The sequence below is a fragment of the Colius striatus genome, chromosome 21, assembly GCF_028858725.1.
Source record: "Colius striatus isolate bColStr4 chromosome 21, bColStr4.1.hap1, whole genome shotgun sequence".
Lineage (NCBI taxonomy): Eukaryota > Metazoa > Chordata > Aves > Coliiformes > Coliidae > Colius > Colius striatus.
The window spans coordinates 7,413,182-7,654,763 of record NC_084779.1 but is presented as its reverse complement, the minus strand read 5'-3'; the positions used below and the strand labels follow the sequence as shown (position 1 = coordinate 7,654,763).

Genomic DNA, 241,582 nt, shown 5'->3' with positions numbered 1-241,582 from the left:
AAGAACCAAGAGCTCGGCACGAAGGGGCCTTCGTCTCCCCTTTTAGATTCAACCTCCAACACTCTTCTGTCACAAACCAATTTCCATCTGCCCATGGCTGTGGCTGCCAAGCTGCTGCCATGGTATTTGAAAAGCCAACTCTTTGTTCAATCAGCCAGTTGAATGGGAGTTTATTTAACTGGAACTCTCCCAGGTTGTGTCACCTGCAACAGAGATATTTGAGGGCTGGTGGGGAACAAAAGATGTGACATAGAGACAGCCTGAGGCACACAGAGAGGCAGACACTTGCTGAAGGACTTTCATACAACTTCCCTGGTAGATTCAGCATCACTATCCAGTCTTAGGACTCAAAATGGTTTGAGAAACTAAGGAACCAAGTCCAAACAGAACTCAGGTGACCCAGGACTCGTGAGCACAGAGGCCTACAGCTGGGTTCCCATCACAAGGAGACGACAGTGACCACGGGACAGCTCAGCCCAGGTCTTTGTGGGGTCTCCTCCCAGATTAATCAGGTAGAAATTCCAGGTTTGATGGGAACATGTGAGAAGATAAACACACAAAAAAAGGTCCCTATTTTGTCTCCATCCTGAGCAAATCCCTCCACCAAATGCCTCTTGGATGTTGGCAAGGGGAATCTCTTCAGTGACATGACCTGGTCTGGAAAGTACTGAATGATGTGGGAAAGCAGTTGAGGCAGAATAGGTGGCCAGTACTGAGGATGCTCAGTGACAGAGCAGAGAAAAGAAAAGAAAGGGAAAGAGAAGAGAAGAGAAGAGAAGAGAAGAGAAGAGAAGAGAAGAGAAGAGAAGAGAAGAGAAGAGAAGAGAAGAGAAGAGAAGAGAAGAGAATTAAAAGCATGGTTTTCCAAAGACTGTTTTCATCTTCTTTCAAGAGGTTCTCAGAAAATCCTCCTCAGTGGCATGAGAAAAGAAAAACAAGTAACATGTTTTCTCCTTGTTGTGAGGGAAACACATTCATATTTCCCCTGAAAGATGTAGCTAATGAAAGAACAAATTATCATGTTAATTAGCCCAACTGGCAGAAAAACTCCCCTAAGACACAACTTATCCTTGTAACTAAACTCAAGAGAAGCCTTGGAAGTGTTTTGTTGCAAAGGACTGATTTCAGGGCAGGACACAGGTTGCAGTTTGATGTCACTGTGGTGCTCCTGAGCACGCTGCCTGGTTCCTTCTCATCTGTGACTTGCCACAGCTCTGGCTTCAACACACAAATATTTGCCTGGGACAAGAAGCTTATGCCTGAAAGATAACTGAATCTGCCTTTGAGCCTGAGTCTGGGATGCTGCAGTGACACTGGTCACCACAGAGGTGGGAAAACGCTGGGGCTGGTGTCCTACATCTCTTAAAACATTGCAGCTCTTTATGTTTCCAGCTGTGTCTCAACAGTGATTCAACTCCCAAATGAATAAAGCCAGGACGGGTGTGTGAGCAGGTGCTGTGACACCATTCTGTACTGAGACACAGACACAGCCTCTTGGGACACTTAGTTGAGATTTTAACCTGGTATCAGTGGGCAGCTGGTAGAAGCCACCCTCGTGTTGTCTCTCTGAGGCACCTGTCACTACAAATATTGAGACAGGTCCTGAGCAGTCAGCCAGTCTGACCCATCCACAACACTTACTCAACACAGAGCACACCCATTTCCCCTTGCAGAGCTGAGTGGCCAGGACAGGCTTAGCTACAGGAATTATATCCTCATTCAACCACTCTCCAAGGCCCTACATCTGTTGCTGACCTCCCTCTGCCTGTCTCAACAACATCTGTGTCTCTGATCTCCCTGAGGCTGGACAAAACAGATTCCCCTTTTTCCCCTTGCTGTCACCTCCTCTCATCACCCCCTGTGGGTCACATTCTCCATCCTGCCTGTTGTACCACCCTCATCCTCATGCTTTTCCTTGTGTCCTGTTCAAACCACTCCTAAGCCTCAGCAACAGGAATGGAACCCACACAGCAGCAGTCTAAGGAGCCCTAAGAACTCTTCCAACCTTTATGAAAAGTCTCAGCTTAGCATCTGGATCGTTCTCAGCCCACCAGCATCGTGCCCATGTGTCTTTGGGAAGTTATTCTTTATAGGTGTTGTCAAGCTAAGTCCATTGTTTTACCTTTGGGGATTTGGATGGGGGAGATTAAGAGAGCTGAAGTGACTTATTCAAGATCATATAGAAAAACCTGCAGCAGCTATTCTGTTTGAGCCCAGTGCTTTTGATCTCCCACACCTTGTTACTCCATTTGAGCCAGTACTTCTCTTGACAGCCAGTGGATGTCACACAGCATTGGGAAATGAAAACCAATTGCCATTTCTGTCCTTCCAGAACTGGTGAACTCCAAATGACCTATTTAGATTAGAAACAGTAATGGACTCACTGGACTCAAAAGCACCCAAGTAGTCAATAAATGATTTACAGAGCAAGCCCATTAAGTAGCAGCAGCATTTCATGGGGTACATATCATGGTGGAGAGGACTAAGCCACACCTATAGATCCCTTACAATGCTCTGGTCAGTTGAGTTCTAGACACAGCCAACAAATCCTCTTCTGTGTTTGCAGAGGTGACATTTCTCAAGGGCTTTATGAACATCAAGCTTGAGATTTCATTCCCAGATCACTGCAATGAGGTGTCTATGCTAGAACTGTTGCTTCTGCACTTCAGCTCCACAAAACACAGCAGAGAGGAACTTATTATGTATTTTTCATCTCTGAAAGGGTTAATGTGTGACACTGAATGTGGCTGGAGGAGAATGCCCATGGCTTTAGACTGGCTAAACACAGAAAGGGTGCAAATGCTCCTTGAAACACAGCACAAATAGCAATTCCTGTGTCAAAAATGAACATCCACTGACAAACCATTGCTCAGCCATTCTTCATGGCAGTGAATTCAGCTTTTTCAGTAAGATCCTATGGAGCAGTTCTTCCAAACAGGCTACAAACCACACACTGGGCTTCTGATCCCAAGGTTATCATACTTTGTTCCTAGTGCAGCTCTGCAGCAAGGAGTCATGTCAGTGCTGATCCATAAAGGTGCTCATTGCTTTCATCTGAGAGCTACAGCCATTAGTATCACTTCCTGCATCATCTCAATCTCTTTCATCTTCTTACCTGTACTCAGCAACTCATTGCACCATCTATAGAGGTAAAGGCATGGGATTAAATGTGTGGAAGCCTCATTTGTGTAGCAAGCCCCTGCACCCCAGATTGCTCCTCAGCCCAGCACCAGGAGGCTGGCAGCAGCTCACAGTGCCAGGATGACTAAGCCCCGTGCAGATGGGTGAGTCCACCCAACAGCAGCCTGATATGCAAAACCCAACTGTGTTTGTGAGAGCAAAGTTCAGGTGCAGGCACCACCTGTCAGGTCAGGAATAGGAGTCATAGCAGGAGTAACCTTCCATGTCTTAACAAGTTGAGCAAGCAAAGGAAGAGGGGAAGAAGTAGATTGCTCTTTGCAGTGCTTGGAGGGGTGCAATAACCTGGAGACACGGCTTGCCCTGCAATCAGACCCTCCTCAGCTCAGACAAGCTTTGCCCACGTTAGTGTGTGAGGCCACAGCTACATCTCACTTTCCTTTCTGAAGATGACCCAAGCAGTGGGCTGGTGAATCAGACTAACCTGTCCTTATCTGAACATGGAAAGAAAGTTCTGTCATCTTCCAAGCCTTGCCTTTGCTCTCCCTCTTTGCAGACTTGAGGCCAGCCGTGCAACCTGCCAGGCTGCTTGTTTCCACAGGTGAGCAAGTGGAAGGTAAGAAAAGACACACACAAAGCACCATGGCACTGAAGGGAGCCCCAGGAGAGGCCCTCAGCTGTGCCACTTATCAATGCACAACTCCCTGCAAAGGGCCTGGCTTGCAGAGGTGTGTGTTTGTGCACACACAGCAGAACTCTTCCTGTTCCACTGAAAGCAAACAGGGGGGGAAGAGCCTGATGGCTGTGTACTTAATGCCAAGTCCCATTTCTGAATGCAGCACAGCTCAGAGTCAGGCAACCAAACTGAGCCTCAAATGATGGCTTTCTAGCCTTTTCTCTCACCTTTTAAATGGTCTTGGACTCAGCACATAAGTTTTGATAAGCCAGCTTCAAAGCCCCTTGCAGAGATGCTGAGCCACTGCAGTCAATGAAGGAACCACATTGTCTCTTTCCCTATCACCACCACTTCAATCCCATGTCTGAACTGAAGCCTATAGCGTGGTCACTAGTGAGTCCCAGCCAACCCCATCTTCCCCTGAGGTAACTAAGGGGGGTCACTGAGCTCCTACACAATGATCAGAAGGTTCTACCTTGTCCTTCTGGCCACTCCCCACTGCTTGTTAGAAAGCACAGCAGCAGCTTGGGTCTGCCTCAGCTCCCCATTTGCACACAGCTGAGTGAAAAAGGTGAAAGAAAGGGGACTGGGAGGTATAGAGAACAAAGTCTTTTATCTTCATAGCAGCCAGAGTTTTGATCTAAAGAGCTGAGGCTCTCAGCTGCTTTAAATTGAAGGTTATGGCTGCCAACTGCCAATCTGAAGCTACCTATTAGTTTTCACCCAATCCTGTGCTGTTCAGGCCACTGCTTTTCTTGCCCTTTGTTTCCTCTCAGATCAGTTAAGTGGAAGCAGGTGTTTTCCTACCCTGCTAATCTCTAGTACATCCAGACAGGCCCAGCAACTGCTCCTGTGTCCCAGACAGGTAAAGGGAGCCAGGCACTGGGCTCTGGGAGAGGCAGCCACCTTACTGGCTCCACACAAGCAGCCCTGGGAAAGCTTCTTCCTTTTGCCTGCAGTTTCATTTCATGTTGTTTCCCCCTTCACAGTTCATCCTTACACAGGCTTTTGTTCTTCAAGCATGGATTTCTAAAGTGAAATGAGGTTTTTGAGCTGCTTTGGGAAGGTTTGATACAGTTAATCCATCTGTGGAACTGAATGCAAGGCCATGGCACTAATGTTAACTTCTTGCACTGTTTCTTAGCCCTGGAGATGATCAGTCAGCAGTGCTCATGGCACACACCCTTCCACAAGATGAGCACACATTGGCAGCTGCCAATGGCCTTGGGATTTGAAGTTTTACAGACAGACCCCACACAAAGGTCTGATCATCAGGTGAGCAGGGTCAGGACTCTCAGAACCTGCAAAGGGCTGTGTGTGGCCATACCCACAGTGCCAAAGGTCTGATCATCAGGTGAGCAGGGTCAGGACTCTCAGAACCTGCAAAGGGCTGTGTGTGGCCATACCCACAGTGCCAAAGGTCTGATCATCAGGTGAGCAGGGTCAGGACTCAGAACCTGCAAAGGGCTGTGTGTGGCCATACCCACAGTGCCATATAGTGTAGGTAAAGGCAGGAGCTGAGCATAGCACAGTGCTGGGATGTTTGGCTTTTCCAAACACTGTAGCACCTATTGCAGGGAAAGGAAGGGAGGCTGAGAGAAAAGCCAGCTCCCATGAGCATGAGAGAATGAAGAAGGGCTTACATGCTGTTTGCCTGTCATGCCCTACCAGTGCTGTTCCAGCTGTCACAGTGCAGCACACAACCTCTGAACATTCAGCTGCTTCTCTTCTTCCACCCACAGCCTGTATTTTCCTTCCCAGGACAAACAGTGTTCCCTTTCCATTCAGACCTGCTTCATATGCAATCAGCCATCTATTGGGCAACAAAACAGCATTGACAACATCTCTGCCCACACAGAAAGGGTTTCAGCTGTTACCACCACACTCAGTCCTTGAGGCAGCAGAGGAGCAGACCTCCCCTGATGGCATTGCGTGACAGTGCAAAGCCAGCCCTGACCTCACCACCAGCTCCTGCCAGGAGGGAAGGGGAAAAGGAGACTCAGCACTCTAGTTCTGCCAGTCTCTTGCCTCCAAAGTGCAGCTTGCTGTGCAGAGCTCGTGGCAGGGAGGCTCTGAATCACCAGCCCAGGGTACACCTCGGTGAGTAAGTCTCTTCCTCCTCCCACCCCTCCCATTACACTTCCATTACATGTTGGAACAACTTTCTATGGACCTGCTCCTCCAAACCCTGCACCTGGGAAGCTGATGGAGGGAAAATGACCTAAGAGCAAAACCACTGAATCCACAGCATGATTCAGTGCTCGACACTGACTCTGAAGTGAGATCCCCCATAAAGCTGCCAGTGACACCAGAAAGGAGATGGTTAAACACACAGCTCCCTGCAGCCCAATTTTAACGTTTCTATATTAAGTAAATAAAGCCTCACATAAAATTCAGGTCAGGAACTATTTGTTCAGGGTCAGGTGACTCCAACTCAGCTAATCAGACAGACACACCTTACCTTTTGAACAATCTCCCACGTTAGATCTGCAGTTAAAAACAGGTTTGCTGCAGTCAAGGCAGTGAATTACAGCATAAACACCCACAAAAACTAGAACAATGGGCATCCTTTTCACTCCTAAAAGCATGCAAACTTCAGACTGCTGCAAGAGTTGGGATATGCCAGTTAGAAGGAGCAGGATCTTGCCATGCAGAGTCACGTGCAAGACCCAGAATACAGGACACAAGACCCTCACAGCCAGAACATGCCATGGAAGACTCAGTGTTTAGATTCCTGGCCAAATAAATCCACCTCTGTGGAAGCTTCTTCCCTTCAGATGGTGTTGGCTACAAGACTGCAGTCAGAGCTGCTCAGGATGAGGACAGCAGCTTGTTTTGTCACTGACTTGAGGAAAGCAGGTTTAGGCTGAGTGAAGCCAGCTTTGGCACAGCTTAGGCTGGCCACTTCCTTCCCAGCACATTTCATTTTGGGATGCAGCCATAGCATTGCTCAATTGTTCACAGCACTTCTTTTATCCTTTTGTGAAGTGACAAGCCTTGCTGAGCCTTCCTCTCCCAGGATACCAGGGACCACAAGCTGAAGCGCTCCCTCCCCAGTTTGGAGCAAGGTACTTCTCAAAGGGCATGAACTATCCTGGCAGGGGATGACTTCAGGTACTTCATGGCATTCTTTTCTTGGCTGTTGCCTCATGAAGCCTTCAAAGCCTGTGCCCTCTTGTAGGGAAAGGTGCATTTGGAGAAGCAGAGGCTTGACTTCAGCCTCTCCTTTCATTCTCACTGAGAGCGTGTTCTAGCCCACTGTGTACCGACATTCCAACCTGGCTTTGTTCAGTCTGCCCAGTTAACCCCCTGTTTGTCTACAGTGACTCACCCTGTCTTCATATGTTGTGGTTTTGTGCTGCCAATTGCAGTTGCCCACCTCATTTCCATCCTCCTTGTGCAGGTGCATCTCTATCCTAACAGCAGAAACAGAGCACCCAGAGGTCTGGCTGATGCCCCTTCTGGTGTTGCTGTGTGAGTGGAGTTTTAGATAGCTCTAAGTGAGAATGTATCTTTATTTGGATGTAGATAGTAGTAACTTGAGCTTTTCTTCTGCTTCCATTTATCCTTTGAGGGTGTTGATATCCTAACAGCAGCTAGCTTTACTCTGAGTCCAGGCAGCGTTGTGTGTTCCAGAGGAGGCAGAAAGCAGCTGCATGAACTGACAGAATCCTCCTTTCTGCCCTTGCAAAAATCAAGGAACTAACCAGTGCCACTGATACATTTAAACTTCTGACTCCACAGTTTCTACCAATGATGAGGCAAAAGCAAGAAGACCCCAGTGTCACTGCAAAGCCCAGTCCCAGCTGTGGCTCAGTGCTTGCAGCCATCAGCCCTGACACACAAATCCACACAGTGACGAGCAAACAGAGCTCCTGAGCAGCTTTCCAAGCCTTGTTTCCTGGTCTGTTTTACCCAAGTCTGACACAACAGGCTGTTTGTTGTTTAAAGCAACAGACTCCTGTAGCAAGAGCAGATCTGACACCCTGATTAACCTGGTGCTTTGAGCAGCAAGGATCAGCTGCACTTAGTGCTGACTGCTGAGAAACTCCATAGAGCTGAAATGATGTGCTTTGCCTTCCTGGGCAGGTCATGCTGCTGGGTGATTTTGGAGTCATTATTTCTCTGGGCTGGGCTGAGTACACCCAGAGATTGTTTGAGTAGCCAGTCTTTAAACACTCCTCTGTGTGCAGCACTGTGAGGGTTGGTCATGGTGTTGCAGGGTAGCATTTTGCTCTGAGAAATACACCTGAGAGCAACTCACAGCCCTGAGACTGTTCCATGGCACTGACCAGCTCAGCTTTCCCTCCCAGTGCCTGGTCACCTCCCTGTGTGCTCAGAAGACTCAGCAGGGTTTCAGTCAGAACTGTTCCAAAGAACCCCCACAACTTCAGCCCCAGGTTGCTGAGCATCTTTACTGTCCAGTCACACAGGCCAAGGCTTTATGAATCTTCAGGACCAGCCCAGATGCTGCTTTGTGGCAGATGACAGAACCTCATCAAGTTTGTCAGGACTCTGAGGTGAGTTTTGATCTGAACCTGACTTGAATGTGAAAACAAAGGCTGGGGAAGCCCTGCTCTTCCCACAGCAGCCCACCTTTTCAACTGCATTCATCCCAACACAAACACACCTTCACACAGTGTCACTTGCCCACGGAGCTGCTGGAGTGATGCTCTTGTCCAGCTCCATGAAATGAGGTGATGCCCCTGTCCCTTGCTGTGTGCATGGATTTGGATGTAGGAGTCAGGGTGTGTCAGAGCCACCTGCTTCAAAACAAAGGGCAGGAATGATTCAAACAACAAGAGGCAAGGACATGGCTGAGGGTGAGCATGCAGCTGCAAAGGACGTGCCAGCCTTACACAAAGGAAGGCAAGTTACCACCTCATGCAGTGTGCATCTATGCAAAGGATGAGAAGCTATCAGCATTACCTCATGCCAGCCACTGGCACACCCCAGAAGCCAGCAAAGCTTGGAGCTCTGCTTTTTTTGGGGGGGGATAGTGACAGCAAAGCAATGTATCACATCCCTGTAGGTGAGCAACAAGGGGCAGGAGGCTGACTCTTGGAATGCTGTGTGCAGGCATCCAGGGATTGACAGCCTTGATCTTGTGAAATGTAAAGAGTGTGGGGCTCTCAGTAGCTTCAGGGAATGTTACAAGTGCCTCAGTTTTGCTGCTTTCCTAGGCAGGTATCTTCCACCAGCAGCACTCAGGGCTGCTGTCCCCAGCCACCAGTGCAGCACCCACATGCCACCTCCCCAGGAGATCACTTCTCTGACACAGGTTCTGAGCATGGCTCTGTTGTATCAAAGCCACTCTCAGCTACACAATATTTTCCCTTGCAGACTTGGCTTCCATGTAGGAGATTATTTCCACTGGGATTGTTTCAGCTCCAACCAGCTGTGCAGCTATTACAGTTAAACTTTAAGATGTCAATCCCTTGTGCTTCAGAGCCTGCACAGATTGAATGTCAAAGAACCCAACAACAAACACACCACAAAGTAACTAGAGGGAGAGTACCAGGTCACCCCCCAGCACCAGGACATGGATGCACAGTGAGGCTTCTACAGGTCTCACTGGAGTGTTTAATGGGGGAATAAGTTAGGGGGGAAAAGGGTTTTGTTTAATGAGCTTTTGTACTTCAGAAGAGATGGTTTTCCTTCCTGCTCCAAGGTGGGGAATGTCTACCTGGCTGTAGGCTAGGGTCTTCTCCCACTGAGATCTGGCCTGACCAAGGGAAAGCATCAGCAGAGATGAGGTTGCAGCCACATCTTTGCAGACTTTTGAGAAACACAGGCAGTTACACCAAAGAGCACATTTACTGTCCAGACAAGACACTAATTGGCAGAGGCAAACGAAAAGCACCCAGGAGAGCAGCTCAGCATTGCTCTGAGCACACCTGGCAGCTCCCCACGCTATCAGGCAGCACTCACTGCATGCTTCAGGACAAGCCTGGGCAGGCAGGGTGAGAGACAGCCCTCCTGACAGGAGGCAAACAGAGCAGAGAGCACACAGTTCCCAGCCACTCCCCACACAACTCTGCCCTTGTTAGCTTACACTACCTGTCCTGATGGAGTGCAACAACCTTTTTGGCCTTCCTGGAAAGCAATGGGCAACTCAGGCTGCTTCAGATCTTCCTGAATAACCCCCATCTACACTGGAAACAAAACCCAAACACTTGGTAGAAGGAATCAAAGAGGAACAGTGGCTGATTGACCTTCTGGTCTGTGCACTGCTAGAGCCAAAGTGTGTTACAGCAGAGGTAAATGGAAAGGATGCCTTCTGTTAGTTTAATCAGAGCAGGAAGACTGGAAAATGAGGGAGGTTGCTCCAATGGATCAGTAAAGAAAGAGCTTGCACCCAAATCCACTCTCATCTGTTTGCAATTAGCACAAATGTATCATTTAACAAATCAGTGGTGTGGTGACCAAGGACAAAGTGCCACTTTCCAGCTCAGCAGCACAAAACCAACACCATTCCCCCTCTTTCTCATGGAAGCAGTTCAGCATTCCCTGGGAATGCCACAGCAGCTTTTCAAATCCCAAACACCAGCTCATCCCAAAGACATTCCACAAGGGAAACCTCAGTGTTTCTTCTGGCCATGGCCTGGATTTGTTATTCCAGAAATCTGAAATGCAGCATTTTGGGAAAGGGAATTGCTGAGGAGCTACTTGGGCTGGGTTCTAGGCTCCACTGGAAGCTTGCTTGGAAAATAGGCTTGGAAATAGCTGCAAAAACTAGAGTTACCATTTGTCTGCCAAGCTGGAAGAGTCTCCTCTGGAAGGAATATCTTGCAGAGAGATTCTGTTGCCACAGTGGTTTAGAACTGGGACTCTCTGAGTGATCCAAACCCCACGTTACCAACACTCCTCCCCCCCAGCCAGGACTCTGTATCTAAACTTCCCAGAGATGTAGCTGAAGGAAACCAACCCCCATGAGAATGTGATCAGTGAGCCTGATTTAAACCTGGGAAACATGGGTTTGCCCATCCAGAAGTGAATGAAAAGAAAACCACAGCCAGCTCACACTGAATTCTTGTACAGAACATGAGACAAAACTGCTATAGCAGCAGGGAGCCCTGTCACTCGCTTCATAGGGAGCTTCATCTGACAACACCATCAGGGAATGGAGCAGGGGGGGGAAAAAGCAGGAAAAGGGGGTTTTAAAAGGAAAAACAAGCCCTCTGCCCTCCTGACAGCTGGCCTCAGCAGTGGGGTTGAGTACAGAGGACAGGCAGGTGTTATTCCAGAGGCAGCAGTGGTGGGAGATCAGGAAATGGGTTTTGTAAAGAGTCCTAATTATGGCCCTTCTCTTGCAGGCAGCCCTGTGCTGCACTGTAATTACAGGCACTGAGCTGGGAAAGGGGCCTCTTCTCAGGGAAGGGGGTTGGATGCAGACTCAGGGGAGCAACATTCACAGTGTGGTTACAGACAGTGGCAGCAGCACTGAGAAAGGAGAGACAAAACCAGACAGACAAGGCAGCAGCAGGAAAGCTCCAGTGGCATCCTGGATCTGGCTCCATGGGGCCACTTCTGCTTTCTTAGCCCTGCTTTAAGAGCATGCATAGCTCCTTTCTTCTGAGCCAGAGGAAACAGGAGGGGCAGAGGCATGAAGGGAGGAATACAAGTCACTCCATCACTGCATTGAGCCAGCAGAAGGCCAGTTGCACTGAGGTGGATGCATTTATTTAAGCCTGTGTCTTTCCCTGCCTGGATCCTGACAGGTTTCAGTCTTGGGACAAAGCAAGAACTTCTTGCTCTGTTGTGTGATCAGGACTCTCAACAGAGCTGCAGAGCACTAGCAGGGGATGGCATAGACCATCTTTGCTGGTGCAAGGAGTGGAAAGGGCAGACAGCTCCAGCCTCAGCCTTTTCCTTGCAGAACATCTGAACAAGTACCAGCAGCATTAATCCAACTTGGAAAGTGGGAGAGAGCTGAGAAGTGACAGATGTCTCCTCACACACTGCAAGTACTTACAGAAACTCCCTTGCATACAAAATGAAGAGCAGAACATTCAGGCTGTACATCTCATCAGGAGTTTCACTGAGTCCTCTTTTCACACCACAGTTATTTTACCATAGAACATTCTGCTCTGTTGCTTCTCCAAGATCCAAGTTGGGAGGTTTTTTGCAGGGGACTCTGCAGGAGTGTGTACCCCAGAATGCCAGGGCAAGTAACCACCCTGTGTTGGGCTACCAGCCAGGATACCTGGACCTCAGACAGGCACCTGCCATGGAAGCCATGAGGCTAAAAGCCTGTTGTGGATGTGAAAGAATGCTGCAGGGCTGAAAGATCCACAAGAATAAAGCACAGAGGATCTTCATGTTACCCAAACCTTCCACAGCATCCCTCTTCAAAGCTGTATCACAAGCTTTGCCATCTCAGGCTCCAGACATCAGCCCTCACCCTCCCTCTGTGTTTACATCTCAGGACATTCCATGCACAGCCCTGACTGGGGCCCTTGCTGAGCACCTGCCACACGTGTCCTTTGCAAACTGCCCCAAGGTTGCCATTTTACAAGGTTTACAAAGGGTCAATGCAGATTGGTTTGCATCCTGCCAGACCTGAAAAGTTACATGAAGTCCTATTCCCCAGTGCCCACCCCTGGCAACGTGCTGCTGGCTCTGGCTGCTCCTGCACTAATTGGTCTCTGAAGGAGGCCAGAAACGGCGGTGATGGGCGCTGGGCTGCAAGGGGTGGGGATGGAGGGAATCAACACCAGCTCTTCCATCCCTGTGAGTGCTGTGGAGGAAGAGGAGAAGGGCTGAGCCTTATGTGGGTTTGGGGTTTCTTTTTCCTCTTAAAGCAGCAGATGGGGAGAGCATTCAGTTCACAGCTCCCACCACGAACTGGGACCACGGCAGCTCTCGCCAGTGAAGGAGTTAAACATGTGTCACTTAAACCATCAGCACTGCTGTAAAAAACACAAGGAAATAAAGTCTCTGGGTAAAAGAAGGCAGCAGCATAGCCCTAAGTGATGGCAGCATGGTGAAGCAGGGTGTTCTGGACAGTAGCCACAGAGTTCCATGAAACGGCAGAGCTGAGCGAGGCAGCTGTAACGCATCTCTCCACTTCATTTCGGTTTGAGTCTCACCAGCTGAAGTGTAAACAACCTTCCCTTTGCTGCAGCTTACTCCAGATTAAGATATGCTATGTGAGAGCTGCTTGAGAAGACAGGGGCACCAGTGCAGCACCTTTTGTCTGGAGAGCTGTGCTGCAGCAGGCACCCAACCAGGGACCAGAAGCTGCAGCACTCCATCAAGCATTCCCCCCCCTTCAGAAGCAGCTAAACCTGTTGCCTTAAGTATCCTTACACCAGTACTTAGAGCAGTGGCACAGAGTATTTCCACCCTGAGGAGCTTTTATACTAAGAGCAACCAAAGTCAAGAGGCAAACACTGAGTGAGAGCTGCTTGGAGCCTCTCCATCAGCCAGGGACTGGGGAGAGGTTGCACAGGGCTGAGGCTGGAACACAGAGGTGCAAAACCCTCTAACCACAAATGTTGATGTTGCTGTTTCCTGAAGGGGGAAACGATTCATTTCATGAACATTCTCTTTCTTGTGAACCACTCACCAAAACTGCTCCCAAACCTTTGGTCAGTCCTGCCCTTGCTTGTAATGGGACTTGATTCAAGACCTCTTTTGTTTCCAGTCATTTCTTTCACACATTACACCCAAAGCACTGCCAGGGAGTGAACATGTGCAAACATCAGTCTGTGATTGAAGCTTGGTATTGCATAGCCTGTGGGCTTCTACTCTGTGCTTAGAGTTCAGCCCCTGCAAGTATCAAATCAACCACTCCAAGCCTCTTGCTACTCAAGGTAACTCTCTACTTCTACCCCTGAGACAAGAGCTGTTCAGTGTGGAGGATTTAAGGTGAACACTTTCAGTCATCTCTAATGAGCATTCTCAGATTTCCCAGAATACAAGTGTGTCTTCTGAGAGCATTTTCCCTTCTGCCTTAATTAGATTGGAGCAGGCACATAAACAAGGATAACACTTGGCTCTAAAACCATCACTGTTAATACTGCAACAGTTCTGAAGCTCTGGAAGTTCTGTAGGCAGGGGAAAAGCAGGATGCAGAGGAGCACCAATGAGTCTGTGTGCCAGGCTGAGATGCAGAGCCTGCTTTAATCTGATTCTGTCATTAGCCTGCCAAGTTAATAAAGCAGATGGTATGAGCAAATTCCACAGACCTCTGCTTATAGCAAACCTTGGAAGCAGCTGGTCTTGGCAGCCAGGGGAGGGTGTGAGGGAATCAAACCCAAAAAAGCTGGGAAAAGACCAAACAGAAAAACCTGTAAGGGAGAAAGATCCATAAAGGGCTTAACTCTGAGGGGAAGAAGGTTTGTTTCCAGTCTGTTGATTCAAACCACACAGTTCAAGGCAGTATTTAGTGTCTGTAACTTCTAAAAATGCTTCATTTCACACAGTCTCAAGGGCTGGAAAGGACCTGGGGAGCTCATCCAGTGCAACCCCCACTGCCAGAGCAGCAGCACCTAGAGCAGGGCACACAGGGACTCATCCAGCTGGGACTGGAACACACTCTGTTGCTCATTCATTTGTGTGAGCTCATGGAGCCCAACCCTTCAGTGCTCAAAACATCATCCAGCTTCAGTTGAGATGGAAAAGGGTTGTCTTAGAAGTGTTCTTTTTCCTGCAGGAAGGTGTGACTGATTGAATGTTTCCAGAGCTGCTTGTGTGTTGTGCTGAGCTGACTTCTCAGCCATTGAAACCTCTCTCTCTGCCACTGGTAGGTCTGAAAGCACTTCATGTGGGACATGACCATTCTTCCCATGTCACAGATGGGCAGGTGGAGGTGCAGAGGAACAGCAGCTTCCCTGAAGTGGGACAAAAGACCAGGTGCTCTTGGCCTTAAACTATACATCATATGACTGTCAGAGAGACAAGATTGGAGGTGTTGAGATGGGTTGTGCCCCTACATGAATCAAAGCAGATGCTGGTCATGTACAACCTGGATCCAAGGAAAGTGTGAGGGGGAAAAGACATCTCCCTTTCCCTGCCCTTGCCCAGCTGGCCATCTAAACCAGGCAGCTCCCACTGTGCTGGCAGTGTGAGGAGGGTGTATTTCCACTGAACCTGCTGGCAATGCCAACATCTTGGGGTGATCCAACAGATATTTGGGAGGCTCAGGGCAGGAGAAAGTACTGTCCTGAACTCTGAATTTCCTGGTTTGCTTCCCAGCTTTGAACAAAGCAAGCTCTAGTTAAAAAACCCCAACTAGTTAGAACATGTCCTTTTCTCTCTTGGCACCCTCCAAGTTAGCCCCTATAGAAAGGGCAGTGGAACAGTGCTCCCAGCAGAGCAGCAAACGTGCCACTGAGCACACTCTGAGTCATCCTTCCCACCAGAGCAGTGAGCAGGAAAGGGAGCCAGCCAGGAAGCTCCTGCATGAGTCATTATCAAATACAACCATACCTAGATAACCTTGGCATGGCCTTGCTTCCTTAGCCAAGCTCTGTGCTGCTACTCCTCCCATCTGACTGCTTTTTGAAAGTGGCAGGAGCTGCTGGGCTGAAGGAACCAGGGATCTTTAAATGGAGAATCAAGAGATGTTTGCTGCACTGAGAGAGCAGAGGAGCATTGTCATGACAATAGCTGCAATAAAAAGGATGAAGGGCAGCAGGAAAATGGCCTTGCAGGTGAGCTACAAGTATTGCTTTGTGCATTCCTCAGCAAGCTGGTTCTGAAAACCTGGCCAGCTTGCAAAACACTTGACAATGAAAGATGTCAGTGGCATCAACAAAGGTCTGCTAGGGCTGCTTTTTAGAGTTCAGCCTGTCTGGGCCAGAGGAACAGACTAGGTGACCTGCCAAGTTCCTCTTGTCCTCTTTGTCCCTCATTCCATGGCTTTCTGATCACTTTCCTGCACTGCTTGCTTGTAACAGCTTGCTGCACCACTGCACTTGGCCCTTCCAAGCAAAGAATCTCTCCCTTGCTGGGCACACTGTGCTTGCTGGGCTTTGCTGGCTGAGCTGATGGCAGCTTGTGCTTGAGAAATTGTGCTGCTGCTGGGTGGATTTGCCCAAAGCTCTCACCAAGGCACCTTGCTGCTTACCAACCCCACTTCTGCTGCTCACAGCACCTCGCTGGCAAGTACCCCAAAGCATTTGGCCTCGTCTATGTAGCGTGGCAAATTCCCCCTTGCAACAGAAGCTCTAAGTGGGGTCCCCAAGGGAACTGGATCATTTTCTGGCTCTTCTCTTTGCAGTGCACTGGGGTTGTTATGTTTTGTTTGTAAAGCAATCCTTTCCTTAAGGACAAGACATCATGACACACGTGGATTGCACTTGCACTGCTCCACTTGGTTTCCTGCCTCCTTCAAAGGCACAAAGGGCAGCAGCAGGACCAACCAGACATCATTCATTCTGCTCTTCCTTGTAACCATTTGCTTCTAGATCTCCACTAAATGAAGAAATGGACTCAATGACTCATTTTATCAATATTTTTCCCCCCAAAAGTGAAGTCTTCTCACTTTTGAACTGCACATCCAGTAAAAAACCAGCTTGTGTGTGTTGTGTTTAAAGAAATGCAGCTGGAAGCCTGCTGTCCCAATGAGATGGCACCTTACAGCACTCCAGCTCCTTCAAAAAGGGGGAAATTACCTGTTTTACCAATTCATGCTCCATTTTACCTCCATGCAGCTGAAAGGGCTGAGAACTGATTGATATGGAACAGCAGAGTTCTGATAGGAGCTGAACCTCCTCCTTCTAACCTGGAGCTTATTGATGACAACAAACTTAAGCTTGGAAGTGACAGATGAGCTAATCTACAGCTCAGAGCTGCAGGAGAGTGCTTGATTGTGTTAATCATTTAGAGCATGACTGATGATGCCTCAGCCATGGCTGAATTCACTGTCTTTTTGTAAATGGATTGAGTACTGACTGGATCAAGGGGAAGAGACTGAAGCCAGAGGGATGTGGACTTGCCCTGTGCACTAACACTGATGTGTTTTAACTGGATTTAATCCATAATGCTGAGAAAAGTGCATCTTGGAATTCTTAGGTTCCTTTTTCCCCAGCATCTGTGGCTTCAGTAGGTGATGGAAAGCCACATACCTTTGAGGATGCAAGCCCCAAGGCATGAAATCGTTGTGGCTTGTGTTTAGGAACTGAACTCTCCTTCCAATCAAGGGATGTAAATCCTGCAGTGCCTTCAAAGCTGACAGATGGGCTTTGATCACTTCTACAAATAGAACTCGAGTTTCTAAATCACTTGGATGCTTGAAATTGAGGCTGAACGTGAACTTGATTGATGGGGCTGTTTGCAACTTGCTGATTCAAACAGCTACTTCAGATGAAAAAGGAATTTCTGCTTGGCAGAAAATAGGAGGGGATGAGCTTGGAGAAAAGGGCCATAAACCAAATCAACACAGGGCCTCTGGGCATTGGCTCCAAACATCTCATTCCTTTGAGATGAGGTACCTTGGGGGGCAGCAGAAGCAGCAAAACAAGTGGAAGCCAAATGATGAAACAAGAATTGGGTAAAAAACAACCAAACCAAAAGCAGCATTTGAGGGCTGGAGTTTTGCTTTGTACATCACCCAACTCTCTATGCAGAACAAGCCTTCAGACAAGTCTTTAACCATTCCCACTGGAAATATCCTTCCTGAGGAGCAAGCTGACCCCACAGCCACCATGAAGTGCTCAGAAGTGGTGCTTGTATTTGCAGCTGTGAGGGTGAGAAGCTCAACTCAAGAGCTGAAGTCAGAAATCCAGAGACAACACACTCAAATGGCTCATCCTAAAGTGAACTGAGTCCTGTCAGCTGTTCAGCCATGGCACTGGGGAGCCTTGCTTTGCTAGGGATGGAGAATGCCACCTCCTACATCATTTCCACACAGGAGCAGGCTGATGAAAACTGCTTTTGCTCTGCCCTGGTTTGCAAGTGGTGAGGCACCAAAATCCTGTGCTGGGAGACCATCTGCCTCTGTTTAGAGAAGACTGACAGTCCAATTGGTTTGTGCATCCTCTGTTACAGCATGAAGTCCTTATACACAGGTGGAAAAAGCACAGGCCTAACCTTAAACTGGAAGGTAGGTGGGATGGGCAGCTCAGAGCTAACCCTCAGCCACAGGGGGAAGTGTCAGGTGGCAAGGCTGTGAGTCAGCTACAAAAAATGTGGGTAGCAGACACAAAAAATGGCCAGAGAAACATCCTTCAGGGGGCTGGTGAGGTCTGAGAGTATGGGGAGTTCTGGGGAGCATCTCTTTACTCAGATTGACTAGTAAATACACTTCTGAAGTAATGCATTTAGCCAGTGGAAGTCTCCCGTGCCTGGTTACATCATCTCTCAGTGCCTCTGTAACTCATTAACTTGCAGCTTATCTCTGCAAACCTTTCCATGCCCCTAATGCCAGGCAGTGTGTTCTCCCATAATATCCCCTGTGCTGAGCATCCTGTGCCAGGCACGGCTGGGCTGGAGAAACAGAGAGGTCCTGGGCTGTGTCAGGGCTCTGTAACACCCATCAGAGGAGTCCCACGGGACTGAAACCTTGTACCAGCACCTCAAGCAGCAGCTTCCCTAATTAATAACCTTGTATTGAAGCCTTACATATTGAAGCAAATGATGCTGGAATGGTTCAGGCTCTGCAGCACAAGTATACAAACAAAGAGTACAACCAAAGCTTAGAGTAAAACCAAACCTGCCTCCCAAACCCAAACCCTGCCTCCCAAACCCAAACCCTGCCTCCCAAACCCAAACCCTGCCTCCCAGCTCCAGCCACGGTAATGCACTGCTGTGCTTTCAGTCAAAGGCTGGAGTCTGCTACAAATCAGCACTGCTCTCTCCTGTCAGCAGAGCTGCACTGTGGCACAGCAGCTCACACACTTCCCCAGCACTTCTTGAGCTAGTGGTGCAGCACAAGATTTAGTAGCTGGCCCAAACACAATGCAGGATGCCCAAGAGCTTCCAAAGCAACCCCTACCAACCTGGGTGGGAGAGCTGACCCCAGGGCAAGCCCTGCTGAGCCTCCACCCTCCCCAGCAACATCAGCCACGCATCCCTAACTGGGGAGCACTGTGCAGGCTTCAAGTGGCAAGCTCTTTCCCTAGTTCTGGCAGTCCAGAGGGGGAAAATGATCTAGAAGCAGAGGCTGGTTCTTCAGCTTGTGTTAAGAGCTCAAAGCAACGCGCTTGGCGTCTCTCTGAAGCTGTTGCGACAGGTCACAACTCAGTGCTCTGGCAGCACTGAAACCAACCCCCACAGGGGCCTGGCTGGAGCTTCCCTGAGGATTTGTGCAAAGGGAACAAGTGCCTGTGTCTCAGACAGTGCAAGACAGCACACTGCCTTCTCTTTTGTATTTAAGGGGGACAAGGGGAGAAAGAGGGAAGGAGAGAGGCAGGTGAGAGGGAGCGTGACCCGCAGCTGCTCTCAGAGCTTTTTGCTGCTCAGCATTTCAGGGCTTTGCTTTTTACTTGCTTTCTTTGGAGGATTGTTTCCTTTTAAACACCTGGAGGATTTGTGCCATTGTATTCAGGTTGTTTTCCAGGTAATATTTGAATATTAAAACAAATATTGCTGTGCTGCTGCCTTCATTTGCAACGAAAATCTCCTGGAGAGCACAGGAGGAAGCTGTGATTCAAGGCTGAGCCATTCAAATCAACTTTTTGGTTATGAAATGCTGATCACTGAGCTTGGATTAGTTCTGATGGGAGCTGTTGATATTCTGTTGCCATTTCTTTCACTCAAACTCTTTGTTTCAGAGACACCTGACAGGATATTAGTGTTCAGCTATGCAAAGTGTACCCTTATTTCCAATGTTAATTGTTAGAGCCACTGATTCCTGAGATGACTTCTCAAAGGGAAGGTAGGGAAACATTCACAGGAAGACAGGGAAAATGGGAGAGATTTATGTCCTCTCATTGAAAGGAAAAGTTAATGTCCTTGGCCCTGTTGAGTTTCAAGACAGACAAAACGTGCTACTGGCTTTTAAAGCAAGAAGTTGAATATTGTAGAACTTGAAAGCTGAGGCTATACTGAACCCTGGAGACATTTCCCATTGCAGTCATGGCACTGCTACTTAGGGTTTACCATTCTCTTTCCCTCCAGCCACCTGAAGACATCCTCTGTTCATAGGTGAAGAAGCTAATTCCACCTCAGAGACCAATGCTTCAGCATCCACACCATCACAAAACCCAACCAAAGCAGGCCAAGTGTTCCACTTCACTCAGATGCCTGATTCAGATACACTCAACGTGTTTCTGAGCATTTTGGGTGCTGTTTATTCAGTTTTGGCAGCAATTCCATCCCAAATGATTACAAACATGAACCAGCCAAGTGTAAAGTATCCAGACTAGTCTTACACAAGAGGTGATGTGAGGTGGGGTGATGGAGACTTGAGGGCTTTGGCTTGTTGGGGGTTTGTTTTGCACACCAATCTTTTGGACACCCTTCAAGTGGAGCATGAGAAGTGAAACTCACACAGAATGGAAACTGTGTGTTTGAAAAGTTGATAAGCAATAGCAAGATCCCAGTCTTTAAACTGCTTCTTACCCCCTTCCCCAGACTTGGGGACCTCCTGATCCAAATCCCAATCCAGCTCAGGCTCCAAGTCCCAGCTACAGGATAGATGTAGGTTCAAGCTGCCCACACACCAAAATCAGTTCCAAGTATTCAGTTTCAGCCTTTGAAAGTCTCTCCTGGTTTGAAAGTGGCAGGAATTATCATTTCATGCTCACGTTTCATGGGTCCTGAGCCAACTGCCAGTGGCACACCCCTGGGGATTGATTCCTGAGGTGATGGTGTTACAGGAACAAAACCAACCAAACATCTGGCTCCATTCAAAAAGTGTGCACATGGGAAAGTTAAACCTCAGCAAGCCAGGTGCTGTTAACCCCACTGCTGTGATAAACTGCAGTGAAGGGGATGATTTAATAACCAAAGCAGCAGAAGATAAGAAAGCTTCAACTCCCATCTAGTTCTTTTCAGTGTCATAGGAGAGCGTCTTGACCACAGGACCCTGAAAAGGGCTGGGAGGAGAGAGAGAGGTGGAGCCCACAGCATGGCAAGCACTTTGATTGTGCTTCATGATCTCAAGTCACAGCAATTCAGGAGTTAACCAACTGTACTGTGCCTGCACCTTTTATTTGCCTTGGATTTGCACCAAGTTTGAGTCACCACGTTCAAACAGAAGAAAGAAGGAAAAAAAACCCCACTACAATTCCTCCCCCCAAAACCCTCCAAGTTTCATATTCCAAGGACATTCCCAGAGCAGGACACTTGTCAGTTTTAACAGGGGAAGGAGCCTTTCTCCATTAAAGCTTTCCTCTGAAGGGTAAACAAGATCTCAAACACCATTTAGAGGTGCTGCTGTCTCAGTAAGACAGGACCTCTACACATCTGCCTCTGCAGAAAGATTTAGCTTTCCTTTAGCTGCATTAAACTCATCCTGGAGGTGGGACTAAGGGCTTTTATAGTAGCAGACTATCACAGGCATGTAAGGAATGCAGGGTGTACACAGATTAGATCTTTCCCCCTCTTATAGAAAGACCTCGATTTCCCCCCCTCCTTTCCTCTGAAGCTTTAGCAATTTAGATGAGACACTGAAGCCTGCATGTTACTCAAGTGCAGCCTGTCCTTAGTCCAGGATTCAAAGCCAACTCTTCACAGGTTTTTCCTGTTTAATCAAGGGCTGTGCAGGAACTTCACCAAGCTTTGGAACCGGATTCTCTGGCACTTTGGGTTGAACTGGAAAAAAAACCCCAAGTGACCTAGAGCATGTTAACCTCTCACTTTGTTATTTCACCCTTGTTGAAGTGTTTACCCTCCAATTACCAATGATACCCGCTGGTCAGGTCACCACTGCCTGGATTCTCCAGGCTAACAGGATGGAGTTTGCTGTACTGGGTAAATAACAACAGGGGAGCAAGGGTCAGGGCTTGCATCTAGAGGCAGTTTGGGTGATTCTAGGAACCTTTCTCACCAGAGTCTAAACCAACTGACATCTTGCCTCAGTTCTATGAACTATTTCACACTGTTGCACTAGGAGATGAATCACGGAACAATTATTTACCCATCCTCTAGTTCCTGTCTGCCTGGACTCCTTTCATTGCTTGATTAGAGGTTCACATTCAGATGGCTCAGTCAGTATTGCCAAAGGTTTGGCCCTTCATGTGTGAGGTGGCATTTGTTTTCTCAGTTTTGTACTGCAATTCTAACCCCACATTGCCATGGAAAGGCAGTCAGCCTCTTGCTAAGCTGGCTGTGTCAGTCAAGGAGAGACCAAGGACTAGCAGACAATAGACATGTGGAAGGTATGTACCTCAGAGATGTACTTGCAGTTCAGCAGGAGAAGGCAGAGCTGCTTTAGACCAGGAACACAATCCCTTCACACAGCTCAACTGAGACATAGGAAGAAGGCAGCAGACATGCCTGGTGTAAGAGCAGAGGCAGACATCTGTATCTGCAGGAGAGAGTTAAGGCCAGCAGAAGAAATGCTGATCCCACTGGAGACACACTGGCAAACCTGTGGGTAGGTACAAAACTGGAAGCTACAGCAGAGCTAATTGATCCAAACATTCAACCTGAGCCTGACTGCAGCACCCTTTGTATGAACAATGCCACAAGAGCTCAGAGAGGTGGCACAGGAGTAAACAAATCCTGATTAACTCATCCTAAAGCTTAACCCTCTAAGAAAGACCATTAGTACCTGTATTCAGAGCAAAGCAATTGCCTGGAAAAACCAACTATGTACCTAATGAGATGGAATATTAACAGGGATCTGGAGAATTGTAACAGCAGCCAAATCAAAGGTTCCATCTGAAGAGCATCATTACCATAATTTCTGAGCTGCATTCAACAGCACTCCACATTAAGTAGTGAATAAGTATTAATTAACATTCCATCCTAATCAGGGCAAGAAGGTTAAACACTCTGCTGTCTTCATAAGAAAGAAAACTAAGAATTGCCTGCAAGTCTAAAAGGGGGAAGATTTCAAGCATGGATCCTGGTAGGAGAGACTGGGAAAAGATAAGGAACAGTGTGACACTTCACTTTCCTTCTCTCTGTGTGCAATTGAGGTTAAGCCTTAAGTCCACTGAAATGTCATGGATTGGGAGGGAGGGAGGGGACACTTCATGTCTGCTCTTCTCATTGCAGGAAGGATTTTAGCTAAGGATTCTAGAAAGCCTGGCACAAATTTCCCTTGTGTTCTTGTTTGTGTATCCTGGCCACATCTTCATAACAGACAAGTCACACAGTCATAGAATCACAGAATGGTAGGGTTGGAAGGGATCTTCAGAGATCATCTAGTCCAACCCTGATCTCTGTTCTTAACACAAGCACCCTGCTTTAGAGCTAATACAGACTGGTGTGCCTCAGCTGCCCAGGATAACTGTACACAACACGTAACTACCTTGGTGTGCATTGCTCAAGAGGCTGTTACCAATATTCAACCTGCTTCAGGTACAAAGGTGCAAGGCTCTCCACTAAAAGAAAACCACAAAGAAAGCCTACAGCTGGATTGTAATTGCAGATATCAAAAGGTGTAAAACTTTACAGGCTGCAACACTCCAGGAGGAAACATCTCAGTGCTCTTTGTAAGGAAGGAGCACTATTTCAGAGGCAGCTACCTCCCCAGCCTTGGGTTTCACACCAAGCCCGCTGACTCACAGCAGGCACCCATGTCCCTGCTATTGGCTGGCCACAGGGAACATGAACTACACCAGTGAGTTATCAACCAGGGTGGAGGAATGTCTGACACACAGAGACAGAAGGTTTTTAAGGCAGTTTCCTCCTGGAGTTTCTTTAACGTGTGTAATACGTGTTGCACACAGCCCAGGATCCAGCTGGGGGGACTGAAAACTTCAGGAGTCCAGAGTGAATTTTTACCCCCTGCAACTGGGTCTGGGCCTGTACATTGAAGCCAAGATCCTTGACATCAGAGTGCAGACAGAATGGCTGATGCTGCCTTATTACCACCCCAGTTCAAGGGAAGGGCACTGCAGTGAAAAGAAAGGTCAGGACACCTGAGGGCAGGTTGTGGCACAGCCTGCCTGGGATGGTGTGAGGAGACCCACAGAAGAAGAGCATGGAGGAAAGAAAGAAGAGAAATTAAGGAAGTCCTGCAAGCCCAGCACATCCCTTTCCAAATGAACCCACACAAAGCCTGGCAGTAAGCAAAGCCTTCCTTAAACCTTCTGTCTCCTCTGACAGTGGGGTTTGCCTCTGCAGGATCTGTGCCCTCCTCCTGATGTGGAACACAACAAGCCATTGTGCACAAGGTTCCCTGTTAACACTGCAAAGAAAAAGCACTGTAATAAGAAAGGTGCTTATCTCTCCAGCTAATAAAGCCCAGAAGGTTTGTATAAGGATGCAGATTCCTACAAGGAGGGGACAGACACTTGGTCTGAAAAGCTCCCACTGAAATAAATGGCAGCTCCTCCTGCCATGTTCTCAAAGGCAATCTCACTGACCTTAGGGCTTTATTTGTTTGTCCAAGCTGCCCTGAATGCTTGGCACCATCTCAGCAGGGGCTGCAGTTTATTGACACCATGTTCTTTTTGATGATGGGGTTTCAAGCCCAAGCACACCTTTGTCTCCTGCCTTCTGCTATCAGATCAATCCATTTCCCAGTTACAACCTCTCCTTTTGCTGGGATTTCAAAAGCTAATTTTGGTTTAAAAAATCATGTCCCTTCCCCATAGACACACAGAAAGTATCATAGAAAATAGCACTTGGTTACTAGTACCTCATTTATCTTCAGCCAGCAAGCTGGAAATACTCCTCCAGCTTAACCTTTTCATGGCTGCTTGGGAACTGTACCTCTCTCTCCAGCCACATTTGGCTTCTTTCAGCTATTCACTCATCAGAAGGAACACAGATTTTGCATTAGGTCTCCTTTGTTGACAGTTTCACTGCTTTGCCTGTTTCCACAGAGTCCACACAGCAATGCAAAGCTCCTGACTTCCCTGCTAGCACAAAGCTGGGACCCCTCTCAATGGGAAATGGCTTTCACAGGCTGACTGATGATTACAGGCACAAGACAATGCAAGTTCACATCCCCACGTAAACATCCAAGATATGATTACAAACAATCTCAGTCACTACAGATCCCTGAGTTCCAGAAAAGGAGTTAATTAGAAAGTAAATACTTGGTCTTTTTCGTTTCCCCCCAGTGGTGATTTCCCTCCTGCTCTCAAGCACTGGCTGAGCCCCTTCAGCAATGAGCACAAAGCTACAAGTAATTTGCAGGTCGTTCTTTTCACACAGAGGCCAGCAACAAGAATCAATTTGCTGCTAATCACTGGCTCAAGAAGTCACCTCGCCCCACAGAACTGGTGCTTTATTTCATTTCACTCGAGGCTCTGAAAATTCAGTCTTTTTTTTCCCAGCCTTTTGTTCCCAAACCACTTCCAAAGCTGCATCAAAGCTGCAGAGCAGGATTCTGCCTGTCTCTCAAGAAAATCCTTCATTAAGAGAAGATAAAGCCCGACCACTTACTTGTTCTCTCCAGTCATTCTTGTCATTGAAGAAAAAAAACCACCAAACTCCACCAAAACAACAGCAGGGAGCTTCATTTGGCATTGTTCACCTTAAAAGTCAAGTCAAACATCAACTCTTAAGTTCACTCAGTACCTTATTAAGCAAAGGAAAAACAAAGTGGGAGATGAACACCCCGATGGAATCTCGGAACTGTAGATTTATTCCACCAAGTGCTTTACAGTGTCTGTTATCTCAGCCTTGGCTAAGCAAGAGAATGCTGGTGAAAATCTTTGCCTGGTACAGTACAGAGCCTCTGTTTCACAGGCCAGGAATTTTACATTGAATAATTTTTAACTTCAGCCCTGGGAGGAAAAACAGGGTCTCACAGACTCTGTCTGATAATTAGGGGTTATTTATTTGTTTCGTGGGAAGAGGACTTCTAATTGGGGAAAGAAGGGGGGGAACACATGAACTATCCCTTCCAGCTGCTCCCCTGGGGTGGAGGGAACAAGAGGAAGAGGTTAGCACCAAACTGATGACCTTCTCAGGGAAAATGAAGAGATAACCCCATGGCTGAGAGGCTGTGTCCTTCCAGGACTGTAGATGATGCCATTTCCATGTTGATTTTCTTCTTGTTCTAAAAAAATATGACTTTGCTGGCCTGGGGGTAACACAGCCTAATCCCCTCAGAACTGCTCAAACCACAGCAGTTAGCAATTCTGATAACTGTGGTGGTGTTTGTTGGGTTAGCTCTGCAGAGGGCCAGCTGAAATCCAGGTCCCACCACCAGCACAAACTAACAGAGTCTACCTTAAGTCACAAAACAAGTATGCAAAAAGCTAGGACAAGAAAGAAAGGATCCAGTGACTTCAGCTGGAGAAGTTACACATCAAACAAAGGGGAGAACTGGGAATAGACCCCATCTTCTGAGCTGTACTGGAGCATTTCAAAGCTCAGGTTTTCAAATGGACTGATGTGAATAATTTAAGCAGCATTTCATCTGCAACATGGCTCAGTTAAGGAACAATTACAGCAAACTGCCTCATTCAGTAAGACAGCACCAAGAAGCTGCTGCAGTCCAGGCCCATGCTCATTCCACTAACAGCTGATACTTCCAAGTGATGTTTTTCTCCTCTCAGGTGATGAAGTCCTCACCAAACAATCACAGCCCAGTCCAATGCCCACATAGGACAGAACATGTCATTTAAGGTGTTAAGAATCTACTTCATCATCCCCATTTCTTTGCCCTCAAGTCCATTTTACCACCATTCTGATAAGAAATGTCCATTCTCTCAATGAAGCCCAATACAGAAAGTGCCTCCTTTCCTGCAGGCAGGAGCACACAAGGACACACTAAACCACAAACCTGGCAATGCCAACCCAGCCTCACTGCAGTCCTTTCATAAGTCACCCTGGTATTATTGTGTACATCATTGTTAGCCTCAGGTTTGAGCACTTTTCCTCAGTACAGCAGCTGCCCTTTTCCACACTGAAAGCTGTGGGGTTGGTAATGTACTTGCTGAGCACCTGCACAATTAAAGCTTCATTAGAACAGACACTTGAAATCCCTGTCTCTGTTGATTACATGTTGTTAGACCAGAAAAATCAGTTGAATTAAAGTGTCTGAGTTGCTCAGGAAGGAGCAAACAAAATTCCCTGGTTGGTTCCCATTTTGCTTTCTGTAGTGAACATGGAGAGCACGTGTCATTCAGTGAGATGAAGTGACTGTCCTCCTTAGGGAAGGGGAAATACAGCCAGCTACCCTTCAGGGAAGAGGGAAACACTCTCTTAGAATAAAGTGTCAACACTCTTAACTCAAAAGAATGTTTCTGTATACTTGTTGTCACTCACATCACTTGTTGCACAACACACCTAAGCAAACACCTGTCTAAGATGTATAAACAGGCATGTATGTAGGTACAATACAGGCTGATGGGTTTCATTGCTTCACTGCACCAAAAGCATCACAGCAAGAACCTGGATGAAAAATAAAAGGTGGAAGTTTCCAGGTGGATGAGACAGTGGTTCTGAGAGCTGTGAGGAACACGAGGATATTGGGCTTGTGGCTGGTAGCAATGCACAGCTCTGGTGTTTGCAGAGGGGACAAAGGGCTGGCTTCTGGACTGGGGTAGGGACTTTGCCTGATGAACACAGAAACACCTTCCTGTGATGGTGCCATAATGGAAGAGTCTCAAAATGGTTCCAAAGATTCCATCCAAGAGTTTGGAGCCTTCATTTTTCAAAGCACTCAGCACCAGAGCTGACAACAAATAACATGTAGGATCTGATCAAAGCACAACTAAAAGAGTTGAGAGAAATCATTTCCACCTCAAATGCCACATCAGCAGAAGCATCCAAGTTTGAGCCTGTAGACAGTTTCCAGAGTTGTTTTGTATCAGTACTGAAGGGTGACTTCAAAGACACTCTCACATCCAAGTACAGGCAAATGTTCTCAGTCAGGCTCAATGTAAACTGCAAAGACTGACCCTTTACATCTGAACCCAATAAACTTCCCCAAATTCAACCTCCTGATAGCCAAGAAAACTTGCATCAACTGAAAAGGGCTTGAAAGACTGGCTCTTTCTTTTCAGCTAGACAAACAGCAGCGTGAATAACAATGTACATCAGCTGAAAGCACTGAAACAAAACCCCTGCAAAACATCCCTGACTGACTGAAAACCCAATCACACCCATCCCTGCTCAGCCCAGGAACAGCACACAGGTGTTTCTTCAACAGATGCTGCCCATAGCAATTGGAAACTATCACTAAGCAACATCCATCACAGGGAGTTCAAAGTCACAGCTCACTTCCCCACCCACACAGTCGATGAAGGACAAACACTTGTGTTTCTTTTGTGGGTACAGAGGACATGGAGGTATTTAAAAGCACAAGATTAATTAGAGGAGCTAAAGTTCCTGATGCTCAGAGCAAGGCTGCTTTGTGCAGCACCAGCATCTGCTGGTGAATCATGCCTCTGGAAAAAGCAGCTGAGTAACATTTGCAGAAGTCCCTTTTCACCTTTCTACCTGTAGCAGAGCAGAAGGTGCAGCCTGGCTGGTTTGGTCTCCAGCGATACTCAGCCACCACATTCAAAAGCTGATGCATCAAGCATGAGTCCTAAAGCTGCTCAAGATCACAGTGAGATACAAACAGGTCCAGCATGGATTACCTTTGCAGATTCCCCATGTTGAGCATGGTTCACATCACCACTAGGTTTGCACAGCTTGCACCAGAGAGTTTATTACACCTGCCTTCTCAATTGCTCCCTTCATCTTGAAGGTATTCATCTGCCAATAAAGCAGACAGAAGTATCTAATTTAACCATCAGCTGAGGTCTTCAGCAGACTGAATCACAGGCAGCCTACCTGTCACAGCAAAGGTAACCCAGTAGTTTTCATGACATCCTGTAAGGGGGAATAAAGTCCTAATTTCAGGTAAAATTAGTGCTTAGAGTGACAATAACATTTCACAAGTGGATGGGTGCAGAAGGCAGTTGGCAGTACCCTCATTTTTCAAATGCCTGCCACAGCCTCCCATGTACCTCAGAAAAATCTTTCCCTGGCAATCCCCATGAGACAAGAAAACCTCAGACCTGTATTTGTACACCACTGTCCCCTCCAAAGCAAACAGACACCATCAAACTGCAGCAGGCATTTCATATTGAGATGCATCAATAAAATGTGATTTATAGCAATGTCACAGGAACATTTTGTACTTATCAAGCCCAAGATAAGATAGGAGGCACTGAGAAAGGCTCATTAAAGCACAGTCTGGCAGTCAGCACATTAACGAACTTGCTTTTCAAAGCTTATTAGCAAAGAGGCAAGGGGTATAAAGGAACAGCTTGCAGGAGCAGGTGTGTGTTGAGAGGGGAGGATTAACCTGCTGGTGGTGATTACATGAAAAGTTTGGTTACAACACAACTTGTATGTTCAAAAAGTCCACTTATTATATGATCCTGAAACATTCAAAAGCTCCTATGAGGATGAAGAACTCCCCAAGCTCCTCCCATCCGTGTCTATCTCTAGTACAAAGTTTAATCAGAGTGTTGCAGAGGCTGGGTTGGTTTTTCTCCTCCTACAGGAGTGCCCTCAAGTAGCACTTGTCTTTTTCACCAGTGCATGAGCACAACACAGATACAGCACCAAAGTTAACTGCCTGTGTTTAGTCTCTCTCCTAGACTTGAGGTAGCAGTGGTACCAGGTCGGCAGCTGAAAGCCAAGTGGTGGATGAAGCCAGAGCTGGGAGTTACTGCTGATGGGAGAGCCAGGGGCTGAGCAATGGCCAGAGGCTGATGTGACACCCCTAAGAGAAGGGACTCTTTTGGCTGCAGTCCAGGTGGGGTCCTTTTCTGATTATTCTACCAGTAGTTAATGCTGCAAGCCAAAAATGAACCTCTTTGGAGAAAACTCAACCTTGTAGAAAGAGAAAGGCTCCACTTCTCTTGCTAAAATTATCTTGCTTTTACTTTGGGTAAATGGCTACCAGTTTGTGTTTGGCACTTGCCATCAACCACCACTTTCCTGACACTTGGAAACTCCACCGAGCCAGCAACACTGACTAAAGCACCTCCTGGAACATGGGTTCCCTCACTCTTCTCACCACACTGCTCTGCCACAAAGTCAAACGCTCCCTGGGCAGGGAGAGGGCCCTACACCTTGCATTCTAACCCCCTCAAGTGGCCACAGCAACAAGGAGTTGTTTGCTCTGGGTCTGGATTTCCACTGCCCAAGTGGCTGATGTACTCCTGAGAAGATTCAAGAGAAGCCAAGGGAAGCTGAGGCTCAAGTTGTGTGACCCAGTTTAAATTCAGAAGTGCTGCAATGGTTTGCTTCTCTTGAATAAAGGAACTTCAGAAATGCTTACAAGGAATTCCTTCACCTGCCAGCTTTCCCCAGGAAAATGAACTAAATCACTAAAGGCACTAATCAATCCTGCAACTAGTCCTGCCACTGATCAGTTCCAGCACTTGCTTCATCTTCTCTAACTCCATTCCTTCTCTCTGTCAGCAGTTTGAGTCACAATTGTGGCTACATCCAGCATGAAGCTTGTCAAATTTGAAGCCCAGAAGACTGCAACCATGCAAACCCTGACATCTGCTGCAGTAAGCACAGACATTTATCCAAAGAAGAAAGCAATACACTTGTTCCTCCAATTATACCACACAGCCACACTCATGTTTGTCCAACATTTCAAACAAATGCCTGTTAGCACCCAAGTAGCAAGAATGTGCAACTGTCCCAGAGCCCACTGCTCCACGGCTAGCTCCTCCTATAATGAAGCAGTTCATGGACTCCAGTTGCATGCTCACACACTTGCTGCTGCCTGTGATGCTGTCACAGCAGAGGAAACCCACACCTATACTTTCAGGATTATTTGACCGTGTCAGTCAGCTGGCCAAATCTGAAATACCCTTCAAAGGGTTTGAGACAAAGAGGATGTAAGCTATAATGGAACATGCACTCTTAAACACAGGGGCAACCCTGACCTAAAGCATTCAGTCCCCCTACCCTGAACTATACAAACCTTCAGGCCCCTCTAACATCAGCAGAATACCCTGTTAAATCCTTGAGGGCTGGGATATTCACTTCTAAGCTGCTTCACTTTCATCCCTTTGTCCTCTGACTTCTACCCCTTCAGCCTTTTCCCTCCCTCATGAGCCACCCTTATCAATGCCTTCCTATTTTTGAGTATGCATTAAGATAAGACAAACAGATAAATAACCTCTCCCATGTAGATTTACTCACATCATCTGATAATTTACTCCAATTAGAGCACAAAATACTTGAGTCCTTCAGTCTCTCCATCCTGTTTAACCCAATTTGTAAAGTAAATATTTGCCTGGTGGTAGCTCCTATTGCCAAGGGCACTGGGATGGTACACAAAAGACATCAATCAACAGATCATCCTTCATCTTGCTTTAATTTGGAAGTGGTCTGCAAAGGTAAAGGCACTGCAGGAATCATCACAAGAGAAATTAAAGCATGGGAGCAGTTTACCTGAGAACACAAAGGGGGTTCCCCTATTTGAAATCTTCCCTTCCAGAATGAGAACCTCAGTGCTCAGTAAATGAGAGAAAGCAATAGCTGCCTCAAGGCCTCTTTCCCACTCCCTGCTCTTCCAAGAGCTTTGCAGGACATTTTGCTTTCAGGTTGTTCTGGTAGGAGATGGTACAGTTGCTAAAGCACCTGCCAAGGCAGTCCCTGCAGCTTTAGTGTTATTAATACTTCTGGTGCCTAGTGGTGAGGTTTCTGAACCTCACATCTGCAATCCAGCAAGACTGTACACCTCACCCAGGTCTCTGTATGGGTCTGTTCCTCAGTTAATCACCTGTGGGCAGCACAGTTTTACTGGTAAACAGAAGAGTCCTTAGAAGTCCTTACCAAAAATGTCTGCTGACAGATGGGGGGGGGACAGATCTGTTATCTGGAAATATCACAGCTTGAAGAAAACCTGATGGGAAGAAACTGTCCTAGCAGACACCTTCTGCATCATCTTTAGAAACCATCATCTGTGCCTTGAACTCCTTTGTCACTTTTTCTGTCCACAGCAAACAGACATTCTGATCTACCAGACTGCTTTATCACTTGCTTTTGGTGTAATATGTAAGCTTGGTTTGTCTCATCCACACAGCTGAATTCATAACATAAGCAATTCATTTTACAATCAGAGAATCACAGAATGGTGGGGTTGGAAGGGACCTTTAGAGATCATCTAGTCCAACCCCCCTGCAGAAGCAGGGTCACCTAGATCAGGTCACATAGGAACATGTCATAACAACTTTAACAATCTGGTCCATTCAGTATCTCAACACCTTGTTTTAGGTGTATGTTTGCATGGCCATACCTGGGAACAGGTTTTGAGCCAGCCATTTAGCCAAACTGACAGAGTGTGGAAGTTCTGGGCTTTCAAAAGCCAAATCTGACACCACAAAGGAGTCTGAGGACGTTGTGTCATTAACTTCTGAAACACCATCCAACACGAGCCTTAAACAGCATCTCCTTGAGCTGAGGGACAAAATAACCCCCTGCCTGCAACAGCAGACAAAGTTCCCTCTTCAGTTAAAATGCTCAGGGTAAAGCAAGCTACTCCAGACAAAATATCTTTAAGAGCCTTTAAAGACCTTTCTATGTGTGTTGGAATTGGAACAGCTATGAATGTGAAGTGATTAGCAAATATCCATTAAGTGTAAAGGCAAGAGGCAGACCAGAACAACTGTCAAAACTTTGCTGCCTTTGTTGCTTCAGACTCTGTTATCTGAGGGAAATGATCATTTGCCAAACTTCAATCTGAGATCTCGACATTAGTGTATGGTAGGGAAGCAAAATGTTTATGGATAGCTTTATGTGCAGAGAAGGCTTTGTCTGAGCCGAGCAGAGAGGCTGCAGAATGTAAACACAGTAATTAAGGCACTCATTCTAATTGCAGGCACTTAATTGTGCTGTGTGCTGCCTAATTGAACGACTCTCTGAACTACAAGCCCTACATTATTATTAAAACCTCCTGACAGATCACTGGAGTTTACTTGGGGAGAGCTGTTAATCCTTTCACCTCTTCATAAATCCAGCTTTTAGGATCCCCTACTTCCACATCAGCTCTTTGGTGGTCGTTCAACTGCTCTCCCTCCTCACTAGGGAAAGGACTTCAAGAGCAGTGTCCATGGGGTTAAGGCAACAGCTGTGAAGTGGGATTTGCAGAACCATGGTTTCTAGCATTGAAATGAAGGGTGCTGCAGTTCCCTTTCTCTGAGCAGTTCTCTACATTCCATTGCACTGAAATGAAAGACATCCCCTGAGAAAGTTCCCCCAGCTACTCAAGGTTGTCACTCCATTGCTTCCAAAAGCAGTTTGGGGACTTCCTGAAAGGAGAAACAGAATTCATAAGAGGCAACATTGTTTTGTAATGAGAAGTTAACAAAGGCTTCCCAGCCCAGCAAGTATGGGCCTTCTATCAAAACCAACAGCACAGCAGTCCCAGCACTGCAGCAGAAACAGAGTAGCACACCTATGGAAGGGGGTTTGGTACAGTAACTGAAAAACACTCTTCAAAAGTTCCCCATCCTCTCCCTTTAGTCTTAAGACAGATGGAGTCTTCCCAAAGACAGAGAGGAAGGGTGATGGAGAGAGGGATAAACCATAAACAAGCCCCACTGATTGTGAAAAGACACTTGTTCAGTATCCTGAGCCTGAAGACATGGAAGTGCCAACCCTGCTCCAGTGCAGCAACCAGCAGCCACCACCCTGCTGTGGTGACCTCTCAAGGTCACCCCTTGGAGACCTGCTCAGAGACTGAGCAGCCTCTGAGGTACCCACAGGCTTCCAAGGGGATTCCCCAGCTGTGTCAGGGGGGAATAAAACCCAGCTACAATAGATTGTGCTTGGGCACAGACTCAGCATGATGCTTTCCTGAAGGTTTTACCCAAAGGTGTAAAGTGTTTACCCTGAAGTGTTTTCTGTGGTACTGAATCCTCAAGCTATTAGATAACCCCACTCTCCTAAACCATTCCATAGACTCAAGCCTGACAACTGTGGTCCAAGTCTGTAGGTTGAAGACATTCCTATCTTATGTTCTGTGTTTTGTCTTTCAGGATGCAGTTCCATTCACTAACAGAGATGAATTAGCTGCCAAATTCAGGACGGGATCAGCTCCACAACAGATTTGTTGGGCTTGGTTTCAAGAACAGATCTACAAATACCTGCTTCCTGCTCTGCACAAATGCACCTGCAGCACAGGGGTGTCTTTGTCCTTCCATCTTCACTTAATCATTTAGATTATTGATTGTGAGAGCCCACATGCATTGACCATTGCATATTGTGCAAAATAAGGCAGTACATAAAGAGGAAAACACCCACATGGATTAATCATCGGGGAAAAGGTCCACAGATAAAGCTTCCAGGGGCTTTCCCAGCAATCCTGCCCCAGCCCCAACCTGCTCTGTTGCACTAAATACACGGAAATGCCAAAGCAAAATCCACTGGCCAAGCTGCAGCACAACCCACTTCGTGTTCATCGGTGCTAAAAGGAAACAAAGCAGCAGCAGGGACACTCAGGCTCTCAAAGCTGGTTTTAGCAGCCTAACATGCACTATTAAACAGTGATATTAAACATTTACTCCCTTATAAAAGTGTAATTACCACAACCCCTGTATACAGAGAAGTCATTTTAAAGACAGCAGCACAAAAGAAGAGCTACAATATGCAGAGGACTGGTTTGATGTGTTTTCCTTTGTGGCAGTCAGCTCCCAAAACAGCAAGTGTTGGCCTCACCTTTTGCCAAAGGCTCACATGATGGCTTCTAAGCTTAGAGCACAGATAGGTCAGCAGGCTCCCTGTCACGACAGATGGTGATTTTCACAAGGGATATGACATTCTTGAAAGAATAAGGTCAGAATAAAAGGTAAAGCAACATCACAGTGCTGTGGCTGAAACAAGCTCAACACCAGCATATCAACAGTGCTGTGGCCAAGTCTTTTAGGTCTGAATGTCACAAAGCCTTCCCCAGCCTGAAACAGCCACCACAGAAGAAAAGGTCACTCCTTCCATTTCTGTCATGGCTTTGGGTGTCCTCACTGGACTGGAGCCCTCATCGGATCACACATACACAGGATCCTAAACCTTTATGGGAAGGTTTCTGCTTCATTTTGGCTTTGAATAGTCAGCAGCCATCAACTCTGTGGTGTTGTAGGCACTTGGGACCCACAGCACAGACAGTTATCCTGCATTTAAGGGCACTGGGTCCCTTTGGATGAAACATTCATGCTCTAGATTGCCTGGGTTGTTACAATAAGCACAGTAGCTATCAATTAGCCACATCTCAACTAACAAGGTCTCCTTTCCACCCCATCTCACACGTCCCTTTGCAGCAATGCAGTGCCAGGACACTACAGAACTCACGTTGCTCAGACCCAGATTCACCCACTTTTTGTTTAGAGTCCTGTTTTTCACAGAAGAACACTCAGAAAAGATCTTTTTCCCACATTTCCCAAATGTGCTTGTTCTTTTCCAGGTGATGCTCTTCCCATCCCATGAGCTGCTGACATCCCCATTCTCTGCTCAATACAACCCACTTCTAGTAATCCTTCATTCAGTGCATTTAACTGACCTTTAGTCCTGGTGGGGCAGATATTCACATCCCAGGAGAACACTGACTCATCAACTAAATGCCACATTCACCTGGGGGATGCTTATAGTCATCCACCAGACTTCCAGGGCCCTGCCAAAAGTTTGAAACCTTGGAGCCAGGAGTGTTGCTGAGAATTAAAATGTGCTTTAATAATCAACACTAGAGATAATGAAGGTTCCACCAGAGAGCAGTTCAGACATTTGTGTCCCTTCTGGAATTAGATAAAGCACTCTTCCTGCTGAATCTGAAGTGGGAATGTGGATAATTCATGAAATTACACGCTCGGTTCAACTTAATCAGTGTTCAGCTCTGAACCTCCTGAAAGGGTATTTACCTGTAGAACCAGATTAGCTCTTGCTGTGTTATCTGAGGGCAGCATATGCTTTGAATTAAGAGTTTCAAATATTATCTCCCCACTTGTTCTCTTTGTTATCATTTCCAACTGAGAGTTTTTCATGAGGCAGAAGACCCTTGAGAGGTCTCAAACTAAAACTAAATGCAACGTTGGGGCTTTTTCTTCCCTTATTCAACACGAAGCCCTTCTATCATCATGGCAGATAATAAGATTCTATTTCCCACTCTCAATCAGAAAGTCATTTTCTTACTGAAATTGTATTGTAGAATGAGGAAATCATCTGTAATGAAAAGAAACAGCCACCATTATTTCCTATCTGTGGTGTACACACTCAGTGTTATTCACAACCAAGCCAATTAAAATGTCAAAGACTTGTGCTGAATGGATTCTTGATCTGCCATAAAATGCAATTTGGAGGCTGCTACCCAGAAAGAATGGATTCTTTTTGATGTTTAATACTTTGTGTCTTGCCATTTCACTGCTGTGAGGTGTCACAACGTGCAAAGGAATCAGCTCTGGAACTGCCCCAGACACCGTCCTCTCAACAACTGCACTGCCAAAACTCCACCGGCACCAGCTGCCTCTGCTTTGGCCTCAAGGGAGCGAACAGGGACTGAAATGCTGGCGACAAGTCCATCGGGGGAGTGTGTGCACACTTCAGCACGGAGCACAGAGGGCTGAGCGCTGGCTCTGATGTGCAGGTGTGGCGGTTCCGAGCCTGTGCCCGGTACCACAAGGTGTCACTCACGTTCCACTTACTGTGGCAGGAATCGCTGCAGAGCGAGCCCTCGCTGCAGACAAAGCGTGACAGAGCTTTGACAAGGAGCAGCTTTGAAAGGACGAGTGATCCCGAACGTGACGCAGAGGATCTCTGCTTTACTCAATGGTCATGACAGATACCCCCAATCCTCTGTCACAAAAAACTCTTCCTGCCATCAGAACTGGGCTGAACTTGGTCAAATCTCCACCAAAACCTTCTCAAAGCAATAGTGGAAGTTTTCAGTGTAGCTCATTTCAGCTACTGGTTGAAAAGAAGCAACACTGCAGGAACAAGGAAAGCTGAGCTTCCAACAAACACCTGCTACAAAGGTTTTGCACATCCAGCAACTGTCAGGATGCAAATGAACACAAGTAAGCACAGAAGTGCTACCCTGCATTGCTTCCTTCCAAGTAGCCTTTCTGCTAGGAAAAGACTGCTTTGCTCCTCCAAAGCACATCAGCAGGATATACAAAGGCTGTGCAGTTTGCACCACTGGATGGAAGCTGGTGAAGCTGCTCAACTTCTGTTGGAGAGGAAAAAACCCTCTGATAGCTGGTGTGTGCTGATTACAAGGCAGTCCCACATCCCCAGAAGTTTATCAAGGAGGTATTTTAAATCAAGATGGTCAGGGCAACCATCCAGGCAGGAAACTCAGGGAAATGGAGACAATCTCTTACAATTTCATGCACAAATAGGCATTAAGGTGCTCTGCCTGTTCCTGCCCAGAGTCTCTGTCAGCTGAGAGCAGGGGCAGCACATGTTTGTTGCTTTTCTGCAATTGCTTCCTATCACATCCTCCTCTCTGCTTTAGTGCTCTTACAGCACTCTTCAGAAACACTAGACACCAACTCCATCAGGCAGTGGAGTGCATGAAGCTCTGATTAGAGACTGCCTTCTCCTTCCCCTGGAGACAAAGAATCCTCCCGGTAAGCGGCACTCTCTCTGTTCAGCTGCCTGGGGCTTTTGAGCAAGCATTGCCCAGGGGATGTTCAGAGCAAGAAGCCTTTGACAAGCCTCTATGTGAGCATGTAGCACAATGCTAGCTTTGTCTGGCTGAACAGGCTTGCCTTTCTTCCTGCATATAAATATGACCACAGGACTCTGCACCTCCCAGGAAAGGCAGAGGCCTTCCAACACAAGGCTGGAGCACAGAACCAGAAAAAAGCCCTGTTATATGCTGGCAGAACAATGGGGAAGGGGTGGAGCAACAGCCATGTGAACATCAAATAAAGAGCAACTTCTCTAAAATATGCCCCACCTCCTGCTGCACAGGATGAGATTCTCCAGCTCTGGGAGGAAATGCTGCCTAGCTAGTGGAAGGAACACTCTTGAGCCTCCCTAACTCCCACTGAACTCTAACAGGCTGCAGGGCTGAGCCATGAGGTCAGTGTGCCCAGCAAAGTGCTTTCACACAAGATCCATCTTCTGCTCAACAGACACTGGAAATCAAAATTACTGGGGCTGGCAAGGACAAAAAGTCTCCTGCTCTGTGAAGATGGGAATTAGCTCCCTTCCAGGCCCTCGTGAGGGGCACCAGAAGCCTAAGGGAAAACCGTGCTGCATGAAGCCCTCAATACCTGACACTGCATGAGCCATCACCTGCCTTCCACAGAAATCCTTCCTACTCCAATACCTTAGAGACAGAGTTACCTCTCAGCATCAGCCTGCAGCTTTTACTTTAAAAAACACACCAAAGATCTATTCACGAACTGAAATACCGAGTGGTATAAACTACAATCACTAGACTTGGTCTCTTGCACACACCACAGCTTTTATGCACTCAGCACCACTACAGCCCACCTGTAATTTTCATGGAACATGAACATAATGAAAGGTCTTTTCCTTTTAGTTACAGAAAACACCACAAGCACTAGAAGCTTCTCAGAGCCCTTGCTCTTTAGGTGGGCATGAACTAAAGAAGCACACAGACTCCCTGTGTCTGTCCACCCACCCACCCACCCACCCGTTTAGGCAAATTGTTCTTAAAGCCCAAGAACTGCAGATCTGGCTGGAACATGATTTTGCTGCAACAGGATGAGTCTTCTTCTCATGCTGGTCCTAACCAGCTTCTTGTTTAGTTGTGTAAGTCAGGGGTTATAAAGCCAGCACTTATCTCTTCAGGCCATCATTGTTAAAGAAAACTCATTCAAGAACTGACGCAGTTCCTGCTGGGGTTAAACCACAACGAATGTAAACAAGAACAAGTATCTCTGACCATCTCTTCCCTGGGATTCAGCTGTAAAACTTGTTTTCAGACTGATTTAGCTCTTTTAACAAGAGAGGCATTCTTAGAAACAAGTCATGAGTGAGAGCACTTGTGAGCAGGACAAGCATTTGCTTTGAGCTGTGTCTCCTTAGGTATTATGACACCAGAGAAGAGTTTTACCTCCAAGAAGGGCAGAAGCTTCCCTTCCAGCAAGCATCCAATTACCTTTCTTCTCCATTTGCTCCTGCATGAGAACTCTTGAAACTAAGCTTTGCTTTGGAGAGGCAAAACTTTCCTTCACCTCGCTGTCTTTGGAAGGTGCATTTTTAGCAAAGCACAGCTATCACAGGGAAAGTATTTAAGGCATAACAGAGATCTTGCAGCTGGCATGACTCATGATTTTCATAAATCAAGCTTAAAACAGTTGGACAATTGCTCCAAGTTGGTTTTGAAGGGATCAGAAGCCTCCAGTAGCAAGATTTGAAATGAAACCTAACTTTTGGGACAGTCACCATCAGACACCTGCTACTTCACTGGATAGAATGCTGTTAAAAATATAGGCAGAGGATTTGTTCCCCAGTGTTCAGCTGCAATAATCAGCAATAAAAGTCAGTGATTTACTTGTGAAATTCCTCAGGGGAGAGTGAGAGCTTTCCAAAGGTCACGGTCCTGGACTTTGTGTCACCCTGCAATAAAGAGCTGTGTGGTGTGCTGTAAAATATCCCAGCAGTAATATATAACTTGTCTTCAAACAATATTTATGGGGATGCTGGTAAAAGCAAGAATAATCAGACAGGCCTTAAAGATAGTGCCTGAGGCAGCAGGAACTGCATTGTACAAGAAAGAAGGAGGGTGGCAATGCACAGCAGATTAAAGAGTTCCTTGTTAGCAGCAAAGCTGAAAGCCAGCATCCCTCTCTGTTCACCTAGTGCACAGACCAGAGGTTCTGATGTGCCCATGTGCAATTCAGAAAGCCAAAGACAAATGGCAGGGTGCTGGTGTAGAAGAACAGGGCTTAAGAGTCTCCCATAAAAAAGCTACTTCAGATGACACATTTTCAAAAGACTCTGCTGTCAGGATTATTGGGGCTGCAAGGCCACAGGTTCATGACTGAAATGGTCTTTTCTCACGTGTATTTTACCTCAGGAAGATGCATACAAGGTTGTAGCTGGACAACAAACAGAATCCAATGTCATCATTTTCCATGGTGATACCAGGATTCCCAGATTCACTCTGTGCACATGTGGTACCAGTCTCACAGAGCTTCTCAGGCTCTTCAGTTTTGCTTGCCAAATACTTGGAGGATTAGCAGAGATACCACGTTATCAACCAGATACCAATAGCTACAATCTGCCCAGAAAGGCCAAGTCCTCTTCTCTCCTTGAGCTTGCCTGGCCTCAATAAAATCAATACACTCACACAAGGGCATTTCTGCCCTTAAAGGCCAAATCTCTGTTCAGTTACATAAATCCAGTGGACAGCCAGAGAAATCCTCTCTATAGATGCTGTACTTTACATGCCTCAAACCACACCTATCCTAAGGCTGAGTCTGAACCTAAGTCCCTACCCCAGTGACTAGAGTCCCATCTGAAGAACCTGGAGATGCTCTTTAGCAGCCTGGCTGCATTATAGGAAGCCTCAACAACTAATTAGCACTTGTTTGCTGTAACATAAGAGAGAAGTTTCTAAGTGTTGCAGATATAGTTGTACTTCATTCACAGTGATGGACATTTTAGAGCTCTAATTTTGAACAAGAAGCCAGCAGAACACAGGCAATGCTTCAAGTGCAACAAAGCAATCTATAAAGAGCAATATTATAAAGAAGCTTCAACAATCCTTTTCATTTTGGAAGTTCATAGAGAGTTGATACACACAATAATAAAACTGGCACATCAAATCCCTTCTGCCTAGTCATCCAATCCCCTCTGAGAACATGGGCTGGAGCAACTCTTAAGCACGGGGTATGGCTTTTTGCCCTTTAGACAGGAGTCAGAAAGTCAAAGCAATCACACTGAGTACATGGGAGAGTAAAAATCTGCTTTGTATCTCAAAATAGTTACATGTTAAGTCCTGGTTTAAACCTGCAACCCATGGGTCTTCGAGCCTGATGCAGAGTGGGAGTGTTACCTATTATTCTCCAGATCTCCTGCCTGTCTTTCAGAACAGCAGAGCCCATTGTCCCAACAGGAATCTCTGTCACAGAGTACAGCAGTCCTCTGTAGGGCACTAAGCAACTACAGCTCTCCAAGAATAAGCCACTTCTCTCAAGTGTTCGCTTTGTGACCTGTCTCCCTGTGCACCAATATTGTAAGGATTGTTTTTCTCTCCCACAACCTGACCTCTGTTGTTGGCCTGCACTGGATTTAGCAAGCTTCAGGATAAGGTGCTCTTGTTAACAGATCTTCCTGCTCAGCTCTTTCTTCACCAGCACTTCAGCATTCCTTTGCAGTTAAAACAGGACTCAGATGTGTCTCACAGATAGAGCCACTGTGAGGTGACACTCCTAGGCATACACATCTCAAGCTGTTCCCATTTACTCCTCACTCCCTGAGTTTTCAAGTGGTGCTTCAATCCTGTATTTTCACTGTACTTTCTAACACCATATAGCTAGAAAGTCTAGATAACCACATACCACACTTGTGTGGAGCCTGAGCACTTCCCAGCCCCTAATGGGCTCTATACTAAGTCTGATAACAATGCTGCCTTTTTCCTCAAGGTCCCTGAGGAAAGCCTAATGGAAAGCCTCTTGCACTGAAGTCACAGAACTATCCCTCTGCTCACCTTGAATCTGTACAGGAAAGCAATATGCTCTCTGGATACTGTTCTGAGCATAACACTGAAGCACAATGGGAGGGATGAGAGAGGAAGAGGGTGAAGCTTACAGGCTACATTTCCCAGCCCTGACCTGAAGGCACAAATCACAACACAAACAATAGTCTCAAGACAATCTTCACATCAACAGGCATGTAAACACTCTTCAGCTTCATGAGCTCATGAAAGCTGCTGCAAACTTGCATCTATGTTATCTGACTACAGAAAGCCTGATGTAGTAGTTTTCTGTTTCCATATTTCCCAAACCCTTGACCCATGCTCCAACAGGCTGTTAAAATGGTAAAAGTTAACTGACACACACATACACACTCAAAGCATTGTTTGGAGCAGATTTAAGCTGACACATCTCAAGGGATCATCATTAAAACATCTCCCACATTATGAAAGCAGAGCTACAGTAGTACATTTAGTGGGGAAACCTTTTCTCATAGTGCTTCTGTTGAATTGTGTTGAAGTTTAATTGCTTTAAAAAAGAAATTAAATAAAAAGGAGGGGAAAGAAAAATCAAACCCTAATGCTCCAAAGGTTTTCAGCAGTGAAAGACTGAGTGGTTCAGAGCACATCCTAATCTATCGTGCAATTACCTTTGGATCTTTGCCAGCCTCCTTGGAAACTGATGAGAAAGTAATTAACAATAGATGCTCACAGCTGCTAAAAGCTGCCAGAATGACTGACAGCCTGTAAAGAGTGTAAGTGCTTCTGTGTACAGAGCAGCAACAATATGAACAGAGCCCACTGCTTTGCTAGCACAAAAAATTGTGCCTTACAGGTGATAAAAATGGATCCCACATGGTGGCTCACCCCATCTTTGACAGGGCTGAGACTAAGACAGGAGCCAGAAAGTTATTCATGCACAGTGCATGAACCTGGACTCTGCCTGAGATCCTCAGTCTCAATCCTTGCTGAGGTATCAAAAATTGATGCTGCACTGGCCCAGCCCAGGTTTGGGCTGGTAAGTTGAGCCATTCAAGACTGGTAGTGACTTGCAGGAATGAAAAGACACTCACTGCTCCTTTCTATACCATATTCACAAGCTGTTTTGCCCAGGAGTAACCACCCAATTGGAGACAAACTCAAAAGCAAAAGAAAGTCCAAATGAAGCAGTGCATTTGGAAGAAGAGGGACATCACCCAGCAGTAATTTTCTTGATGCCAGCAAGCACATGAGAGTATTCACCAGTTATGCTGCACCTGCTCTCTCTCCACACTCCCTCACCCTACAAAACACAAGCACAGACACAAGAGCTTGTGCAGAGAGCACAGCTAAATGCAAGAAAAATGCAGGTTTAGGTTCTGCTGCTGTATATTTTGGGGGGAGGGGGAGCAGGGAGGAAGAGAAAGGATAGTGCAAGTGCTCAATCTAACCCCATTCTTGCCTGGATGGATTTAGGCCCTGCTTTACAGCTCACTGAAACAAACAGGCAGCCTTGCTTAACTTCAGTGGGGCAAGGCATTAAAAATACCAAGACCCAGAGCCAACACTAAAGTATGCCACAAGCCACAGCTACCCACCATGCCTAGGGCTCTCTAGGCTCCACAGCCACTCCACAACAACCATCTTTAGCTGCTTATAGTTCCCATGAGAGCCAAGGGAAGGCTTCAGGCAAGGCCAGCCCAAAGGAACGCAGGCAGGCAGGCTGGACACACACAGCAGAGCCGAGAGGCTAAACCGACCTCACAGATAAAGGGACAACACAAAGGTGCTTTCACAGCCCCTGGCAAGTTACCACAATCTCTACTCATGTTCTTTGCAGCCTCCTAAGATATCACCCAGCAGTTCCCAGCCTCACAGGCGACTCGGCCAAGCCACGGAAGCGCCCAGAGGCGCCCTCAGACGCACACGCACGACACGAAGGCACACGCCAAGTACCCCGAGCAGTTTTACCTGATCTGCTCCATGCCTGTGCTGCCTGAGGAGCCCTGGCCTGCCCAGATACCTCACAGTGACCAGCTGCACCTGAGACCTGCTGCCATTAAAAGCCATGAGCAGGCACAGCTGGGGTCACACCTGCAGCCCTCACAGCACCAGCCTCCACTTGCCTTCTGAGCACCACACTCAAGATATCAGGCTGCAGACACCATAGTGAGCAGCAAGTCCCTTCAAAGAGTCCTTCATGTTGTCAGGACTGTGGCATTTGTGCAGATTTTTGAAGACCACTTCCAGACACCAATTCCAGTAACTCTCAGGGCCTGCTTCGCTCAGTGATGGCTTGCAGAGCAGGCAAAGGCCTGAGCTGAACAAGCAGTGCAGCCTTTATTGCCTCAGAGACAAGAAGAAACCTTCACATGTAGCACCCAGCACCTCTTGGAGCCTTCTGAAGCTCCACTGCACTGCCTGCAAAAGCCACACATCTCACACAGGCAATGCAACATGCAGCACTCAGACTGCCTGTGCTCAGGCAAGTGTGGGATGCTCAAGCATCCCAGATCCTCCTTTGCTTGGCCTTTGGGTAAGACAGGTTGTCCCACAGCTTGGGAAGCTCTGTTTCTGTACCCCCATTGTGGAAATCTGCACATAGACACTCCCAAACTCTAATGAAGTCCCAAATTAGTCTGTGCCAACTCATCAGGAAAGCCAGAGCTATTTTGCCCAATCCCCCTCACCACCAACTACTTCAGGAGGTTGAAGTTAGTGTCATGTAAATAATAGTTAAAAACACTCACTGGAAGATCAGTACTTGGCTTGTGAGACCAGCCCCTGCATTTAAGGAACACAAACCATATCAAGAAATCAAAGTCAAGATGAGAGATTTAATCTCATCCCAAATTGCAGTGTGTAACATCATATTTCATCTGGATAATTGTCTTTATCACTCCAGCAATACAAATGTAACTATCTGGCCTGAGTAAAATCTCATCCTCTTCTGCTTTTACTGTGTTTAGTTAAGACACAGACCATAAACTCTCATCAAATGAGCATCCAGTTCAAGTAATACTTAACCTTCAGTGGTGCTCTTTGCATTTTGTCAGATATTTGACCATTAGAATTGCAGGTTCAACCTATTCCTTTCAGAATGAAGATGTGTTTTACTTCAGCCAGTTGATGGCATATCTGTACACAAACTGATATCCCAATTTCCATAACTGAAAGCTGTTATTGAACCTTTGTCTCTTTAGTTTGTCAGCACAAGCAACAGAAAGCTATGTCAGCATGGATGCAAAAGGCTTAGTGAGAGAGCAGAGTGCTGTAGGGCATGATTTTCTCAGCTGCTTGGATTGAAAGCATGGCATTCAACTAATCATACCTACTGCCTTTTTGACTTCTGCTGAAGGTGGAGAAGGTTCTGAATGGTTTAATTTCATAGGTATGTGAAGTATTACAGTATGGAGGCTCAGCACTGTACACATGTAGCTCTCATTAGACATACAAAATTGCATCTTAGCATGTGGCAGCTCTCTGAGGCAGGAGAGCAGAAAATGGATGTGTGAGCACTGGCACACTTCCACACTGTCAAAGCCACAGGGGTTTTGGAGGAGAATTTGTTCAAATCCTGCTTAATTATAACCAGGGCACAGCAAAGCTACTGAAAGTCTACACCTAACTCTGGAAACTTGCCCTTAGCAGAAGGGGTCATGCTAAAAGTAATTCTGTGGTGAAAGGGGTCCCCAAGACCTGAAGCATCTTTTGTTTCATCCAGAATTCCTGCACTGCCAAGACAGATTCAGGGCTTGCTTCTCATTTTCAAGGTTCTGATCCAGCCACCACCATCAAAATGACCACCAGCATTTTCCTTACCATGATTTCTTTTTGCCAGCTGTGGTATACACTCATTTTTTCACACAGAAAGGGGTTGTGGTGATAGGAGATGCAAATCCTACCCTTAGTCTTGAATGCAGTAGACACATAATGCAGTTGTGCATATTGTATTACCAAATGTCCCAGTTCTGGAGGCCTGGCACGTGGCCAGAGACGTGCTGGGAAGTGGACAGCCAAACTCATTTCACAGCAGTCAGCCTGCAGTAACTTGCAGTCAGTAATGATTTGAGCTCGATGGGAACTGGCAGCAGATCCTGATTCAAAGCATTTTTCCCTTATTGTAAATATCTAAACACAAGAGCTCTCAGTCAAGTACCTAAGGTACTTAGTCCTCAACCTTTACTACTTACAGCTTATTTTTCAATACATTGTAAACTAGCAATTAATTATACAACACATAAAGTCCCATGCAAACAAGATGCCTCCCCATAGTTAACTTATTCCTAAATCATTACCTTGGGCACCAGGAGTGCTAAAAACATTTCTAAAGCTCTTCTGAGCTCTGTCAAAAATAGTTTGAGCAGCACTTCAAATGAGCATCATTGTGTGTGTGTGTATTTATATATATATATATATATATAAATGAACTCTTGTTGCAGAGAGTTCATTTCCTTACCCCCCATTGAAAGTTTCAGGTTTTATTAAGTCTAGGAATCCTTCATAGCACAAGGTGCACATACAAATGTTGGTATCACCTCCTGTTCTTTGTAGGTTGGATGGTGGGGACCTGCAGTGTGAACACAATGAAGGTAACAAAGTAGCAGAATGAGGTTTTAAGTTTGTAAGGAGAGATCATGCACTAGGAAAGAACAGTTACATGCTGGTATTTAAAGTGGAGTAATTGCCATCAGAAAATCATTGGGGTTTTACAGGCACTGACACCAAGTTATGGTAATGTGATGAGCTGATGGGCTGTACTATGTCATCTTGAAACAGCCTGAGTGTTTTAGGAAGCTGAGCACCTCACTCCAAATGACTGCATTCCTTCAGGGACCTGGATTGTGCAGTACCAGAGCACATTAAAAGTTGATGAATGTAAAACTGCAACACAACAGATGACTCTTTTATAAACAACATTCATTACCAAATCAGTGTGACATGTCTACAACCTAGCCCCTTCTACATCAGCCCTGTAACAAAATACAGCAGCCTTAATGGTAAAGACCTAATCATTTGGAGCAATAACCTCAGAGCTGCATCACATCTTATTGCAACTATCATTTTAAACCACTTTTTACACTTTACTAAGGGCCATAAATCAGCAGGCTCTGAAACAGGAAGTGCAATTATCTGAACACTGTGCTTCCAATCAGTTAGCAATAAAAATGTGCCAAGGCAATAAAAGTGATAAACACTATACAGCTTCTTTTTTTTTCCCCTCACCAGGAAACATTAAAAATAAATGACAAAAATGCAAAGCAGCCTTTAGACATTCCAACAAGCTTCACAGCGTTGGCAGCAAGAGCAACATGAGCACACTCAGATGACTGTATCTTCTGTACATTCTTTCAAGCAGCTTTGAGTGACAACCAAATCAATCCTAACTGCAAGCAGGTAGAATTTTTGTTTGTTTATTTGCTTTCCCATTCAAAGTTACTATCACACTGCTGTAGGCACGAGCTTGGCACAGCACACTTCTCTTTCCTGAGAGGCTCAGCCATTTGTAGCAGACAGCATTTCCCTGCAGTCACACACCCACTGTTCTACAAGTCTCAAGTAATTGAGCCTTAAGCTTTTGTGGCAACTTAGGTATTCTTTCCTACACTTCCATTCTCTTTGCCCATGCAACCTACATTACATCCTGTGGAACTGCAGAAGGACAAGAGCAAAAGCCTTATTGCTCCTTTATCCCAATTAGCACCTAAGCTGTAGCCCTGGTTTCTCTTACCACTCCCCTCCCATTTCTTCTATAGTTCAACACCTAGGGGAGGGTAGGCTGAACCTAGGTCATTCCACATTTGCACAAAGCTTTATCACTTAATCTAGCAACCTTCATGAAGTGTCATACAGCAAAACAGTTCAGAATGTCTGTATGCAGCATCCTTTCTGTTTCATTCTTTATGCATATGACATCAGCCTTCTGGAGTGCCTAAAACTGGAGAGCAGGTTTTTGTGAAACATGAAGATTTAGGCTTACAATTTAAGAAATGATTGTCAGTCTTCCCACCTTCAGATGGTGTCATATGGATAAGGGGGACAGCTCCTCTCACGTGTGCAAAATACTGTCTCAAGTTGTTCCTTGTTGCACATCCACTTACAGCTCTTCTCAGTTCACTTAATGCCAGTTTCACCTACTGAATCCAGTCAGCAGCAAGGACACTTAGTACTTCCTCTTCCCAAAGGCTGTTATATGTTGGTGTGCAGGGTGGTCAGAGTCCATTTAACTGACAAATGCCTTCTTGTCCCAGTGGGATAATTTTCCAAGTCAATTTCTCTTTGTATGTGACACTGTCACCTTGGCTGTGACAACAAAGTTCATTAGACTTTCCACAGTGCGTGCACAGTGGGCATTAAACCATTTGGCTTATCCTTCCTCATCAGCATACCTCCCTAAAAACAGCATCTCTCTCATACATCAAGCTACTTCAGCTAGTTTTGTGAAGGAAAAAAAGCATTGCTGAATTTAACTACTAGTATCTCAGACCATATGGCTCAGCATCCCAGTTTCCTTTGGCACAGCTCTTGTTAGTATGGATTGTTTTGGCAACTGGAGTTAAGAACACACGATATATTTGTAAGAGAGAAATCCAACAGGAGTACCAAGGGAAAAGAGAAAAAGAACACACTTTTAAAAACCAATCAGAAATGAGATGGGGGAAGAAACTCAAACCCAAGACCATAATCTTCATTTCAATTGCTAGAAAGTTATCCTGATACCTCAACTCTGGTACTCATGGCACTGTTTAGCAGCCTCCTCTTGTAGGGTTTGCTTGCTCTTCCTGCCATCTTCTTTGACTAAGATTGAAGGAAACACACACTGATGTAAAAAATTTGTCATTTACTAAAGCTACATTATATATCCTACTGGGGAACTAGGCAGGATCATTCAGCAGCCTTTATTCTTTTAACTGCAGTTGTGGTGGAGATGACAAACCATATAAGCTGAAACAATGATCTACTTTAGGTGCTAGTTTCACACCCTTCATTCTGTGCTTGAAAAGGAAACACACAAGTGACCTCCCCAGTCATTAGAAAAACAGCTCAAACATGTTTATTTTGGCACAATTTAAAAAGATACAAATACATTAAATATCAGGGTTCATTAAAGCCAATTCCTTTTAAAATATATCTAGGTATGCATTAGTATTTTTAATGGGGATGGAAACCAAAACACCACCTTATATATTTCATTTGACAGTGCAAACAAATGAGAAACTTGTGTAGGGCAGGAGTCCACTGTGTCAGACTAATAACAAAAGCTGAACAGTTCCTGGAACACAAAATAAAACAACAGTAAAAAATATCTGCTGCATTTTGAAGAAGTTTTCTGGGAGGAGGGAGAAGAGCAAGGGAAGGGGAAGAGAGATGTTATCACTGAGGAAAACTTCACTGCACAGGAGCTGGAGCGTGATACGCCAGACATTAAACTGTTACAATATGTACTTGAGGGTAAGACAGAGTTCAGACAGTACAATGACATGACTGCTCCTTCAATAATTGATGTGCTGAAGGAATATATTAGCAACTAAGCAATATAAGAATGCACTACCATTGACAGATTTTGCAAGCAGGAGCTCCCTGCTTTCCAAGGTGCAGCTTCTTGGCATGATTTGCATAGTTACTCCTTTTCCTCAGCAGTTAGGAAAATATTCAGCAACTAAGTTCAGGAAAAACCTCTGACCTCGAGATATAATTTCTCCCTGTTGGAAAAATCACAGTAGCACAAGGATAAAAAGACATCAAAATGACAGAAACAAACCTGCCACCTCCTGAACTCGGAACATATGAATTTTAAAGAACACTTCATGTTAAAAGTTGAAGGGTCTGGAAGTGGCACTGTCTGCTGTCTCCAGTTTTGATCAGTAGGACAAGAGTTGTATTTATCACTGTGATAGAAAGACAACCTTAAATTTCTCCATAGAGCAGCCCAGGCTTTTGGGCTTTTTTGGCACAGGGGTCTCTTCATGGTTTGTTTCTTATCCTCAATTTTTGCCCTCACTTGTTTGGATGCTCAAGAGATCTCTTGTAGTTATTTTTCTCTCTTCCCTTACAACTGCACTGAAGCTTCCATAAAACCAGGTCTATTCAATAAGTGTATCTCCTCCCATCCTAGTTCTCTTAAGCTTTTAACCTTAGAGCAAAAGGAATCTGGATCACAAGGTTCAGACCCTCCATATGAGTGTCATGTCAGCTCAAGATAGTTCTGTTTGCATTTTCCTGAAAAAGAGAACCAACTGTTCCAGTTTGTGTTCATGCCAGTGGATCACAGAATGGCAGGGGAGTTGGAAAGGACCTCTAGAGATCACCTAGTCCAACCTCCCTGCTAAAGCAGGAGCTGATGAAGAGCTTCCAAGTAGTGTATTTTAGGAGCATAGACCCATAATGGAGTGCCAGCTAAACCAAAACAGGCAACAGCAACACAGGTAGGTGGGAATGCACAAGCTGCATAGTTAAAATGTCACATATGGTGACAATGACACTTCAACCAATTTAGCAGCCTCAGGTTTTTCACTTGTTCCCCAGTCACCCACTCATGCCCATACCAGTATGCCCATTATGTTGCCATGTGAACACATCTATCAGCAGAGTCAACCACGCCACGAGAAAAAAGAACCAGTGAAGGAGAACCTAGCCAATTTCCTGGCTAAGTGATCAATGATCAACTGACTACTCAAGTCACACAGCTGGCATAAGATGGGCAAGAACAAGCATCCAAGAGTGGGGGGTATTTAGGTTGGCACTTTCAACAAGGAAACACTTGTTGGGGTCTGTCATAAGGTGCTGGCCTGCAGATGTCAGGCATGTTAATGAAGGGCTTGACCAAAGAACCCCCTTATTGCATTGGCAGAAATTCACCTGATCTCTCCAGTTCATCTCAGTACTCACTGACATGTCTAGCAGATGCACAGCTACTCTGCAGGAATTCTGGGCTTCCTTCAGGTGCTGTGTTAAGGGAAGGAAGTGAGCAGAGACGGTCTTTGCAAGACAGACATAGCAGCCTATCAGTTTCAAAGCCACAGCAAATGGCTTTTCATCCAAGGACCGAGATGAAGCCAATTAAAGCTTCCCAAGGAAGTCCCACAGTTGGGATTGGACCCATACTGACCTTGGCCTTCAAAAGCACCAAGAACAACAATATTTGGATAGTGGGTCAATATTCACAGTTAAAAACCAGGGTCAGCTATGTCATAGGCTGAAGAGGATGCTCCATTTTTTGCTTCAAAAGGATACTGCATGTTAAGTATTGTTATATTGTCCTCCAAAGTTAAAGCAGTGGCACTTAGTGTTAGCATTGGGCCCTTCAAACAAGTCCACATCCTTGAGTAATCCCAGTGTTTTGTGTTGGCCTGCAGCACTGAGACATTCAGCTCTGAGGACACAGAACACATCACCACATAGGAAGAAGAACTTGCCAAAACTGAAAGGCAGATTCTTTATAACGATTTTAAGCACAGCATCTCTAGGAGACAAAAATGAAACCTCAGAGCTGGAGTAGTGCATTTCAAAGATCACCAAAGCATCTCACCAAACTGGATGTAGCCTGCCATCAGTATCCTTGCATTAGTTCATTTCTCTGTTAACATTTGGCACGAACCCTTGGACACAGTAAATTGGCTTCCACTTAGGTCAGCTGCTTGCGATGGTTTCCTGGCACTTCAGTGGATTCAGAGGAAAACCAAAGAGATTCTTCAACACTGTGTCCACTTAGAAAGTCCTCAGTCAAGAGTGAAGGCTAAACATTGCTGACCCTGGTTTCAGAAGAGGAGATGATAGCAGCAGATGCAGATGTCACTAGTGAGCGTTCTCGTCTGACATAGCGCGGCTTCCGAACTGAAAGGTGGGCACAGAAACACCATTAGCACCTGCTCCACAAGCATGTCTCACCCACTCCTAACACATGCCACCCAGTTCCTGAGGGGAAAAAGGCATTCTGGACCTTAAAAAAAAGGAAAAAGCAAAAACAAACCATAAAGAAGCCTACATAGAGCTGATCTAGCAAGAGCCCACAACTAAACAAGCTGCTTATGGTCTAGTAAATAAGGAGCTCATTCCAAACTGCCATTTCCATGGTTTGTGTTTACAGTACATGCAGCTTTCCATTTGCAACCCTAACACCAAAAGAAACCCCTACAACTGTGCTTTCTTTTTAAACAAATACATGAAGGGAGGCAAGGAAATGTGAGACTTTGCACAAGCTGTGAGTTTAAGAGCCAGCCACAGCCCAAGTCTGGAACACGGCTAAAACAACGTTTAAAAGTTCAAGATTGCATTAATGCAGATGAAATGTTAATTACACTGTCTTGATTTTAAAGGCTTATGCACACATGAGAAGTGAGACCAGCAATTTGGCTGAGCTTAGAAGGCTGTTATTTCTTCAGTTTTTAGGAGATTTGGTCTGTCTCACTTTCACATCGCCACAAGTTCTGTCGTTGTCTTGAAAGTACAAGCAGAGAGACAAGATATTTTACTGTATTACCCAGGCCAAACAAGTCTGCTTCCTAGTCACCTGAATTAATATCATGTATAGATTATAGAAATAGATTTCTTCCTGAGTTTCACACTCCTTAAAAACCCACCTTGCCAAAAAAAGCCAAGCTACAAATGCCACACTCAACACTAGATTCCAAACGGTCTGTTTGTTTCAAGCTGAAAAGCTTCAAATCTCTAAGTCTGAAATGAGCCAAGCTGGCATTGTCAAAAAGATTCCTGTGCTGAAAATAGGTCCCAGACTGAATAATTGATTTTTGAGTGCTTATGAAAAAGTACTGCATCCTAATAGAGAAGTCAAAGATCTATTTTAGGAGTTGTCAAAGATCTATTTTAACATGAAGAACTCTCATCCATACTGGATGCCTACATTAATTAAAGCAATAAATCCTCTCAAAAGGTCTACTAGACAGATTTCATCTGATTTCTGTCTCCTCAACAGGATCCACAGTTCTATATCAGACTTTCCAGGTAATTGTTTTGACTTGCTGCATGTTCTTAGCATCGACTGAGACAGTTTGCCTGCTTTTCAACAACAAAATGCACAAAAGGGAAGCCAACAAGTAACATGTTTGTAGCAGCATGCCCCAGAGAACAGTTCCTCACCTGAAGAAGTTGGGGGAGGTATCATGGATGCCTGCATAACAGAAGAATGATCATGTCAAACAAAAGGAACACTTTAGGGTTCCAAAAATATTTCCTGTCTACAGTAATGGGAGCAAGTAAGTGGACAGAACCCATAGAGCCAATAGTCACCTTTCCCTCTTCTCCAGTTTGCTCAAAGGACCCAGAAACATCTTTCATTTTTATTTCAGTTTCTCACACACCAGATTAAGGAGTTCCCTAATGGGCTGTTAAAACTTGATTGTTTACTTGATGTTTTATCCTTGCACGGTCCTGTTGGAAGGGCAGAGTTTACTTACTGTTTCACTAGGCTGGAGAACAGAAGCTAAAAGAGAGAAAGAGAGACACTAAGCATCATTAATCTACAAGGCTAGAACTGCTAGTTTACTAAAAACACATGCATGCAATGGAATAGTTAAAAAAACCCTTTTGTCATAAAGGCTACTAAACCAGATGAGAACATTCAGAAATCCCAGGAGCAGAACACATTGCCTGTAGTCCTCTTTTCAAGATTAAAGTGTTGCAAAAGTCTCCAAGAACTCTTTGTTTTGCTTTCAAAGGAGATAGCCACAGCAGTTATTTCTTTAACATGAAGAGGCTTCAGTAGAAATAGCAAACAACTGAGCAGTGAGAGATGCAACCCTTTTATAGAAGAGGTTGCTGCCTTTATCATGTGATAATCATCATGCAGATAGATAATGATATTAAGCCAGAGAAATGGTTTTAATGCTCCTCCTTCAAAGGGCATCATCAATGCTTTAACCTGCTGGCCCAGAGTGAATTGTCAGTACAAAATGTGGAAGTCAGACCAGTATCACTGAACAGGGTATCACTCAGAAGCCTGGTGCCCTGCCAGTTTAGAAAATGTCATAGCACAGCAGGTTCTTGACCCACTTAAAAACTGAAAGAGAATCTGGCACTACATTTACTTGAAGACACATGCAAAAGCAACCTGGAGGTTTCCATGTGGTAGATGTGAACAGGACACCAGCAATTCCTGTGGCACCAGGAATTAGATCAGAGGTAGCTACTGTTGTGTATTTTTACATGAAATGATACCACACAGACTAGAAATGTGACGTTCCATCAAGTTACTGTGACCAGATACAACATTCTTAGCAAAACAACAGGATTGTGTTGCTCCAGCCACCCTTTCTTCTTCCCTTTATTGCTTATTTGTGTTGTGATGGTGTAGCTAGAGCTTAGTTCTGTAAGACATGAAAAGAACTCATCTATTTGTTTAGCAGACCTAAGCAGTAAATAGCTTGCTTTCAACAGAAGGAGCTCTAACACAGCAAATGCTGTGCTAGAGGTTGTCATGGGAATCATTCCAAGTGACTGCATAGAAAAGGGTGAGACAGAATCATAAGATCAGTCTCAAAAATGGGCAAAATGGAAACAACTCATTCCACATATTTTGCTCAGCACTTCCCAGAAGCTGAAGACCAGCATAATGTGGACTTACAGAACCACTTCATAGAAACTGAAGCATCTGAAAGAACTAGATATCTACATAAAGTCTTGGTGCCCTGTGGTTAATCACATCTCTGCTGTTCTCTCCCTAGCTCTTCTGGAATCACTTTGGCCTGAAGGCAGGACACTGCATTTTAGTTAGCTCTATTTCTCAGTAACAGGAGTGGCAGGAGAATAAATTCCATCACAGAACAAGAAAAGTTAAGAGATGCTTGCTTTTAAAATATAATCTGGCAGTTAGCTCTTCCAAGCCCCATTAAATCCAGCATTTAGAGGGCACAGTTGAATGAGTAGTGCTCTAACCAGGAACCTCAAATTCCATTCCCTTTCTCCTGCTGTTGACACATCCAGGGTAAATACAGTGCCCTTTAGTATTACAGTTCCCTTTCTCTAAACCAAGAACAAACAACAACTGCTTTTTGTCAGGCTTTATAAATGTCTGGCACTTTGTGTATTGAAAGAAACAAGTATTATTAAGTTCCATAAAAATGCCCTCTGTGCAAAAAGCACTGACTGATTCTTTTTTGCTTCCTTCTTGAAATCAGATAGCTAATATTCAGTGACAACCAGTGTCAGCTATTGTACTCTGGCAAGTCTCTGAAAGCTGGCTTAGTGAGAGATCCTGTGTAATATGCACCTAAGCACACTCAGTCTGAGCCCAGACATCCTCTGCACTGCCACGAAAACATGACACTATAAATACATAGCAGGAAAAAGGCATTCATTTGCATTGCTTGGGTGATGAAAAGATACAGCAGCAGCTCCACTGAGTTAGAACACTGACAGAAGGTTTTAAATTAAGGAACTGAAAGGTCAAAACTTTACAGAGATTAAATAGATATTGGAGGTATTTTACCTTTGTTTCTTCTGTAGAAAATGTTAGGAAGTTTATTGGCACGTTTGAGGTAGAAGAAAGAAGCAACAGACAGAATCAGGAATAAACTGATGAAAAATGTCCCTAAGATAAGAGAGGCTGCCACTTCTGGGCCCCCTGTGCAAGGGAAAAACCAGAAAAAGAGAGAGAAAAGACAATTATTCACAACAAATCTCTTCTAATAGAAGGGTTAAACCAAAGTTAAAGTCTAACTTCCTGGAGGAGAACAACAAACAGTGTGAGTTTTTAATACACAGAGGCCTGGCTGAAACATTTATGAAGAAACATTCATAGAGATGTTTCAGTGGTCATTTTGTCACATGAACAACGACCCCACCTGCCAAATGTCAGGAAAGCCTTAGGCTCTACCTTCCTGAAGGCAGCCACGAATTTTTAGTCCATCATTCTATTTCTTTTATATAACTTTCAACATCAGTTCTGGGAGGCATTCAGTGTTCATGTTGTTCTTTCAGTCCTTAAATGAAGCCTCCTAAAACCAGAATTTGTCAACAGACAACACATCACTGGTACAGTATACCCAGTATTATGTTTTCCACAAGTGACAGAGAGAAACCATCCCAAGGAGGCAGACATTAGCAAAAGGTGCCCTCTCTCACCTTTATTCCCCTTTCCCTGACTGAAAAAAGAATGCCCTGCATATTTATTCTGCCGGTTTATTTCAGATTTTGATCCCAAGAGGAAGTATTAGAAGAAAGAAAAGTTGTTTATGATCTTGTTGCAGGCAAACTAGGACAACAGATCTGACAAGCTGGGCTTGAGAACTCCATGTTATGAGGACCATTAGATGCTTCAAATCAAGTACACAGAGATGAGAAGGTGAATGTTTGACAGGGATCAGCAGCACCCAAGTTTGACATGGCTGTTTAGCTTTCCTTTTCAAGAGCAGGTATGATAAGCACTCACCCTGTAATACTCTGTCACTTCAATTGGCATCCTATCACTTGCTGAAGTGTGCAGTGCTGCTATCTGAAGAGTCTCAACTTGTATTATTCTTACCTTGTGTTGGACAAGTGTTTTGAGAAACTAAAAAGAAACGAGTGGTCAGCAGTGATAAAAATCAACCTACAGAAAGGCTGACGAAGGTGTAACAGACATGTCACATGTTGCCTCACCCCTAAAAACCAACACTCTGGCAGAATAAGGTTCAAAACTCAAGTTATGGCATTTCATAAATATAATCAGCTCAACCTGTACCTGAAAAATCCCTTCAAGAGCACTAGGACAAGAGGAAAGAACCATTCAGTAAAATGCAATTACCTCAAAATTCAACTCTCTAAAGACTTCTAAAAGTTTCTTGTTGAGACCAAGCCAGAAAAAAAGTAAAAATGGCTCCTCCATTTCAAATAAAACCTGTGCTGCAGCAACATATTTCACAACTTCTTTCCACAGCCATGTCATGAAGGGGCTGGTAAGGCAGAGAATAACCACAAAGCCTGCAGTCAAAATCCATTTCCATTTACTCACCTATGTTCTGTAGGAAAGGAGCGACAGTGCTGATATTCATGTGGAAATTCATTCCTCTGATACCAGCTGTAATCAAAAAGAGGGGTTTTTTTTTTAAAGTAAAAACTCACAAAAACCTACAGATTTGTTGCTGATCTTAGTAAAAGGCCACCACACTCCTCAGGAATTAATGGGTTTGTGTAACAATCCTGATTTCTCCCATGAAAAGATAAAAAAAAAATCAGTGTTTACATCACTTTTGAGAATGTCAGCAAAAGAAAGCAAACAAGCATCAGAACTTGAAACTAATTCACCAGTGCATCTCCCAGAAACTCATGAAAAAATGCTTTCAAGGACCTGAATGCCTCTCACCTCTCAAACAAAGCACATGTTAGAAATGAATCTAGCCTTCTCCATATAGATTTTTTTCCCAAGAACTCAAGTACAGTTTGAGATATTTTGTGCTCTGGAGAAGTACCCAGCAAACTCTCACAGCAAATGTCTTTTCCTTACAGCAGGGGTTAAAGCAGCCACAAAATTCAATAGTCACTGAGTGTTTGATCCAGGTTCTACCCTGGAAGTTTCATCCTTTTGATGTTTAGGAGTCTTTTATTTTAAGACCTTAGATTGGGCAGAATTGCCTTATTTTTTAATGTTGCATTTGGCTTCACAGATTAGGTACTGTGATATATAACAAGAGTTTGATTTCTTCCCCCAGAGTCTGGAATGATTCCACAGCACAGCTTCTGCAAATGAAATCTCACAGTTTCCATGGGGTTTGGCTGCATGTTCAAAAGCTGCATTAGGACTTCAGAAAAGATTGAAGTTTTACAAGGGAGGGGGAAAACAAATCTATATTTGATGCCTTCTTGAACAGCCTCTGCTGGACCACACAGCAAGAAGAGATCTCAGTAGCAAAAAAACACCCATCAAAATGAAGGGATGGTAAATGACTCACTATTTCTGCATTCAGTCAGGTTGTAAACAGATGAAACAGGAAGGGTCTCATTTTTGCACTTAATGCAGCTGCTACTACCATCCTCATTCCACCTTCTGTAACAACCTGCAGAAGAGTGAGATGTACAGAGGTTTGAAAACAACAGCAACAGCACTGGAGATATTTCATAGCCTTCAGAAAAAGATAAGAAATGCTCTCTGTTTGGTCTACTGGTTACAAACATCTCCTGCTTCCTATTACATTACACAAGTTAAGAGGTTCCATTTCAAAGTGTTTATTCCAGCAAATATATAACCTTTCAAAGGCCAAAAAAGAGAAGGAGTTACAAGCAAACAACTCCCAGAGGGCAATTTCAACATAGCTCCATTCACTGCTTGACATGTTTTAGTTTTGAGAAAAATGGGAAGTGTCTATCAGCCTGTAACTACCCTCAACAAGACTAAAAAAGCAGCAAAACTTGACTGTTTATTTTCAGAGGTCACAAACTGTCATAATGAAATGTAATGCACAGGACTGAAAATGGAAGTAGGCAGAGAGAGAGATGCTAAGGACCAGAAAGAGTGTACTTGGCATCTCTACAGTCAATCACTCGAAGCACAGCAAGCTAAAAATATGAATACCACCATAATACAGTCTTTTTCACATGCTCCAGTCCTCTCAGCTATTGTATTATTTGTTTCACTTTAAGGAGAAGTCAAGTCTGTTTAAACAATTCCACGACAGATGGCAAGTGTTTTGTATCAGTCACCCTACCATGCAGGCTGGAAACTGATTAAACTTTTATCTTGGCCTATGTCTTTGACATTCAAATCTCTCAACTGATCTTTAAATGCACATACTGCTATGTCTTTGTTAAGAGAAGAAAAAACAACCCAAAATAAGGCACATCTTCAATAACAACTTCATTTAATACAATAAAGCTGTGGTGGTTTCACTTGAGGCTTAGATTTGAGACATGGAGATTAGATGGATATTCCTAGATCATATTACAGGCTACATTTAAAGTCACAAAAACTTACTGTGCTGGCTAAAATCCAATTCTAGAGAGCCTTGAGCCAAACTGGTAGCAATTATCCCATAAACCAAGCCATCAATAAGGTGTTGATTTGAAAACAGCTCTGCTGCCACGTTTTTCTTACAGAGAAGCAGCACGTTTGATGCCACAGTAATAAATTACATATGACATTTAATCTAAACACAAACAGACCCAATGTAAGGGGCAAAGACTTGCTACAGTAATAGGATGGATGCACCAAAACACTTATCTGACACTAAAGGTATTGGTAGATCACCAGTTTACAATAAGATTTAAGAGAACACAATCCTATATCTCAGACATAATTGTTTATACCATACCTAAGATAATTTAGAAGCAGAAGTGAATGCATTAAACGAAGCAACAGTTGGAGAAGCTAATGAAGCAGTGAAAACAGACAGGCTTGAAATGCTTTAACAACCGTCAGAAGGAAATGACTGAGTCCAGAAGAGGACCCCAATTTTTAGGTCACCAATTCCCTTGCTAGTGTGGGCTCTGAAGCCATTTCCCTGCTTTTACTCTTGCTTTTAAATTAAAATGGCATTGAAATAGAGATCACCCTTCTGCTACTGCTGGAGAGGGACAAAAGAAGGTTTAAACTCCACTTAGAAGAAATCAACTCTACAGGTATAGCACAAGGAAGAACAAGGCAATCTGTGTTAACAAGACAACATGGAAATTACTCTTAATGCTCCCTTAGATCCACATGACAGCACTTTTGCCTTTTATGCTCATTATATGGGCTCTTAAGCATTTACAGTAGCTCTTATATCACCCAGCTGCACACTAAATAAAAGACATAAATAATAACCTTATTAATAGCTCCCTTTTCTCCTTATCATGCACAAACAACAGTTGTGAATCACAAGAGGGAGAAAGACTTCAGTACATACCCGCCCTAATGACTTTGTTTTCACTCCCCAGTTAAGCAGATCCTGTATTTTGGGGTTACTTGTCAAAAAGCAATCTAGAATTCTATGAAACAAATGACACACCCTACCTGGACTGCACTGATTGGTTACTGGACAGGAACTGTTTGCATCCAAGGCATCCACACAGCATTCTGTTTCTGACACCTACGAAGATAAGTTACTTCACACTTCACACAGTTCTTGAGTTTACTAAAATGGTTTGAACACAAAAATACACAGAAGAATAAGCAGTAACTGCAGTTAAATCTTGCTGTCACTTTCCCTTTTTGCATTAAGCAATCTTAGGAAGACAGAACAAGTTCTACCAAGCTGATTTTGGCCTGGGGGCTGCTACCCAAACTCACTCTGAGAATAAATTCACACTCATCTCTTGATATTGGACAAAGCCTCAAAAAAATGCTTTAGAAATATATTTGTAAAACTCTTCAGTGGAGCACAGCTGAGAGTGGGAGTTCTCTTCCCCAGCAGCACACAAATGCCCTAACAGAATGACAAAGTCTTCTTCCTTCAACAATCAATATCAGGGAATAACTTCACCTGAAGGCTCACAGTTCATTCTCATTTTAAAACTTGTTTCTATAAAAAAACCAGTTTCAAAATCATTTACAACTTACAATCAGCTGAGGCATCAGCTCAGAGATAAATGGTTGGTAGTAACTTTGAAGTTCTTTAGAGAAACACTAGTAACATCCATATAGACTCTGGCATATCCACACAAGAAAAAATAAGCCACAGGATTTATAGATAACATGCTTAAGATCAGTTTCTTATGAAGTTTTCTTAGTCAAACTCTCCTGCAAACAGCTTTTTATACTCCAATCTTTTCTGTGACTTGAAAGTCTTTGATTCAGATTTCCTCAGCCACCTGAAAAGTTAAGTTCTGAGTACCTGCAATTGGATTGTTTGTAGTTAAGCTGCCAAGCAGCTTAAAGAGTTGGGGTTTGATCATTAGGGTACTTTTTCCCCATACAGTGTGAGATGTTACCAGTTGTATCCCTGCTAGTCTACAAGCACATAACTAAGAAGAAAGCAGTGCTTGAATATGGCAATCAGTCACCACAGCAAATTGATCCACTCTAAACGTCTCATTGAATGACTGCTAGCAGTACAGGTAATTTCTGTGCAATGTGAAAGGAAAATAACCTGATCCTTCTGTTTTTATAGCATCTGGTATGACAAAAACCATGAAGCACCTACCTGGCTTTCAGTAGATTTGCTGGCAACTTCTGCTACGAGTCTAGTTAAGAGAAGGACATATGGCACCTCCATGCCCAGGGAAGACACAGGTCTAAATAAGAACAGGAAAAGAAATTAGAATGTCTTAATAATGACAAAGAAGTTATGCTTTCCCTTTGTTAAGGAACCTTTGCCAACACATTCCTTTTAATTGAATTCAAAGGCCTTTAAATTAAATATGCCAGAGGGGGAATGACTTACCTTGGTTCAAGATAAAAATTCAAGACATTCAGAATTTTCCCTCCAGCTGCAGAGGGGCAGGTTTCTGGCTATGGCAGGCTGTGGTTGCTAAGAAACAGGGAGCCTTATCAGTCTGCTCCAAACTGGGCCACGCAGAGACTACTCCACACCCAGGATCTAAAAATCAATGTGATTGCAATAGAAGGGTTACTGCCTGGCACCACCACTGATAAGCCTCCCCACAGTTCCAGGCTCCTCTGGCTGCAGCACTGAGCTGTGATGGATTTGAACTGGGACAGAGAGCACATGCCACTTTGAAAAGGCAATACTGTAATTAATTTCTCCCATGACAGCACAGCCATGAAGCATTAATGAAGTCTGCCTGTTAATAAGCAGCATTTCTCAATTGCCTAAGAACAGACCTCAGTGTGGAACAGAATATTCTGTACAGTCAGCTAACAAGCCTTGCTTCCCCTTCACCTACTTTTGCCATCTAGCTGCACATATAACCTAAAGAAAGTCCACATTCCTGGCATTCAATTGTTTGAATAAACCAAAAAGTGCTACATCACGCTTGATCTGCACTGTTCAGACACTCCCTATGTCAACAATATCAGCCTATTCTCTAGTCAATGTAAGGTTGGAAGCCACATCCAGTTCTCAGAGCCTGCAGCCCAGTAGCTTCATATTATGAATCAAACCTGGGGACAGAAAAGGCCCTGTAACCAGAGATAAGCAAGAGGAAAGTGCCCAAAAGAATGCCTTCAGCTGTAAGGGAAAACTCCTTACGTGACTCATCTCACAAACTGAAATCTGTTACTATTTTTGTTAACTAAAAATCCAGTGGATGAGTTCTAATTACAGCAAAACACGTTATCATGACCCTTGGCAAGTTGTTTTTCCTCAAGAACAAAATCACTGAGCAGTTCCTATGATTAATTCCCATTCAGTTTTTTTAAAGCCCTTACACACACAGCCTGCTGCCTCACCTTCAAAATAAGATTAGTTCAGCTTGATGGAAAAACTTACTATGATGCCTTGCTATCAGCTGAAAGTTCCAAGGCCAAAGACTGAAAATCCTGAAAACCAAACTCCAGTCTTACTGCTACAACTCATTTCTGCAGTTAGTGAGGATTGGGGCACGTTTAAGCAAGACAGAAGCTACTCAGGACTCAGTAAATGGTTGTTGATGCAGTCAGTGCACTTATCTAGTCTGACAAAGAGCTTTCCACTTGTGTATGACAGTGTAAGAGTACTTACAGAAATGCTGTGAATAACCCTGGTTGAATTTGCACATTTAACCTTTTTAAAGCAGCTTTTCTTCTCTTTTTATGCCTTTCTATTGCAGTAAAAGTTGAGTAACACACCTCCAGGGTTTTCCAAGGCAGTCCAGCAGCACCTAATGCCAAAACAATCCTCAGGATGTGCAGATGGATGGATGTATTTTAGACAAGTACCTACACAGTTTGCCTTATCATCCATCAGTTTTCTGCAATCTACTTTCAGAAATGAGAGATTGCTTCTTTGCTGAGAAAGAGTTCCTTTGAGGAAAACAGAGTTGCCAAAAGCATTTTCTGGTAAATTCTTCACTGTTTTGAATGCTACACACAGATTGTTGTCAATACTTGATTACTAAAATAGCTGTAAATACTAAGAAAAGGCAGATGAAAAAGGTATTTGTTTAAACAAGAATATTCTTGTTATCAAGTTAAAAAATACTTGTTTTCAGGAAGAAGTCACACTAAACAAGAAAAGATTTGTGAAACTAACCCCTTCTAAGTTCCCAGAACTCCCCTTTGGAATGCAAAGATCCGTGCAACAGAAGCTCAGTATTGATTTTCCTTTCATCCCTGAAATAAATCAAGATACTAATCAACAATGCTGTTGCATTTACGAGCACATCTTTGTTCACAGCCACTAGTGCTCCTAGCACACTAGAACATCTGCCCTGCAGCTGTTCCAGTAGAAATAGGACATGAGATCTATTTGCCCTCAAATCATCAGCCAATATTTTTTATTTCTGTGAGAGGGAGACAATATCTAAGCTTTACATATATATATTTATTTGTTGTTGGTTGGTTGGCTTTTGTTTGAAACAGTTTTAACTGCAGGAAAAGCAAAGCAGAGATGAACAAGCTGCTTTAAAGCTTCCAACCATACGAGATGTATGTTTTATTTACTCAATTTACATTTTACTCCAGATCCCAGAACCACTGCTGGATTCTCTATGGGCCAGTAACAATTAGAAGCCTATTAACATAATATATAAATAACATCTGTCTGAAAGAGGCAGATTTTCAAGTCACAAAGGTACCGTTTTATTTCGGGTAATGCCCATGAAAGACAATCAGACTTAAGCATCCGTATTCTATATATGCAATAGTATGACAAACATACACAGCATTCCTAAAGTCTGGTTGTGTCACATCTCAGCAAGGTTAGAAAAGAGTTTGTGGCTTGTCAGTCAAAGCCTAAATCAAGTGCAGAACTCTCAAATGAGACAAGCAACTTCAAGCTGGGATTTGTGCTGTTAATTGGTCTCCTCGTACAAAACCATGGAAGCAACTCAACTCATTTCACTGCTTTCCAGCCACAAGTCAGTCATAACCTTTCTCCTGCCAACCTGAACAATATCTTACACCGTCATTTCAGCTTTAGAAAGGGGGGAAAAAAGCCTCAGAGGCTCCAAAACATTCAGCCTACACAAATACCAACCGTGCCTCTGAATGAGGTAGCTGAAGTTTTAAATTCAGTGCATGAATGTGATGAGGATCAGACACCCACAGCAAAACAATTTCCAAGACCATAGAATACATTTAGTGTTTGGCAGGGCTTTCCTTTTGGATTATGGTGGGGAGGGGGGAAAGATACTGTCAGGCACAAACAGGAGCCCAAATTAGAAAGTATTTATGGCTGAGGTGCCAACACAGTTTTGAGAACGCAGACGTTTTAATTAAAACAAGTGTTTCACACCAGAGTTCCACATTTGAAACAACTCTCAAGTCACTGTCAACTTGGATCTCAAGTGCCACAATACACATAAGCTAAGCACATCAAGACTCACCAAGGGAATTCTTGTTGCTTTCAAAAAAAGAATGCAAACAATTCACAAACACTAAGCACTAGATGGCTTCTCCCACCCACTCCTGAAAGCTCCTTAATTTATCTTTATGTCTCCATTTTCCACACATAGAGCTGCATATCTATTTTTTTCCTGGCTTATTATCAATATGTTTCTTGCTTAAAGTATTGCTGGAGCATTGTTTGAGCTAGGTTCTCAGGCACACGGGAAAAGACAGAGGTAAAAAGGAACATTGTCTTAATTTCAGGTAGTATTATCATTTACTCAGCAGATCAGAGTTTGAAACTCCACTGCCAAAGGCTTCTTAATTTTGACGTGACCTTGAATTAGTTGTGATAAAACAGTGACACCAGAAAAGTCAAAGTGCAGAGTCAGAAATGACAGACTTGTGAAGCCTTAAGCTCTCACTTACCAGCTCCCTCAGAGGTATGCACTACAACACTGCATCTTCCTCAGATCACAGGAGACTGCTTGTGGTGTGTGGTTTACTGCTAATTTCCCATTGACACTGCAACTGTTTCACAATAAATCTGCCCCTGCACAATAAACCTGTTGAAGAACAGATACAGGTTATGCTTAGAATAATCTTTTACAAATTAAAGCTGAAGGAGGACTTGTTTTTCCTGCTTTCTTAGCATGCATCCATGGAAAGAACTGCCATCTCTACCCTTACATCAAAGGGATTATGCAATAGGCCAGCCACCAACAATTAAAAATCCACACCTTCAGCTCCAGAGAATGAAGATGCTTACTTTAAGCTAGGCTTTGCTTCAAAAGCTGTTACCTGTGCCTAGAGCAAACAGTAATTAACACCAACATTTACTGTTGTTTGGTCAACAAAAACTTGGCAGGAACACCTTCTGCTACTACAATAGTCTGGTGAGCTGTGGCCTTAAGAACTGAGCTCAGAAACGGTGCAGTTTGGTTGCCAACAGCTACACACTACAGGGAAAGACGCTTTGACAACTGAACACATGATGGGCTGTTTAGGTTGGGGGATTTTCCCACTTAAACAGTGCAGAAAAAAAAAGTCTGTGTTTATAGAGGTGCTTGAAGTTAATCCAAAAACCAAAAGAACACAGAATATCAAACATCCACAACCCTACAAAGCCTCAGATTGAGGATGGGGAGCCCTGGCCCAAGCTGCCCAGTGAGGGTGTGGAGGCTCCTTCTCTCTAGGTCTTCAAAACACGCCTGGGCACGCTCCTGTGTGAGCTGATCTAGGTGGGACCTGCTTTAGCAGAGGGGTTGGCCTGGATGGGCTCTAAAGGTCCCTTCCAGCCCCCACCATTCCGTGATCCTATGATTGACAAAACCCGTAGTAAACCGAGAGAGTTTATTAGGCAAAAAGTATCCCAGGTTTTATTGGGACACGACAAAAAGACGATCAGGAGCCAAGCAGCCTTGAAAAAGCTGGGCAAGGAGGAGGAACGAGGGGAGACCCGGGCCCAGCTGTGACGCTCCACGGCAAACCTCTGCCCCCTTCCTCCCCGAGCACCGGGGGCTTTTCCCTCCCCTCCCGCTCGGTAACCCCATTCCTGCCGTCCCTCCCCACACCTCCGCCTCCCCCACAACCGGACACGGCGGGCCGGGGGCCGTGGGCCGCGGCGGCAGCCCGCGCCTCGCCCGCCGCCACTGCCGGGGCCCGCCGCCGCCCCGCCAGCGCCCTCCCGCCTCGCCTCACCTGCCCGACGCCCGAACAATGGGGCACCGCCCGCGGGCTGGCTGCTCTGCCCGGGGGCTCGCCGCCCGCCTCCTATCCCGCGGCCCCCCGCTGCCAGAGGGGCTCGGCCGCCCTCCCCCGCCGCCTCCTTACCTGAAGCAGCCACCTCCGGCAGCACCGGCAGCAGGTTCCCTTTCGTACCCCCCGCCCTCCGGCGCCGCCCCGCCCGCTCCCTCCCGCGGCACACTGGGAGTTGTAGTTCCCTCCCGGCGGCTCGACGCGCAGGTTTCCCCGGCCGGGCTCCCTAGCTCGGAACTACACTTCCCAGCAGGCTCCGCGCCGCGCCTCACCTGTGCCCTCCTCCCCTCAGGTAAATCCCCTCCCGCGGCGGCTCCGCAGGCGCCTCTCTCCGCGCCCGGGGCACCATGGGAAAGGGAGTCCCGCGTCCGCTGAGGGGCCGAGGGGCAGGGAGGCGCCGGGACTGCATCTCCCGGCGTGCCTTGCGCGGGAGCGGCCATTACACGGGTTGCTAGGCGACGCGGACGCCCCGGGAGGGAGGAGGAAGCCTGCGGAGGCCTCGTCACCCTCCAACACTCCGAGTCTTCAGCCTAGTGGCGGATCTCACCCGCAAAGGATGAAATGTTGCGTTAAAGAAGTCTCGGGATAAAGGCCAGTGGCATCCTGGGGTGGATTAGAAGGGTTGAGGGCAATAGGTCGAGGGAGATTCTCTTCCCTCTCTGCTCTGCCCTCAGGAGACTGCATCTGGGATACTGTGGCCAGTTCTGGGCCCCTCAGTTGCAGAGGGACAGGGAGCTGCTGGAGAGAGCTCAGCGCAGGACCACAGAGGTGATGGATCTGCCTTGTGCTGAGAGGCTGAGGGAGCTGGGGCTCTGCAGCTTGGAGAAGAGCCTGAGGGGTGTATTTACAAATGCATCAAGGGTGGGTGTGAGGAGGCTGGAGCCAGGCTGTGCTCAGGGATGCCAGTGACAGGACAAGGGCCAACGGGGACAAGCTGGAACAGAAGAGGTTCCAAAGAAATATAAGGAAGAATTTTGTCCCTGTTGAGCTGAGGGAGCCCTGGAAGGTGCTGCCCAGATGGGCTGTGGAGGCTCCTTCTCTGGAGACTCAAGGAGGCTGCAGCACATCTGAACTCCTCCCCCAGCTTCCACCCGTTACCCATGTCATAGAACAATTTTGGGTGTAAAAGACCCTTAAGCTCCTCAAGTCCACCCACTGCCCTCACGCTGCTGATCCCACCACTAACCCCTGGCCCTCAGCACCCATTGATACACAGACCACAGCCTCTGATAAATACACAGAGCAGCTGAAGTGCTGAAACTGCAAATAAAGTGTTACCACTGTTTTCCCAGCCCTGACCTGCTATACTTCTAGTAAATTAAAGCCTCACTTGTTCTATGTACTCACTCCTATTCAAACTGCCTCACCTTAGTCATGATCTTTAATCTTCTACTCTGGAATTCTACCTCTTGGGCTCGTCACCCTGGCAGTGCCTCTAAATGACACCACCTCAAAAATCCAGGGTTTCTCTTCACCAGGCAAGCACAATTTCATCCTGACAGATTCAAAGGTCTGCTTTTGATCAAAGCAGGAAAAGGAAAGCTTAAGCTTCCCCCCACCCCCCCTTTCAAATCAGCTTTCAGTGATAAAAGTCTGCTGGTAGATTTGCATTCATAATAAAGAAAAGCTCCAAAGCTTTCTGTTTTGAAGAAGAATCTCCAAGTTATTTGCAAAGAATGGTGATAGGACTCCAACAATGCATACCAGATGGTAGATGATGCTCCCTTTCACAAATACAAAGCTCACCCTGTGCTTTTCCTGCAAGAGTACCTGGATGACACACAGCTAGGCAGTCAAGCAGAAACTTATTGCTCTTGAGCAGATATGACCTATATAGCAGAAGTAAAAACATTAGTTGCCTTGTCAAGAGAATGACTCCTAGCATTGACATCATTTTATGGTCTGGTAATTCACTGGCAATACTTCTGTTAACTGAGGTAACATCTTGATATATTCCTGACACATAAAGCAGCCCTTCAGGAGAAATGCATTACCAGTGTAATTGGGTAGATTTACACAGTTTAACAGTTGCCATTCTGAAATTACTTAGCTGTTAATTGAGAAATATGGAGAAGATTCCCTAACTTCTTACTCTGTCATTTAAGGGAATTAAAGACCTCTTTGAGCAACTCCTTTCCATCAAACCAAAGGCTATTTCAACTATTGGCCATTTGAACTAAAACATATAGGGCCATGTACTGCCATGGATGATGCTCCTATCAAGCAGAAGCCCTTTACTTAAGACTTTCTGCTCCCAATACACCCTTTACTACTTTCATTTGCTATTTTTTTGGAGGGAGGGAGCAATTCCAGACCCATTTTCATGGACAGTTTAAAATAAAGTACCTTCCAGAAAGATGGGGAGGAGAAAATGTGAAAGTTGTGGGTTAAGATCAGTTTCATAACACAAATGAAATAAGACAGAATAATAATTTAAAGGTATATAATCACAGTAATGAGAGAGAGAGAAATAAACCCCAAGAAACCACAGCTGATGCCTAATGCTGTTGCTCACCCCTCGCTGGCAATGTTTGTTTGGAAAAACAGTAGTGGAAATGAATTATCCAGGTACAGAAATCATTTCTAGAACTAAGAAATGGATACAGATTCCATTGCATTTAAGCAACTTCTCCTCCCCTCACTAGCTGCTGGTTTGCAAGGTGAGGAGAATGTAGCTTGGCATTGGAACAGTTTCTGTGTGCACATGGCAAACATGGCAATTTATGATGCCTGTTAGCTAAACTGTTCTAGTGCTGGAAGTTGTGTGCTGGAAATTGTACAAGGGATTTATAAAGTTGGGGTTTTTTTCTCTCCTTAGGTGTTTGTTCTTTGTTCTAAACCAAAACAGTTTCTTCATCTGCAAGTATTTGTGAAGCACCCAAAGGCAGGAGGGGGAGGGCCATAAATATTCATCATTCTTAATCAAACCTTTATTTCTGCACGTTTCCTTGAAGGGAAATTTATCAAATATGGTAATTGCATGAATTACAGTTAACAAGCTTTAGATATTGCTCAATTTCCAGGGCTTTGCAAACATCTCTCCCTTTCACATGGGGAGAAAGGAAGGGAGGGAGGAAAAGCAGGGTAGGGAATCACTCTGGAGGCTCTTGCTGCGAGCACAGATTCCATCTAAGCTATATAAATACATGTGGAAGAGTATTAAAGTTTTAATGCTTCCAGTAATATATAGCTTTAATTATTATCACATTGAAAAGAGATTTGTTTCTGTGATGTATTGACTTCCATTGAAGCTTTATTAAGAAGTAAATTGCATTCTGCTTTGGGAGGATTTTTCATCTGCCTTGATAAGCACATACACCCCAAAAAATCAATGTAGGTGAAAGTGGATCAGCCTGGAGAGATCAGTGGATTGCAGAGATGTCCCAGGGTGTAGTACAGACTGGCATGCCTCATGTGCTGTAAAATGAACTTAGAATGTGCTTGTGAGTGAATGAGGAGTAGCTGGGTGAGACGAGCAGCAGTGGGTCTTACTGAATGGAGTGCAGGAGCAAGAGCAGGATGTTCTGGAGCCATGTGAAGAATTGCTACTGTGATTTAAAACTATAGTGTCACCATTCCTGCAGCCCCTGGAGTTGTGGGGGCTAGTGTGGGTTTTCTTCTTGGTAACCCATTAATTTACTGGGGAACTGCTTTATGGAGTAGCACTTCTTTAAAAGATAAACTGTGGTCTTAAGATGGAAGACCTGCATTTACAATTTCACCTGTTATCAACACAAGATTATGGATGAGCCTTTGGAGCAGAGGCTGTAGAAAGCTGAGGAGATTATTCTTGCTTTGTGGCCATTCCTAGAGGCCATTTAAGCTGGACATACCTCTACCACATGCAGATTTGTATCTTCCCAGCAGTTTAGAGCAAGGATTCTGTAGGTAGCAACTTAATTTATATAGCTGCACCTTTACATATGTGAGTGTATGTAGAAACAAAGCAAGATCAGCCTTTTCAATATGTGCATAGTCACAGATACAGAAGCACCTTTCCATTTGCCTCATAGAAGGGAGTCTCAGGCACCTACCTCATCAGAGCACAACCTCAAAAGCTGGGAGGAAATTCTCTGCTCCCCTGCAGATCTCTTTTATCCAGGCTGATGCAAACTCCTGCATTTTCTCACTGCCTGTTGCATTGCCACAATTCAATGTGTTCTTCCTTTATCAGCACCCTCCTCACATCTGGGCTCTGTTCAGAGAAGCCTCAATTGCTGAGTCACAGAAAGATGAGCTCACAGTGCCAATACTTACAGATTTCCCAGAGTGAGCAGGCAGAGCACTAGAGCATCTTGGAGAGAACAAGCTTGGCTTTAGGCTTTCTCCAAAGGACCCGAGTGCAAAGTCAGGGAAAGAATAAATGAAGACCCAGCAAAACCTCAGTTCCCTCAGTCCTTCACAGCACTGAAGAGATGGATTGTTGCTGAACCAAAAAATGTACAGCACAGGAAGCAACCAGGAAAGAGATTTGTGCAACAGGATTTCCTGCCAGCAGCCCTCTGTCACAGCCACTGCAGCAGGGTCATTGCAGGGCTCTCCTACTTACAGGAGCATGGGCTAGGAGGTTTCTGCCATCTATTAAGCTGTCCCCAGGGGGTTACCTTGTCCCTTCCTGAGCAAGCACTTGGTGCTTTGTAAATACTTTCTCATAGCCAGGAAATTCCCAGCATTCTTCAGAAGCTGTGCATGGAGCTGCAGGGACAGCAAGGAGGCTGGCAGCTCTGTTTTTCTTGTCTTGCCTTTAGGAGGGTAAATAGTTCTCCGAGTTTTTGAGAGCAGCAGCACATGACACCCAAGCTCAGATCCATATCTCTGGATGCCTCCATTTAAGCTCAGGGCAATTTTCTTTCAGCTATTCTCACAGCTGAAAGCTTAACAGAATTTGTCTAGAAAAAGCTATTACCTCCTCCTCCAAAACCTCACTTCTTCATTCCCAGACTCTGCCCCAAATCCAGCTTTAAGCTGCTGTCTTCAATAACAGGAGAAACCTCATTGCCAGCTTTAAAACTTCAACTTTTGATTTAAATTAGTTCAGCTTATGGCAAGAGAAGCTTATAGAAAATAACCTCTTCACTGGGTTTATCTGCCCAAGACATCCTGGAAAGGAAGTTCTCTTTGAAGAGTCAGTCATGCCAAGCTTGTGCTGTCTTTCCTAACACTTCACTGAGTGACACAGCTTCCATCAAACAGAATTCAGCACCAGCTGCCATCCTGCAGTTCACAGGCTGTCAGGTAAGGCACTGATGGACATCAGAATTAGAATTACAGCTCACTTTCTTCACTGGCTCCAGATCACTGAGAGAAAAGAAGAACCAAACCTTCCCAGATTAACACCTACTCAATGGGTACAGCTGCAAGAGCTTGCTAATCACATCTCTGCTCTGCATTTTTTAACCCTATACTTACACAACCTTTTATTAGGCAAAAGATAGTGTGATTTCTCCCTTTCTCCCCTCTTATTTAACAGCTATTAAATCTCTCCTGCCACACCTCCAGTTTTCTAGGTCCAGGAGCAACATGTCCACACAGCAGCAGTATTTAAATGCAGCTTTTGTTCACAGCAAATACAAAAGAAGTAAATTAAACAAGCCAACAAAAAGGTTATATGAGCATCTGAATGTTGATAAAGATTCTACAAGGAGAAGGAATTAACTAGAGGCAGGGAAAAGCGTGAGCAAGACTGTGGCAAATCAGGCTAATGCAAGAAAAATATGAGGAATTCATCAGCCAGTTGATGTAAATGTGTGTTTAACCCTTCAGAGAATGAAGCCAAATGCTCATCCTACTGCAATTTTTAGCCTTTTGCCTCAAGAGCTGGGGATGAGATGAGTGATGGGGGAGGTATGTTCTAATCATGGCTGAAAGAATCTCTTCTGTGCAACTTGCCAGAGGCTCCTTGGGGGTCTGGCAGGCACTGGGTCTTGTGGAGTTTCTGCCAACTCCTTCACATCTTATACAGTGCACCAATCCAGCCTGAGAACCCACATCCCTAAACCTGCTCCTCTTTTCCTGCTGTGGCATCCCTTCCCCATCACCTGAGGGCATGAAGACATGAGGCCAGGGTGTCCTTACAGACACAGGACGTGAAGAGAGGAACCAGCAATTTCCCAGACACCCACTCATAGCTATAAAATCCCTACTGCACCTTCATAGAACATGGCACCTGTGATCTCCCACTTGCTGGAGGCTACCATGCTCTGAATGACATCTTTAGGGCAGGACTAGTTTAAGCTGCCTCAGCACAGAGTTGACAGTGTAGGTTTAAACAGCTCTCTTACAACAGGGCACATCTTCCTATACACAACACCCTGGAATGGAGTGCTTCATGGGTTTGTTTCCTGGGGGTGGCTGCTCTGGGGAGGGGAGCAGGGGATCAAAATCTCTGAATTTCATACCAAAAGAGAATTTCCTGCCTAGAAATGCTTGGAGCCTGTCGTGGTTGAGCTCTCAGCTTATGCACTCAAGAGCTTTTGAGTTTTGTTTCCTTTCTCTTTTGCTGTAAGGACTACAGGGACAAGCCAAGGCTTGGTGGGGGGCTTAGAGCCCACAGTCCCAAAAATCAACATCACTGCACTCTCTCTCTTTTTTACCATTAATAAGACTAAAGAGGATGTTCCTTAGTTTGAAGAAAACACATGGAGGTGCCCTGTCTCTCCTGTCAATGCTTCATCTCCCTTTGCTAAAGTGACCCAGTTAGTAAGTGGTGCAGCACCATCTATCCTACTGATCAGGCAACCAGATCTTCTTTTTATGACATAGCAGTCTGTTTCCAGGACTATAATTCTCCCATCACCTCAGCACTGTGCTGGCACTCCATCTGAAACACGAAAGGAGGAGGGAGTGTTGGGTGAGGAAGGCAGCTGTATCTCATTTGAACTATCTCAAAATCATTTAAAAGCTATAAGAACAGTGCACAAGAAGTGTCTAGCAAGGGGTTCTTACAGCAGATTTTGTTACAGAATTGTCCATTATAGAAAATAGCCAAAAAGAGCAAGAAATGGAAAGAAAAATCTTCCCCATTTCCCTTCAGAGATGCCAGACCTGTCGGTGTCTCACCCTCCTCTGTGAAGAGAGTGCAATGAAGTTGATAGGAACAGTCACTGATGGATCAGTTTGCATTTGGGTATGAATGTGAAAGATGAGGTTTAATCTAAATTGCAACTTGAAAAGTTGCCATTGAATATGCTCCAAATCATTTCCAGGTCAGGGAAGAAGAAGAACAGCGACAGTCTCTACAGCTTTTTAAATGACTGTGTGTCCTTATGGATGTGAAGAGCTACATGATGGACTGAACACTCAGAGCAGGCAGGCTGGCCAGTATATCCACTGCTGGACCAGTACTGAAGCCATGAATTAACCCCTTTATCACTGGAGTCACACTTTCAAGAGCTGTTTTCCACAAGGCACAGTGGACTAGAGACACACTGTTTATGCCTTGGCATAAAGTGTAGCACCCACAACTGTGTGGTGCCTCTCACAAACCTGCCAAGCAGCAGACATTTGTTTCTCCTCCGTTGTTTGTCACATTGTCACAGCTCACTGAGACCTTCCCAGGGCTTTTTTAACTCATCTCTTGTCTCCTTGATGTCAGTTTTGATGAAGGTGCTTTTAAAAGCACAGAGACCTGTCCCCTCCTGACAGCTGCATTATAGCCAGTCTTTATTTCCCTAGTGAAAACGGTGTGAGGCTTAACTTGGGCTGCTCACAGGTCAGGAGGCACAAGATGTGGAAAAGAGGGACTCCCAGGAGCCCCAGGGCAGCTTGATGCCCTTCCACAAGAATCATTTAACCCCATAAATACTGATCATTAACAAGAATGGCAAGAAGGAGTAGAGAAGCTTCATTATTCCATCTGATTGTACAAACATTCAAGATTGCACTTAGGAAAAGCAAACTACTCCACAATTAGCTGAGCTGTTAAAGTCATACCCCTGGCTAAAACACTCACTGTCTGCATTAGGGATGTTATAAATGCATCCAGGTCCCTCCAGACAAGCTCTGCTCTCACTCCATGTTGGGATCAGGCAGAACTATTTACCTGAGGACTAACTAAATGCAGGTGTTGCCCATCCAGAGGGATGCTGCCTGGATAATGCTACACCTGGGAGGAGGTCCAGGCATAGGGAGCAACACAAACCTGCAAACATTCAACACAAACTAATGATGGGCAGGCTGGAGGTCAGTCCTTCCCTGGCAGAAGTTCAAGCAGCATATCTGTTCTGATATCTCCCTTTCACCAAAGGTCCACTCTGAGCAAGGGAGCTTAAATGTCTTCACTGATGCACTTCACAGAAGCCTGGTGGGAGGACTGTGCAGTTCATGTGTATCTTGAGGCATGTTACATCCATAAGACATCCTTGAGAACTGAACTCAGAATCAGGTCTGTGGGCATTTGCTACCTCAGATCCACAGTCTAGAACTTCAGCTTTCCTCCTGCTAAAAACAGATGGAGGATTTCTACAGAGTCTCTGCAGCAATGATATTTCAGCTTGTAAAGATTTCCTTGTTCTGTTGGAGTTGTTACCCAGAGGGAGTGGCAGGGCACAGTGGTGAATTTGTGAGAGCCAAAGGTCTGTTCCTGGAAGCTGCTCAACACCTTCATTTTCCACTGAACCCACTGTGGGTCCTTGTTGTTTGCATCTTGTATGTAAATAGTGTTAGTATCTGTATTAACAGGTGGAAAATGGTTTGCACTGTGAATACAAACACTGAAATGTTTCCTCTGTGTTTTCTCCCATGCTTCAGGGATTCTGCCTTTCCATTATTTGCAGAGGGACAAATCCCACAACCCTCTTCCAAGTTCTTCCTTCTGCTCTGCTGGGACAGACAGCCCATGTCTGGACAGAGTTCCTGTTCAGGATTTCCTCTGGAACATTGTTGTTATGCTCCAGCTGAAAGGCACCAGTGCTCTGTGCTGAGCAAAGGATACAGGGCACATCATGTCAAGCATGTGGAGTATAAAGACGATGGCAGGATGATGCAGACAGAATGAGAGCAGCAGCTAGCTGTGTGACTGGATGCCTGCATGCCCTGAAGGGGGGAGAGCTGCCCCAGGAGATGCCCAGGCTGCTCAAGTGCCAGTCTGCTGATTCCCCTGAACCCTGGATCCTCAGCAACTGGGAGCACGCTGGGGAACTGGCCTTGTGTGAAACTCACTGGTATCAGCTGAGGATGTGCTGAGTTGTCCTCTGGTTTTGTTCTCTCCAGCCACACGCTTATGAAACACCAGCTTCTGCGACTCTACCAGTCCCCAGAGTGAACACCAAGTGACTTGGAGCCTGAGGCAGGAGCTGCCAAGGGCTCTGGTGTCCTACTTTGCTAAAATAGCATAATAAATATGTATATGGGAAATGGGAGAAATCCATTAAAAGGACATCACTTGTGATTGCTCCTTCCCTTTGAATCATTAGCTGAAATGATGTCTCTTGCTGGAGCACTGAGCACGAGTGAGTCTCTGCAGCTCACTCCCATATGTCAGAAGGAATCTGGGGACAGAACCAGGCCCAGGGATGGAGTTATAAATTCAGCTTCTATGAAGGCACAAAGAACATCCTTCTACTCTTTTTATATCTCCATAGAAGAGCAATGGTGATAAATTATCTGATGCACTAGAAGGACATTTTACCCTTGTGCTAACACTGACTGCTTTGCACTTGGCCTTATCTGCCTGCAGCTCAGCTGGCATCTCTGCAGCTACTGACGTACTTACATATTCATAGGAGGGATGTTTTGCACTCTTGGCCCACCACATTCTTCAGGATTGAAGTCAAAATTGCTCTCTTCAGCAGGGACAACTCACTAAGATACTTTTCTCACTGTGTCTCTAGCCAGCCTCCCATCTGGACATCCCTTAAGTCCATCCTGGACTCCCTTAAGCAACTGAATGATGAGTTGTGTGTTTTAGTAGCACAAATGAATATCCAACTGCTGATACAATTACAAGAATGAAGCCTATTATGCACTGGCCATAACTGAAGTGTCACACTTGAAAAAGCATTCAATCCCTGTCTGGGGAAGATCAGCTCTACCAGTACTTTAGAAAGGCAAGGAAAGGAAAGCAAGGACACCATCTGTAACACTGGGATACAGAATGCTCAGGGGGTAAGAAGCACAGCTAGGATGGCTTCTCCTAAGTTCATTCATCACATCCATCTTTTGTGTTGGGTAGGAAGAAGGCAAAGAAGGAGCAATTTATCATTGGAGCTTTAGAGAAAGAAATAACCCCCCAAACATCCACATTTGCCCAGGTCATTGTGGGGTTACATCTGTGGGGAGGAGGATTGCTGGTTCAGCCATGGGAGGTGGGGAGAACATGGCAGAGAAACAGAGCTTAGTGGCAGGCTTGTCCTGGGGATTGCTGTGAAGGTGTGTCAGCCTGAGGCTTCTCCAGTTGTCAAACTCCTGAAGGAGGCCAAAGGGATCAGCTCAGCATGTTTGTAACCTGAAAAGACTGGCACAGAGCTCTCAGGGTGTAAACACCACAGAGAACCCTGTTTCCCACATCACCACCTACCATCAGATCCTTTTTGTAGGCATCTGATGGGGAGCCACATGCTGCAATTCAGGTCTGGTGTACCAGAAAATGTCCTTGGTCAGGTGCATCAACAACCCAACAGCCCAACAACTCAACAGCCCAACAGCCCAACAGCCCTTCCTGCCTGGGTGTGCTCCAGGGGGTGCAAACAGCCCTCAGCTGTGGAGGTGCTGTCTAGGTGTGAGTGGAGCTGTGTCCACACATGGGAAGGGAGGATTTGCCAGCAGAGGGCAGGTGGCTTGTTAGTTACCTCAGGAAAAGTCACTGGAGAGGAGCAGGAAGGTCCCTGCAGCCCTTCCCTCCTGGGCTCTGATGTCACAGCCCGTTTCCCAAGCTCCTCGTGTCAGCGGGAAGTGAGTCAGGCTCCGGAACATGACCTCTGTGGGACAATCATCAGAGCAATTAACAACCTGCTGCTGAGAACTTGTTAACACTGCCCTTCAGCTTGCTTCTATTGCCATCTCCTCCAGTCCTGCTTGTGGTCTCCCTCACCAGCATCACACCATATCTGCAGCTGCCTCTTGGTGACTTATTCCAGGCTGGCAACATCAGCAGCTGCCTCAGGGGTCTGTGGGAAAAGATCCTGCTTGTGTTTCAGGAGAGTGATTGCTTTAATTCCTGTGCACTTTACATGCATTAAGTCTCAGCTCCAGCTGCACTTGAGCCACTCACAGCATCCAAAGGACCTGGTGCTGCAATTCTTGGGAACATCTACTGACCCTTTGACTGCACTCACTGCTTTGGTGGATCTGATCCTAACTGCAGGAGATGCCACACTCACGGAATGCTTCCAAGGACCTTCATTCTGGTGTGATTTACTTTTCCTTCGAGCCACTCTTTATGATTGTTGACATCCAACTTTCCTTGCAAGCCACTACAGAAGCAGCACAGACATTTGGAAAGCCACCAGTCTCCTAGGCATGGTCTCATGGATCAGCAGTGACTTACAGCCCACAGCTGAGTCACTGCCCGTGTCACTTACTCCTTCCGAAATAATGGGCTAGGAAAAAAAAAGCCCTGAGCTTATGTGCAGGGAATGGATGCTATTCTTGCTATTTGAGAGTCTATCCATGAGTGGCTGAATCACACAGCCTCCAGCTGCTGAAGGATAATAGTCACCTGAGTTATGGAGTATCAGGAAGATTGCTGTGTTGCATCCTTACCTTGTCACGATTATCTAATCATGGTGCTCTCCTGGTGACTACAGGAAATGAAGAGCACTGCAAAGTTGTGTGCCAGGTTGGATCCAGTGTTTGTGAATGAGATTTAACTACAGAGGCACCTGGTTCCAAGAACTTGAGCTTGGCTTAGGCAGTAGAGATGGGCATCATTGAGAGGAGTCACCTCAGGGGCACAATCTGTGGCTCTAACATCAGCAATTCACCTCTACATCTGTATCAAGCCACCTGAGAGGACATTTACTGGCACTGCACAACTCTGATGGTGTTTCCCACCCCACCACCTGCTTAAAGCCTTGTTTCCTCTGCTCTGCAAAGTCACCCTGCCACGATAAGGAGCACAGCTTGCCCAGGCACTGCTGCTTGCACAGAGGTCACAGCAGCGTTTCCTCCACGCTGTCTGGGCTTCACGTGCACCACAAAAGCTCCCCAGCTGTAAAATGAGATAACACCCTCCACAAACACAGTGACTGGAAGGCTCAGTGTCTTGAGATTGTCTGATAGAAAGAGTTAGGGAAGGATAGAATAGAATTGTATTACAAGTAGCCCCCAGTGAGTTCCTTTCTGCCTTATCTGGTGACTCAGCAAGGCTCTTTCCTGGCACTCCAGAACACATACTTTGGAATTGCAATGGCCCAGTCTAGCCAAAGGTACAAACTCCTGCAGCAATGATAAGACCTCCCAGAGAACCTCTGCTTAGGCAGCTAGCTCCACGTGAAGCCAGGCAAATAAAAGAGCTCCATGACTTAGCATGGGAAACAGCACTTAATGGTGCTGTTTACCAGCCTGGAGCACTAATTGCACAGAGCATCAGGCCTTCTGACTCTGAGGAACTTGTGTGGGATTAAAGGAGGATGCTAGCTCCAGGCCAAAGAATTGTTTGCCTGGAGAACTCAGGCAGTACTGGGTCTCACCACTTCTTCTGCACCTGCTTAACAGATGATAACAGTGTGAGGTGGAGAGCTCTGCTACTGAACTACTGAGCCAGACCTCAGCCAAAAGAAGCTGGGTTTATATGTGTGACTGTTGGGTCTATTTTCACTGGCTTGAGAGCAGGCACATGGATGTCTGAGCTAATGGAAAACACACTCTGAGCAGTATCTTCCTGCTGTAAGCCTTTAACCCTACAGAGACTTTATTCAGCATTGCACAAGGGTGTTGGATTTAAACAGGCTCATTCTCACCCAGTCAAATCTGTCCTAAGCCCAACCTTTACTTTTGCCCTTGAAACTAAGGTGCAGCTCCACCAACACAGCAGGCATGTCTTTGTTAGGCAGGAATAACACTAGATAACATTGGAGTGTTGTTTTCAAAGCAGTTTGGCTCTTTTGTGCCCCTGTGACAACTGCTCCTTTGGGTTTCTCCCAGCCCAAGAGGTTTTGTAAAGCCCTTCCAGGCTTTGCACAGGATGTAGCCCAAGAAGCAGAGCTGGAAACAATATCCAAAACATGAACAGAAAGGCTAAGCAGGATGTAAGGATGAGAAATGAGTTAGCCTTGGAGCAAGGGAGAAAGAGAGGAGAGGAAGGTTGTTGCTCATTGCTTGGTGGGGTTTTGTTTTGATTGTATTTTCTCCCCATCTCTGCTTGGTGGCTTCAGTTTATCCACTGCAAGGAACTACAAAGAGAAGGAGTGTTACACACTCAGGCAGTGCTGGAGGCAAAGGAAACAGCCCAAAGCTATAATCAGCAGTGTGTTTTTATTACTCTGCAGTACTTTGCTTCTCTTCACACTGAGGAGCCTGGCTTGCAGCTGTTTACCTGGTCCTGTCCTCAACCTGTGGGCAACTGCTGTTAGAAAGAATCTCTTCCATTACAAAGCTTCCTAAAAAGAATACACACCCTTTAGAACCCATCACTTCACCCCCAGCCCTGGGTAAGATGGCAATGGTCAGTGATGCTGGGCAAATGAGGAGAGGAGATGATGGGAAGGGTCCAACAACTGAACACTTCGACATCTCAATCACAGTTGTTCACTGCTGGTGGGATCCCACATCAGGTTTCTGGATGGAGCTGCTGTGACAACACTGAGGGCAACACCCACCCCTCCCAGGTTCCCACCTTAGCACATAGAGGACAAGGATGGCTTCTAGTGCCTTTTCTTTCATTCATCTAAGTATTTCTTTGGAAAATGACCCTCAGAAGGCCGTGGAAATTGTTTTACTCACAGAGCTCATAGCATAGAGATGGATCTCAGCCCAGTGCTCCAGCCACAGCCTCTTCAGTCCTGCAGGACTTAGCAAAAATCCATTGAGAGCAAGTGTTTTCCAGGCTGCAGTTTGCACACCCCTGCTCCTGGACACAGAGAAGAGCTCTGAGAAGCACCTGAGCTGTGCATTTGTAATGCAAGGAAACAACAACGTGCATAAAGCGACTGTTTCTCCTTAGTACCATTGTTCCTCTGAGTGCAAACATGCAAGTGTGTACTCCCAGGCCTCTGGGATCCACCCAAGAGCAGCTGCAGCTCCTGACCTGCTCCTTCTATTCCTCCAAAGAGAAGACAAAAATAACAGCAAGCCTCCCACTCACTTTGGGAAGCCCAGCCCTGGTTGTCATGCCAGCATAGTGTTAGCTCTCAGCTGCACACTTTGCACACCCAGGGTATCCTTGCAGGGGGAGGAGTGTTTGGGCATGTGTAGGGCAAGTCTCAGCTTCTGGGTTGGACTCCACCAGTTCCAGGCTGCCATCCCATTAAAGCTGGTGGCAAACAGCCTCAGAAACTCTGAAATAGCAGCAGCAGCATAGAAACACTTTGGTTGGAAAAGCCCTTTAAGATCATGGAGCCCATAGGCTGCAGATCAGCAGCTCTGGTCTTGTCAGTGGATGAAGGGCTTAAAAAGTGCCTACATCTTTCTTTAGAGCATGGTCAGAAGTGAATCAGCTTTGCTCCACTGCCCACCATGGGAGAGGGGCTCACTTAGACCCAAAGCAAGGGCTTTTGTGCCTCAGTCTGTTACTGGCTGTAACTCACCCCAGCATTACTGAACCATTGTTAGTTTTGAGCCCAAAGTGCTCACACAAGTGACTCAGGGAGCAAGACTCCTAAAAATCTGATCTACATCCATTCCCCAAGCATCCTGCTTTGCCAGCTGTGCACTGCCTCACTCAGCCCTGACCAGCACCAGCAAGAGAGGGGGGGTACCCTCAGTTACTCCCAGGCTGTATGTGCACCCCACTGAGGGGCTGATACCACTGAGATGCACAGATGGGCAAATCCAGCCTTGACCTGCATTCTCCAGGGAGGTGTTTGGCTTTTATGGTCCCCCATGGAGCTTGCTGTGAATCCAGCAGAGGAACAATGCTCTGCCACCAATCCTTCTAGTTGTGGCAGGCTCAGGCAACCTTAGTTTTCATGCTAAAGCTGAATTAAAACATGGGTGAGCTCACCCTGCTTCTCTTATCCTGAAAAGCCCTTTGGGTTTCAGCTCACTGAACTCAACAGTGTGACCTGAAGCAGAGGAACAGGGAAGCCAAAGTGAGTTGCTTCTGCCTGGGATTTAACCACTGCTTTGCCCCAGGAGGTCAGCACAGTTACATACCTTCTGAGAGTGAAGTTTCTCACCCAGTTTTAAAGAAGGGAGCTCCTGGAACCATCCTGAAAGAAACAACAAATGTCCAGAGCATCTTGTGGTCAGTTCCCCCCAAAATGACCATGAAAAGTGCTATTTCCAACAAAGGAGAACTAGACTGGATGGTGACTTCATTATTCCCTCCCCCTGCACGTGAGTGGAAACTTGTTGGTTCTTTGTCCTCTGCACCAGGGCCTGATGTCCTTTGAAACACAAAAGGTTTGGAGGTTGAATCATATTTTTCTCTGTCAATTCCTACCAAAAGCTGCAAAGAATGAAACTGCCCCTCTGTGCCAATCCAGCCAGGGTTACTTTGAACCACTGTAAGGGAGCTGGGAGCAGACATAGGAGTGTACAGAGAGGGTCAATTCATTCAGAAACGTAACTGGTACCATTTATAGTAACATGTCACACACAATTCATACAGAGAACTGCTCATTTAGGAGATGTACTTAGTCCAACTGATGTATTCAGCACTAGTGCTGGAGTTTCCTACTGCAGCCAGTTCTTCTTCCTCAACTAATCACCAGAAATCCCACTGTCAGGAGCTTGTCTCTGCTGATAAACTAAGGCACTTTCAAACCCTTTGCCCTCAGTGAAGGAACAAGAGAACAAGAACTGCCATTTTCAGGGGTTTTCTCTCAGAAGATGTGCTGCCCTGTGAGTGTGGCCAGCACATCTCCACACACTGAACCAGGGTATGAGGAAGGGTTAAATAAACCCCTCAAGGCTAATTAAAGAGCTCTGAGGCTTTACCAGAAAGCAGGTGGCCTTTCCCACACCAGAGAAGAGGAAGAAATAAGCATTTCTACCCTGGTTTCCCCAGGGCAGAGGCAGGCAGGTGTCCCAGGCAGGGCTGCCCCTTATCAGGAGCATTCCAACCTGCCCTGTTTGTCATAGAAACCGGCCGGAGCGGGAGCACGCTCGCAGCCAGCCCAGTGATTCAGTGGGGATGGGGAAAGGCAGGTGGAGCAGGTAAGTCACCTCCAGACAGGAAGGTATAAAAGATACCTGAATTACAGCAGCAGGGTCACTTGAGCAGGGAGCTGTTGGAGGTGACTTGCCTCGCCTGACCTACCGTGTGCTGGGAGGAAGCTACTGGGGAGCTCCAACACCACAGAGCAGCTTAGAAATACAAACCACCCTGAGCCTCAGACTGTCCTCTGGAGGGAAGAGTCTTCAGGGGTAGAACTCAAGACCCCAGAACATGCTTTTCTCCTTCTAAACAGGTATTTATGAACTTTAATCTGCTGTACCCCTCTTAGCTTGCTGTGTATTGAGCTCAAGATGCCCTTAGGGCACGGCAGTACAGTGTTGGGCACTGCCTTTAACTGCATGTTCTCTTGTGGCTGGTTTTATGGCATGGAAAGAAGTTTTCTAGAGCTTGTTGGCAAGTCAAAAGAACATCACTAACTTTAGTTTTAAACCTGAGTGGATGTGTCTCTCCTGAATGGTCGTTTGTTGATGTTCCCAAGGTTCCTGGAAAGCCCAGACAAACAGCTGGGAAAGAGGGAAAAGGCTGCAGGGGGTGAGGAAATGCAGTGTGATCACTGAAGGGATTAAAGTGAAGATATTAGTCTTGTACTAAAAAACCAGATGTGACTGCAAAAAAAAGAGACCAGCACCACCAAAGGAAAAGCCAACAAAAGCCCCAAACCCTAACTCATCCTGCACTCTGCAGCTCTTCACTGGGCTTCTCCAGCTCTAGTGCCTGGCTCTCACTTTGCAGTCCAGCAGCAGTGCCCAGGAGAAATCCTGGCCCTTGCCTTAGCTGCTGCCCAAACCCTCATCTAACTTTTGGAGCATTAATACTAGGTCAGCACACCAAGACACAGGCAGAGGCTGATCTGCCCAGAGTGGCACAGTGTGAGGGAAAACAGTGTTCCCAGTTTAACTCAACTACCCTGGTGAGGTCTGATCAAGGTGTCACCATAGTGATGGCAAAAAGAGGAAGGCTCTAGGTTTCTTATAACTAACAAGTATCAGAGTCACACTCCTCTTCAGCAGAGGGAAAATGTGGGCAGGAGCTTGTGTCTTCATTTAAGAGCCACTATGCTGAGTAAACTTCCTCAAGCTTACTACCAAGACAGTGCTGTTGCTATAGCTGTCACGTTACAAACAAGTAAAGACCCCAACAGAGCAGCTTTGCACACCCCTCCTGAAATTCCAGCTTGCACAAGCAAAGGCTTTCTGAGATTACCTCCTGCCACGGGCTCTGCTGACAAACTCCCAGCTGAGGGACTGCAAAGGACTGGGCTCAGGGGGTGGAGGTCTGCAAAGCAGGTGGTTAAAGACCCTACAGCAGGGGTTTCTCTGTGCCCACTGAGGCTTGTATTTGTAATCCATCAGCATCTGCCAGAGGGTGCTAAAACACACATGGTGAGCTGCAGCCACAGAGAGGTACCTTGGAAAACATTGGCAGCTGCTGGAAAGTGCAGATAGGGACTAAAAACTTCACTTGTGGAGAGGCTTCACAATAATCAGAGACTCTCAGAAGTGGGGGTTGAAGGGAGCTTTAGAGCTCAGCTAGCCCAGCCCCCTGCTAAAGCAGGCTCCCCTCAATCAGATCTCTATAGAAGAAGAAGGAAGGTTCTTAAAGTTGGTTTCAGCTCTGGCAATGCCAGCTGTGATGGGAGAAGGGAGAATGCTTCACTCTGAATCAGTGGAGACTTACTTTCTGTGCAAGGTGAGGAACAGGAGGTCTTTTGAGACCTTAAAGGAGCCTTTCCATGCCGAGCATGGAGCGTGCAGCCCATGCTGGTGAGGCACTGCAGGACTGACTGCAGACCTGTAATTACAGCAGCAAGCTGAATATTTCTGGCTTGTCATGGGTAAACCTCTCAACACAAAGAATCAAGCTCAGCTAGTTCAGTGACACATCCTAAAGCAATGTTCCCTGGGCATACAGCAGCAGGGCTTGTTGCTGGGAATTTCCTCCAGCCTAAACATTTGCTTTCAGGGAAAAGAGCTGGGAAGTCATTTACCTGAGCAGCAGCAGCAGGGCTGGGGAGCTGCATGCCTGGCCCTGGGCAGCCAAGGGAATATTGAGGCTGCTGAGAAGGCTGGAGTTGTAAAGCAGTTTGCTGGCACTCCTCCAGGGCTGAGGACAGGGAAGGATTGTGTTTTCCTAGGGAAAGCAGAGCAACAAGGAAACAGGGCAGATTTCCCCTTGCTCTAGCACCAAGGCTCTTTCCTCAGATGTTGCTTTTCTTGCTGTGTCACAGTGACACGACACAAGATGCTGCTTGTGCTGCTCAAAGCTGAGAATGGAACCAGTTTTGGAGCGTTTCCTTCCTTCCCTTGGGTTCTCCTGTGACCTGAGGGAGTTCAGATCCCACTGTGGGACAGACAGACCCAGGCAGCATGGCCTGCTGATACCTCCCTTTGCCAGCAGCACGCAGAGCAGAGCCACGACTCAAAGCAACACAGCTCTGCCCCCAGCACACCACAGAGAGGAGATTCACCCCTCCCTGCTGCCTCCACAACCCAATGTTATCTGTCTCTTAGGCCTTCCTCATGCTGACAGCATAATATCTGAGTGCCTCCCAGCCCAATAGATTGCCATAGCGAGGTCCCTACTTGACCTCATGGAGTCTTCTGCTCTCCTCCCTGCTCGGGTGTCGGGGAGCACCGGCTGGGGTAGGTTTGTGTTGTGTTTTTAATGCCCAGAGGGAGACATGCAAAGGGGGAAGAAAGACTGCACCCATCTCTAACCCCATGGTGGTTCTGCTGGCGAGGCTTTGGCTGGATGGTGGAGCTGTGCTGGTTGCTGGCTGCTTGGAAGGACGTTTAACTTCACCCCGTGGCATTCTCAGCTCTAGCAGGGACCTGCTCCAGGCTCAGGATGCAGTGGATGTCATCACCTTGCTCTCGGTTCCTCAAGGGGTTAACCACGGGGCTGGTGGTGGGTGTCTTGGCACGGTTTGAAACGAAGGCTGTTGGTTTTCTTCTCTTCCAGAGTCTCCCAGGGCTCTGTTTATCTCCTCGGGCTCCGTCATGTCGTGTTTCACACAGCTCTGGCACTCCAGCACCCCAGACTCTCCCACCAGCCCAGTCCCTGCCTCTCCCAGTGAAATCCCCATCCCCATCAGCCCCATTGTCGTCACCTCCCCGGGAGATGGCAAGAGGAAGGCGAGGTCCCCGACTGACAAGCCGGGCTCTCCTCACCCCACGTCTCCCAAGCCGACCTCCCCCGTGGAGTGTTCCATCTGCTTCAACACCTACGACAACACCTTCAAGACTCCCAAACTGCTCCAGTGCTCCCACGTCTTCTGCCTGGAGTGTGTGGCCCGGCTGAGCACCGGGCTGCCTCCCAACCAAGCAGAGGACCAGCTCCCCTGCCCCTTCTGCAGGCAGCTCACCAACATCCCCTCGGAAGGTGCCCCAGCCCTCGAGACCAGCAAAGAGCTCCTGGCCACTCTCCCTCCTGAACTTCAGCAGGAGAAGGTGCTGTGGATGGAAGGGACCAAGCTCTGCTGCCGCCAGGCTTCGGATGACCCCGAGAATCCCGACTCCTGCATCTCCATCGACGTGGCCATGAGCAAACCCGAGAGCCCCGAGGCGCCTGCCGAGGGTCTGGCCGCCAGGCTGTCCCGCTGCGACATGTGCGACGACTGGAAGCGCATCGTGCTCCTCTCTGCCCTCATCATCATCCTCTTCTGCATCATCCTCTGGCCTGTCCAGTGTGCCCTGAAGACGGGGAACCTGCGCTGCTTCACCAGGACTGTTGCCATGAGCAGGCCAGAGTACCTGCCCCCGAAACACACCACGGTGGCAGCACCCGTCACGCAGCCACCCTCCTTCCAGTAGCCACGAGGCCAACCCCTGGCTCCCATCCTGGGAGGGTTTGGGGGAGGCAGGAGCGGGGGCCTCTTGCCCTGATGCACTCCATGGTCCTCCCCAACTCCTCTGCCTGCAAGTCAACACATGCATCCACCTCCAGCTGAAATACTTGCCTGCCAAGCTGCCTCCAGCCCAGGAACGCTCCAAGGAGCTGCCTCAGCATCCTGCTGCCAAACTCTCCATGGAAACCAGAGCTCTGAAACAGGTTGCTGGGACTGTTTGCCTCCAGTGTGCTGTCTTGGCTGGATACCAGACCACAGTGGGTGCAGTTCCTCTAACTCCCTGAGAGAAGAAAGGGTTCTTTTTTTTTGCAAGCTGAAGGAGCTACACGATTATTCCTCAGAGAAGCTGGGATCGGGAGGGTAAAGACACGCCAAAGTCCCACAAAGCAACGACCATCACCTTTCTTCCACTGGCTTGAGCTGTTTCCTTGGTGTTGGAGGGGTAAGTGCTGCCTCCTGCTGCCAAGACACGGATCTACCACTGCTACCCACACCCGAGCCGGGTGAGCATCCTGCCGAGCTTTCAAGCAGAACAGAGCAGCCACTCTGCTTGGTTTTGCCCCAAAGAGGAGCTTCAAAAACCCATCATCCCCACCCAGAGAGTGGTTTGGCACGCAGGGGGCGAGCTCTGTTAGGCACAGACACACCAGCACCACCCTTCCCAGAGGAAAACTGTTGCCAAAACAACCCAAGTTCCATCTTTGGACAGCTTTACCTTCCCCATCTTCAAAATGTGTCAGTATTAAGACACAGGCCAGTTGCTTATGCTCTGTTTTTATTTAAAGCAGTGATGTGCTGCTTGTGATGAACAAGTCTCGTGACTCTCCACAGGCGGCTCACGATGAAACGCTTCCCATTCACCCCCAGGGATCTCAGACAGTATTGTGTGCACCTACCACATGCCTATGGATTAAATTATGTTTTCTACAATGCACAGTGTCAGTTTGTAGCATTTTCTCCCAGGTTTCCTTCCTTGCTTGCAGTTGGAGGTGTGCACTTAGTCCTGCAAGCCCATCCTGCACGCTGCAGCTTGGGGGGAGGGTGTGTGTGTGGCTTCTTGTACACACATTGTTGGACAATCCTGCACACATGGACAGCTTCATCCTCCAAACTCATACTTACTGTCATCACCTCTGGGTTTACCTGATTTGACCTGGAAATAAAAGCTGCCAGGATCACTCACCTTTTGCTTCTTCCCAGCTGGATGAAAGGTGCTTCCCAGCCTCCCAGAACAAAAACCCCTCTACTTGAGATAGGAAAAGGCTGAAGCAACAGCAGAAGCAACTCGAGTCTGTTGCCATGCAAAACTTCTGTGCCTGTGCTGGATCTGCAACACCTTTGTTGTGGAGCTGCAGGCTGGGATTGTCTGTGCAGAAACCACTCCTGCCCAAGCCATTGGGCTCGACAGGATTCTCATTTGGATCCCCCTGTGCCTGCCACTGACTGTGGAACCTGCCCAGCAGCAATTTCAGTGTGTCCTTGGGGGATAAAAAGCGACTCCCCAAGATTTAAGGCAGAGGAGACACTTCCATTTTACCCAAGGTGCCTTTAGGACTAAACCCATCCAACAGACACCAGGAGAGATGAAGTGCTTTGGCATCACATCTTTGTTACCATTCAGCTCCCACTGATGAGACCCAAGGGCAGAGGAGAGGGAAATACCTTCACCCCCATACAAATCTATTGCTATGGGTAGTGAACAGGCCACACACGTTCTCACATCCCCAACTCTTCCTCATAGTCTGTCACAGCATCCTTGTGGGGGCTGTTCCTTTGCACTTCACCCTCTCCCTGGGTAGCTGGAAACAAAGGCTGAAGGTTTAGTTAACAGGCAGCTGAATCTCCCACTCAGGCATAGGCCAAAAAACCCCCAACAGAGATTCCAAACAAGTAAAACCAGGGCCCTGGACAGTAACATTTGGCAACAGGAGACATCCAGCAAGTGCCAGTGTCCACACCACAAGTGTCAGGCACTTTCCCCAAAGCAAAGTGCTTAAAAAGGAAGAGAGGAGCAAAAAAGCCTTGAGAATATCCAACATTTATTAAAAGTGCAATGAGAAGAAACAGTTCTCCTGTCCCTGGGACAAGGGACCAGAGACACCAGCCAGCAAACACAGCCAAGGTATGTCATTGTGCTTTAGTTCAACCCCTTCTCCACAGTGGAGGTGGCACTTGAGGCACTAATACCCCAACCATGCAGTGAGTCCATCCAGTTCCAGAGCCCCAGGAGGACTTCAGCATTGAGCCCACACGTGCTCCAGAGGTTCAGGCACTGGCACTCAGGCCCAAAGCTCCCCACAGAGCTCAGGCACCATGGAATCCTGCAGGAAAGGGGCTCTTTGGCAGGGCTATTGCAGGCTTCTGGGCTGGGACAGCAGGAGGCACCAGCAGGTACAAGTCAAGGCTTATCAACAGAGCTGGAGCACTTCACTTGGTGACACTGTCACCTTCATGGCACTGGTCACACACACTCCTACAACACCCCTACTCAGCAGACACAACACTTGCCTTGTCTTACAGTTGCAGAGAGAGAGGGGAAGAAAAGGGGTCATGCAGCAAGGTAATGGCAGAGCTGCATCAAGGGGCCCAGCTCAGAAAGTTCAGCTCAGAATCCCAGCTGTTACACTCACTAGAGGTGCCCAAAACCACAGTGCACCAAGCTGCTTTCCCACTCCTCATCACCCATCAGCTTGGTGGGATTGCACTTGGTTTGACATTCAGACCCCCAGAGTCCAAGCTGGAGATGCTCAGCTCTGTGTCTCAGCTCTGCTGTGTGACTCAGAGCAGCTCTCAGGCACACACACACACACACTCACACACACACACAGGGACTGCTCAGTGGGCTTTGGCAGGGTTGCATAGAACTGTGGAGCCACTACAGCCAGAGTTAAGGGTGAGAAGAAGCAACAGAGGTGCAAATACCTGGTTGGCCAGGCAGTGCTCTCTGTTTCTCAGCCTCACAGTCAGCAAGGTTACTCCAGGATTTAGGCTAAAAACCACTTGTAGAGTAGAAATGATTGACCCTCAAGAAAACAAAGTGTACTAACACTCCAGTAATGCCCTAAAGTGGGCAACCCTGGGCAAGCTCCTCAGCACAAGCTCCTTCCCATTCCTCTCAACAACTCCTGTGTAAAAAAGATGCATCTTAAATTAAACCCCCCCAACCAACCCAAAATAAACAGCAACAACCGAGCCTTGGTGCCCTAATAAATGTCCAGAGGCACTTTAAATAGCAGCCTACTGATACAGGAGAGAATGGGAGAAGATCCTTCTCACAGATAAGTCAGGTCAAGGCACGTTCTCAGGCTGCTTTTCCTCCTGGTTGAATCTGAGGTGCTTGGGGAAAGCCAAAGTGTCCATGATTGCAGAAGGGGAGAGATGTAAACACTGTAAATCCTGCATTCCAAAACAAGGAGGAAGAAGGGGGTGGTGTGGTTGAGAACTGGGAGGAAAGCACATGGATAAGATGACAGAGCTGAGACACTCCCAAGGTGTAAAGTCTCTCCTGCCTCTCTGCATACACAGTCTCACTCTCAGCCCACCACCTCCTGACATAACAGCCTGAAGCACAGACCCCCCACCACAGGGAACGTTGTCCACATGGGTTTTGTCCCCCTTTGAGGTCTCACTGCTCCATTTCCCCTTCTTCTCCCCTCAGCAGCTGCCCACAGCCACACCTTTAGGCTCCATCAACCCCTGGGCAAAGCAGAGCTGCCCTTCCCTGCTACAGACAGAGCCACTGAGCGCTGCCTGAGCTGAGCTGGAGAGGAGCTGGGTCAGATGTAACACAAACAAGGCTGTGGTGGCCCTGAGTTATGCAGGAGGAGCATTCCTACCTGTCCAGCCTCCACACAGCTCACCTCCGGTTCCTCTATCGCCCCGTGTTACTCAGCCCTGAGACCTTTGGGCTTTTGATGTGAAGGTTCTCGTAGACGGAAGCTGACTCATCCTCAGCCCTGCCAAGGGACAAAACCTGCTCATTAACAGCCTCCCAGCTCTGGAGCTTTTCCCAGAGGCAAGTGGGAAGTGGGTAATGGCCCAGCCAAGCTCCCTTTTGCCCTCCCCAGCCCCAGAGGCAGGATGACATGGGGTTCCCACTCTTCTCAGCTCTTGTTTCTCTCCCTCTCATCTTGAGGGTGCAGCCTCCAACCTTCCTCCACCCATCAGCCTCTCTTGGGTGCAGAGTTTCTCTCTCTGCTGGGCAAGTTCTTAGCCCTGGCAGAGACACACTGAGCTTACACAGCCTGGGTCCGTGGGGAAGGGGGCTGCCCTTTGGCTCTGCCTTTCTCCATGGGAGAGTAGCCAATATTCAAGTAGTCTCGCTCTTTCCTCTTACTCCTCTGAAAGAGAAAACAAAGCCAGTGAGACCCCAACTCAAAACAGATGCACAACAAAGCCTTACAAAGCCCCCTAGGCCTACAAAGCCTTACAAAGCCCCCTAGGCTTATAAAGCCTCACAGAGCCCCAGGGATTTATCTCCACGCGCTCAGGGCAGCCCTTGAGCTCCAGGGAGAAGGTTCAAGCGGTGGGTAGAGCAGACCAAATCCTCCCTCCCTCTTTCCCAAGCCACCCCAAAGGGTTTCACTCACCTGTTCCTCCTCCAGCCTCTTCTGCTCAGCCTCGATGTACTGCTGCACAGCCATGTAAACGAACTTGTACTGCGCCTCGGTCTGCACCATGCCCGAGCGCTGCCTGCGCACCATCTGGATGGTTTTGGGGATGTCAATGTCACAGTCCAAACCTGCTCAAGAGCAAAGAGGTGAAGGGGAGGGAGTGGGAATGACATCAAGCAATTCCTTTCTTGGCTGTATTTTGTTGAGGAAAGCTTTAGCTTTCAGGATGTTGCTGTACACACGGTCAGAGGAGCCCCAGAGGACTGTGACAGGATTCGCTGCATCTCTGTGCCTGGGAGCTTTGGCTTCTCTCTCTCTTTCATCCCTGCCACAGCTCTTTGGAGTGAGGGTGGCTGAGGCAGGGCTGACTTGCTTGGAAGCAAGGGGAAGGGAGGGGAATTAGAGCTGTTCCTCCAGATCCAGACTTACCACCCTTGCATGGTTTAGGGAATAGATGCAACCATTGCTCCTCCACTGCTTGGAGACCCTCAACCTCAACTGCTTGGAGACCTTCAACCTCACTGGAGACCCTCAACCTCAACTGCTTGGAGACCCTCAACCTCAACTGCTTGGAGACCTTCAACCTCACTGGAGACCCTCAACCTCAACTGCTTGGAGACCCTCAACCTCAACTGCTTGGAGACCCTCAACCTCAACCGCTTGGAGACCCTCAACCTCAACCGCTTGGAGACCCTCATCCCCACTGCTTGGAGACCCTCATCCCCACTGCTTGGAGACCCTCATCCCCACTGCTTGGAGATGGATTGTGGAGGCTCCTTCTCTGGAGACATTCCAAACCCACCTGGATGAGTTCCTGTGTGACCTACTCTAGGTGGTCCTGCTCTGGCAGGAGGGTTGCACTGGATGGTCCCTTCCAAGCCCTTGAGATTCTGTGAGACCCTGTGCCCAGAGCAGGGTTATCCCACAGCTGCTCAGAGCAAAGCAAACAGTGAAAGCCACAAGAGAGACAGGGAGACATACCTTGCCTGTGAATAATATCCACCAGAATATCTATGACTATGATGGTGCCTGTGCGTCCTATTCCAGCACTGGGAGGGGAAAGAAAGAAAAGTGAAATCACTGCAGGAAGAAACATTCCCCAGAGTCAGTCAGCTCAGTTCCCACACTCATCTGCATGCCTGGGCCATCCTGGGAAGACTTGGAATGGCTGCTTTAAGCCCAGCTAAATGCTGGCCTTTAGGAGATCAGAGTGTCTCAGGCTGCATCCAGGTCAGGAGTTATCAGGAGTTCCCTGTGCCATCCCCACTGAGGAGCCACCTCTAGGCTTACAGATGTATTTTCCCAACTGCCCACGTGCTGACAGAGCTGAAGAGGCCCATGTTGAGTCCCTCACCCCCACTGCAGTGCCCCCTGTACCTGCAGTGCACTATGATGGGCCCCGTGTCTGGAATGCTTCGCTGCGCTCGATTCACTTGGTCCAGAAAGCTCAGAACCCCTCCTGGTTCATTGGGCACCCCATGGTCTGGCCAGCTGAAGTACTGATAGTGCTTCACCAGCCTTGGGTGCTCATCCTGCAGATGGAAGACCCACCACACAGTCACAACCTTGCTCCTACGAGGCTTCTCCATCCCTTGTTTTAACCAAAGCAGCCCAGGATTGAAGCCACGGGGCAACGGGGAGTTCGGTGCGGAAAAACCCAACGCCACAACCCCAAAGAGAAAAGGCCCAGGTGTCTCCCTGGGAGTTCCAAGCCCAGCTGAGGGGGTAGGCAAGCAGAGGACTCACCCTGTCGGGCCGGGAGACCTCCAGCTCCCGCAGGTAGTAGCCCTGAGCCTGGCGCTCGCTGGCGCTGCGCACGCAGACGCAGCCGTAGTCCCTGCTGCAGCCCCGCTCCGGCCAGTAACGGAAGCACTTGTTCTGCAGCAACAGCACACAGCTGCTCAGCACTGCAGCCTGGCCAGCTGCAGCACCAGCCCCTCCAACAACTGCTCTGCCTCAGGGGTGCTGCTGCACTCTGAGGCTGTTTGGAGGGCTGATGCACACGCAGAGCGTTTCCTCTGTCATTCTGCTACAAAGGATGGGACCCCTCAGGGCAGCTCCATCCTCAGCCAGGCACTGCTGGGCCAAAGGCATAGCCCTGACACACAGCATCTGAGCTGTTGGTCTGGTCATTGCCTCACTGCTGAGCCACACCTCCATCCCCAATCTGTCTACACCCCTCCTGTCCTGCAGCCCATCCCCTCTCTGCTAGAGTGACTTTGCCAATACAAAAGGCTCCTGAGTAGAGCCATCCCTCTCATCTCTGCACCTGGCTGCTGCAAGCACAGCCTGCCCCTCATTCCTAAGCCAAAGTGCTGGTGCCAGTCAGAATTAGCTCCTCTCTATTAGGGAAAGCTGTTCTGACAGATGGCTCTGGCTGGAATCTCACTGTATTCCTTGGGCCCTACCAGCCCACTCTTCATGAAACACAGTTTGGATAACGACTTTTGACCCTCACACACCTTGCAACATGCCCCCACCTCACTTTCCAGCTTGCTATAACAAGCACAATGTTTCCTCTCTCTCTCTCTTTGCCACCTACAATTGCCCAGAGCTTTGAAACAAGTCATACAAGGGACACCCCACTAGTATTTCATGGGGCTGGGGAGGTTGGCTGTGCAAAGTGGGATCTTCCCTTCATGAAGAAAAGCTAAAACAACACCAGAAGACAGAGGAGAAGGGAAAGGAAAGCTAGCCAAGGACAAATGAGCTGAGCACTGTCAGGACTAGCAGCAGGTAACTTCCCAGGCTTGGGGACAGCACCCTCCAACGCTCACCCTGCCCCTCTCCACCTCCTTGGTTGTCATCACAATGACATGACTGTTCTCTTGATACACCATGGCCCAGAAGTCATTCACTGTGGTCTGCAGGCAGCCCTGGGTGGCTATATAGATCTTGCAGTGCTCTGAGTTCCTGTCATCTTCAGGGATGCTCTGAGGAGGAAAGAAGAGAGGAAGGAGGGAGAGGGGGGGAATATTAGCCAACAATGCTGGAGTGAGGAACTGAGAGCTGCTTCAGTGCACCTGCAGCAGCACAGCCAGTGCAGCTCACTGGGCAGGATTTCTGAGCCAGCTGCTTTTCCTCTACTCATCAGATTTGGGAACACAAACTGCTCTCATCACCTGCTTCAACAGACTCAACAGCAAAACACTCAGCCTGCCCTCAGGGACCTTGCTGCTGCTGCAATGCACATCAGTGCACAACAGGCTCTTGTGACCAGGCTCTTAAGACTCTTCAGGCAGCTGCAGGAGTTGCAGGTGGAGGTGACTGGAATGAAGCCACCCTGAAGGTTTCCCAAAGGCTGGTGCTTAAGTGCCAGAGCAGCATTGCTGGAAATACAGCTTCAAGCAGCTCTTAGCTTAAAGACTGCAATTAGAATTTGACCACAGAGATAATGCTCAATGACAGAGAGTCTGTGTCAGTCCCCCAGGAACTCCTGAACAAGTAAGGAAAGGACTGAGATAAAGTCTTTAATAAGGGCAAACAGGACACAGCAGGATGATGAGATCCCTGAGGACACAGCAGAAAACTCCAGTGTTGGGCTGGACCCAGTGGCAGATGCTGCTCCTGACACACCATTCCATCCAGCCTTAGCCTGTCACTGTGCAGACCCACCAGCCACACAGCACTGGGCTGCAGAACCCTTCCCTTCCCCAGGTACCTTGATGTAGTTGGCATTGATGTAGTCTGACCCAGGCACGCTCTGGTCTGCGTCTCGGAGTGCCACCCGAGTGGTGTCAACTGCAGGGGAAGAGGGGCCAAGGTGAGCACACACAGGAGCAGGGATGGGGCTTTGCTGCAGGGGCTCCCAGCAAGGGCTCCCACGAGGCTCTTGCTATGAAATCACTGCTGAAGATGCTCTCCTAATGACACACAGCAGTCCTCCAACGCTGCCTGGCTCGCAGATAGGCTGCCAGTCTAGGAACTTGGGTGGATGGTAGTGATGTGCAGTCCTGAGGACCAACCTGAGCCCAAGTTCCCCACCATCTCCTTTGGAGGCTCTATCTCTGCCTCCATATGACTTCTGAACTCGAGCTCTGATGCACATCTGGACTCATAGAACAAAGAGAGGAGAGCAATCCACCAGCTCCCCCACACAGGACCAGTTTAGAATGGGGATGGAGAATGCCATGAACCAACTTGGACCACTCTACCTCCTTAACTGGCCCCAGAGAAACTGGGGTTAAAGGAAACTAAACCAGTGTGGAGTGTGTCCTTACAGGGAAGGATGTTCTTGTAGCGGTTCTTAGCCTTGTTCTCAGGTCGTTGTCCCTCCTTCCTGGGGTAGAGGAGCTTGCACTCCTGCTGCTGCAACATCTGTGGAGCAGAGTACAAAACAACAAAGTGTTCTGGGCAGACAAGGGGAGTCAGAGGCAAAAGAAGAGCTCTTCTGACGAGCTGCTTGGCTTCCTAATGCTGAGGAGAGCAGAGGGAGTGCTGGCAGGAAGGGAAAAGGTGCCAAGAGGCAGCTTGATGAGAGAGTTAATGGTGGGAGAAAGCACAAATCCCTGCAAGGAACAAAAGGCATGCAAGTTCTAGGGTGAGGAAGGAGAAACTGCCTTGGACATGAGAAAAAGCAACAAAAACAAGAGACTCAGTTGGACACAGGCAAGAAGAAAGTGTTGAGAAGAGATCCTCAGTGCTGGCAAACGACGACACTCCCAAGCAAACACGATGTTCTTCACTCCCAGGCACAAGTAGGACAGAGCACAGGAGCATCCTGTACCTCAAACTCTTCCCAGAAGCCTTGCTTGGCCTTCTCACTGTGATCTGCCATTTTGTTCAGCTCCCTCACTCTGTTTTCAATGTTGGCTGCATTGATGCGAGTGGCATTGAATGGCTGAGACACACATGGAGACAGGAATCACTTTCAGAAACAGGGAGACAGGTGACTTTCCCCTTGAAAAAAGGAAAGAAAACACCACCAAAACCAGAACCCAGACAGCTCCTGTATCCCTGGGGGTACTGGCAGGAGCTGGGTCCGTTCCCAAGGACTTGCCTGGCAAGTGTGAGCCTGGACAAGCAGCCAAGGGGATGCTGTGGGGACAGGGAGTTCCCAAAGAGGAGGAGCAGATCTGTGTACCCCCCCTCAAGAGTTTGGGCAAGCCCTAAACCAACAAATATGTGCTAGAGCAGCTACTACCTGCTTCAGATGAACCACAGCTCCAGATTTCTCCACCATGGGGTTTTTCTTATAGTGCTCCACCAGGTCTGTGAGTGTGTCAAACCTCTCTCCTCCTCCCACATCATACTTCCCATCCAGCTGCAGGAGAGAAGGACAAAACCCCAGTGAGACTCCCCAGCTGGGTCACCCACTCAGTGCCTGTCCCAGGGGGGACAGGGGCTGTGCATTTCCCACCTGGTAGTGGATCATCACATGGGTCACGTGTGGTTTGCGATCCCCAGGCTCCATCTTGTCCTCATTTGTCAGCACTGACAGCACAAAGTCTCCTGGTTTGCTCTGGCTCTCTCTCACCAGAAAGCTACCTGGCTTCCCCTTCTCTGTCAGGAGCTTCTCTGCCTCCTTGCCAGTGAGATGTCCATGATACCACCTAAGGAGCAGCAACAGACAGCAAGGCCAGCTCAGAAACACACACAGCATCGCCTTTAGACACTCCTGGGGATGGCATTCAAGGGAAACCCGTTCCCAGGCTCCCAGCCTGATTGCTCAACCCACTGGCATGACCCTGCCTGGAGTTATTTTAGACAGGATCCCCAGTGACTCTCCAGCAACACTCTGCAATGTCACATCAATCCCTTAGCCTGAGGCTGGAAGTGTCAGCGCTTTGCTCAATCCTCCAGCCAAATGTGAAATGGCATCAGTGTTATCAGCCTGCCACGTGCTGCATGACAAGCACTGTCACCTTGGGACAGGGCTCTGAGGAAGGAAGAAGCAGCAGCACTCTGGCAGCTCTCACTTGAAGCTGGCTATGCTTTCCTTTTGGTTTTAATATGGAAGAACAAGAATGTTTGGAGTCAGCAGGCTGCAGCCAATCCTTCTGGTTGGGAAAGAGTCCACCCACTGCCCTCACACTGCCAAGCCCATCACCAACCCATGGCCCTCAGCACCTCAGCTCTGTTGTTTTCCCATATCTCCAGGGATGGGGACTCCACCACCTCTCTGGGCAACCTGTGCCAGTGTCTAACAACCCTCTCAGACTCTCCTCAACCTGTTGGCCACACTCTCAGTGCCCCTCAGGATGCCACTGGCCTTGCTGGCCACGAGGGCACATTGTTGCCTCACGTTTCATTTACTGTCCATCAGAACTCCCAGGTCCTTCTCCAGAGGTCAGCCCCTAACCTGTACATGCCTCAAGGGCTAACACAGCCTCTCATAGCTACAAATAACAAGCCTGGAGGGAAGCTGAGCTGCTTTTTGCCACGGAGCCTTCAATCCCCACGCTCCATCAACACTCAGCAGTGGCTCTGGGCAGATGCCACGGGTCTCACTTGGACATTGGCTCCTGGCCAGACACCCAAGCTGCCAGAACTCAGACAAGGCTCAAAATAACCTTCCAGGGGTGACGCAGTAGCATCACATCACGTCTCAGCAACTCTGACCCAGAGGACACAGTTTATAGAGCAGCAGCCAGGGATGCTGGGCCCTTCGTGTCCCGACTGGGCCTGCTGCTGAGGCAGCCATTCCAAACCAGTCTGTAAAGGGCACAGCTCCTTCCTTCAGGCCTTGAGAAGCCACTGGGATTGTGGGGCTGCATCAGTTGTGCTGCTGCAGAGGGCAGGATGGTCCAAATGTGGTGAAGGACCTTGGTGCCTGCTTACAGAAGCGCTGCCATCCAGCCCCAGGCCTTGGAGACGCTGCTCCTGACGCACCCTGCTATACTCTGACACCACCGTCATTCCCATCTATTTAGAGCCCTTGGACCCTCCTCCCTCCTTTCTCCCTCATGCCACCAGATGTGTGGCCTGGAGCAGAAGCCTTTCAGGAGCTTCCTTGCCAAGGAACTTTCCTTGGAGGGGCAAGAGGGGGAAAACCCAGCTGAAGGGGGTTTCCACTCCTCCCGAGCTTCTGCTCAAGCCATCTGGAGTGAGCAAAGAAACCTCCCTAGCAACAAGGGAGCACATGAGCTGGAGGGATTTCCCAGAGCCCCAGCTCACATGACAGCATGGAGAGGAGAGCTTTTGCTCCATTTCAGGAACTGAGAGTGCTCACAGCTTCGCCTCACCCCGGCTGCTAAAGTTAGAGCAGTGAGGGCCCTGCTTGGGCATCACCAGCCACCCGGCTACACCTTCCTCTGTCCAACCCACCCCGGCAGCCACTGCATATGACCCTGGGGAAACAGAGAGAGGGGAAAAAAGGGGTCACTGGAGTGTCACAGATGAAGGGGAAGAAAGAAAGTCACTCATTGGCTAGTGGAAGCATCCTGAAGTAGCCCAAGGTATGATGCTTCTCAGCAAGTCAAGCCATCCCCATCCCTGCAAGAAACAGGCTGTTGCTGCTGGGATGCACTGAGATGGGAGGGGGAAAAGCTTGGGACAGGGCACTTCTGCCCAGCATTCTGCAGGCACTTGCAGGTGTTTTAACCACAAAGCTGTGTGTCTCCTGGGACACACCAGCAGGACCCTTGGCAGGGGGACTCACAGTGGTCACGGCTCTGCAGAGCATGACCTAGCTGAAGATGTCTCTGTGTACTCCAGGGGAGTTGGACTAGATGATATTTAAAGGTCCCTTCCAACCCAAACTATTCTGTGATTCTACAAGTCTGTGTTTCCAGTTTCCTACAAGCTGATGCTGAGCAAGGTTCAGCTCCTGGGGTTTGCTGCTGTTACCTAACCAGCTCCTGGCCACATCTGCACCTAGGGAACCACATCCCAGAGATGTGCAGCTTTTGGGTCACAAAAGCCAAATCACACACTGTTTGGGGCTCCTTTCCAAAGCCAGGCTGGGTGCAGCTGGGAAGCCTGAGCCATCTAGGGAGAGAGCATCCCCAGCATGGGGAGAGGCTGTTAGAGAGGGTGGCTTACCTCTCTGAGGTGGGGTCCTGGCAGTTGAGAGGGTACTTGAGCTCGATGACATTGCTGTTCTTCTCCCTCAGCAAGCCCTGCTGCTCAGTGTAGTACTGCACCAGCTCTGCAAGGGTGGCAAACTTCTCCCCTCCATACAGGTCATAGTAATCCCCTGTGTTCTGGATCTTAATGTGTGTCACCTCGTCGTTCCTTCTGAGGAGGGAAAGCAAACGAGACTGTAAGCACAAGAGAATGGGAACCCAGCACTGGCCTGCAGAGCCCAGCTGCCTCCTGAACCTCTTCAAGCTGCAGCACAGGCTCTCTGCTTACTCAGATGCCACTCATGCTGGCCACACTTCTACAGCAGTGGAAGGGATGATACCAAGAACTGACTCTGTACCTTGCAAGCTGCCAGCCTGCTCTGCCTCCCAACCAACCTCACACAGAGCAGGTGAATAACTCCTCCTCTGACATCTCTTCCTACACTACTTACTCTCTCAGCTGGATGAGGCTCTGACCTTACTCTGGCTTAAAGAGTTTTCTATGCACAAATCTACACACACACACAGAAATCACCCAAACCAACCTATTGCCTGATATTTGCAAACCCTACAAACTGCTCTGAAAGGGTTAATGCTTTTCCATCTCCATCAGTGCCTTCAGGCTCAAGGGAATATGGCTGGGTGCCTCTATCAGCCTGTTCCAACCCAAAAGCCCTGTCTCCTTCCTGAGAAGGCCACATTAACCCCTCCCAGAGAAGCAGCTAATTGCATTTTAAATGCACTTAGAAGCAGCTCCCTCTGAGCCAAGAAGTGGCTGGAAGCCTGATGCTTGATGGAGGAGCTGGGTCAGAGACAGACTGGTAAATCTGGGCAATTTTCTCCTCCTCCACATGCTGAGCTGCTCACTGTCCCTCCCAGTTTGTTGCCAGAGTGACTGTGGCAGTGAGATGCAGGAGGCTCAAGGTGCCACAAGCACAGGAGCAGGTCAGAGGGGACAAAATAAAGCCATTTCATGAGGTGTGGAGATAGAAAAGCTACAGTGGTCTGTGCACAAGGTGAAATGGAAGGATGAGGAGCTGAGGGATGTGGCTCAGTGGTGGGACTCAATCCTAGAGGTGTTTTCCAGGTGCAAGGACTCTGATTGTGTGAGTGGAGGAGGGCACAGCAGCTTCCCACAGCACACTCATGCTGCCTTTGTGGGACTGCTGCCATGGATCTGGCCATGTCCACACTCTCACTGAGACTGGCCATGACTTTGAGGGCTTTGTCACATGCACAAGCAGATTAAATGGTGACTGTCCCACCAGATGTGCTGGAGCTCAGCCACAAGACAAAGCCAAGCTGGAACTTGGCAATGGGATGTCTGTGTGCTAAAAGCCTTGAAGAGCTCACTGAAACATTACCAGCCACTCTCTGCCCCTCCTCCAGGTCTGCTTTTAGTAGGGGCAGGTTTTTAGACTAGACAGCATCAGTCCTAACCACATTCAAGCCACAGTCACCACGTGTCTCTGCCTGAAACGCTGCCCTGATGGCCATATTCTCATGTACTCCATCCCTGGTGGCTAAAGAGGACTCTTGTCAGTGTAGAATCAGCAATTCCAGCTTGTGCTCACACACAGCCCATCTCAAATGCTTTGTTTGGCATCGAGGTGATTCCCAGCTGGTGCCAGCAACCAGCTGAGAGTGAGGCAGCAGCCAGGGTGTCACCATCACCCCACACTAACAGCAGAACAAAACCAGCAGGAGGCTGGCAAACAGGCCTGAGGTGTGAAAGCCTGCATGTGGATGCTGAGCAGTCACTCTGCAACCTTGACAATAAGGTCTTGGAGACAGAACCCAAGCGTGTCTGACACTGATGAGTGGCACTTCTGGGTATGGTCAGAGACACAGTTAACTGTGCCTGGTACAGCTGGCAAGTGGACTCCTGAGCTGGCCTGCTGTGCCAACACCAGCTGTCCTATGGGCACAGACCTCAAAGCCTGGCAGTATTTGCATCCAGGCTATGAGCAGAGCTCACTAGATGGGAATGAAAAGTGGCTGAGAGATTCAGAGCCCAGGCAGTGCCCCAGTGACAATGAGCTCCAGAGGAGCTGGCACACAAAGTGCTTCTGCCATTCATGCCAGCAGCTGGACCTGAAGAGCTTTTGTGCAGCACAGAAGGCAGCAGATGAAACTGTGCTTTTGCCACTTGGCCTGAGGCTCAAAAGCTCCCTTCTTTCCACAGCTCTGTCCCCACATCCCAAAGCCCATTACAGACCTACAAAGGCTCAGTTCACAGACCCACTCCCCCACCCCCAAGGCCTTTGAGGGCTTCAGGGATGAAAAGCAGAGAGATAATCAGGGTCATTTATCCCAGGAGCCCTCAGGGTCATGCTAAACACAAAGGGCATTGATCCATTCCCACTTCCTAACAGCTTGTGTCACTGCTGCAGCTCCAAACTGGGGAGCAGAGGCAGACTGCACTGTAGCAGCAGCCAGTCCCTCCACAAGCTGCCTGGTGAAACACAGCACAAAGGAGATGCCCAAAGTGCTGAGCTGCCCTGTGCTGGAGGCCATGGCCACTTCCCCCAGCCACACAGCTCTCTCCACCAGTGCCACCCCATCAGAACCCATCCACATCAGCCTGAGAGGTCAGAGACACAGCCAAAGGAATCCTAGAGATGAGGTAGATGGGTTTTAAACCCTCCCTACCCAGAAGAGCCAACCCTGCCATGAGAAACATCACCCACAGTAAGTGTCCCACTGCTGCAGAGCTGCCTCGTGGTGTGGGCTGCTGCAGTCCCTGCAGAGAGCAGCGCTGCAGCAGCTCAGCGCAGCCAGACGTGACAGCTCACGTGGAGATGCAGAGGGTGTGACTGCAGCCTTACTCCAAATGGCTCCCCATCGTTGCTCCACTTCAGCTGAAGCTGCCAGAGCACTTTCCTCCCTGGTGATGTGCTTCACATCATCTTTGGGCACTTGAGCAAAGAAGATGAGCCAATAAATCCCCGCTGAGGATCCAGCCCTGGCGTAGCAGCAGCACACCAAACAAAGGGCTCTCAGAAACACAGCTCTCTTGGCATGGGACTACAGGAGGTGTGTCTGATCCTCTGCTTGGAAACAAGCCCTTCAACTTATCTGCAGAGACATCCCAAGAAGCAGCATGTTTCAGGAGAGGAAAAGCAGATGAAAGGAGCCAGGTTTGGCTGATGAGGAGCTGCCAGCAGTTTGGATCCAGAGCTCAGGAAGGGTTTTTCCCCTATTATTACAAGGCCAGGACAAACATCATCCATTCCTTCACCACATCATGTCCTCTCCATGTGGCTTGTCCCTTTCTCTTTGGAGAGAAACAAAGCCCTGGGAACATTTATTGCTGTAACAGTGAAGGCTGAAAGAGGGCAGAGAGGTGAAGAAGAAAGGGAAAGCAGCCACACAGCTTCATGGAAACCTTCTAACTTGTGCAGCATTACTTCCTAGCCTAGAGACACAGATCTGGCTACACACCAGCACGTGGTCACTTGGTGTGTGGTCTGGTCAGCCAAAACTCCATCCCCTGCTTTCTTTGCAGCCACATCCTCTCTGTAATTAAAAGGAGCTGCATTTCCCCTCACTGGCTCTCAAAAACCCTTGAAGAAGCTGAAGAGGGGTTGAAAGGAGGAGGAAGAGGGTTTGGTCACTTTCCTAAAGGTATTTTCTCCTAGGACACCTCTATTTTGGGTGCTTTTTCTGTATTGCTGCCTTTGAAAACCTTTTATTTCTCAGGAAGGCAAGAAAAAAGCCACCCCATAATATCCATAGAGAGACCCAAACTGTCAGGGTACAATCCTGGGCAAGGATAACAACATGTTGTCCCACCTCTGTGTGTGTCATTTAAGGGCTAAAAGCCAGGGGGAAGACAGTCCCCCCCAAGCCTTCAGTTCTCACAGCACATGAAGCTACTCATCCTAGCCTCTATTCTAACCAAGTGTTGCAGCTCTGACTCCCCAGAACATTTATGCACATGCTTCAGGGCCATCACCAGTGGGAAAAGAGCTGATTGCTTAGATGAAGGAAAAAGGGACCACGTCCAAGCAAGTTTCCCATTGCTGAGAGCACAGGACAAGTCATGGAACAGAGGTGGGATGAGGCAGGAGGGAGCAAGGACATGCAGGTAGAACTAGGCAGTGCAAGAACTCTTTCCTCATCTTCAGTTTGTGATGCCTCAAAGCTGCCCACATTAACCACCACACACAAGCTCAGAGGTGAAGAGCTTTCCTGGAAACATGGTGATGTGTCACAGCCTTGGTTTACTCAGAACTGTGAGGACTGGTCAGACTTTCCACTAAGTTACCATCTCTCAGTGGGTTGTGGTGCTATTGTTTAATACCATGATATTAAGACATGCTCTGTCTGCTTCTAACCTGTGTCTCATTGCTGCAGGGCACTGTCCATGCACTAAGGGTATTAATTGGCCAAAATAACACTTATTAAATGCAACACAAAGGTCTCCCTGCAGTAGAAAGTGGTCTAAAATCCCTCCTTTATCTGACACATCCCTTCCCCCCTCCTCTCTGCTTTCTACCACAGAGAAAGCAGAAAGGGGGTGAAGAAATAAGATCAATAATGAGATGTTTCAGGGTCTCCACAGGCAGCTGTGGAGGGAAGTGTTTACCCACTTGCCTCTCAACACGTGCCCCAGCTGGAAGATGTGGGGGATGCAGCACAGGTGGAAGGCAGCAAACCCACAGGAGCAGAGACACCATGGCCTTTGCCTGAGGCACAAGGACAGAGCTAAGGAAACAATGCAAACCTGTGGCCTGAGTCCACAGCACAAGGCACAGCAGCAGCAAGGCTGGTGTGGGGACTGGCTCTCTCACCAAAGCAGTTTTCCTTCCCATTTCAGGGTTGTTATGCTGCTGGCTGGGTATCTTCCCACATCAGGGCACTTGCACAGCCATCACCTGCATGTGCATCACCTAAGCAGGAGCTGTCAGTGCTTCACAGCCTGGCAACACCCCAACTCACCAAGCTACACAAAGCTCACATGGAGATAACCCCCCTGTTTTACAGCTCTTCCCTTGCTGTCAGGGGCTGCTGAAGGGCAGCTGTAACTGAGGTGATTTTCCATTCTAATTAGAAGCATTTCCTGCCTCTCTCATTAACTCACAGCCTCTCCTGATTGCAAGACTACTGGGGAGCTAGTGAGCTCACATCCAAACCCTCCCCCCCCAGCCAGGGCAGGGGATGAGCTGGACTTCACTTACCCCTTCCACCCTGTGCTCCACAGGGGAAGATGCTGTGGTCAGTCTGAACCATCTGAGGGCCAAAGGGTCAGACTGCTGGGATGGATCCCCCAGCACAAAGGAAGCATTTAAAACACAAAGGCAGCTGCAAACCCTCCCCTCTCTCTCTTGCCAAGCTAAGGAATGGATGTGCTTGGCTGAGAGGAGCACAGGGTCAAGTCTGGGGGGGAAGAATTAAGGCTGAGGAGGGTTTTATCTGAGAGGAGGAGACAAAAAGGACAGGGTGAGGTCTGCCTGGAGCCAAGTTGGCATTGCCACACTGCTTTGACCTGCCAGCAGCTCCCACAGCACCTGCCTGGGGGGGAGAGGGATGCACAGGGAGGGAGCAAGGCTCAAGTCATGCTGGTGTTGCCCAAGTCCCATTAGATCCCCATGGCCTGTGCCAGGTGGAAATGCTCTGACCCTTCTGTCATTTGCACAAAGTTTCTCTAAACACAGTGTTGGTCAAAGGATTTAGAAACTCACTGGAAGTTTCCTAAACAAAATGAGGCTTAAATTAAACAGAAGGCATCACAAAAAGAGAGGTCTGTGTGAGCAGTGCCTGGAGAAACCTTTGCTAAGTCACTTCTCTTCCAGGCACTGGTGACACTCAAGGAAGGTTCATGTCTTGAACCCACAGCCTGCTCCTTTTAGCTCAGGAGCTCCATGTTACCCTCTGCCCCTTCAGTTCACCTTCACCCAGTGCACCAGCTCCAAGATGGGATTACATAAGGTGATGGCTTTCCTTTCTGCAATTGGCTTGTCCCAAAGAACAGAAGCACAGTGTAAAGGTGCTGCACATGACACTCCCTGGGAACACAGGCACAGTGAGGCTGGCCAGCAAGCTCCTGGGATCCCTCACAGACACAGAGAACAAGTCTCCCAAGGGCAATTGCATTGAGCTCCTTTGAAACTGGAGGAAGATGATTCATTCCTGCTGGGATTGAACATATTCTCCCCAGAAAATATGGGCTTACCATTCCCTCCCCTGGCCACAATGGCTCTGGAGACACATGTCACAAGGAGTTCTGGCAGGACAGGGACCTGTGAAGCCCATAAACAACCTGAGGGTAGTTGGTGTGTGGCTCTTGGCACAGGCTCTGAAGTGATGGGGAGGTTTGAGTGACCCTTTGACTTCAAGGGGTACCACAAGTGTCTCTGTACAGCCACCCCTCCTCCTTCACATCCATTACCCAGAGCGTGCTGGAGAGCTGAAGCCAGCCCCTCCCTGCACTCCTCCTCTGCTGCTGGCTGCTTACCTGACAGAGAGAGTGAAATCTCCTGGGTTGCTCTTACTGGGTCGAGCCAGAAAGCTGCCATGGACACCTCTGGTCAGGAGCAGCTTCTCTGCCTCAATTCCATTGATGTTGGGATGAAACCACCTGCAGAGTACAAATGGGACATGTGAAAGGGTCATGAGGCTGAGCCTGCCCTGCTTGCCTCCCCAGCTGCCCAAGGAGCAGGCACAGAGCCCCAACCCTACCTAGCAGCTCACCCAGCACAGCCCACCAACAGCTTGCACTCAGAAAACCCCTCCACTCCATTTGGCACCATGGAGACAATCTTCTCAGACACCCATCAAGAGAGGTCCCCTTCCCAAAGGTCTTTGTCCTCCTCTCCCTCAGATCATGCAAGGAGCAAGAGCCCAACGTGCTTTCTGCAGCACAGGCAAGAGGTTCCCTCTCTGTTGGAAATCCCTGGCTGGGAAAAGAGGTTTGGACTTGTCTGGCTCCAGGTCTGACCCTGGCCAGCTGCTTCCCAGCCAGCCCATACCCCCTGAGCTGTCATGCTGCTGGCAAATGAGCTGGGGCCAAGGCAGACCTGCATCCCTGAGGGCACTTAAGGCATTTCTATAAGGGTTTCTTGGTGTGCTTCAGGACAGAAAAGCAGCAGAAAAAGCCCCAGCATCAAGGGCACTAAACCTCTTGTTCTCCTCAGCAGTAAGACAAGCCTCAGGCCTTCAACCTCTCCCACTGACAGTTTGTTCTGAAGGGAGGATGCTCAGGGCTGGAGAGAAGGAAAAGCTTTCCTTTGAGGCTCTGGGAAGGGAAGGCACACTCTGCTCTGCCATTCACTGGGGCACCAACGAGCCCTTATGCTACAAGGGGCACAAACACAAGAGCAAGTGAGTGCTTCAGCATCTCCCTCTTTGCCCAGTCCACAGAAGAGAACAATTCTGCTCCAGCCTCAGCTAAGGCAGCTTTGACTCCTCAGAGTCCCCTGGCACTGTCCCTCCAAAACACAGAGGAAAACCACTCCAAAGGCACAACTGCTGTGTCAAAAGCAAAGCCCTCTGCACAGGACCAGAGCAGAGAAGCAGCAAAGGAAAGCCTGCTCTGTGTGCACATGTGTTACAGGACACAGCAGGCAAGGGGAAAGAGAGACAGCTCACCCTCAGGGGAACAGGGTTTCATCACAGTGTGCTACTTTCATGCAATCTTGCATTTTAAGTGTCATCAAACCATCTACTGACCTCATTTCTGATGCTATCAGTCTTTATCTCAAGTCTTCAGGATGGAATTGCAAGGACTGGTGTTTCCCCAGGCTTGGCTGTGCACCCAGTCTGCACAACCAGCCCTGATTTCCCACGTGGCACTGGCTTGATGGCTCCATTCTGCACAAGCCACCCAAAGCCACCACTTGACTCAAAAGAGCCTGGCATTTGGAAACTCAAGAGTCACAGCAAGAGCAACCTCAGAGTCATTCCATCCTGCAAGCATCACTGAGTTTCAGGTCAGACTCCAGCTGACATTTCTGCTGCTGGAGTCTTGCTCATGAGCAAAAAGGAGGGGGAAAGAGCCACAACTAACAGCATGGGACAACAAATCCAGTTTACTGAGTGCTTCTGGGGCAGCACCAGCTGCAAGAGAATACACAACAACCCTCCAAAGTGCCTTCAGAGTCAAGGATGGTGTGTCCAGAGTCCCTGCAGAGCCAGACAGGTCTGTGCTGTCACTGGGATCCAGCCATTCAGCCACTTGATTGTGCAAAGGGAAAGCTGAGTTCTCAAGAGAGGCTTATCTTGAGGGGGGGGGAGAATCAGTAAAGCCAGTTTCTTGGACTCAGCTGTCTGGGGCTCAGCTGAACATGTTGTTCCCTTGGAGGCTTTGCAAGTTGGTCTCAGTTGTTGCAGAGAAATGAGCAACCCAAGGTCTCCCCTTAGGAAATACAGCCAGAGGCCAAGCCTACACCACCAGCACACACACACACACTGCCTTAGGAGTGTGTTTGTCTCTGAGGTACACACTGGAAAGGTCAAGGAATGTCAACACCTCCTCCACAGTTTGGGATTTCCTCCCTCCTGCCACAAGCCAAACAGTTTTGATTCAAGATCCCTGAATTCTGGAGGAGAGGAGATGGAGACAGATGGGAAAGAGCATTTCCAGGCCTTTTTGTACCTGAGCCCACAAGGCTGAGACCATTTCATCAATCCACTGGCTCCAAAACTGCTCCTGGCACTGGGGTGATGGAGCTTAATGAGGCTCAGGGAGAGGGCATTGCCACTGAATGCCCAGTGGAAATCCAACCAGCATCACATTAGCAACCAGGATATAACAGGAGAAAAAACCCAACCCCCTAAGGAAACAGCTCTGGTGAAAGAGTGGGATGAGAGCTCTTGGTACATAACCCCCAGCCACGAGCAGACACCAGTTCTGATGGTACCCTGGTTGGTGTCTGCTCAGGGGGGACCAGCTGAAATCAGCATCTCACAACAGGAACCACACTCCCTTCATCTCCCATGGGAATTCTGGCTGTCCTGGCATGTCACACCCCAGCTGATGCTGAGAACAGACAACTTTGGGCAGGGTGTTGGTGTCAGGATGAGGTGCAGGGGCTGTAAAGCATCTTCCAGCATGCAGGGCACCAGGCTGCCAAATGGAAGATGCCAACAAGAACAAGAGGGTCTTATGTCCAGCCTACCTCCAAGTGAAAGGATTGGGAAGGGAGGAGCAGAATCCTCTTCCTTTCCCTCTCCAGCTGACCACAGTTACAGAATCAACTGGCACTGGAGGCTCTGCCTATCACAGCCCATCCCACAGCACCCAGAGGGAAAACCTCCTTCCCTCTTGCACTGCCCAGAGAAACCTCTCTGCAGTGACAGGGAAAGGAAGGCATGGGCAAAAGTAAGATCCAGGACACAAAAATACATCATCTGCAAGCAAAGAGAGGCCAGTGTGCTCCATGGGAGCAGAGTGAGGCAGCAGAGCATGAGTGTGTGACCTGTCCTGCAGCTGCAGCACCGAGCTCAGCTGGGTTCTGTGCTCACATGGCTGCACACAAAGGATGTGCAACCAGGAGCTGCCTGCTGTCCCCTCCTCACCTCTGAGGGGTGATGTGTAAACTTTAACTCACATTCTGTGACCAGTGGAGCCAAGGCTCGAGGCAGAGGCTGCAGGGGAAGGCATCAGTCCACCTCTGCTCAGAGGATGGGCTCAGACACAGGAGACACCCCCCAAGCATTGCCACCTCTCCCTTTGAATCATGCACACAAGCAAAGGGTTTGGCTCTGAGCCTCTGGCTAAAATCTACAGCTGGTGTGGAGTAGCTGGGGAGGGAAGGCCACAGATTAGCCATCCCTTTGGCATCTGCAGAGGAGAACCAATGGGACTTAGAGACCAGAACTGGCTGGAACAGGCATCAGCTGCTGCCCTGGGGAAGGGTGCATGTTCCTGCTGGCAGCTCAGCACTTCACACACATTTGACAGGCAGCAGAAGGCAGCTCCAGGATGACAGCAGGGTGCAGGAGATGAGGTTAGTTAGCTTAGGTTTGGTTAATGTGTCCCAAGAGACTCACCCACAGCTACTCCAACCTCCCCACTGCCCAAGTCCAACTGGTGCTTTCAGGAGCAAACCCAGAACCCAGCTGGGACAAGTACAGTCCCCACTGACTTCACTGTGAGTTTAGGGCCTGATACCCCAAGGGCAGAGGCTCTGAGGCAATTTCTTGTCAAAGCCAAGTGTAGAAATCCCTTTCAGGACACACACCATGTTCATTTCCCCATTCACCTTCCAAATACTTGCTCCCTCCAGAAGTGACACCCAGATGGAGCAGCGTGGGGAAGGGTCTGTGTCTCTCAGGCATGCCTGGGGAGGTCTGTGTCTTGCCCTGTGGTCTGTAAGCCAGTCCCTAGCAAGAGCACAGCTTTGGGGATCCCCCTGCAGGGTGTCCAGGCAGCCCTTTGAGCACAGTGCTGGGCAAGGCTGGTTGAGTGCCTGGGTTTAGCACATGCTGCTCTGTGGCTGAGGGCAGGAAGCTCAGCACAAGGCTGAAACTGCTTGGGGGGGGAAAAAAGACACAAATTTGGCCTGACAAGTCTCAGTTTCCACCAAATGGGAGAGGCAGAGCTGCTTTTATCAAGCCCATGTGCATGTCATCACCCAGCTACACTCACCTGCAGCAGCAGGAACCTGGCAGCTGGGGCTCTTCCAAGTTGCCCAGAGGATTTAACAAGCCATGTTCTCTTAATTAAAAGGAGGTGTAGCTAATTGCCACAAGCTGCTCTGAACACATCAGCCCCAGAGGTGTGCAAGGGCATTATTTCCCAGCTGCAAAGTGTCTCATTGGATTCTCTGCCTCCCCACCTTTCTGCTCAGTGTTGCACTCTCAGGACCAGCAGAAACACCAAGCTCCACTTGAACCTCAGCCACTGAGTGTCAAAAGGTCTATTAGCAAGAGAAATGTCTTCTGAACATCCCCCATTGGTGGAAGCTCACTGGGCTGGACAGTACAAATGTTTCTGTTCTCATAAAGCAAGTTAAAATTAAACTGCAAGCCCACCTGCCAGACTGGTGGAGCATTGAAAACACATCTCACCAAGCCAGGCAGCACTGAAAGCAGCCCAGCTGCTGTCTGACTGACAGGCTTCCTCCTGGAGCACAAACCTAGCTGCTTTTCTATGACCCAACGAAGCAGAACACACCCAAAGAAGAGCCCAGAAAGGAGAAAGCAGCCCCTTCTGCAACATGTGAGAGCAGCATTGACATGAGGTTAGTGCAAAAGCCTTGGGATGCTCTGGAGATAGGAGGGAACAGAAAGTACCAACAGGCTGGAGCAACATCCATCCTCTGAATCCCTGCAGAGTGCTGCAGAGCAGCCCACACCCATGGAAGGAAGGAAGGAAAACCCAAGGCATGCTCCTCCTTACACTCCATGGCAAAGAGCCATAGCCACTTGCACAAGGATCCCATTGCATTTGACAAGCTCAAGCAGGGCTTCAGCCACAGCCCAATTCCTGCCCTGGATCTGTTCCTGCTGCTTCCAGCAGACAGCACTGCTGGTTTCCACACCTGCTCTTGCCTTGCTGTGCCTCCCAGCCTGGCAAATGCATCATGTCATGGCCCTTCCCTGCTCCAGCAGAGCCTTCCACATCCAGCTGCTTTTGCAGGTCATAACCACCTGTAACTACAGAACCTGCCCCACTCCTCCTCCCTGAACTGTCACTTCATGCAGGTTTTGGCTGCAGAAGTCAGTGTCCAGCACCTTGCAATCACCATGCTGCAACACAGGCAAGCAGGGCTTAGGAAAGCAGGCTCAGGGAGAGCAAACAAGGAGAGAAGAGAGTCACTATTAACCCAGAGCTGCTAAGGAGGTGAGACAAGATAACCATTTAATAACAGCACAGAGTAACACCCAGGGTTAACCTCTGCCAGGCTGCAGTCAGCACCAAAAGCCTCCCCAGTAATCCCATTAGCACTAATCACAGTAATCACACCAAGCAAAGTGCTAACACAGGGCTGAAGCCAGCAGGAGAAAGCTGCCATCACCCATGTGCTCAAGGGCAGTTTCCACTGGAGAATCTTGCACTTCTCTGCTGTGGCTAGCAAGCACCCTCCATCACTAATAATGCATTCTGTCATTAGCTCACATCCTCCTAAAGCACAAGTGGAACCTTCCAGTGCAACCTAAACCACACAGATGCTCTCCCTGCCTTCTCCCCTTTGCTTTGTTCCCACTCACAAGCACCAGCTTTGTTCAACACAGAAGCCAGACACACACACAACACATCTCCTACCTCACCATAACTGGCCAAGGCTCCTGAGTAGGGCAGAGAGAGTCCACAGAAACCACAGGGCAGCTCAAAAGGTTCAGAGCAGAGGGGAGGTGGGCTGAGCTTGCTCTAGGCTGCAGGAGGCACTTTGCTGCCTGAGAGGAACGTTCCAGCCTCCAGCATCCTTTCAGGAGGGTTGGCCAAGGAAGGTTTCAAGTGAAGAAGTGACAGCTAGTTATTTAGCAAGCAAGCAGCCCAGCTTCTTGTGGAAGGGAGCAGGGGTGCAGAGAAGAAAAGGAAGTCATCTCTGTTCTCTTATCAGTGAGAGAAGGCTGCAGCTGTGAATTGAGGGTGGAGAAGGGGACTGGGGAGGGGAAGCAGCACATGCACATGGGGCCTGACAGCCTATGGGCAGCCCAAGGGGCTGAAAGAGAAAGGAACAAGGAGTGGCTAAAGGGCAGAGTTAGAGTCCATGCAGCCCCTGTCCCTGAGCAGCACTTCATCTGTGGAACCTGTGCCAGGCTGCCCAGGGGCAGTGCCCAGCCCTGGAGGGATCCCAAAGCCCTGGGGCTGAGGTGCTGAGGGCTGTGGCTCAGTGCTGGGCTGGGCAGGGGCTTGACTCAATCTTAAGGGTCTTCTCCAACCAAAATGATTCTATGCTAGAGCTTCCTCCTCCATGCAAAACAGCAAGAGAGATGTGTGCTGCAGTGCTGGGGGGCTGCTGGAAGAGAGAGAACAACACCTCTGCTTCACTCAGCATCACCCAGACTCAGTGTCCTGTCTGCTCAGCAATGGAGAAGAACCTCTAATTGGGCCTCCAAGATGCTGTGCTGAAATCTAACCCCCAGGACATGTGCTGCTTGGGAGCAGATTGCTGGAGCCAGGGCCAGCTGTTTGCATCAGATCCCACACTGTTTCCCTCAAGCTCCTTCCCCTCTGCTTTGTTCTTGTGCTTCACTCATGCAGGAAGGATTCTTCACAGAGTTCCATCTCAGCTCTCTCACTACCTGACACTATCAATGCTGCCCACTGAGGTGCTTTTTAGCCACCACTTAACACAGAGACCTGTTCATTGTTCCCTTCTCCCTCAACACCTTTGCCAGAGCCCTCTGCCAGAAGCCAAGCAAACCTGCAGCAACTGAGGCAATAAATAGCTGTATGAGCCAAAAAGAGAGAGAGAGGAGAAATGGCTGCTTGGCTGTACATCAGCCACAATCCCTCCCAAACACCTGAGCATGAAGCAGAACTGAGGGGGGAGACTGTCCTGGCTGATGTCACCCCATCTGCCCCAGGAGCTGATTGCTTGCAGGATGGCTCAGGAGGGACCATGTGCAACCAGCCTGCACTGCAGCTCCTCCTGAGAGCATCAGCTGCCTGCTTCAAGGCACTTGGCTAAAACCAACCCACAGCCATGGGAAATTCCAGCCTGTTTTCACTTGCACTAGTCTGAAGACCCCTAATTCTGTGCTTCATGCCCAGTTCTGCTGAACACCAAAGCTGCAGGTATAAGATCTGGAGAAGTCTGACCAAGCCCCAGGGCACTGCATCCTTCTTCTTCCAGGGGTCAGGAGGAACACCAAAATCAGCCAGTTCCAAGCCAGCCAGCCACTTTATGCCTTCCTCACCACACTGCACTCCTCAGAGCACAGCAGCTCCTCTCAGCTTTGACCAGCAAGATGCCAGCACTGAAAGTTTCCACTGCTTTGAAGCTACAGCAGCAGCACAGTGACACCCCAGCCCTTCCTGAGCAGGACTCAAACCCTGGGCTGAGATACAGATGATGCAAGCAGGGGGTTGGTTCAACTCATTGCTGCTGCTGCACACCCTTCCCTTCCAAAAGGACTGGGAGTAAGCCCCAGGGAAAGAAGGAACAGGCTTGTGACACACGTGGAGCTGCAGCTACCTGCCAAGACAGTCCCCAGCTGAGCCCTGGCTTCTAGGATAAAGGCCAGAGAGGAGGGAGCCAAGGCAAAGCTTGGCAAGCACAGGTCCAGCAGCTGCCCTCTGGTCCCAGCCCCTGGCCAGGGTCAGCCCTGGCTGCTTGAAGTTCCTTTGCTCCATCTGCTGGTTGGAAGGTTTTTAAAGCCACGTAGAGCAAGCTTGCCCAGCTCCCTTGTATGCCCTGTGCTACCTGTCTGCAGAGGAGCTTGGGATGAGCTGCTTTGGGAAGTGCAGGGAAGGACTTTGAGAGAGCAGAAGGCTGCTGAATGCTCATGGGAGGGGTCTCACTGCCCTGCTCCTGCTGCCACCCCAGTGCTGAGCCCAGCCAGGCTGCCCTTGGCCTTCTTGCCCCTCCTGGGCAAGCTGCTGCCTCCTGTTCAGCTCTGTGAATCCTTCCAGCAAACAGCTTCCCAGCCCCTCTGGCCCAGCCTGGAGAGTTGCCTGGGGTACCTTTGAGAGGGGACATCATTCCCACCTTCCATCTTGGATGATGAGAGCAGGAGAATGCCTCAGCCATGAGGCAAACAACTGAACTGTCAGGGTGATGCCAAGGGTAGAAAGGGTTTTCCCTGTGGAAACCCAAAACCAACCCCAAGGCAACACAAAGAGCTGAGAAGCATCTTCCACCATGAGGCTCTCCCCTCATTCAGCAGCTTCCCCTCCTCCAAGCCCCAGAGGGAAACAAGTCACTAAGGCAGGCAAAGCAAGAGCAGAGCCTTATGGCCCAGCACCCTGCCTCCCCCAGCATCCCTGGCTGGCAGGAGCTGGGCACATTCCTGCTGCAAGGTCCCTGACCCTGCCATGCCCTGCCCGTGCCCACAGCATCCCAGGCAGAGCCCAGACATCCTCAGCTTTCAGGATTATATAACCTGGAGAGCTAATTCAAACCCAAGAGGTTGCTTTTGGACCTGGGCAAGGTGACAAGGTGAAAATATAGCTCACAACAAGCCCTTGGCCCCTTTGAAGAGTCGCCAGGGCTATTTTTCACCCAGATCCATCACGAAGAAGTGGAGAGGGAAACAAATACCATGGCTATATTTAGGATGGCAGCAGCAGCAGGGCTTGTACCACTTCTCTGAGAGGAGACTGGTCAAAATAGTTCAGCAGGGTGGGAGAAAGGGGAGAACAAACAAACAAAAAGCCTACCCTCCCCCCCAGCAACCCCCAAAGCCAGGACTGGCATAGCCCTGGCCATACCTTACATGGCAGGGATGCTGCTCAGGGCTGGGAAGGGGGATTTCCACCCCCCTTCCTTGTTTTGAAGTGAAATCTTTGTCACCTTCCCACCCTCTTGAAATCCCCCAAGGCCAAAGAACACGTCCCAAGGGATGGGCTCTCCTCTGCCTGTGCCAAGTGCTCACAGTTACCCCATCCCCTGACACTGGCCCCCACCTGCAGTCACTCCAGCTTAAAAACAAGGCTTCAGAAGCTCCCTGGAGCAGGGGGAGGTTGCATGTTCCAATCTCCTGCCTGGGTCTTGGCCATTTGCTTTTAAGGCAGGTCTTTGACCATTGCTTTGTCAACCCAAGCATTGCTTTTGCCCTCCCTCCTGCCACCCACAGCACCCAGCTCCTCAAATCCACTTGTGTCAAGCTCAACCCTGCTGCCTTTATTTAGCTCACACCCCAGAAGGTGAGGAAGAAAGGAATGGGGGGGCCAAAGAGCCTGACATGGCTGTGCCCCCTGTGAGGGAATGTGGGGCCATGGAGGGATGAGGGCTGTCTGCTCATCTGTGCTGCACCAGCCCCTCTCCCTTGGCTGCCTGCAAATAGCCAACAGAGGCAGTTCCCTTGAAAGCTCACTGGTACCTTCAGTCTGACCAAAAAGGGAACTGCAAAGCTTATCAGTCTGGAGGGGAGCTGGGGGAAGCTGCCTTCACTCAGGCACTGCAGACCTGAGCTGCAGCTTGGCACTGCCTGCAAGCTGCCCAGGGCAGGAGCTGCAGCCCAGTGGCACAGGGAGCAGGGCCAGGGACAGGGCTCTGTGGCCTCTCCAGAGAGATGGAGGACAAGCCTCTGCTCCTCCTGCACACTCCAGGCAGCTGGTTCTCTCCTCCACCCCAGCACAGAGTGGCAGATCTCTTGTCCAGCAGCTGCTCACAGGGAGAAGCTCCTTCCTCTCTCACTGTTCTGCTCTGAGCTGCTGCCAGCCTGAACTTCATCTGAGTGAGAAGACACCTCTTTCATATCACCCCCAGGAGATGAGCAGGCAGCTACACACAGGCCCAGCACCAACCAGACACATCTCATGGCTCTGTATTGGGAACAGGAGGAATTTCCAGAGCTTATCTGATGGTCATAGGCTGGTTCTTGCTCAGCTGGATAGGAAAAAGGATGGGGTTGAACCAAAATGATGCTCTTGTGCATCAGCAGCACTGGTGCCCTGTGGATCAGCAGCACTGGTGCCTTCCCCCCTCCCAGGAGCTGACACAAAGGCATGAAGGTTGCCTGGGCTCTAAGAGGAAACTGAGAACTCAGCTGGAGGATTTGGGACTCAAGGCTGATGGAAAGGTGCAGAGCAACCCCATCTCTGTGCAGGAGAGAGCCTGTGGGGAGCTGCACACTGGGACTGTCTGTACTTGGCACCTGCCTGTCCCTGCTGTCACAGCCTTTTCACCCACTGAGCTGTGACAGCAGCCCCACAGCCAGCTCCTGTTCTCCTTGGGAAGATCAAGAGACACCAGGCACAGCACATCCAGGCTGGGAACCACCCCCAGCAGCACAGAAACCTCCAGTAGATACTTGCTCAGAGACAGGCTCTTCACCTGCTAATGTCATCAGGGCAGTTGCAGCAAACAGCAGCCCAGCAAGAAAACTCAGCTCACCCTCTCCTCCCCCAGTGCTGCTTTCCACAGCAAGAAGCTGCAACAGCAAAGATAAGCTTAATCACTCCTTGCTGTGAGAGGCTGAAGGGGCCCCTAAGCCCTTGGGACAGGGCTGTGGGGATGCTGCTGTGATTCAGGGCACAGGACCTGGGGGTGTTTAGTCTGGAGAAGAGGGGGCTGAGGGGAGCCAGGAGCACTCTGAAGCTCCCTGACAGGAGGCTGCAGGGAGCTGGGGGTTGGCCACTGCTCCCAAGTGATAACAGGAGAGGCAATGGGCTGCAGTTGTCCCAGGGGAGGCTGAGGCTGGAGCTGAGACAGAATTGTTTCCCTGAGAGGGGTGTCAGCCCTGTGCCAGGCTGCCCAGGGAGCTGGGGCAGTGCCCAGCCCTGGAGGGATCCCAAAGCCCTGGAGCTGAGGTGCTGAGGGCTGTGGGTCAGTGCTGGGCTGGGCAGGGTGAGGGGAGAGCTGGGGCTCCAGGAGCTTCAAGGGCTTTTCCAACCCAACCAATTCTGTGATTCTATGGAACCATCTAGAACTTGAGAGTGAAACTCTCCTCTCACACAGAGCCAAGGGGGGCTGCAAGGTACAGCCCCTGCTCCTCCTGAGGCCCAGGAGCCCCATGCTCACAGTCACACCCTCCCAGACAGATGCTTCTGCTGCAGCTGGACCACAACAACATCCTTTCCATGTGAGACCTGCCTGGGACACCTGCAACAGCCACAGCATCAGCTCAGCAAGGCCAAGAGGAGATGCTGAGGTGGAAATCTCTTCCAAGCCCATCCCACAGCCTCTGGTGGCAGAGGCTCTTGGAGGAGCCCAATTGACAGCAGCAGGAGCTCTCTGCAGAGAAAAGAACCCACCCCAGCCCATGCATATACAGGAAGCACACAGTTCCTGATTTCCAGCTCTGTTTAGTGCAAAGAATTTCCTTCTTCCCCTCAGCCTCATGCAGGAAGCCTGTGAACAGAGCAGCCCCACAGCCTGACCTGGCCTCCTCCTACACACGTTTCCTGCAACATGCAATTGGGCTGCAGGAGCCACTTTTCATCCAATGCAATGAGAAAGCAACAGGACAAACCCCTTCCTCCTGCAGAAAAGAAAGGAGTCATCGATGCTTTAAGAGCTGCAGCCTCAGGAGCACTTCTCTCCCCAGCACAGCCCAGAGAGCGTGGGGCTGCTTGGACCTTGGCCATGGGCATCAGCTTTGTTCATCCCTCAGGGCAGGGATGGGAGCCCCCATGGCAGCATTTGGGAAAGAAGTCTTTCAGGGAGACATTTGGGAATCAAAAGGCATCTGCACTGCAAGGGTGGGCACCACAAAGGCACTCTGGAGGTAGGTGAGGAAGAGATGGCAAGTGCTGCATCAGTGAGCAGCTGGGAAGGGTCTGCACAGCGAACCCAGAGCTGAGAGAAGCATCCTGAAGAGTGATGGGGCTGCTGGGGACTGGAACCAGGGCTAAAGGAGCCTCTTTAGCTCCACCAGACCATTTCAAAGTGAGGAATAAGTCAAGACCCATGTTACAGACCACAGCCTTTCCCTCCAGCTGCCTTACATGAGCTCCAGCACGTAGGGGTCAACATGAAAAGCCCATCCCTGGGAAAAGCCCCACAAGGGCAGGGTTTGCCTTGCAACACAGAGGGAAACACCAGTGCCCACCTTTCTGCACACCAAAAGCATCTCTCCAGCAGGCTCTGGGGCTGCCACACAGGCCAGGCTGGCTGTGGCACTGCCAGTGGCACTGAGCCCTGCTCCCAGAGCCACGGGCACACGTCTCAGCCATCCCAACCATCCCTGGGGAAGAAGCTCTGCCTGGGGGTGCAGCTGGGGGCTGGGAGCAGCCTTTCCCCTGCCTGCTGGCTGGCTAGCACTGGTCACACAGCTCTGTGCCAAGCAAGAGCAGCACCCAGACACTTGAGAGTCCATCTGGCTACTGCTGCTTGGCCAGAGCACAAAGCTCTGCTTCATTCAGGTGCCTCTGAGGCTCCTGAGCCCTCGAAACCTGATTCATTCAAACCCTGCTGGAAGCAGCAGCTCCAGCACCACCCAGTCACAAAGGAAACTTCACCCTCAACGTAGCTCTGGCAGCAGGAGCTGGAAGACTGGCTTCCTCTCCCTGTGCTCTGCCTTGCCCTGCTGCTGCAGACGGGGAGGAATTCTCCTTGGCAGCCTGCAAAAGAGACCCAGCTGCAGCCCAGCAGCAGCTTCCAGGCCTGAGAGCACTTGGTTTGTCTTGGGACCATAACAAGAGCAGTTCACTCTGCCTTGGGGGAAACCACAGCATGCTGGAAAAATCACCAAGGGCTTGATCAAAAAATCCCTCTCCTAGGCCAGGCTGGTTTTCTCTTTGAGACAGGGCTTTAACCATCCTCACTCTCTCTGAGCCAGAGCATTAACCATCCTCACTCTCTCTGAGCCAGGGCATTAACCTTTCTCTAACCATCCCTCACTGGAAAAAAAAGCCAAGGGGAGCACAGTGGGTTTCTGCATGTCATGAGCTGCAGGGAGAAACTCAGCCTGTGTGGATGGAAGCAGGAGGCTGGGGGCTGCAGAACTGAAGTGGCATTTAAGGTGTTGCCAATGTTCTCATCCTCGTTTACCACAGTGAAACCTGGTGAAAGAAGGCTGCATGTCTGCTCCTTTCACTGCATTTCCCATCCCTCACCTGCCCAGGCAGAGTGTGCACAGGCAGCCTCAGCTCACAGAATGGATGGAGCTGGAAGGAACCTCTAGAATGGACTGGATGAGTCCTCTAGATGCTCTAGAGTTTATCTAGCCCACCTCTGCCAGCCCCCTGCACTAAAGCCTTTGATGCTCCCAGAGCCAAAGACACCTTCACACAGCCTGGGAAGGTGGAAACCAGGGGAACATGTGAGACAGGGCTCAGGTGCAGCAGCAGCAAAGGCTGGAAGGTGTCTGGAAGCTGCATGTGCAGGGTGGGGATTCCAGCTGCTGCTGGGAGCCCAGGCAGCCTGTGTGACCCTTTTTCATGCTGGAGCTGAGTACAAGTCATCTCCAGAGCCTGCTCCTGAAGAGATGGAAGTTAACAGCTCACACCAGCAGCTGCCAGAGGAGGTTTCTGAGCTTACCTCAGAGCTTGAGCTTCAGACACAGCAGCAGGATCCCACAGCCACCCTGGACCCAGCCATCCCTTCCCTAAGCTCTGCCCACAATGGGGTGTTGATCAACATCCCTGATGCCAAAACACTGACCTGCTTTTGCTTCCTGGACCAGAAATTACCACCTCCCCACCACCACCCAAGCTGCCAAAGCAAGCAGCTATTGCAAACACCCCAGGTCAATATTGACCCTTGGCTTGGGCATAGGAAGCACGTGTTTTCTCCCTGCTGAAGGCAGTGGGAAAGCTGAGACCACAGGCTCAAAGGACTGGCATTGGCTTTCCTATACCTGTAGAAGATGCTCAAGGTTGGGCAGCAAGGCTTCAGGTTACAGCTGGCTGCTTCTGATGCCTCAGATGCTCAGCAGCATGGGCTGCACAAGCATGGTAAATCATCTTGGAGGATGCACATGCAGGACTTTGGCCAATCCCAACTCCTCAGCTACACTGGAGCAGCCCCAGCTCCCAGCCCAGCAGCTGAAGCAGCTCTGCTGAACGTTGCAAGGGTTCCCATGCAAGGCTGAGGGACCTGCAAGGCAGGGGACTGACACTGTGCAAAGCATCCACTATCTTTGGTACTTTGAGCATTCCCTGTGAGGGGTCACTTGAGCTTCAGGTCAGGGTCTCAGCAGAGCTGCCTGGACAGACCCAGGCCATGCTCTGAGCCAGAGGGACAAGAGCATCAGCCAGGGCTCAGGCAGAAGAGCAAGATGCCATGCAGACCTGCCTGTTAGGCAAGAGAAGAAAGGCCATGACATGGGGGAAAAGGACCTGAGCAGTGTGACAGAACCAGGGGCAGCAAATCCCACACAGGTGGGAAGGATGGAGGCAACAGATGGGGGGAGCAACTGATGCCCAGCACAAAAGGCAATGCCCATGTCCCTGCCCCCTCCTCAGCAGCAGCACTGCTGGCCAGGCCAGGTTTCTCAGCAAGGGCTGAGCTGGCAGCAGCATTGCAGCCCCTCTGCTGCCTCAGGTAATGGGGTACAACTACTGAGCTATAGGCAGCACAGACAAATATTGACTTGCCTGTGGGTACAGAGAGCTCTGCCAGAGCCCTGAATGAAATGCAGGGGCCCCAGGTGCCAGCCCTTTGCTTTTTACTCCATCACCCACCAGCACATTTCATAACTGGCTGTGGCACCAGCCAGGCAAAGGGCCTCTTCCTAACCCAGCCCTGCAGGCTCTGCACCAGCCACTCACCAAACCCAGCTCAGCACTGGGACAGGACAGACACACAGTGCTGGATGAGACCCCCCAAAACACCCCAAAGCACCCAAACTCCTGTGGCACCTCTCTGCAGGAGGAGGAGGAGACATCCAGGAGATGGGAACCCGCTGGGTCCTGGACCAAGAGCAGCCCAGCACTCCCTGTCCTCATCTCCCAGCCTCAGGTGCCCCTCAGCTGCTCCCCACACAGCCACCACCCTCCTGGGGCTTTTCCACAGCACCCTTGAGTTCTGACAGCAACAAATGCTTTCTCAGGGCACCTTCATGCTCTTGAGGGTGAAAGGAGAGGCAAGAAGCCCCTCAAAGCCAGCAGCACAGGGAGGGAGCACAGCCCAGCTGCCCTGAGCTGCTGGCACACGGGCATGCAGGGAGACCAGCCCCTGGATGGCTGTTTACCCCTTCTGGAGCCACAGCAGAGAAGGAAGAAGCGAGAAGGGATGATGTCCCAGAGCCACACGAGCTGCTGCTGCCAGAGAGACCGAAGCTTGGAACCAGCAGCTCGGGGAGAAGCAGCGGGAGGCAGCACCAGAAGGACCCGAGCACCTTTATCCTCAGCTCCCAAGCCAAAAAGCCATTTCCCCCACGTTGTCCAGCTCAGCCCCGTTTTACCCTCCCCTCCTTCAGCCTCTCCCGCATCCCTCAGCCCGGGGCAGACGCTTCTCCTGCAGCCACAGACCACCGTGGCCACCCGAACCGGGCCGTGGGCCAGCGACCAGCGGCAACCAGCCACTGCCCGGGCTGACAGAGGGAGCCTTGGAAAGGTGGGGACAGAGCCCAGGGATGAAGGCGGCAGCCCCTCGGCCAAGGGCAGCTCACGGTGCCCGGTAGCCACGGCTGCCCCGGCGGTAGCCCCCGGCGTGGCGGCGCAGCGCTGGCTCCTTACCTGCGGGAGCTCATGGCTTGGTGGAGCTCAGCTCGGCTCGGCTCGGCTCGGCTCAGCTCGGCTCTGCAGCCCCGTCCCGTCCCGCACCGAGCGGCCCCGCCGGGGAAACCCCTCCCCGTGACGCGGGGGAATCCCCGCCCCGGCCCGGCCCGCCCCGGCCCGCCGGCGGCTCCGCTCCGTCCCGGCCCCTTCTGCGGCTCCCCGCCGCCCTCAGCCTCCTGCCTGGCTCCCAGTGACAGAGGCACAGCCCCGGGCCTCATCCTGCACGGCCCGCTGGGGCCGGAGCCGCTGCTCAGCTCCCGCATCTTGGTGCGGTGCGAGGTTCCGTCCCTGCAGCACTCGGTACCCAAAGCTTCCCCGAGGCTTTGGCGGTGATGTGGGAGTTGTGCTGTCAGGATGCTGAGCGTCTGAGTCAGGCTGAGGGGCAGGAGGACACGGTGTCCTCAGAGCAGGTCCTTCACTCTCCTCCCAGCACCCACAGGGGGACACAGGGGGATGGTGACACTCAAATCTAGCTCAAGCTGGGGGCTGACAGATGAAGCAGCTTTTCCTGTCTGAGCTGTAAATCCACAAACCCGAGGCAAAAGGGATGTTGCTTCACACAAAAAGATGGGAATTAACCCAATTAACCCCCAAAAATGCCCTGAATGTGGCACCTTTCAGGAATGCTGGGTGAGAAAACAAAGCCAGCTGTCCAAGAGAGAGTGAAAGAGCCAGGACAGAGCCAGCAGCACCCCCACACAGGCTGCCCACGCTGGTAAAAATAGCAGCTTGCTAACTATAATGAGGCTCAGTGAATTCCAGGTCTATTTGGGGAATACCCAGGGAGCTGGCAGCAGCAGCAGCTCATCTCCCAGAGCCTGCACAGCTCCTGCCTGCTACAGGGACCACAGAGGCCAAAGAGCAACCCTGATAACACTCACCCCTGGCCTCTCCTTCCTCATCTCAGCCCTTGTTGAGGCTCCCAAGGCTGGGACCTTCTTTCCCAGCACTGAGGGACCAAACTGTGTGTGAGCATCTCATGTAGAAGCACAGAATCATTTCAGCTGGGAGAGACCTGTAAGGTTGTCAAATCCAAGCCCTGGGGGGATGGGGCAGAAGGTCCCCAGTGAGAACAGGACTGAAATGGCACCAGAACATGAGCACTGCTGGAGGGGAAAGTGGTCACAAGGGGCAGGAGGCTCAGCAGAAAGCCCATCTGCAGCCTTTGTGGCCAGGCTGGTCTCTCTGGGTTAAGGCTCTCTGTGGGGAGTGGCTCTGGAGATGTTCAGTTCTGGGAAGCCCCCAGGTGCCTGTGATGTGTGTGCTGAGGGCAGCCATAAAGATGCCATTTCAGCTGCATCAGCCATCCAGACACACCCAGAGCTCCTCAAAGCCACTCATCATTTCCTCCTGGGCTGGTCATTGATATGAGCACTGGTTCCCTCCCTCTTTCATCTGCAAGGCTGCAAAGGGGCAGCTGGGGAGCAGGATACAGCCCCATCACACAGCTCCTGCTCCCCAGAGGTGAGGAGTCCCAGGTCCATAACAGCCACTACCCCAGGCTACAGGGGAAAGGGATGTGAGCCACAGACAGCACCCAGCAGAGCTTTCAGGGCCACGTTGCAGAAGGGCTGGCCCCCAGCAGCCTGGCTGGCAGCAGCAAGCAAGGTGGTCAGTGTCTCACTTCAGAGGAGCCAGCTAAGCACTTGGGACCAGGGCAGGTGGGAAAGGTGTTTACAGCAGGTCCAAACCCTGTGGGACCATCCACACACTCCCCAAAGCAGCACCCCCCTGCCCCAGGTACCCCCATCACCTCCCCCATGAAGCCTCAGCTCAGTGGGCTCAGGAGGAGGCAGAAAGCTGCTTTTAACCCCTGGCTGCTCAGCACAGAGGGGCTCACAACCAGCTGAGCCCTTCCCAGAGACTCAAGCTGCCAGAGCAAGCTGAGGATGGGGGAAGGAAGATCATCCAACCCCAGCTTGAAGACATCACCTGCCTGTGCTGCTGGGGAGGGCACACGTGGGGTGATGCTGAGCCCTGAGCAGGGGCTGCCAGGAAGCACAGCCAGGTCATTCCCCTGAGTCATGCTGCAGCCTGCCCAGGCATGCTCCCAGTCTGCCTCCTGCCCTTTCCTTCCTCTTTCCCTTCACTGTGGCTTTTTCTAGCCTGGAGTAAAAAATAACCCCCCTACCACCAACAACCCATCCAGCTGCCAGAGCTTGGCTTCTCCCTCTGGCCAAGATAACCATGGCTTTTCCCTCTGGCCAAGATAGCCATGGCTTCTCCCTCTGGCCAGGACAATGATGGCTTTTCCCTCTGGCCAAGATAGCCATGGCTTTTCCCTCTGGCCAGGACAGCCATGGCTTCTCCCTCTGGCCAAGACAGCCATGGCTTATCCCTCTGGCCAGGACAATGATGGCTTTTCCCTCTGGCCAGGACAATGATGGCTTCTCCCTCTGGCCAGGACAGCCATGGCTTTTTCCCTCTGGCCAAGATAGCCATGGCTTTTTCCCTCTGGCCAGGACAGCCATGGCTTTTCCCTCTGGCCAGGACAATGATGGCTTATCCCTCTGACCAGGACAACCATGGCTTCTCCCTCTGGCCAGGACAGCCATGGCTTCTCCCTCTGGCCAGGACAATGATGGCTTCTCCCTCTGGCCAGGACAGCCATGGCTTTTCCCTCTGGCCAGGACAACGATGGCTTTTCCCTCTGGCCAGGACAGCCATGGCTTTTCCCTCTGGCCAGGACAGCCATGGCTTCTCCCTCTGGCCAGGACAGCCATGGCTTCTCCCTCTGGCCAGGACAATGATGGCTTTTCCCTCTGGCCAGGACAACCATGGCTTTTCCCTCTGGCCAAGATAGCCATGGCTTCTCCCTCTGGCCAGGACAATGATGGCTTTTCCCTCTGGCCAGGACAGCCATGGCTTCTCCCTCTGGCCAGGACAATGATGGCTTTTCCCTCTGCCAGGACAGCCATGGCTTTTCCCTCTGACCAGGGCAATGATGGCTTTTCCCTCTGGCCAGGACAATGATGGCTTTTCCCTCTGCCAGGACAGCCATGGCTTTTCCCTCTGACCAGGGCAATGATGGCTTTTCCCTCTGGCCAGGACAATGATGGCTTTTCCCTCTGCCAGGACAGCCATGGCTTTTCCCTCTGGCCAGGACAATGATGGCTTTTCCCTCTGCCAGGACAGCCATGGCTTTCTCCTCCTGCTGTTCCTCAGCACGCAGCCAAAAGGCCTGGGAAAGAGGTCCTGGCTTTGCAAGCCCGTGCCTGCTTTGGCACAATAAGGTCATTGTGAAGAAGCAGCTGAGCCAGGAGCCTGATCTGGAGCAGAATGTGGCCCCAGTTGTGAGTTGTGCAAGCCCTGGGGCTGCTCACACACTGCTTGCATTGTTCCCTGCTGTGAGGCCAAGGGAAGAGCCGGTTCCTGCAGAGCTGCTGCACACACCAAGCAACTGCAGCACTGCTGGGCATCACAATGCCTCCCTCTGCTCCCTGAGCTGCCTCCCAAAGGCCTGCAAGTCCCTGCTCTTCTCTCACTTCACCCCACCTGAGTGAACACAAGCTCTTGATCAGAGTCCTCCACCTCCCACCTCCCAGCAGAGGTCAGAGAGGCTCTGGCCAGCTGGGAAGGTCCCATTAGGAAGGTTTGGTTAGAGCAGGAACTTAGATGCTGGTACATCTCAAACCACATCCTGCTGGCAGGGTTGCAGCTGCCTTCCCATGGCTCCTCTGGCTCACAGAGGGTGAAAGGCAGGGGGAAACTGCTGCCACGTGTGAGAAGCAGGACACAGCATCACTGCAGTCTTGGTGGCATGGGGTGATGTCAGTGACACAGCAGCTGCCTTTGGAAGATGCCACAGAAGAATCAGAGAGTTGGTTTGGATGGAAAAGCCCTTTAGGATGGAGTCCCAGTCCTGCCCTCCCCCTGCCCAGCCCAGCACTGACCCCTCAGCACCTCAGCTCCAGGGCTTTGGGATCCCTCCAGGGCTGGGCACTGCCCCAGCTCCCTGGGCAGCCTGGCACAGGGGCTGACACCCCTCTCAGGGAAACAGTTCTGCCTCAGCTCCAGCTTCAACCTCCCCTGGGGCAACTCCAGCCCCTTTCTTCACCCAGCATCTGCCCAGGAGATGGATCCACAGCAGTGGCTCAGAAAGAACTAAAACCAGCAACAGGGGGCCCTTAAAAACATATTTAATAGGTTTCTTTCCAACTTTATTTCATGGTGATTGACGAAAGACACGAGTTAGTAATGGTTATATCATGCTGCTCCTCTCCTGTGCACTGCCCTCCTGACCCCAGCAGCAGTTCCCAATGGTCCCTCATTGACCTTCTCAATGGAGCCACAGGGACAGCTTTGTGGTCTCAGAAAAAGAGCCCCCCCCTCCCTCCCCCAAGCCTTGCTGTTCCTGTTGGCTTTGGACATACATGGTAGAAATGCTAGGGAAAAACAAAGCTGACATGAAGAGCCCCTAGGGAGCACTGCAGAGCCTGACCTTGCTTCCACATGCTCCACAGGGAGCCCATGAGCTCCTGGTTTAAGGCATTTCCAAGCCCCAAGCAAAGGCAGGCAGAGCCCTTGGGTTGTGTTGAGCTGGTTGGGTGGTTTGCTGTGGTGGGTGGGGTGATGTGCAGCGAGCCTGCCTTGGTTTCAGTGGCATTCTACAACAGGAGCAGCTTCTTCTGGGTGTGCCTCTCTTCCCTCTGGAGCTGCCACAGCCAGCCCTTGGCCTCAGCAGAGTCTCAGCATCACCCAAGTAAGACTCAAACCTTCTCCCAAAGGGTTTCCCACTTCTCCCAGCCCTAGTTAGCCCCTGGCTAGCTACACCTCGTGCCCAAAACACAACAGTCCATCCCTTTCCCAACACAGGCACAGTAACACCCCCCCTCCCCTCCCCAGGAACCACCATTTCTATACAGAAGCCACTTAAAATGTGGTGTTGCCAGCCCCACACACACAGAGCAGGGCTCCATCCCACAGTGGGCACAGCCCCTGGGAAATAACCCCTGCCTTTTGAGAGCAATGTCCATGGAGAAGGCAGAGAGCTGGGGGAGGGCAAAGAAAGGGTTCTTCTCATTGAAAAGGAACCAGAAACCCAAGTGGTTTAACACTCCCTTCATCCCCTTGACATCTGTGCTCAGATGGGTGTTCCTCACCCTGAGAGGAGCAGTTTGACCTTCCATGGCTCCAAATCCAGGGCTGACACCACAGCATGTCTGCTAAAGGCACAGCAAGTCAGGGCAAAGCTGCAAAGTGATGGCAGCCTGGCTGATTCACCCAACTTGTCACCTGGGGGGATGCTCCAGGATGAATTAGGGCACGAGCTGGTCCTACAGCAGGGTGGGGAAGGGCCAGAGATGCTCCCACAGCATCAGTAAATCCTTCCCATGGAGAAGGAACCTGGATGGAGTGGGGTCACTTCTTTCATGGCTGCAATGAGTTTGCTCTTCTGCTGCTCAGAGGAGCCTCAAGTGTTTGCACACAGACATCTGCTGGTGGCCACACACACACACACACACACACACAATCATTCATTCACTGCCTTTGGAGCTGGCACCACAGGATCTGCTCCCAAGATCTGCAGGGAGGAAGGAAAACAACTTGAAACACTTGAAACTCCTCTACCCAAATGCTACTGATGCCACAGGGGACTCTCAGCCACCTTCCTGCTCCTGGGGAGCCTCTTGCTGCAGGGCTGGCACAGTCCAGAGGAGCTTGGGTCATGGCATGGAAGCTCCTGCATTGCAAAAGCTTGAAGTCAGAGGTAAAAACTCCAATTGCTCTTCATGGGAGAGGCTCCAACAGCAGAGCTCTTGCAGAGCTTCACAGGCTGCCCAGCTGCAAGCATCCTCCTGCTTGGAAAGGGCAAGGCATGCCCAGAGGCTGGAAAGTGGAGATCCAAGAGATGGAAAGGAGGGAAGAGGAGGCAGTCCCTGTGCCCTCCAAGGCAGTTTTGACAGTGCTGGGAGAGCACTTCCAGCTCTTTGAAGATGTGCTGCAAGTTCTCCCTGGTGCACAGGAGAAGCAACACTTGGTCTGGGGAAGCTCCTGGGAAGAGCAGCCAGGGCAAACTGGTACTTGGGACGTGTCTGGATCAACACAAAGCGTGGGAATGAGGTTTCACAGCTGCTTCTGCACATGTCCAGGAGGAGAAGCAGCCAACAGAGGAACCAATGTGTCCCCCACAGCACCTCTCAGTCCAGAGCAACACAGTCAGTAGACAACCAAAGAGCAATGCTTTCCTGCCTGCTCAGAGCACACCTTGGGCTCTCTTCCAGTGCATGGCATCCCTGATTGTAACAGAGCATAAAGGAGAAAAGCACTTGAGATCCTTACACACATAAATTATAGTGAGAGGGAGAGGGGTGGCAGGGAAGGAGGGAGCTTGGATCAACACAGGGCCAGGAGAAGGCTTGGCAGAGCCAGGCCCCAAGAGCAGGGTGCTCATTGCTGCCTCTCTGATGCCACATCCCTGCAGAGGGGACTTTGGGGCCAGGCCTGAGATGGGAAGGCAGTTGAATCCACCAAGGCCACACATCTCACCAGCACCAGCATCCTTCTCCCTTGTGGGTATGAACAACAACCCAAGAACACAAGTAAAGAGAAAGGGTGGAGGGGGGGGAAAACCCCAACCCCCAAAAGAAAAGAGAGAGAAGCTTCAAGTATGACCAAGATTCACAATGCAAGAGGGGGAAGTTCTTCTGTCACTTCTTGGAGCCTTGGTTCAAGGTTTGTTCTTTGTTGCTGCTGTTTGATTAGAGTCTGGCTGACCTGGGTGGACTGCAACCAAACCAATAACCCAAAAGAAAAGGTGTTTCCTCCCTTTTCCCCTCCCCCCCCTTTTCCCTTTGCCCCCCTCCCCCAAAATATAAAAAGCAATAAGTTTACAAAAATAGAAAATAATTACAGCAATAGGCTGGAGGGAGGAGAAGGGCAAGGAGGGGAGGGGAGGGAAGGGCAAGGAGGGGAGAGAAGGGAAGGGCAAGGAGGGGAGAGAAGGGCAAGGAGGGGAGAGAAGGGCAAGGAGGGGAGAGAAGGGCAAGGAGGGGAGAGGAGGGCAAGGAGGGGAGAGGAGGGCAAGGAGGGGAGGGGAGGGCAAGGAGGGGAGGGGAGGGCAAGGAGGGGAGGGGAGGGCAAGGAGGGGAGGGAAGGGCAAGGAGGGGAGGGAAGGGAAGGGCAAGGAGGGGAGAGAAGGGAAGGGCAAGGAGGGGAGGGAAGGGCAAGGAGGGGAGGGGAGGGAAGGGCAAGGAGGGGAGGGGAAGGGCAAGGAGGGGAGGGGAGGGCAAGGAGGGGAGGGAAGGGCAAGGAGGGGAGGGAAGGGCAAGGAGGGGAGGGGAGGGCAAGGAGGGGAGGGGAGGGCAAGGAGGGGAGGGGAGGGCAAGGAGGGGAGGGAAGGGAAGGGCAAGGAGGGGAGAGAAGGGAAGGGCAAGGAGGGGAGGGGAGGGCAAGGAGGGGAGGGAAGGGGAAGGAGGGGAGGGGAAGGGCAAGGAGGGGAGGGAAGGGCAAGGAGGGGAGGGGAGGGCAAGGAGGGGAGGGAAGGGGAAGGAGGGGAGGGGAGGGCAAGGAGGGGAGGGAAGGGCAAGGAGGGGAGGGGAGGGCAAGGAGGGGAGGGAAGGGAAGGGCAAGGAGGGGAGAGAAGGGAAGGGCAAGGAGGGGAGGGGAGGGCAAGGAGGGGAGGGAAGGGGAAGGAGGGGAGAGAAGGGAAGGGCAAGGAGGGGAGGGGAGGGCAAGGAGGGGAGGGAAGGGGAAGGAGGGGAGGGGAAGGGCAAGGAGGGGAGGGAAGGGCAAGGAGGGGAGGGGAGGGCAAGGAGGGGAGGGGAGGGCAAGGAGGGGAGGGAAGGGAAGGGCAAGGAGGGGAGAGAAGGGAAGGGCAAGGAGGGGAGGGGAGGGCAAGGAGGGGAGGGAAGGGGAAGGAGGGGAGGGGAGGGCAAGGAGGGGAGGGAAGGGCAAGGAGGGGAGGGGAGGGCAAGGAGGGGAGGGGAGGGCAAGGAGGGGAGGGGAGGGCAAGGAGGGGAGGGAAGGGAAGGGCAAGGAGGGGAGGGAAGGGCAAGGAGGGGAGGGAAGGGCAAGGAGGGGAGGGGAGGGCAAGGAGGGGAGGGAAGGGCAAGGAGGGGAGGGGAGGGCAAGGAGGGGAGGGGAGGGCAAGGAGGGGAGGGGAGGGCAAGGAGGGGAGGGGAGGGCAAGGAGGGGAGGGGAGGGCAAGGAGGGGAGGGGAGGGCAAGGAGGGGAGGGGAGGGCAAGGAGGGGAGAGAAGGGCAAGGAGGGGAGGGAAGGGCAAGGAGGGGAGGGGAGGGCAAGGAGGGGAGGGGAGGGCAAGGAGGGGAGGGGAGGGAAGGGCAAGGAGGGGAGGGGAAGGGCAAGGAGGGGAGAGAAGGGAAGGGCAAGGAGGGGAGGGAAGGGAAGGGCAAGGAGGGGAGGGGAGGGGAAGGAGGGGAGGGGAAGGGCAAGGAGGGGAGGGAAGGGCAAGGAGGGGAGGGGAGGGCAAGGAGGGGAGGGAAGGGAAGGGCAAGGAGGGGAGAGAAGGGAAGGGCAAGGAGGGGAGAGAAGGGAAGGGCAAGGAGGGGAGGGGAGGGCAAGGAGGGGAGGGAAGGGGAAGGAGGGGAGGGGAGGGCAAGGAGGGGAGGGAAGGGAAGGGCAAGGAGGGGAGAGAAGGGAAGGGCAAGGAGGGGAGGGGAGGGCAAGGAGGGGAGGGAAGGGAAGGGCAAGGAGGGGAGGGAAGGGCAAGGAGGGGAGGGAAGGGCAAGGAGGGGAGGGGAGGGCAAGGAGGGGAGGGGAAGGGCAAGGAGGGGAGGGGAAGGGCAAGGAGGGGAGGGGAAGGGCAAGGAGGGGAGGGAAGGGCAAGGAGGGGAGGGGAGGGCAAGGAGGGGAGGGGAGGGCAAGGAGGGGAGGGGGAGGGCAAGGAGGGGAGGGAAGGGCAAGGAGGGGAGGGAAGGGCAAGGAGGGGAGGGAAGGGCAAGGAGGGGAGGGAAGGGCAAGGAGGAGAGGGAAGGGCAAGGACGGGAGGGGAGGGGAGGGCAAGGAGGGGAGGGGAGGGAAGAGAAGGGAAGGGGAAGGGGAAGGGGAAAGGGAAGGGGAAGGGGAAGGGGAAGGGGAAGGGGAAGGGGAAAGAGGGAAAGAGGGAAAGAGGGAAAGAGGGAAAAAGGGAAAAAGGGAAAAAGGGAAAAAGGGAAAAAGGGCAAGGGCTCTGGGGTCTATTTGGCTGAGCAGTGTAATATTGTGGGGTTGTTTAAAGCGTCCTCCACCAGATGCAGTTCCTGGCGGTCCACAATCACATCCCTTATGCAGCCAATGAAGCCAGTGCTGTAGGCTTTGGGCAGCCTGGGAGTCACACTCAGCTTCTCCATTCCCCCTGCAAGAGACAGCACAGGTGAGGTGGGAGGATAAAGGAGGGAGCAGCCCCAGGCAGCCTCACACACACAGGAGTCAATGCCCTCAGCAGCAAAACCCCTCTTTCCATTTAAAGCAGCTCCCAGCAACACATCCAGGCTTCCTGAAGACACACCACCAACCCACATCCCAAAGGACCAATTTGGCTTCAAACACTTTGTTCCCTGTGGAGGTTGGTCCCAAATTCAAGGTGAATTTGATTGCAGCTGCTGAAATGTCAGCTCTGGCTCGCTGCAGGCCCTGAGATCCCAAAGGGCTTGGCTGCAAACAGCCTGTGCAAGAGCTGCTGGGGAAAAAGCCAAGGGGAAGAGATTCCCCTTCCAGGTTGGGTTCAGGATGAGAAGTGGCACCTGGGACACTGGACTTTGCAGAGCTTGAATCCATGATTCACTATGAGCTGCTTGTCAGTCAGGTTTGAGCTGGAGCTTAAGGCTTAGACTGGGGAGTAAGAACAGATGCTTGCAAGAAGTGTGACTGGAATCAACTCCCCACTGCCTTGTCAGAGGTGATCAAAGCCCTCAAGGGATTATTTCTGTGGCCCTTCTGCCCTCTTGCAGTCTGGAAGGAGAGGACAAGTCCAGCACCTGCCTGAGGACAAGCCCAGTCCTGAACTTAGAGCTGGAGAGCTGAGCTCTGCAGGTTCCCCAAGGGATGAACAAAGCCCAGAACCTGCAGCATTTGATTCTTTCAGCCCTTGAGGCTCCAAAACCAACTTTATCATCCTCTTAGCTCAGATTAACACTGGTAAAGCACAGTTATCCTTCACTTGTGGGTGGATTTCTTGCTGTCTGAGCTGCTGAAGGACAAATTTAGCCTCTGCCTGTGCTCACAGGCCAAACTGTGGTTGCAGGGTGAAAACACTTCCATCAACAAGTGACTGTGCTGCACACACAGGCACCCTCACAGGGGTGCAGAGGAGGTTCATCCACCTCAGAGGGGTGCAGAGGAGCTTCCCCCACCTCAGAGAGGTGCAGAGGAGCTTCCCCCACCTCAGAGAGGTGCAGAGGAGCTTCCCCCAGCTCAGAGGGGTGCAGAGGAGCTTCCCCCACCTCAGAGGGGTGCAGAGGAGCTTCCCCCACCTCAGAGAGGTGCAGAGGAGCTTCCCCCAGCCCAGAGGGGTGCAGAGGAGGTTCATCCACCCCAGAGGGGTGCAGAGGAGCTTCCCCCAGCCCAGAGGGGTGCAGAGGAGGTTCATCCACCCCAGAGGGGTGCAGAGGAGCTTCCCCCTTTCCAGAGCCACTTACCCAGCCACAGGGCTCCATCTGTATCCAGCTGTGTTGCACCCAGGGGGGAAGAGCCAGCAATGGGGGCTTCGTTGCCAACTTGAAGGGAACCTTCTCTTTGTACCCTGCTCCCAGAGGGAGGGAGGGAAGAAGAAACAGCAAGTGAGCAACCTTAGAGGAAAAACCCCAGAGCTGCCCTCTGCTTTACACTAAATCCAGCCACTGGGCACCACCAGCCCCTCTCTGCCTGGGGAGGAGTGGGGAGCAGAGCTCTGCCAGTGGCAAGTGCCAGGCATCCCCTGGGCATCCCTCAGCCCTGCCAGGGGCCACAGCTTCCTCCTGCACCCTCCAGCAGGAATCCCTGGCATGCCAGCCATGCTCACCACTCCCACCACCCATCCAAACAAGAAGGGACAGAATGTCAAACCTTCAGCCACCCCCAAAATAAAAGGCACGAGCCTTTTGCACCCCCTTGAACCCATCCCTCTGGCACTCCCAGGGTCCCTCTGGCACTCCCAAGGTCCCTTTGGCATTTCCAAGGTCCCTCTGGCACTCCTAAGGTCCCTTTGGCATTTCCAAGGTCCCTCTGGCACTCTCAGGGTCCTGCTAACATTCCCAGGGTCCCTCTGGCACTCTCAGGGTCCCTCTGGCATTTCCAAGGTCTCTTTGGCACTCCCAGGGTCCCTCTGGCATTTCCAAGGTCTCTTGGGCACTCTCAGGGTCCCTCTGGCACTCCCAGGCGTGTCACAACATGTCACAGCCCACGTGGCCTCTCCTCTGTCACCACCCAAGCAGAGAAGTGACCCTGGGAGTCAGCCTCCCCAGTCCCCAGCTTCCCCAGCCCCCTCTTCACACCTGGAGGCTTTGATGTGGATCCACTGGTTGGTGTTGACTGGGATGGTGGAGCGTAGGATGACAGGTTTGGAGCCCAGGTCATAGGCCATCTGGACAAAGCCATCCACAATGGCCAGGGCAATGTAGTCTGAGCGCTCCAGCCCTTTGCCACTCCACAGGATCAGCCCCTGAGTGGCTTCTGTTTTGATGCTCAGCTCAAAGTGGTTTGATTGCAAAGCTTTCTCACTGCAGGGGAGACAAGAGAGTTACAAAGGTGGCTCCCAAAGGACCAGGCAAGCCAGTGTGTTCCCTTCAGCTCAGTCCCTGGCTGCTGCCCTCCAGGCTCTCACAGCCCTCCCATCAAGCCCAGGCCTGCTGCATGGCAGGTGGAAAGCTCTAAACCAGGCCAAAGCACCAGAGAAATGGTCCTCAGGAGGCCTTTAATCAGCTGCCACCATTGCCAGGGCTAGGTGAGGGCAGCTTGGGGCTCTGCAGAGCTGCATTTGGGAACACCCAGCCTGGAGCTCCTCCATCCTCCTGCTGAGCTGAGCAGGGAGCTCCCTGGGAAACAAAGTCTTTTCACTCCCAGCATCCACCCTGGAACCTCCAGAGTGGAGGAATCTGGAGTCTGAGGCTACTGCCCCATCCTTTTGCCCTCTGTGGAGTGAAATGTTCAGCCACAGCAGCCCCTGTGAGCTGTGACACACAAGTCGTGCAGTTTGCCCCCTCAGATAGAGATGCTGAAGGAAGAGGTGTGGGACATGGGCCAGTGCTCAGCCCTCAGCCAGCAGAAAGCTTTCCCTCCCCTCCATGAGCTGCCTTTGCTTTGGGAGAGGTCAGAACAAAGAGGGTTCTGCTGGGCCTGATGGAGAAGCTGCATTTCCCCCACCTTGGGCACCCCCAGCTTTGCTCAGTCCCTTTTGGACCAGGGGAAAGGCTCCTGGCAAGAGGTGAGGTTGTGTTTTGGAGCCACCACCCCCTGTCCTGGGATGCTGTGACACACACATGTGCACACCACCCAACACTGACAGCTTTTTACTCCCAAGGGCCACTGCACCCAGGGCATCCTTCACGGTTTAACCCTCCTCACCTGCAAGAGCTGCATCCCTGACAAACACAAAGGGCCTGGGGAAGGACACACAAGACACACACACACACACACAGAGAGGTGCTGAGGCAGCCAGAGCAGAGCATAAGACACAAGTGAAAGCCTGGCACACACTCACCTGGGCTCCATGGGGTAGTCCACAGCTTCAGGACTAAGATGCAGGAAGAAAGGGGAGCGTGCCATAAGCGCAGGGCAGCAGAGACCCTTCCCTCCCCCCTGCTCCCCCAGAGCACAGCCCTTCACCCTACACAGTGCCCAAGGTGAGGCAACCCCCTGGGCACAAGCAGGAAGCCTCAGCCCTGGTGGGGGGGTTGGTTTTCCCCTCCTTGGGGTTGTTTTCTCAAGGTAGTGCTGAGTTTGCAAGTTGCTGCTTAAGCAGGGTGAGCAGAACGCTGCCAGGGAGTGCCTGCAGCCTTGTGCCAGGGAGTACCTGCAGCCCTGTGCCAGGGAGTGCCTGCAGCCCTGTGCCAGGGGGTGCCTGCAGCCCTGTGCCAGGGAGTACCTGCAGCCCTGTGCCAGGGACTGCCTGCAGCCCTGTGCCAGGGGGTACCTGCAGCCCTGTGCCAGGGGGTGTCTGCAGCCTTGTGCCAGGGGGTGCCTGCAGCCCTGTGCCAGGGGGTGCCTGCAGCCTTGTGCCAGGGGGTACCTGCAGCCCTGTGCCAGGGGGTGCCTGCAGCCCTGTGCCAGGGGGTACCTGCAGCCCTGTGCCAGGGGGTGCCTGCAGCCCTTTGCCAGGGAGTGCCTGCAGCCCTGTGCCAGGGGGTGCCTGCAGCCCTGTGCCAGGGGGTACCTGCAGCCCTGTGCCAGGGGGTGCCTGCAGCCCTTTGCCAGGGGGTGTCTGCAGCCTTGTGCCAGGGGATACCTGCAGCCCTGTGCCAAGGGGTACCTGCAGCCCTGTGCCAGGGGGCACGGACCCTGCAATGCCCTCCTGGGGCAAACTGCTGACAGGACACTGAGGGAAGGCAGATCTTTGGACACTTTGCTGGGGGATAAGACCTGCAGGAATGTCTGGGGCTGGTTCTGATGGCTGAATGGGTCAAAGTGAGTCAGCCTGGCGGTACTTGGGGGGGCATGGAGAAGGGGAAAGCCAGGGCTGCAGCTGTGCTGGGTGTGAGGAGCTCCAGGTCCAGCTTTAGCAGCAGCTCCAGGTGGAGATATAAACATGCATGTCCCATAACCCCAACCCACAGGGACATGTTGAGACTAGCAGAGCCTCAAGAAGCAATGGGAGTGTTAAGTCCTGCCCAGGACCTGCCTGGAGGCAGAAGGAACTGCTTTTTATGGGCCCTTCAGCCTTGGCATGGCCACTGAGTGCTGCTGCCAAATGCCAGCAGAGGGGATGTGGGGAGAAGTGCTAAGCTCCCTGTGCAGGATGAGGCACATACAGCTGAAATAGGCTGCCTCAGGCAGGGAGGGGGCTGGCAATGCTGACCTTCCCTTTGCAGAGCCCTGGGAGAGGCAGGACACAAAGGGAGCAGCTTTCTGCTCCCCTGCAGGGATGTCTGTGCAGAGGGACAGCCTCATGGCAGAGCTGTGCTGCAGGCCACCACGTGCTTCTTGTCATTGCAGGGCACTGCCCAGCTCAGGAGGGTGCTGGGCTCCTTTCCAAACCCCCAGAGCACCTCCCCAACTGTTGGTGGGCATGCAGGTGATGGGGCTCCCCAGGTGCTGACATGCACACATGCAGCTCAGCCTCCCAGGCCCTTGCCTGACCCCAGCTCACAGGACATGAGGTGAAATGGGGATGTGATGGGCACTCAAACTCTCTCCCTCACAATGAGGGATACAGCTGCATGACCCCAGTGCTTCTCTTCCACTCCTGCTGCTCAGCAAGCAAAGAGCTGCCCAGCCTGCTCTGGAGATGAAGCCCTTTTCCCTCCCTGCTTGCCCAGACCCTTCTCCTGCTCCCCTGGCCACAGGCCACGTTGGGAGGGCTTGCCCAGGCCACACAGCCCTGACTGGGCAATATCCTCCCAGCCACTACAGCAGCAATGCCACACATGCTGCAAAACCATCAGGGCATGATGAGCATCCCTTGCCTCCATCAGCTGGGCCTTTGCTGCTGATGGAAGGGGTTAAGCCACAGGGACTTTCTTCCTCTGCTCTCATCCTCTTCAAGTTGCAGCACTCTGCTGGGACAAGGGCTGAGTGCAGCATGGCTCCTGCTGCACCCTGCCTGCCTTTGGGCCCCTCTACAGCCTCATCAGCTGAGGGCAGCACCTCCTCCTCCTCACCCTCAGATGGGGATGCTTGCCCATGGCAGAAGCCCTGGGATGGGGTTATCCCTCCTTGCATTCCCCCTCCCACCCCTGCCCTGCTCCCTGGGTGGCAATGGGAGAGGTGGTGGAGGGCAGATGGCTGCAGGGGGCAGCTGGGCACTGGGCAGGGCTGTACTTACGCAGGGATCTCATTGGTGAGGTGGCTTGAAAGCAAAGAAACAAGGACATTGAGAAGAGAAGGGACAGACAGAGACAGACAAACAACAGCTCAGCACAGACACCCTCCCCAGGCAGACTGGGGAAGCTGAAGGTGGAAGGAGCCTAATCAAATAGCCTGCCCCAGAGCCCTGGAGCTGGGAATCAGCCCTGGGAGATGTAGGAACAGGGTGCTGAGGAAGGGTACTGAGCCAAACCACAGCAGTGTCCCCCCCAGGAGAAACACCCAGCCCAGAGGAACCTCAGGCAGCAGCTGTGTACAGGCTCTGCTCACCTCCAGAGAGAAGCCTCAGGGACCAGCACAGCCCCAGAGACCACAGGGTCCAAACACAAGCCCCTAAGCCAGGGGGTCAGGGAAGGGCAGATGGCTGGGGACAGCTACCAAGGTCTTGCAGCAGCCCCAGCTCAACCCTGGCTGCACAACCAGCCAGGGAGACAAGGAGCTGGCAGACAGGCATGAAGGAAACCACAGCCAGAGCCACCTCTTCCCTCAGCACAGCTCACCCAGCCCATCACCCACTCCTGAGCACAGGGAGAGGGGCAAAGAAAGCTACAACCAGGAGCAGGGCACAGGCCACAGGAACCATCTGCATGGGATGGACTCAGGCAGCTTCATCCTGCTCCCAAAGCAGCCTGTGCCAAGGCAGAATGTGACCCCCAGGCTGCAGATGAGAGCACCCAGATGTGAAGCCAGCCAGGTGGGGAAAGCACTCTGCCAACAAGGCAGTTACTGCTCACAGCCCCACCTTGGCTTGTCCTTCCTTTGAGCATGGCACTTGGGCACGTTCAGCCACAGCTCTTCCTCCTGCCACCTGCCCTGACTCCTGGCTTTGCCCTTGGCTCAGCTCAGCAGCCAGGTTACCTCTTGGTCACGGCGTTGTGGTACTCCATAAACGTCCTGCCATCAAAAGCAACGGCCTCTGCATCCCCAGCAGCCTTCTCAATCATCACTGCAGGTGGGAGAAGGGAAAAGCTGTCAGGCAACACAGCATGGGAAATCCCCCTCTCACCCTGAGCATTCCTCACAGGGCCAAGGGCGAGCAGGGAGCTGCCATCCCCTGGGGCACGTCAGCACTGTGGCAGCCCCTGGGAAGGGAGGAGGTGCCAGGGCTGTGCCCCTGGGCAGTAGCATTTGCCCTGCAGTGTGTGCATTGCTGAGGGATGCCAGAGCTGCACAGCAGTGCCAGCCTGCAGATGCCATGGCTTCCTCCCCGCTTGGCCCATCCCTGCAGCTGCCATGGCAATAAAGCCTCAGCCGAGTGTAAGTGGTTTCCCAGCCCTGACTGGGCTACTGGGGGAGGGTGTGTGGCTAGCAGCAGGCTGGCAGGCTCACCTTTCTCACAGTGAGCCCCAGAGAAGCCCCTCTGGCACACACACTCGTAGCTCTCCAGCCTGGGGCTGCAGCTGCCGCCGTTCTGGCAGGGGCTGGGCTTCTGCCTACAGGGGTGGCCTCGGAAAGGGGAGATCTCCACAGCCCTGAGGATGTGCTGCTCCTTCAGCACAGGCACCCCTTTGATGGAGATCTGGCAGACAGAAGCAAGAGGAAGCACAGGGGTCAGTCTTCCCCATCCCAGCTCTCACATGGACCCACACCCAGGGCACAGAATCCCAGAGCCGTGGTGTCCTTTGGGCTGGAAAAGCCCCTGAAGCTCCTGGAGCCCACCCAGTGCCCTCCCCCTGCCCACCCAGCACTGACCCACAGCCCTCAGCAGCTCAGCTTTGGGGTCCCTCCAGGGCTGGGCACTGCCCCAGCTCCCTGGGCAGCCTGGCACAGGGGCTGACACCCCTCTCAGGGAAACAGTTCAGCCTCAGCTCCAGCCTCATCCTCCCCTGGGGTGGCAACTTGAGGCTGTTTTGCTGTTGAAATGAGGCTCCTGCTCCCAGATTTGTCCTCACCCTCCTCCAGTGATGCCACCACCAGTTTGGATGGCACATCTCCCAACCAGATGCTTGCCCTGGGCTGCCTGGTAGAGCCTTACCCTCTGCACAGCTCCACTGAAGCTGCTGGAGATGGCAGCTGCTCGAGCCAACTTGCTGAAATCAGGGGCTCCCCCCACATAAAAAGGCTCCTTCAGGTTCAGGAAGGTGTGAGGCACCTGGGGAGGAGAGGGGAGAAGCTGAGATGGAGAAGAACACAGAAGCCCAGGATGGTGGAGGCTTGGAAGGGACCTCTAGAGATCTTGGCACACAAGGACCAGATTCCCTGGGGCTTTCATCCTGGGGAGATGCAGTTTTAATGCTCCCAGGGGCTTCTGGTTTTGTGTGTGCCCCCTCCCCTCCAAACCACACAAACAGTGCTCCAGTCCCAACCATGCCTCATGTTTCAACCCAAGGCCCTTACAGCAAAGGGCTAGAGGAGGTTCTCCTGCACCTGCCATGCCTGTGGTGTTGGGAGGAGGAAGCCTCCCATCCCTGCTGTCACCCTGCACAGCATGGGGAGGCCCAGGAGAGCCTTCAGCCACGTGCTTCAGTGGGCAAAACCAGGAGAGATGCCCCTTGCTGAGCAGCTGGGCTGGACCCAGAGGCAGAGCAGGGAGGCAGAGGTGCAGCCACATGGATCACTAGCTAATGCTCTGTGGAGTGGAGAGACACGAGCAGATGGATCTGAGATGCTTCTGGAACAAGATGGAAACAAACTGGCTGGAGATGAATGGTTGGAGAGGAAAGGAGTGTGTCTAATCTAGAGAGATCCTAAAGCTGTTTGAGATCTGGATGGAGACACTGAGATCTGGATGGAAAACAACAAGAGGAGGAGGTGCCAATGGCAGGTGAGATGGGAGGTGCAGGGGTCATACTTATCTGTACCTTACGGGATTTCTGGGATCCAGACAGCAAGGGAGGGAAAAATACACATGAAAACCACAGGCAGAGAGAGAAAGAGAGAGAGAGAGAGAGAGAAAAGGGAGATCAGTGGGTAACATCATCACATGCAGGGCTGCAAGTGTGCTGCAACCAGGGTGAGCAGGGAAGGGGAAGGGGAGGTGCAGGAGGCAGCAGGAGGGGCTGGCAGCCAGGGGAAACCTGACAGGATCAGAGTGAGGGGAGGAAGAGATGCCTGCTGCTGCAGGAATCATCATCATCATCATCTGCATGCTGAACTTGTGGGTGAGAGCAGCAGCAAATGGGGCTTTTCCTGCCTTACCAGCTTCCCCACTGGAAGGGAGGCCAGTGCAACCCCAGGCTTGAGCAGAGGGGACAGGGCACAGGGGGGTGGCAGAGAGCTTACACTGACAGCTTGGGAAGAGGAGAGAAAGCACTGAGGGGCTCTGCAGCAACACTGCAACGGGGCTTTTCATGGCCTGTGCCATCCCCCCAGCCTGTGCCTGTGCAGCCAGGGTGGTGAGGGCTGGAGCTCAGCCTCAGGGGCACACAGGGGCTGGTTCAAGGGCCAAGGCAGTGGCTGCAAGGGCTGCAGGGGCTGCAGGGGTTGCAGGGGCTGCAGGGGTTGCAGGGGCTGCAGGGGCTGCAGGGGCTGCAAGGGCTGCAGGGGTGGCTCCTGAGCTTGCCCCAGCACAGGGATAGTCAAGGACTTGAGAAAAAGGAGGGGGGTGTGTGTGTCTGTGTGTAGGAAGGTGTGCAGGGGTGTGTGCAGGGGTGTGTGCAGGTGTGTGTGTGCAGGTGTGTGAGGGGGGCTCAGTCAAACACAACCCCCAAACAAAGGCCCCAAGATTCAGGGTACACATGTTAGTGGCAAAGCTGCTGCAGGCCTGTGTGTGTGTGGTGGGGGATGAGGAGGGAGGATGAGCTGGGAGACTGGAGGCTTCCACCTGTGCAGTTGTTAAACTCCTGTGGGGTCCCACAATGCCAAGCCCAGGCTGCAGAGCAGCTCTGAGACAGGCAAGCTCTGCCCTGCAGCATCCTCTCTCCATCAGCCTTCCCCCTTCTAGCCACACACCATGGGGATTAAAAGCTCACCACGTGCCTGTGAACTGCTCAGCTCATTGGAGAGGTGAGAGGAGCAGGGCTGGAAGCCCAGAGAGCCCTCCCTGGCCCATCAACTCACCGGTGACTCTCCCATCACCCTGTCGCCGTGGTTGACCCTCATCACCCCTTTGCGCCCGTTCCTCTCCAACCACACGCTGATCCAGCTGTTGAGGGGAACTGGCTCCTTGCTCCTGGTGGTAAGGAGAGACAAAGCCACAGGGGTGAGAGCTGTGCCATCCTCACCTGCAAACACAGCCCTGCAAACCTCTGACCAACGTGGGCTGCCCCAGCTTGAAGCCTCATGGGCAGCCTGGCATTAGCATGGCAAGAGACAGAAGCCAAGGGCAGGCTCAGCACTGCCCTGTCCCAAGGGCCATTCCAGCCAGCAGCTGAGGCCAGGCTGAAGCCTGCTCCCTCACAGTTTGTCCTTGAGCTCCCCTCCTGAGCTCAAAGCCAGTGTTGGGTGCTGAGAGCCAGCGTTGTCCCTCACGCCTCTGTCATGCCCAGCACCCTGAGAGCAGCCCCCAGCCCTCAGCCCACCCTACCTGAGCACAGCTGCTCCTTTGCCCAGGTCATATCTGTACTCCAGGTACCCATCATGCAGGGCCAGAGACACAAAGTCCCCTTTGCCATCTGTCTTCTGGCCATTATAGAAGATCATGCCACTGGGGTTCTTGGCCAGGAACACAACTTCCATGGACATTTTGTCCCTGAGGAGAGAAGGATGATGGATAACCTCCAGTCCAGCTGCACACACAACCCTCCTCCTCTGTCCCACACACAACCCTCCTCCTCTGTCCCACACACAACCCTCCTCCTCTGTGCCACTGGAAGACCTCTGCCTGCCTGGGACTAGGGGCATGGCAGAGATGCCACCCCAGGAAGGCAGGGTAGGAGATCCATCTGCCACATCTGGGATGCTGCAGGCTCAGTCTGGCAATGCCAGCCCCTCAGGACAAAAGCTTCCAGCAGGCAAAAGGAAAGCCCTCCAGGGAGAGCCAGAGTGTGTCAGGGGGGCTCAGAGCATGACCCCTCTCCCCTGAGGCAGCCAGGCAGGCCATGTGCCCACCTGCCCCTCTCCCATTCCCTGGCACTTACTGCAGGTCAGGAACAAAGGTCTGCAGCCCGTTCAGCTCCAGGTAGGAGAAGCCATTGAACTCTGGTAGGAAGGGCATGCTGTGGTCCTGCTCTGTCACTGGGCACAAAGGAAGGAATGGTGAGGAAGAGGAGGCAGAGCAGTTCCAGTCAGTGCCCCAGAGCCATTGCAGGCAGGGCACCCTGTCCTGCCAGCTCCCAGCCCTGCCAGCCCCCAGCCCCCAGCCCTGCCAACCCCTAGCCCCCTGCCCTGCCAGCCCCTTGCCCTGCCAGCCTCCTGCCCTGCCAGCCACCAGCCCTCAGCCCCCAGCCCTGCCAGCCCCCTGCCCACCTCGCTCGCAGAAGTCCCCTTCCCTGCCCATGGGACAGGCACACATGGCACCTCCCTCAGGCAGCACCAGGCAGGTGGCAGAGACGTGGCAGGGTGTAGGGTCACAGGGATTCCTCTCATCAGCACATGTTGGGCCTAGAATCACACAATCCTTGGGGTTGGAAAAGCCCTTGAAGCTCCTGGAGCCCACCCAGTGCCCTCACCCTGCCCAGCCCAGCACTGACCCACAGCCCTCAGCACCTCAGCTCCAGGGCTGTGGGATCCCTCCAGGGCTGGGCACTGCCCCAGCTCCCTGGGCAGCCTGGCACAGGGGCTGACACCCCTCTCAGGGAAACAGTTCTTACTAAAAGGAGAGAAAAAGCAGCCTGTCCTGTCAGCATCTCAAACCAACAGCCTCCAGGCATGACCTGGCCAGGGACAAATGTCTCCTGTGTCTCCTGTCTCAAGTGGGCTTCCCATGACACAAGCAGCTCCCTGCAGTGGGACATGGCAGGAGGGTGTGGAGGCTCCTCAGGAGGTTTCCAACCTCACCTGCACACGTTCCTGTGCCCTCTGAGTGAGGGGCACCTGCTTGAGCAGAGGCTGGGGCTGCAGCAGCTCTGCAGGGCCCTTCCCACCCCACTCTGGGACTTTGGGATCCTTTTGCCAGCTTAAAATGCAAAGAGCCTTGTTATCTTTTTGTGCATGAGAGCAAACAGATCCTGACCCTTGTGTCATGTGCAGGTGAAGAGCTCTACCTTCCACATTCACTCACTGTGCTGGATGCAGCTTCATCCTCCACTCATCCCTCCCCCAGGCTGCCGTCCAACCCCCACATCACATCCCTCCCCTGGCCGTGGCTTTGGGGATCCCTCAGGAGCAAGCAGCAGAGCTCCAGCCCCACTGCCCATACCAGTATAGCCGTGCACACACTGGCAGTGGAACATCTCAGCCTCCTTGGCGTGGCAGATGGCAGCGTGGTGGCAGGGGTTGGGCTGGCAGGGGTCGTTGCCACACTCGCCCACGCCGCTGCCGTAGAGCACGTCGCTGCCCCCCTCCCGCAGGTCACACGGCTGGTTGTTGACGTCCAGGAGGCGAATGCAGCCCCTCAGCCCCAGGGGAACCCCCGTCCGATCTGCCACCCTGGGGGGCACAGGGACAGTGAGCAAAGGGAGCTTCACACAGTCACACAGCCTCAAGGGATGCAAGGGAGAGGGAAGGCTCACCCAGTGCAACCCCCCTGCCAGAGCAGCACCAGCTAGAGCAGGGCACACAGGGACTCGTGCAGGGGGGATGGGATGTCTCCAGAGGAGCCTCCACAGCCCATCTGGGCAGCCCCTGCCAGGGCTCCCTCACCTCATTCCTCCTTGTGTTTCCTTGGAACCTGTTCTGTTCCAGCTTGTCCCCATTGCCCCTTGTCCTGTCATTGGCACCCCTGAGCACAGCCTGGCTCCAGCCTCCTCACACCCACCCTTGATGCATTTGTAAATACACCCCTCAGGCTCTTCTCCAAGCTGCAGAGCCCCAGCTCCCTCAGCCTCTCAGCACAAGGCAGATCCATCACCTCCATCACCTCTGTGTCCCTGCACTGAGCTCTCTCCAGCAGCTCCCTGTCCCTCTGCAGCCGAGGGGCCCAGAACTGGCCACAATACCCCAGATGTGGTCTCACAAGGCAGAGCAGAGGGGGAGCTGAACCTCTCTGACCTCCAGCCCTTCTAACTCACCCCAGGATGCCACTGGCTTCTTGCCCATGATGGCCCAGTGCATGCTCATGCTCACCCTGCTGCCCACCAGCACCCCAGCTCCCTTTCCCCTCCACTCCTCTCACCCTGCATTCAGTTGTTCATCCCCAGACACAACACTCCCCCCTCACCCTGGCTGACTTTCCCTTGGCTTCCCCCATTTCCCCAGCCCTCCCAGGCAGGGCTGCAGCCCCCTGACTCACACAGGCAGCTGATCCTCAGGGGCTCCCCCGATGAAGAGGTCAGTGTCCAGGTTGAGCCCGTCGGTGCCGGGGGGGCTGTCGCCGCTGACCTGGGGCTCCCCGTCCACCGACAGGGCACCGCTGCGTCTGTTCCTGTTCACCACCACCTGGTGCCACTTGCCAGGCTCCACACGCACCCTGCTGCTGATGGTGCCAGTGCCAGAGCCAGTGTTAAACCTGGAGCAAGGAGACAAGACCTGGGGCTGTGTCATTGGCATTGTGGGGAGCCCTGTGGACCAGGCTCTGAGCATCACCCGGGAACATCTCTGGGCTCCACAGCCTCCCCCTCACCTCATTGCAAAGCTCCACCCATGGCTTTTGGGGTAAAAAAAACCAGCTCAGCTCAGGTTTCTGAGGCCTTTCCAAACCCTTTCTCTTTCCTCCCTCCTCCCACAGTGCTTTTGCCAGCACAGAAACAGTGCCAAAGACACCTCTCACTTGCTCACAACAAAGAAACCAGCCCCCAACACCTTCCAGTTCTCCAAACCCAAACTGAAACGATTCCTTTGATTAAGTCAAGGTCTGCAGTCAAATTAACTTGGCTGAGGAGGGAATGAAGCCCCTCAGGGATTGAATCCCAGGGAATGAAGCCCCTCAACAGGAATGAATGAATCCCCTCAACAGGAATGAATGAATCCCCTCAACGCTCCTGTGACACCGGGGCAGAAATCCCTCCCTCTCCTCTCGCTCACTTGATGTTTAAAGCTCAAGGATCACCCCAGCAACATCCCTCCCACCACAGCCTGCAGGGCTGAGGGAAAGGCACCCACCTGAGCTCCACAAAGCCACCAACCAGTGCCAGGGAGATGAAGTCTTTGCCACGGCTCTGGCCGTTGTAGAGCAGCAGCCCGCTGGGCTCCAGGGCGCGGAACTCCATGGCGATGCGCACCGTGTGGTACGCCCTCAGCATCTTCAGCGCCAGGTAGGACTTGCCACCAAAGCTGGGGATGAAGTACCTGATGGCTGCAAGAGCCAGGGGAGAGGCAGAGAAAGGAGAAGGGCATGGAGTAGAGGATGACAAAGATCTGATATAGAGTTGTTTGGCTTGGAAAAGGTCCCTGAAGCTCCTGGAGCGCACCCAGTGCCCTCACCCTGCCCAGCCCTGACCCACAGCCCTCAGCACCTCAGCACCTCAGCTTTGGGATCCCTCCAGGGCTGGGCACTCCCCCAGCTCCCTGGGCAGCCTGGCACAGGGGCTGACACCCCTCTCAGGGAAACAGTTCAGCCTCAGCTCCAATCAACCTCCCCTGGAGCAGCATTTGAAGCCATTTCTTCAGCCTCCTCTTCTGCAGCCCCTCAGTGTCCCTGTGGCAGTGAGTGAGGGGCTCAGCACTGAGCACAGCCCTGGAGCTGCAGCCTCCCCAGGGCCCAGCACAGAGCCAGGGAGCAGTCAGGGAGTTTTAGCAACAGCTCACTGAGTACAACCCCATGCCACTGTGCAGCAACCAACAGCTGAAGCACAGATCTGTCCCATTCTGGCCACTGCACAGGAACTTCATACAGTCATTTGGTTTAGAAAAGGCTTTTAAGGTCATGGAGTCCAATACTGCCCAGCCCAGCACTAAGCCCTGGCCCTCAGCACCTCAGCTCCACGGCTGTGGGATCCCTCCAGGGCTGGGCACTGCCCCAGCTCCCTGGGCAGCCTGGCACAGGGGCTCACACCCCTCTCAGGGAAACAGTTCTGCCTCAGCTCCAGCCTCAACCTCCCCTGGGGCAGCTGCAGCCCCTTTCCTTTCACCCTGTCCTTCACTACTGGGGAGCAGAGCCCCAGCTGCCTGTGCCCCTGTGCTGCCAGTGTGCTGGGCAGAGGCAGCCCTGCAGGGGCACTCACATTTCTCACAGACCACGCCGCCCTTGCCCGCGGGGCAGCTGCACGTGAAGTCCCTCCCGTCGTCCTCGCAGGTGCCGCCGTGCAGACAGGGCTGGGAGTCACAGGGCCGTGGGGGTCTCCTCGTGGGCTTCCTCCAAGTGCTGGCAGAGAGGCTGGAGCTGGGGGTTGGTCTCCTGGTGCCCAGAGCTCCCAGAGGCTTGGTGCTGCTGCCCAGGAGCCGTGGGTGCCCGGTGCTGGCGGGGCTGGCCGTGCCGTAGCGGCGCGTGCTGGAGGCTGCCATGGTGGTGGCTGTGGTTGTGGTCACCGTGGTGGTGAAGAGCCTGGGGATCCAGTCTGAGAGGCAGAAATGTGCAGGTGGAGGCTGGTGCATTGCAAGCCCCTCTCTGGAAAGCTGCTCAGGCTTTTGTGGGAGAGATGGCAGCAGAAAAAGCATTGGACAGACCCTCTCCTGGGCTGCCACGTGCCCCAGAGCTCTCCCCTCTGCTCTCCAGGCTCCAGGGCTACCACTGCCTGGCCTGGCTTGTGAGTCCAGCAGCACAGGGTATGTGTCTGCACAGGACATGGCTCTGCACAGGGCATGTGTCTGCACAGGGCATGTGTCTGCACAGGGTATGGCTCTGCACAGGGCATAGTATATGCACAGGGTATGTATCTGCACAGGGCATGGCTCTGCATAGGGCATAGTATATGCACAGGGTATGGCTCTGCACAGGGCATGGCTCTGCACAGGGCATAGTATATGCACAGGGTATGTCTCTGCACAGGGTATGGCTCTGCATAGGGCATAGTATATGCACAGGGTATGGCTCTGCATAGGGCATAGTATATGTACAGGGTATGTCTCTGCACAGGGTATGGCTCTGCATAGGGCATAGTATATGCACAGGGTATGTCTCTGCACAGGGCATGGCTCTGCATAGGGCATAGTATATGCACAGGGTATGTCTCTGCACAGGGTATGGCTCTGCACAGGGTATGGCTCTGCACAGGGCATAGTATATGCACAGGGCATGGCTCTGCACAGGGCATGGCTCTGCACAGGGCATGGCTCTGACCAGGGCCTCACCTCACCACAGTGCTGCCCATCCTCCCACCCTGGCAGAGGAGTAGAGATCATAGAATCACACAATGGTAGGGATTGGAAGACACCTTTAGAGCTCATCCAGTCCAGCCCCCCTGCAGAAGCAGGTCAATCTAGATGCTCAGGTAGAGCTGAGTGCCCAGTGAAGGTATGGCCATGTGCTTTTCTTTCTTGGAAAACTCAGTGTTTTCAGGTTTATCAGCATGAGATCATGGCTGGCTACCACCCAGAAGGGCTCTGGCTCCCCAGGAGATCATGTGGGCTAGGCTGGCTACCACCCAGAAGGGCTCTGGCTCCCCAGGACTGTGGGCAGTGCTGCACAGCTGCTCACCAGGTTACTGTGGAAGAAAGGAGCAGTTTGACCCCCTTCATGGCCTTCCTGAGTTGGGAACAAGTCTGGGCACATGGACTAACCTCTGAGCTCTGGAGAACGCTCTGGGGAAGCACTTGCTGAGTTCCTGCTAGAGATGAAAGACCCTTTGAAAGCCTAAAGCAAGAGAAGGGCATTGACCACGGAGCGAGGAAGCTCACCAAAGTCCATGAATTTGACATGCTCCTGCTGGGGTTTCTTCACCAGGATGGTCTTTTTCTTGGAAGCTTTGATCTGCTTCAGCAGGGCCCCTTGGACATCAGCTGCCGTGTAGGACGTGGCTGGCGGTAGCCAGGAGGAGAAAGGAGAGAGGCAGGAGTGAAGATACAGGCTCACCTAGGAGTTTCTCCCTCAGCACCAGAATCATTCCTTTCCCTAGGAAAACCCTTCCAGCCTTGCAGCTCTTACCTGGATCGAAGTGGGACTCCACGATGACTCGCACAGCGCTGCTCTGCCCCAGGTCCCGCACTCGGATGCTCCTGAAATCCCTCCTGACATCCGAGCTGCGGAACAGCTCGTCCAGCTGCGTGGTCACAGGGTGGAGGAGCAAAGAGAAACAGACTGATTAGCTGGGAGATCTGAGGATATAGATCCTTTCAGGCAAAGATCTTGGTTCTCAGGGAGTCTCTCTCCTTTCAGCCCACAGAGGGTTTGCATCCAAAGCTGTGCAAGAGCATCCCGCTCGATGCCTGCAGAGCCCTGGGTTGTTCTCTAGGGTGGACGTTTCACATGGTCCCTACAGTCAAAGGGAAGGACAGGGTCCAGAAAGCAAGTGAGGATCCCCATCACACTCCTGAGGAAGACTGGATCAGAGCCAAACCAGGGACACCTTGCAGTTCAGACAGGATTCATCTACCGTGTGGCATCTGAGTCTCACTCATCTCTCCTAAAGCTGTGCAAACCTGCTTAGGCACCTTGCAAAACCCCAGAAGGCACCATTCTGCATCTTTAAGCACCTGCCTGCCTTTTCAAACTCTTCAGATGTTGCAGGGTTTGTCTGTTCTCACATGCAGGAGACAGTGACAGTCCAAGGCTGGGCTTTAACACCCCTGTTAGCTGTCTGCCCAGTGCTGGACCTGCAGCTTTCACAGCTGTTGGCTTCAAAACAACGACAGGAGAAGGTAATTAATTGCCTGATGGCCCTATGGTATAGATCCCCTGAAAACTTGGGCACAAAAGGGGTAAAGAGCCCATCCATCCATGGGCATCTGCAGCTGCACAGGGGCCAGAGGGCTCAGCACCATGGGGCTGTGGCAGGAACCCTCAGCTCAGCCACAAATGCTCTCTGAGACAGGGCCTGTGACACCCCCAGCCTGGGCAAACACACCAGCAAAGCCCCTTCAAAGCCTTTTTGGGGAGGCAAATGGATGGAGCAGGGAATGAAGCTTTGGAGTGTGTGTGTGTGTGTGTTTGCATCCTTGGGTGCAAGCCACTGTTGTATTGGGACAACACACACATTCCTATTGTGATCCAGAGCTGCAGGAACCATATGGTCCATATGCCAGGCACACATCTGCTTATATGGCTGTACTGAGGGCTTGCCAGCTTCTAAGTACAGCTTGGAAGCAGCTCTGAGTGTGTTAATCTCCTTGCTGGGATGCTTTGTATCTGATGTACCACGCTGCAAGCCACAGTACAACGTGGTTACCCCCACTCAGTGCTTCCTTGGCATGCCCATAAGCACACACAGCCACCCAAAACCCACCTCCTCTGGGAGCTGGCAGTGCAGGGAGGGTCCTTAAAGGTGGGAGACTGCATTTACACCAGCAGCTTCCCAAGTTGTGTGGCTCAACTGGAGGGACAAAGGAGCTTTGGACATGGTTTTGGTCTAAGGGCTTTGCACTTTGGGAAATCCCAGAGTGGTGGGGGCTGGAAGGGCCCTGCAGAGCTGCTCCAGCCCCAGCCCCTGCTCCAGCAGCTTCCCCTGGCTCAGGGGGCACAGGAACGTGGCCAGGTGGGGTTGGGAACCTCCCAAGGAGGAGATTCCACAAGAAGCTCTTGTCTAAACAGCTCCACAAGCTGAAAAAGGGTGATTTTTCAACCCAGCACATAACAAAGGATGGAAATCACTGCCCCAGCATGTGCTGGAGGCTGCTGCCACGTGTAGATTAAAAGGAGACTGGAGAAATTCACAGTGGGCACCTCTCAGGCAGAACTGGTGCATCACCTCCTCACACCCTTCAAGTGCCCATCCCACCAAAGTGCTGGCCCTGGCCATAAGCCACATTCACTCCCAACTTTTGTAGGTTAAAACCAGAACAACAGAACCAAACCAGAAGCCTCAAACCTCCACCATGGAGCAATGTCCCTCCAAGGCACCCAACACCTTCTGCAGACAGCTCGTGCTGCCACGGGGCACTGCCACATGCACTGGGCAGCAGTGGCCAGCCAGCTGCCAGCCCTCACTCCCTGCTTTGGTGGGGTGGCTGGAAGGGAGTGCAGCAGGCAGGCAACCCTGCCTTGGTGGCTTTTCTCTGGCTGCCCTCCTTTAGTCCTGTCAGCCTTCCTTTGGCAGCCCAGTGGTACCTCAGAGGCCACGCAGCCACGAGCATCCCCTGGGCTGGCTCCTTGAGCAGACCACACAGTTTCCTCCCCAGCTGAACACCTGCTTGCTTGAGGTTGTGTTTCTAGAAGGGGGTATTTAGGGTGCAGGCAGAGGTGGGTAGGGTCCTGCCACGTGCTGAGGCCAGGAAAGCCCTTTAGCCAGCTCCCAGATCAAGTGCAAAGCACTCACCGCACTCTCGATGCTCCTGGCTGTCTCCCCAAAGAGCTCTGACTTGGGGTCAGCCATCTCAGGTGTGTAGAACAGCTCCTGCCCTTCCACCTCCTCCAAGATGAGGACTCCTTGGAAGACTTTGGTAGCTATGGGGAGGGAGGAAGGAACAAGACAAAGGCCTTGAGTTGGCTGCTGGGTAGGAGCCAGGAGCGTGGCTGACAGCCCTGAGGAGAGTCCCTGGGAGGGGGAAAGGGTGATGGCAGTGTGTGGGGCAGTGCCAGTGCTGGGGTTAGTCTGGATGGGTCTGGGAAGCCATGGAGGATTAGTATCAGAGGAGGCAGATGGCAAAGACCAGGCTGGTGATTGGCAGCTTTTACCAGACGGTGTCCTGCGAGCTCCAGCCCCGAGAGCAGCCCCTGCACCGGCTGAGTAACGAGAGACACACGTTAGCCAGAGCAGCACAGAGTCAACAGGCCAGGCCCACACGTGGCATGCAAACAGGGGGCAGAGGAGGGCAAAACCTGGGCTCTGGACAAAGAGAAAACCTGTGCTGGGAGAGGGAAATAGAGGTCCTGCCAGCTAAAGGGCTGTGGGCAGCTTTGCAAAGCCAAAGCACAGCAGGAGTGTGCTTCCCTGCCAGGGCGAGGGCAGAGGCAGCTCCAGGCAGCTGCCCTGCTGGGGGAACCATCCCAGAGGCTCCCAGAGGTGTCTCCTCTCATGAAGACAACATCCAGGGGGAAAGGGGGTGTCCTGCTGGAAAGCCCAAGGGTCAGGGATGGTTAAGAAGGCCCTCAGTGAGCAAAGGTGTGAGAGGTGGCCCCAGAGAGACTATTCTTAGGGTAAGGAAGAGGGTTGTACAGGGCAACCAGTGCTCTGCCTGAGCACAGCTGGCTTGGTGGACACATGGACAGTGTGAAAGAGACTGTAAGCAGGCAGGAGAGATCCCACCTTAGTCACAAGAGCATCACACAGCCCCAGGAACAGCGTCAGCCAAGAGGCTCAGACTTCCCAGCGAGCCCAGAGCAGGGACATGGGGGCTCCAGCTGCTCTCCCTGCCTGCCCTGGTACCAACCTGCTCCTGGTGAGCAGAGAAACTCCCTCCCTTTACAGCCATCAACATGGACAACAGGGGAATCCCCCAGTGCCAGTCACAGCCCTGCAGCAGCCTGGGCTAAGTTAAGGCTGCAGCAGGGGAGGAAGAAAGTGGGTCACCTAAGTGAAGTGCAGAGAGGTCTGTGTGAAGAGCAGCACGGGGCTGGCTGCTGGAGGGGACAGGCTGGCACATCTGCCAGCTACCAGGGCTCAGCAGGACCCCAGCAATGGCCCCTCAGGGACATGCCAGCCCCAGGCTGGGCATAGCAACCGTGCAGCTCAGTGGCATCTCTCCCTCTCCTGCACTCTGCAGGAGCTCAGTCTGACTCCTCAGCACCAGAAGAAAGCCCAGAGGACAAACTCACCTGGGCAGTTGGTGCCCTCAGCATCAGCAGCAGCAGTCTTGCCATCAGAGCAGCAGCCCAGAGGGCTGTTGTAACACGTTGCCCTCTCGATGGCTGGTGTGGATGTCACCTGGCTCTCCTCCACCTCCTCTCCTCCTGCAGGGCATGAAGAGGAGCATTCACCAGCAGCAGGTAAGATCTCATCTCTGCACCAGGGAACGAGGCTGAGACACAGCTTCATTTCAGTAACCTCCTGAGGGTCCCCAGGGGCAAGGGCAGAGTCCTGCACTGGGCAGGAACAAGCCCAGCAGCAGCACAGGCTGGGGGTGACCTGCTGGAGAGCAGCTCCAGGAGAGAGACCTGGCAGTGCTGGGGGAGAACAAACTCAACATGAGCAGCAACGTGCCCTCGTGGGCAAGGGGCCAGTGGCAGCCTGGGGGCAGCAAGGAGAGTGTGGGCAGCAGGGCCAGGGAGGTTGTGCTGCCCCTCTGCTCTGCCCTGCTGATGCCTCATCTGGAGCCCTGCATCCAGCTGCAGAGAGACAGGGAACTGCTGCAGAGAGGCCAGTGCAGGGCCACCAAGGTGCTGAGGGGCTGGAGCATGTGTGTGAGGAGGAAAGGCTGCAGGACCTGGGGCTGTTCAGCCTGGAGAGGAGAAGCCTGAGCTCAGGGGCACCTCAGCAATGCTCAGCAATCCCTAAAGGGTGGGTGGCCAGAGGATGGGGCCAGTGTTTGCTCTGTGGTGGGCAGTGACAGGACAAGGGGCACAGGCTGGAGCAAAGGCAGTGCCCCTGGAGCAGGAGGAGAAAGTCACACTCCTGTGCCCCTGAGCCAGGGGAACCTCCTTTAGCAGGGGCTGGGGCTGCAGCAGCTCTGCAGGGCCCTTCCCACCCCATCACTCGGCTTCTGGGACTTTGCCATGCCAGACAGGGTATAATTTAGCCCACAACCACCCTGTCAAGCCTCAGGAGCTCACACTCACCAGCAGAGCCTGCCCCACTGGATTCCTGGTCTCCACTGATGCCCATCTCTTGGTCTCCACTGCCCTCTGCACTGCCTGACTCACCATAGGCAGGCTGGGTGGTGGCCAGGGCCACTGGCACAGTGGAGAGAGGGCGGATGGTGGCCTTTGGCAGCCCGTGGGTGAGCCAGGGGGTAGTGGCTGGTCTGGCAGTGGTGACACGCCTTGTGGTAGGGTGCTCTCTGTCAGTGGTCCTGCCTCCCACTACCAGGGTGCTGGTGGGTTCTGGAGCCTGGGTGGTGAGCTGCAGAGGTGGAGGAAGGAGCAACTTGTCCAAAGGCAGCGTGGGCAGAGGTGTGGGTGCTGAGATGTGGCTGCTGTGAGTGATGGACTCTGAAAAGAGCAGTAAGACAAGGGAGGGTGAGGAAGGGCTGGCTGTGACCCTGGGGAGCACATTGCAAACCCTCAGGTACCTGCAGAGGAAAGCAGCCAGAGCCAGGTGCAATGTCAGGCCAGAGAGCTGGCACAGCCCCCAGGCCTGGGAGCAGTGGGCACTCACCATGGCACTGCCCCACGTGCTTGACTGTGATGGCCTGTCCCTGACGGCAGGCGATGGTCTGCAGCTGGCACTGGTCCCCGTAAGTGACACCATCAGAGCCACACACCTGGGAGGTAAGAGGGGGAAAGTGAGCTGCACCTCTGTCCTCCTCCAAACCCTGGGCAAAACAAACTGGTGTCTAAGGGTTTGGCTTTGCAGGGGTGTCTCTGAGGCACACACAGACCTGAGGCTGCCTCATGGGGCATAGAGCATCCAGCTCTGCTGGGAAACACCTACAGCTCATCCCACCCTTCCCCTGGCACTGACTGAACTCACCCACCTGCTTGTGTGAGGAGGGAAAAGAGACATCAGAGCCCCTTGCTGCCTGCCTGAGGCAGCTACAACATCCCTCAGTGCCCCTACATCATCCTTCAATGCCCCTCGTTGTCCCTCAGTGCCCCTGCACGTCCCTCTGTGCCCCTACATGCCCCTCAGTGCCCCTACATGTCCCTCAGTGTCCCTGCACGTCCCTCAGTGCCCCTGCATGTCCCTCAGTGCCCCTGCATGCCCCTCAGTGCCCCTGCATGCCCCTCAGTGCCCCTGCATGTCCCTCAGTGCCCCTGCATGCCCCTCAGTGTCCCTGCACGTCCCTCAGTGCCCCTGCACGTCCCTCAGTGCCCCTGCATGCCCCTCAGTGCCCCTGCACGTCCCTCAGTGCCCCTGCATGCCCCTCAGTGCCCCTGCATGTCCCTCAGTGCCCCTGCATGCCCCTCAGTGTCCCTGCACGTCCCTCAGTGCCCCTGCATGTCCCTCAGTGCCCCTACATGCCCCTCAGTGCCCCTACAACATCCCTCAGTGCCTCTACATGTCCCTCAGTGCCTCTACATGTCCCTCAGTGCCCCTACATGCCCCTCAGTGCCCCTACAACATCCCTCAGTGCCCCTACACCATCCCTCAGTGCCCCTGCATGTCCCTCAGTGCCCCTACAACATCCCTCAGTGCCCCTACAACATCCCTCAGTGCCCCTGCATGTCCCTCAGTGCCCCTACAACATCCCTCAGTGCCCCTACATGTCCCTCAGTGCCCCCTGGCTGCCTGTCCCACAAACCTTGGTCGTGTTGGCCTCGGAGCAGAGCGGGGACGGGCACTCACAGTGGGCAAAGCCGTTGACTTCCACACACGAGGCCCCGAACTCACAGCTCATTTCCTCACAGGATTTCGGGGCTGATGGGTCTGGGGTAGGGAGAGAAGGGGGGAAGAGATGAGCAACAAAGCACACAGCAAGCAGAACACAGGCTGGGCTGAAGCCAAGCCCCCCTGTGCCCTCTCAGTGGGGCTTGGCTCTCCCAGGGACTCACAGAGCAGCTCAGCCCAATGGACAGGGCAGACAAGAGAGGAAGAGGCCCTGGGGAGTGGGATTGCACAGGCAGCAGCAACAAGAGCCAGGGGCTTCTCTCCCCCATGCACAAGCATGTGAGCTGGGAGAGATGCTTTCCCTCCACAGGTCCATGTGTTGCCCCCCCCAGTAGTACCCAAGCACCCACTTCTCAGTGCCCCAACACAGCTCCTCTTGCACGTGGCTCCCTCACCTTTCTCACAGCCAGTCATGCCCAGCTTGCTGCCATTGGGGCACTGGTTGCACTTCATGCCAGTGATACCAGTCTTGCAGGAGCACAGGCCAGTCATCTGCTCACAGTCATCACGCACTGAGCCCACTGGGTCACAGTTACAGGCTGGGCAAGAGGGGAAGAAGAAGACACTGGTTTGCTGGTGTGGAGCAGATTCACTCAGGTCCCCCAGCAATGTAAGAGAGGAGAAAGAAGGGAATTTGCTACTTACTTGACCCCACACCAGCTGCAAGAACCCATCACCCTCTGCCATGGTGCTGTGGCTTCTGATCCCACATCCACCCCCCAGACCTGCCCTGCCATCTGCACTTTCACCCATCCCAGGAGAGCTTCTGTCTCTCTGGTACAGGATAAAGGAGAAGGATGGGAAAAGATGGGCTGTTGGTGTCTGCCCAGCCTGAGGGACATGCAGGGACATCAGAGCTCATTCAGAGGAACAATTGGGTTGGGAAAGCCCTTTAGGATCAGGGAGTCCCAGCCCTCCCCTCCCCCTGCCCAGCCCAGCACTGACCCACAGCCTCAGCACCTCAGCTCCAGGGCTTTGGGATCCCTCCAGGGCTGGGCACTGCCCCAGCTCCCTGGGCAGCCTGGCACAGGGGCTCACACCCCTCTCAGGGAAACAGTTCAGCCTCAGCTCCAGCCTCAACCTCCCCTGGGGCAGCTCCAGCCCCTTTCCTCTGGTCCTGTTATCATTCATTCCTGGGGAGCTGAGACTAACCCCCAGCTCCCTGCAGCCTCCTGTCAGGGAGTGTCAGAAAGTGCTGCTGGCTGCCCTCAGCCTCCTCTTCTCCAGCCTCAACACCCCCATTCCCTCAGCCCCTCCCCAGCCCCTTGTGCTCCAGCCCCTTCCCCAGCTCTGTGCCCGGCTCTGGCCACGCTGCAGCCCCTCAGTGTCCCTGTGGCAGTGAGTGAGGGGCCAACACTGACCACAACCCTCGAGCTGCAGCCTCCCTAGAGCCCAGCACAGTGGGACAGACCCTGCCCTGGGTAGGAGACACCATCTCCCAGCCAAGCTGCAGCACAGGGGGGAGCAGCAGCAGCAGCCACACAACGCTCCATCCCCTGCTGTCCCTCCTGGAGCCGGCCAGGGGAGATGCAGAGCTGGCTGGGCTGGGCTGGGCTGGCTCAGCTGGGCTGGGCTGGGCTGGGCTGGGCTGGGCTGAGCTGAGCTGGGCTGAGCTGGGCTGAGCTGGGCTGGGCTGAGCTGGGCTGAGCTGGGCTGGGCTGGGCTGGGCTGGGCTGGGCTGGGCTGGGCTGGGCTGAGCTGGATCAGCTGCGCTGGGCTGAGCTGAGCTGGGCTGAGCTGAGCTGGGCTGGGCTGGGCTGAGCTGGGCTGGGCTGAGCTGGGCTGGGCTGGGCTGGGCTGGGCTGGGGCACTCACGGGTGCAGCCGCTGCGGCTGTCGGTGACGATGCCGCGGAAGTTCCAGAAGCCGGGCTCGCAGCGGTCACACTTGAGTCCCCCCACACCCGGCTTGCAGGAGCACTGGCCTGTCCCTGGGTCACAGGCTCCTCCATAAGAGCCATAAGGGTTGCACTGGCAGGTGCCTGGGAGCCAAAAGAGAAAAGAGAGAGTGTGGTTGAGTCCTGGGGGAGGGGAAGGGGGGATGCTGGGGGCTGCAGTGAGGTGCAGGGATGAGCTGCACAGCCAGGGCAGGGATGGGAGCAGTGGCCAGTGGCAGGACAAGGGGTAACAGGCACAGGCAGTGCCTCTGGAACATGAGGAGCAAGTCCTTTGGTGCTGAGGTGAGGGAGCCCTGGCCCAGGCTGCCCAGGGAGGGTGTGGAGGCTCCTCAGGAGGTTTCCAACCCCCCAGGACACGTTCCTGTGCCCCTGAGCCAGGGGAAGCTGCTGGAGCAGGGGCTGGAGCAGCTCTGCAGGGCCCTTCCAGCCCCAGCACTCTGTGAACTCAGGCTGCAGGAGGTTTCTCCAGCTGCTCTCCACTCTTCTCCTCTGCCCTGGCTACATGGGGAACTAAACCTTCAGGGATTAACCTGCTTTGCTGTCATCAAAAGCTCCTCTCTCATTAACATCAAAGGGGAAGGAAGCTATTAGGAGTTTATTATTAATTCATTAATGAGGGACTTGATGGAGGGAAATGATCCAAAGATAGACAGAGAGACGCCCTCTCCATCCATGGGGAGCAGTAGAGGGGGCACATGGGGCAAAGCTGGAGAGAAAGGGAGCTGGTGGTAGCAGCAAGAAGGGGACACGAGCACACCTCCAGGTTGCCAGAGGCAGGGAAACAGCATGTCCAGACCAGGCAGCAATGGGTAGATCTACCCTAGGGGCTTCAAGCTCCTGGTTAAGTGGTGATTACCTCCTGATGTGTGCTTGTTGCCAACAACAGGGACACAGGCAGGACAGAAACTGGTGGGATACTGAACCCCAGTCCGTTGGGAAGCTGTGTCTGTGGGCTGCAGGGCACGGGACAGGACCTCCATCAGACAGACAGAGGAACCAGGCTGCAGCCCAGCCCACAGCCCCTGCCAGGAGACCTCTGGGCATTCTCTGGCTGCTTCTGCTGCTTTTTAAATCATATGGCCCATTACCCAGCACTACATCCCCATCAGCCAGGCTTCAGCCAGGCCTGAGCACAGCCCCAGGCCTCTCTGCACGGGGGAATGTGTTTTCCTAACAGGCAGTCACAGCCTCAGCTGTTGGTTGCTAATGCCTCTCAAACCAGCCCTTCTGCTAAAGTGCTGGCTCCAATAATGCTTTAATTAATATTAATGAAGCAGGTGCCAGCTCAGCTTCCTGCACAGTGCAGACACCCACTAGGCACTGGTCCCAGGGTGGTCTGCAGAGGGTCCCTAGGTGAGCATGAGAGCTCTGCTGCTCCACAGCCCCTGAGCCTGAGAGCTCTGCTGCTCCTGAGCCTGAGAGCTCTGCTGCTCCACAGCCCCTGAGCCTGAGAGCTCTGCTGCTCCTGAGCCTGAGAGCTCTGCTGCTCCTGAGCCTGAGAGATCTGCTGCTCTTCAGCTCCTGAGCCTGAGAGCTCTGCTGCTCCTGAGCCTGAGAGCTCTGCTGCTCCTGAGCCTGAGAGCTCTGCTGCTCCACAGCCCCTGAGCCTGAGAGCTCTGCTGCTCCACAGCCCCTGAGCCTGAGAGCTCTGCTGCTCCTGAGCCTGAGAGCTCTGCTGCTCCTGAGCCTGAGAGATCTGCTGCTCTTCAGCTCCTGAGCCTGAGAGCTCTGCTGCTCCTCAGCCTGCAGCTCAAGGATAAATGAGATGCTTTTGGCACTCAGGCTGGTGAAAAGTCCTGACCCTCCAGCAATGGGTTGAGGGTCCCTGAGGGCACCTTCTGGGGCATCCCAAACAGACTCAGCACCAGGCAAGTTCTGATCCACCTGCCTGTCTTCCTGCATTTCAGAGAGATTTAACCTGGAGGCTGACCCAGGGCATTTGAAAGCACAAGAGCATCACTAGTAGATAGAGAAGGTGAGGGATGGATGCACATTTCCCTGTGTGCACAGAGAGCCAGGAGCTGGGATAAAGAGAGGCTTTTTGAGCCTGGAAGCCCAGTTAGTTAGCTAAGGAATGGGGAGAGTTCATCTTCCTTTGTTTCCCTATCTCCACCTGACCTCTTCTGCCTTCCAGACATCCTTCAAGGTCCTTCACGTCCCTCCCCAGGCAGGAAGACAATATTCACTCACTTGGGCATCCAGCTGCTCCCACTCCAAGTGCCAAGGTCACGTTGTCTGGGCAGCATCCATAGATGGTCTGGCTGCAGTGCACAACCAGGAGAGGTGGTGGGGTTGTGGCAAGGGCTGCAGAGGAAGGCAGAGAGGCACAGGTTGGCTTTGGCACGTGGGCTGCTGCAGGGCACAACTACCAATGTGTGGCTCAAACTGCATTCCTGCAAAGCCACATGGTCCTTGCAGAGATGCTGGGGAAGAGGTGAGGAGGTGAAGTCCTTCCCTTGGCCAGGGGAAAAGCACAGGGCATGAAACAGGAATGATGCAGGAGGGATGTGCAAACCAACACAGGCACTGCTGTGTCCTGAGTGAGCACTTCCTTGCTTAGCCCCAGAGAAAGGGCAGCAGGCTGGGGACCATGCACACAGGTCAGGATCAGAGAATTGTTTGGGTTGGGAAAGCCCCTGAAGCTCCTGGAGCCCAGCCAGTGCCCTCACCCTGCCCAGCCCAGCACTGACCCACAGCCCTCAGCACCTCCATGGCTTTGGGATCCCTCCAGGGCTGGGCACTCCCCCAGCTCCCTGGGCAGCCTGGCACAGGGGCTCACACCCCTCTCAGGGAAACAGTTCTGCCTCAGCTCCAACCTCACCCTCCCCTGGGGCAGCTGCAGCCCATTGCCTCTTGTCCTGTCATTCACTGCTGGGGAGCAGAGCCTGACCCCCAGCTCCCTGCAGCCTCCTGTCAGGGAGTGTCAGAGAGTGCTGCTGGCTGCCCTCAGCCTCCTCTTCTCCAGGCTCAACACCCCCATTCCCTCAGCCCCTCCCCAGCCCCTTGTGCTCCAGCCCCTTCCCCAGCTCTGTGCCCGGCTCTGGCCACGCTGCAGCCCCTCAGTGTCCCTGTGGCAGTGAGTGAGGGGCCCAGCACTGACACAGCCCTGGAGCTGCAGCCTCCCCAGAGCCCAGCACAGGGGACAATCCCTGCCCTGCTCCTGCTGCCACCCCACTGCTGATCCCAGCCAGGATGCCCTTGGCCTCCTTCCCCCCTTGGGCACGCTGCTGCCTCACATTCACCTGCTGTTGATGAACCCCCTGAGATCCTTTCCCTCTGGGCATCTCTCCATCCCCTGTGGCCCAGCCTGCAGCAGTGCATGGGGTTGGTGTGGCCCAAGTGCAGGCTGTGTCAGCCCAGGGCTGGCTGCCCTCAGGGCACTCACCACGACAGGCTCCTTGGCTACTGACATACAGATCCTGGCGTTTTTCACACCGTGTCTTCTTCAGCTCACACTCGTTGGTGTAGGTGACACCATCAGAGCCACACACCTGCCAGGACAGGGAGGGAAGCTGCTCAGGGCAGTCCCTGGCATAGGAAGGCAGGTTCCCTATCCATGGGATGCCCTCTCCTGCCCAGGAAGCATGCAGGGAAGGCCACCAAGGAGAAGAGAGGAGCGTGTGTGTGTGTGTGGGGGTGTGGGAGGGAAGGGAAGGGCTTGAGGAGTGCAGCAGGCAGCCCTGAGCTGTGGGCTGTGCTTACCAGGCTGCGTGGCACTGCCAGGCACGTGAAGTCACACACACAGGGCTCGTCCTCAGCATCCTCATCCCACCAGCCCCCGTAGAGCCGGCACCGCTCCTGCTCGCACTCGCTGCCGTCGCCGGAGCCAGAGCCCCCCGAGCCACACTCTGGGGAGGGGGGAAAAGAGGGACCATGGTGAGAAAGGACAGAGCCAGGGCAGAGCTGAGGCCTCTACACAGAAGCAGCAGCCCACAGCCCACCCAAACCCCAGTGGAAACCTCTTCTGCAGCGAGTGAACCTCTCCTGCACAGGCAAATCCTGGGCACGCATGTATTAAGCCTGCAGCTCAGAGAAGATCCCTCACCCTTGGAGACAGGAGATTGTCCCAGTGCTGTGAGGAGATTGTGCAAAGCCTACACCATGAAAGCTGCACAGGAATGCTTTAGCAGCTAGCCTGAGGTTTTCCTCTGGGCAGCATGGCTGCAGGAGCTGAGGGAAGGATCCTGCAGCTACCAGCACCCTGCAGGCTGCATGAGCTGAGGCAGCTCAGAGCCACACACAGGAGGAAGGGCTGCCACTTGTGACAGCTTCACCCCACACCTCCCTCAGGCTCCTTCCCCTTCTCCTGCCCTCCCAGACACACAGTGCAGTGGGGAGACTGCTGCTGCTATGAGCAGAGCAGAGGGGAGGGATGGGCTTGGGGTTTAGTTTGAAGCTCAGGTAGGCAGAGATACTCCACAACACACCACCTCTGGCCCTAGCCTGGCCCTTCCTGCTCACAGCTCCAGCACCAAGAGAGATGTTGCTGATTTCAAAGGCTTCTTAAAGGGGAAAGGGGGGAAGGAAAACCCAGCCCTTTTTATTGAGTGATCAAAGGCTGGGATTTGGCATTACACAGAGAATTATTTAAGATCTTTTCCCAGAGGGACATCAACCTGACATTCCCCAAGGAGGGCTGTGATCAAACACCATGTTATGTCTTCCCTTCTCCTTAAGCCCTGCCATGGCACTGAAGTCCTTCCCAGCCAGACTGGGAGGCAGAGAACCTCAGCTCATGGGGTCAGCCCATCAGAGCTGCAAGGTTTATGTGCCTCCTCTGCTTGGATTCAGTCAGTCTTAAGCCACCCCAGTGGCAAAACTCAACAGGTTCTTTAGTTCTTAGTCTGGCCAAGCAAGGTACAGCCAACCCCACAACCCATCCTGGCACTGGGCACTGAGTGGGCACAGGCCAGGGCTCCAAGCAGCCCCCCAGGGCAGAGAGAAGCAGAGCATCAGCCAGGCTCCTTGCCCCAGGAACAGCTCCAGTTCCCCAGCCAAGGGCCACTGGAGTGTGAAATTAAAGCAGTGATAAACTCCTTGCCCAGCTGATCAGGTGGCATCATCTCTCTTAGTGCTGGAAAGACAAAGGAGAAAAGGGGGTGGCAGGGGAGGTGACAGAGGTCAGTGGGGCAGGGTGAGGGGAGGAGTGTGGGCACAGGGAGCTGTGTGCTGGGGGTGTCACAGGGCACAGCAGGGCTCACTTAGCATCAGGGAATCAGGGAATGGTGGGGGACCTTTAGAGCTCATCCAGTGCAACCCCCTGCAGAAGCAGGGTCACCTAGATCAGGTCACACAGGAGCGTGTCCAGGCGGGTCTTGAAGCCGAGGAAGGAGCCTCCACACCCTCCCTGGGCAGCCTGTGCCAGTGCCAATGAACATGTGCACATGGGCACAGCAGAGCAGTGAGGGGCAGCCCCCACTCACTCACCCCCCACTCACCCTTTCCCCTCCCCTCAGCCCTCCCTCACCCTTCCCACACCCTCACGGCCAGAGAAACAGCAGCAACCTACCGTCCTCACACGGGCCCATCCTCACAACCTCGATGCTCTTCTGCTGCTGGCAGGAGGCCACCTGCATGTGGCACTGGCTGGGGTAGGTGAGGCCATCGCTGGCACAGACAGGGGCCGGGGGCTGGCGCTCGCACCGCGGGCACACGCACTGGCCGCCCACGCAGCGGCTGCCGAAGGCACACACCGTGCTGCCACACGACTCTGAGGGGGCAACACAGGGGGAACCACGGTCACAGCTTCATAGCCGACTGCCCCAGAGCTGGCCATCACCAATGCCATGCCCTCAGAGGTGTGGAGAAGTTCTCCTTCCTCCAAGTGGCTTGTTTAAAGCTTGGCACAGCCCTGAGAGCTTCTGAGTCCCACAGGTGTTGTGTCCAGCAGCTTTTCCCAGGACATGAGGAAGAAATGCCATCTACTCTCTGATTTCAGCCTCCTCCTGCTCACTGCGCCCTTGGAGCACATCTGTGACCGAGCACAATGCTCAGTCATTGTCCCCTCCCCAGCTGAGCTCGCTGCACAGCCCTTCCCTGGAGCACCAGCTGCAGCTGGGCAGCTCTGCTGAGTCTCGAGGCATTGCTTCCACTGAAGCTGCATCTGCCCCAGTGAAGAATCTAGGCTGGGCTTTTAATTCATTAAGAAATTAACACAGACAGCCCCTGGGAGTGGGGAGGGAACACATGAGCCAAGGGGAATTACACCCAGGGGATGGAGAGAAGGGAAAGCTGCTGAGATGAGCTGTGTGATGGAACAGAGCCTCCATGCCTTCTGTTCTGGAGGCAGCTATTAACATGCTTGCAGCCTAATTTCTTTGCTTGGCTCAATGGCCATCAGCCCAATTTCTTTGCTTGCCTCAGACAAGTAACCAAGAGGGAAGCCAGCACCTATGATGTGGAGCTGGGGCTGAAAGGGGAAGCTGCTTGAGACTCGAGATGCCCAATCGCTGTGAAGCTGGAAGGGTGAAAAAGCCTCAGGCTGAGTGAGTGACCAGCCAGAACTGCAGCCCTGCTGCATCCCCCTGGGCAAGCCCTGTCTCTCCAGAACTGCTCCTCTGCAGGGAAACCCTCAAAGCAAGCAGCAAAGGCACCAGGAGGAACATCTGTGCCACCTTCCCCACCCCCTGAGCCACGGCCGGGGAGCTCCTGGGCTTCCAAACAACCCAGCTCAGGCAGAAGCCAGGGGGCTGAGCACCCTCTGAAAGGAAGGATGGGAAGAGAAGACTTTGCCACACTCACTGCAGTCTCCTTGAGCAGCCACTAGGATGTTCCTCTGCTGGGTGCAGGCCGTGACGTGGAGCTCGCACTCGCTGCCGTAGGTGTTGCCGTCGGTGCCGCACACGGGCTGGGCCGAGGGGACGCACTCGGTGGGACACACGCAGCGGCCCGTCTCAGCCTCACACAGGGCCCCGAACTGGCACCTGCCACAGAGCTCTGTGCACACACACACACACACACACACAGCAACAGCAGGGGGTTAGCACAGAAAGGGTGAGGCAGGGAGAGATGTGTGCTGAAGGAGCAAGGAAATGAAACCCTCTGTGATCTCGCTCCTGCTGGGGCTGCTGGGTGGAGGGGAGGGGAGGGCTGTGAGCCCTGGGGGCTGTGAGCTCAGAGAGAAGGCTGAGAAGGGGAGAAGGGAGCCAATGCTCATCCATCCCTACAGGGCAATTGCTGAGAGCATGGGGTCAGTGTTTGCTGTGTGGTGGCCAGGGATAGCACAAGGGGTAACAGGCACAGGCTGGCACACACAAGGCTTCACTTCAACACAAGGAGAAGCTCCTTCGGTGCTGGGGTGAGGGAGCCCTGGCCCAGGCTGCCCAGGGAGGGTGTGGAAGCTCCTTCTTGGGAGGTTTCCAACCCCACCTGGACCCTGAGTGAGTTTCAAAGCTCATTCTTGTGCCCCCTGAGCCAGGGGAAGCTGCTTGAGCAGGGGTTGGAGAAGCTCTGCAGAGCCCTTCCCAGCCCCATCCCTCTGAGCTTCTGTGCAGGAGGGAGGGACAGTCAGGCTGGGAGGCAGAAAGGCAATAACTCCTGGTAAAAGCTGTCAGGGCCAGGAGTCACTGTGATGAAATGTCACCAGGGCTGTGTCAGGGCTGAACTGGAGGCAGGAGGGAACACGAGGCTGAGTGCAATTACAAGCAGGGATAAATCAGTCCCAGCCTGGGCAGGAGGAGTGCAGCATCCCATGCAGCACCCTGCCAGGGGGACAGGCTTCACCCATGGCAAATGGGCAGCAGGAGATGCTCACATCCCCTCATCTCTCAGTGTCAGCAGTGCTGGGCACATGTAGGACACTGCACCAACACCCAGGGCCCTGCCACCTCCCCTGGCAGGATCCCCAGCCTGCCTGCTGCAGCACACACACACACACACAGGCTCAGGTCAGAGGAGACATTTATCTTCCTAATAACTCACTTGCAAACGAGCTCTCACTCACTCCTTGGAGGAGAGGCTGGACTCCAGGCAGCACATGTCCTGGCTCCTGGGTGTTCAGTGATTCACAGCCTCATTTTCTCCTTCAGACAAACAGCCCTTTTCCCTCCCTGTCATTCAGCTCAGGAGGAATTTGGCTCAAAAATGGGTTTGGTGAGTTTTTAGCTGCTGTAGCAGCTGCTGCCTTTGCATGGGGCAGGGAAGATGCAGCAACCCCCTGCTTGGGCTCTGCAGAACATTGCCTGGGACTTTTCTACTTACAGCACAAAGGCTGAGGCTGTGCTCAGCTGGGCAGAGAGGGGCTGCTCCAGGCAGCCTGGCTGCTGACATGGGCATCACTTCCCTACCAGGCACCCAAGTGTCTGACAGCCAAAGAACCTCAGCTCCACAGCTTTGCAACAGCTCCAGGGCTGGGCACTGCCCCAGCTCCCTGGGCAGCCTGGCACAGGGGCTCACACCCCTCTCAGGGAAACAGTTCTGCCTCAGCTCCAATCTCAATCATTTCCTCAGCCCTCTCCAGCCCCTCAGTGTCCCTGTGGCAGTGAGTGAGGGGCCAACACTGAGCACAGCCCTGGAGCTGCAGCCTCCCCAGGGCCCAGCACAGGGGACAATCCCTGCCCTGCTCCTGCTGCCACCCCACTGCTGAGCCCAGCCAGGATGCCCTTGGCTTTTTTGCCCCCCTGAGCATGCTGCTGGCTCATTGCCTCAGCCCATCACTCCAGCCTGCCCAGAACCCTCTGCAAAGCCTTCTGTGTCATCAGTAAACTGACTGAAGGTGCCCTTGAGCCCCTCATCCAGTTCACTGATACAGATGTCAAGCACCACTGGTGACCAGCCCCCGACTCAACTCCATCCCCACCACTCCCTGGGCCTGGGGCCATCCAGCAAACCCAGGCTGTGGCCAACAGCACGAGGAGACACCCCCAGAGATCAGCTCTTACCACAGGGGCCCTTGTGCTTCACTTTGATGTCTCTCTTGAGGACACAGGCCATGGAGTCGAGCTCGCAGGGGTTGCCGTAGGTGCGGTTGTCGGTGCCACACACCGGGTCGTAGCGGCCCTGGCACAGCTGCTGGCACTCACACACAGCCTCCTGGTTCTTCACCACACACGTGGCCCCAAAGGTGCACTCCACACTCAGGCAGGGGCTGGGTGTGCCCAGGTCTGCAGAGGGGACAGCACAGAAAGGCACAGGTCTCAGTCTGCAGCAGCCTCAGGGCACTGTGCACAGCACTGCATGGCATGGCAGCTGCCCCAGGGCACTGTGCACAGCACTGCATGGCATGGCAGCTGCCCCAGGGCATGGCAGCTGCCCCAGGGCACTGTGCACAGCACTGCATGGCATGGCAGCAGCCTCAGGGCACTGTGCACAGCAGCCCCAAGATATGGCAGCAGCCCCAGGGCACTGTGCACACCACTGCATGGCATGGCAGCAGCCCCAGGGCACTGTGCACAGCAGTGCATGGCATTGCAGCAGCCTCAGGGCATGGCAGCAGGCTCAGGGCACTGTGCACAGCAGCCCCAAGGTATGGCAGCTGCCCCAGGGCACTGTGCACAGCACTGCATGGTGGCAGCCTCAGCCTCAGGCCCATGTTGGCCTTCCCCAAGCCATGGCAAATGCACAGAGCCCCTGGCCTTGGCACCAGCCCAGCCCCTGCACCCTCCATGCCACCCCCACATGCCTGGTTGAGCATCCTTCCCCATGCTTGGCAGAGGTTAGGGATGGGAAGCAGGCACAAGATCTTCTCCCTGCACACCATGAACAGGACTCCTGCCTCACCTCTTCCATCCCATCCCAGCTCTCCCATCCTGAACCCTTCACCTGGAACCCTCAGCAGCCAAACAGCTCACCCAGGGACAGCTCACTGAGGCTTCAAATCACACTGTCCCCTGAACAGCTCCTGAATATCCTCTGTAGCAACACCCAGAAAGAGCTGGCTGCAGAGAGACCTGCATTTGGCCTCACCACACAGCCTGCCTCTCTCCTCTCCCCAGCAGCTCAGCTCTTCCCCTCCTCTTGCAAGCTGCCAGGGAGAGCCCAGGGAGCTGCAGTGAGGAGACCTGGTGTCCTTGCTTCTGCCCAGCCCTCAGGCATCTGGCTCCAGCAGCAGAGCCCTGAGGTTGGGTGAAGCCCATGGGTTGCAGGTTGAGAGGCAGCAGTCCCCTCTGCTCACAAACTGGAGCCACTTCATCAAAGCCAGCTGAGCAGGAGGCACCTTCCCTGCAAGCTGCCTGGCAGTGCTGAGGTGAGCAGCCAGCCCTGCTGCTGACAGCAATGGGAAAAGGCTGCATCCCACCCCCTGCTCACCCACCCTGCAGACAGGCCCCTCCAGCAATGCCCCCCAGCATCCAGAAGCCAAAGCCAGGCAGCTTAAAGGCAAGACTGGCTGTGCTGCTGGGGAGAGACCCAGTAAGACCCCTTGTTGTGACTCGAGACAAAAGCCCTGAGGACCTGGGGCAAGGAAAGGACACAGCTTGGATCCGTGCTCAACGTGATGAGGACACATGGACAGAACAGATGTGGGGAACAGACAATGCAGCCCAGAGGAGATGGATGCAACAGGCAGACACAGCACAGCCCCACCAACCCCAACCAGCCAGGCAGGTGTGGGAGGGGGAGCACAAAGCCCTCCAGAGCCTGCTGAGTGGCACAAGGATGGGGCAACAGGTCCCTTTTCCCCTCCTGCTAGGACCAAGGTGGCAGAGCAAGTGCAAGGCTGGAGCCCTCAGGAGGGTGGCTGCAGCAAAAGGCCCATGGCACAGGCACAGGCAAGCCTCAAGTCTGGATTTGGCTCTTTGGGAAGCACCTACCAAGTCAAAACTTGCAAGCCAAGGGTCTGCAAAGGAACAGGAGAGTTCAGGCACACGGCCACTACTTCAGCTGAGCCTTTTCAATCACATCCCCAACCTCCCTGCAGCTCAGGGCTCGTGAGCAGCTCCCAGGGACAGGGAACCTCGGCCCTGTGATGCTGCTGACATCTCCTGCTTTGTGGTCCATCACTTTAAAACAACATCTGTGCCAGAACTGCATCCCCCCATCCTCCCCCAACCACACAGACACACAGGTTTGTGTGGGGAAAGCATCTCTCTTGGACACAGGCAGGATGGAGCTGGGCACGAAACGTCTGCATGAACCAAAACTCACTTGAAACCCAACTCTCTGATCTTGGGGAGCAGGGAGGAGCCAGGCTTGATGGAGAGCAATGCCCTGACATCCCCTGCCCTTCTGCAGCAGGCAAACCTGCAGAGATGCAGCTCAGGAAGCTCCTTCCCAGCCTGAATCTCAGCCTGTGCAATTTCACACGCAGCCTGGGGCACCCGCAGACGTCAACGGGGGCTTTGGCACCAGCTCTGATGTGGGTGGATGTAACGAGGATCTACTGAGCAAGGACCTTAGGCTGTGCTATAATTAAGACCTGCTGCTTTGATTCCTGATCCTTCTTCATCTTTGTAGGCAGGGAAAGTGAGGCACAGAGGGAGCAAAATGCTCATTCTGCACCCTGACTCAAATCAAGGGCAGGCTTCTTCACTTGCTGCTGCTGCTGAGCTTTGCAGGAAACCTAAGCAAGCCCTGGGAGCTGAGCACAGGGAGCAGCTCTCTTGCAAGCCCTGCCTGTGCATGGCAATGGAGAAGAGGCTCTGAAGCTGCTCTCTAACCCATCACACCCCATCAACCTGTGCCCATGCCACCCAGCGGGCTCTGGCACCGGCTCCAGGGGAGGACTGGTAGGGAAGAAGCACATCTGAGCACAGATGGCTCCTCAGGGCTTCCCAGAGTGGTGCTTTGCTGGGCCCTGGGGAGGGGAGCTGCAGTCCCTGCTGAGCCCCTGCCCACAGGACTTGCACAGACAAGCGTGACACACACTACAGAGAGCGAAGGGACAAGCATCACAGTCCCACAGGCAGAAGGCTCTGGGAAGGAGGAGGTAGGGAAGCAAGGGGTGGGAGGGGTTAGTTGGGGGCAAAAGGAGAGGTAAGATCAACCAGGAGCAGTCCAGACTGCTGCATCAGCTGAAGAGGGGCTTGCTAAGGAGTGGGGGGCTCACAGCACCCACCTCTGCTCCCACTCTCATTTGCCTCGAAGGGTCAAGCCACAGCAAGCATCAGCCCAGACCCCACTGCACTGCAAGGCATTTCCACTCCAGCAGGGACTGTCTGGGGTGAGGGATGGGAACAAAACCTCCATCTCTCCATCCCTGGGGCTCTGAAGCCAAACTAGAGAGGTGGGGAGGAGTGAGAAGAGGCCAGGATTGTCACTGGCTACGGAGAAGGGGAGAGAGTCGACCTCCTAGCAGAGATGTCCAGGTAGGGAGCAGAAAGGTGCTGCGAGGACACAATTCCTTCCTCCAAACAGGCAACACTGTAAAACACAAGACACAGACCAAAAAGGAAAGAGAGAGAGAGAGAGGAGCGAGGAGAGAGCAGAAAGAGAGAGAGACAGGGAGGAAAAAGACAGATGCAACTACAGACAGCTTCCCTCCACCTCCTGTCCACATTGGTCTCATCCCATTCCTTCCTCCTCAGCTGCACCATCGCTGTGGCAAAGCACAGCATTGAAAACAAAGCCTGGATGGGTTGGTTTGGCTTTGCCTCCTTTGCCTTGCTGCTGGAAAAGACTGAAGAGGTCATCAGAAGGTATGTGCAAGAGATTACTGATGGCCTGGCTCTCATTCCTCCTTCCTCTGGGCATCTCTCCCATCTCACTGGGGCACAGATGAACTCACCTCGAGTGCTGGGTGCAGACAGAGCCTGCAGCTCCCTCATCCCTGGTCTCACCCTTTGCTCAGAGCCCCACAAGCCCTGTCTCAGCCTGTGCTGGTGGCCCTGCACCCTGCATCCCATGCAAACCTCAGCCAGGAGACAGGTTGGCACTACCAGCAATGTTTGTGCTCAGACCTGCCTTGGCACACAGGCTGGCAGGGAGGTCACCACCCACCCTGGCCCCACTTCTCAATCTGTTGCTCATCTCACACTGAGGCTGAGCTGGGGACACAGAGGATGTGCTTCTCTCTTCCCAAAGTGCAGCACTGAGCTCAGAGAGCACACACCAGCTCAAGGGGAGGCCAAAGGCTTGCCCACACCTCGTGGAGGTTTGCTACAGGGCTGCCTGGAGCTGTCATGGAGACTTTGAAACCCTGGGCTTTGACAGGCAGAGCCTCAGCTTTGACTCACTTCCCCTAGATGATGAGCTCTGTTTGCTCCTACCCCACAAGGATGTGGCTCCTGGAAGCAGATGTGCACATCAGTGGATGTTGGGAAGATACAGAACAATGAGAGAGAGAGGAACAGCAGCTGCACAGGGACCATACCCCACTGTCCACTGACCTCACCCCACTACACAGGGTGGCAATGCTGCATGCCTGCCTGTCCCAGGGGGCTGGGAAGCCTCAGCCTGACTCTAAAGAGGTACAGGGGAGGGGTTGTAGAGAGCCCAGGGCACAGGGCCTGGCCATGCAGCTGCAAACACCCACCTGCCCCAGGAGCTGAGCCACAGGCACATCGCTTCATGCCCCTTCCCCTGCGTGCTCTGTGCCAGCCTGAGCCTGGTCACAAGCCCTGCAAAGCTCCATCCTGGCACAACAGGGCAGGAAAACCAGAGCCAGACTTGCCAGGGTGTGCTGAGCTTCCTGGCAAGGCTTCTGGTTGCCATCCAGCACCAGCTCCTTATGGCCCAGGGACAGAAAGGGCTGCAAAAGTGCTTCTGTTGCTCTCCCTGGAGGGAGAATGAGGGGAACTGACTCCTAATGATTCAACCAGCAGAAACACAGGGAGCTGGATGATTAAAAATAACAGTGGTGATTAGCCTGAGTGTGATTTTGGGAGCCTGACAAACAGCTTTCCAGCAGCTGGCAGCATGAAAAAAACCCCCTACAGCAGGAGCACAAAGCCAACAAAACACATCCACAACGTGGGGCCTCATTTCCAAGCCCTTCAGAAGGTTTGATAGAGCTGATACCTTACAACAATCAGCTGAGAATCACAGGACACAGATCTAGGTGGAGTGAAAAACCCCATGAGGAGTCCTTCCAGCTCATCAGTGGCTGTGTCCTGTGGCAGGGACCCTTCACTTGCTGAGCTGCAGTTTTAAACTTGGGCATTCCCAACACCCTCAGGACCCCCAAGGCCCATCCTGACAAAGGAAAGGTGCAAAGCTTCTCCCAGAGATGAGCCAAGGACACGGTGAGACCTCCAGAGAGCTGGCACGTGGGGAAGAGTTCCTCACGGGGAGTACCTGGAGCTGAGAGAAGCGGGTGGGCATGGCAGAGGGAGGCATGGAGGGAGCTGAGGCACTGGCACTACCCTGGCAGGAGAAATGGATGGTGTGGGCTGCAGGGGAGGTGTGTGGTGATGAACATGCACCTGGCTGTGGTGGTGGGTGACAGAGATTGGCTGGGTGTGACAGACACCTGGGTGCTGGGTGTGCACCAGGGATTGCTCCCCGACATCAGACAGAGACAAGACGTGCACACACACACACACACACACACAGGGACACACAGGGACTGCTGCAAGGGAAAAGAACAGGGAGCAACAGATATCCAGGGCTTGTTGGCCACAGGACTGAGAAGAGCCCCGTGGCTTGCTCAGATGCTGGGGCACCCACTCACCTGCAGCCTTCCAGCACCAGCACCACGGCCGGGACTGGGGCAGCCCTGGCATGGGAGCGGGGTTGGGGGAAAACCCAGCTTGGCTGCACCAGTGCTTACCACAGGGTCCTCTGTGCTTGACTGGGATGGCAGCTCGCTGCTGGCACTCTGCCTTCTGGCGCTGGCACTCGTTGCTGTAGGTGTGGCCGTCGTGGGCGCAGAGGGGCCGGTAGGAGCCGTCGCAGGTGACGCGGTCGCAGGAGCAGCGCGCGGAGCCGCGGCGGTTCAGGCACACGGCGTTCAGCTGGCACTGCTCCTGGCACTGGTCTGCGAGGGGAGAGGAGGGCACTGCTGGCACCCAGCGTGGGGATAGCCCAGGGTGTGCAGTCATACCATTGGTTGGGGTTGGGAAAGCCTTTGTAGATCCTGGAGCTCACCCAGTGTCCTGCCCCTGCCCAGCACTGACCCACAGCCTCAGCACCTCAGCTCCAGGGCTTTGGGATCCCTCCAGGGCTGGGCACTGCCCCAGCTCCCTGGGCAGCCTGGCACAGGGGCTCACACCCCTCTCAGGGAAACAGTTCTGCCTCAGCTCCAACTTCAACCTCCCCTGGGGCAACTGCAGCCCATTGCCTCTCCTTCCATTATCCCCTGGGAGCAGAGCTGAACCCCCAGCTCCCTGCAGCCTCCTGTCAGGGAGTGTCAGAGAGTGCTGCTGGCTGCCCTCAGCCTCCTCTGCTCCAGGCTCAACACCCCCATTCCCTCAGCCCCTGCCCAGCCCCTTGTGCTCCAGCCCCTTCCCCAGCTCTGTGCCCGGCTCTGGCCATGCTGCAGCCCCTCAGTGTCCCTGTGGCAGTGAGTGAGGGGCCCAGCACTGACACAGCCCTGGAGCTGCAGCCTCCCCAGAGCCCAGCACAGGGGACAATCCCTGCCCTGCTCCTGCTGCCACCCCACTGCTGAGCCCAGCCAGGATGCCCTTGGCCTCCTTCCCCGCCTTGGGCACGCTGCTGCCTCACATTCACCTGCTGTTGATGAACCCCGTGAGATCCTTTCCCTCTGAGCATCTTTCCATCCCCTGTGGCCCAGCCTGCAGCAGTGCATGGGGTTGGGGTGTCCCAAGTGTAGAACTCAGCCCTTGGCCTTATTAAACCTCATCCCATTGCTCCAGCCTGGCCAGGGCTGAGCAGACCCTACACAGACCTATTCACCCACCCAGCTTGCTGTCACCTGCAACCTCACCGTGGGTGCACTCAACCCCCTCACCCAGCCTCTGACGCTACACAGAACACCCCGACATCAGCACACCAAGCCCCAGCACGGAGCCTTCACCAAGCCCACCACGCCACCTCCCCCAGGGACACCCACTGTGGTCACTCACCCTGCTGCTGGCACTGCCCCGAGCGCACCTTCTGGATGTGCAGGCCGCGGATGGCGCCGGCCCGCGCCATCACGCACTCGCTGTCGTACGTCACGCCGTCGTCGCCGCACACGGGCTCGGGCCGCGGGGGGCAGCTGTGGGGCCGGGGCAGCAGCTCTGCGCGGCGGCTGCGCGGGTTCACGCGGCACACGCGGCCCGGGGCGCTGCCCACGCCCTGGCACGGGTCTGTGCACACACACATGCACACACACACGGAGCACACACTGGGATGGGCGCTTGGCCTGAGCACGGAGGTGCCTCCTGACCCGCCCTCCTCCCTCCCTTCAGCCCCGGGAGCATCCCTCCCCTGGCCAGTGGCGCTTCCCTGGGGCGTGTGGCTTTTCCAGGTAGAGCCATAGAATGGTTGGGCTGGAAGGGAATTGGACTCTGCCTTCCCCCCCTATCCAAGCTGCCCTCACTCCTCTCTCTCTGACCTCTCTGACCTCTCTTTCCCCCAAGCCAGCCTAAGCTCCCACAATGGGTGTTTGCTGGGCATTGCAAGGTGCTCAGCACTCCCCTTGCACTCCTCAGGGAAAGCCCTGAAGGCAGCCAGGGCCACAGGCTGCTTTACCCCACTGCTCTAATCTCAGCTTATCCCTCTCTGATGAGCTGAGCTCAACATTAGCATACCAAAGCCAGGGGTAAAACAGGTGCCTGGCTGTTCACTAATCCCTGCTGTAGCTCTGGGTTTTTCTCTTCCTTGCCAAGCACCCTACCTGGAGAGTGCTGATTCACTGTCTGCAGCTGCAGAAACATGATTCAATATTCCTGCCCTCTAATCCTCCTCCTCTGAGATCCCTGTGTTGACCACAGCCCTGGGCTGGCAAGGGGAGGAAACAATAGAGGATCCCACTTCCCCAGCCTCTCCTGCACAGATGAGGGACCTCCCTTTCTGCCATCCCCAAATCCCTTTGAGGATGGCCTAGAACAGGGCCACAGCTGATGCCTTTTGTCTATTTTGCACCAACTATGGAAGCAAAGCAGAGGGAGGAGCTGCCTCAGGAGCATCTCCCATTCCCCCTCTGGCAAGAGCTGCCCACTCTGCCTGCTGCCCTGCAGCCACACCAGCACACAGCCAGGGGTGTGTTACCTCCTTGGAGGCCTCTGCAAACCCCACCACCACCACCAAATCACCAGAAAGCACCTCTTGTGTGGGCTGAAGGAGCTGTGGGTAAATCAGGCTGCTGCAGCAGGGCAGGGCCACAGCACAGCTGAGCAGATGGGGATGAGGCAGATGCACACACAGAGCTCAGGGATGGCGTGATGAGGGTATCTGAGCTGCACTCTGCTTCCACTGCTCGTCCCCACTCCCTCCCCTACCCTGCAGCACATCCTCAAGCCTTACAGCACACACAATAAAGCCCAATTACCTTCAAGTGCTTGCAGGTTCTCCAGCCTGGCTGCTCAACCCACACTGCCCAAACTTCTGCTGATGCCCAGAGCTAAAACCAGGACCCCAAAGGAGCAGCGAGGCACAAAGCTTATTCTCTGCCCTAGAAACCTGGAGCAGCCAGCGTGGCATCACCCCTCCTGCACCTCCCACTTGCACCCATCTCACCCTACTTGGGACTGAGCAGTCCAAGCACACAATTAGAGCTGTTCCAAGTTTGCAGCCTGCCTAAAACACCCTCCCACACTCCTTTCCCTGGGGACAAACACTGCTCTGGCACGTGTCCTGCCTGAGCTCATGCTTTTCCTAATGAATACAGTTGCTTTTAATTACCAGCATCCACAGTCAGCATTAGCCAAAGAGGGAGCCATCCTCAGAGTGGCAGGACTGTGTGTGTGCTCTGGGATCTGTGCCTGTTGGGCTCCTTTAATGAGAGGGAGCAGTGGGCTGCTTGCCAAGAGCAGCAGCAGGGGGGACTCCAGCCAGGGGAAACAGCAGGAGGGAACTGAGGTGGCACAGATGTTGTAACTGCTCTCTAGGTCAGTGGGTCTTGAGCAGAAATGCTCACAGCCAGACACTGCCTGGGGAAGCACTGGCTTGGGCTGACCTTCAGAAGCCAGCACCCACAGACTGACCTTTTTGTGCCCAGCCCGTGGTTTTGAGCTGATGACAGCAGGCGTGTGAGCAGCTTTGTGTCCCCAGCCCTTGTCATTTCCCACCAATCTGCCCCCAGAAGCCCAGAGTGATGGGGTGGGAAGGGCCCTGCAGAGCTGCTCCAGCCCCAGCCCCTGCTCAAGCAGGTTCCCCTGGCTCAGGGGGCACAGCAACGTGTCCAGGTGGGGTTGGGAACCTCCTGAGGAGCCTCCACACCCTCCCTGGGCAGCCTGGGCCAGGGCTCCCTCCCCTCAGCACCAAAGGACTTGCTCCCCCTGCTCCAGGGGCACATTTTGTGTCCCAGCCTGTGCCTGTTACCCCTTATCTTCTCACTGGCCACCACACAACAAACACTGGCCCCATCCTCTCAACATCTGCCCTGTAGGGATGGATCAGCATTGATGAGATCCTCCCTCAGGCTTTTCTTCTCCAGGTCCTGCAGCCTTTCCCCCTCACACACACATCCCATCCCCTCAGCATCTTGCTAGCCCTCTGCTTGCCTCTCTCCAGCACTTCCCTGTCTCCCTTGAACTGAGGAGCCCAGAACTGGACACAAGACTCCAGCCACAACCTCAGCAGGGCAGAACAAGAAGAGGAAGAGAACTTCCCTCAACCTACTGCCCACCCTCTACTCCTCCACACTCCAAACGCAGCGTGCGTGTGTGTGTGTGTGTGTGAGTGAATTCCTCCTAAAGCAACATCCCCAGGGGGTGTGGGGGAGCAGGGGACTCACCACAGGCACCATCAAACTTCTTGAAGACGTTCTCCTGCTTGTCACAGGCGTGCTTGTTGAGCTCACACTCGCTGCGGTAGTCGCGGCCGTCGCTGCCGCACACGGGGCTCTCGGGCACGCCGCTGCAGGACGATGGGCACACGCACTTGGCCGACTGCCCGTCGCTGGAGGGCACACACGTGCTGCCAAAGCTGCAGGTCACCTCTGCACAGGGGTCTTTGGAGCCTGGAGGAGAGAGAGAAAGGAAAGGGGAGTGTGGTAGAGCGATGAGGAGGGTGGGCTGTGCTGCTGTGCCACGCTCTCTTCATTAGAAGCCGATGCACAGAGGTAGCTACTGATAGTGATGCTCTCTGGTATCTACCCTGAGTGCCCAGGTGGTAATGATGCCCTTCCATCAGCTGCAGGGTTTGCTGGAGCCTGTGGCACCTCCCTGCTCCTGAGCAGCGAGCTCATGCTGCCCCATGCCCACAGAGGCAGGAGGGACGGGGATGCTGCGGGATCAGCCCCCAGCACATAGCACTGGAAGGGAGCTCACTCCCCACCTGGCACTTGAGGCAGAGCCCCTCCTCCCCAAAGCCTCCCTGCTGCCAGCTCCCTTCCCTGCACATGCCCTCTCAGAGCCCTGTGCTTGAGCAGAGCAGCCAAACAAGGGTACTTGGGGCACCTCCTGCAAAGTGTAATTAGAGGAAGAGCTCCAGGAGCAATTTCCTCCCTGACAGGGAAGGGCCAAAACTCACCAGCTTAGTTGACTATTCTCTTTTCCTTTGGCTTGTCTCTCCCCCTGATTATCATTTTGAATAAATCACTCTGCTCCCTGTGCCCCCCAACACCAGCCCCAGCAGGAGCACTGCCTGCACATTTATTGCAAAGCCAGAGAGCTGCACGACAGAAAGGTCACGTTAATTTACTCTGAGCTGAGCAGACCGGGGTCTCATTTACACAGCTCCTTGCTCACAGCTGGTGAATGCCAGCCTGGGGAAGGGTTTTCATCAGCCCACCCAGCCTGTGGCACAAGCCTGCTCCCTCCAGCTTGCAGCTATGGTGTGACCTGCTCTGGGCTGGCAGTGGGGTGCAGAGCTGCCCAAGGCAGGGGGCTGTGCCCCATTGGGCTACAACACACCTCTTGAAGCATTTGCCTGCTGAATTTGGGCAAGGGGTGATGGGTATCAGCTGGAACACAGACAGTGCCAGTGGAATGGGAGGAGCAAGTCCTTTGGTGCTGAGGTGAGGGAGCCCTGGCCCAGGCTGCCCAGGGAGGGTGTGGAGGCTCCTCAGGAGGTTTCCAACCCCACCTGGCCACGTTCCTGTGCCCCCTGAGCCAGGGGAACCTGCTGGGGCTGGAGCAGCTCTGCAGGGCCCTTATAGCTTATGATTCTCCCAGTGCCCCTCCCCATCAGATCTATCCCCATCCCCAGTTGGTGGCACCAGCTGGGGCCAGGTCCCCTTGGCCACCCCGTCCCAGCCTCCGAGCCCGTCCCCGCACTCACCGCACGGCCCCTTGCTGATGACTTTGATCCGTCTCTGCTGGTTGCACTGGGCCTTCTCCAGCTCACACTCGTTGCTGTAGGTGGAGTAGTCAGAGCCACAGACAGGAGCCACCACGCCAGGACACGTTGTCTTCTTGCAGACACACGATGCCTGCGAGGGCTCGGCCGCGCTGCGCTCGCACACGGCGCCGAAGCCGCACAGCATCCCGCGGCACGCTGCGGGCACACACACGGGCACACGCTCACCCCGCTGCCCGAGCCCGCCCCGCGGCTACAGAGCACTGCCTGGGGCTGAGCACCCGCTCCTGCCTCTCCTCTAGCCCCTGGCACGGCTGCTCGTGCCAGCCATGGCTCGAGGGGAGAGGCTGCAGGCTCCGGGGGCAGCGGGGCTGCAAGGGCAGTGCCAGAGAGGATGGAGGTGCCATCACCTCAGCCTGCCGCCTCCTGGCACCCAGGCAGGGAAGCTGGGTGCTTCTCTGGGGACACTGAGGGTGTGTTTGAGGCTTAAGGGGGCTGAGCCAACCTTGCCAGAGCCACTCACCCCAAAGCCAACAAGGGTCTGCCCTCCCCAGGGCTGCTGCGCCCTGAACCCCATCTGGGTTCATCCCGTCCCTGGAGCATGGGCATCAAAAGCCCAGGTACACAGAGCCCACGGGGATGGGCAGCACAGGCAGCAGAGCTGGGAAAGCCTGTGACCCAGAGAAAGCTTCATCTGAGAGGAGATCTGGAAGGCAGCACCCTCTTTGCCCTTGGGCAGCACAGCACCCTCCACCGTGGCTCTGCTGCAGTCTCTCCCGAGTGACTGAGCCCTGCAGGCCTTTGAGGGCAGCTGGGTAGGGCAGGGCATGTGCCAGGCAGCTTCATCTCACAGGCAGGGAACTGGCTGGGCTGCAGCATGGCTGAGAAATGGGCTAAGAAACCCATGGCCAGCCCTCTGGTCTCCTCTGTGCCCCTTTCTCCCTCCTGCCTGCCTGTCCTGCTTATTGCCAGCATCAACTGGAGAAGGAAAGGTCTGTCACCAGCTCTGCACCACAACAGGGAGGTCAAGGCCCAGTTTGTGAGCTGGGAGGTACCTGCAGCCCCACTGCAGACACTGAGGAGCATCCCCAGGGCTCTGCAAAGGCTCCTCTGCTTCGTGGGTCCTCCACAACACACGTTTTCTGCTCCTCAGCAAGAGAAAGGCAAGCCCAAACCTCCTGTGCTGTCCCAGGAGGGGGCACAGATCCCTCTCCCCACCACACACACTCTGCTGTATCCACTGGTGTTCATGCAAAGCAGCTGAATCTCGGGGCTGTTGTCTCTCTGAAGGAGATGCACTAATCTCTTTATCACATCCACTCATCAGAGCAGCCAGCACAGACCAGTTCAGCATCTGAATTGCTAATGTAGGAGGAACCAGTAATTCTCCAGTTGGAGGGAGGGGGCAGCTTGGCTGCAGGTGAAGGGGGTGAGAGGGAGGGATGCCAGAGCTCCCTGCCAGGGGCACAGCTGCCAACACACAGCCCTGGGCAGGTTTAGGGTACACACAGAGGCAGGTGGGCATCTCCTGCCAGCGCTGGGCACACCTTCCTGCTTCCCTTAGAAATGGAGCCTGACCTACATAATGAGAGAAAGAGAAATCAGAAAAGGCAAAAGAAAAGGCTCCACAGTGGCTCATTTACACTTCAATTCCCAGGCACTGCCTTGGCCTGCCTTGAGAGTTTGAGCTCATATGCACAGCAACAATGCTCCACTAAGAGACCACTATCATCACACACAAAGAGGACTCTCTCCTGCCCCAGCATCTAAGAGCAATTTCTCTTCTTGCTATGAAGAGCTCTGGGATAGTCTCTCCTGCTCTTTCCCTCTCTTGATGGTTTTCAGTGCAGATGAAGCTGCTGAGCTCGGAGTTTAGAGGGTGCAGGAGAGGTGTGCAAGTGAGGAATGGGAAATGCAGGACCAGAGGGGATCCAGCCCCTCAACTCAGCCCCCTGCCTCGAGGAGAAGGTCTGTGGGGCAGAATGTGTAGGGCAAAATCAGCTGCCAGTCACTGGGCAGGCAGAGAGAAGAATGAGGGGAAGGGGAAGAAGGGGAAGGGGAAGGGGAAGGGGAAGGGGAAGGGGAAGGGGAAGGGGAAGGGGAAGGAGAAGGAGAAGGGGATGGGGATGGGGATGGGGATGGGGATGGGGAAGGGGAAGGGGAAGGGGAAGGGGAAGGGGAAGGGGAAGGGGAAGGAGAAGGAGAAGGAGAAGGAGAAGGAGAAGGAGAAGGAGAAGGAGAAGGAGAAGGAGAAGAAGGAGATGGGGAAGGAGGGGAAGGAGGGGAAGGAGGGGAAGGAGGGGAAGGAGGAGGAGGAGGAGGAGGAGGAGGAGGAGGAGGAGGAGGAGGAGGAGGAGGAGAAGGAGGAGGAGGAGGAGGAGGAGGAGAAGGAGGAGGAGGAGGACGGAGCTGGTGTGTGCAGCAGATGAAGGATTCAGACCCAGCTTGGAGCAGAGTTCACCCAGGTGAGGGGCACAAAGGTGCCTGTCTGAAGGCCTTCAGGTCACACCAGGTCCAGCAGACTCCTCTGCAGGGAGGACACTGGAAGGCAGTGGAGAACCAGCCAGTGTGAACCCACTGCCTGGCACGCTGCAGGCTGCAGCCTATTGTGCCTGTTCCCCAGTCACACAGGGGAGGTGGGATCTCTCTTGTTCAAGGCTCTGCTTCAAAACTGTCTCCAAAGCACACAGCAAGGCTGTGCAGCAAGGTCAGGGAGCAGCCTGGATCTAAAGCAGAGCGTGGCTCTGGTTAAATCACCCGAGGGCTGCAGAGCTGAGGCACAGCAAGGCATTTGGCAAACAATGAGAGCAGCACTTGTCTGGAGCAGAAAAAAAGCTCCAGCTAGGAGCTGACCTTTCCCAAACCTCCTGAGCCACTGAAGATGATGAGGGAGAGAAACAGCTAAAGTGAGGTGTCTGTACAAGACTTGAGCAAGCTGCATGGAACAAAAGGGAGGGCTTGGGCTTATTGTAGCCACACTGAATGCCAGCCAAGCCTCCCTGTGTCTCTTAGCAGCACTGGAGCTGAAACAGGATCATAAATAACAACAAGCATCATCATAATTAAAGGGGGGGGGGGGGGAAATTGCACCTCGTGGAGAAAAGGGGGGAAAGCCAAAAGGTGTTGCTACAAAGAATTCAAGGTACCATGATCCCACCACAGCTGAGTCAGTGACTCCAAGGGCAGGCACAGCAGCCTCCTGCCCCTCAGCAGCCCCAGGCTGAGCCTGAAAGAGCAAGAAAGGTTTTCAGAAGAGGTGAAGGCTACAGGAATGACCTGACTGGGGTCAGAGCCTCAGCTCCAGCTTAGACACACTCTGCTCTGAGGTTGTACCTTGCATCCTGCAGTGGCCTGAAGAGCATAAAGGGATGCTAAAGGGGGTTTCCAGTCCTCTGGTTAAGTGGGGAAGCTGAGGGGATGGCTCAGGCCAAAAAGCAGAAGGGCAGAGGCACCAACCAGCACTAAAGTGACAGAAACCACCCATGAAAACACCTTCCCTGGCCTGGAAGGGAATGCAGAGCATTTCTCACTGTGGGTCAGGCCCTGAGCTGCTGGCACCCATCAGAACCAAGGTGCTCCTGCAGAAAGGATGATCATCCAATGGGTATGAGACTGCTTCAGATCCCAGCCCATCCATGCCACCTCCTCAGGCAGCCCCTCATTAGCACCAGGGAGGGTGTGTGATGCTTCATTACCACAGAAGCCCCTGCCAAGGTTCAGCTCAGCACCTCCTCAGGCACAGGTGGCTGGTACTCCAGGGCAGATGGCACCAGCTCCACCTCCTCGTGTCCAACAGTGCCTGCAGATGCCCAAAGTGGCTGAGAGGGGCAGCTGAGAACAGGCTGGCTGTGCTGTGCCCATCAGAGGCACAGTGGGAACAAGGTTGCTGTTAAATAAAGGCTCTGCCTGAGCTGGGCCAGGGGAAACTGCTGCACAGCACACACACATACACTGACCCAGCCTGGAGCACTCCCAGGCTGCAATTTGCCAAGTGACAGGTCTGTGCCTCAGCAACCCCTCACACACAGAGCCCTTCTTCAGGCCCCTGCCTCCTGCAGCCAAGGCTTCAAGTTGCTCATTGGCCTCCTCAGCCTGGAGCCAGCACTCTCCACTTCTCTCCCAGCTGCCTGTTCTTGCTATTTGCACCAAGTGCTCCAGGTAGAGCTCCTGACTGAGCTTCTCCATCCAGCCCAGCCCTCTCCTGAGCCTCCTGGACCTGAGCAGTTAAGGATGAGCAACAGGGAGACAGCAGCCAGTTGAAGGCAGGGAGGCTGGAGAGCAGCTTCCAGCTTCAACTCCCCATCCACTCCTGTGTCTTGGTTTACAAAGAATGCAGATAACAATAATCACCAGAGCTCCAATGTCAGTAGGTAAGTGGCTCAATATAAGTAGTAGGGATTAATAACAAGCTGCCTTCGTCAAGGGCTTTGAAATCTCGAGGTGAAGAGCTCCAGCTAATAAGCCCCAAGCATTCACATTAAAATGTTTCTCCAGCTTAATAACAATAATCACAAATGTAATGTCAAAATTGCTCTTTTCCAGTGTACAGAAGAGAGAGGGGGGGAAAAAAAGGCTCCTGGAGCAGCTTGCTGGCTGCTTCTTGCACCCTGGCAGGCTCTGCAGTGCCTGCCTGCCCTGCACTCCCCAGCAGCACCTCAGAGGGGCTCTGGCAGGCACACTGTGCCTCCACCCCAGGATTGAAGCCTTCTCCCCAGCAGGGATCTTGCCAAGGAGGAGGGCTCTGCACACCCACAGAGGAGGGGGCTGCTGGGAAAACACACAGGCAGCTCCTGGCAGCTCCCCTCTTCCCCAGCCAGACCTGCCCTGCTGAAGGCAGATTGTGTGTTTGCCAGCCTGGACCTGCTCCAGATGCCAGGGGAGTCCAGCCCTTCTCTGAACAGGCTGAGGAAAACAATCAGAAAGGCACAGCAAGAGCCTCAATTGCAGCTCGTGGGTAGGAGGGTGGGATGTACCTGTTTCCATGGCTTAAAGTGTCTCCAGTGGCAGGAAAGGGGTAGGAGAGAGGAAAAGCTGACAACACATGGGACATGGTTTGGTGGTGGGCTGGGCAGGGTTAGGTTAGTGCCTGCACTTGATCTTGAACACACCACAGGCACCCTGCCAGGCTCCAGACAGGCACAGCCACAAACCCCAGCAGCAAGGGCCACAGGCAGGAGTCACACAAGGATGGGGGCTCAGGACAAGGCAAGCTGCACCTCTGGGGACCTGCTGCCAGCTGGACCACTGGCACTGAGTGTTCTTGCTCAGAGCCTGAAATCAAAGAGTGAAGATGCTCATGCCAAATGTGCAAGGCTGGGATGCTACTGGATTAAAAACTCTCAGGTGCCTCCCTGCTGAAGCCACTAAAGCAGCCTGGAGTGGGGAATCCAAGGTGGAGACCAGCCCTGAACCAGCTATGCTGGGCAGCAAAGGGGAAAAGCTCAAATCCATCTTTTCAGCCCCTAATGCACACTGACAGGCACCTCTGTGACCCCCTGAGACTCCCTACTTAGTCCCCAAGGATGGGGAGGTCACTAGAGGGTCACACCAGTGACTTGTCCTGGCCCAAACCCTGCCTCAGAGCAGCCACTGTTAACCTTAGAGCCCAATGGGCTGATGAGCCTGTTGAGGAGCTGCCCACAGACAAGGAGTACAAGCAAATACATTTAACAGTAAAGGGTGAGGGCACAAGCACAATGAACACCAGGGGCTGAGGTCAAGCTTTCCTTCTGGAGAAGGAGCCAAACCTCACCATGACCAGCCAGGCAAAGCTGCCCTGCGGCCAGCCAGTGTGTGCAGACAGCAGCGGGTGCAGGAGGCAGGGCAAGGCAGCCAAGAGCAGGGCAGAGCTGCTTTTGAGGCTTCCCTGTGCTGAAAGGGCAGAGGGAGAGGCAAAGCCCCTGGGACAGAGTCAGTGTGTCAGCCCAGCCAGGCCCAGCATTAATTCTGCATGAGCACCAGGTGCCCGTTGCCATGGAGCTGCTTAGGCTGCTGCTCCAGCCCAGCCTCTGTGCACATTTACTCCTCTTCCTGGGCCCATCCTCCCTGCCATCAATATGAATTACATCAGCCAAGGAGAAGAGGCCTGCCCTGCTCAACTGCCTTGGCTGTGGGGCTGGGAGAGCCTCAGGTAGGCTGTGGCAGCAGGGCTGGGTGTCAGCCCCACAGCCATGGCAAAGCGCTGCTCCCCCTGGGCCAGGACACACTGAGATGGGCTCCAGCTCCCCCAGGGAAGCAATGCAGAGCTGTCAGACTGTGTGTCATCAATGCACACAAACTCAAGCACTCCAGCTCAGAGCCCCAAGCCCACCACAGCCAGGGCAGCATCAGGGCTGCTTTTGCCCATCTTCACCCACTCTGTGCCCTGCCCCTGCCTAAAACGTGGGACAGTGACTTCATGCAGTGCCACTGCCATGGACCTGGAAAGCTGCAGTTGCCCTGAGCAGCAGCAAGCTGAAAACAAACCCTGAGTACAGCCCCATGGGTCTCAAAGGGGATGGGGAAGGCAGCATCCCTCCTCACTCATCAGCACTGGGCACAGCTTTATCTCCACAGCTCAGCCATGGAGCTGAGTTACACCACAACTGCAAATCTGTGGTCCCCAAGGCCACAGGGACTCCTCCAAAACAAGTCACCAAAGCACTCCAACTTCCCAAGCTGACATGTTCTAAGGATGGAAGGTCCTTAAGAAGCTGAGAGAACACCAGGCATCCTCCACCCAGCTTGGGAGCCTCTGTGATGCTCTCAGCTCCCCAAGGATCTTGCTTGCACGGCTCTACACACGACAGAGATCTCTGAGAGACCAAGGATCTCCTCCTGAGACCACACTTGGGTAGTTCAACACCTCCAGACACACTCCTTGCTCGTGTGTCACACGAGGAACAGCCCAGAAACATGGTCACATCAGCAGCCACAACTTTGCATGGCCCAGCTGCCTGGGGAAACTCAGCCAACAACAGGAGCAGCACAAGCCAAGGCAGACAAAGGAGAAGCAGGAGGAGTGATGATTACACAGCCTGTAATTGGGGGTCAGGAGGGGTGGGCAGCAAGGAAGAAAGGTTGATGAGTTGGAAGATCTGCAAGCAAAATGATGTGCTGGAGGCAGAGAGAGGGTGCTGAGCAAGGAGGAGGTGGTGCCAGGGGCAGGGTGGAGCAGGGAGGTGTTGGAAGCCTGTTCCAGGGTCTAAAACCATCAAAGTCACTCCTGCAAAGCAAACATCATCTTAAAAGACTCTCTCATTAATGTGTCAGGAGTTCCCCCTGTGAGAGCAGCTCTGAGCAGCCTGAGCACAGCTCCTGATCACTGGAGGAATCCATCAGCGCTTTGGAAACGTGCTCCATGAGGGATGTGAGTGACACAGGAGGGGGAAGGAGAGAAGACAAGGCAAGACAAATGCTGTTCCTTCTCACAAAGCTCTGAGAGTAAATGTCAGAGTGTCCTGGGAGACACAAGGCAGAGGTGTAGGGAGAGGGAGGCAAGCCTGGGGATCTGCAAGCTTAGCAGGAACTGATAGAGGCAAAAATGGGAACACCTTTGCAGCTCTCCATTGACTGCTCCAACACAAGCCACCTAACATGAAAGTGCATCAATTGATCCCAAGAGAAAGCTCAAACCTCACTGTAAATGGAGAAGAAAATGCTCTCAAGAGATCAAAAGTGGTGTCTAATAACTGCTGCTGCCTTATCTACTGCTCAGCTTCTGAAGAGCTATGTTTAGCATCTCTCCTCTCTCCAGAGCATCCCTGAAGCAGTCTGAGCTGGTTTGGCTCAAGCACACTTTGTTGTGGTGCTCAGGGTGCAAAACCCAGGCAGGGAAGCTGTCACCCCAACTGTGGCTGTGGGCAGGTTGGGCCTTGGGGTGAGAATGTGGGCATGAAACTCCACGAGCATCCCCCAGTGCTGAGCTGGTGCCTCCCCACCACGGGGTACAGATGTGAGCAAGAGAAAAGGGAGTCAAAGATGCAACCACAGGGACTTTAGTGTGGGATTCCTGGGCCAGCAGGGGATGGATGGCTTCCCCACTGAAGCATGGAGTGCCCAAGGTGCTGGGGCAAAGGGAGGAGCAGCCCAGGTGCCCCCCTGACGTGAGGCAGCGGGTGCCAGGGCTGTGCAGGCAGCGCAGGACGCTGGTGCCTCGCTCTGTGCTGCAGCAAAACCTTGGAGGAGGAGCAGGGTGGAATTAAAAGGCAGCACCTGCTGAGAAGCCTGGTACAACAATTTCACCTTGTGCAGAGAGGAGCCATCCTTTCTGTTCTCTGAGGTGTGACAAGCTCTGATGCTCCTCAGCTCTCCTCCCTGAGCCACCCCAGCCCCAGCCAGCCCTGGGGGTGCAAACCTCTCCCTGCTCCTCCCTTGTGCTTCCCCAAATGTGTCCTCAGCAAAGGAGCTGTTTCTCAGCATAATGGGGCATGTGAGGGGAGCAGTGACAGTGCAATCAAGCAGGAAGGGATCTCCACAGAGCTGCCCTGGCCCCAGACATGCCCTTCCCTGTTCCAGCTCTGACACAGAGCACACAGATCAGGGCAGGCCAGCAGGGACTGTGGGTCTGCACAGAGCACCAGCAAGGCTTCACATCAGCCACAATGCCTGGCAGCCTTGGGCAGCTGGGGAGGTGACAGGACAGGACACCACAGCCAGAGGCTGCAGCCACACAGGTCAGTGCAGGAGGGGGTGGTTTTCCCTGCTCCTGCTGCTCCCAGTCAGCTCCCAACTGCACGTGGGAAAAGTGAACAGGAGGCAGCAGCGTGCCCAGGGGGGCAAGAAAGCCAAGGGCATCCTGGCTGGGCTCAGCACTGGGGTGGCAGCAGGAGCAGAGCAGGGATTGTGTCCTGTGCTGGGCCCTGGGGAGGCTGCAGCTCCAGGGCCCCTCACTCACTGCCACAGGGACACTGAGGGGCTGCAGAAGACTGAGGGAATGGTTGAGACTGGAGCAGAGGCACAACTGTTTCCATCCACAACCCCATTCCCCACACAGCCTTGACAAGCCACCTGCAACCAGCATTTGCCCTGCCTCAGCCCATGCCTGGATCAGTTCAGCAAACTCTGTATTTCTGGGGCTGCCAGGCACAAGAAAGCATTGTTGCAATGTTTAGTGTCTCAGGTGTCCCCATCCCACGTGTCACTGCTGCTTCTCTGCACCCACCAACCAGCCCTGAGTGAGCCAGGCTGAAGCAAGATGGGGACACCTCCCTGTGCTTGGTGCAGAAAGCAGCAGGAGACACAAAGCTGCTAAAACCAAAGAGCTGGTGATAGCCAAAAGGGCCAGAACCAGCCTGGCTGAGCCTGGTGCAAGCCCATGAGGGCTTCTTTCTGCCCAGCAAGGCTCCAGAGCAGCGTGCCCTGGACTGTTCCACTCCCAGCCCCTCGCCTCTGCTTGCACTGGGCAGGGGGAAGGGGCTTCCCTCAGCAGGGCATGTCTGCAGGCATGGGCACAGCCACAAGTGCCCCCAGCAAGGCTGAGCCCTGCTCTCCTCCCCCAGCTGCCACACCAGCAGGAGAGCAGCTCCAGAGCTGCTTATGGCCCTGCCATCCCTCCCTAACAAATTCCCCCATCTGAGGGGCTTTCCACATCTCTGGGAGAGGAGCGAGGGTGTGGATGGCTCCAACAGCCCAGTGCCTCATCCCACTGATCCACCTGAGCAGCCAGCTCAGCTCTCACCAGCCTGGCTTCAGGGTTTATTGTTCTCCCTGCCCTCCTCAGAGCAAATAACAAACCCAATCTTGCCTCCTGCACGTGACTCCACCGAGGGATGCTGCAAACAAACACAAGCCCAAACCTCTCATCACAGATGCTGCAAGAACAAGGAGAGGAGGGGAGGAGGGACCCCTCCAAATCCTCCTCCACCATTTCTTTCACCCCAGGAGGCACAGCCCACCCTGCCTTGCCCCCTGCACAGCATCTGCCAACACCCCCTCCCCTTCTCCAGAGCACTCCTGCCCTGGGGGGCTGCAGCTGAGCAACACCCACCCCCTCTCCAGCTCTCTGCACAGACACTCCCAGCTCCTGCCCATCCCTGAGGAGAAAAAGAGATGAATTAGCCAGCTTGGATGCCATGAGCCAGTCCCTCAGCATGGAGCCCCTGTGTTTAAATCAGCAAAGCCTTAAGACTCTATAGAGCTTAACAATCCCCTGCCCAGCTGTGGGAGTGCCAGCAGGGTGGGAGACTGGGGAGAAAGCTGGGAGGCAACAGCATTAATGGCCTTGTTTCCAAATGAAGCAGGGACCACTCTATAAAATCAATGTGTGGCTGAAGAGTTTTCTAAGGTAAAAATTAGTATTGAAAGAAAAGGAAGAGATAACCAGCCCAGGAGTGCTCATTAGAGACACCTCAGTGCTGGCTGGCAAAGCCTTTCACCTCCAGCATCAGTGGAGCACTGAGGGAGCAGCTGTGGCTGCAGGACAGGGACTTTGCAGGAGAGATGCCCAAAGGGCAGGCAGCTCCTTCCTTCAGAAGCAAACTGAGCTCTGGCATCACCAGGGCATAGCTGGAAGGGGAAGAGACCACAAGAAACCTTCCAGGAGCAGAGCTCCCAGACACAAATAGCAAGGTGCAGGCCCTGAGCTGGCAGGAGTGGGCAGAGGTCTGCTGGCTCGTTGCACAGGCTGGGGACAACCCACTGCTCACCAGAGCTGTGCAGATGAGGAGCTGACCCAGAAGATAAAGAGGTGCCAGTTCTCAGGGAGAAGCAGCAACTGAAGGGTCCTGCTGTGCTCAAGGCTGGCACTGTCACTCTGTTGTGCTGGGACAGGCTTGGGAGCACTCACTGAATCCTCACCCAGCACCAGGCACCAGCTGGGGACAAGAATCCCTGCCCAGCCTGCTCACAAGGGGAAGGGAGAAGAGCTCAGCAGCTTCCCAAACAGCCATCCCTCCCCAGCCAGGCCTGTCAGTCAGCCAGCCAGGCACAGCTCTCCCAGCACAACACCTTTGTCCCACCAAAGCCACCTTGAGAGCAAGCCTGGGACAGGAGAGCCACAGCCTGAGCTCAGCACAACCCAGCAGCTCACAAGCACAGCATTCAGTCAGTGCACTACACACACACCCAGGGCTTCCAGATCCAGCAGGCACCAGCCTCCCCAAGCCCAGGGGGGATTCTCCTCCCATGCCCCCTGCTCCCCTCTGCCCAGAAATGCTTCCCACAGAGGCCACGAGCCTATTAGACTTGCAAGAGGCAGCTCCTCCTTTGGCAGCCCACCAAGGGTGGTAGTTTTCCATCTCCTGGGAGGACCAGAGATCTTTTGGAGTCTATCATCTGCCTGGGCTGGGCTGCTAATATTTTGGAGCCCTAAGCTAGGAGCTACACCTACGTTTGGGTTTATTTTTGCCTTAAGATGTCTTCTCTGGTCCAATTATAGATGAATCCCATTTGCATCCTTTGCTCCCCCATCTCCTTCCCCACCCCCAGCACAGAAGGGAGGAAAGAAAGCAGCAAATGTTGTCATTAGCTGGCTGCTGTTTTCTGCTGGGCCCTTCTCTGTGCACCTGAAGCTGGGGAAGGTGACTGAAGAGCCTGCCAGCACAAAGAGCTGTTTGAAGCCCCATTTTCAGTGACAACAAAGCTCCTGTGATGACATTACCTGAGCAGATGCTTCCCTGCCTGCATCCAACAGCCTCTAAAGCCACAACAGCACGGCCTCAAAAGCCAAAGTTCCCAAAGTGTGTGAAACCAGAAGGCTTTGGGTAAGCCCAGAGAAAAGGTGTGGTGAGCACACTGCTCATCAGACAGCAGGGAATCCCTCAGACACCAGGGAATCCCTCAGACACCAGGGAATCTATAGGTGAGAGATAATCCATGCACATCCAGGGAAAATGCAAGTCCATGGGACACCCAGGTGCTGTCCTACCTGCTCTGCCAAGGAAGGACCAATGACTCTGGAAGAGGATGAGGAGAGCACCACACTTGCCTCCTCACTGGCCAGGTGAAAGCTTGGAGGTGGGGAGGGGATAGTGGGATCCCCATGGGATCTGAGAAGGGAAGGAGAGCTGCTGTGCAGCGCCCTGGAATTGACATCACCCCCCTCTTCTGGCCAGGGCAGGGTGATACCTGATGCCCAGCTGAACAGCAGCTTCCATTTTGCTCTTGATGCTGATAAAGCTGCAACCTTTTGCCAGCTGGAGCAGCACAAGCCCACCAGATCTTTTGGTGGCATTGCTAGGGTGTTGGCAGCTGACTGATGTGGGGCTGGATGAGCTGGGATGATTCAACTTTGGCTGCACAGCAGAAGCAGGAATTTAATGAACAGCCAGCAGCATCTCCACAACCTCTCCCAGCCTCAGGAACCACCTCTCCCTGAGCTGCTCAACCCCCATCCCACACCCTTGTGTTTGGTGAGACTCCTTCATGCTTTGTGCCCATTTAACCCCCTGCTGCCATGAGCCAGCACAAACCACTCCAGTCTTTTCCCAGCAAGGCCAAGCTCTGCTAAGGCAACACAGAGTCCCAGGGAGACCCCCCCATCATGCCCCTGACAGGAATCCCTCCCTGCCTGACCTCTGCCTGCTCTCTGGGCAGGGAGGACATGGGCTGCCCAGGCCACAGCAAGATGCAACCTCCAGCTCCAGCTCCCACAAGCTGAAATTAGTCACCTCTTTCACTGTCCTCCCCTGAGTTGCTACTACAGCAGAAACAGAGGGACCAAGAGAGGCAGCAGAATGCTGTGTGGCCATGTCATGCTGCACGAGCCTGTCACGTTCTCGTGGTCTCTCCTTCACCTGTGACTCTGTCACATACCACAGACACACAAGGCTGCTTGTTTTTTTTGCACCTCCTTCTGCTTCCTCCCTTTTACCAACACTCAGGAAGACACTTAGGGGATAAACACAGAATAAGCACTACATTCAGCACTGCTGCTTTTAAGGACAAGGTCCCTTGCTCCAGTCTCCTCCCTTCCACGCTCTCAGCCAACGAAACAGCAAAGATCCCATCTCCCTTTCCAGCCCTTCCCCAATTCTACAACAGCCAGCCAGGAAACCCTCTGCAGAGAAAGAGCTGCTGTGCTTCCCAGGGAACAAGGAGTTGCTCTGCCCTCCCTCCCTCCTCATCCCCAAGGGCGATGCTCCTGCACCCCCAGGGTGAGGGCAAGGGCAGGGCATGGGCATGAGGGAGCTGCAGCAGTGCTGTGGGCATAGAGAGCAGCCAGGCAGCTGAAAAATAGATCACTGGGTCAGGAGATGCTGCTTCACTGCCTGCAGGGAGCACAAGAGGCTCAAGTGATTTGCTCTCAAGAGCATCCTGAGCACAAGAGCAGAGTTGCACGAGCCACGCTGTACTCACCATCCCGCGGCGTCGGCGGCGTCTGAGTGAAGTAACTGTTGGGTTTGTCTGCAGGGAAACAAAAACCACACACCTATCAGCAGTTCCCTTTGGCATCCTCCTCTCTTCCTCCCCCCAGACCTCTGCCCACTGCTCCCCAGCAGCTCTGGGGACAGCATTTCGTTCCTTCAGCACACAAGGGGTGGCACAAGGTGAAAGGTCCCACGGCTGTGGGTGCCAGAGCGAGGAGGCACAGCCTTGGCACCAGCCCAGCCCTCTGCCTTTGGGTCACCCCTCATTGAGCAGTGAGGGCAAGAAGAGCTTCCACTCCACAGATCCTGGGAGGGAAACACCCTAAAAGCACTGTCAAACTGAGCTCTGCTTTTAGCTAAGTGATGTGGCCAGGGCAGCAAAGCCAGGCTGTGGCACTCACTGCTTCTGAGCCAGGCTCGTTCCTTCCCATGCTCTGGGCCTTTGCCCACCACTGCTTTTTAAACACAGCTGTGTGGTTACAGCTTTACACAGCTTCTTTCTAACCACACACACACACACACACATCCCCCAGAGGAAACAGTGCACCCCACAGCCTGGCTGGAGGATTTGCCTGGCCTCTGAAGGATTTTCTCCCAGCAGGTGTTTGGCTCTTCCCAGCATAAGGAGGTCAAAGACACAGCTGTTTGATGGAGGTTTCCTCCAGAGGCTGCACCCAGACATTGGGAGGGTGAGCACAGAGATGAGACAAGAGAGCACAGTGCCTAGAGCAGCCAGCAACGTGTGGGGGTACCCACACCCCAAGCGTGCAACCTGCTCAGCTACAGCAGGCATCAGACCGACAGCATAACCTCAGGGAAAAGTCCTCCAGCTTGCCCCAGCCCTCTTCAGAGCCAGAGAGCATTTAGAGAGCAGGGAACCTGGAGCAGCCTTGGAGACACATCTCCAACCCATCACATGCAGTGACAGGGCCCTGGGCTTCAGCAGCTGCTTGCACCAAGGGAGCAGCAGAAGCCCCCAGCCAGGGCAGGACTCACAGGGCTTTGCCCTCTATCTCCCCCACAGCCCTGTCAACACCCTCACCCTGCAACCACATCGACTGCATCCCCCCAGGAGCATCCCCCACAGTCAGCCCTCAAGCAGCACAGCAGGAGACTCGGTGTTTTGGGGAGGGGAATGGGATGGGGGACACAGGGGGCGCTGGAGGAGCTGAGCACACGCTGCAGGGCTGGGGCTGTGCGTGCAAACCCGCCTCCGCTCCCCACTTCTGAGCCATCACCTCAGGGAAAAGTGGAGCAGCCTGACACCTCCCCAGCTTGTCCCCAGGCAGCAGCAGCAGGAGGGGCACTGGCAGCACTGGGAGGGCTGCAGCCACGCCAGGAGCCCCTTGCACACACCGCCTGACCTCTCCCTCCCCTCCCCACCGCCCCGGGGGACACCTACAGTTGTTGAGGAAGAGCAGCACGGCAAATCCCAGCGTGGAGGTGGCCAGGAGGATGAGGCAGATGTTGCAGGGGATCATGAAATACCTCACCACCAAGGAGACCTTGTGCTGGTACATACGGTCCCGCTCCAGGGCCCCCGGAGCCATGGGGTACTGGCAGGCTGTCATGCTGGGCTGGCACGCTGCGGGCCAACGCTCAGCCCATGCAAGGCACACAAGGCTCACATGGATCCCTGTGTCCTCCCCCCACCTTCCCTGGGTGTCTTCAGCAGCAGCAAGACCTAAGTTTTCGCCGAGGTTCCCATCTTGCAGCGGCAGCAGGGCAGGGAGGGCTGGGAGCACCTTCAGGAGCAGGAGTTTGTCCCCACGTGTGCCATCTCAGAGGCACAGCCCAAGGGTCGGCTCCAAGCTCACTCTGCAGTTCCTCTTGCAGCTCAGGGGGGGTGTGTCAATCCACACCTGCCCACGGGAAACAAACCAAACAATCCAGGGCAAAGAGCTCAAGTCCTGTGGGCGAGACGGGGCTGAGCCGCTGGCGGCCGGGGGGCTGCCGAGGCACCACCGAGCTCCCGGGAGCACAGCCCTGGCATGGGACCCCCCTCAGGCTCCAGCCGGGACGGGGAAGGTCTCAGCTCGCTGCTCGGGCTCCACAGCAGCCCTGCCGAAGCTTCCTCCAGCGTCCCCGCTCCGCTCGGTCGTGGCCGGGATCCCCCCGCGGGCCGGCTCAGTCGCCCCGGCGCGGCCGCTCCGCCTCGCACACCCGGCGCTCGTCTCTCACAGCACGTCCATCCCCGCTCGGCTCCGAGTCGCTGCGGGGCAGCCTCCGCTCAGCCCTGGCCCTGCCCCGGCTCCGCGCAGCATCCCCGGCTCTCCGCTGCCGTCCCGGGCGGCTCCGCAGCCCCGCCGCTGCCTCCCGGCGGGACGATGCCTCGGGGAGCTGGGCGGGACGGGGTGAAGGCGCCCAGCACGGACACGGCCCGGCCCGGGGCTGGCCGCCTCCTCTCCTCACGCTGCTGGGACATGCCAATCCTTCCCGGAGCGATCGCGGCTCCCCGCGGAGCTCGGCATGGAGACGCGGCTGACAGCGCCGGGAGCCGCGGCCGCCCCCGCCCGGGAGGGAAAGGGGGTGGGTGGGCGATGGGGTGGGCGATGGGATGGGTGGGTGATGGGTGGGCGTGCAGCCCCCCGCCACGGCAGCTCCCAAACCTTAATCCCTGCTCCCGGCGGCCACCCCACGCGTGGCGAGAGGGTCGCGCGGCATCATCACGCAAACACAGCAACGAGGCGAAAAAGAAGCTCCAGCGACCGTCCGAGTGCCCACCCCCCAACCCATCCCCCAACACATCCCCGCCCCTCCGACCCCCTCCCCTGGCACCGGGCGAAGGGGGGGCACGGGCCGCCAGCCCCTCCCGAGCGCTCCGGCGCCCAACAAAGGGGACGCGAAGGCGAAGGGGCGCGGCGGAGACAAAGGCGAAGCGGCGGGGTCGGGCTGCCCCGGCTCCCCCGGGACCGGTGGGTAAAGGCGGGGCAGGGGATGGCACGTCCCGACCCGCCCCCCCCGCCCAGCCTGGCCCCCGGGGCGAGGTTGGGAGCCCATCTCCCCGCCCCGCTTGCCCATTCGCCCACGCGAGATGCTGAGAGGCGGGGAAAGCCGTCACGCCTTGCCCAGCACCACCCCCTGGAGGGGTCCCGGGAGGGGCTGAGAGCCCCCGGCCCAAGGGCAGCAGAGCACGAGCAGTCCCTGGTTATTATTTGCTAGGATAAGTCCCCCAGGATTGTTTGGTAGGACCCCCACGGACCGCGGGCAGCCCCCTCCCCAACCCAACCGGGGCTGGGCACGCTGGGTCTGTGCAAGTTGCAGCAGGGACAGGATGGATGGATGGAGGGGGAGAACGGAGGTGCTGAGCCACAGATGCACTGTGCTGCTCCCTGCTTTGCATAGCTGGGTCGCTCCTGCTCTCTGGGAGACAGATGCATGTGGTCAGCACTTTCCTTGGGCAGGAGGCTGCCAGGAGGGAAGCTGGGCTGAAAGGCAGAGGTCAGGGCCAACATCTCTCGAGTGAACATCCAACAACTGGGCAAAAGCAAAGAGCAGGGCAGGGCAGCCCTGCTACAGCCTGAGCAGACCCAAAGGCAGGGCTAGCTGGTGCCCACAAGCCCAGCCCAGGGCCTCCACTCCATACCTGCCTTCCCCAGCAGCTCTCCAGCCTGGAGCCCCATCTCTGCTCACAGAGTCCCTGGCAAAACACAGCTCCTGGCAAGCTGCTCCCTGCACACAGCACCATGGATCCCCAGCTCTGTGATCTGACACCTCGTTTCTAAGGCACCATGGACCTGAGCAGACAGGCTGAGCTCCTCCTCACCGTGGAGGAAGACAGAGACTATGAACAAAACCCTGCAAGAGTCAGGCCCTCTGGTTACAGAGCCACCTCAACACAAGCCTGAGCTGACTAAACACAGTTGCAGAGGCTGGTTTATCCTCCAAGCCATTGCACAGGAGAACTCTTGGGGCTTCCCTGTCCCCCAGGTGCTATGGAAGGGTTGTCTGTACCCTGTGTCACGTGCAAGGCAAGGGAAGAGTCCTCAAACCCCTGTCCCACACTCCTAGGGCAAGATGAGCACTGTCACATGGCAGTGGATAAACCCTGCAGTGGTCAAACTGGGAAGCTCATTGCACAGAAGCTATTTTAAGTTCCTCCTGTCTCCTCAGCTTGATGCTGACTGGGAAGCTGCCACAGCCAGGAAGGGAAGCACAGCTTCCTCCTTGCTACTGCCAGCAGCCTCCTCTCCTCTCCTCTCCTCTCCTCTCCTCTCCTCTCCTCTCCTCTCCTCTCCTCTCCCTCTCCCTCTCCCTCTCCCTCTCCCTCTCCCTCTCCCTCTCCCCTCTCTTCCAGCTTCTGTGGCTCCACACAAGGCACTTACAGCAACAACTTCAGACAAGAGAACACTCCTCCCCAGCAGCAGGTATCCCTCCCAGCAGCAGATATCCTTCCCAGCAGCAGATATCCTTCCCAGCAGCAGGTATCCCTCCCAGCAGCAGGTATCCCTCCCAGAGGCAGCTATCCCTCCCAGCCCCAGCCTGCTCTTGCCATGCTGCCTCTTCCTCCTTCCCTCACCTTGGCAACTTGCCTGGAGCCTGAGGGACACAAACACGAAAGCTGCATCCACCCACAGTCCCCTCCAGCAGGGAGATGGAGAGGAGGCTGGGTGGTCCCTTTGGAGGGGTGTCTCAGGCCCCAGGAGGCAGCAGGTCTCAGGTTCCCCCTGTGGGCTGGCACATGCTGCCCTGCAAAGCCACTCTGCTCCTCTCTCTGCTGGAGACAGGGGCTGGGAGCAGCATGGGTGTCCCAGCTCTGCAGCTGCCAATCTGCCCAGAGCAGTACAGGGCAAAAGCAAAGACTGAGAAGGGAAGAAACAAACCCAAGTCACGTCCCAGACATTGCTCAGCTTTCAACCTGCAGCGCTCCCTCCTCTCCCCAGGGATGGGCACAACACGATGCCACAGCTTGCTGTGAGGCATGGGCTGCATCCCAACCACCCTGCCAGGAGCACAGCCCAAGGAGCAGGGGGCCTGAGGGCCCCATGGCCCAGCAGTAATGGGGTGCACCCCAGGAGCCATCCTCCCCCTGACACACACAGGGGCTGCACAGAGCCCTGGAGAGCTCGAGTGCTACAAGTGCCAAGCTGTCTCTCTCAAGCAGCCCCCTGCTTGGGACCCATCTCAGGAGGCCCCTCACCAGCAAAGCCCTCTGCCAGGGAGAGCACTGATGTGCCAGATGGTAAAAGGCTCCTCATGCAGTGCCAGAGGCCATGGGGCTGCCTCCTGGGCCTCAGCCCAACACTTCTCCTCTTGCTAGGGATGAGGCATGAGGATGAGCAAATCTGAGCACCCTGGCAACTGGATGGAGACCCCAAAGCTCACAGCACACCCAGCCTCCCCCTCTCCAACTCAGTATGTTTCCCTCAAAGGGACAGCTCGAGTCCCTGCCTCCTTTCTAGCACCTTCCCCAGCTCCTGCAGCCCCCTGGCAATTTCTGGGCCATCATACAAAAAGCCAAGACCTCCCAAAAGTGAGCAGAGTCCTCTGGGTCTTCTTCACTTGATCACCACGTGCTCAGCCTGGACCTGCATCCTTCAGCTCCACCCTGGGACACAGGCACCAAACTCCTGCCTGGTGCCTTCCCCAGGCTCCAACAGCAGCCCTCTGCCCTCCTGGCCTGATTGACAACCCTCTCCCTGCACAGGGCTTCAGAGCCATGCTCCTCTGGCCATCCCTGCCTCCATGCTTCCATACACACAGCAGCCAGCTCTGAGACACTCTGAGGTGGCTGCTCACAAGCCAGAGGCACCTGAGACAGGGACAGCTTGAGGTGTCCCTCAGTAACTCTATGTCTGTCTTAGTCTGCACTGGGACAGCCCATCCTGGGCAGCCCTGGGCAGAGGGGACTCATCCCTCAGCCACACCAAGACCCCAGAGCAGCCCATCCACCACTCCTCACCCTCACCCTGGGTGATGCTGCACCAGCAGCATTTCTCCCTGGGCCTGGGAGCAGCGAGGCTGAGGCTGCAGGTGCTGGGAGCAGGGAGCTGAGCCAGCCCAGGCAGGGTACAAGAGGCAAAGAGTCACCTCATCTGCCAGGAAAGAAGAGGGAAGGACAGGGGCCAGCCAGCCAATTGAACACCCTCAGACACAGCTGTGCTTCCTCTGCTACAAGCAAGAAAACATCTTTGAGCTCATCTGTGTTCCCTCCTGCCCAGTTTCCTCAATGAAAGCATTCAGTGCATGAAGGCCTGCCTGTGGTCACCAGCCACTTAAAGCCTCCTCCCATTAATAGCTTCATTTCTGGGCTCTCCCAGCAAGGATGCAACAGCTGCTGCCAAAATGCAGCAGCCAGGCAGCAGGAGCTGGGCTGGGTACAGCTGCCTGTGCTCAGCATGGCAGGACAGCACTTTTACCCTCTTGCTTCTGAAGCACAGAGCTGGCAGGAGACCCAGAGTCCACCTCAGGCCCTGGCACAGGAGCAGTGCTGCCCTGCCTCTGTGCACTGCTGGCAGAGGGCTCACAGGCATCTCCTGGGACCCCACACACCCTCAAGCCAACAGTTACTTGGGAAAAAGACATTACATTTCCTTCACATCCCCATTTCTTTGCCTTCCAGCCTGTGGTTTTCATCAGTGCTGCTTTGGGGACTGACAGCTGTCAATCTTCCCCCCCTCACTGAGCTAGAAAGCCTGCAGAAGCCCCCAGCTCCTGCTGCTGCCAGGCTCATTCCCCACCTGGCTCCTTTCTCCTTAATCCTGTTTTGCAGGGAGCTAATTGGGATTTATCTGACAGCACCCAATGCCTAGAGAGCCATTTTGTGCTTCCTCTGGGGAGGGTGAAGAGGAGGAGGAGGAGGGAGCCTGCAGAAGGCTTTGCAGATTCTCCCTTCCCCATCCCCTCCTGCAGTTTTACAGGCTAATTACCAGCATTACAGAGAAAGGAGCAGGAGGGGGAGAAAGTGGGGGGTTTAATTATTTCATTTAACACTTGGCAGGACCCAGCTTGACTCCTGCTGAGCAGCACTTGGAAATAAAGAGCTTTCAAAGCCTGTCCCTGGGAAACAGAGTGTGGGAGATGGGGCTGGGGTGGCCAGGCTGGGATGGGAGAGGGGGGAGGAATGTGGAAAGGGGTTGAATTCACACCATTCCCATCAACCAGCCATGGCAGGCAGCACTGAGGGCTGTCTCTTCTGAGGAGGGAAAGGGGGGTTCCTCACTTTGTCCTGCAACAGACCCCTCCTGCCTGCAGCACTGGCTGGGCTCCAGCTGTGTTTGGGATGCCTGAGCACAGAGAGGGGAACACAGGTCACCCTCACCACAGACCCTTCTCCAAGCTGGTGGCCTGTACCCCACAGCCCCTCTGTTCCCAGCCATTCCCCCCCAAAACATCACCTGAAACAACCCTGAAAGGTTGCACCATGTCTTATGGTTCTGTTACATGGTTCAGCCTAGAGAAGGCTGAGGGGGAACCTTATCAATGCTGATCAGTCCCTACAGGGCTGGTGGGGAGAGGATGGGGCCAGTGTTTGTTGTGTGGTGGCCAGTGACAGGACAAGGGGTAACAGACACAGGCTGGAGCACAGCAAGTGCCACTGACACAGGAGAAGAAGCATCTTTGGTGCTGAGCTGAGGGAGCCCTGGCCCAGGCTGCCCAGGGAGGGTGTGGAGGCTCCTCAGGAGGTTTCCAACCCCACCTGGACACAGTCCTGTGCCTCCTGACCCAGGGGAACCTGCTTTAGCAGGGGCTGGAGCAGCTCTGCAGGACCCTTCCAGCCCCAGCACTCTGGGATTCTCTGATGTCTCTTAAAGCACTGCCCCAGGTCGCTGCTCACACACACTGCTGAGCCCCTGAGAGCCCAACCTGCAGCATCCACAGCCCCAGAGGACTAAGACACTAAGCTGAGGGCTTCATGCCTTTGGTGGCCAGTGCCTCCTGCTCCCAGCACCACTCTGCAGGACCGAATGTAGAGGTGATGCTGGGACAAAGCCCCTGCAGCCTGTCCCCCTGCGTCCTCCTGATGCTCAGAGCGGGTGCAGCCCTGCAGCCCCAACCCTGCGGCTGCACGGAGCGGAGGGATGCGCCGAGCCTGCCAGCCCCCCTGCTCCTGCCCTCACCACTCCCACAGCCTCTCCTCTCCGGCAGCTTCTCCAGCAGCCCCACACCGCCACCTGCCGCTCTCACCGCCCCATTCCCGCTGCACAGCTCCTCCCGAGAGCCCCGGCAGCGCCCAGCGGCTGCATCTCATCTGCATCTCATCTGCATCTCATCTGCATCTCATCTGCACCCGGCCCGTTCCATGCTGGTGATGCTGGAGCAACACAAAGTGAGGAGCAAGCGATGCTCCTCCCTTGCTGGGGGACAAACAGAGCTTTCAAACGCTGCAGGGGTTCCATTCTGCCCTCAGCTTACACTGCTCTGGGGCTGCTGCTTCCCTGAGACTCCCTCCAGCAGAGCAGAGCCTTGCCTGACTGCTGAGAGAGGATCCTCCAAGCCTTCAGCCTCTGTCTGTGCTGCCTGAGCTGTGAGATGTCACCTCTGCCAACCCTCTTCCATACACACACGGGTTGCTCTGTGAGCTGATGTGAACTCAATGCATCTGCAAGGGGGAGTGAGACCAGCTGCTGCTGCAGCTCCTCAGGGATGGTAACAGGGTAGGGTGGGTTGCAAAAAAGCAGGAGAAAACAAATGATGAAAGCAAGCTTCAGCACATTTCTGCCTAAAATTAGCCTGTGTCTGGTATCCAGATACCTTCCCAGCTTCCAGACATCCCTCAGCAACAGGGGTTGGGGCACACCTCAGACTGGCTCTACCCAAAAATGCACCAGTGGCTGGAGTTAGGCCACTGCCACAAACCTCATCCAGGCCCTTTTGAGTCCTAAAGCTGCACCAACAGAGCCCAACCAGTAAGAAAAGGCATCATAGCAGGGAGAAGCAGGATAAAAGCAGAGGTGCCTCAGCAGAGCACCTCCATTCCTGCCCAGCACTCCAGGAGCTGAGCAGCAGCAGGGGGTGAGGCAGGAATGGCCAGACATGCTGACAGCAGCAGCATCCCCACAGTGGCAGCTGTACAAGGAGCTGCAGGCAGAGGGAGTGCTGGGAGCAACATTCAGGATAGGGCTTGTCAGCCTTCAGCTGTAGCTAGAGTGCAGGAGCTGAATGCCACAGGGCAGTGTGGCAGCTCTTTGCCACCTCCTTGTTTCCCTGCCCACCGGCTGTCTGGGAGAGCCAAAGGCAGGAGGCATCCAGCTCTCAACAGTCCAAGGTTTGCAAGCAGGAACCAGCAGCCAGGCAGCAGCAGCCAGCACCCAGGAGGAGAGCAGAACACTCCTGCATGGCAACACAGCCTCGGTTCTTGCATCTCAGCAGCTTTGGCCGGCAGAGGATGCTGTTGGCTCAGCTTCTCCCTTTGCTCCTCCTGGAGCTGGAGAGGGCCAGGCTTCAGGTCAGGGGGTAGGCAGCTATCAATAAAACTTTTATGTCCCTCTGTTCCCTCTCCAGTGCCTTTGCAGCAAGGGCACACTTCCAAGCAACCCCCCAGCCTACCCCTCTGCACAATATGCTCTGTATATTACACATCATGAGGGGCACAAAAGAGGGAGGAAACACAGCAGCAACAGCTCTAAACAGCTCAGCAGCCACAGCTGGTCCAGTGCTGGTGCAGCTCCCTTTCCCTTGCTTCAGAAGGGTTGGATGCCCAGACTTAGGCTACAGCTGAGCTGCCAAAGCTCCAGCCCAAAAAGCCAGGTGCTTATCCAGCTATGAATGGGGGTGAGCAGTGAGCCTCAAGGTCTCCAGATGGGCACAGTGTGGGCAGAGGAGCAGCCCCGAAGTCAAAGCTGGTGCAGAGAAGAGTTTTGATGCCTCTCCACCCAAGTCTGTCTGTACAAGCACAGGGGACAAGAGGCAAACATGGATTTGGGACCTTGTGCCACAGCAGGGCATGGTGGAGAAGGGCAGTGGCCCAGGGGAGCCCTGTGCTTGCCCCATCCTCCACCCTGAGCCAGCTGTGCAGCAGGGAAAGGTGTGAGATGAACTGCCAGCCCTAAACACACACCAAACCTCTGCCTCACATCCACTCTGCATCCACAGCCACCCAACAAAGGAGCTGGGCACAAGGCCCCTGGGATGCCAGGATTCCCAGCAGCAGGGAGCAGGCAGTGGGCACCCAGCCAGCCTGCAGCCACCTATTCCACACACCCTGCCTTCACCCACCTCTCACCAGCCAGGGCATGCACAGGGTTTGGGCTAATGGCTGGGATTCCCTCTTTAAAACAGGGTGACAGCTGGGGAAGAGATGAGCCCCTGACAACACAGGCCAGGGCAGCAAAGGGACCAGAGGAACAGCAACACCTCAGAGGCTTCGACCTGTGCCCGACTGTCACTTGGCTTTGCTAGAGAGACACCAAGAGTTCTCTGTGGTGTGTCCACCCCACACCTGCAGCTTCACAGCTCAGCCAGGACTGAGGAGCACAAGTAGCCTCTACCTTTGACCTGCTGGCAGCACTCTACCTTCATCACCTACATCAGCTTCAGCACATGCCACAAACCCCCTCAGAGCAGGTCAACAGCAAAACCCGTCCATTACACCTCCAGTCTGAGCTGGGACTGTGCTCTCACCCCCCTCCCCACGGACACTGGTGAAGGTGAGAGGCTGAGGATGGAGTTGGATGAGGGAAGCACTAAGTGAGGGGTGTCCTTAGATCACAGTTTCATCCCCCCAGCACTCCAGAGGCTTCATGCCACAGGGGGCTGTTGCCTGCTCTGTGCCAGGGCGCTGATGGTCCAATTGAGCCCAGGTGACAGTGTCAGGCTGGGTGAGGTGGAGGCAGGGAGGGGACAAAGCAGTTCTTCAAACTGTGATCTAAAAGCAATAGCTCCCTCTGAGGTGAGTGGACACTGCAGCCCAGAGGCTGTGAGGATGGGTGTGCCTGTAGCCACCTCCAGAAGGTTTCTATTGCTCCAGCACGCCCTGGGTGGATGGAGGGATGACACACACTGACCATGGGGGATGGCAAAAGACATGGTACTTGGTTTTGCATGACACACCACCACTTACCAGCAAGAAGCTTCCTATGTTCTTTAGAAAGCAGGGGAGGAGGAAGAGAAAAAGGAGAGAACAAAACAGTTAGAAACAAGGAAACAGCCAGCTAGCCCAAAGCTCTCCTGCCCTCCCCAAGCCCCCTCCTCCAGTGCTCCACTACCAGCCTCACCTGGGGCTGCTCCCATCGGCTCTTGCAGCCCTTTTCCAGGCAGCATCAGGCACTAAGCTCCCAAATCACCCCAGAAGGTGACAGCCAGCTTGCTGGCACCTGCATCCCAGGGAGGAACCCCTTACCCCTGGCCCAGCATCCTACATCTCATAGAGAAAGCAGGAGAACACCAAACAGCTCACAGGGGGCAGATGGGTGGTTTTGCCACGTGAGAGGTGGCCTGGCCACCAAGCCATGCCTCTGGAGACCCCCACACAGCCCAGGGCTGATGCTGGGAAGGATTAGGGGCAGAGCATAACCAGCACTGACACCTTTGTTGACAACACAGGAACACACTGATGGTTTTCCCAGTAAAATCCAGTTTCCTCCTCGTTTTAAGGAGCATTAAGCTGAGTTTTGCATCCCCACCTTCTAGGCCCATCAGTTTAAGCATGTTTTCACAGCACAATGGGCTCCCAAATGTGCAGCCAGCCAGAAAACAGCAGGATCCTGATGTAACTGATGCTATTGCAACAGCCCAAATGATGCCCAGCCAAACCAGGGAGAAACAGAGAGCTCCAGAAGCAGAACACTGTGGGCAAACAACAGCAGAAACCTCATCAGGAACATCTGAGCACTGAGTAGCAGCCACACAAGCAAAGCCTGGATTAGATACCAGAGCTGATTTGATTCATGGAGAAGCCTTCACTCCTTCCTTACAAGGACAGCCCAACAAAGGTCCTGGAGAATAACAAACACAGCCAAAGGCTCCCAAGCCAAGGTGCACTAAGTGCTGACCTCTATGTGCTGCCTTGTCAATAAGTGAAACCAAAGCCACACTTTGCAGGTGTTCAGGAGCTCAGCCTGGAGCTATCCACATCCATGGCAGCTTCCCAGGGAGCAGATGTTCCCCACTCAATTCCAAAGGGCACATCCTTTCCCATCACACCCTACCCAAACACATCACCTGGACCACAACTTCTGAGGTCTGGCAAAGCAGAGCAGGAGGTGAGCCAAGGTCTCCACCACCCCTGCTGAGAGAGAAGGTGACCAGTGAGGCAGCTGAGCACTTGAAGAGTTGATATTGAGCAGAGTTTGTCTACAAGCAAGCTGTGGCAGTGTAGAAGTCCTGGAGGCATTGCAGCACTCATTCTAGATGCCTGTGGAAACAAGAGCTGTCCTCACAGCCAGGCCCTTGTCCCACCAGGACATGGGTATTTCCTAGTGTGAAATGCAGCTCCCAACCTCTCTTTTCTGCCCCCTGCTTCCTCTGAGGACCACACCATAGCTGGGAGTTACAGAGCAGGGGGGGCAGCTGGAGAAAAGCCCTTTGAGCACTTATCTCAGGCTGGAGTCCCCAAGGCTGTGGAAGAGAGACAGAGCCCCCAGGGCCAGACTGGTGGGATGAAGGGACAAGGGATGGAGGTGGGTGACTTCCCAGGGAAAGGGAGGGTGCTGAGCCACAGAGCAGAGCAAACAGAGGAGGGGGAAGACAAGGATGCAGCTGGAGCAGGGAGCATCACCCGCTGCCCCAGTACCAAGGCATGCTGAGGTCTCCCCTGAGCTCTGTGGGCCACATTCCCACAATGGGCTGGGGGACATGGGGAATGTGACACTCTGAAGAGCCCTGACAGCTCCCTGAGACTGTGAGGGGGAAAACAAAGTGAGCATTGAGGGCTGGGGACGGCCCCATGCCAAGGAAGTGACGTGCAGCCTTCTCCATTGGCAACAGGGAACCCTCTCAGCTAGAAGCTGTTGGGAGATGGAGGGAAGAAAGGATGAGGGGAAAAACAGCTTAAAAATATCCCAGAGCAGCACAGTTATTTTGGGATTTTCATTTATAAAGAGGAAGAAAAACAGAAGTGAAAGCCAAGGCCCCATGGGCAGCTCTGGTGCAGATGAATTGCTGGTGTCTGGCTGCAGGACTGCAGCACTCCCTCCCTTCCCTGCCTCTGATGCCTCAACATTGAAGTGCTATGGAGTGCACCATCTCCCATCACATCCTTTTATCACCTGGAAGATGAGATTTGGGCTCCTGCAGACTGTGGTCTGGGGTTGCCTGAGGAAATGGGACCCATCTCTTACTCTGCTCCTCCTGGGGAGCAGCCAGAGAGCCTCTGCTTGCCAAGGCAGGACCTCTGAAGAAAGGGCCCAGGGTCAAAAGGTGGCACAAGAGCAGCAGCAGCATGTTTGGGACAGCAGAAGTGGTTTTGCCAGTGTGCAGGAAGGAGATGGGGGCTTTGGCTGGGACATTCAGATACAGAAGCCCTGAGCACAAGGCAGGCTTTGTGGATGTCAGGAGGATGGGGTCACACTTTCTGTGGTGGCCAGGGACAGGACAAGGGGTAACAGGCACAGGCTGGCACACAGGCAGTGCCTCTGGAACAGGAGGAGCAAGTCCTTTGGTGCTGAGGGGAGGGAGCCCTGGCCCAGGCTGCCCAGGGAGGGTGTGGAGGCTCCTCAGGAGGTTTCCAACCCCACCTGGACACGTTCCTGTGCCCCTGAGCCAGGGGAACCTGCTGGAGCAGGGGCTGGAGCAGCTCTGGAGATCCCTCTCAACTCTCCCCATTCTATGATTCTTGGCTGGGGTTTCTACAAAGCCATCTGCCCACCATGATTTCAGGGGATTTGATTCAATCACCATCCCTTGCCAAGGGAGAGGAGGTGAATGGGAGCCAGGCAGCCCCTGCAGGGAACACAGCCCGGGCAGGCACGAGGCAGGGAGTATTTTGGAGACCATTCCCATTGAGGAGGGGAAGCCCTTTGCTGTGTGGGTGGAAGGCAGCTCACCCAGCTCAGCCTGGTCACCTCTGGCATCATGGCAGAGAGCCAGCAGCTGCCTGGCAGCAGCTACCACACACTGCTGGGTCACACACTGGGCACTGCACACAGCCCTTCTCACCCAACTGCTTGGCAGCAGGCAGGTTGCTCAGCCCCTGGCACCCCCAGGAGCACCACAGCACCCAGCATGCACAGCACAAGTGAATGCCCAAGGCCACTGAGTGAGAAGCTGTGGTAGAGGTATAAAGCACACAGAGAAGGTGGAAGCAGCCCATGTGGCAAGGCATGGCCTTCCCAAAGCAGCACCTTTGCTTTAAGGCAGCTCAGTGGGGTCTGCAGTTGGTCCAACTGGGCTGTGCAGAGCTCTGGGTCCAGCTGAGGCTTTGTGCTGGGCAGTGGCACTGCCAGCCTGCTCCAGAGCAAGTGCAGCTTTCACATGCAGATCCCAAACCCTGATGTTCACTGGGGCTGGAACAGCAGCTGATTTGCAAAGTCCAGGGAAGCCCAGGAGGGGAGAGATGGTGACAAAGAGAAGATGAAGTCGCTTGGCCAAGACCACCACAGAGCTGCAGCCAGGATAAGAGACCTGAGTGCTGGGGGGGAGAAAAGGGTCAGTGGCCTCAGTGAGTGCTGCTAAACCTAGTTTATGGGTGGGGAAGAAAACCCCAGAAGGGCTAAGGGACTTGTGACAACACCAACCTCAGTGTGTGTCTCAGCAAGGCTGAACACTTGACCCCAGGGAGGCAGAAGTCGCCTGTGACTCATGGTCTGGACTGCTCAGCAGCACCCACCCACCCACCCAGAGAGTCCCAGACACCCCAGCACCCTCCCACACACACTGAACCTGCACAGCTCCCACCCTGCAGCTCCTGCTCCTCCTTCCTAAGGCTGGGGAGATGCCACCAGTGTGGTGTGGACACGGTCTGTCTCTCATCTCTAGAACAAAAGTGCAATTGAGATGAGTAATCCCAGAGCCTGACCTGCCTTGCAACTCCAGCTTTCCCTGGGCTTTGACCTCCCCTGCATCGTGCTGTGGCTCAGTGAAGCAGCTGCTAACATCAAGAAGGGAGAAATCAGTTTATTTGGCTGTATATTAAATAAACCAAAACAGAACAGAGAGCTGGGAGGGGGGAGCTGTGTTCCAAGGTCAGGCACTTGACTGCAGAAAGATTTGCTGGAGAGAAACTCTCTCAGAGCAGGGGGACACAGCTGAGCTCTGCAGAGAAGCAAGGCAGGCAGTTGGTGTTTGTGCCATGCCTGGGGAGTGCTGGAACAAAGCAGGCATCCTTGTACATGCTTTGTGGCTTATTCCTGCCAGGGGCTGAGCCACTAGGCCATGAGAAGTGGTGCTTCTGAGAAATCATGTGTGACTTGGCCAAGTCACCCAACGTAGCTGCTGCAAGGCCAGGACCACCTCTTGCCTAACAGCTCAGCTCCTGAGACACTCCATCAGCCAGAGGCAGAAGAATTTGCCAAGATAAACCATCCTCTGGGGAAAAAAAGCCTGCTTGGAGATCCCAACACGAAGAGGTGGCTCTCTGCTCTCTCACTTGGCTGCTTAGGAAGATCAAACATGGGCTCCAGGCAGGGCAGGAGGCTTCATCTCCAAATCTCTGGAGCAGGAACCCACTTTGTACTAGTGAGGAGTGCTCAGGGTGGATATTGTCCACCTACAGCCCCTCTCTCAGTCAGATGCCACCCAAGGCAGGGAGCTGAGTGCCTGCAGAGCCAGAGGACCCAGGCTCTGAGGGAGCCAGGAGGGATCCTTGATAGATCCCAGGAACCCAACAGCACAGTGTGTTCTTTGCCCTCACACTAATGCCCCTGCTGAGCCTGGCAGTGAGATCCAGGTTGCACTGTCTCATTCCCAAGGAAACAAGCCAAGGGTTCCCACGCCACCTTCCCGCTGCTCAGGGCACAAAAGCAACACAGGCTTCCTGAAATCCCTCTGTCCATGACCCTCCCTACTGTTTCCCTGCATCCTGCTCCAAGGCCACACTCTGCACTGAGATAACAAGGCACTTGCTGCCAAAAGCAGCAGCCAGAGGGGCCAAGGATCCCCACAGATCTGCCCTCCAAGACAGACCTGATCTGAATGGTCAGAAACTGGAGATGAAGCCCTGGAGCTTGGGCTTATTTAATGCACCTAAGCCAGTGTGGGACCTCTGGAAGAACTGGGGGCTTGGGTACCAGGGGTACTCAGGCACCCAGGCACAGCAGTGCCAGGAGGCAGCCAGGCAGCAGGCAGCTCAGACCCCAGGAACAGGCAGCTCTGCTGCACCTTCCACCTCCAGCGACCCACACAAGGAGCTGGACAAAGTCACAACAGCCACAGAGGGTTTCCATCAGTTAATATTAAATCCCTACACACAGAAATGCCTCTCAATCACATGCTAAAAAGGAACATATCTCCATTCTCTTTGCAGTTGGCACTTGCCTCAGAAACCTCTCAAAGTCTGGGGCACCCAGTCGTCCCAGCTCCTGCCAATTACACACCAATTAAACACACGACACTCCCTCTCAAAAACATATCAATCAGTTGGCCTGTGAGCAGCATCCAATCAGTGCTGCTGCAGGAGCTCACCCTCCCTGGAGAGGTGCAATTTTGGCTGGTGATGGTTTAGGTTTGGCAAGGGAGATGGGGAGCTGAGGAGCAGCCCAACTGGCACCTTGGCAGGAGGGCGATGCCTGAAGGAACAGGAGGCAGGACTTTTCCCCACCTTCCTCCATCCCTCAGCTCTGAAGAGCAGTCCCCAAAAAAACACAGCCAGGATTGAAACCAGATGTGTAGGAAGTGTCTCATTAGCAGTAATTGCTTTGCAAGGATTTGAGGTTTCCCCTCTGTGCCACCAACCAAACACACTTTCAGAAGCTGCCGTGGGTTGGGTACCGGGACACGCTGGATGCAGGAGGGAAGGAGGGGGGGGGAAAGCCCACAGGGCACAGTCTCTACTACACTAACATTTTTATTGAAGCCAGGGAAAGTTTACTCAGGCTGCAGGCACCAGCCTGCTGAGGCAAAGGATCAGTGCTCCAGCAGATTAAGCTGAAAACACTCAGCATCTCTGACCCTCTTTCTCTTGAGCGTGGCTCATCAGGGCCAAATGACTCGTGAAACAGCCTCATGATCAGCTCCTTTGCACCCTCCCTGCTTTCCTCAGGGGCAAAGCAGGCACCAGACACTCCAGCAACTTGTCTCCATCCCCACAAGTCAAAGCTGATTAGAGCATCTGGCAGGGACTCTGAGCTTCCCTTACCCAGCCATCCCTGCTGGTTGTTTTACCTGTGGAGTGATTTCCTTCCAATTACAGGGCTGAAGCCAGAACAAATCACAGCCAGAGAGACGAATAAGAACAGGTCCATCAGGTCCCTTGCACACAACTGCAGAGCTGTTTCTGGTTCCCAGCACATGGAGACTCAAAACAAGGGAGGGAAGCCCTGAGCAGCCTCAGGGACTGGGTGAGACCCTCTCTGCTCAGTCCTCAGCCCCTTTGGCAGAGCCACATGCTGCACTTTCCCCACATCAGGTGACAATTTACCACCTTGTCTTTGGACTGAATCATCCCTTTGTTCTTGTGCTGAATTTCAGCTTGTTCAAATGAAAGCTTAGGCAGAATCTCTGCTTTCTAGCAGGCTGCCTTTAAGAATTGTGCCTGCACCTCAGACACACCTTGGGAAGCAGCCAGGGGCTGAGCTGCCAGCACAGGGCTGGCTCATCCTGCTGTGGCCAGTCTCACCCCTCTGGGGGTGCTGAGCTGCCATGCAGAGCTGCCAACCACTGTGGTTGATTACCCACAGACACAAAGCCCTGGAAGCAGCACCTCATGCTCTAAGCCCCCATCAGCACCACCCCTCCATACACCACTCTGCAAGAAGCAGCTCTGAGGCCACAAAGCTGAGAGGGAGAAGGTGTTACCTGCCAGCCACCACATCCCCCAGTGCCAACCTGCCTGTCCCAGCTGCCAGTCCCTACAACTGGGCTGCCACGAGCTGGGGCGTGCTCCCAGGAGCAGACCCTTACTGCAAGACCACTCTTCCCCTCCCTCATTTCCTTCTCCAGCCCTGGCAAGACAAAGGACCCAGTCTTTGCTAGACATAAACTAACTGTCAGAGCCCCTTCCCTGGGCCAGGCTGGACGAGCCAGTCCAATGGCACAGGAGGAGCAGGCACCCGCATTCTTTTTGGTGAGATGAGCCTTGCAAACCCTCCTTGGGCTGCTTCCTCAAGTCCCTTTAGCATGCTGTATCCCCTTCTCTCCCCCCAGCCCCAGCAGAGCTCAGATCCCAGTCTCCAGGGCTAAGACAATAGCTGCTTATGTTCTCTGCTAGCGCTGCTTTCTGGGAAGGGAGCCAGGCCTGGCAGCTCTCAGCAGCAGGGAATAAAAGATGTGTTTGTGCTACAGAGCCCCTGTGCACCAGTGGGGCACCCTCAAAGGGAGACAAGGCATCAGCCTGCTGGGGATGCAAAACAGAACTGCAGACAGATGCCCTGGGTTTAGTGAGAGGGGAGTGAGAAAGACCATGGGGCTGAGAGAGAAGCAAGGGGCTTGTTCAGAGCAGTGAGCTGTGCAAGCAGCAGGGAGCAAGGGCCTTGGGCACAGGCAGATGCAGAGCAGCCCTGCTCCAAGAGCTGAGAGCCAAGGCTGCAGAGCATCAGGCTGCTGAGGTTGGTGGGAATTGAGGATCATGGAATCATAGTGTTGGTTGGAAAAGGGCTTGAAGCTCCTGGAGCCCATCCACTGCCCTCACCCTGCCCAGCCCAGCACTGACCCACAGCCTCAGCACCTCCATGGCTTTGGGATCCCTCCAGGGCTGGGCACTGCCCCAGCTCCCTGGGCAGCCTGGCACAGGGGCTGACACCCCTCTCAGGGAAACAGTTCTGCCTCAGCTCCAACCTCAACCTCCCCTGGGGCAACTGCAGCCCTTTTCCCCTTGTCCTGTCACTTGTTACTTGGGAGCAGAGCTGAACCCCCAGCTCCCTGCAGCCTCCTGCCAGGGAGTGTCAGAGAGTGCTCCTGGCTGCCCTCAGCCTCCTCCTCTCCAGGCTCAACACCCCCATTCCCTCAGCCCCTCCCCAGCCCCTTGTGCTCCAGCCCCTTCCCCAGCTCTGTGCCCGGCTCTGGCCACGCTGCAGCCCCTCAGTGTCCCTGTGGCAGTGAGTGAGGGGCCAACACTGAGCACAGCCCCAGAGCTGTGGGGCTTTGGCAGTCTCATACCTGCTCTTCCTAGGTCAGAAGGTGTCAATGCCCTTCTCAGGCCAGGCCTGGATCCCCTGCCTCTAGCAGCCCAGCACCAAGACCAATCACCCTGCCTGCTGCTAGCAGAGGCATTGCTCACAACCACTGAGGCTGGAAGCTCACAGGGCTTTCCCACACAGGCAATTTTCTGGGTTGAGCAGCAAGTGCAGCAGTCAGTCTGCAACCCCATCAGCTGCCCAGCATGGGTACTGCCCCTGTGGCCTTCACACCACGCCCTTTTGCCCCACTTGGGCTCTTTTGGTACCTGTACCATGCCCCAGGCAGTACATAAGACTCTTCCTGACCTCCCTCCTTCTCAGCACTAGTGTCAGATGCACCAGGCAACAGCAGTGCCTGTGAAGTGCCCACGTTTCCTTGCAGTACAACAAAATGCCAACCAATTAATCTTGAAATAAAATAGCTAAACAAAAAAGAAACCTCACACTGGCCTCTTCCTTTCTTTTCCTGAAGCTCCAAAGCTGCTTTTCCACTGTCCTGAATAATTGACATTAACATGAAAATTTAAAGACTCCCAAGGTTTCATTAAAATTCATTCCCTTTCCCTGGGGGGAATTGGCATTGCCAGTCCCATGCAGGGCAGCCAGCACAGGCAGCTGCCTCTGCTCACAGCATTTACCTCTCTAGCTAAGGAAGATTCCCTCTTAATTGTTTAATGAAGACCCTGAGCAAACATCCCTTGGCTGCTCCCAGTCATCAGCCTCCTAATGCTCCTCCCACCTGATTCCAGCACTAATCCTGACTCTACCCCACCTCCTTCAACCCATTCCAGCTCCACCATTTCCCTGCCAGCCCTCCTGTCCCAGCAGCACAGCACAATAAGAGGCTCCTGCTCCTATCACACACTCACTGATGGGCACAGCACTTCATAGATGAGTGAACTCTTGCATCTCCCAGCAGGATGCATCCCCATAAAGCCTCCAGTGTAATCCAGCCTCCAAGAGAGCTGGGAGCAGACACATGCCTCAGAGGCAGCACTGCTACCTCAGTCCCTTCCAGGATGCCTCATGCTGGTGGCCATAGTCCTTCTTGGCATGCTGAGCTCTGGGAAGTCATATGGTGGGAAGATATGAGTGCAGCACTGCAGGAGCACCTAAGCAAGGCTGGCCCTGGAGCAACAGGCAGGGGAGAGCAGCTTGGCATGGCTGTGGGGCAGAGGGGGGCACTACTAAAGGGGTCCTGCACCCAGCAAGCTGCCCAGCACCTTCCTACCAACAGAGTGCCCCATTCAAGTGTCTCATGAAGAGAGTGACCACAGCTCAGGGAACCCAAGACAAATGTTTTTAGAAACATGGAGGTTTAAGCCCCAAGATTGCAAGTTGTCCTTAAAAGGCCAAAATGGGACTTCCCTGGGACATGGGCAATGCAGGAGGGACAGCCCCTGGCTGGGCCATCAGAGAACCTCCCACACACATAGAAAACAACAGAGACCAGAAGAAAATCAAAGGCTAGAGCTGGTGTTAGTGCTCTCCAAATGATACTGAGGCTAACAAAACCTGTTGGGCTTTCCTGGCCATCCCCAGGCTGCTGCTTTCCCAGCACAGTGGCTCTGGAGGCTGCAAGGAGAGGGTCAGGTTTCCCATTAAATCACAGCTCCAGACTGGGGGCACTGCTACCAATTAAGTGTTATAACCTCTGGTGAAACTCTCCCAATTTACCCCACTTGACCAACTGACCCTGAAGATTTTGAGCAGCCTCTATAAATCCTGAGGATCTTTCAAGTCAAACCCATGTGGGTTTTGTTTCCAGAAGAGAAGTCAGCAGGGAGGGAGAATGTTGTCCTTGCACTCACCATTAACCTCACACTTTTAAGCATAAGCTGACCCTTTTCTCCTCTTGGTAAAGGAATGAGCTGCCACTTCAGAACAGATGCATGCTCCAAAAAGCTCCCAGCAATACTAGCACTGAGTATTCTTGTCTAATGCTTATGGGGAAAAGCATTGCCCCTCCAGCTGCAAGGACAGCCAGGGCAGAGGCTGTCTGTGCTCTTAGGGCTCTGTTCTCACAGTGGGGCTAGCACATTCCCACTTCCAAGAGGATGTAACAAGGACCACACCACAGCCATTGTGCCCAGAGGTTAGTGCCAGGGCCAAAGACTAGGACATGAGTGCAGGGAAGACACCAAGCACAAGGCAGGGATGCAACACTGAGGTTCCCAGGGCACTTGCACCCTTATCCAACAAGACAGGCCAGGTCCAGCACACAAGTAGCTGGGAGAAGAGCAGCAGCAGGGCATCTCCCACCACCATGAGATCTTCTGGACCAGAAGTGGCAAACCATGAGAGATCTACAGTCCTTTTCCAGGCCTTCTATGTGCTTAAAGGTACAGCAAAATCCAAGAGACAAATGCCAGGGTGCAGAACAGTCTCTAGCTGCAAAACACTGTGAGCAAACAGGGCTATTGTAAGGCATCATTAGCACAAAAGGAAACAGGCTGGGAGACAGCATGGCACAAAAGCCCACAGCTAGGTAAAGCAGGATTAGAGAGGCAGCAGCCAATCACTCCAAGCAAACAAGTTTTGGGCCAGAAACAGAAGCCAGCAGAGCTGGCAGTGAGATCTAGTGGAGGACTTGTGGCTGCCCAATCCAGAGCCTTAGGGGTTAAACAAGGGAAGAGAAATCAAAATCAGCTTCACTGAAGAACACCTCCCTCCTACTCCTCTAAGCCAACATAGTGGTACAAAGCAAAAAGCCTGAGAGCATCCAGCACCAGCTGCCTCCTGCTTCAGTCCTGCACCTCTGGGCATTTGCTCCTGCCTGCCCCTACCGTGTTCTCCTGCAGGGCTCGAAAGGCTCTGCAGCATTGCTGCCCACAGGAGGGCCAGGAAGACAAGCTGGGGTCTTTTCTTTGATGCCAGAGCGTTAACAAGAAGCTGAGAGGGCCAAGCTTCTTCCTTTCATAGAAGATTTGAAACTGAACAGAGAAGAAAAGTTCACTCCATGTAACAAGGGATGTGTGCTGTGGGTCCCAGGCACACAGTGGGAGTGGGGCAGTGCCAGAAGCTGGCCTTGGCATGGAAAGCATCACTACCAACTGCTGGTGCAGAGACACAGGGGAAAGCCCCTGGTTTACAGCCTTCCAAGGTTTATCTCCATGATCCTTCCCAAAGGTTTATTCACACTCCCCTAACAACCAGCAGAAAAGGGCAGAGGCAGCTTCTTGTGTAACAGTGGGCAAAGGGGACAAGCTCTTTCTGCCCCCTCTCCCCATCCTGCCACCTGCACAGGAGAGCTCCCTCCACACTCTGAAGCCCTTCAGACTCCCCCCCAACACACTGGGCCAGCAACTGCCCAGGACAGGCTGAGCCAAGGAATCAGCCTCCCCCACACACACATACTCTGCTCCCTTGAAGCTGAGAGCTCCCATCACACCAGACGTCCTTGTGTGCCAAGACCAAATGTGTCCCTGCCTCCCCTGCCCCACTTTCTGCCTGAGAAAGGAGAGAAATGCTTGTTCTTACCTAGTAATGAATAATCCAGAGATCCACGTGGGAGAGGCCAGCACATGCAAAAAGAACAGAGCAAAAACAGTTGGTCAGATCAGAGTCAATTGTGCCCAAGGGCTTGCCAAGCAGAGCTGCTCTGCTCTGCTCCTCCCTGGGCTCCCAGCCTGGAAAGCTTGTGGAGCTGGAGTGGGGAGGGTCTGATTCCTCATCTCCTGCATGAGAGGTTTGCCACTCCACACTCACTCAGCCCCAGATGCCTGCAGTCCCCAAAGAGCAGCCAACTGCTCAGCAGACCTGAAAGCATCATCCCTCACCCTCTGCAGCCCTCAGCCTGAGAAACAGCAGATCACAGCCTGATAAACAGCCTGGAGAAAAGCAAGGGAGCAGCCCTGACCCCTGCAGATCTGCAGGGACTCCAGCAGAAGGCAGATGAGCATTATCAGTGGCACAGAGGGCAGCAGAGTCCCTGTGCCTGCCATGCTGCTGACAGGCTCAGCCCTGCAGAGTGACCCTGTGCAGAAGGCTGGGGGATACCCACACCTCCTGTGTTAACCCAACAAGGGAGAAAGCAGACACAGTAACTCAGAAGAGCACTTGCCTTTCCTCAGGGACCAGCACATCCACTCACCCAGCCTCTAGGCTACAGCATGGTAGGTGCCCACCTTACCTTGGCACTACGTTAATGCCACCCCAATTGAACATAAACCCCTAAGCTGACACTGTCATTCTTGCAGCTCCTCAGTGAATGAGGAGATACCCTTCCAAAAAGATGCTGAGACCAAAATGCAGGTTAGAGGTGCTCCAGAACTCCCCCTAAGTTGAGTGTGGTGGACAGTACAGGCACAGCAGGTAGAAACACCACCCATGTCAACTGCCTGGGAGGGCTTTGGGAGCAGCAGGGCAGGGGAAAGCAGAGTCACAGACCCACAGCACATACCCTGAGCTCCTGTAGTGAGGGAGTGGGCATCTCTGCCAAAGCAGGAAGGCCAAAAGGGCAACAAGAGCCCAGCAGAGCCAGGGAACAGCAGCAAACAGCTGCTGCCAACTCTGAAGGTTGCCAAGGCTGCTGGGCTCTGTATATGCAGCAACAACCTTTGAAGTCAGGGCAGAGGAATGTGCCCTGCTACTCTCTGCCAAGGCAGGGCAGGAGAGACCCAGCTCCAGCAGCCACCTCTCTGCCCATCACCTGCTGCCAGGCCCAGGGCTCCACACACCATTGTGCCTTCCCCACACAGGCCAGAAGGAAGAAGCTGTGACCATAAAGCATCTCAGCCTCCAAGCACTTGCTTCCCAGGAGCACGGTGCTCACCAGCCTGGCCAGGTCACACTGCTTGCCCTACACCACCAGGTAAAAACCTTCCCCTCTCCAGCCCCATCATTCTCCCACCTTAAAGCTACCCTGGCAGCCCCTTCTCTGCACACATCCTTTACTGACTGAGGCCACAGGCTCCTTCTGAACCCACTCCAACAAGTGCTGGGTGTTGATTCCCACGTAGGCAGCTTGGTGCCTGTAAACAATTCTTCCTGCATTTTGACACCCCCATAGTGTAGCCAGACCATCTGTCTGAACTGCAAGGCTGTTAACTGCTATGCAACTGCCATTAGCTGCACATGCAGAGCTAGCACTGGGCTTAGCTGGAAACCACCACCCAAGCTCCCAAAACGAGTTTGAGATGCAGCTGCAATGAAGTGAGCAGAGCCAACTGTCTGTCCCTTCAGGGCACTGAGTGCCACACAGACCCTGCCACAGCTTCACCACACAGCTGCCACAGCCTGAGCTGGGACTTTGCCCATAACTTTGGCTCATAAATCCCATGAGGTGAGGCCAGTTGGTTCCCACTTGAGTTGGGAGCAGCATCCAACCCGACACCCAGCTCTCCCACGTCGGACGCAGGGGCGATGCCTGTCACGGGTCACAGCCTCCCAGTGGCCAGGTTCCAAGCCCTGCTCCAGGGCAAAGAATGTAACACATTAAGATGTAAGCCATGTAAGATTTACTGTGAAGGGAAAAGCCTTTCATGTGAGGCAGGCTCCAAGCGAGTGCCAGCTCCTTTCAACTCTGTCCCTGCGTAGGCGCTGGGCAGGGAGGGCAGTGCTTCCAAGGCACGGCCAGGCAGATTCCCTGCCACACCAACTGCTGCTTGGAGGGGCTGAAGGGGGAAGGGGACATGTGTAGAGGCTCAGATGGAACACTGCCTCATGTCCCAGGCTGTGGAGACAGGGGGGGACATGGGAGAGAGGGGGGCAGGTGCCATGGGGAGCTGCAGGCGGGGCAGCGCCTGGGAAGCTGCTTTGGCTCAGGGCTTGGGGCAGTGTGTTTGTGGGGACCTTGATTGCTTGTGCCCATGGAGACCAGCCTGTCTGGCAGAGCAGGGAACACAGCCTCAGAGTTCCACCTCACTACAGTCTCATGATGCCCCATGTAACGAGGCACAGGGCAGAGTGGCTGGGAGGAGGAAGAGAAACCCTCTGAGCAGTCAGCATTGAGCACACAAAGCTCCCACCATACCAAGCTGTGTGTGAGGCCCTTCTGCAAGGTGCCCTCCTGCACTGGGGCTGAGCCACACACCCCTCCTGTTCAGGCAGAGCCACTGCAGGTCCCACTAAACTCTGTGCACATCCCCTGTGCCCTGCTGCAGTCCTTTCCTCCTCCTTCAGTGCCTGCTCCCAGCAGGGAGCTTCCAAACCTCCCCTTCCTGCACTCAGAGCTGTGAGAGGCAAGTGTGTTCCCTCCTACATAAAAGCCCCATCAGCCTAACCCCTTGGTGCTCTGTCTCCCCTCCTTCCCTGCAACGGGAGCCATCACCACTCTGAGCTGGAGGGGCCTGGATTTACATCCCCTAGGAGCCCTCTGCACAGACAGAAGCTCCCATCCTCTGCAGCCAAGTCCTTCCAAATCTGCATGGCCAAGGTCAGAGTGCAGATCTCTGCAGTGGGGGGAGGAAAAGCCCCCACTGGAAAGCAGAGCAAAAGGCACAGAAGATGTGTGAAGGAGCCAGCCAGACACTGGCCTTTGCTAGAGAAACAGAAGCCTTGGAGCAGTATCTTCTCTTATCATGACAGATGCAATGGCCAGAGGGTCCCCAGGGGCTGGAGGTTCAAAGGGCAGAGGCTCCAGCCCACACTGCTGCTTCCTCCATCCTGCAGCAGAAAGCCACCAACCCTCCTGGGGCCTGATTTCCAGGGCAGCACTTCACCAGAGGGTTCCCACGCTTGGGCTGGCTGCAGGGGGGACAGCCAGCATCCTCTGCATCCTCGTTTGGGGAAGGAGCAAGCACTTCTCACACCCTCCCTTTTTGTGTGGGATGCAGCAGAGGCAGCTGCTGGTAGCCAGGGGCAGGCAGCTCCCTTGGGGCACACGAGAGCCCAGTGTGATGCTCCTGGAGAGCAGGCTGAGAGAACAAGGGCACATTCACCCAGGTGGCACCTGCCACTGCTCCCAGAGCTGCACCCCTGAAGGGTGGATGCTTCCAGCTTTGGAAGGCTACACATCACCACCAACACACCAAAGAGTTCCAGCCAGCTTCTCCCACCAGTCCTGCCCAGCTCCCTTCTGCCTCCATGGCATTTAAACCCAGAGCTGTGGGATGGGATGTTGCTGAAAGCAGCGCTGGCAGCCTCAAGGGAGCCAGGCTGCACTTCCACAGGGCCTTCAGAGTCTAGGGAAGACTCCCTTGGGCAAAGAAAGTGCAAGTCCAGCTGGCTAAGAGTTTAACTGAGAGCTGTCTGGGAGAAATTATCAGTCTAGAAAAACAATTCCAGCCTGGGTTTCTTTAGATTCCCTCCTGCTTCAGTGCCTGGGAACTGGGTCCCAGCCAGCAGCTCTGAGCTCAGCAGGCAAGGGTTCTCATGAGCCAGAAGAGCATGAAGTACATCAGCTGGTGTCAGTAGGAAGCTTGGGATGAAGGCAGAGTTCAGTTCAGGAGGAATTTAGCCTATATGCCCCTCTAGCTTGAGTCCAAAGCAGAGATGCTCCCAGGCAACCAAAGTTTTATGCACTAACAAACCTCTGAGCTATTTCTACCTCTCACCAGCTTCACTTCCACCCACAAATAGAAGGGCTGTGTTCTGTCCTAAGCAGTTTGCTCATGCTGCTGTGAAAGCCCATCAAAAACAGACCTTCTCCTAGTGCTTCAGCCCAAGAAGCACTGCAGAGCTGCACACAGGCCAGCCCACTGAGCCCTCCACCACAAACACAGCAGCAGAACCCAGCACCAAGACAGCTGCTGCTGCTTCTCCCCTTTGCTGAGCAAACAAGGGGTTTCCCTGGGGAAGGGAGAGCAGCTCTCTGGACCTGTCTGCAGCACATCACCTCTTCAGTAACTCAGGGCAGACTCCCTTTGAGATGAGGCTGGCAAAAGGAACAACAGCCTTAAAATAACAGGCTAGGACAAGATGTATGCCCAGAGCCTTCATCCCACTGGGGCAGCTCAGCAATCCCTTCTGCAGCCTGTCAGCAAACAAAGCCTGGAACATGAGCTGGGCTGGGAAATGCCCTGCCAAAGACAGAAAGGCCCTGCAAACCAGGGAGCTGTCAAAGCCCCTGTGAGGTCAGGACTTGTGGCAGGACCCTGCAGGGAAGGATGAAGCAGCAAGATGGTTTCATTCCCAGGGGGTGAGAGGAAAAGCAAGTTCATCTGAAAACACCCACAGGGTGTGAGACAGGGAAGGACATGTTTCCCCTGTGCCACATCACACAGACAGTTCCTACAATGTGCCTTTCTAGGCTTCTGTAAGGAAGCCACAAGTGTAGAAACAGAGAATTGTTTGGTTGGGAAAGTCCTTGAAGCTGCTGGAGCCCCAGCCCTGCCCTCACCCTGCCCAGCCCAGCACTGACCCACAGCCCTCAGCACCTCAGCCCCAGGGCTTTGGGATCCCTCCAGGGCTGGGCACTGCCCCAGCTCCCTGGGCAGCCTGGCACAGGGGCTCACACCCCTCTCAGGAAGAAAGCTCAAGCTTAGCAGCCCCTCTGCACTGCCAGCCATGATTTACCAGCCCAGAGCCTCCTGGAGCTAAGCAGCTCATTCCAAACAGTCCCATCTCCCATTGCTGGAGAAAGTTGCTGCCTACAGCTGGGGTGAGGCCAGATGACAGACCAAGATGGGTTTGTCAGACCCTCTCAGCTCTTGCCATCCACCCCTCATAATCCAGGCAGCACCTCAGAAGCCATGAGCAGGGTTTTGCCATGCATGGACTTTGGGGCCCAGCTCCAGCTTCTCCCCATGCTGGCCAGTAGCCTTTGCCAGGCTTGGCAGTGCCAGTCCCTGTGGCCCCAGGCCTGAGGTGGGCAGGTAGAAGTGGCCTCAGGTCCTGAAGGGTGCTCAGACACCTGCAGCTCTCAAGCCTCTGCCCCAGGGGTCTCATGTGCAGTGTGACATGGGGATGAGCAGCTTGAGCTGGCAGCCCAGAACTTCTCAGGGCAGTCCAAGGGCTCAGCTTTCACAAACCAGTGCAACCATCACATCCCTTTGACGGGGTCTAAACTCCCACACATCTTTCTAGAGCTGCTTCTGGAGGCAGAAGCTTCTCTCTCACCTTCCCAGGTTTGAAGGCTTGCCCAGGACTCTGTCAGCACCTTTAGGGCTGGCCTGAGTTACTGCTCAGGATCCCTCTGTGCATGTAGAAGCGAAGCAGCCACTTGCTGGGATGGAGGCTCTTGCTCTACCATAAAGCAGCCCAGCCCTGGGCTGTGTACTTCCCCAAGTAAGTGGGTGGGAAAAATCCACCCTTTTGATGTTCCACTGAGCTGCTCCAAAACAAAGATGGACTAGAGGAGATAAAAACCACCAAACAAACTGCACACCAGGGTATATCCTGCAGATAAAGTGGGAAAGGATTTCATTTCCAGGGAAAGCAGGCTGCATGTGGGCCAGGCAATAACCACATGGCAGCTGCTTCCCACTCCCAGCACACACTGCCTTTTACAGACAGTGCACAACAGGGGAGGTCCAGCCTGCCCCAAAGCATCCTGCCAAAGCTGCACCCTGCATGCACGCTCAGCAGGTAGCTGTTGTGGGCAAGGCAGCTTCCTCACAGCCTTATCTCAGCCTGTCCAGACAGCAAAGAGCCTTTCCCAGGTACCTGAGGCTGGATGTTATCCAGCTCATCCCTGCCATGGTCAGCACAACAGGCAGCAGGCACAAAGCTGACATCAGATGTAGCTGAAAAACCAGCCTGAAACACAGCAGCAAACCATTGCCAACGTGGATTTGGGTCCTGGGAACCAGCATGGGTGGCAGACTGGCACAGACCAAAGAGCCATGGCTGCTCAGCCTAGAGGAGTGGCATCAGAGGGCAGAGGTGATCAGCTGCTTTCTAGGACAGCAGCAGCCTGGGAGCAGAAAAGGCAGCAGGCTGCTCTCTGTGAGGGCAGCTGAGATGCTCTGTGCATGTTGCTACTATTGACTCAGCCAGGCCAGCCCAGAAAGCAACTCTGCATCATATTTCTGCAGCCATTTCCCTTGAATAGTCTTGGTATGAGCATTAGGAAGCTCACCAAGCTTGGCTCCATCTTCCAGCAGCCCAATGACCCCCTGCCTGGCAGCACAGTGAAGGGAGGAAGGTGCTTGCATCCAGCCATGCTCCACACAGGCATTTTTCTGGGATGATGGGGCATGGCAGCCTCACAAAGCTGCTTTTCATCCCAGCTTCACTGCCATCCCCTCCCCACTTCCTCTCACCATCCTCATCCCCCTGAAAAGAGCCCCAGAGCTCAACAGTGCCACTGATGAGCCCAGCACACAGGGCTCTGCTGCTGCAAAGCCCAGCTTAAGGCAGGAGGGGGGGAAGAAAGGAATAACTGAGTGACAAGCCTCATTTGCAGTCTGGCAGTGCCACCACTGCTATCTAAGCTGCAACCAGAGCCCTCTGCCACTGCTTCCATGTAATGAACACATAAAACTGGCAGAAAAGGAGGTTTGTACAAAGCTGAAGAAGGGCTGTGAGGTGGCAGTCTGATGGAGGAGCAAAGCACTGCCAGGGCTCTGCTCAGCTGAGAGACACAGGGTCAGTGCTGGCACAGCACATCACCCTGCTCATCAGGGCTTGGCCAGGGAGCATGCAGATCCCTCTGCCCCACGTGTCTGCTATTCCCTGCTCCAGTTCACCTGCCAAGAGAAGGCTGCACACAGCCCAAACACCAGCATCAGGCAGCTCTGGTCTCCCTGGTAGTGGGAGCTCAGCCTGGCACTGCCTGCTATCATGAGCTTTAGGAAAGGCAAAAGCCTCCACTCCCAAAGCAGCAAGACTATCACTGGCACCTCTCTCATCCCAGCTCCTCACTCACACACCATGCTGAGCACCCAGCAATAAAGAACCTAAGTTCATCTGTTGTCCACCAAGAAGCCTGGGAACAAGTGCAGTGTCAGCCAGCCAGTTCATTCCAAACCTTGCAGTTCTGCCTGGAGACACAGCACAGTCCTGAGGCAAAGGTGAGCACCTGAACCAAACCCAAAAGACTTGGTCCAAGCAGTGGAGCACAGGCTCAGGCAATGAGCCAGGAGACCTGACCAAGCAGAGGAGAAGTCAGCTCTTCATGACAAGCACCTCTGGGGGCATGAAACTCCTTCAGCATCCTCCAAGGAAACTATCTCCAGCCATACTACTCCACCAAGCAAAACAGAGCTTGTTCTGAGAGCTAAATATAGACCTCAGTCCCATGGGGTTACTGACAAATGCTGGCAACAGGACTGCAGGAACCCTGATAGTACTGTAGGCTTTGCCCAGCCCTCTATGAATAACTGCACTGCCTGTGAGGGATCACAGGAACCAGCTCCCTCCTGCCCACCACACAGGAGCCAGGAACCCACTGCCCTGGGCCAGCCCTGAAAGAACATGGATTTACAGACTAGAGCAGCATTGCCTCCAATGGAAAGCTGCTTCATTTCCCCCCCCCTTTACAGGATTAGAAGGTTCCCCCTCAGCTCCTGTAGAGAACAGAGCAGGGCTGTGCCTGGCACAGGGCTGCCTGGGTGGCAGTGGAAAATAACCAGCAGTTCTCCCCATAAAGAGATTAAAACATGAACAACAACTGATGGAGGCAAAGGGAGCTCTGTGGGAAGCTTGTGCACACACACCACCACACTTCAGCCCTTCTGCAAAGCCACCAGCAGTCACCTGTGAAGGCAAGAGCCCAACTCTCCCCCAGCAAGGGCTGCCCAGTGGCCCCAGTCATTCCAGGGCTGTGCTGCTATTCCCTGCTCCAGCTCTCTGCAAGTCCAGTTTCTCTGCAGCTCCCCATCCCACAGTTCCTGTGTGGAGGGAGAGGAATGACTCTCTCAGCCTTGCAGCACCCATGCAAGTTCCCACAAGAAGCCCCCCCAGAGGCAGGGATGCCAACTGCTTCCCAGCAGCCTCACACCCAAACCACCAGACCCAGTGCTGCTTTTCAGCTGGATGCCTTCCCCAACCCAGCACAAGTGCTGCCTCCCTAAAATTCCCCTCTCCCAGCTCTTGGCAAGCTCTGGCATTGCCCAAATTCCCTGAGAGGCACCAGTGGTGCAGGAAAAGCTACTGGCATGGTTCAAAGGGGTGTCTGCCTCTGCATCCAGGGGCTGCATAGCTGGCATTCCAGGCTGGCAGAGCTCTCCTGCACATAATCCACCTGATCAGGGCACATGCCAGAACAGGTTATGCAAACAGAGCACAGTCACAGATGAGGGAGAGAGAGAGGGGTCCTGGGCAGGGAAGGGGGAAAAGGCTGGAGAAGGAGTTGTCTCTTCCCTACACATTGAAGGAGCCTCAAACCACAGCAGCTCTGCACCCTGCCCCTTCCAGCTCCCCACTGGCAGGTCAGCATGGCACACATTTGTCTGTTCTGTGCACTGCAGAAGGAAAAGGAAGAGGTTCAGCTCCAGCTCCATGTCTTGTCCTGCTTCCCCCAGGGGCAGGAACAGAGCAGGGCTGCTGCATTGCCACCCTCATCTGGGCACTGGGACCACAAGCTGGGACAAATGCTCTAAGAGGACTCACTGGGATGCTGCTGCATCCCCCTTCATCCTTCATGATGCACAGCATGGAGCAGAGCAGGGAGAGGTATGCTGAGGATAAAGCACTTCCCATGACCCTCATGGCCAAGCCATCACCCACCCCAAAACCTGCAGCCTGCTGGGCCAGCAACTCAGAAAAGGACAGGCAGAACTGAGGGAGGCCAGGAGGGCTTTGGAGAAAGAGGCAGCTGCTTAGGCAAGTTTTTGCAGCACAAGGACCTGCCCAGCCTTGTGCTGAGGAAGCCACGTGCCTGGCCTGCACACACAGAGCATCCAAGCATGCACACACAGGCAGGCATGCAGCCTCCCTGCTCCCCACACAGCCTGCAGCACACCAGCCCACCCCAGGAAGCAGCTCTGGAGGGGACTGAAGCCTTGGGAGCTCCCAGCTGAGCGCCTGCATTTGCATCCCCCTGGCTGTGCCTGGAGCCAGCAAGCAGGGATGAGAGGAAACAGGCTCAAGTTGGCCCAGGGGAGGCTGAGGCTGGAGCTGAGGCAGAACTGTTTCCCTGAGAGGGGTGTCAGCCCCTGTGCCAGGCTGCCCAGGGAGCTGGGGGAGTGCCCAGCCCTGCAGGGATCCCAAAGCCCTGGGGCTGAGGTGCTGAGGGCTGTGGGTGGGCTGGGCTTAAAGGGCTTTTCTAACCAAAATGATTCCAGCTCTGCAGTCTGTAACAGGAGGAAATGCATCTCCTGTACACCAACCTGCATCTTGACCCTTTCCAAGCCCAGAGGCCCCAGCACCAACTGGGAAGAGCCACAGGCTGCCCACTCCTGCAGAGATGTGCCAACTGGGTTGGAGGATGCTGGTGTTTAGGAGCATCTCCTTTAGGAGCCTTCCTCTCCCTGCCAGTCACCCAGCAGAGCTGGTGGCCCAATGCCACCCCCATGGCTCCCTCCTCTCCTGGCCTGTAGCAGCAGGAGCAGGGCACCCTACACTTGGTGGCCCCAGGCATAGCGCAACAGAAGCCACACTGAGCTCCTCGAGACTTCCATCCCCCTTCTCAAGCTCCTGGGGATCCAGAGATGTGGTGACCTCTCCATCTTGGGTACCAAAAGCAAGGGAAAGGTGCCCCAGAGAGCTGCCAGAGACAAAGGGCAACCCCAGGGAGAAGGGGCTCTGTCCCTCCCCAGGGTTACGTCACCCAGGGCCGGTGCCATTGTTTGCAGGCAGCCTCACTGCCCAGGAATGCAGCAGCGTGGGGGCAGGGAGAGGCTGAGGCTGGAAATGCTTCCTGCACAGAAGAGCTGGCTCCTCAGCACATCTATTAAACAAAGCCACAAGTGACCTGGCTACTTATCTGAGGGAACAGCCAGCTGCTCCTAGAGCAGAGGGGCTGCCAGACAACAGTGGCTCCAGCACCCAGCTCCAGGACCTCACTATCAGACACAGCACAGCCACAGATCCAGGAGACATAGATCCTGGGCCTGAAGCTTCCCCATACCCAAATCTATCCTTTTACCCAACCCATTTATGCATCCTCTGAGAAGCCCAAATACTGAACTGGTGCTGAGCTTGCTGCAGAGATGCCCTGTGTAGAAAACAACCTGAGCTTTGGTTTATGGCTCACTTGGCAGCACTGGGGAAGGCAGCCCCACTGAGGCTGCAGGAAAGAACCTGTTTGTCAGAGAAGCAGGGCTGGGGAGAGGGAACAGCAGGCTATCAGGTGGAGAGGGGGCTGCAAGACACTTGAGATGCAGCTCAGTGTCACTGCACCTCCAGACACAAGCCCAGGAAGAGCCCACACCAGCAAACACCTCTCTCCCAAAGCCTTACATCCATCAACGTGCTTCTGCTGCACTGGTATCCCAGCTACAAAGCAATGGCAGGAGGACATAGGGTATTTCTGCAAGTTTGGGTCTCTGTGCCCCTTTCTGCTTCACCTAGGACAAGTTTCCAACCATGCTGAAAGCAGCAGCATCCACCTAGACAGAGCTCAAATGGCTCCTGGTGACAGAGTTTCCCCATGCAACTGCCAGGAGCTTCCACTGATCCTAGTTTATCTCTTAGATAAACAGCATCAGTTAAAACAATTTGCTCAGGGATTTTATCACTACATAAACAGACAGCCCAGTGTAACAAGGAAAGCTGAGAGAGAGAAAGCAGCTGTAAGCAGGAGATGGGCAAAATGAAAAGGCAAAGAACCTGTTTTCTCCCCCAAGAGCACAACTGGCCCCCAAATGAAGGTACAGACTATCCCAGGCCAAGCTCTTGCCAACCCCAAGCTAAATCCCAAATGGCTCCTACAGCCCACTCAAAAGGATTTGCTTGGCAACCAAGGGAGAGAACTCAGTTCTGCTGCCATAGCTGGGGACAGGTCTGTTTGTTAGTAAAGTTTTCAGGGACCAACACAATGAGAAGTGTCAGGAAAAGGATCAGCCTGAAGGAATCCCCTGGCAAAACCTCACTGCAGGAGGGATGAGGCCACAGTAGAATCCTGCATGTCCTGGAGAGGCAGATTGCTCCTCAGCCACCACGAGAAAAATGCCACAGAAAACACCAAAGAGGATCCCAATTAGAGAAAACATGATGGGGAAGGAGCCATTCCCCCTGGGAGAGCTGACTCCCCAGTCCCTGCCTGCCACTGCTCTGCTGCAGGATGCTGTGCCAGCTCTCTCCAGCTCCTCTCCTGCTGGGTGTCTGCTTCAAACCCAGCCAAGCACAGTCCCAAATTCAAAGCAAACACCTTTCTGGCCTGCTGCACAATGCCAGGTGGGGTTTTTTCCCCAGCAAGCACAGTGCATGGCCTCCTCTAGCATGACAGCCACCAAAAGGCTGCAGTGCTCAGCATCACAGAGGCAGGGACCCAGAGAGATGAGCAGCAACAAGAAGCCACCCCACACATGCTGGGGCAGGATGCCCTGGCACCCTTAGGTGCACCCCAGCACAGCTGGGAACCCCCCTGCTCCCTCTGCCACCCCTTTCCTGTGGCAGGCTGCTTCTCCTCCCACATCTCACTCCCCAGAGCAGGGTTTCTGCCAGCCTACCTGGCTGAGCTATGCCTGCAAGGGCTTCTCCTGCCAGCCTACCTGGCTGAGCTATGCCTGCAAGGGCTTCTCCTGCCAGCCTACCTGGCTGAGCTATGCTTGCAAGGGCTTCTCCTGCCAGCCTACCTGGCTGAGCTATGCTTGCAAGGGCTTCTCCTGCCAGCCTACCTGGCTGAGCTATGCCTGGAATGCCAGCCCTGGCTGCCTGCCCAGCTGCTGCCCCGTTAGAGCAAGAGCAGAATAAGGCTGATTGGCAGAAATCACAGAATCCCAGGATGATGGGGGTTGGAAGGGCCCTGCAGAGCTCCTCCAGCCCAACCCTCTGCTAAAGAAGGTTCTCCATCAGGGGGAACATCAACATGTCCAGGTGGGTTTGGGAAACTCCTGAGAAAGAGCCTCCACACCCTTTCCTGGCCTTTGCATTGTGCAGCAGGAGCTGCCCTTCCACTCTGCAGCTGTGTTTCAGAGGAATGGCTGGACTGCATTGGCATTTGTGCTACAAATGAGACATGAACCAGCTCTGCCCATGCTCTCCTTTAGCTAAAAGAGCTGAGGAATTGCAATTTCAGTGCCTCCTCTGTTTGCTTAGTCCTCCAGACCAGGTAGGTAAAAAGAAAGAACAAGCCAAGCTAGAACACCCCAGAGCAGGTTTGGGCAGTGTGCATGATCAGTGTGGGGTGCTCTCAGCAGCCCCCTGCTCCCTGTTGCTGGAGATGGAGTCAGGAACATGCTGATAAAGCCTGGTGGGCAGAAGGAAAAGCCAGCAGGAGGAAACTCAGAGCACATCAACATTGCCAGTGCATCTCCATAGAGGGAGAACCCCAGGGAAACCACAAATCACAGGGAAGGGTCCCCAGCGACTCAGTGTGATGGCAGCGAGGCTTCTGCACAAGCCCTCAAGGGAGATCTGCCCTGTCATCAGCTCTGCTCCCATTTTAGGTGCCAACAAGCCTGGCTGTCTGTCTGTAAAGCTTTGGTATTCTGGCTGCAGCATCAAGTGTCTGCCTCATCCATTCAGAGGCAAGATGCAGGTGGATAATCACACTCATCCTGAGCTTTGCCCTTCTGCTGGCAGCCATGAGCAACTCCCTGCTTGGGCACAGACCTGCTCTGGGAACTGGGACCATACTGATGCTTATTTAGCATACCTGTCTGAGCCTGCAGACATGCAGACAGCACCTAGGGGACTTAAACAGCTTGTTAACATTGGCAAATTGCTTTAAAGCCCTTAAAGGAAAGGTAACTGCTTCACAATGTTCTCCAACAAAATCCTGAGCCTCCACACTTTCCTCTCTCTCTCCCTAGAAGGAGCAGTTTGGATGAGACCTATTGCAACCCAAAGCACTCCTGCATGTCTGAAGGGAGTTGCAAGCTGGTCTTCATGCTGAGCTGGTCCTGCTCACCTGAAACAGAGCTGAGGACTCAATACCCAAAGAGAGGCATTGCACTTAGAAGTGCAGAGATCAGCAAGAGCTCCCTCAGCCTTTCTCTGCTCCCCTTGTCTCAACTGAGTATCACCCACAACTCAAAGATGCTGAGGCACAGCCAGTCCTCCAGCCCACTTCAGCTAATTGGCATCCCTGCAAGACAGAGCACAGTGGTCTAATATTAGACAGAAGATGCACTTAGAGCCCATCAAGATGACACAACATCCTCTGGGAGTGGTGTGCAGTCCTCCTCCAACATCCACTGCTCTTGCAGGGGAAAAGGCAGTTGGTCATGGAAGATCTTATGGTTTGTCACCTCAGTTTGGAGAGGGACAGCAGAGCCCTTTTAACCTGCTTTCCTTCCCCCAAAAAGGCAGCCTGAGGTGAGATAAGGGAATAAGCAGGCTACAGAGCAAGGCTACAAGCAAAGCTCAGCTGTGAAAGAGCATCTCTGGTCTATAAGCAGTGAGTAGCAGTTCCAGTCCTCTTTCAGGGCAGAAATCCACTAAATCCAAGGAATCTAGCTAAATCCACATGGCCTCAGCTTGAGGAGAAAATCCACTGCCTAGTTACTCTGAGACACACAGCCCTCTCATGCCCTGCAGCATGCCAGGCAAACACACCATGGCTTAAAGACAGAGGTAACACACCATTCCAGCAGTCTGTGCTGCAAAGGACCTTTTAGCAGGAGGCTTCTGTGTGATCCCTGAGATCTCTGCTGCCTGGCACTACCTCTGGGATTGGACAAAGCAGCAGATTTACTGCCCAGAGAAAGTGGTTTCAGGTGCAGCTGCAATATAGACCTAAGGAAGGAAAAGGAATGAATAGGACTGGGATCTGGCCAAGCCATGAGAGCTCACCCAGGGGTATCAGCCAGCTCAAAACCTCAGGTGCAATTGTGATGGAGATCACTCCCAAAACAACCAAGCAACAAGAGAAAGTGGGAGAGATGCTGGATGGGAAGAGTCCAAGCTTAGTTAGACCAGCAATTCCCAAAGACAGAGCCCAGCCTGAGCCACACTGTTGAGCTTGCCATGGTTTAGTGAGGAGATTAAAGACACTGACGTAGCTGCTGGACACAGAAAGAGCCAGGGGAGGGAAAATTAGAAGCAAATAAGAAAAAGAGTGGCTTGGAACCTCACATTCTTATTCACTTTGTAGTGTGAGCTGCAGTCAGACTGAAATTAGCCAAACTGGGGATGAATTATTGAAAGCACTAGAGTCCCTTTGCTAATCAAATGATTCCAGAGAGCTGAAAATGGGGGAAGAGGGGCAGTTTTTCAAGGAAGAACAAGAAAAAGACACTCCTAAACCAGCTTTTGTGAGGAGGAAGCAATCCCCAGCCATGGAGGAGAGGAGGGTTATCCACCCAGGGCTGGGGCACAGCCTGCTCTGTCCCCACCCCAGGCCACACAGCACATCAAAGAGCTCTCCCTGCTCCTGGAAGTCATCCTGAAGGAATGCAGGATCTTTGTAGCCTTTCATAAGATAAACAGCCCCAAGTCCCACTGCTGGGGAAGGATTAGCAGGGAGCAAGCCTGGGCGAGTGTGGGCAGGCGCCTGGCAGCTCCAGCAGGCACAGCCCTGTGGGGCTCACAGGCAAAGGCTGGTCAGCCTGCTCCTGGCCATCCTCCTCCAGACAGCCTGAAGGCTGGGGCAGGTCAGCTCTGCCCTCCCTGCCAGCATAACCCAGCTCCTGGGCTTTGTTTGGAAGCCAGGTGAGCACTGAGCTGTTTCCCTGGCGCATCCCTCCTGTTTCTGTGGGTACCCAGGTTGACCCTGTGTGCCCAAAGCCCCAGACACAAGCCCTGAGAGCTTTACCCTCACCTCAAGCAGCAGGAGCTGGTAATTTACAGTAGAGAGAAACAGAGAGGGGAGGTCTGTGCCAGAAAGGCAGGGCTATTCAGTCCTAGATGGCTGCAAATTGGTTCCAGCATTCAAACAATCTGCACCACCTACCTGTGACTGTCTGGTTGCATTCTGCAAGCAGCCACACCTGCACACATCAGCACATACAGCATGGCAGGGCTGACTGCCCTGTGGCAGAGATACAGAGCAGACAGGGAAGGTTTTGGATAGAGGCTGTTAATGGCACAGCAACACCTTTTGTTGAAGTTCCAGGCTTGTAGCCTGGTGAGCAACATGGAAAGGCTCACACAGCACAGGCTGTCAGCATCAGCAGGGCTGATCTCCAGGGACAGAACAGCCTCCCAGCCTCTCATCCAGATGAAGAAAAGAAGGAGAGAGGGAAGCACCTCTCCTGGTGGCTGCAGGATGGGGCCAGGAGGTGTCAGGGAAGGGCAGTGAGGCAGAAACCCACACCCAAGTCCTGCTTTGTGATGGGCTGTCAAGAGGCCAAAACAGTTTTGCAGAGCCAGGGGGTGGCTAAGAGGATGAGGGAGATGCCAGAGGGCCAAAACTGCAGGCATTCTGTTTAGGAGATGCTCAGAGGGAGAGATTCAGAGCCAGCCCTGTCACAGGGACAGTCCCACCTCCCAGCAGCAAGTGTCACTCAGCTTGCACCCACTCTGCTGCCCCAGGAGCATCCACCCTCACAGGGGGATTTCTTCTCTTGCACAAAGCCTCCTGCATCACCACCAAAAGCTTCATGTGCCCATGGAGCAGCTCCCTGCAGCAACCCCCTGCCTGGGAGCACTGCAAAACAGCTCTTGCCACGTCCCCTGAGCAAGGCTGCTGCTGTGCAAGCATCCTGCCTCAAGAAGGACCAAAAAGAGGACACAAAATGACTCAGGCTGGTCCCCTTATGGGAACTCATGATACTTTTCCCACTCCCATTTGCCTTCTCTTCTACCATGGCAGTACAAAAAGGATGGAACAGGTAGAATGCTTCTTTCCTATGCACACCCACCAAGGGGGAGGTGATGCAGCAGCCCCAGACCAGAAGCTGACCACAAAAGCCCAGAGCAGCAGGAAGCACAGAGCCTGCCAGAGCCCTCAGCAGCAGCTCTCCCCTCTGTAGCCCAGCAGACAGCAAGCCACAGTCCCCCTCCAAGTTATCAGCAGAGCAAACAAAAGGAAAAGCAGAACCAAGAGCACATGGCCAGGGCTCAGCACTTGTCACAACCACACAGCCAAGAGCTGGGCTGTCTGTGCTGCTGACCACGGAGCCCTCGACCCACCCCACACAGCAATGCAGCAGCATGTGCCAGAGGGGGAACTGGGGCCAAAGGAGCTTTCCCAGAGCAGTAGCCTCCCACACCAGATTAAAATTCCACAAGAATTTGCTAAACAAATGGACTCTGAGCTACTTCCACAACTCCCTGGGATGGGTCATGTCACTGCCACACCAGGCAGGGGAGGAACAGACCCTTGGGCTCAGCCCACACATGGGGCTCCCTGTGCAAGAGTCCTCAGGGACACACTGCTCCTGCCAGCATGGCAAGGCTACACACAGGGCAAGCTGGCTTCTGGGGCAGAGGCTGGCCCCAAAGCACCAGCACCTTACCCACAAGGAAGCCTCTAGCCTGGCCAAGGACAGCCTGTGCCATGGGGAGGGATGTTTGGTGGGGGATCCTCTCCTCTCCTCTCCTCTCCTCTCCTCTCCTCTCCTCTCCTCTCCTCTCCTCTCCTCTCATTTCACAGCTGCTGGGTAACTCACTCACCCTCCTGGGACAGAGGTGTTGATGCTGTTCTCCTTATCTGCAATTTGAACCAGAGCCAAGGAAGAGGAAAGGAAAGACAAGACCTTCTTTTTAGAAGGAACTCACACAGTAACCAGTAACTCACACAGTAACTCTTCCAGCCCCCTGCCTTGCCTCTTCTGAAACACAGCAAAACACCAGGGGTGAATTAAAGAGTCACAGGGGTGGAGAAGAGCTGCAGAGAGAGCAGAGCATGGGAAGTGACCACAGCCCAAACCACCCAACACAGACTCATGCCAACAATTCCCTTGCTGAGAGGAGCCCACTGTGTGTGTGCCACAGTCTCTGGAAACAGCCTGACAAGATCATTTACTGCTTTCTGGCCTGAGTTTGGCTAAACCACCACAGTTTCCAAGCACAAAACAACTCAGATCTATGGGGGCAGAGATCCAAAAGGAAAGGGAGGAGAGACTAAAAGTGCAGGGGTAGAAGACAAACCAAAATGGACAGTGTAGGTTAAAGGGAGATGCTTTCAAAGCAGTCCCAAGTAGACACATGGGAGAAAACACAGAACTGATGCTCCAAGACTGAATGCAGTTCTTCCAGGGGAGTCATTAATAGGCTTGCTACAGAGATGGAAAGTCAGGAGAGCTCTGCACTGACTAGAATCAGCATTTCAATAGGAGTCAAGTGACATTTTTAAACATATGGAGCATCTGCAGCACACTGCATGCTGAACAGCAGCCAGAGCAGGCAGCTTTGTCACAGGCATCTGTATGGAAATGAGGTTCCAAGGCCTGGCCACTATCCATCAGTATCTGAGATGCCACTTGGGTCCCCTTCACTCCAAGGTGATCCTCTCAGCACAACCTGCACCCTCCTCCCTGCTTGCCCAGAGGGAGCAGCCCCTGGCCCACAGCCATGCCAGGGCTGGAAGAGGCAGCACAGAAGCTACCAAGCACAGCCACCACCACTCTCATTAGCCAGTAGGCAGCTCAGAAAGAGTTTGGATGAGCTGCTACATACACACATAGAGGGTCAGCCCTCAGCCTTGCTTTCCCTGCTGGAATGATTCCCATCAGGGAAGCAGAGCATCACCCACTCTCTGCCCAAGACAGGCAGATTTGTCCTTACTAAAAGGCTTAACAACCCTCCCCTGCTTAGCTCATGGGCTCAATTTTCCACATCAGCTGAGATGGTGAGGTGACAGAACAGCAGTTAAAGCACAGAGCAAGAGCTTCTGGCAGAGGTGCTGGGGTGTGGTGGAGTGCACATCCCTGGAGGGATCCCAAAGCCCTGGAGCTGAGGTGCTGAGGGCTGTGGGTTTGGGGTGGGCTGGGCAGGGTGAGGGCACTGGGTGGGCTCCAGGAGCAGTTCTATGATTCTATGACATGCTGCTTTGAGATGAGGGTCTTGAGGCACCAGCACAACCTTCTGCTACAGTGTGTGCTCTCCACCAGGTCTCACTGTGCTTGTAAAGACAACACACAAGGCTTTTCCCAGGAGGCTCAAAGTCCACACACACACACACCTCCAAACCAACCTCAGCTGGGGCAATTGCACCAGCATTAATGCAAATCATGCCACCAGCAAGGCAGTACTTAAGAGGAGCTCTGGGTTCTCATTAACCAAGGCTGTAACAAAGGTTTAATCTGAACTTCCTTCCACCCAGACAGCTCAGTGTGGAGTCACACACAGCCCCTCCCACACCATACACAAAAACCTTCATTTTCCTCAAGTGCAGTTGTGATCAAAGTGAAATATGAGACACAGGCACAGGGGAAAGATCTCTCAGGGATTAGTCAGCTGTTGAACTCCAGAAGAGCATGCTTGATGGCCTTGTGAGGAGAGAGCAAGGAGAGGAACAGGCTGCATGGAGCTGGTGGTGTGCCCTGGGAAGCTCTGACACCTGCACAGTGACTCTTCATGCACTTGAGGCAGCAATACAGTGAGGCTGAGGCTTAGCAGGCTGATCCTTTCCCCAGACCTCATCCAGATGTCTTGAAGAACAAGAGGAAATGTATTGCTGGTGGTACACAGCCCTGCATGCTGCTCAGGGCCAGCTCTCCCTCACTGAGCAAACATCCTCCCTCACCCATGGCCCCAGTCCAAGCCCAAGCCTGTGTCCCAGCCTCCTACACAAGCCCCAGAGCTGCTCTTCTACTGCTCAGCACCAAAAAACTTCTCCTCCAGGCACCCTCAGTGCTGAAGTCAGATTGCAGAGCTAAGCTGAAGTCTTGTGTTTTGACTACAGCTGGGCAAAGCATTTTTACTACAATGCAGTGGTTTCACTCTAACCTGAGCTGTTTCACAGAGATGCCCTGCTTTGAACTCCCCTCTTACACAGGAAAGATCTTGATGTCCAGGATTCTTCCAAGCTGGAGCAACAGGAGATGAAGACACTCAAAACATTCCTGTTTTTTTTCCACTCAGCTGCCACCATTCTTCCAATTCTTTCTGTAAAAGCACTCAAAAGTTTGTTTTTAAACTCAAAAGTGCAGCAGAGAGCAGTGTTCTGGGCAGCTCTGCTTTGAACCTTCCTGTGGGGAGCTGATGGGAAACAAATCCTGGAGCTAAATTCTCAAGAGCTCAGGAATGGTTCTCAGGGTGGCAGGAGCAGGTTCTCATGGCTGCTTTTACAGGGCTTCCCAGAAGGCAGCTGCACTAGGCAAGGAAACTCTCACAGACCTCAGGAGAGACCTGAGCTTTGGGGTAGGGCTTGAGGGAAACTGAGGTTTCAGGAGTCAGTTTGTTCCATCCTCTCTACAGCAAAACCAGCTAGCACCCAGCACATCAGATGCTCACACAGGAGCCAGGCTTCCAAGGTGTGGAAGAAAAGGGAAGCCACTGGATAGGACAAGAAAGGTGGGTTTCTTAAGGCAAGAGAAAGAGCTGCCAAGTCAGACAAATGCCAAAACAAGAGTCACAGCATCTCCCCCAGGCAACACTTTTTGACCTCCCTGAGATCCATAACTCCAAGTTGCCTTGGTTTGTCATTTCTCAGCAACACAGTCTGCACACAGGTCTCCATCAGCTTGGAGAAATCAGCTCCACCAGATGTGGTGAGTTGTTTGCAGGCTGTTTTCCAGCCCTCCCCAGTCCCCACAGCAGCCTGCTGGCCCTGGGCCACCAGCCAGGCCAGCTGACCCTAGCTCTGCATGCCAACAGCATCCCAGGGAGCCATCAGGAAGAGGGGTCTAATTAGTTACCAGAAGGAAGCTATGCAGCAAGTGATCTTCAGAGAAGAGGGGAGTCCCTGGCCTCAGGAAAGGTTAACATAACAGGGAGGAAAGATAAACCCACCTGGAACTGCATGGACCTGCAATTTAAGCATAAAGAGAGTTTAGACATGCCCAGCTTTGGCATCTTCAACTCTCTTGCACAACAGCATGGGAGCAACACCAAGCAAACCTTTCCTATGGTACTGCCTCAGAGGATATGCTTATAGACAGACACATCCACCTATAGCTTAATGCACACAGGCACTTCACATCTCTCCCCTCCTGGGATCAGGAGGGTGTCCCAGCCCAGCTCACCAAGCACAGCCAGCCCTGACACACCAGGAGCTGGAACAAGCATTACAGCAACACAACTCTGAATCTTCCCCCACTAAAGGAAAGGGTCCCAATTCTACACTGAATCTACAGTTATAGGAGGTAAACTAAATCTCTCATCACCTCCCAGGGGTCTTAATGGACAATATCCTTCACCATGAATGGAAACCACCTAGTTCAGCCACTCCAGCCCACGTGCAGTGTGTGCAAAATGAGCATGAAGAGCACAGCAAACTAGTGAAGACAATTCTTCCAAAGGTTTGCTCAGGCTTTACACAGACAACCACATGCATATAGCCTTCCTTCTCCTCCCTCCCTCTTCACTGGACCCAGGATGGGTGCCTGTTGTCTGACACTTTGCTGAACTAACTCTCTCCCAGCCCAAAAGTTGGGTCATTTACCTCTGTCAGCATTCCCAGCTGGAAAAAAAAGGGGGCTATGGCCTCTCCTCTGCACATCCAAGGGGAGGAAGGAGCCAATCTGTGTGTTTATTTGTTGTCTGTGCAGAATTCCTGCATTCCTTCCCTTGTTTATTCATCTGCTCTCAGGACATACTCAGACCCCAGCAAAAGGCTTTTGGGGCACCACCTTTCCCCAGGAGCTTAGAGTTCTTGCTGGAACACTGGACAGGCACAAAGGAGAAGTCAACAAATGGGTTCTATGTACTCAGTACCATGTTTTCAAGGTGGGTGGGCAACAAACAGAATCATTTTGGTTGGAAAAGGCTTTTGAGCTCATGGAGCCCACCTCAACTCCACAGCTTTGGGATCCCTCCAGGGCTGGGCACTCCCCCAGCTCCCTGGGCAGCCTGGCACAGGGGCTGCCACCCCTCTCAGGGAAACAGTTGTGCCTCAGCTCCAACCTCAACCTCCCCTGGGGCAACTTGAGGCTGTTTCCTCTTGTCCTATCACTCACAGGATGAATCCATTAATCTATTAGCTGTAAACCTAGAGAAAAATCTTAACCCCTCAGTCTTGTGTTAGGACAGGACTTGCACTGAGGATGCTCCCAGCCACATCAGACTCATTGCAGACTGAGAACCTGCATGAAATCTGGAGCAATACCATAACCTTGGTTACAATCACAACCTCTCACAACAAGACCAACGCCAGCCACTCTCCCCGTGACAAGCAAGCCCACAGAGCTTGACGCTCCCCTAGACAAACACTGAAGAGCAGGACTGATCTACCTCAGCACCAGGGAGATCCTTTGCCCCATGAAGGCTCCAGCCTCACCTTCCACGCAGTGCTCCACCTCCTCCAGGTTCCGCAGGGTTATCCTCATGAGGCTGGAGTTGAGCATCAGCTCGTTGCGATGTGCTGGCCACATGTACTGTGGGGCAGGGTTGACGAAGAAAATGCGAGTATCCCCAGTGGAGACTTGGTTGTCACAGATCAATGGGTCCCCAAAGCCACCAATAACCACTTTGTTGCCACCATCCAAGAGGATCTCGTGAGTGACGATGTCTTTGCCTTTCAGGTAACGCCACACTCTCACCTTGAACGAGAGGGAGAAAGAGCACGTGAGATGTTTCACAGCCACAGTCACCTCCTTAGAATCACAGGATGGTTGGGGTTGGAAGGGACCTTTAGAGATCATCCAGTCCAACCCCTCTGCAGAAGCAGGGTCACCTAGATCAGGTCACACAGGAACGTGTCCAGGTGGGTCTTGAAGCCCTCCAAGGAAGGAGCCTCCACACTCCCCCTGGGCAGCCTGGGCCAGGGCTCCCTCACTCAAACACTGAGTTTTTTCTTATGTTTAAGTGGAACTTTTTGTGTTCCAGCTTCATCCCATCACCCCTTGTCCTGTTGCTGGCTACTATAGAAAAGAGGGATGTCCCAACCTCCTGACACCCACCCTTTAGGTATTTATAAGTGTTAATAAGATCACCCCTCAGTCTTCTCCAGACTAAACAGCCCCAGTTCCCACAGCCTTTCCTCATATAAAACATGTTTTATGCCCCTGATCATCTTGGTGGCCCTGCACTGGCCTCTCTCCAGCACTTCCCTGTCCCTCTGGAGCTGAGGAGCTCAGAACTGGCCACAGGACTCCAGATGAGGCCTCAGCAGGGCAGAGCAGAGGGGCAGCACAACCTCCCTTGACCTGCTGCCCACACTCTTCTTGCTGCCCCCAGGCTGCCATTGGCTTCTTGGCCACGAGGGCACATTGCTGGCTCATATTTAGTCTGTTATCAACCAGGACTCCCAGGTCTGTCTTTGCAGAGCTGCTCTTCAGGCCTGGCTCCTTGTCTATCACGTTGTCACAAGACACACAGGAGTGGTTCAGGCTGACAGAGCTTTCCAGCGCAGTTAATTTCATTATCCATCCCTCTAAAAGCACCAAATGAAAGCTAAAGCATGTCCTGCTCTTTCTGCCAAAGCTGCACTCCACTCTCCAGCCCAGACATTTGGTATTTCTGGCCCTTTCCCCACGCGGCCTGCTGGGGAGCAATGGAGGACAGGCCTCATGGCGCTCGAGGCCCCTTAGGCTGCACCAGCACTGAGACACCTCGTCCCTCTGTGCCTCTGGTGCCAAGGCCCAGGATTTGCCTGCCTTCCCTTCTCCCCTGGGCCCTGAGCCTGCTGCTGAATGCACTGCCAGCACACTCACTGCTTTTGGAGGCTCAAAATGCCCTGAATAAAGAGCTGCCTCGCACCAAATCCCACCATGAGCTGCCTTGACCCACCTCCTCCGAGGCCCAGGGAATCTCAGACCCAGGGGAGGGCTTGTCTTCCCCGCCCCAAGTGCAAACACCCAACACAAAGGATCCTGGGGCTGGCAGAGGGTAGAAAAGCCCCCTTTCTTTGTTGAGGCAAGAATCAGAGAGAGCAGGTCCTGGCAGCCTCTGCACCACAGCTCAACTCAGACCAAGAAAGCTGCTCCAGAGCTTCCTTGGCAGAGGCATCAGCTTCTGCTGCTGCTGTTCAGCCTCTGCTGTACACAACCCTAACATAGAGGATGAGCTAATCAACTTTTTCCCCTCCTCTGATATTGTTCTAACCTTCATGCTCTCAGCAGCCACGTTAGTTGCCACAAGCCTGCTCTCCCACAAGGGCCATTGCACTGTGAGGAAGGTGGCAGAGCCTCAGCACAAAATGGATGTATTTAAAAAGGTGAAAAAAAACCCCAAACTGACCTGATCCTGTCCATTACTAACAAAGAATTCCAGTTCACACCAAGAGGTCCACTCCTGGACTGAATGCTTGAGCAGAAAGAGATTCACCTCACCTGCCACTGACTCTTCCCAAATGCACGAGCTGGAAGCTTGTCCTGTGCAGACACAGGGGTCAGGGACATGATTCAAGCCCTACCAAGGGCAGTTAGCAAGTCTCAGCCATGCCTGAGGAATCCCCTTCCAAACCCAGGCAGCATCATTCAAGGTGACAGACTCCAGCTGGTACAGTTCTCCCAGAGATATCCTGACTCTCAGCAAAATCTCAGTGGTGGAATATATCAGGGGAGAAGAAAACACGTCTAAATAAAATGGAAAAGGCTTTGAAGGGAACATTAAATGGCTGGAAGCCCTCAAGGGGAAGGCTGCACAGGTAAAGAGAGAGGCCACTGGCCAACAGGTAGTCTCAGAAGCCTTAAAAACATGGGCAGGTGGGTTGGGTGAATGAAAGAAGGGAATGATGTGGCTCTGACAAATACCTTGGGAAGACAAAAGGCAGAGCAGATAACATTCTGTGTAGACATGTGGTGGAAGGCAACTGATGTTCCTAAAAATGACTCAAGAAAACCTGTGCTTTAACAGACTGTATTTGCTAAAAAACCATGGAGGGTTTGGCAGCAGGAGCCTGTTTCACTTCACTCAGCTCAACTTCATGAGGAGAACACAAGTCCTGGCCACAAGAGTCAGTCCCACTCTGCCCATGCTGCTGCCAATGGTTCTAGAGCAATCTCCCTGGACTTCATTGCTGGCTCATTCCCTGCCCAAAAAAGGTGAGATTTGCACACCAGCCTTCCCCTGTGCCACACTCTCTGCAGCAAACTGCCCAAGAGCAGCATCCACACAGGAGGGAAGCAGCCCTAATGGGAATCTTTAGTGCACATGGGTCATGAGAAACACAGCTCCATCTGCTCCTGAGAGGTCAGAAACCCTCCTGCTGCAGTTCTGTGGTGAGGGAAACATGACACACAGCTGACTTGGATGTAATAGGAACAGCTCATCAGAGAGCTGCCTGAGGTTTCAGCTTGCAAGGGTGCTAGCAAGGGTGGCTGCTGTAGTCCATGGCTATTACTGTGACCACAGGCATCCCTGGCTTAGCATGCTCAGAGCGTGCTTTATCATGCTCCCTGCCAGCATCTCTCCTCCTACCCCACCTGAGTGCCCAGCCACTTGCATTCTCCAGCTGTTTTCACTACCCAAAGAGCCCTTAGCACATAGCACCAAGCACCAGGGCAGTCAGGGAGGTGGTGGCTCAGAGATAAGGGGGCTCTCCATCCCCTCTCTGAGCAGGAACACACGTAGGCACTTTAATAATGCAATTCTGAGGGGAACACGGGGGCTGGAGGAAGGATGCTCACAGGGAGGTGTGCAGACAGGCCTCTCCCCACCTCAGAGGGCACAGGAGGTGGCAGGGAGGAAGATATCTGCTCACACTACAGCTTCTATGCTTGACATAATGGTTGGTGGTGGGGGGACTTGTTACAGCTGAGAAGGAATGCAAGGAGCAGACTTTACCCTGCTCTGGAATGAGCCAGTTCTGTAGCTATCTACAGCTGGGATGGGACCCCTCTGCTCAGCACAACATCCATCTGTCAGCCAGAAAAAGGGAATGAACTCAGTGGTGTTGTGCTCTAAGGATGCAGCTGAAGGTTAGGAACAAAGCTGAGGAGTGGATTGTACTCTCAGATCCTCCTGCAGGTGTGACACTTGTGTCAGAGGAGGATGCTGGACTTGATGTCCTGGGATCCAAACAACAGCCACTGTCTCTTACTGAGGTGAGCCCTGTTCTCCTGCATACCTGAGATCCAAAACCATCCCAGGTATAAACACCAGGGTGACAGCTCCTCTTTGAAGGCTGCACATGCCTTAGCTGCTCCCAGACACGGGGAGGTGAGCTGGAGACGTTGTACCCACATGCTCTCACGCTCAGTTGTCTCCCAGAACCAAGGGAGTCACCTCCCCTTGGGCCAGTGCTAAGCAATGCCACAGCAACCAAAGGACAAGCAGGAACTTACACACAGGCTACTGTGCCTCTCCATACAGTCCAAGCTGGGAAAGGGCTGAGAGCAAAATGGCTTGGAAGGCATTGCTTTACCTCAGCAGCCTGCGTGGAAAGCTGACTTCTGGGTTGCACACAGCCCTGTCAGCACGAGCTCTTCTCTCGAGAGAGATGGCAGTCAACCAGCAAACAGAGGGAGCTTCAGATGGCAAGGAAGAGTAGCTGTGACAGGCAGCTTCCCTCCCCTCTGCTCTGACAGGAATCCCCAGCATCCACACAGACATCTGCTCCACACCACACGCAGATGAGAGTCTGAGGCCACCTGCGAACGTGGCACCTCAGGTGAGCCGAGGAGACAGGGTGCTAAGGAGCACAGCTTGCACAGCTTCAGTGCTAACACCAACCTCCTGCCTCCCCACCCTGGGACCAGCTGTTTCTCCAGCATTTCTCAGCAGCACAACTCCCTGGGGTTGTGCTTCTCCCCACAGTCAAGTTCAGACACCTTCCAGCAGCCCCACCTCCTCTCCCTGTGCTGCCCTCAGGGTAGGTGCTGCCTGTGCTGAGGTGCAACCAGGGCACAAACCCAGCAACAGAAAGGAGACAAAAAGGGAGGGGGAGGGAGGGAAATGATCAGATCCACGAGGCAGGCAGAGAGCACAGCCCCAGGCTTGTGCTGAAAGGTGGCAGTCAGGCATTTTCACAGCTAGGTCTAAGGGGAAAGAAAGGCTAAAGCCTTCTGAAGCAGATGGGAATAGGAGTTAATTAACGTGGCTGATCTAGTCATCCACCTCTGAGCCAGGCCACAGCGCTGGGGAGCAACATCAGAGTCCACCAGCCTTCTTCTCCCCACCCTTATCCTCGATAATGAATGGATGTGAAGGCACCAAAGACCAAACAATTACCTGCAGGGCATCCCATTCATCAGCACACACAATTAAGACTTTGTCACTGGTGACTCACTGGCTACATCAAGGATTGGGGAAGAAAAGGGAGAGAGAGAAAGAGATTGGGCTGCAACCCAGTTCCAAGAGGTCCCTTCCCTATTGCAGACTCACTCCTTTGCCAGTAAGCACATAAAACACTGGATTAGGAGTGTTTTACAAGGCTCCTGGCAGCTACAGGGAGGCAGAGTAAGAACAGTGAAAACTTTATTTAAGCAGAGCCTTGCAAGGCTGTATTTTAAGTGCAACACAAAAGCAGAAAGAGGATTTTCCAATATGCCATATGGGGGTCCATCCCACAGCAGGGAATGGGACCACCTGCACAGGCATGTGCAGTGCAAGCAACTCCTGCCAGGAAGATGCTTTGAGAAATGCCAGCCTTGGTCTTGGAGAGAAAGATGAGACTTTAGAGCACAGTGTCCTCAGGAGGAGAGCTGTCACTCTGGACAGATGTAACAAAACAGAGGGGTCCTCCCCAGACTTCAGCAGGTAAAGGCTGCTGGCTCACATCAGCTCTGCTTGCAGCTTCACACAACCCAACCAAACCCTTCCCTCCCCTCTGCACATTGTCACTCTGTGCCTTTCCCTAGGAGCCAGCAGAGCACCAAACTCACCTTCCCTCCAGCAACTTCCACATCTAACCCTGGCTGAAGAACAGCCACTGTAACCCCCTCCCTCAAAATACAGACCCCATTGTTTGGAACAGGATCCACATCCTTTTCAACACTTCCTATAGCACATATAGAGCCTGTGTTTGGCCTATAAATAGGAGCTCCCTTCATAAATACCAGGTCAGGCCAGAACAAGGCACATCAGAGGGGCTCAAAAGCAGGAAGGGACAATTCCAGCACACAGGCTAAAAGGAGAATGAGCAGCAAGCACAGCAAGAAGAGAGAGCCCAGGGATGCAGTCAGGAGCAAACCCCCAGCTTCCCACCTCAAAGCCCTCAGTGAAGCAACCAGCCAGCTTCAGACTCAGCCTCAGGAGTTCTGTCAGCCTCTTCCTCCAGCTCCTCCAGCAGCACAGGAATGGCTGCTAGCTATTTATGGGTGTTTATCTAACATTTCACTTCACATTTCTTCTGAGTTGTCATGTGCTTATCTTCATCTATCAAAGGCTTCAGCTGGGAGGCTTTAGGAGTTTCACTTGAGTAGAACAATATAGTAATGCAACACTCTGAGCTATTCACCTGCCTGCTCCTTCACAGACCACCCAGCACCACCACCACTGGCTCCTTTGGGTGTGGGATCTAGGGAAATCCTACCACACACACTTGGCCCTTGCCTTTCCTCTACAGATAAAGAGGAACAAGAGATAACTGTGGTATTTGGAGGCAACCTCAGGGCCTAAGGAACAGTTACTGGAGCATGGTAGTGAGGAAGCAGACGTGTGTCTCCTCACCAGCAAGATCCTTTCTGCACCTTGGGCTTATTCCAGCTCTGCAGGGCACCAGGGTCAGGAGCTAGCACAGTCAGGTTTAATGCCTAAACTGCTCTTTTGGACTTTAGATGCTTGGTGAAAAAAAACCCAAGCCAAAATGCAAGCATGTCTAAGCCATCAACAGCAGAATCCACAGCAACTTCAATACTTGGAGAGGTCTTGGAGTGAAACAGGCCAACAGCTGCTGCACAGCTACACATCTCCAAGCCTTACACCCTGCTAAGTCACAGCTAGGAGACATTTACCTGCTTCCAGCTCCTCAACACAACTCCAAGGCTTATTTCAAAGCTCTTTTTGCCCCCCCCTACAAGCACACCATTAAGATATGACATGGAAAGATTGATGTGTAGGTAAAGGGATTGAAGAGCCACTGGTCTAATACCAAAGAGCCAACAGCACTGCCCCAGCAAGGAGGGATGGGATGGGATGGGATGGGATGGGATGGGATGGGATGGGATGGGATGGGATGGGCAATTCCAGCCAGGCTAGAAGAGAAAGGTTTTCTCCTTTCACTTTCTTTTACAGGACTCCAGGGCTGCAAAGCTCTCTTGGAAGCACGTTCTGACACTAGTAACTGTGGGGAAGTGCCACAAGCTGTCTCCACTGCTTGGGATGGCTCAGGGACAGCCGAGCACTGTTCAGGTGTGTTTCAAAGTAAAGCCAGCAGCAGCAGCCCAGGTTCCTCCCTAGCTGCATCTCCTTGGACTTGATCTCATCACCCTTTCCAAGGCAGAGCTGCTGAGCAAGCAGCTTTCCCATCACAGCAGCACAGGCCAAATGATTTTGCTGGCCAGGAGTCTCGCTCTGATGCAGCAAGATGAAGCCTGGCTTGCTCTGGCCAGACACCTTGCAGCCTGTCAGCAGCAGGAGGAAAAAAAGAGATCCCAGTGCTTAGATGAGCATTTCTGCCTCCTCACTAACCTCCCTGGACCATCTCCTGCTTACTTGCATGGCAACCCCTGCCCCAGCCTCAGGTGGCCCACATCACCCAGCCATATGTGGACACCGGCTGCTCACTGCACCTTATTAGTCACCTCCCTGGCACCCACTCAGGATGTGCCAGACACTCTGCAAACACATGCACCAGCCCTGAGGGGCTGCCATCTAATTCACAGCAGCAGGGTACAGCTTGTGAACCAGGCAGCAGGGCTGAGCAAGTGAGAAGCAGCAAGCACCGGCTGCCCAGCCAGAAGCTGTTCAACTAGTTGAGAGAGCTGAGAGATGCTCCAGAAGGGATGAAGTTCACCTTCTCAACACCTCTCCCACCCAACCGAGCATCCCCCCGGGGTCACGCTCAGCATTAACCACGGGCAGGAACCGCAGCACGTTTTGGAGGGTGAGGAGAAAGAGGGGATGGGGAGGGGAGAAGCAGCAGCCAAGGACACGAAGCAGCACGTCCCCGCACGGGAGGTTCCTGCCGCGGGAAGGGTTAAACCACCCGGCACGTTTTCTGACAACCAGGCGGATGGGATTTCAGGTTGCTCGGGACTTTACCGTCCCTCAGCTTAGAGAGGGGAGGAAAAAAAAACCCCACCACCCCTCACGTAGCCAGAGGCCTGATTCGCAGTTAAACAATAGCTTGAGCGGGAGGAACTCAAGATGCTGCTGAAGTAAGCAGGAGCTCACCCTAGAGCCCTGCGATCGCTCCCAACACCTTCCCTCTGCCCGAACCCGAAGTTGGGAGGCAGCTCCGCATCAAGGCAAGGAGGGAAATGCCCATAAAAAGCAACCTTGAGAGATTCGTCCCTTTTCGCCAACAGCTCTGGAGCTGGGAAGAGGCTCCACGGTCTAAAAATACATAATTACACACCAAAGCTCCGGCGCGTACAATAAAAACCACATGCCCGGGGGAAGGCGCCTGTGAGGGGCCCCAAAGTTTCCCGTCCTCCCTCCTCTTTCCCACCCCCACTTTACCTTGCAGGAGTAGGTGTGGTGGACGGGGTCCACGTTCATGATCTCCTCCACCGTGCCCGTCAGCACCACGTTGGCTTCTTCCTCCCGCCGCTCCAGCTCCCGCTCGGGGCAGGTCGCCACACAGCCTCCCAGTACTAGCCACAGTAGCACCAGTGACCGCCGGCAGCTCTCTTCTCGCCCTTCCATCGCTGAACAAACCCGTTTCGGACTCAACTTTCAGCGCTCACCCCCTTCCCACCCTCCCACCCCCCTCCCCGCGCCCCTTCTCCCCGGGGCAGCCCGACGGTGCGGGCAGACAAAGCGGCCCCGCACGCAGGGCAGGGCTGCGGCAGGGAGAAGGGCTACTTTTGTTCGAGGAGGTGAAGAGGAGGAAAGAAAGACGGAGAGAGGGGAGGGGAGAAGGAAGAAAATCCCAAGAGGAGGAGGAGGAGATATGTGTGGCTCGTTCTGCCCTGCAGCCGCGGCCGGGGAGAAGCGCTCGCTCCTCTCTGCTCTTGCCCCCTGTAAGAAAGCCCGCAGATTTGCATGCAATCTGAATTGCTGATAAGGAGGGAGCGAGGGGGAGAGGAGGGAGGGAAAGAGAAGGGAGGGAGGAAGGGAAGCAGCCGGCCCTGCTGCCGGCTCTTATTGCAGAGCTGCCGCGGACGCCACCCCCAGGAAAGGGATCTC

The 241,582-nt window shown here is 52.8% G+C and overlaps 4 protein-coding genes across 10 annotated transcripts; 1 reads left to right on the top strand and 3 right to left on the bottom strand.

Moving 5' to 3' along the window:
* Nucleotides 1-48,472: 48,472 nt before the first annotated feature.
* Nucleotides 48,473-65,671, bottom strand: C21H1orf159 (chromosome 21 C1orf159 homolog). Of its 3 annotated transcripts, XM_062013134.1 has the most exons (11): nucleotides 65,611-65,671; nucleotides 64,207-64,343; nucleotides 60,734-60,889; nucleotides 60,494-60,584; nucleotides 59,365-59,440; nucleotides 57,329-57,433; nucleotides 56,392-56,457; nucleotides 54,889-55,023; nucleotides 52,859-52,884; nucleotides 52,542-52,572; nucleotides 48,473-51,278 (listed from the first exon to the last, which is right to left on the bottom strand). In XM_062013134.1, the coding sequence occupies exons 4-11, from the start codon at nucleotides 60,563-60,565 to the stop codon at nucleotides 51,181-51,183; spliced, it is 609 nt and encodes a 202-aa protein (XP_061869118.1). In that variant the 5' UTR covers nucleotides 60,566-60,584; nucleotides 60,734-60,889; nucleotides 64,207-64,343; nucleotides 65,611-65,671; the 3' UTR covers nucleotides 48,473-51,180. The 3 variants fall into 3 exon arrangements, with proteins under 3 accessions (XP_061869118.1, XP_061869117.1, XP_061869120.1); XM_062013133.1 differs by lacking the exon at nucleotides 60,734-60,889; XM_062013136.1 differs by lacking the exons at nucleotides 54,889-55,023; nucleotides 60,734-60,889.
* Nucleotides 65,672-84,404: 18,733 nt separating this feature from the next.
* Nucleotides 84,405-85,626, top strand: RNF223 (ring finger protein 223). Its single transcript, XM_010199514.2, has 2 exons — nucleotides 84,405-84,456; nucleotides 84,776-85,626. Exons 1-2 carry the CDS (start codon nucleotides 84,405-84,407, stop codon nucleotides 85,624-85,626), a joined length of 903 nt encoding a protein of 300 aa, XP_010197816.2.
* A 2,054-nt stretch (nucleotides 85,627-87,680) lies between these two features.
* Nucleotides 87,681-120,566, bottom strand: LOC104555898 (tyrosine-protein phosphatase non-receptor type 11). 2 transcript variants are annotated; one of them, XM_062012991.1, is made up of 16 exons: nucleotides 120,464-120,566; nucleotides 104,741-104,863; nucleotides 98,258-98,452; nucleotides 95,634-95,826; nucleotides 95,418-95,537; nucleotides 95,001-95,114; nucleotides 94,495-94,591; nucleotides 93,936-94,015; nucleotides 93,052-93,207; nucleotides 92,021-92,152; nucleotides 91,652-91,806; nucleotides 91,256-91,323; nucleotides 90,251-90,402; nucleotides 89,901-90,001; nucleotides 89,498-89,617; nucleotides 87,681-89,057 (listed from the first exon to the last, which is right to left on the bottom strand). In XM_062012991.1, exons 1-15 carry the CDS (start codon nucleotides 120,475-120,477, stop codon nucleotides 89,533-89,535), a joined length of 1,785 nt encoding a protein of 594 aa, XP_061868975.1. In that variant the 5' UTR covers nucleotides 120,478-120,566; the 3' UTR covers nucleotides 87,681-89,057; nucleotides 89,498-89,532. The 2 variants fall into 2 exon arrangements, with proteins under 2 accessions (XP_061868975.1, XP_061868976.1); XM_062012992.1 differs by having other exon boundaries at nucleotides 89,522-89,617.
* An 8,819-nt stretch (nucleotides 120,567-129,385) lies between these two features.
* AGRN (agrin) lies at nucleotides 129,386-241,121 on the bottom strand. 4 transcript variants are annotated; one of them, XM_062013030.1, is made up of 38 exons: nucleotides 240,914-241,121; nucleotides 232,686-232,947; nucleotides 199,282-199,302; nucleotides 188,269-188,316; nucleotides 174,976-175,191; nucleotides 173,489-173,713; nucleotides 170,673-170,897; nucleotides 169,418-169,624; nucleotides 163,653-163,874; nucleotides 161,515-161,709; nucleotides 160,283-160,483; nucleotides 158,476-158,621; nucleotides 158,159-158,264; nucleotides 156,964-157,077; nucleotides 154,693-154,857; nucleotides 153,273-153,416; nucleotides 152,792-152,916; nucleotides 151,705-151,810; nucleotides 151,167-151,538; nucleotides 150,207-150,341; nucleotides 148,768-148,895; nucleotides 146,442-146,556; nucleotides 146,195-146,314; nucleotides 144,583-144,915; nucleotides 143,522-143,714; nucleotides 142,713-142,928; nucleotides 141,681-141,910; nucleotides 140,789-140,923; nucleotides 140,461-140,557; nucleotides 139,908-140,072; nucleotides 139,442-139,553; nucleotides 138,244-138,255; nucleotides 137,418-137,534; nucleotides 136,772-136,961; nucleotides 136,301-136,388; nucleotides 131,917-132,141; nucleotides 131,083-131,186; nucleotides 129,386-129,800 (listed from the first exon to the last, which is right to left on the bottom strand). In XM_062013030.1, exons 1-38 carry the CDS (start codon nucleotides 241,097-241,099, stop codon nucleotides 129,643-129,645), a joined length of 6,159 nt encoding a protein of 2,052 aa, XP_061869014.1. In that variant the 5' UTR covers nucleotides 241,100-241,121; the 3' UTR covers nucleotides 129,386-129,642. The 4 variants fall into 4 exon arrangements, with proteins under 4 accessions (XP_061869014.1, XP_061869016.1, XP_061869015.1 ...); XM_062013032.1 differs by lacking the exon at nucleotides 199,282-199,302; XM_062013031.1 differs by lacking the exon at nucleotides 138,244-138,255 and having other exon boundaries at nucleotides 129,387-129,800.
* Between the last annotated feature and the right edge of the window lie 461 nt (nucleotides 241,122-241,582).

Excerpts from the sequence above, each read along its gene's own strand:
- C21H1orf159 (XM_062013134.1), bottom strand. The coding sequence starts at position 60,565 with ATGGAGGTGCCATATGTCCTTCTCTTAACTAGACTCGTAGCAGAAGTT. Across the intron at positions 56,458-57,328 it reads CCTGACTGAATGCAGAAATA|CTGGTATCAGAGGAATGAAT; the intron begins GTGAGTCATTTA and ends TTTTGATTACAG. Across the intron at positions 51,279-52,541 it reads ACCTCCCCCAACTTCTTCAG|TTCGGAAGCCGCGCTATGTC; the intron begins GTGAGGAACTGT and ends CCCACCTTTCAG.
- RNF223 (XM_010199514.2), top strand. The coding sequence starts at position 84,405 with ATGGAGTCTTCTGCTCTCCTCCCTGCTCGGGTGTCGGGGAGCACCGGC. Across the intron at positions 84,457-84,775 it reads GTCGGGGAGCACCGGCTGGG|AGTCTCCCAGGGCTCTGTTT; the intron begins GTAGGTTTGTGT and ends CTTCTCTTCCAG.
- LOC104555898 (XM_062012991.1), bottom strand. Across the intron at positions 93,208-93,935 it reads TCAATGCCAACTACATCAAG|AGCATCCCTGAAGATGACAG; the intron begins GTACCTGGGGAA and ends TTTCCTCCTCAG. Across the intron at positions 90,403-91,255 it reads GGATATTATTCACAGGCAAG|GTTTGGACTGTGACATTGAC; the intron begins GTATGTCTCCCT and ends GCTCTTGAGCAG.
- AGRN (XM_062013030.1), bottom strand. The coding sequence starts at position 241,099 with ATGGAAGGGCGAGAAGAGAGCTGCCGGCGGTCACTGGTGCTACTGTGG. Across the intron at positions 173,714-174,975 it reads CATCAGCAAGGGGCCGTGCG|GCTCCAAAGACCCCTGTGCA; the intron begins GTGAGTGCGGGG and ends TCTCTCCTCCAG. Across the intron at positions 129,801-131,082 it reads AGATGGAGCCCTGTGGCTGG|GGGGAATGGAGAAGCTGAGT; the intron begins GTAAGTGGCTCT and ends TGTCTCTTGCAG.